The sequence below is a fragment of the Myotis nattereri genome (genome assembly GCF_964212035.1).
Source record: "Myotis nattereri genome assembly, chromosome: Y".
Classification (NCBI taxonomy): Eukaryota; Metazoa; Chordata; class Mammalia; order Chiroptera; family Vespertilionidae; genus Myotis; species Myotis nattereri.
The window spans coordinates 30,040,351-30,324,127 of record NC_138094.1 but is presented as its reverse complement, the minus strand read 5'-3'; the positions used below and the strand labels follow the sequence as shown (position 1 = coordinate 30,324,127).

The following is a 283,777-nucleotide window of genomic DNA, read 5'->3' as shown; positions in this document are numbered from 1 at the left end:
TTAAGTTGCTGAGTTTTTCAACTGTTTCTTCTTGCTTCTTGCATAAGTAGTTGATTTTTTCATCTGTTTCGTCTTGCTTCTTGTATACGTTGTTGAATTTTTCCTCCATTCGGTTTATGCACTCTACGACCCTTATTCTGAATTCTTTTTATTCATGTTGCACGTCTCTGCATCACTTAGCTGCTTTTCAGGCGAGTTCTCCTTTTCTTTCCTTTGGGGGTTTCATTGTCTACCCATGTTTGATCTCACTGACATATCTAGATGTTGAGGCGTTCAGTGGCTGCTCCCTGGGTATCAGTGGCTCCTTAGGCTGTGGTCGCGGTAGCAGCTGCTCCTCATATTGCAGCAGCTCTTGTGGTGGGTGTTGTTCACAGCTTTGGTGGCTTTTCTGGCTGGTGGGGGGATGTTTCAGATACAGCTGCTGTTCTCTGAGGGTGTGGTGATCAGGAGGCTGCTGTTGTTTGGATCTGATGCGTTAATTTATGGGCACATAATACAACACAACAAGGCACAATGTACCTGGCACTGAACACAAATATATTCACGATATTAATAACCCCAAATAAAGGTGACCACCTTAATTAAGATGTTTGCAGGATAAGGAAGAAAGAATAGAAAAAAGAAAAGAAAAAAATAAACGGGAGTGCAAAAATGAAATTGGAAAAAAGGAGGGGGGGAAATGGAAAAAAATAAGGGCAAAAAGAGAGAATGAAGTAGAAGAGGGGAAGAGACTATTTATATGAGGAGAAAACTCCAATAGAACCATCACTAATCCCATCAAATTGCAGCAATAGATCCCTGGCATTGAATGCAAACTACAAATAACCAATAATATCAAGAGAGGCAAGGTAAAACAGAAGCACAGAAATAACCAGGGTGGAGGGGGGGGGTGTACGGAGGGAAAAACCAGCAGAAAAAAAAAATGAAAAGAATAAGCAAAACAACCTCACAACCAGTGCTAAAACACACACACACACACACACACACACACAATATACTCAACAATCAAGCAAACAGCAACAAAACAATAGAAAGTTAAAAGAAGAGAGAGAAAAATTTTGGATAGTGAAGAAAAATAAGGGGCAGGTGTATAAGGATTTAGAGCAGTGGCGTGGAAATAGGATATATAAAATGGGTGAAATTTTGACAAGGGGAAAAAAAAGAAGGAAAAGGGAAAATCTAAAGCATGAATAGGGTAAGAGAAACAGGACAACAAAAGGGGAAAAGTGAGGAAGAGGGTTTTAGCATAGAGGTAAAATGGCGGAAGGGAAAATCGATGCTAAAGGAACGATTAAAATAGAATGGAGAACACTAATCCCAAAATAAAATATAGAGAAAATAAAATGGCACATTAAAAAATGGTAAAATGGTAGCACTAATAATACTGGATAAAAATAAAAATGTAGTAATTAAAAGGTTAAAATCAGGTGATGGAAAAAGAAGAAAAATAATTGGTTTCCTAGTTAAAAGGTGAAAAAAGAGAGAAAAATATTTGCAGTAGTGAAGGTCATTCAGTTCTTCTACTCTTCAGTCTGGCTCGCCTTGGTCTTGCCAGGTACTCAGGAGAGTGTTGAGTTTCCATGCTATACACTGTTCCTCCTTGTTGTAAATGACAGTCCTGATTTTTTTTTTAATTTTTTAAATTAAATATATATTTTTCAGATTATTACATTTGTTCCTCTTTTTTCCCCCATAACTCCCCTCCTCCCAGTCCCACCCCACCCTCCGACCTCACTCCTCACCCACTGTCCTCATCCATAGGTGCATGATTTTTGTCCAGTCTCTTCCCGCAACTCCCACACCCCTTTCCCCCCAAGAATAGTCAGTCCATTCCCTTTCTATGTCCCTGATTCTATTATAATCACCAGTTCATTCTGTTCATCAGATTATTTATTCACTTGATTCTTAGATTCACTTGTTGATAGATGCATATTTGTTGTTCATAATTTTTATCTTTACCTTTTTCTTCTTCTTCCTCTTCTTCAAGGGTACCTTTCAGCATTTCATATAATACTGGTTTGGTGGTGCTGAAATCCTTTAGCTTTTCCTTATCTGTGAAGCTCTTTATCTGACCTTCAATTCTAAATAATAGCTTTGCTGGATAAAGTAATCTTGGTTGTAGGTTCTTGGTATTCATCACTTTGAGTATTTCTTGCCACTCCCTTCTGGCCTGCAACGTTTCTGTTGAGAAATCAGCTGACAGTCGTATGGGTAGGTAACTGAGTTTCTTTCTCTTGCTGCATTAAAGATTCTCCCTTTGTCTTTTGCTCTTGGCATTTTAATTATGATGTATCTTGGTGTGGTCCTCTGGATTCCTTTTGTTTGGGGTTCTCTGTGCTTCCTGGACTTGTAAGTCTATTTCTTTCACCAGGTAGGGGAAGTTTTCTGTCATTATTTCTTCAAATAGGTTTTCAATATCTTGCTCTCTCTCATTTTCTGGCACCCCTTTAATTCTGATGTTGGTATGCTTGAAGCTGTCCCAGAGGCTCCTTACACTATCTTCGTATTTTCGGATTCTTTTTTCATTTTGCTTTTCCACTTGGGTGTTTTTTGCTTCTTCGCATTTCAAATCTTTGATTTGATTCTTGCGCTCCTCTGGTCTGCTGTTGGGTGTCTGTATAATATTCTTTATTTCAGTCAGTGTATGCTTAATTTCTAGTTGGTTCTTTATCACAACATCGAGGGTCTCATTAGATTTCTTGTAGATCTCATTACGTTTATCAGCAGTTTCTAGAAAATTATTGAAAGACCTAAAAAGTGCGGTTTTGAGCTCTATATCCTCCATTTCTGTCATGTTTCTTTGTCTCTGAATTTTTTATGCTTTCTTGGTGCACCCCCTTGTGGTCTTTGTGCGCAGTCTTGTTGTAGTTAAGCCTTGATTTTTGTTGGTAATTCTGGGGGTGATTTGGCCTCCAGACCAAATGGCTATGAGAATCAGCTGTGTCTGTAGTGGGAGAACTTCTGTGCTGGATCTCTAGGATGGTGCTAATCTAGCCTTTGCCTAAGGTTATTCAGCATATGCCTTTGTGCAGGGCTTGGGCAGGGAGGCTCCCTGGGGATCTACAGGGTAGGCAGAGTGAGCAGTTATGGCTGCTCTCAGTCCCATCCCCAGGGGCTCTGCCTCTCAGAGTCCTAGCAACCACTGAAAACCTCGGAGAGAAAGCTGCCTTCGACTTCCGACCGAAGTCAGACAGTCCCGTATGTGTCTGAGTCCCTAGAGACTCGCCAGATCTGGAGCTCAGAGTCTGAAACTCCCTCCCAATTGAAACAGACAAACGAGCCCTCAGGCGCCAGCCCTCTCCTCATACACTCCACACCTTAGTATTTGACTTCAGCACTGCACCTCCTCTGAGTCTCAGTATGCTATTCTCTTTCCTCCTAGTTGTAGAACTTCCACTCAGCCAGCCTTCCTGTGGTTCTGGATGATGTCCATTCCGTCTTTAATTGTAGTTTTGAAGTGGTTGTTTGAGGCAGCAAACTCCGGCGTTAACCTATGCCGCCATCTTGGTTTTTCCCTAAATATTTTAAACAGTCCTGATTTTAAAGCAGGCCATATTTGTGTCCCAGACTGCCTTAATTTGTGTTTAGCTAAGAGTCAGTTTGTGGCTCAGCCTCTGGGTGGCAGTGTTTTTGGGTTGGCCTCTGAGGCTATAAACCTTCTCTAACCAGTAGTAAGGGTTTATTTTCTCTATTGCACTTAAAACTGGTTTGGGGAGGTCAACTGCCCAGAGCTGGTTCTGTAAACATTAACATGCTCTGTGTTATTGCTTGGACTGAAAGTCCCTCTATAGGCCAGACCCTGTTAACTCCAAGGGACTCACCAGGTTATTTTAATCCTTCATCTTGTTCAGGGTGGAATCTGGGTGTGGCTGTGCACCTTGCCTGGGGGTTAGGTGGAGGGGTCCCACCCACTGGAGAGAATGGGTGCCCCAGTCCTGGCCCAGGGGTGTCTCAGCACTCAATTCGCTGGCACCTCTCCCGCCCCCCCCCCCTCTCTCCTCAGCCTCTCCCCAGATTCCACTCATCTGCACCTTCTCCCTCTCTTCAGCACAGGTGAGTGTCTGTATCTGAAATGTCCTATGATCAGGGTTCAGCAAAAACAAACGCAGGCCGCGGAAATGGGGAAGGCTTAATTTCTGTAAGCTCCTCTCTTACCAGCACTGCATGGTCTGGTCAGCTCTTAAGGCTGCCCCCTCTAGGCTCAGTCCTCTGTAATCACTGAACCCAGATCTCAAATCCCCAGGTGCCAGGAATCCCTCAGATCTCCTTTGCCCAGTCAGGGGCTGTGCCTGTCCCAGGAGACATGGCTCTCTGACATGCTGTCTCCCTCTGACCCTCTGGGCTCAGAGGTCTGGCAAACTTTCCTGCCCAGATCCCTGGTTCTTTTACCTTTCCAGGTGAGCTCTGCCCTTCCCAGCTGCAAACTGTCTCACCAGCTGAGTAATTTCACCAATTCAGGGTGGGTGTTATTAATTTCAGCTGCTTACTCCATCTGCCCGTTCTAACTCTTTCTCCCTTTCCATTCCTCTGTGAAATCAATGAAAATAAATATTTCTAATAGTATGTGCATAGCTTAGGGTTTTGATACCCAGAATATCCGTTTAAAAATACAAGAAGGAGCCTTTTGTCATAGTCAGGATTTTTATGCTGTTCCTTCTTCCCCTTTAATCTTCCATTCTAGTCCACTTCCCCATGGGATTGTATATAAAGTGATCTATTTCATGATGTGAAGTTTTGTATTGTTTGTCTTGTTGTATTTCTCTACACCATAAGACATTATCAATACAAACCTACTGTGGTAAAATTAAGCTGAGTAAATTTGGCGTCGAAATGGCTTTATTAGGTATTGCACCAATCCAAGAGCATTCCAGCTGGCAATAAAAAAGGGGCTCACTGAGCCAAACAGACCAGGGTTTGTCCCCCTACCATCCCCAAGTCTAACAGGCTAGACTTTAAAGTCCTTAAACAGTTGAGGTTCCAGCTTCCAAAATTTTCAATTAATTTCCCATACAGTATTCCAGTAAAAATAACTTTAAGAAACCAAACGTTTTGGGGGAGATTTTTAAAATTGAAGTTGGAAGGCTTGTTGATAACTATACACTCAACAGTCCAACAGGTGAGTTTTTAAAAATTTTCCCATTTGGGACGTTTGTTGACATTCACTCATAAAAATACTGAGGCTTCAAGATAACTGGATGTTTGGAGAGCATATATTAAATATCAAAAAGTTGAAGAGGAAGTGCATGAGCAGTTCTATAGAAAAATACATATATCAATCAAAGGGCACTTTTGTTTATTTAATTCAGAGGTATAGTCAGGAAAGCTTGTTAAGTGGAAAATTCTGTTTCAATCTTGTTATTCCCACTTTAGATAGGTGCTGATGTCATTTCAATAAGCAAAAGGATGCTTACATTTAGATTTGTTCAAACATTTATATAATTCCATATAATTTTTCTTCCTACTTATACTATTCCTTTAAAGATTGAGGCCATAAAAAATGCCACAGGAAGGAGGTGAACAATTGTTTTACAGCCTTGTTGGAGGTGCCTCAATCCTTTTTTCCATTTAGGTTTTCAAGAATATGCTATTTGATTACCCACCCCCCCTCCACAACTGGAAACAGGGCAGCATGCCATGAAGAAGTAACACAAGCATCATTTTGTATGCAGTTCACTTCAAAGACTTTATGCGCATGTGGTCAAAGACACCTTGGGAAACTTAGGGCTAAGAATTCACCTCACCATCCAAACACATTGCTTTTATGTATTTGTAGTAAAATCAGACAAGAAATCCCATTTATATTCAATTTAAACATTAAAGTATATTGTTATTAAAATCAACACATATAAAATAACCTTGAAGAATTCAAACTTTGCATTCTATGAAGAAATTTCATAAGGGGATCTAAAATTCTTGCTTCTTCCCCAAAACCACCATTTGCATCTATTCATTCTTAAATAACAGAAGACAATTTCTTTTCAAATAAAATGTCGTCAATAACTTATCATTATTTTTAAGTTCAGTTTCTACTACATCTGTCACAGGGACTTCCCTCCTGGCAACCCTTGAGAATCCCAATAAGTTGAGCTACTGCACTGCATGATTCACTCTCTCTTGCATAGATGGTGAATCCTATGATCCCCACCATCATCACACTCACGGCCCCTTACCCAGGTGTCCCATCAGCTGTTGCAGTAATTGTTATCACCCCCCATCATACCCATCTCATGTGAGGCTGTAATAATCATTCCAGCGACTCCTTCCACCATAAGTCAGAGGGGGCCCTTGGGTTGGTGGTGCACCAACTGTGCATCCTGTAAAGTGACCAAATAAAAATACTTTAACATCTTAATGAATAACTTTATGTCAGTATGACATGACCCTAGTAAAGTCTTAAATAGTTGGCAAACCTATGCTTATATACACTTGTGCTAAACATATATCAGTACAGCTGAGGTAGACAAGGGAGCTTACAATTATTTAAAATACAGCTGAAGAATAATGTTTTGACCGAAATAATTGACTGTGAATACATATGAAGGCTCATTTTTCTGAAAATGGGCTGGAATTCTGACCTTTGTATTATTCTTATGCTTCACGCTGTCAAATGCTCTTTCTGATTAAAAAATTTTAAAACGCCCCCTGGCAGGTGTGCCTAAATTGGTTGAGCACTGGTCTTGGCACTGAAGGATCCCGGATTTGATTCCAGGTTAAGGGCATGAGCCTGGTTTGCAGGGTTCATCCCTTGCCCTGGTTGGGGATTATGCATGGGGAAATCTAAGTATCTGTCTCACATTGATGTAGCTCTCTGTCAGCCAACTGCCTCCGTCCCCGCTCCCAAGATCAGTAGAGATATATCCTCAGGTGAGAAACAACAAAAAAGAAAATGTTGCACTTCATTTTTTTTAATAAGGAAAATAAATGAGTATGATCCTTCACTCCTGAAAGATATGGACTGTTCCAAATTAGCTACTAAGAAAAGAATATAAGACTTCCAAGATAATACAAAACTCATACTGTATATAGTACTCCTGTGGCAAATAATATAAAATTTGAGTTAAACACAAGATGGCCTGTTAATTCCAATCCTGTCACTTACATGCAGTATATCTGGACACTTACCACAGCTCTCATATGAACCTCTGTAAAAATAGGAAACTGCAAATGTACAGAAAGCTTCAAGCGTCATTTCTCCAAGAAGATACACCAACAGCTAACAAGCTCATGGAAAGAGGATCAAAATAATGGGTAGTTAGGGAAACGCCAACCAAAACCTAAGTGAGATACCACTTTATTCCTAAGTAGGTCCCAATGTTTGAAGAGGAAAATACCAGGGCTTGTTGGGAATTTAGAGCCACTGGAATCCTGTGCACAAGGAACAGAAAGGTGACAAGGCGTGGCTGCTGTGGAAAATAATGGAAACTCCTACAACAAACATTTAACACTGAATTGCAGTATGACTCCAAAATTCCACTGTAAATTTTGCACCCACAATAACTGGAGACTTCTATGAAATACTAGTCCAAAATGCTCACATCAGTCCTCTGGTGGAAACAACCCCAATGGTTGAAGTGGTAAACTAGCAGTGTGCACTAGAGCTGCAAGGGAATATTTAACCAGTCATTAAAGTGGCAGTGAACTGATTACTGCCACATGGATGACCCTTGGACACATTTATGGTAACGGAAACAAGTCAGGCACAAAAGGTCCTATCCTGTATCATTCTGATACTACGATCTGTGGAAAACAGGTCCATCAATGCAGACAGAACGCTGGTTGGTTTTTCATAGAAGCTGGACTGAGGAAGAGAATGGTAGCGACTGCTTTACCTTCAGAGCTTTTATATATGATAAAGAGCTTTACCTAAAGAGCTTTTATGGGTGACAAAGATGTTTTGGACCTACTCAGATATGGTGGTGGTATAAGACTTTGAATATACTACATGCTACTTAGTTAGTCAATGGTAAATATTTAGTGTTATGACAGATGAATTTCACCTCAACAACAGACAATGTATAGTATAGCTTAGGTGTCTTATGCCTTATTGCCCATTATCTATAACTAGTAGTCCAATCATCATCTCTTGGAGATATATGATAATTTCTCCTGGAAGGGATTGTCTCTTTGCAAGGAATGCCTACATAACTCTCTCTCCCACGTGACAGCGTTCCTGTAAATGACGAATACTTATGTGAGGATATCACATTGGAGAGCAATGTTTTATGGGAAAACAATAATTCAAAACAAAACTTTATTTCCTCTTTCCACAACAATTTTTAAATTTATTCTTAGACTCTATTTAGGCTCAAGCTTGTGGGTGCTGTGATATGTTACTCTGGAATGTATTATCTTCTGACATCTTATCCCTGCTGTGTATCTTCCTTAATTTCTTAAATGACCATCAGTGGGAAAAACCTGTCCACTTCTGTGCAAAATGCAATCAATTTCCATGATGTCCACATACATATTTATCAATGCCTACCTATAGCTTGACAAGCGTCTATCAACTTTTCTCCTTCTCTACTTTGCTCTCTCATGCTCACAATCTCTTGTCAACATTACTAAAAACTTCTTAACCTTCCCGTTACACTCACTTATCCATGCACATTCCCCTAAGAACTAATTATTATTTCGGTACGTAAGTATTGAATTATTAGCATTTCAGTTAAAACACTTTCAATACTCCTGGGTGCCCACAATATAGAGGCAAGTTATGTCCATTTAATTTCAAAATTGACTGCCTCACTTACCTTAGAACTTTTATACTACACTTTCAACTACATTTTGGGCTGAGGAAAAGCCACATGTGCTAGTTGTGCACTTGCATCTATTCTAATACTGACAAGATATCACCTGTGCATAGTAATATTTTATTGGGACAGTACATGCCAAATTCATTACACATATAATTTTTTAATTTATCACCAATTTAGCATGGCTCTCTCCTAATGCTGACTAGTTTAAATGTATAACTTTAGTTTTGGTTATGATGGCAATATAAATTTTACTGCCTTTAGCTGTACTACGAGCATTTAACAGCTCATGTGAAGAGCCCCAGATCTCCTTCAAAATATTAGAAATATTACATTTCCCGTAAATATTACTATGTTTCAGTGCTAATCCTTATCCCAAATGTCCACAAATGAGCCTTTAATTTAGGTGCTCACTAGCACATCCAAAATTCAAATGGGAAGACTGTTTGTGTATATTGAACTGCAGAGGCATATTGTTCTTAACTACACTGATTCCCTCAATGGTTTCAACTTTCCAACATAATTAGTACTGAGAGTCTCTATGTTAGACTTTAAGACATCTCTGTACTGATATGAATGAGTCACGTTTGCCTTATTTTTTCACAACGATGTGCACTCTATGATTTGGCAACTTGCAATGCCTGACTCTTTCAAGTGTATCTTTCCACCCTCATTTTTATTAAAAACAGACCTTATGAACCCACACATATCACTTTTCAGCCTGTTGACAAAATACTTATATTGTATTTATTAAGATGCGTTAATTTGGTTGCCATATTTCCTCAACAAGCATATGATTGTTGGAATCACAAAATATATCTTTATGGATATACCAGTGGCCCGGTGCATGAAATTCGTTCACATGAGGGTGTATCCCTCAACCTGGCCTGCACTGTCTCTAATCTGGGACCCCTTGGGGGATGTCCGATTGCCAGTTTATGAATTGAGCCTAATCCAGAAGTCACATATCCCTCTTGAAATCCAGCACCATTGCCTCCTAACTGCTCGCCTGCCTGCCTGCCTGCCTGATCTCCCCTAATCACTCTGCCTACAGGTCTGCTCACCCCCAACTGTCCTCCCACCTTCCAACCATGCTGCCCTTCTTGCCTCCAGCTATTGAACAGGGAGAGACTAATGGATACTCTGGGATCCTCCTAAAGGGACAACACACAAATTTCCCTGTGCTCTGGCAAAGGGAGGGTGAAGTGCACTGGAGCTGTGAGGGAAGAAGCCAGGTCTAGGGACACAGGGGATACATCTCAGAAGATAGACACCCAAGACTCATGGGAGGAGTCATTCCCTCATTCAGAGAAGGACATCTTTCCCACACAGACATTTTCCTGTCTGAGAATAGGACAGTTGACACACTCAATTGTAAAAAACTTTGCTTGGAGGCCACTTAAGAGATTAAGAATGACAATTGGTCTCCAGTAGAAGCTACTGCCCCACCATGTTGAAAAAAAATCTATTGCCTGAGGATGACTGCCTACAGGGGCTATTCAAGTAAGAAGCCTACAAGTGTGTAGCCAGAGGTGGTCTCCTGAGGCTCTGAGTCTTTGCCTGACCTAATTAGCCAGAAACAGCCTTTAACAATGTCCCGCACGACAGACTGAGAGGTGTAGAGCAGCGGTTCTCAACCTCTGGGTCGCACCCCCTCTGGTGGTCGAACGACCCTTTCACAGGGGTTGCCTAAGACCAATCTGCACATCAGATATTTACATTACGATTCATACCAGTAGCAACATTACAGTTCTGAAGTAGCATCGAAAATAATTTTGTGGATGGGTCACAACATGAGGAAGTGTATGTAAAGGGCTAGAAGATTAAGAACCACTGATAGAGGATATAATAACTCATCATCACAAACTCAAACATAAAGCCAAAAGTAGGAAATGAAGAAACAACCCCAAAATGAAAGAACTAGAGAATTCTCAGAAGAGAAAAATGAAGTAGAGATAAGAAATTTATCTCAATCAGAGTTCAGAGCAATCATGGTAAAAATGCCCAATAGCATAAAAAAAATATAGTAGCTATGAAAAAAGAAAAGTTCTAGATTAAAAATATGACATAGCACTAGTAAAGAACATATTGGAAGAAATATACAGCATATTAGGGAAGCTAAGGATCAAATCAGTGAATTATTAGTCAGAGAGAAAATATCACTCAATTAGAAAAACCAGAAGAAAAAAAAAAACAATTAATAAACAGGAGGACAGGTTAAAGGAACTGTGAGACTACCGGAAATGTAACAATATTAGAGTAGTTGGTGTGCCCAAAGAGGGGTAAAGGGAGAAAGGCATAGAGAAGGTGTTTGAAGAAACAATGGCAGAACACTTCCCTAACTTCTTAAAGGAAAATGTCACACAAGTGCAGGAACCACAGAGAAACACAAACAAGAAGAACTCAAACAGGCCCATTCCCAGACACATAATAATTAAAGCGTCAAAAATTAAAGAAAAAGAGATAATTGTCAAGGCAGCAAGAGAAGAAATGTGTTTCCTACAATAAAGTTCCAATGAGGGCTGACACCTGGTTTCTCATCAGAAACTCTCTAGGCCAGAAGGGAATGACATGAAGTATTTAAGGTAATGGAAAGCAAGGATCTGAGACCAAGATTACTATATTCAGTAAGGCTGTCATTCAAAACAGATGGTTAAAAAAAGAGCTTCCCAGACAAGGAATGGCTAAAGAATACAACACCACAAGGACAGAATTACAAGAAATCCTGAAGGGACTGCTGTAATGAGAAGAAGAAATGAGAGGGAAACTTAGGCATACAGAATTTAAATGGCAAAAAAACAGTATCTATTAATAATAACTCTTAATGTAAATGGCCTAAATGCTCCAATCAAAAGGCATAGGGTTGCAGAATGGATTCAAAAATATGACTGAACTATATGCTGTCAACAAGAGACCCACCTCAAAACAAAAGACTCACACAGAATGAGATTGAAGGGATGGAAACAATTTTGCATGCAAATGGAAAAGAAAAGAAAAGCTAGACTAGAAATAAACATATCTGACAAAATATACTTTAAAATGAAGGCCATCACACTGGACAACAATCCTGGACAACTCACTAGATCAGACAGACTTAATCGACATCTTCAGAACAGTTCACCCCAAAGATACAGAATATACATTCTACTAAAGTGTACATGGGAGATTTTCAAAGATAGACCACTTGAGACACAACAAATTCTCTTCAAATTCAAGAAGATGGAAGTCATATCAAGCATCTTCTCTGATTACGAAGGCATACTACTGTATAATAAAGAGGTAATATGCAAATTATTCCTCACACCCTGACAAGATGGCTGCCTATTACCTTGCTGGCTGGGGGTTTTCTAGTGAGGGACGACCAAATGTCTGACCAAGCAGGCTGTGGGGCTTAGTGAGGGATAACCAAACAACTGAACAGCAAGTTGTGTGGGGCAACCAGGCCTGTGAGCGTGCTATGACGGGCAACCAGGCAGACAAGGGGGATGGAAGAATGAAACCAGCCTAGTAGGGGAGAAGTTGAAGGTGCCAAGGCCAGCGGGTGATGGGGCAGTAAGAGTTGACCAAACTGGCAGGGGGAGAGTTAGGGATGACCAGTCTGGCAGGTGCTTAGTTGGGGGAGATTAGGCCAGCAGTGAGGGGGTGGCAGTGAAAGGTGACTAGGCTGGTGGAGGGGCAGTTGACAATGACCAGGCTAGCAGTTGGGGGGCAGTTGGAGGTGATTGGCCGACCACAAGGAAGTTAGGGGAGACCAGGCCAGCTGGTGGGGCAGTTAGGAGTGATTAGGCCAGCAAGTAGAGGCACTGAGGTTCGATCAGGCTATAGGTGGGGGTGGCGGGGCAGTTAGGGGTGACCAGGCAGGCAGACAGGCAGGTCAGCAATTAGGAGCCAGCAGTCCCAGACTGGAGAGGATATAGGCTTGTCTGAAGGGACATCACCACCCCTCATGGAAGAATTTTGTGCACCGGGACTCTAATATTAGATATAACCTACAATAAAAATTAACAAAAATTCAAATACTGGCAGGCTAAATGGTATGTTATTAAACAATGTTTGTGTTATCAAAATCATCAAAAAAGAAATTAAAAATATCCTGGAAAGAAATGAAAATGAAAACACAACAATTCAAATTCAATGGTATACACTAAAAGCACTTCTGAGTGGGAAGTTCATAGCATTACAGCCACAAAAAAAACCCACAAAAAACAAGGAATAACATAATAAATGATCTAACTCTACAACTTAATTAGAAAGAGAGCAACAAGAAAAGCACAGACTGAACAAAAGGAAGGAAATAGTAAAAATCAAAGCAGGATTAAATAAAATGGACACGAAAACAAACAAACAAAAAAAATCACTACAAAATATCAATAAAACCAAGAGCTGGTTCTTTGAAAGGATAAATAAGATTGATGAAATTCTTCCAGGCTCACCAGAAAGCACAGAGGACCCAAATCAACAATCAGAAATAAAAGAGGCAAAATAACAACTGACCCCAAAGAAATAAAAAGGGTTGTAAAAATACTATGAACAACTCTATTCCAACAAAATGGTCAACCTAGAATAAGTGGATGTATTCCTCAAAAAGTACAACCTTCTCAAACTCAATCAAGAAGAATAAAAAAATCTGAATAGACCGATAACCAGAAGGTAATTGAAGCAGTCATTGAAAAACTTGCAGCAACCAAAGCCCTGGGCAATACAGCTTCACAGGAGGTTTTACAAAACATTCAAACTAAAACCTATCCTCCTCACACTTTTTTAAAAACTTCAAGAGGAAGGAACAATTCCAAGCAATTTCTAGAAGCCAGCATGACCCTAATCCCAAAGCAGATGTAGATACTGCAAAGAAAGAGAATTATAAGCCAATGTGTCTCTGATGCACATAGATTCTAAAATCCTCAACAAAATCCTAGCAAATCAGAACCAGCATTACATCAGAAAGATCATACACCATGAGCACATGGATTTATTCTGGGCATCAAATGACAGTGCAACATCCCCAAATCAATACACATGATACATCAAATTGAGAGAGAAAAATAAACAAATTGAGAGATAAAAATCACATAATCATATAAATTGATGAAGAAAAAGAATTTGACAAAACCCAACACACTTTTTGGTAAAAACTCTCAGAAAACTGGGAATAGAGGGATCATACCTCAACATAATCAAAGCCTTATATGACAAATGTACAGCAAACACTATACTCAAAAGGCCAAAACAGAAAACAAGTCACCCAAGAACAGGAACAAGATGGGGATGCCCGCTGTCACCACTCCTGTTTGAGTGAGTACTGGAAGTGCTACCATATCAATCGGGCTGCCTGTGGCATGACCAAATTGAGGGATGACCAAAGGACTGGTTTGGGGCAGGGCCGGCCAGACTGCACCAATGCGCAAATTCAAGCACTAGGCCTCTGGTAGAAAACAACTGCCCAGTAAATGGGGATTTTGTCTTATTCATACTCATTATGCAGCATACTGTGTAGGCTACTAAATATCACTTGAAAGAAGACACTTAGGAATAATATCTACACAAACTACATTTTCTACTGCTTAGCTCTAGAGAAACAACATCAACTATTCTTCATAAATCAAATAAGTGGACTTCTGAACTCAAGAAAAATCATGAGATAACTCCAACTCCACAAATCCTAAAAGATAAATGTAAAGTAAAAGGATCTATATGTATTGACCTCCTTCAGTGTACCATAAAACAAGTTCTTCATTTGATAAATGAATTTGGTAATGTAGCAGAATACAAAATTAACACCCAGAAATCTATGGCTCTTTGATACACCAATAAAGAATTCACAGAAAAAGAAACAAACAAACAAAAACAACAATCCTATTTACAATTGCAACAAAAAAATGAAGATACCTAGGAGTAACCTTAACTAAAAAGTAAAAGCTCTTTACTCTGAAAACTACAGGACATTGAAAAAGAGGTAGAGGAAGAAATACACAAATGCAGAATATACCATGTTCATGTATTAGTAGAATAAATCTCATTAAAATGGCCACGCTACCCAAAGCATTCTACAGATTTACTGTAATCCCCATTAAAATATCAATGACATATTTCACAGACCTAGAACAAAGTCTCCAGAAATTCATACAATTCATACAATAAAAAATAAAAAGACCCGCAATAGTCCCAGTAATCTTGAGAAAGAAGAACAATGTTGGCCGTTCACAATTGGGGATGTCAAGTTATATTTCAAATCCACTGTTCTCAAGCTCGCTGGTACTGGCACAAGAACAGACGTGTATAGTAGACCAATGGAATACACCTGAGAACATAGAAATAGAACTGAGCCTTTATGCCCAATTAATATTTGACAAAGGAGGCAAGAGCATACAATGGAATCAAGACAGTCTTTTCATTACAGGATGTTGGAGAAATTGGATAGATACATGCAAAATAATGAAACTAGACCACCACCTCACACCATAGAGGAAAATAAACACAAAATGGATAAAGTCCTTAATTGTAAGAGGGAAAACATAAAAATCTTGGAAGAATCCATTGGCAGAAAAATATGAGATATATTTCAAGAAGCTCTTTACCAATATAACTCCTAGGGTAATGGAAAATATGGAGAAAATAAACAAATGGGACATCAAAATAAAAATCTTCTGCAGAGAAAAAGAAACCATCAGCAACATACACAGAAAACAAACAAACAAACAAACCAAAACAAGAAAGCCCATGGGTTGGGAGAACATATTTGCCAATGTTAAGTTCAATAAGGGCCTAACCTCCAAAATATATAGGGAACTCAGCCATCTAAAAAAAAGGAAGGTAAACAATGCAATCAAAAAATGGACTTAAATAGATACTTTAAAAAAGTGCACATACAGAAGGCCAAGAGACATATGAAAACATGCTAAAAATCCTTAATCTTCCAAGAGGTGCAAATCAAAATGACAAGGAGATACCATCTCACACTGGTAAGAATGGCTATCATCAACAAATCAACAAACCACAAGGACTGAGGAGGATGTAGAGTAAAAGGAACCCTCTTGCACTTCTCGTGGGAATGCAGTCTGGAAAAACCACTGTGGAGAACAGTACGGAGTTTCCTCAAAAAGTTAAAAAGAAACTGCCATTTGATCCAGTACTCCCACTACTATGGGTCTTTCCCAAGAAATTAGAAACACCAAACAGAAAGCATATATGCACCCATGTGTTCATTGCAGCACAATTTACAATAACTAAGATTTGGAAACAAAGTGCCCATCAGCAGATAAATGGATTAAAAATGGTGGGGTACATCTACACAACAGAATACTACACTGCTGTAAAAAGGAACGAACTTTTCCCTTTCCAAAAAGCCTGGAAGAACATGGACAGCATTATGGTAAGTGGAATAATCTAGGCAGAGAAAGAAAAAAATACCGCATTACCTCAATCATTTGTGGAATATAATGAACAACAGAAACTGATCAACAAAAATAAATCCAGAGACACAGAAGTATGGGACTGACTGTCAAAATTCAGAGGGAAGGCAGGAGGCTAGGGGAGGTAAGAAATCAACCAAAGGACTTGTATGCAGGCAAATAAGCATTACCAAGGGACACAGACACTAGGGAGGTGAGGGCATGTGATGAGGGTGGGAGTGGCCAGGGAGGGCACAATGTGGGGAGAAGGAGACATATATAATACTATATGTAATACTTGATAGAATAAAGAATATGAAAAGATGAGTTCCTAGAAATATACCTTTAAATATAGTACTTGGCTAACATACAAAAATTCCTCAGTCTCCCAATAACATCATGATGGTTGATCTTTTAGCTAAATCAATGTAACTTGAGTAAACATAGATCAGGTCATTGTAATTGCTCCACATAAAACTCTTTGGATGTCTGGAAACAAATTTTTGGAAACAAATCTGAAGTCACATATTCCACCAAGATGTCTCGCAATGATGGGCAGGGACACAAACTAAACAGCCACTAGACACAGTTCTAGAAACAGCCACCTAAAATAATCACTTGAGCTTTCTGGGTGCAAAATATTTTACACAGAGTTGTGCACCACTGCTTCCTTCCCAATGTTTGATATTCAGCAAACATCCCTTGATCCCCTTAATTTTATGAATAGAAACACTATGCCTTGCCCATACTACCTCTAAATACAATTACCTCCCATACTTTTCCTCTTGTCTTTTTTGTCCATGATTATACTTTCTTACTTTTATTGCGTATTTGTTATTTTTTCTATCTATCTATCTATCTATCTAAATTTAAAAAGCCAGTGACTGGAATGCCCTAACAACAAGAACAACAGGTCCTATGAGGCCCACTATGGTCAAGGATCCAGCCTGCACTGGGGGAGGCCTAGGCCAGCCAACTCTCCCCTCCTCCACTACCATCCCGGACCCTAATCTCAGTCCACCCCAATAGGGAGAGGCCGGCCTAGGCCACCCCTTCTGCAGACCCTCTGTCTGCCCAGCCTCACCCCAAATTTGTCGCCTGACCCTAATCAGGGGCAGGGCAGGCCAGCCAACTGACTGTGGCCACTCCCCCTGGCTGGCACTGCCCCAAATAGACACCCACCACATAAATTAGTCCACCACCCCTCCCTCCAGCCAGCCCTTTCCCATTGGTCTCCCACTGAGGTCAGGAGCAAGACTGCCTGGCCAACCACCTATGGCCTCTCCACCAGGCCACTAGACCAGATTGCCACTCCCCCCCCCCATCTTATTTGGGAACAGAGAGTGCCCCTCTGAGGGCCGGCCCCATCCATGGTCAACCCCCACCACCCAGATCAACTTGGCACTTCACCACAGCCAGCGACACCACCAATAGTGGGGCGGGGATTGCTGGCCAATCTCCTACAGTCTCCTTCTCCTGACAGGCCTGGCTCTGATCCGATTCATTGGGGCTGGGGCAACTAGACCTCATCTGTGCATGAATCCATGCACCAGGACTTTGGTAGAAAATAAGTGTCCAATAAATGGGGAGTTAGTCTTATTCATAATCATTATGCAGCACAGTGTGTCGGCTATTAAATATCACATGGAAGAAGGCACTTAGGAATAATATCTACACAAACTACATTTTCCTCTGCTTAGAAACTAGGAAAACAACATCAACTATTCTTCATAAATCAAATGAATGGACTTCTGAACTCAAGAAAAATCATGGGACAAATCCAACTCTTGGCTGGCACCAAACCCTAAAAGGTAAAGTAAAGTAAAGGGATCAATATGTACTGACCTCCTTCAATATATCATAAAACAATCTCTCCAAATAAAGGATAGGGACATAATTGATTTATGTACTAAAAGTCATTGAAGATCAACAACTTAATATATGGCACAATGAGTATACACACAAATTAACATAAATACAAGATCAAAAGTGTAGCAAAAGCATACCTGTATGTCAAATCAACAGTGAACGAGTGAGACAAACGAGTGAGACACATGATGCTGGGTTGATGTTGGGTGTTCACTGTGAGGTTCCCTGCGCCAACTAGCGGTGGGACATCTGAAGCTGGCTTGTAACCCAAATTTTAGCTTGCAACTCAAAGCAAACAGTAGGCCAAGAGACGGCTGGGATCTCAAAAAACTAGTTAGATGGGACACTCATAAGTCAAGGCCCCACTGTATCTGGAAATATAACAGAACCAAAGAAAATATGTTCCCAAAAAGAGGCCCTAATGGAGTGACTTTGAGGATAATATTAAGGAATACTTGAGCAACAACCTCAGGCAACTTTGAAGGATATAGGATACACTTACATTGGCTAGACTTTAAGATTAAAGAGAAATAAGACTATTTCCATCACTGGCACATTAAAGACCCAATAAAAGGAACTACTTTAAAATAAATCAGGATATTTACATTTTACAAAAATCAGTCTTGTTGCACACTTTAAAAATAATTAACCAGAGAAAAGTTAGGGGCGGGAAAGTCAATTAGTTATGGCACACCCAATCTCCTAACTCACATCATTTCCTGCCTTCAAGAACGAAATACCTAGCCCACCTGCTGTGACTCTGTGAGGGTTGAACATCCAATTGTGAGCTTGGATTGTCCCCATTCCATTCCTGGTCAGGGGACAAGCCCAAGTCACTGGCTCAATCACCAGTGGGGAATAAGGAGATTACAGCCAATCAATGATTCTCTCTCATCATTCATGTTTCTATTTCTCTCTCCCTCTCCCTTGCTCTCTGAAATCACTACAAATACGTTTAAAAAAATGCATACCAACTTGAGGGTAAAGGAACTACACATACCAACTTTTCAAGACCGTTTTGTGAAAAGTACAGGAAAGTCACATTTTCCAACTTGTCTTTGTGGATGTTTATATGCTATGGAAATGTTTGCATCATTTGCATTAACTTTTTACCAACAGTGACCTTATTTCTGCTGTCATTATCTTTCTAGGGGGTGGGGGTTCAGGCTGTTCTAAATTAGAAAGGTCTCTGAAGGCTTAAAGCCTGATTCCATGTGTATTCATATACAGAAGTAACTAAGTTTAATGTAGTATATTGCTATGCAGAAAGGACATTTCAACATCCTTCCAACCCCAAAGTCCAGTACTTTTGTGACAAAAAGAAAAGTGATGGCTAAATAATCATGGCTCATATTGTATTATGGAACGTTGAAAATAAGAATGAAACCTAGAAATACTGTTACTTGAACCACAGTGCTAGAATTTTATTAAAAGACTTACTTTTCCGTTCATTTCTTTGGCGGCATCTGTCGCATCTTCAGGATTCTCAAAGGTAATAAAAACAAAGCTTCTGGACTTGTTTCTTGCTCCCTCCTTTATCAAACCCTCTGGAATTTAGAATTTAAATGACACATGCCACATAAAATTTATCCTCTTAGAAATTTTTCAATATCTCTAAGGTTTTGAGAAATTCTCACAGAGCCCCTTAATCCTATATAATAAAAGGCTAATATGCAAATTGATAGAACAGTGGAATGACCAGTCGCTATGACACACACAGACCACAAGAGGGCAGACACTCAATGCAGGAGCAGCCCCCTGGTAATCCCTTAGATCCCAAAAGGGAACAACACTCATGGAAAAGCCCAGCTCAAAACCCGCAAGCATAGCAGTGATGGCAAGAGCCTCTCTGGCTTCCATGGCAGTGCTAATGATATCCGACTGATGCCTTAGGCCCCCTTCCATAGCCAGACATTCCCCAAGGGCTCCAGAACTGTCAGAGAGCACAGCCCTGGCTGAGGGACACCCACCTCCTGCCCCCAAGTGCACGAGTTTCAAACATTAGGCCTCTATTTTAATCAAATTGAGACATATTCATATCAAGTGATGCAGAAAAAGCAATTGACAAAATACAACACCCAATCCTATATAATAAAAGAGAAACATTCAAATTAACATGTAACATTCAAATTAATATGTAACATGTTTGCAAGTAGGTAGATTAATTCTTGGGCAAGTGGAATAGAGAAACTGAGACAAGAAAATCAAGCCTGGCCAGTTTGTACAGCTTGTGGAAAGTCCTTAATCCTCCCCAGCCAGGGACACCTGAGCCCAAGTGGTTAATACCTCTCTTCCCACATTACAGACTATATAGCAAAATCACCCTGGAACTTCTAAGGTGGGAGTGAGAGAGGAGGTTATCCAGAAGGGGCAGTTTTGTCTTGCCCACTAAACAAACCAGCTTGCTGCCTTGGGTAAAGGGGGGAAAGGGGACTTTATCTCACTCACTAAGCAAAGAATCAACAGCCTTGGGACTTGCCAAGATAAAAATTGTCAGACATCCTCATCAACTCTGAGACAGCTATGACCAGTAAAAGGAGACCTTGAAATGCAGTCTGTGCTCAAGATACTGGGCAGAGGAACCTTGAATCCTATAGAATGAGAGATTTATAAATTCCCTTGAATCCCACTGGGGAAGCCAGAGTAGTTAAGAGCACACCTGTGCTTTACCAAAGGTGAATTTCCATAGTTATTCCATTGCTTTTTAAAATAAATTTGCTAGCTTTGCTCTTTTACATAGTCCTTGGTGTTACTAAAATGCTGCTGACTATCGCTCTGCTAAATTTCTTCTCATGTACATGCAAAGACCTGAGGGGGGAGGGGTAGGAAGTGCTCTCCCTTCCATTCAAGGGGCTGTCCAATTACATCATCTCTGGCTTTGGGGTGCCCTATAACAAACACATTAACTCATTTCTAGAAGTGCTTTCACAACAGAATAGAGAAAAATATAGTTATAATAATACTTTGAAGAACACAAAGTACTCTTAACTTAAGTGGTCCATGTTACTATTTGCTATATGTTTAGTCTGAGCAGGTAGGCATTCAAAGATATAACTTCTCTTAAAGGACCAAATTTTCCAAACTCTCTTTCAAGTGTTTTTTCATTGCTCTGTATACCCAGGCTTCATACAAACAACTTCCTAGGTCTCTCTACCTCCACCATTGTTCTATAAATGGTAAAAAATACGCACATAGCAAAAAATTAGTTATAAGCCAAAGAACATAATTTTTATTGCACAGCCTTTCAAATATTCAAGTGAAGCAACATACACAAGCTTATTTTTAACAATGTGTATTTTTATTTTGTATCCTTATTATTGTTGAAAATATTACTGATCCCCTGCCCGATTTTGCCCCCAGTGTCCACTGTGCCAGGTGCCAGCCTTACCCTGGCCTTTCAACACCCTGTTACATGTGTCTAAGGGCGACATATGTATGAATAAAGGTCCTTTGGTTAATCTCTTCACAACACAGCTACCCCACTTCTTTTTGAGGTTCATGAGTCTTTTCCACGTTTCCATGCCTCTGGTTCTATTTTATCCATCAGTTGATTTTGTCATTGAATTTCACATATAAGTGCATGCAATAATGAGACATCTGTCCTTCTCTGACTGGTTTAGGTCACCTACATAACGATCCCAGGATTCCTGCAGTCTCAAAGGAAAAGATATCCTTCTTTTTTATACCTACATAGTGTTCCAATCCTGGAAACATAGCACAGCTTTTTTATTCACTCCTCTATTGATGGGTACTAGGGCTGTTTCCCCTTCCTAGTTTTTGTAAAGAATGCTGCCATAAACATAGGGGTGCATATATTCTTTCTGAATGGTATTTGGGGATTTTTAGGGTATCATTCCTAGACCTCTGTTCCTGGATAAAACAGTGCTTCTATTTTTAACACGTGTAAGAATCTCCACCCTGTGTTCTATAGTGGTTACAAAAGTCTGCGTCCCCTCCAAACTTGCTGTTTATTGATTTATTCATGATGACTGTTCTGGCATTGACCAGGTGGTGCATCATTGTCATTTTCATTTCCAAGTCTCAGGTGGTTAGTGATGTTGAGCGTTTTTTCATATGTGCCTTGGCCCTTTTTACATCCTCGTGCAAGAAGTGACTATTCAGGTCCTATGCCCATTTTTGCATGAAATGTTTGTGTTCATTTTATGAATTTGTGTAAGGTCTTTATGTATTTTGGAAAAATGTGCCTTATCAGATTCATTATGGGCAAATACGTTTTCCCATAGAGTAGTTTCTCTTTTCAACTTGATGCTTGTGTCTTTTTCTGTGCAGAAGCTTTCTATTTTGATGCAGTCCATCTCTTTTGTTTTTCATTTCTTTCTCTAGCCCTAGGCAAAGTGTCTGTGAAAACTCTGCTATAAGAGTGAGATTTTGCTGCGTAAGTCTTACCTTAGGATTTTTATGGTATCACAACTCATATTTAAGTACTTTATTCCCCCTTATGGGTTTATACTATAGTATAGGTGTAAGTAAGAGATATAGCTTAATTTTTCTGCATTTACCTGTCCAATTTTAGCAACACCATTTATTGAACACACTGTTTTTATTCCATTATATTCCCATTCACCCTGTGTCAACTATTAATTGAGCTTAATGGCTCTGAGTGATTTCTGAGGTCCCTATTCTGTCCCATTGGTCAATATGTCAGTTTTTGTGCCAGTAGGAGACTCTTTAGTTAGCAATGGCGTTGTAGTACAACTTGATTTCCAGTATTGTGAGCCCTCCAATATTGTTTTTTTTTTTTCTCTCAAGATTTCTCCACCTACTCAGAGTCTTCTTTGGTTGCTTATACATTTTCCAGTACTTGTTTTGGATCTATGATTTATGCCGTTGTTATTTTAATAGAGATTGCCTGAGATCTACAGATTTCTTTGGGTTACACGGACATTTTAATCATGTTAATTCTTCCCACCTATGTACATGGTAAATGCTTGCATCTTGTTTGAATATCTCTCCTATTTGTATTTCTAAAAAGCAACTAAGTTTGTATCTCTCTTTAAAAGAAAAAAAAAAGGCTTTTAAAAGAAACTCCACAAATATGGCCTAGAAAAACTCTGGGGAAAAAAGCAGAAGGAGATTCCCTTCAAATATCTAGAAAACTGTAATTAAAAATAAATATATTAAGCATCAAAAAGTAAACAATTTGCATTTTGCCTCCCTAAACAAAGTTTATTTCAATATACTCAAAGACTGATAGCAGAAATCCAATTAGTGTCATTTAGTGTCCACATCCAAGGACAAAGGAAGTTAGGAAATAAGCCTTATTTTAGACTGATTTAAATTAGCAAACAAAAATAAAAGAATATTCAGGGGAACTTAGTTGTAATAGGCAGAAACCTATTCCTGGAGCAGTCTCTGTTTTTACTGATAGTGCATCTCATGGTAAATCTGCTTATACTGCAATGAATTCAGACCAAGTCATTCAGACCAGTCATACTTCTGTGCAAAGAATTGAATTAGAAACTAACAAGGCTGACTTGCAGGATTTCCAAAAGCCTCTTCATATTATCTCTGATCTGCCTATGCTGCCGGCCTGGTAAACAAAACTTCAGCTACTCAATTAAAATGGCTAGGTGACCAAAGCCTAGCTGTTCTATTTGAACAAGTCCTGGTCCTTGAACAAAGGGAAATGCATATGCCTATGAATTACTTATTTTATTAAAACAGGCCACAGAATCTCATCAGCTTTTATTTATATCAGCCTGCCAAAATAATGTACAGCAGGCAAAACAGATTATCAAGAAAAGTCCCCCTTGCATGTTACATCTGTTACAACGGCCTCTAAATCCCAACTTTAAAAACAAAAGTGGGGGAATAGTGAAGAAATCTCCTGTAAGTAGACTACACCAAGCCTTAATTACTTCAATATTTTTCCCCCTTGCAATGCTGATGGCAAGACACCCATGGGAAGACACTGGTGAAAGAATAAGCCAAAGCAAAATGGTCTGGTTAAATGGAAAGATACCGAGTCTGGCTTATGGAAGGGTCCCTTTATTAACCTTTGGTCGAGGACATGCTTGTGTATTTCCAGAAAACTCCTCCAAGCCTGTGTGGATTCTTGCAACATGAATCTGAGAGAGGAACTGAACAAACTACTCCTAGCACAGATAGCAGTGGCCCTAGCACTATACTGACATGAGAAACATCCAGAGATGCGGGATGGTAAAGACACCCTGCCAAGGTAGCACTCAGCATCTGTGCATCAGTACAGGTTTCCCTGGGCAATGCCAAAAAAGTCAATGTCATTTCTCACTGTTGTCCACCATCCAGAACTTGAACATCACTGCTGCATGTCACAAGGGGACAGTGACTGGGAATGGGACCCATAAAGAACTGACATCCCAGAAAGAAGTCTACAAAGAACTAATTCCTTAAATACCTGACAATGATACTTAAAAGGACATGAAAGACCTCGATCATTTTCATTGAATCTTCCTACAGTTCCTTTTCAGAATAACCACTATTGCCTCTCTTTCTTGTTCTTCTATGTTTACTTCTTGTCTGAAGATGCAGATTGAAAAGTCTTAAAAGGATCTGAGCCCTGCAAATGGCATAGACCTTTCTAAACTAATTAATAAAACAAAGAGGGGGGGAATGCTGGGGTAAAGACGAACAGTAGTGAACATGTCAATGCGAGAAGTCCAATAGAAGGCTAATGGACTTTGATATTCTGCAGGGCTGAAAATCAGCATTATGTAACCCTTCTGTTGGCAAAATTGTCAGTGCTCCTTCCTTTTTGCGACAGCATACTATTCCACTGTGTAGATGTACCATGGTTGTTTAACCCACTCATCTGCTGACCAGCACTTAAGCTGTTATCAAATCTTAGCTATTGGAAATTGTGCTGCAGTGAACATAGAGGTGCATGTATCATTTCTGATTGGTAATTCTAGGTTCCTGGGATATATTCCCAGAAGTGGGATCACTGGGTCAAATGGGAGTTCCGTTTTTAGTTTTTTGAGGAAACTCCATACTCTTCTCCATAGTGGTTGCACCAGTCTGCATTCCACCATCAGTGAAGGAGGGTTCCTCTTTCCCCCAATCTTCACCAGCACTTTCCCTTTGTTGATTTGTTGACAATAGCCATTCTGACAGATGTGAGGTGGTACCTCATTCTTGTTTTGATTTGCATTTCTCTGATGACTAGTGACTCTGAGGCTGTTTTCATGTGTCTCTTGCCTTCTTTAGTCCTCTCTGGAAAAGTACCTATTTAGGTCTGTTGCCCATTTTTGTGATTGGGTTGTTTATCTTCCTTTTGTTAAGTTGTATGAGTTCCCTTTAAATGTTGGAGATGAAACCCTTATCAGAGAGAACATTGGCAAATATGTTCTCCCGTGCAGTGGGCTTTGTTGTTGTCTTGTTGATGGTTTCTTTTGCTATGAAGAAGCTTTTTATTTTGTTGTCATCCCATTTGTTTATTTTATTTTCCATTGTCCCAGGAGCTGGGTCAGTGAAGATATTGCTTCAGCATATATCTGAGACTCTACTGCCAGTGGCTTCCTCTAATATTTTTATAGTTTACAGCTTTATGTGTTAAATCATTTATCCATTTTGAGCTTAATTTTGTGCATGTTGTAAGTTGGTGGCCTAGTTTCATTTTTTTCATGTGTCTGACCAAATTTCCCAGCACCATTTATTGAAGACACTGTCTTATATCCATTGTATGAGTTTGCCTCCTTTGTCAAATATTATTTGAGCTTATTGGTTTGGATTGTTTTCTGGGTTCTCTATTCTATTCCATTGGTCTATATGTCTCTTCTTGTGCGAGTGTCCAGCAGTTTTGAGCACAGTAGCTTTGTAATACAGTTTTATATCTGGTATTGAGATCCCCCCTACTTTGTTCTTTTTTCTCAGGATTGCTGCCGCTATTCGTGGTCTTTTTTTATTCCATATGGATTTTTGGAGAGTTGCTTCTAGGTCTGTGAAATATGCTGTTGGTGTTTTAATGCGGAGTGCATTGAATCTATAAATTGCTTTGGGTAGTATTGCCATTTTAATGATGTTGTTTTTACCAATCCATGAACAAGGTATGTTCTTCCATCTGTTTATGTCTTCCTCTATCTCTTTTTTCAACATCTTCTAATTTTCTGAGCGGAGGTCTTTTACCTCCTTAGCTAAGTTTATCCATAGGTATCTTAATTTTCTTGGTGGGATGATAAATGTGATTCTTTTTTCAATCTCTCTTTCTGTAAGTTCACTATTGTTGTATAAAAATGCCATATATTTCTTGGCATTAATTTTGTAGTCTGCTGCATTACCGAATTCATTTAATAAGTTTACTAAATTTTTGAAGGAGTGTCTGCTGTTTTCTATGTACAGTATCATGTCATCTGCAAGTAGTGACACTTTACTTCTTCTTTTCCAATTTGGGAACCATTTATTTCTTTTTCTTGTGAGATCACTGTGACTAGGACTTCCAGTACTGTGTTGAAAAGGAGTGGTGAAAGTGGGCATCCCTGCCTTGTTCCTGTTCTAGAGGGAAATGGATTTAGTTTTTGCCCATTGAGTATGATGTTGGCTATAGGTTTGTCATATAAAGCTTTTTTTATGTGGGAAGATAATTCTTCTACTCCTACTTTGCTGAGTGTTTTTATCAGAAAAGGCTGTTGTACTTGGTCAAATGGGTTTTCTGCACCAATTGGTATGATTGCGTGGTTTTTCTCCCTCAAATAGTTTATGTGATGTTTCACGTTCATTGATCTGCGGATATTGTACCATCCTTGCATCCACTGAATAAATCCCACTTGGTCATGGTGTATGATCTTTCTAATGTAATGCTGAATCTGGTGTGCTAGAATTTAGTTGAGGATTGCAGCATCAATATTTATCTGGAATACTGGCCTGTAAGTCACTTTCTTTGTGGTGTCTTTTTCTGGTTTTGGGATTATGGTAATGCTGGCTTCATAAAAAGAGCTTGGAAGTATGCCATCCTCTTGAATTATTTGAAATAGTGTGAGAAATGTTGGTTTTACTCGTTCTTTGAATGTTTGGTAAATTCCCCTGAGAAGCCATCTGGTCCAGAGCTTTTGTTTTTTGGAAGCTTTTTGATTACTGTTTCAATTGTATCAGTATTTATTGGTCTTTTCAGGATTTTTGCTTCTTCCTGATTGAGTTTTGAAAACTTGTCTTTTTGTAGGAATTTGTCCATTTTGTGGAGCATATCCAGTATGTTGTAGTAGAGTTGTTCATTGTAATTTTTTTACAATCCTTTGTATATCTGTGGGATCATTTGTTACTTCACTTCTGTCATTTCTGTTTTTGTTTATTTGGGTCCTCTCTCTTAGTTTCTTGCTGAGCCTTACTAGAGGTTCATCAATGTTGTTTATTCTTTCAAAGAACCAGCTCTTGGTTTCATTGACTTATGAATTATATTTTTCATCCCTACGTCATTTCTTTCTGTTCTGATCTTTATTATCTCTTCGTTTTTGTGTACTGCTTTTCTCTCTAGTGGAGTGGCTCTCAGAATCCCAGGACAAAAAGCTTTTATTTACTTGAATACACATTTGCCCTGTAGCAAAGTAAAGAGGCATATCAAAGGTAAAGTTTGGTAAACAATAAAAGTATTGTGATGTTAGGAGGTTGCCTTCAGCCATTTTTCCCACAGCAGGGTAACAAAATGTTGATTTTCAGCCATGCTGAATATCAAAGTCCATTTGCCTTCTGTGGGATACTGTTGGTCTTTTCCCAACATTTCCCCCTTTCTGTTTTCTTAATTAATTTAGAAAGCTGTATGCCATTTGCTGGGCTTATATTCTTTTAAGACTATTCATTTTATATCTTCAGATTAGAAGTAAACAGAGAAGAACAAGAAAGAAAGACAATATTGGTTATTATAAAAAGCAAATGTAAGGAGATTCAATGAAAAGGATTTAGTTCCTTCATGTCCTTTTTAATATTGTTTTCAGGTATTTAAGAAATTAGCACATAGTAGGCTTCTTTTTGGGCTGTAAGTTCATTATAGGTCCCTTTCCAGTCACTGTTCCCTTGTGACATGACAGCAATGATGTTCGAGTTCTGGATGGTGGACAAAAGGTGAGAAATGACAATGCAGGTCTGACCTCTTTTGGCTTTGTCAAGAGCCATGGCACCAGAGCACAGCAGATGACTGTTAGCATGGCAAGGCGTCTTCACCATCACCCATCTCTGGACTGTTTCTCCTCTAACTCCTCAATATGTTGCTTGGGGCCAATGTTATCTGTGGTTGGAGTAGTCTGTTCAGTTCCTCTCTCAGATTCATGTTGCAAGCATCCACACAGGCTTTGAGGAGTTTTCTGGAAATACACAGTCATATCCTCGACCGAAGGTTAATAAAGGGACCCTTCCATTAACCAGACCATTTTGCTTTGACTTATTCTGACACCAGTGTAATTCCATGGGTGCCTTGCCATCAGCATTACAAGGGAAAAATTTAAAGTAATTAAGGCTTGGTGTGGTCTACTTACAGGAGATTTCTTCACTATTCCCCCACTTTTGTTTTTCCAGTTGGGATTTTAGAGGCCGTTGTAGCAGATGTAACATGCAAGGAGGGCATTGATAATCTGTTTTGCCTGCTGTACAATATTTTGAGAGGCTGATGTAAAAGCTTGTGAAATTCTGTGACCTGATTAATAAAATAACTAACTGATAGGCCTATGCCTTTCCTTTTGTTAAAGGACCAGGACTTGTTTAATAGTATAGAAAGGCTTCGGTCACTGAGCCATTTTAATTGAGTAGTTGCAGTTGGGTTTACCAGGCCGGCAGCATAGGCAGATCAGAGATAATATGAAGAGGCTTTTGGAAATCCTGCAAGTCAACCTTGATAGTTTCTAAATCGATTCTTTGCACAGAAGTATGATTGGTCTGAATGACTTGGTCTGAATTCATTGCAGTATAAGCAGATTTACCATGAGATGAACAATCAGTAAAAAGAGTGACTGCTCCAGGAATAGGTTTCTGCTTATTACAACTAAGTTCCCCTGAATATTCTTTTATTTTCATTTGCTAATTTAAATCAGTCTAAAATAAGGCTTATTTCCTAACTTCCTTTGTCATTGAGATGGGACAGTAAATGACACTAATTGGATTTCTGCTATCAGTCTTTGAGTATATTGACATAAGTTTTTTTTTTAGGGAGACAAAATGCAAATTGTTTTCTTTTTGAGGCCTAATACATTTGTTTGTAATTGCAGTTTTATACATATTTTACGGAAATCTCCTTCTGTTTTTTCTTCCAGATTATTTCTAGGCCACAGTTATGGAGTTTATTTTAAAGTCTTTTTCTTTGTTTTAAATAGAGCTACAAAGTTGGTTGCTTTTTAGAAATACCAATGAGAGTAGTATTGTGGCCAATATTCTAATGCATACAGATTAAGTAAAACTAACTATCTTTTCTACTTATGGTGTCTTATTAATGGTGATATTTAATGCTTAATGAGTAATTTTGTGTTTTTTAAATATATTTTTATTGACTTTTTACAGAGAGGAAGGGAGAGGGATAGAGAGTTAGAAACATCGATGAGAGAGAAACATTGATCAGCTGCCTCCTGCACACTGCCCGCAGGTTATGTGCCCACAACCAAGGTACATGCCCTTGACCAGAATGGAACATGGGATCTTTGAGTCCACAGGCTGACGCTCTATCCACTGAGCATAACCGGTTAGGGCAAATAAGTTTTTTTTTCGTTGTAAATAGTAGTAGAAGTGATTTACAAATTTCTCCTTTTTACTTGACTTAAAATTTACTTTTAAACAGCATTCTTTTGTGTGGCACTCATTTGCATAGGTTTAGAAATATTACTCTGGACTGTGTTAGAACCAATTGATAATAGAATATCTGCTTCTCACATAACTTGAAAGGGCGAGTACTATGCCCTCCATCTTGCCCCAGTGTAAGGGCTACACCCCCCATCTTACCCTGGATCCTCCATTTTGGGGCAGCCATGTACTCAGCAGGGCTTCTTCCCAAAAGCCCAAGCCTCTGCTAGCCACACCCAGGAATTCTTTATACTAACCAATGACAATCAATAGAAGTGCGCACCATAGATATGACCACATCCTGTGTAACAAGACACCGACTTGCGCCTGGCCAATCGGCAGGGCCCACAGTCCTTTCCCCTCCCCTTACTCCAACCCCCTATAAAACCCCTCTTCCCACAGGACTACCTCTCTCTGCCACTTGCTGCTGCGTCAGTAAGGAGGGTAGGGAAGTCAAGCCTGGGTCGAATAAAAACTCTTATGCTTTTGCATCGGACACGGTTGGCTCCCTGGTGTGGTCTCATGGGGATCCTGAACCCCATAACATTTGGGGGCTCGTCTGGGATCCCCAAGACCATTGAGGGACCCCCGATCAGGAGAGTCTGATTGATTGAGATAGGTGTCTGTGTCGTTGTGTGCTCTGTTCTGTTCTGTATGAGCTCGTTTCTGAAATATGTAGAGTCCAATACGGTTTAGGTGGACGCACTGGAGGACCTCTGGCGGGAGGAGTCGGAGGACGCTCTGATCCTCGAACTGTAGGGATGGGGAAACCCCTTCAATCTGACATGTGGCGGGTCTCTCCCGCCGTTTGGTGCATGGCCATCATCTACTTTCTGGTTGTGCTTCCACAGAGTTGGAAGACCGTACTATTGGGCCCTTAGTTGTCTGTGTTTTTTATTTTTTTTCCGTCTTATTTTGTGGACTTGCTGGACAGACATTATGGGATGGACTCAGACTGCACCTTTGAGTATTGTGATTGATCATTTCACGGAGATTGGGGAGGCTTTAGAGCTCCCTCAGCAATTGGAAATTGTTAGGAATTGGATGAATCATATAAGCTCTGAATGAATGTCTGGTGAATGTGTGTGAGTGTAGAGGGAGGGGGCCTGCCTTCTCCTCTCCTTTGTGTGGCTCCTTGACTTCTGTCAGGTGGGCATCTGAGTGAGGATCTGGGAAAACAGGTGACCCCCTCCGCAAGTAAACGTGTCTGGGATTTCTGTGCATGTGTAAGGAGAAAATCTGGCTTAAAACTAATGCGTGCATAATCCGAGTTTGGATAGAGTTTTGAGCTGGAGTCTCTTTGCAAATGTGCAGGATGGAGCCCAAGAAAGATTATTTACCCAAAGGAAAAAAAAAATATGCTAGCTAGATTCAAGCAGAAAGATTGGCATTTCCATAATTAAGAACAGTTTTTAAATGCTAACGAAGGGTGTTAAGGCTGGATTCCCACAGCAATATCTAATGAAGGAAGGGTTTTGTCACTTCCCACCTGTAGCAAAATCTTAAAAGAATGTGGTTAATTTACATCTGAAAAGACCAGGTAGACTAGAACATGTTTTGCAAGGCTCAAATGTGTTTTTCCAGAGCTTCTTGAAAGTAAAAAGTAAAGTTTACTCTAATTTGCCTCATGAGAAATCTACAGGGAAGAAATCTGTTGGTTAAGTATGTCTTTCATTTTTAAAGCTTATTCTTAAAGATGTTACTGATTGATAAATGCTGAATATTTGAATTGCCAGCTAAAAGTTTAAGGTTCAGATTAAATTGGGAAAAATTATGTAATTGTGGTAACTAAATGCCATTGCTTATTGGTCTGATTGAGAAGGGAGGATTGAGGCTAGCTCTTTCTGCCACTTGCTTCTGCGTCAGTAAGGAGGGTATGGGAGCCAAGCCCGGTTTGAATAAAGACTCATATGCTTTTGCATCTGACAGGGCAGGCTCCCTGATGTGGTCCCATGGGGATCCTGAATCTGGACATAAAATAACTGAGTTTATATGAGACCTTGATTATATTGTAAAAAGATAATTTATTACGTGAATAAAGTATGCATCTTTATTGATAAAGCAAAGTAAGTAAACTTATACATTTGACCTATGAAGTCCAGATGTTGCACTACCCCTGGGCCTATCTAAAGATCAGGCTGTCAGGGCTCCCATCTTAAAATTCTGCTGCTGAATAATCCAGTGTTGCCTAAGAAGTATTCAGCAACTTTGTCCTGCCCTTCCTTAGAGGTTGAAACTTTTATAACATTTAAAATACGTGTATGTAAATAGAACACAGTTATTTTTATTTGATGAAGCTTCAGGAGATTTCAAGTATATTAGATCAGCCTAATCTGGTTTAAAAATATTTCTTTTAAAATGAGAGAAAATTATTGCATTATTCCAGGGCCCTTGAAATGTTACAGAGCTATCTCTTGGTTAAAGTCTTGAACTTTAACATGGAAAGACTATCAAAATATGTATGTATAATCGAAAGATTATGTTATACATTTATTATACATATAATTATTCTAAAATATATCAATTAAATTTAAACTGTTTTTTATATTAACAATTTGGTTCAGACCATAGTGTTAATCCTGCTTTTTAATTGGGCCAATATATATTATATCCTAGCTTGAAATTTTATGATGTGTAGCACACATAAGGACTATGATATATGTTGAACTACTGAATTTTTCCAGAGGAAATGCAAAAATTATTTTTATTAAAATTGAATTTCTAAACTTTGTGCATTTTATCATTACAACCATATAATTTCTCCCAATTTAATTTGAACTTTTAACTTTTAGAAGCATTAAATTTTAGGTGGCAAGTTAAATACTTAGCATTTCTTAGGATAGTAATACCTTCACATTTAAAAGGATATATTTCAAATAAAATTATTTAAGACCTATCCTATATAATAAAAGGGTGATATGCATATTGACCCTAACTGCAGAACGACTGGGAATGAAAGGTCACTATGACACACACTGACCACCAGCGGGCAGACGCTCAATGCAGGTCCTGCCCTGGTGGACAGTGCACTACCTCAGGGCAAGCTCTGCTCAGCCACAAGACAGGCTGATGGCTGCCAACACAGCGGTGGTGGTGGGAGACTCTCCTGCCTCCTCAGCAGCACTAAGGTTGTCCGACTGCAGCTTAGCCCTGCTCCCTGCTGGCAAGTGGACCTCCTCCAAGGGCTCCCAGACTGCGAGAGGGCACAGGCCAGGCTGAAGAACCCCCCAAGTGCAGAAATTTATGTGCATCGGGCCTCTAGTTTAATTAATAGGTTCAAATCTCTTTTTTAGGTTTTCATATAAGGCAAACTCAGATTAATATTTCAATATATTTTTATTTCAAAATATTTGGGGATTTAAAAATTTTTGTTACTTAATTTAGCAAACTCCAAAGCTTTAAGTTATTTTTGAAAGGGTATGCTTACACATATGAGTTTGCCTAAGAAGTAGGGGGAGGAAGGTAACAGGTCTGCAGCCATTTGAATTTTAAAACCACCACATTTTTCCTTAAAAGATAACATCTAAGATTGCTTTTCCAGGTTCTCTGCTTTTACAGGGAGAAGATCCACTGGCCCTTTCCTCCAACAGAGAGTGCAGTCAGCCCTCTCCTCAGTGACTTCACCCTCACCATCAATATATTTATTTATAATTATTACTGAAAAGCTTCACCACAAAGCCTTCAATTTAGTTACAACTTTTTATTTAAGTTTTTACAATTTTGAGATTTCAAACCCAATTATCACCATCTAAGTCATTTACTTTGGCAAATTTTGCAGTAGAGAAAACTTACTGGCTTTCATTGGCTTTAGTATTTACTTTGGAATATGGTCATTATTATTTAAGAACAGCCTATTATTATGGAGACACTGATCTTGTTTCCTAAATACAGCCTGTCAATTTCCCTTGTGTCATTTTCACCATCTTATAAAGAAAAACAGTCTTGGGTTTATTCTATCGCATCTGTAAAGTGATGGGGCTCAGTCCAAGAGGCTCAGTCCAAAATTGGGTGGGGTGCGACTTCTCTTAAGCTAGACAATAATATTCCTTAAATTGTGAGGAATGACTCATGTATCCAAATTTTAAATGATGGAGTGGGAAATAAAAACATGGCAAAAATAATACTTTTAATAACAATCTCGAGAGTGGGCATACATTTTACAGGATCACCAAAAGACTAGAAAATAATGAGTTGGACATGTTTTAGATATTTATTTATTTATTTATTTATTTATTTATTTATTTATTTAACATTTTTTTAAAATTGTTATATTGCTTAAAATATTACAAAGTTTATCACATATATGTACTCCCCCCCCCCGCCTTTGACAATCCCCTGGCCTCCCCTACCCCCAATGCCTTATGTCCATTGGTTATGCTTATATGCATGCATACAAGTCCTTCAGTTGATCTCTTACCCTTCTCCCTCCTGCCCCCCAACCCTCTCTGGCCTTCCCGCTGCAGTTTGACAATCAGTTTGAGGCAGCTCTGCCTCTGTATCTATTATTGCTCATGAGTTTATAATGGTCTTTATTATCCTTGAATGGTATTTTTCCTTCATTGACTGGCTGATTTCACTTAGCATAATGCTCTCCACTTCCATCCATGCCGTTGTAAATGGTAAGAGTTCCTTCTTTTTTACAGCAGCATAGTATTCCATCATGTAGATGTACCACAGTTTTCTTATCCATTCTTCTACTGATGGACACTTAGGCTGTTTCCAGATCTTAGCTGTGGTGAATTGTGCTGCTATGAACAAATGGGTGCATATATCCTTTCTGATTGGTGTTTCTGCTTTCCTGGGATATATTCCTTGAAGAGGAATCACAGGGTTAAATGGGAGTTCCATTTTTATTTTTGAGGAAACTCCATACTGTCTTCCATAGTGGCTGCACCAGTCTGCATTCCCACCAGCAGTGCACGAGAGTACTTTTTTTCCACATCCTCTCCAGCACTTGTCATTTGTTGATTTCTTGAATATAGCCAGTCTGACAGGTATGAGATGGTACCTCATTGTTATTTTGATTTGCAACTCTCAGATGATTAGTGACTATGAGAATGTTTTCATATGTCTCTTGGCTTTCTGAATGTCCTCTTGTGAAAGGTGTCTATTTAGATCCTTTGCGCATTTTTTGATTGGGTTGTTTATCTTCTTTTTGTTAAGTTGTATGAGTTCCCTATAAATTTTGGAGATTAGGCCTCTATCAGATATGACGTTGGTAAATATGTTTTCCCACTCAGTGGGCTTTCTTATTGTTTTGTTGATGGTTTTTTTGCTGTGCAGAAGCTTTCTATTTTGATGTAGTCCCATTTGTTCATTTTCTCTTTAGTTTCAAGTGCTCTAGGAGCTGTATCAGTGAAGAAATGGCTTCAACATATGTCTGAGATTTTGTTGCCTTTGGATTCCTCTAGAATTTTTATGGTTTCCCGTCGGACATTTAGGTTCTTTACCCATTTTGAGTTTATTCTTGTGTATGGTGTAAGTTGGTGGTCTAGTTTCATTTTCTCACATAAATCTGTCCAATTTTCCCAACACCATTTATTGAAGAGACTACCTTTGCTCCATTGTATGTTCTCGCCTCCTTTGTCAAATATTAATTGAGCATATTCGTTCTGGTCGATTTCTGGGCTCTCTATTCTATTCCATTGATCTATATGTCTGTTCTTCTGCCAGTACCAGGCAGTTTTGAGAACAGAGGCTTCGTAATACAACTTGAGATATGGTATTGAGATCCCATCTACTTAGTGCTTTCCCAGGATCCTTGCAGCAATTCGGGTTCTTTTTTTATTTCAGATGAATTTTTGGAGAGTTCGTTCTAGATCTGTGAAGTATGCCCTTGGTATTTTAATGGGAACTGTGTTGAATTTATATATTGCTTTGTGTAGTATGGGCATTTTAATTCTGTTGATTCTACCAATCCATGAACACGGTATGTTCTTCCATCAGTTTATGTCTTCCTCTATCTCTTTTTTCAACGTCCTGTAGTTTTCTGAGTAGAGGTCTTTTACCTCTTTAGTTAAGTTTATTCCTAGGTAGCTTAATTTTTTTGGTGCGATGGTAAATGGGATTGTTTTTATAATCTCTCTTTCTGAAAGTTCACTATTGATATATAGAAATGCCTCAGATTTCTTGGGGTTAATTTTGTATCCTGCTACATTGCCAAATTCATGTATTAAGTCTAGTAGTTTTTTGATGGAGTCTCTAGGGTTTTGTATGTATAATATCATGTCATCTGCAAATAAGGACAGTTTTACTTCCTCTTTTCCAATTTGGATGCCTTTTATTTCTTCTTGTCTAATTGCAATGGCTAATACTTCCAGAACTATGTTGAACAGGAGTGGTGAGAGTGGGCATCCCTGTCTTGTTCCTTCTCTTAGGGGAAATGGTGTAGATTTTGTCCATTGAGTATGATGTTGGCTGTGGGTTTGTCATATATGGCTTTTATTATGTTGAGGTTTGATCCTTCTACTCCCACCTTGCTGAGAACTTTTATCAAAAATGGGTGTTGGATTTTTTCAAATGCTTTTTCTGCAACACCTGATATGACCATGTGGTTTTTTTCTTTCAATTTGTTTATGTGATGTATCACGTTTAATGACTTGTAGCTATTGTACCATCCTTGGATCCCTGGGATAAATCCTACTTGGTCATGGTGTATGATCTCTCTGATATACTGCTGGATCCGATTTGTTAAGATCTTGTTGAGTATTTTGGCATCTATATTCATGAGGAATATTGGCCTGTAATGATCTTTCATTGTGTTGTCTTTACCTGGTTTTGGTATTAGGGTGATGTTGACTTCATAGAATGAGCTTGGAAGTGTTCCTTCCTCTTCAATTTTTTGTTGTAGTCTGAGGAGGATAGGTTTCAGTTCTTCCTTGAATGTTTGGTAAAACTCCCCTGTGAAGCCATCTGGTCCTGGGCTTTTCTTTGATGGAGGCTGTTTTGATGACTGCTTCAATTTCTTCCATAGTTATTGGCCTATTGAGATTTTTAGATTCTTCCTGAGTGAGATTTGGAATGTTGTATTTTTCTAGGAATTTGTCTATTTCCTCCAGGTTGTCTAGTTTGTTGGAATAGAGCTGTCCATAGTATCTTTTAACAATCATTTGTATTTCTGTGGGGTCTGTTGTTATTTCGCCTCTATCATTTCTGATTTTGTTTATTTGAATCCTCTCTCTTTGCTTCTTGGTGAGCCTGTCAATCTTGAGGTTTGTCAATCTTGTTTATCCTTTCAAAGAAACAGCTCTTATTTTCATTGATTTTCTTTATTGTTTTTTTTTTTTTTTTTTTTTTTTGGTTTCTATGTCATTTAGTTCTGCTTTAATGATTATTACCTCCTTCCTTCTGCTCACGCTGAGCTTTTCTTTTTCTTTCTAATTCTTAGATGATTGTAGAGTGAGATGATTAATACCATTTTTTCTTTTTTTTTTTTTTTTTTTGAGATAGGCCTGTAGAGCTATAAACTTCCCTCTCAGGAATGCTTCGATTGAGTCCCATAGGTCGGGTTGTTGTGTTTTCATTGTCTTTCGTTTCCGGGATGATTTTCATTTCTTCTTTGATTTCATTGGTAACCCAGTCAATATTTAATAACATGCTATACAGCTTCCAAGTGTTTGAGTATTTTGGGTTGTTTTTATTGTAGTTTATTTCTAATATTATGCCATCGTGATCTGAGAAGATGCTTGGTATGATTTCAATCTTCTTGAATTTTGGGAGACTTTGAGAGCCAATATGTGGTATATTTTTGAATCTGTCCCATGAGCCCTTGAGTAGAGTGTATATTCCATGGCTTTGGGGTGAAGTGTTCTGAAGATGTCAATAAAGTCCGTCTGATCTAGTGAGTCATTTAGGATTGCTTTTTCTCTGCTGATTGTTTGTCTAGAGGATTTATCCAGTGATGTCAGTGGTGTATTAAAGTCCCCTACTATGATTGTATTGTTGTTGATCTCTCCTTTCATATCTTCCAGGAGATTTTTTATGTATTTGGGTGCTTCTGCATTGGGTGCATATATGTTTACCTGGGTTATATTTTCTTGTTTTATAGATCCCTTTGGTATTATGAAGTGACCTTCCTTATCTCTTCCTTATCTCTTCCTTATCCCTTCACTTTGTGGTCTATTTTGTCCAATATAATTATTGCTACCCCAGCTTTCTTTTCCTTTCCATTTGCCTGAAAGATATTTTTCCATCCCTTCACTTTCAGTCTGTATGAGTCCCTTCTAACGAGGTGGGTCTCTTGTAGACAGCAAATGTATGGGTCATGTTTTTTTATTCATTCAGCCACTCGATGTCTTTTGGTTGGAGCATTTAGTCCGTTTACATTTAAAGTTATTATTGAAAGCTACTTGTTTGCAGCCATTTCTCTTTTTATGTGGCTGTTTTCTTTCTGAACTTTTTATTTCTTCTTTTTTGTTATACCTATTTAGTAATGGCCTGTCCATCTACTGTTCCTTTTCAAATTAAATTAAATTAAATTAAATTAATTTAAATTAAATTAAATTAAATTACATTAACATTAAATTAAATTAAATTAAATTAAAGGCATGCTTAATAGACTAACAATAAACAACAAAGAAAGATTAATAATAATCAACAGACATGCGCCCATAACAAAGAGACAACTTTTAATAAATCGGAGTGATTTTCATAGATCTTATCCTATTCTGCTCTGCGTGGCATTGGCTGTCCTCTAAAGTTATTTTAGCTAATATCTGCCTGCCCCAAGGTGTCATATTGTAATTTTCAGACAAAGCATTAAAGAGGCCTTTTGTAAAATGAGTGTTAACCCCATTTCTCTAGCTGCTGAGCCTTCCCAAAATTGAGGTGGAGGATCCAGGGCTTAGGTATTACAGACTTTTGATCCCCAAATGAATTAGGCATAATGCAGTGTGAACAAGAGCCCATGTAGTTCAAGATGACAAGGTTACTTTTTTTCCTTGAGCCTGATTTTAGAGAGTACATTTGATATTTTAATTTCTTTATCCTTGAGCATACAAGTAAATGTTTACAATTATTCATTTATTTTTTATTTTTTATTTTTCTTGCTTTATTCTCAAACTTTTCCTCATTATAGCCTGGCAGAAATAAAAGATTTTCCACCCACTTTATGTTTCACAATTTACAAAGCTGGCATGGGCTTTGTGCACAGAGAATTTTCTCCACCTTTCCAGTGCACTTCTCAGCTTTCTGGTGAAATGTCTTCCTTTTTCACTCTGGTGAAATTTCTTCTCCAGATGCCCCACATTGGGCGCCAGAATGCTGCAACCTTTTGCAGTAAGGATTCAGGATATGGGAAAGGAGGTGCACAAAAATGAATACACTAGACAACAAATAGAAATTTAGAAGAAATGGGGGAGCCAGGCAGAGACCTTTCTTTCTAGCGGAGAAGTTCTCTGAAACCCAGCACCCATCAGCTTTTATTGACTTGGATTTAGGTTTCTTATATATGCTCTTTAGCAAAGCAAACAGGCATATCAGCAGTCAAGTTTGCTAAACATTAAAAGGGTTATCAGGTTAGAAGAATACCTTCAGCCATTTTGCCAACAGCAGGGTAATATAATGCTGATTTTCAGCCCTGCTGAATATCAAAGTTTATTATCCCTCTATGGGAGATATAGATACATAAAAATATACATAAACATATACATATACATAAACATATACATAAACATATACATATACATAAACATATACATACATATACATATATGCACATCTGTATGTGTGTATATACATATGTATACATATACATACATATGTACATATATACATATACGTACATATATGCATATATACATACATATATATGCATATATACATATACATATACATACACATATATACATACACACACACACACACACACACACACACACACATATATATATATATATATATATATATATATATATATATATATATATATATATATATATATATATATATATATATATATATATATATATATATATATATATATATATATATAAAGAGGCCTAGTGCACAAAAATTTGTTCACTGGTGGGGCGGTGTCCCTCAGCCCCACTTGTGCTCTCTCACAGTCTAGTACACCTCGGGAGTTAATGACCTGCTGGTTTAGGACTGCTCCCGTTTGGCAGAGGGTAAGCCCAATCCCTAGGTGCAACCCCTGGTCAGGCTTAGAGCAGGGCTTATTTGGGAGTTGGGGAACCGCCCCTTGCAATGCACAGAGCAGGCAGATCGGGAAGTTGCGATGCCAACCCGAGTCAGGCTCAGGGTAGGGCCGATTGGGGGGTTGGGGTGCCACCCCCTGTAACACTCAAGGCCGGGTCAATGGGGAGTTTGGGGAGCTACCTGCTGTCATTCACAGATCAGTGCCCATCAGGGGGGTTGGGGCTCTGTACCCTGTCACACACAGAGCAGGAATGATCAGGGTGTTGGGGAGCTCCCCCCTGTTAGGCATAGAGTAGGGCTGATAGGGGAGTTGAGGCGCCGCCCCTTGTCACACTCAGGGCCAATAAGGAGGATGTGACTCCACCCAATCACAGACAGAGCAGGGCCCATGAGGGGGTTGGTGTGCCACACGATGTCTCACACAGAGTCGCAGGTGAACCGGGGGGTGGGGGGTCGCTGCCCGCTGTCACGCTGCTCCATGGGCCAGGAGGCCTTGCATCTCCGCTGATCCCAGTGTTGGAAGGCCTTGCGGCTCCGTTGACACCCGGGCAGTGAGGCCTCACTGCTCAGTTGGTCCCGGTGCTGGGAGGCCTCATGGCTCCGCTTGACACAGGACCAGTGAGGCTCCGCTGCTCCACAGAACTCGGTGCTGGGAGGCTCTGCTGATCCTGGTGCCAGGAAGCCTCGCGGCTCTGCCTATCACAGGTTCGGGAGGCCTCGCGGCTATCCTGATCCCGGTGCTGGGAGGGATATTACTCTCTTACTATATAGGATAGAGGCCTGGTGCATGGGTGGGGGCCAGCAGCTTTACCTTGAAGGGTGTCCTGGATCAGGGTGGGGTTCGCGCTTGGGTGCCTGGCCAACCTGGACGAAGGGATGATGGCTGTTTGCAGCTGGTCACACCCCCTTCAGGGTGTGGGTCTCTACTGGGGTGCCTGGCCAGTCTGGGTGAGGGGCTGAGGGCCGTTTTCAGGCTGGCGGGTGGCTAAAGCTCCCAACCTCTCCTTTTATTCATTTTTTCTTATTTTATTCTGGGATTTATTTATCTTCTATGGCTGTCACTGGAACTGAGAGCTTGTTTTAGCTCTGAGGCTCGGATCCAGCTCTGAGGCATCGGCTGCTGAAAGGAGGTATCTGGGCTTGTTTGGGTTCTATTATCGAAATTCTGTTGCAACTCCAGCTCTGCCAGCTGGCTGAAAGCATGAGGTTTGTATAGCATCAATAATTGCAACATAGTTGCTTAGAGTGCAAGCTCACAGCCCAGCAGTGGCAGGCGGGGAACCTTGGCATCCTCCTTCACTGGAGCAAGCTAGCCTCCTGTTCGCTTCAGCTGCCTGGCTGCTGGCCGCCATCTTGGTTGGCAGTTAATTTGAATATCGCCCTGATTATCAAGGAGAAGCGTGTCAGAGGTATGGTTAATTACCATGTTTGTCTGTTATTAGAAAGGATGTATATATATATATATATATATATATATATATATATATATATATATCTGTGTATATGTATATGTGTATGTGTATGTGTATGTGTATGTATATGTATATGTATATGTGTATGTATATATATTAACTACTATTGTTCTTTGTCTCCAGCAACTTACTCTGAGGTTCGACAGTCTGATCGATGCTTCTTTGTATCTGGATGTCTTGTTGCTCATCAGTTAATGTTGTTCATTATATTCTACAAATGAGTGAGACAATGTGATATTTATCTTTCTGTTACTGGCTTATTTTGCTTAGCATAATGCTCTCCAAGTCCATCCATGCTATTGCAAATTATAAAGTTCATTCTTTGTTACAGTAGTTGAGTTTTCCATTGTATAGATGTTCCACAGTTTTTTAATCCATGCATCTGCTAATGGGCACTTAGGCTGTTTCCAAATCTTAGCTATTGTAAATTGCGCTGGTATGAACATACAGTTGCATATATCTGTCCTGATTAACGTTACTCATTTCTTGGGATATATATGCCTAGAAGAGAGAGTACTTAATCAAAAGGGAGCACCATTTTCAATTTTTTGAGAAACTCTATACTGTTTTCCACAATGGTTGCAGCAGTCTGCATTCCCACCAGCAGTGCTCAAGGGTTGCTTTGTCTCTGCTTCCTCTCCAGCACTTGTGGTTTTTTATTTTTTATTTTTTTCTGACAGCAATTCTGACAGGTGTGGATTGGTACTTCCCTCGTTTTTATTCACATCTCTTGGACTGTTAGTGCCTTTGAGCATTTTTTCCTATGTCTCTTGGCCTTATGTAGGTACTCTTTCAAAAATTGTTCTATTAAGTTCTTTGCCCATGTTTTGACTGGATTGTTTATCTTCGTATTGTTTTTTTTTTTAATATATTTTATTGATTTTTTACAGAGAGGAAGGGAGAGAGATAGAGAGCCAGAAACATCCATGAGAGAGAAACATCGATCAGCTGCCTCCTGCACATCTCCCACTGGGGATATGCGCGCAACCCAGGTACATGCCCATGTCCGGAATCGAACCCGGGACCTTTCAGTCCACAGGCTGACGCTCTATCCACTGAGCCAAACCGGTTTCGGCTTTCTATGGTTAACTTGTGTGAGTTCCCTGTAAACTTTGGAATTCAACACTTATCAGAGATACCATTGGCAAATATGTTCTCCTATGCAGTGGGCTTTCTTGTTGTTTTGTTCAGGATTTAGTTTGCCGTGTGGAAGATTTTTATTTTAATGTAGTCCATTTGTTTATTTTCCCCTTTGTGTGCATTGCCTTCAGAGCTGTGTCAGTAAAGGTATGCTAAGACATAGGTGTGATATTTTGCTGCCTATGCAATCTTCTAAGATTTTTTTATATAGATTCCCAAGTAATATTTAAGTCCTTTATCCTCTTTGAGTTTATTTTTGTGTAAGGTGTAAGTTGGTGGTCTAGTTTCATTTTCTTGCATGTTTCTGTCTGATTTTCATCATTTATTGAAGATGCTGTCTTGACTCCATTGTAAGCTCTTGCCTCCTTTGTAAATTAATAATAGAGCATAATGACTTGGGTCCACTTCTGGGTTCTCTGTTCTGTTTCAGTGGTGTATATGTCTTTTCTAGTGCCTATAGCAGGCAGTTTTGAGAATTGTGGCTTTATTAAATAGCTTAATATCTGGTATTGTGAGCCTTCCATATTTTTTTCCTGTTCCCTGGATTGCTGAGGTTATTTTTACTCCATAGGAATTCTTGGAGTGTTGGTTCTTTGTCTGTGAAATATTCTGTTGGTATATTAATGGAGATTACATTGAATCTATAAATCGCTTTGGGTAGTATGGACATGTTAATTATGTTAATTCTACCAACCCATCTACACGGTATATTAGTCCATTGGTTGATATCTTTATCTCTGTTTCAATGTTCTGTCGTTTTCCAAGTGCAGTTCTTTTACTTCCTTCATTGAGTTTTTTCCTTAATTCTTTTACTGCAATGGTAAGTGGGAATCTTTTCTTAGTTTCTCTTTTTGTGAGTTCATTCTTGGTGTATCAAAAGACATATTTTTGGGTGTTAATTTTGTATCCTGATACATGACCAGATTCATTTATTATGTGCTTTTCCGGTTGGAGTGACTTTTATTTCTTCAGGAACACTATGGTAGCACTTCCCGTACTATGTTGAACAGGAATGGTGAAAATTGGCATCACTGTCTTATTCCTGTTCTTTTACGGGAAATGGTTTTAGTTTTTCCCCCTTGAGTATGATGTTGGCTGTGAGTTTCTCATATATGGCCTTTATCATGTTGAGGTATGCTCCCTCTATTACCACGTTGCTGAGAGTTTTTATCACAATTGGGTGTTGGGTTTTTTCCAATTCTTTTCCTGCATCTATCAATATGATCACGTGATTTTTAAGTCTAGGTTTGTTTATGAGTTGTATCACGTTTATTGATTTGCGAATATCATACCAGCCTTGCATCCCTGGAATATAAACCACTTGATCATGGCATTTGGTCCTTTTAATATAATGCTGGATGCGATTTGCTAATACTTGGTTCAGGATTTTAGTATCTGTCATCATCAGCTATATCGGCCTGTAATTCTCTTTCTTTGTAGTGTCTGTACTTGTTGGAATTAGGATAATCCTGGCCTCATACAAAGAGTTTGGAAGTATTCTTTCCTCTGATTTTCTGAAATACTTTGAGGAATATAGATTGTAGTTTTCTGACTGTTTGGTAGAACTCCCCTGTGAAGCTGTCCAGACCTGAGCTTTTGTTGGTTGGAAGTGTTTTGATTACTGCTTCTATTTCATCAGTTGTTATGAGCCTATTCAGGTTTCTTAATTCTTTCTGAATCAATTTTGGTAGTTTGCATTTTTTACTGACTTCATCTATTTCATCTACATTGTCCAGCATTTTGGAATATAGTTTTTCATAGTATTTTCTTACAATACTTTAAATATCTGTGGTGCCAGTGCTTACTCCTCCACTCTTGTTTCTGATTTAACTTATTGGAATCATGTGTGTTTGTTTCTTAATGAGTCTTGCTAATGGCTTATCAATTTTGTTTATTCTTTCATGGAACCAGCTTTTGGTTTCATTGAATTTTTTGTCTCTGTTATTTTTTCTGCTGTAATCTTTATTTTTTCCTTCCTTCTACTTACTCTGGGCTCTTCTTGTTGGTATCTTTCTAATTCTTAAGTTGTAGGGATAAATAGTTTATTGCTGATTTTTTGTTATTTTCTGAGATAGGTCTATAGTGCTATGAACTTCCCTCTCAGGACTGCTTTTGCTGTTTCCCAGAGATATTGTGTTGTTATTTGTTCATTTTCCTTTTTTTTCCAAAAAATCTTTGATATTTTCTTGATCTCATTGTAACAAATTCATTGTTTAATGGCATGCCATTTAGCCTCTAAGTGTTTAAATGTTTTTGGGTGGTTTTACTCGTTGATTTCTCATTTCATTCCATTGTGATCCAAGAAGATGCTTGATATGATTTAAATCTTTTTGAACTTGTAGGGACTTGTTATGTGTCCTACCATGTGGTCTACCTTCTGAATGGTCCATGTGCACTTGAGAAGAATGCATATTCTGCTCTGTTGGGGTGAAACGTTGTAAAATGTCAATTAAATCCATCTGATGCAGTGTGTCCTTTAGAGTCTCTGAATCATTATTTTGTCACATGGAAGACCTATCCAGTGAAGTCAGAGGAGTGATAAAAGTCTGCTGCTATGACTGTCCTGTTTTCAGGCTCTCCATTAAAGTCCTCTAAAAGTTTCTTTGTTTGTTTTTTGTTTGTTGGTTTGATTGTTTGATATATATATATCTATATATATATATATATATATATATATATAGATAGATATATATACGATATATATATATCTATATATATCTATATATATCTATATATATCTATATATATCTATATATATCTATATATCTATATATCTATATCTATATCTATATCTATATCTATATATATATATGTATCTATATATCTATATCTATATCTATATCTATCTATCTATATATATATATATATATATATATATATATATATATATGATATATATATATATCTGACTGACACCAGTCTGAACCCTCTTAGCCAATAATTAAGAAATAAAGGAAACCAAAGGAAACCAAGATTCTTCCACCCTAAAGCTGCCTTTTGGGAAATTGATTTTCAGCTGTTTATTTAGAAGCCAAAGAGTCAGAGAGAAACTTTGGGCAACCCCTACCCGCTCTTGCCCAAAAGATTCAGAGAGAAAGACCTTCTTCAGAAGATTGTTGCCTTTCCTGATTGGAGTGAAACATGGTAAACAAGAGGGCTTCAGCAGATGTCTATTAGCTAGATTTCCCTCCTCCCCCGTGACACCATCAATCAGGAGTGTGGGAGCGGTTCCCAGACATTGTTGGTCCCAGGAGGCACGTTTATAAATTCCAGCGGCTGCAGTTCAGCTCACCCAGGACACCTCCTGAACCACAGCTGGACAGGGCAGAGGCTGGGTCCAGGCTTCCTGAGCACAGGACCTGGAGAAGAGGGGAAAAACAGAGGGGGATGACTCAGGTGAACCTGGAGGAGCAGGAGAGGCATCAGTGCAGGTACCCACACGAGTGGTCCTTAGGAAAGGTCACCTGTGTCTTGAGGAGAGAGAGTGGAGTAGAGCCCAGTCATGGGGGAGACCCCTCAGGGCTCTGCCCCCTGATACTCTGACACTTGAAAGGACACTCACCACTGACTCTCTCATACCCAACCAGGTTCACAAGTGAGGAGGGATCTCGATGCAAATTGTTCCTGAGCTCTCAGTATTCTAAGTCTTTTGTTCCAAGCTTGAGACTTAGCAACCAGGGGAGCAACCAGTGGAAATCCTGTCCAGGCATAACTGGACCAGGACTGGTGTGGCAGCCTACATCCCCTCCCAAGAATTTGCTTTGAGGCTGGGCCAAGGCCCTGGAGCTGTGAGTGCACCATCTGTCAGTGACCAGCTGGCCTTCAGCTGAGTGTTCCTCTCCACACACCCAACCTCTCCCCCAGCAGTTACTCACATGGCGAGGGCTGTACCCTCTTCAAGTCCAGTGTCTGGGGAGCCCGAATCTAGGAGAAGGGATGCCAACCAGGGATGAAGGTTCCTACCTTTCCCACTGGGCTCCTCGAGAGCTACACCAAAAGAATTACCAAAAGATGTGGTTCACACAAATTGGGACACACACTGTGGAGAATGCACTCTGGCCACCCTGAATTCTCTCCAAGATCTTTCACATTGGCTAATCCTGCTGTGAACTGGGCATCCAGAGGCCATTGCAGGTGCCTGTAATTAAATCAGGAGCCTATTGTACAGTGGGTGTCATGGAAGCACAAATCAGCCCCAAATTCCTTCTTGATTTATACTCCCTGCTATGGACCCCTGTTTAATCTTCCTCGTCTTAGTGTCTTCACCTGAAAACAACTGACAGCATTAAAGTTCAAAATGTCATGGCATGAGTCTGGCTAAAACCTCAAAAGGCTAAGTATTCCTAAGTCAGTAAGGGCTGTATGTTTTATCCATGTCAAGCATGCTTAGTTTGAGAATGCAGCTTCTTTCCCCCTTAGGCTTACTGTAGGTGATTGTAGACAAAAGTATGTACCCCTTTCACCTCATCGCTATTTCATCCCCTCACAGGACAGGGTAGACTCAGCCTCTCTCAGCTGTGCAGGAGTGTGTGTGCGCACACACACACACACACACACACACACACACACACACACAAACACACAGCAGCTCCTTCAAAAGCATCCAGCTTCCCTCTGTTCCATCACTGAAGGGTTTTAAAGTCACAATGGTGATCATTATAATGCAGTGCTGGTTGACTGACACTTTTCATGTTTCTAAAATAAAAATAGCTCTTCACCACTCTTCCCTGAGAGGCAATTGTGATAGAGAACCCTGTAAAAAATACAGAAAGATATTTTACAATAAGTAGCATTATCATTTTTAGTGGACATGTGGACTGCTATAAGAGGTTCATAAATATGACTTGCTGATTTCCCAGGAGAGTGGGGCCCGGGAACTTTCAGTCTCTCTTCCTTGTGCAGGCTTACCGTCACCTAGGAACATGGTGAACATTGTGAGGCAATGGGTGAAGCAATGGAATAAATCAATGTTACATTCACATTTAATTTTACAAGAATAGGGTTGGATTATGTTATCAGTTGGGTGGCCTGCATTTTGCTTTTCATATAACAGACCTCGTCTTTTTAGTGCATCAACCTCTGCAATGCTGACAAGCAACCAGATCATCATGAACATAAGGGTGGACAAACTTCAAATAGATTCCCTTTGAATTTCACCTTCCAGGATGCATCCATTGCCCTCTGTGTCACTCTATCACCCTCCCCTGTGCCCCAGTGTCTCTTGCATTCTCAAATTGGCCAAGCACTTTACCCTCTCAGAAATTGTGCAGTCTGTCCTCATGCCCTCAACAGGATCCTTCCAAGCCCCTGATGGCCCCTTCTTGTACAACCCTCAGGCAGAAGTCTACCTGCCTCTGTAACTTTCCATACCAGCACATTTGTTTTCATGACAGAATTAGTTACAAAGAGCCATTTGTAGACACTGGTCTTGTTGGGTTTAGCTGTGTGTGTGTGTGTATTTGTGTGTGTGTGTGTGTGTGTGTGTGTGTGTGTGTGTTTTCTGTTTTCATCCTAAACTCTGTGAGGAGATGCTGTGTGTAGCTCTGAGGATGGCATTAGCAGCCACCCCAGGAAAAATAGTTGCAAAATGAATCTAGGAGAGATGGGGGAGGGCTATGCTGAATCTCTAGTTTCCAGTTGAAATAGTGGAATTGTTTCTGTTACTGTTTTTTATCTGCTCTGCTCTAGGTGACAATCCCAGATCCACTGGGGTGAGAGCAGTCGCCTCATTTGTCCCCATTCCTCCATCTATGTAGCTGGAAACCTAAAACTCTGCTAGTTCATAGGCATGGGGAACGTCTGGAGGAATGGCAGGGTAGGGACACACAAGAAGCCAGCCTCACCACCCTGCTGTTACGCTCCGCCCCCACGACCTCCCCACAGCCTATGGTGAAGAGATGCAGGGTCACCTGCATGACAGGGACACAGTGTCCTCTGCCCACTCTCCCTCTCAGATAAGGTCTCACAGTTTGCAGAGTCTGAATATTCCCCAAGTCTGAGTGGGGAAGAGAAAGGCAGCACAATGTGTCTGAGGCTGCCTGTCACTCCTTGAGCCAAGTTAAGCAGAGAGAGGGTTGAACCACACAATGAGTATTTATCCAAGGATGCGGTCAGTATGGGGAGAGCAGTCGCTCACCCTGGAAATTCGGCTCTCAGCCTCTTGGGGAGAAGATAGCTACCTGTAGCTGCCAGCTGCAAGTGTCACATGCAAAGGGGAGGGGAGGGCCTACTATCTGCCCTTCAGGAGCTCAAAGGCTGACCACAAGGTGGCTAATCTTCCAAGACTTTAGGAACAGCTCAGCCCCTTCCTGGGATGAGATTGGAATGGTCAGCCCTCCTGAGGAAGACCCCAGGAGGGAGTCAGGGTGCAGCACAGCTGCCAAATCAAAGCCGGTCCTGTGCCTGGTCTCTTCCCAAAATGCAATTCTTTTCTGAGTAATGGGCCATGGAGGCAGCCTATGTTTTCAGTAGAGCCTGTTTCATCCTCCAGTGTCCCAGGGCCTCGTATTTATAGTTTGTAAGTAATGATTAAACAACTGCGGCTCTATTCTTATTACAAGCCCTTCCTCACTAAGAGAAGCTGATTTCCAAGGACACCCAGGAGATGCCTCAGGCCAGCTTAGATGACAGGGCTGGGCCTCAGCTTTGCTCTTACCCTATCCCTCTCTCCTCACAAGCCTGACTTTTGTCTCCTAAAGAGACTATGGAAAAGCAGGCAGCAAAACCTGCCAGACTGAGCATGCCAGGCCCCCTGTGTGCCCTGGAGGCGCCACCTGAGAGGAGAAACCTGGGTTAAGGTTCAGCTAAGGGGCAGCTCTGCCAGAGCCTGAGCACCAGGCTGTGGCTGGTGCCTCCCCACCTCTCCTCAGCTTTGTTGGCCTGCTCCTCCTCAGGAGCCCCCTGCCCACTCTTCTGCTTTCAGGCCCAGGTGTGACTTTGCCAAAGGGATTTGTTGGTGAGAGGAGAACCCCTTCCTGAGGGGGCAGGAATGCAGGGAGGCTGCCATCACCTGAAGGCTTAGGGGAGTTGAGCAGCGCAAAGGCTGGATTCGGGGCTTGTCAAAGAGCTCTGATGACCCAAACCCCAGGGGTAGACTGAGGAGGGCACGTGTGGAGAGAGACAATGTAATTGCATCTGGCCAGCTCTCCTCTGCCCTGGGGGTTACTAAAATGTCCCCATCCAGACAGTAGGGACAGTGGGCTAGCCCAGGGCAGGGCGCTCTTTTTTAGACAGAGGGCTGCGGTGGGGTGGGAGTGGGTCGCCAAACCTGGCCCAGGGAACGAGGTAGGTAAGTGGCAGCCACAAGCACCTTCTCTGGGCCTGTTAATACAAGCCCCCTCTCCTGCCCCCTGATCTTGGGATGATCCTGATCTCCTGATCTCAGGAGATTTTGACCCCAAAGGAACCAGGGCGCAGTCCCAGGAAGCTTGTCAGGCGCAGCCCCCACCTCTTCCTTCCCGCCAGCCCCTCTGCTGTGCAGGAGTCCACGTGGTGAGGAGCACGGCCTGTGGAAAAGATAAGCACACACTCTGGGTTCTTGCTGTCTCCGGGGGTGAAATTGCTGTCTCCAGGGGTGAACTTGCTCTAGTCACTGGCAACCCGCAGCCCCTCCCCAGTCGGCTTTTTCCATCTGGAAATGAGTTCCCACCTGGTTGGAGTGAAGGCCTGAGGTCCAAACCTGGCTCGCTGGCGTGAGGCCTTCCGCTTGCTGCGCCAGAGTGGGAGCTCGCTGAGGGGACTTACACGCAAGAATTCATGGAACTCTGGCGTTGGCCTTTATTGTGTGACCTCAGCTGGCCGAGTTTGCACGTGACCAACGGGGTCCCCACAGCCCCCGGCGCCAACTCCCTCGGGATCTGGCTCTTCAAGTCTGTGGGCTCTCAGGCCAGCCCAGCCCTGCTCAGGGCGTGGGGGACAGAGAGGGGGCACAAAAGTGGCTGCTGGACGGTGGGAAGTGTCCGGGAGGGAGAGGTCGCTTTCCGCAGAGCACCAGGGCCGTCACTCATGATTGTCCTCTGGTTCAGCTGGTGAGAAAGCGGTGGTCAGGCTCGGAGATAAGAGGTGATTTCTACTGAAAGCGGCAGAGCCCTCTCCTGGTGTCAGTGTGCGGACCCCTGAGTGTGCGTGAGTGTGAGTGTGTGAATTCTCATCTGATGATATGTTCCTGGCTTCCTTTTTTTCGTTCTTATTACTGATGAAGGTATTACATATGTGTTCTTATCCCCCACTGCCCCTATACCCCAACTCCCACCACACAAGCATGCCCTCATGCTCACCACCCCTGGTGTTTGCGTCCATTGGCTAGGTTTATAGGCATGCATACAAGCCCTTTGGTTGATCTCTCCCCCTTAACCCCACCCTCCTCTTCCTTCCCTCTGAGGGTGATGGTCTGATCCAGGTTTCTCTGTCTCTGGATCTGTTTTTGTTCATCTGTTTATATTGTTCATTATAATCCACAGATGAGTGAGGTCATGTGATATTTATCTTTCTCGGACTGACTGACTGACTAGCTTTGCTTAGCATAATGCTGTCCAGCTCCATCCATGCTGTTGCAAATGGTGAGTGTCCCTACCTTTTTTTCGGTAGCATACTATTCCACTGTGTAGATATACCAGGGCTTTTTAACCCACTCATCTGCTGACCAGCACTTAGGCTGTTTCCAAATCTTAGCTAGTGTAAATTGTGCTGCAGTGAACATAGAGGTACATATATATTTTCTGATTGGTAATTCTAGGTTCCTGGGATATATTCCTAGAAGTTGGATCACTGGGTTAAATGGAAGTTTCATTTTTAGTTTTTTGTGGAAACTCCATACTGTTCTCCATAGTGGCTGCACCAGTCTGCATTCCCACCAGCAGTGAAGGAGGGTTCCTTTTTCTCCCCATCCTCACCAGCACTTGCCCTTTGTTGATTTGTTGATGATAGCCATTCTGACAGCTGTGAGGTGGTACCTCATTGTCCTTTTGATTTGCGTCTGTCAGTTGATTAGTGACTCTGAGCATGTTTTCATGTGTCTCTTGGGCTTCCTTTTGTCCTCTCTGCTAAAGTATTTATTTAGGTCCATTGCCCATTTTTGTGATTGGGTTGTTTATCTTCCTTTTGTTAGGTTGTATGAGTTCCCTATAAATGTTGGAGATGAAACCCTTATCAGAGAGAACATTGGCAAATATTTTCTCCCATGCAGTGTGCTTTGTTGTTGTCTTGTTGATGGTTTCTTTTGCTATGAAGAAGCTTTTTATTTTGATGTAGTCCCATTTGTTTATTTTAACTTTATTTTCCATTGCCCCAGAAGCTGTGTCTGTGAAGAGATTGCTTCCGCATAGATATGAGACTCTGCTGCCTATGGATTCCTCTATTATTTTTATGGTTTCCAGCTTTAATTTCAAGTTATTTATCCATTTTGAGCTTATTTTTATGCATGGTGTCAGTTGGTGGCCTAGTTTCATTTTTGCATTTGTCTGACCAAATTTCCCAGCACCATTTATTGAAGAGAATGTCTTATCTCCATTGTATGTTTTTGCCTCCTTTGTCAAATATTGAGCTTGGTTGTTTGAATTGGTTTCTGGGTTCTCTATTCAATTCCATTGGCCTATATGTCTATTCTTGTACCAGTGTCAGGCAGTTTTGAGCACAGTAGCTTTGTAATACAGCTTAATATCTGGTATTGAGATCCCCCCTACTTTGTTCTTCTTACTCAATATTGCTGCCGCTATTCGTGACCTTTTTTTTTTTTATTCCAGATGGATTTTTGGAGAGTTGCTTCTAGGTCTGTGAAATATGCTGTTGGTGTTTTAATGCGGAGTGCAATTAATGTATAGATTGCTTTGGGTAGTATAGCCATTTTAATGATGTTGTTTTTACCAATCCATGAACAAGGTATGTTCTTCCATCTGTTTATGTCTTCCTCTATCTCTTTTTTCAACATCTTCTAGTTTTCTGAGTGGAGGTCTTTTACCTCCTTAGGTAAGTTTATTCCTAGTTTTCTTAATTTTTTTGGTGGGATGATAAATGGGATTCTTTTTTCAATCTCTCTTTCTGTAAGTTCACTATTGGTGTATAAAAATGCCATATATTTCTTGCCGTTAATTTTGTAGTCTGCTACATTGCCAAATTCATTTTTATTAAGTTTACTAAATATTTGAAGGAGTGTTTGTTGTTTTCTATTTACAGTATGATGTCATGTGCAAGTAGTGACAATTTACTTCTTCTTTTCCAATTTGGGAACCATTTATTTCTTTTTCTTGTGTGATCACTGTAACTAGGACTTCCAGTACTGTATGGAACAGGAGTGGTGAAAGTGGGTGTCCCTGTCTTGTTCCTGTTCTAGAGGGAAATGGTTTTAGTTTTTGCCCATTGAGTATGATGTTGGCTGTATGTTTGTCATGTAATGCTTTTTATTATGTAGAAGCATGATTCTTCTATTCCTACTTTGCTGAGTGTTTTTATCAGAACAAGCTGTTGCACTTGGTCAGATGCTTTTTCTGCACCAGTTGATATGATTGTGTGGTTTTTCTCTCTCAATTTGTTCATGTGATGTATCATGTTCATTGATTTGCGGATATTGTACCTTCCTTGCATCCCTGGAATAAATCCCACTTGGTCATGGTGTATGATCTTTCTAATGTAACGTTGTATCCGGTTTGCTAGAATTTAGTTGAGGATTGCAGCATCAATGTTCATCTGGAATATTGGCCTGTAAGTCACTTTCTTTGTGGTGTCTTTTTCTGGTTTTTGGATTATGGTAATGCTGGCTTCATGAAAAGAGCTTGGAAGTATTCCATCCTCTTGAATTATTTGAATTACTGTGAGAAAGATTGGTTTTAGTTCTTCTTTGAATATTTGGAAAAACTCCCTTGTGAAGCCATCTGGTCCAGGGATTTTGTTTTCTGGAAGCTTTTTGATTACTGTTTCAATTTTATCAGTAGTTATAGGCCTGTTCAGGTGTTTTGCTTCTTCCTGATTTAGTATTGGAAACTTGTATTTGTCTAGAAATGTGTCCATTTTGCCAGGTTTTCCATTTGTTGGAGTAGAGTTGTTATAATTTTTACAATCCTTTGTATATCTGCCGGGTCATTTGTTACTTCAACTCTTTCATTTCTGATTTTGTTTATTTGGGTCCCCTTTCTTAGTTTCTTGGTGAGCCTCGCTAGAGGTTCATCAATTTTTTTTTCTTTTTTTCAAAGAACCAGCTCTTGGTTTCATTGATCTTTTGTATTATTTTTTTGGTCTCTATGGCTTTTATTTCTGCTCTGATCTTTATTATCTCTTTCTTTTTTGGTAATATAGGCTTTTATTGTTGCACTCTTTCTAATTATTTAAGTTGAAGATTACTTAATTTATTACCATTTTTTTCCTGTTTTCTAAGGTAGACCTGTAGAGTTGTGACCTTCCCTCGCAGGACTGCTTTCATTGTGTCCCATAGATTTTAAGATTGAGTGTTTTCATTGTCATTTGTTTCCAGGATGCTTTTTATTTCTTCTTTGATCTCTTTGGTAACACAACCATTGTTTAATAGCATGCTATTTAGCCTCCAAGTTTTTGATTTTTTTCATTGTTTTTATTGCACTTGATTTCTAGTTTCATACCATTGTGACCTGAGAAGATGCTTATTATGATTTCTATCCTCCTGAATTTGAAGAGACTTTGCCTGTGTCCTAATATGTGGCCTATCTTTGAAAATATCCCGTGTGCACTGGAGAAGAATGTATATTTGGTAGCTGTGGGATGAAATGTTCTGGGGATGTCAAGTCCATCTGAACTGGAGAGTTATTTAGGATTGCTGTTTGTTTGGAGGTTTTTTGTTTAGAGGATTTATCCAGTGGTGTCAGTGAGGTATTGAAGTACCCTACTTTGATACTATGCTATCTATCTATCCCTTGATACTTTCCAGAAGTTGTTTTATGTATTTGGGCACTCCTGTACTGGGTGCATATATGTTTACCAGAGTTATATCCTCTTGTTGATTTGCTCCTTTTAGTATTGTGTAGTGGCCTTTCTTATCCCTTGCTATGACCTTCATTTGAGTCCTATTTTGTTCAGATATAAGCATTGCCACCCCAGCTTTTTTCTCATTTCCATTTGTTGAAAATTTATTTTTCCCTCTTTCAATATCTGTGTGAATCCTTTGCTCTGAGGTGAGTCTCTTGCAGACTGCAAAATATGGGTTTTGTTTCCTTATCCATTCAGCTGCTTTATGTCTTGATTGGAGCACTGAATCCATTTACCTTTAATGTTATTATTGTAAGTACTTGTTTGTCATATTTATTCTTAATGTTTGTGCTTCTTCTTGCCTTTCTGTTTCTTCTTTTTACTTCCATCCCTCTAGCATTTCTTCCATTGCTGACTTGGTGGTAATAAACACTCATAGCCCCTTTTTGTCTGTAAATTTCCTTATTAATTCTTCAATTTTGAATGATAGCCTTGCTGGGTATGGATTCAGACCCTTGTTTTACATCACTTTGTATATTTCATCCCATTCCCTTCAGGCCTGGTGTGTTTCTGTTGAGAAATCTGTTGATATTCTAATGGGAGATGCCTTGTAGGTAACTTTCTGTCTCTCTCTGGAAACCTTTATGATTCTTACTTTTGCATTGATGTTTAATTATGATGTGGCTTGGTGTTGGTCTTTTTGGGTTCATCTTATTTGTGACTCTGTGTGTTTCTTGGACTTGCATAGTTATTTTCTGGCCTGTATAAGGGAAGTTTTCTGTCGTTATTTCTTCCAACATGTTTTCCCCTCTCCCATATGACTGGAAGAACTGGCTGAGTCTATAGACCAAGACTGAGCACAGACCTGCTGAGAACCTGGATTGCGATTAGTGATTGTCACCTAAATGGACACTCCTGCTGACTGCCCATGACCCTGATCGTGTCTACCGCTGCCACACATAGAGTGGCATGTTTCCATTCTCCAGTGACTTCTCTAGGCACACTCCCATCAGGCTGGCCCAGGTGATGGCCATCGGAGCCTTACACCAGGAACCAGGGCCTTGTTCTTGTGTCACCGTCCCATGACCCACTCAGAGATACGAGTGCAGGCGACTGATTCAGGCCTCAGATACTGAACATGGAGAATGAAGTTAATTGATGGCCCCTACCAAGGTCTCCTGTCTGGAGAGAGAAGTAATGAGACTTTGAAAGTGGAATGCTTCTGTAATTTTTTACATTCTTCCAAACATGAGGAATCACTTTTACTCATCATCCAGACTCAGAACCCAGCGTCAGGTTCACAATGGCCAGCTCCCAGAGAAGTGTAAATGAGGAACATGGTTGTGACCAAAAAAAGGATGGAGAGGTCCCAGGGCAAGCCATGAGGCCAAAGAGCTTCACACTAAAGGAACTCTCCCAGAGACGGGTGCCCACGTAGGCAGCAGGAAGGATGGGACCTTGGAAGCTTAAACAAAATTAGTAAGCAATGTGACAGTTTACCAGGGCATGGAAAAGACTCTCACTCTGTGTGGAAAGTTGTATGAGCAGAAGACCCGCAAGCCATGTTTAAACTACTCTTGAAATAGTTTGCAAAGGCACATGTCTGTTTTTAATTCTCAAACAGTTAAAATCACAGGGTGCTAAGTAGTGATTTTTCTACATTATTTATTTACATGTATAGTATGTTTATAACAGAGTTTTTTAATGTTGTGACATAACTCTGTAATAGCCATTGAAAACTAACTTTTCCTATGGTTATTAGGATTGCTGGGCAGGGTATTAGCTGGAGGTACCATTCTATGTGACGTGCTCTACATTGCAAAGCAAGACTAGTCTGTGATTTACTCATTTTCCAGTTCAGTTTTGTTTGTTTGTCTCCTCAATCGAGTGAGGGTTCATGCCTCAGAGATACTCTGAGGAAGACCATGAAATTCTCATGAGGTGTCCCAGCTGATCACCCAGAATATCAGTGGATGTACCCTTAGGCCCTCAGTGAATTTTTTCGAGTAAATAAAGGATTGAAGAGTGAGGAGAGGTGTCTGGCTTTGGCAGGTGAGGATCAGCTGACCCATGGACATCCCTGAGAAGATGTCCACTCTGTGCCAGTGCCTCCTGCCAGCCTTCACATAGGGCATAGAGGGATTTTCTGTCAAGTATGGAGACAGACCTTCTGTGACCCTGAGGCTTATGGAACCATCTCCAGGGGAACAATCAGCAGTGGAACGGGCTGTACAGCCTATAGCATCTGGTTTTCCTCTCAGCCACAATAGTCTTCCTCTGGCTTAGAGTTGGAGATTTAGGGTCAGTGGATGACAGGGATGCAGTAGCAGGAACCATTCTCTCCTTCTCTGGTCAGAAGCATAATCCTTACCATCTGATAAGGCAGAAGTTCAATCTTCACCAGAAGCATCCCTCTGCAGGCCTGAATGCCATGGTTGGGCCCTCCCTTTCCCTCTAGCCCTCTCCTCTTCTTTGTGTCCAGGATAGGTGTGTGCCATTCTCCGCACCTTGCCCTGCACTCTCTATTGGAATGACCCAGTGCCTTTGGGGTTGGGATCTGGAAATGTCAATGCACCTAATATATGTCAGGCCACCCCTGCACCCCAACCCCTCCCCGCCACCACCGCTGTCTGCATAATCTGGTAGATTATGTCTCTGATATTTAAGGGATGCAGATCTCAGATCCAGCAAGACTGGCCAATGCTCTGCTGCCATTTCCCTTTTGTCCTTAATTCTGGGTTCCTCATGGGATTCTCTGGGCCATTTTCTGCCCTGTCCCTCTAGCCCAGAGTTAGTGCTCTTCATCATGCACCATCCCTGTGCCTCTAGAAGTGCTGCCCTTGCCATTAAACGGCTAGAACCAGGAATGTCTTGGATGTGTGGCATGTTCTCCTTGGTGAGCAAGAAAGAGGGGGAATCCCTTGTTTAGGTGTAGATGTCATTGGCTCTGAAGTGAAACCAGGTCTCTTTGGGCACAGGCAGGGCAGGTAGTGCCAGCAGAGACTTGTGAGTTTGAAAAAGGCACAGAGGACAAAATACGTCAGGGTAGGAAGACGTCTGAGTGCAGAGGGAAAGAAGCCAGGTGGAAGGCTGTCTGCTCGAAAGCTGGGTTAAGAGAGTGGATGATGGGAAAGCCCATGCATGGGGACTGGTCCCCAGGGCCTCTCAAGGCCCACAGATGCAGGGCTTGCTGTGGAACCCAGGAAGTGCATCCTACTGCCTCTCTGGTGCCTCTTTGGATCCAGAAAGGCAGCTGGGATGTTGATTTTCCTTCTGTACACTGGAGCTTGTCACGTTCTCCAAAACAGCTCAGAAGAATTGGGGAGAACTCCTGATTTCTGTTATCAGTGGGGGTCCCCAGGATCAGGTTCCTGATGGGCTGACTGACATTCTAGGGATGCATAAAGAAGGTCCCAGACTTGGAGCACATTCTAAGGGCCCCCTTCCTTAAAAAGAGGTCACAAGGGCAGATGACCAGGGATCTCAGTGGGAATTCTGTGACTGGAGAAGGCGGTTGCGCAGGACGGCCCTACTCATGGGCTCAGAGGCTACTGTGTCCTGTACTTAAGTGAGGGCCATGATGAGAGCAGGTGGAAGGTGACCAGGATGTGGTGAAAACATCCCTCAAATTCATGTGTGGGTGCTGGGAGTCTGCGGGGACTGTCCAATAATGGGCAGGAAGTTCTCCTGCCCCCAGTGCCACAGCACATGCCCTAGGAATGCAGGCTCCGCATGGGGTGGGGGTGGATAGAGAAGTGTTTCTTGCTCATGAAGAAGGCATGTTCGCTCAGGCTTCGTTTCTAGATCATTCTAAGTGGTCCCTTCTGCCTCCTTGTATCTCCTGGACACTGGGATCTCATAGAGGCTGCCTGAGCTTGGGCTCCTCCAATTTTCCAGTTTCTGCCTGGTGCATGTAATGTCTGTGTTAAAGAGAAAATATCAGCCCCCAGGTGGCACCCTCAGGCTAAAAGCCCATGATACCAAGTCTAGACTCAACTGCTGACCTTATTACAGTGTGAAACTCTTCCAGAAACCTAAACAGCCAGTCTGGAATTTTTTGGTCATCACCACTGTGGTAATCTGTCATGTGGTCCCTCTGCCTGGAATATGAGAGTTGTTTGGGCATCACAGTTCAGGGGGTACAGAAGAGCCTACAGAAAAGCTGGGCCTCTCTGTCTCTCTGTTAGTGGGTCAGCTCACACAAGGTGCATCCACAGGGACTGGAACAAGTGGTGTCCAGTGAGCACCACGGAGGTACAACTTGTCTGGGGCCATCACAGGTAACTAGTCCAGGCCCTGGACTCAAACACTCCTCCTCACTGGCCTGTGGCCACTCCATGGTAGGGCTTCCCTGTGCACAAGTCAGGACCCCAATACTGAAAGGGACATCAGCCTGCCAGGGAGCCAGAGCCCTGGCCTCACAAGTCTATGCCTGTCATTCCCCTGGATCAAGCCCCTTCTTGAATTCAAGTTCTTGTGGCCTGTAAACACATTTACATTCTTTTCAGCAAAATACTAAGCTGGCATAAACCTCTGCTTTGTTCTGTGTCCTGTCCTAAGAATATGACAACCTTTTGTAGAGGATGGTCTAATATTAGAAGACTTTCCCCACATGATCCTCCTTCCCATCAATCAAGGAGGTGATAAAGCAACTCTCACCCAGTGACAGGCCCCGGTTCTGAAGAGTGGACAAGCCCAAGCCAGCTCCCGGAGAGCATTTAAGTGGACACAGGTGAAGGTCACACCAGCGAGATGGGGGTATGGAGGGCCACCCTGAGGGGCAATACAACAAAATGAAAGGGCGATGTCCTAGTGTGCTGTTGGATCCCACATTCAATGGACAGTTAGCTGGCCAGCAAGGAACAGGCTCCCTGGTCAATGCCACTGCATTCTGGCCCTAGGCTGTCTCAGTTTGCTCACTGAGTGGCCTGCCAGAGGAGCACCTAAGTAGAAGGCCACACATCCAGGCCCAGGGGCAGGGCTCCATTTGCCTGTATGTCTCCCTAATTGTGAGGAAGTCAGTCCTGCTTTTTCTACTTCTACTGCCTCTCATTCAGTGCCAGCCACTCATGTTCTTGCTGCTCTCTACTGGGTGTCAGCAGCTTGCTAGCTTGTCACATATAGCACCTGGCCCTTCGTTCTCTTTTTATTGCTGTTCCTTTCTTTTTCTTCTACCTTTCACTCTTTTAGCTTGGGCCCATCAGTGTAGGAGCTCATTTTCCCGTTTCTTAAGTACATTTCTTATTGATTTCAGAGAGGAAGGGAGAGGGAGAGATGGGTAAAATATCAATAATGAGACAAAATCATTGGTTGGATTTCACCTACATATCCACCTGGGGATCCAGGTGTAAACTCTGGCCCCTGCTGCAACTGAGAATTGAACTATGTCCTCTTGGTTCATAGGCCTACTGAGCCATACTGGCCTGGCACACTCTGCTTCTTCTAGTGGGAAGAGAAAATGCTGAAGTCGCTGTAACAGCCAGTGAGCTCCCCACCCCCCAAAAAAAGAGGATAAGAGAACAAGGCTCAGAAAATATATATCTCTTACAGCAAACGCTCTTATTCTCTTCCTCTCTCTCTCCTATTCCGTCTCCCTCTCCCTGCCCCTCTGTCTGACATGCACCTTGTCTTCCCATCCCACCTTCACAGGAAATAGTGTCCATAATGGGAATCAGAACCTCTGGAATTTGAGGAAAAGTATACAAATGGGCAGGTTCTGAGGGAGGAAAGACATAGGCAAAACATCCCATGGTCTGGGTGTTAATTCCTCCACACATAGAGATCGTGCCCATTACCTTGTGGGGAGATTCACCTGTGGGGCCAACTTATGTAAAGCTCTTGTCAGCATGTCCTCCTCTGGAATTGCCCACTGTTATTAGCATTGATGGTATTTATTAACCACCAGATGCAAGATAAGGAAGAAAATAAAAGTCAGTGCACCCTGGCCAGTGTGTCTGGGCACTGTCCTGTGCACCAGAAAGTTCACCGATTTGATTTCTAGCCAGGTCACATGTCCAGGTTGCAGGTTCAGTCCCCAGGCATCCAACATTGTTTCTCTCTCACAGGAATGCATGCTTCTGTGTCTGTCTCTCTCCATTCACCTCTCTCTAAAGAATCAATTTTAAAAATCCACCATATTAAGACACAACAAAAGAAAACTCATTGCTGCATGTTGCCTCTAAAACCAAGTGTCCTGCACTTGACACTTTATTTGTTCTTGAGACCACAGTGAGAAATCTAGCAAAATTCTTTATTGGAATATGGATTTTTCCATCAAAATATTCAAAAAAGCATAGTATTAAGGCAATGAGGCTTAGAAAGCTTAGATAGAGACCACATCTGTGAAGATGTGCACAGAAGGGGCCTGGATAGGAGGTGACTGCTGGTGCACAGGCATCTTGTACATGAAGGCCCTATGGGCAGGGTTTCTAGGCCATCAGAAAGCAAGCGGGGAGAGTAAGCCACACATAGTAGGTTCCTTACTACTAGAATGTACCCTAGAGTCCACCAATCTGCACAGCTGTCAGGCAGGCTGGATACAGGGCAGCTGGAGCACATGAATGTCAAAAGGAAGACTCTGAATAAAGAAGAGCCAAAGCCTGGCCTGCTTGGCTCAGTGGATGAGTTTTGACCTGTGAACCAGGAGGTCAGAGTTCAATTCCCAGGCCAGGACATGCCCATGTTGTGGGCTCTTAGCCCAGTAGATGTCTTGTAGGAGGCAGCCAATCAATGATTCTCTCTCACCATTGATGGTTCTAACTCTTTCTCCCTCTCAGTTCCTCTGCGAAATCAATGAAAATATATATCTAGAATTATGTACATAGCTTAGGGTTTTGATACCCTGAGTATCCGTTTAGAAATACAAGAAGGAGTCTTTTGTCATGGTCAGGATTTTTATGCTGTTCCTTCTTCCCCTTTAATCTTCCTTTCTAGTCCACTTCCCCATGGGATTGTATATAAAGTGATCTATTTCATGCTGGGAGTTTTGTATTGTTTGTCTTGTTGTATTTCTCTGTACCATAATACGTTATCAATACAAACCTACATTGGAAAAATTAGGCTGAGTAAATTTGGCATCCAAATGGCTTTATTAAGTATTTCACCAATCCAGGAGCATACCAGCTGGCAATGGAAAATGGGCTCACTGAGCCATACCATCCATGGTTTGTGCCACCCCACAACATGCAATCTGACAGGCTAGATTTTAAAATCCTTAAAAAGTTGAGGTCCCAGCTTCCAAAATTTTCAATTAATTTCACATACACTATTTTAATAAAAATAATGTTAAAAAACCACACATTATTGGGGTAATTTTTAAAATTGAAGTTGGAAGGCTTGTTGATAACTATGCACTCAACAGTCCAAGAGGTGAGTTTCTAAAAACCTTTCCCATTCATGATGTTTGTTTATATTCACTAATAAAAATACTGAGGATTCAAGATAACTCATAGTTTGACTGATCATACCCTTTGTGGTACATTAAATGTAAAATAGTTGCAGAGAAAGTGCATGAATGGTTCTCCAATAAAATACATATCACAATCTTGGGGCACTTTTGTTCACTCCGTTCAGAAGTATAGTCAGGAAAGCTAACTGGTTCCGTTTAAGTGGTAATCTCTGTTTCAATCTTAGTATAACCACTTCAGAAAGTGCTGATGTCATTTAAGTAAGCAAAAGGATGCCTACATTTAGACTTCTTCAAACTTTTATATCATTCGGTATTCAATTTTTCCCTATTTATACTATTCCTTTCAAGGTTGAGGACATACAAAATGTCACAGGAAGGAGGTCAAGAATTGTTTTGCAGCCTTGGTGGAGGTTCCCCAATCCTTTTATCCATTTAGGTTTTCCAAGGAGAATATATAAATTGTTTACCCTCCCTAACTGGAGACAGGGCAGCATGCCATGAAGAAGTACCACACTGCTTCATTTATTTATTTTATCATTATTCAGATTATTACAGTTGTTCCTCTTTTTCCCACATAGCTCCCTTCCACCCAGTTCCCACCTCACCTTCTGCCCTTACCCCCACACTGTCCTCATCCATAGGTGTACGATTTTTGTCCAGTCTCCTCCCATGCTCCACGCCCCCCACATCCCTTTCCCCTGCAAGAATTGTCAGTCCACCCCCTCTCTATGCCCAGTTCTATTATATTCACCAGTTTACTTTGATCAGATTTTTTATTCACTTGATTTTTAGATTCACTTGTTGATAGATATATATTTGTTGTTCATAATTTTTTTCTTTACCTTTCCTTCTCCCTCTTCTTAAAGAATACCTTTCAGCATTTCATATAAAAAAATATGGAACGCTTCACGAATTTGTATGTAATCCTTGCGCAGGGCCATGCTAATCTTCTCTGTATCATTCCAATTTTAGTACATGTGCTGCGGAAGCGAGCACAGTTCTCTTTCTTTTTTGATAACTATATGTTTAATTTGGAAACAGTAAGATCTCAGTATGTATTTAAAAGAATGAATGAATGCACTCTTTCATGAGCCTATAGTCTTCTTATTTTTTTTAAGTTTATAATAGTCTTTATTATCCATGAGTGAGTGAGATCATGTGGTGTTTTTCCTTCATTGACTGGCTTATTTCACTTAGCATAATGTTCTCCAGTTCCATCCATGCCATTGCAAATGGTAAGAGTTCCTTCATTTTTATAGCAGCATAATATCATGTAGATGTACCACAGTTCTCTAATCCATTCATCTACTGATGGACACCTAGACTGTTTCCAGATCTTAGCTATGGTGAATTGTGCTGCTATGACATATGGGTGCATATATCTTTTTTGATTGGTGTTTCTGGTTTCTTGGGATATATTTCTAGAAGTGAGACCATAGCGTCAAATGGGAGTTCCATTTTTAGTTTTTTGAGGAAGCTCCATACTGTTATCCAGGGTGGCTGCACCAGTCTGCGTTCCCACCAACAGTGCACGAGTGTTCCTTTTTCTCCACATCCTCTCCAGCACTTGTCGTTTGCGGATTTGTTGATAATAGCCATTTTGACAGGTGCGAGATGGTACCTCATTGTTGTTTTGATTTCCATCTCTCGGATGATTAGTGACTTTGAGAATGTTTTCATCTGTCTCTTGGCTTTCTGAATGTCCTCTTTTGAAAGGTGTCTATTTAGGCCCTTGGCCCATTTTTTGATCGGATTGTTTATCTTCCTTTTGTTAAGTTGTATGAGTTCCCTATAAAGTTTGGAGATTAGGCCCTTGTCAGATATAACATTGGCAAATATGTTTTCCCATTCAGTGTGCTTTCTTGTTGTTTTGTTGATGGTTTCTTTTGCTGTGCAGAAGCTTTTTATTTTGATGTAGTCCCATTTGTTTATTTTCCCTTTAGTTTCCAATGCCCTAGGAGCTGTATCAGTGAAGAAATTGCTTCAGCATATGTCTGAGATTTTGTTGCCTTTGGATTCTTCTAGTATTTTTATGGTTTCCTGTCTTACATTTAAGTCCTTTATCCATTTTGAGTTTATTTTTGTGTATGGTGTAAGTTGGCAGTCTAGTTTAATTTTCTCTCATGTATCTGTCCAACTTTCCCAACAACCTTTATCTTGACTCCATTGTATGTTCTCGCCTCCTTTGTCAAATATTAATTGAGCATATTAGTTTGGGCCAATTTCTGGGCTCTCTATTCCATTCCATTGATCTATATGTCTGTTCTTGTGGGAATACCAGGCAGGTTTGAGAACAGTGGCTTTGTAATACAGCTTGATATCTGGTATTGAGATCCCACCTACTTTGTTCTTTCTCAGGATTGCTACAGCTATTCAGGGTCTTTTTTTTATTCAAGATGAATTTTGGAGAGTTCGTTCTAGGTCTGTGAAATATGCCATTGGTATTTTAATGGGAAGTGCATTGAATTTATAGATTACTTTGGGTAGTATCGACATTTTAATGATTTTGATTCTACCAATCCAAGAACGTGGTATGTTCTTCCATATGTTTATGTCTTCCTCTATCCCTTTTTTCAATGTCCTGTAGTTTCCTGGGTATACATCTTTTACCTCCTTAGTTAAGTTTATTCCAAGGTAGCTTAATTTTTTTGGTGCGATGGTAAATGGGACTGTTTTTTTTAGTCTCTCTTTCTGTAAGTTCTCTATTGGTGTATAGAAATCCCATCGATTTCTTGACGTTAATTTTGTATCCTGCTACATTGCTGAATTCATTTATTAAGTCTAATAGTTTTTTGATGGAGTCTTTAGGGTTTTGTATGTCTTATATCATGTCATCTGCAAATAAGGAGAGTTTTACTTCTTCTTTTCCAATTTGGGTGCCGTTATTTCTTCTTCTTGTCTAATTTCAATGGCTAATACTTCCAGTACTATATCGAACAGAAGTGGTGAGAGTGCGCATCCCTGTCTTGTTCCTGTTCTTAGGGGGAATGGTGTTAGTTTTGTCCATTGAGTATGATGTTGGCTGTGGGTTTGGCATATATGGCTTTTATTATGTTGAGGTATAATCCTTCTACTCCCACCTTGCTGAGAGTTTTTATCAAAAATGGGGATTGGATTATGTCTAATGTTTTTTTCTGCATCAATTGATATGACTATGTGGTTTTTTTCTTTCAATTTGTTTAAATGGTATATCACATTTCTTGATTTTCAGATATTGTACCATCCTTGCATCCCTGGGAATAATCCAACTTGGTCATGGTGTATGATCTTTCTGATATACTACTAGATCTGGTTTGCTAAGATTTTGTTGAGGATTTTGGCATCTATGTTCATGAGGAATATTGGCCTGAAATTCTCTTTCATTGTGTTGTCTTTACCTGGTTTTGGTATTAGGGTGATGCTGGCTTCATATAATGATCTTGGAAATGTTCCTTCCTCTTGGATTCTTTGCAGTAGTCTGAGCAGGATAGGTTTTAGGTCTTCGTTGAATGTTTGGTAAAACTCCCCTGTGAAGTCGTCCGGTCCTGGCCTTTTGTTTGCTGGAAGCTTTTTGATGACTGCTTCAATTTCTTCCATACTTATTGGCCGTTTGAGATGTTTTGATTCTTCCTGATTGAGTTTTTGAATGTTGTATTTTTCTAGGAATATGTCCATTTCCTCCGGGTTGTCTAGGTTGTTGGAGTTGAGTTGTCCATAGTGTTTTTTAACAATCATCTATATTTCTGTGGGGTCTGTTGTTATTTCGCCTCTATCATTTCTGATTTTGTTTATTTGGTTCCTCTCTCTTTGCTTCTTGGTGAGACTGGCTAGAGGTTCATCAATCTTGTTTATCCTTTCAAAGAACCAGCTCTTGGTTTCATTGATTTTATATATTGTTTTTTGATCTCTATGTCATTAATTTCTGCTCTAATCTTTATTATATCCTTCCTTCTTCTCGCTCTGGGCTTTTCTTGTTGCTCTCTATCTAGTCCTTTGAGTTATTTAGTTAGATGATTTACTACCATTTTTCTTGTTTCTTGAGACAGGCCTGTAGAGCTATAAACTTCCCTCTCAAGATTGCTTTCATTGTGTCCCATAGGTTTTGGATTGTTGTGTTTTCATTGTCATTAGTTTCCAGGATGATTTTCATTTCTTCTTTGATCTCATTGGTAAACCAATCAATATTTCATAACATGCTATTCGGCTTACAAGTGTTTGAGTATTTTGGGTTGTTTTTATTGAAGTTTACTTCTAATATTATGCCATCGTGATCTGAGAAGATGCTTGGTATGATTTCAATCTTCTCAAATTTGGGGAGACTTTTTGTGACCTGATATGTGGTCTATTTTTGAATATGTCCCATGAGCCCTTGAGATGAATGTATTTTCTTTGGCTTTGTGGTGAAGTGTTCTGAAGATGTCAATTCAGTCCATCGGGTCCAGTGAGACATTTAATATTGCTGTTTCTTTGCTGATTGTTTGTCTAGAGGATTTATCCAGTGATGGCAGTAGTGTATTAATGTCCCCTATTATGATTGTATTGTTGTCAATCTCTCCTTTGATATCTTCCAGGAGTTTCTTTTTTTTTGTATTTGTGTGCTCCTGCATTGGGTGCATATATGTTTATCAGGGCTATATCTTCTTGTTGTATTGATCCCTTTAGTATTATGAAGTGGCCTTCCTTATCTCTTGTTATGGCCTCACTTTGAGGTCTATTTTGTCTGATATAAGTATTGCTACCTCAGCTTTTTTTTTTTTTCATTTCCATTTGCCTGAAAGATATATTTTCATCCCTTCACTTTCAGACTGTGAGTCCCTTCTTCTGAGGTGGGTCTCTTGTAGACAGCAAATGTATGTGACATGTTTTCTTTATCCATTCAGCCACTCGATGTCTGTTGGTTGGAGAATTTAGTCCATTTACGTTTAAAGTTATTATTGAAAGATACTTTTTGTAGCCATTTCTTTTTGTGTGTGGCTATTTTCTTTCTGAGCTTTTTATTTCTTCTTTTTACACCAGTTCCTTTAGCATTTCTTGCATTGCTGGCTTGGTGGTGATAAATCCCCTTAGCCATTTTTTTTTGTCTGTGAAGCTTCTTATTTCCCCTTAAATTTAATGATAGCCTTGCTGGATAGAGTATTCTCAGATTCAGTCCTTTACTTTGCATGACTTTGCAAATATCTGTCCATTCTTTTCTTGCCTGATGTGTTTCTCTTGAGAAATCATTTGATAATCTAATGGGAGACCCCTTGAATGTAACTTTCAGTCTCTCTCTTGCAGCCTTTAAGATTTTCCCTTTTCCTGAACATTGGCCATGGTAATTATGATTTGTCTTGATGTGGTTGTTTTCGAGTTCACCTTGTTTGGGACACTCTGTGCTTGAGTGATTTTTTTCTTCCCTACCTCAGGGAAGTTTTCTGATATTATTTCTTCCTATAGGTTTTCTAACCTTTGTTCCCCTGCTGTAGTTCTGGCACCCCTTATATTTATATGTTCTTTCATTGCATGTTGTTCAATAGCTCCCTTAGGCTCTCCTCCTCTTATTTATTTTTTTCTCCAGTTGCTGTTCAGTTTAGGTGTGTTTTGTTTCCCTGTCTTCTAATTTGCTAATTCGGTCCTCCACTTCTCCTAGTCTACTGCTGCAACTTTCAATGGTGTTTTTTATTACAGCTATATCACTCTTCATTTCTTCTTGTTTATTACATAATTTATTGATTTTTTTCATCTGTTTCTTCTTGCTTCTTCCCCCCCCCCTTTTTTTAATTTATTGCTTAAAGTATTACAAAGGGTATTACATATGTGTCCATTTTATCCCCCCGCCCTAGACAGTGCCCTAGCCTCCCCTACACCCAATGTCTTATGTCCACTGGTTATGCTTATATGAATGCATACAAGTCCTTTAGTTGATCTCTTACCCCCCTACCTCCTGCCCCCCAACCCTCCCCGGCCTTCCCGCTGCAGTTTGACAATCTGTTTGAGGCAGGCCTGCCTCTGTATCTATTATTGTTCAAAAGTTTATAATGGTCTCTATCATCCATGAATGAGTGAGATCATGTGGTATTTTTCCTTCATTGACTGGCTTATTTCACTTAGCATAATGCTCTCCAGTTCCATCCATGACGTTGCAAATGGTAAGAGTTCCTTCCTTTTTAGAGCAGCATAGTATTCCATCGTGTAGATGTACCACAGTTTTCTAATCCATTCATCTACTGATGGGCACTTCTTGCTTCTTGCATAAGTTGTTGATTTTTTCCTCCATCCAGTTTATGCACTCTAGGACAATTATCTTCTTTTTCTGTCATGTTTCATGCCTTTGTATCACTTAGCTGCTTTTCTGGTGAGTCCTTTTTTTCTTTCCTTTGGGGGTTTCTTTGTCTACCAATATTTGATTGTACTGCCATATCTAGATGTTGAGTCATTCAGTGGCTGCTCCTTGGGTGGCAGTGGCTCCTTGGGCTGAGATTGCTCCTGGGTTGGTTGTGGTAGTAGTTGCTCCTCAGTTGGTAGCAGCTCCTCTGGTGGGTGCTGTTCACAGTTGCGCTGGCTCCTCTTGGCTTGTTCGGGGAGGCTTCACACACTGCTGTTTTTCCTCAGACAGAGGGTGTGGAGATCAGGATTGCTGCTGTTCCTTGGATGGGGGCAGGCTACACAAGCAGCTGCTACTTCTTCGAATTGTTGCTTTTAATCCCACACTGCTTCATTTTGTATGCAGTTCACTTCAAAGCATTATGCACTTATGGTCAAAGGCACATTGGGAACTTTAGGGGCAAGACTTCAACTCACAATCCAAATACATTGGTTTTATGTGTTTGTAGTAAAATAAAACAAGGTTTCCCATTTTGTGGAAAACTTTATTCTGAAGTTGTTGTTTTTTTAATTTTATTGTTTAAGGTATTACAGATAGTAGTACATATGTCACTCTTTTTATTCTTTTTCCCCAATGACCTCCCCTAGGTCGCCCCAACACCCGCTCTAGTGTCTTGCCACTGTTGGTTGTGCTTATAGTCTGAAAATTTTAACAATATAATATGTTCAGTTTAAACATTTAAGTATACTGTAATTTAAATCAGCACTTATGAAACAACCTTGAGTAATTCAAACTTTGCATCCTATCCACAAATTTCATAAAGGGACCTACTATTCTTGCTTCTTCCCCAAACCCACCATTTGCTTTTACCCATTCTTAACTAAGAGAAGACCTATTTTTTAAAAATTAAATATCACCCATACCTTAGCATTATTTTTAATTTAACTGTCTTTCCCCCTGACTCCCCCAGAAAGAGCCCAATAAGTTGAACAATTGTACTGAATAATTCACGAATTATGTTATCTCTGACAACAGTATGCTCAGGACCTCTTACAGAGGTTTCCCATCCACTGTTGCAATAATTGCCTTGCCCCTCATCAAAACCACCTAGTGTGTGGCTATAATAATCATCACAGCAACTGGTCCACCGTAAGTCAGAAGGGGCCTTTGTGTTGGTGGTGCTCCACCTGAGCCTCCTAAAAAGTCAGTGACCAAACAACGATACTTGAACCTCTTTATGAATAATTTTATGTCAGTATGACATGACCCTAGTAGAGTCTTAAATATTTAGAAAAGCTATCCTTTCTCTGCCTGTGCTGAAAAGGTGTCAGTGACGCTGAGGTATTTATTTATTTCAAATACAGCTGAAGAATAATGTTTTAACTTAAATAATTAATTATGAATGAATATGAAGGCACATTCTCTGGAAATGGGCTGAAATTCAGACCTTTGTATTATTTCTATGCTTCTCTCTGTCAAATGCTCCTTCTGATTAAAAAATGTTAAAATACACCCCCTGGCTGCTGTGCCTAAGTGGATTGAGAATCTGGCTTGGCATGGGAGGATCCCGGATTTGATTCCAGGTCAAGGGCATGTCCCTGGGTTCTACTTAACCATGATGTTTCTCTCTCTCTTTCTCTCTCTCTCTTTCTTTCTCACTCTCTCTTTCTCTCCCTCTCTCTCTCTCTCTCTCTCTCTCTCTCTCTCTCTCTCTCTCTCTCTCTCTCTCTTCCTCTCTCTCATCTTTCTCACTCCCACCTCCCCTTCCATGCTTTCTGTTGAAAAAGGACAACAATAGAAAAAGGTCCTCTACTTGGATTAGCAACAACAAAACACACAGATACATTATGCTGCCTACATATAATAAAACCAACATTGAAAAAATTCTCCAGCCTCCTAAAAGTGACTGGAAATCTCAGTGCACCAATGTCTAAGGGAGAAAGGGATTGAGGGGCTTCAGGGCCATAGCACAGGTTTAGAGATGGTACAGGGCTTGAAAGAGGCTGCTTATCCAGCTTCTAGCCTGAGTGGGTCCTTATGGTACCAAGCCCCAGTTTTAGTTTTCAGAGTGGTGTTGTTTCCCTTATCAAAGGGAGATCTGCTTCTGCAATAACATGGAGGCCCCCAGCTTCCCCCTACACTTCTCCTGTTCCTATGCTCCTTGCTCATCCCTCCCGCAGGCATGATGGTCACCTTTCATATTCACTGTGCCAGGCCCTTCCCTGCCCCAGACTGAGGATCAAAGTATGTAGCAACAGGAACTGACATTGACCAACTAGAAGCACACCCTGCCGAGAGCTTCAGAGCTACAGCCCCACTGGGACTGAGAAAAACCAATGCCCTGGGATGTCTTGGAGGCTTGGGCCCAGTGGCCTCCTCTCACCACCACAGGCAGGTGGCTGTGATTTTTGTTCTCTGAGCCCTCTGCTTGTGCTTAAGCTCGGCAGGTATTGGGAAGTGGAGCAGCCGTGGCAGGAATCACTCCCACCTCTGCCGCAGTGCCAGTAATGTTCAGTAAAGAGGATTAGGCCGAAGCCATCAGTCGGACATCCCCTGAAGGCTCCCAGACTGCAAGAGGGTACAGGACTGGGTGAGGGACTCCTCTGAGTGTACAAAGCTCATGCACTGGGCCTCTAGTATTAGAAATACACTACAATAAAATGTAACAAAATCAAATACTTGGAGGCTAAATAGTCTGTTATTAAATAACTAGAGGCCCAGTGTATGAATTGCTGCATGGAAGCAGTCCAGTCGGCCTCCCCAGATGGGGGCCCATCAGGGTCAGGCTGGCAGGGATTAGTGGCCACTGGCATTTAGCCAGAAGGCCATGGCTCCAATCTGTGTGTTAGGGGAATATAGGGGTGGTGTTGACCAGGAGGAGGAGCCATAGGTGGTTTTGTTTTCAGTCCCGCCCTGAAATGGTTATTGGGGACAGATGGGGGGGTCAGGCTGGCCAAGGCTATGGCCAATCAGGGCCTGGATGAGCCTGGTTGGCTGCTGCAATGCAAGTCTTAGCCACTGTTCATTCTGGTCATTCTTCCACTCCAGCCGCAGGGATTTTTGTGTATAAAGATAGATGACTGTGTTATCAAAGAGATCAAAGAAGAAATCAAAATCATCCTGGAAACAAATGACAATGAAAACATAAAAATCCAAAATGTATGGGACATACTGAAAACAGACTTAGAGGGAACTTCATACCATTACAGGCCTAACTCAACGAACAAGGAAAACAGTTAACAAATTATCTAACTCTACAACTTAAAGAGTTAGAGAGAGAGAGCGACAAGAAAATCCCAAAGTGAGCAGCAGGAAAGAAAATGAAGATCATAGCAGAAATAAGTGTCATAGAGACCAAAAAAGCTACAAAAGATCAATAAGACCATGAACTGGTTCTTTGAAAGGATAAACCAGATTGATGTACCTCTAGGTTGGTGCACCAAGAAGCAAAGAGAGAGGACCGAAATTTAAAAAATCAGAAATGAAAGAGGAAAAATAGCAAAAGACCCCACAGATATAAAAAGGATTGTAAATAAATACTATGAACAATTCTACTCCAACAAACTGATCAACCTTGAAAAAATGGACATATTTCTAGAAAAATACAACCTTCCTAAACTCAATGAGGAAGAATAAAACATCTGACTATGTCAATAACTACTAAGGAAATTCAAGTAGTCAAAAAACAACAAAAACAATAACAACCTTGCAGCAAACAGAAGCCTGGGCCAAATGGCTTCAAAGGGGATTTTTACCGAGTGTTTAAAAAATAAAATAAAACTAAGACCTTCTTCCTCAGACTATTCTATAAAATTCAAAGGAATGAGCATTTCCAAATACTTTCTATGAAGCCAGCATTACTCTAATTCTCAAAACCAGATAAAGATAGTACAAAGAAAGAAAAATGCAGGCCAATATATCTCTGATGAACATAGGTGTTAAAATCCTCAACAAAACTCTTGCAAATTGGATACAGCATTACTTCGTAATGAGCATACACCATGACAAAGTGGATATATTCTGGGGAAGTAGGATGATACAACATCCAGAAATCAATAAACATGATGTATCACATAAACAAATTAAGAGATATTCATAGGGATTGATGCAGAAAAAGCATTTGATAGAATCCAACACCCAATCCTATATAATAAGACAGAAACATGCAAATTAACCATCCCTCTGCTATGCTCAAGCCACAACTACAAGCCACGCCCACAAGCCAATCAGGAGTGAGTTTACAAATTAACCCAACTAAGATGATGGTGGCAATGGAGGTGGAGTAAGCAGGAGGTTTGGGATGCTCTTGGAGATGGAGGAAGCCAAGCTTCCCGCCTCCTCTGGCAAGTGCTTGGCTCCACTCAAGCCTAGAAAGTTTCAAATATAGAAGAAAAATAAATTCTTATACCTGCTTCCAGCCAGCCTCTGCTCAAGGAGGGGCTGGGAGCCTGGGTTGCCAGGGGCAACGCAGGTTTCCAGCCAGCACTGGGCTGTGCTCAAGGCTACAAAGTTTTAATTATAGAAGATAAATAAATCCCAGAAAAACAGAAACAGAGAAAAGAGAGAGGCTGGGAGCGTAGGTTGCCCAGGGACCTACCAGGCCTGAAAATGGCAATCAGCCCGTCACCCAGGCTGGCCAGGCACCCCGGCAGGACTCTCCAACCCTGAAGGGGCTGTGAGCAGCCTGAAAACAGCCCTGAGCCCCTCACCCAGGCTGGCCACACACCCATGTGGTGAGGGTCCCTACTGCGGGGCTTGGCCAGCCTGAAAACAGCCATCAGCACCTTACCCACGGTGGCCAGGCACCTCAGTAGGGACCCCCCCAACCCTGAAGAGGATGTGGCCAGCATGAAAAAAGCCCTCAGCCCCTCACCCAGGTGGGCCAGGCACCCCCACGGGTTGAGGATCCCCACTGGAGGGCTTCGACAGACTGCAAAATGCCATCAGCCCCTTACCCAGGCTGGCCAGGCACCCCAGCGGGACCCCCACCCTGCTCCGGACACACTTCAGGGCAAAACAGCCGGGCCCCGCCCGTGCACCAGGCCTCTGTCCTCCTATATAATAAAAGGGTAATATGAAAATTGACCCTAACAGCAAAACGACTGGGAATTACTGGTCAATATTATGCACACTAACCACCAGTGGACAGACACTTAATGCAGGAGCTGCCCCCTGGTGGTCAGTACCCTCCCACAGGCGAAGCTCTGCTCAGCCACAAGCCAGTCTGATGACTGCCAGCACAGCGGTGGTAGTGGGAGCCTCTCCTGCCTCCTCAGCACCGCTCAGGATATCCGACTGCAGCTTAGGCTTGCACCCTCTGGCAAGTGGATATCCCCAAGGGCTCCCGGGCTGCCAGAGGGAGATCTGACTGCCAGCTTAGGCCTGATCCCTCAGGCATTAGGCCTAAGCCAGCAGGTGGACATACTCCAAGGGTCCCAGACTGCAAGAAGACACAGTCCGGGCTGAGTGATTCCCCCACTGCCCCGCCCCACCGAGTGCACTACTTTTTCTGCACTGGGCCTGTACTTTTGATAAAAACTCTCAGCAAACTAGGAATAGAGGGATCATACCCTCTATATGACAAACCTACAGAAAACATCATACTCAGTGGGCAAAAACATTAACAAGAGGAGATGGAGTACGTGAACGAGCAAGCCAGCAGGGCCCTCTCTCGGCTCAGGTGCAGGACTCGGCAGAGGCTCAAGACCTATTTCGAATGGAAAAGCCTCAATATCCAGTGCATCCCTGGGTTCTGGCTCACAGGTGTATCCTTGAGGGTAGAGGAGCAGGATCACAAGGAGCATGGGACAGTGCAGGAGAACGGTGTAAGCGGGGATGGTTCCCCTAGAAAAGAACATTGAGGACAATCTAGGGGCAGTGCGCCCCGGTCTGGCCCAGGATCCTGGAGACACCCTCTGTCTTGTACAGGCACCATAGAAGCATTACCAGGGTGTCCAGGGGCAGAGCTCCAAGGCAGAGGCACGCATACACCAGGGGCTGATGCCCACAGACAGGGCTATGTTGCACGGGCTGTTCTGGGACTAACTAATGCTGCCTTACAGGCCGTCTCTATGTCCAATTCCTCAGTCAGAAGCAGGAATGGGTGATGTGTAGCCTGTCAAGCCCTCAGCACAAAACAATCTGGTGAGCATCAGGGTCTGTCAGGAAACAGAGTGGTGCTGTGCCCCTTTCTGCCTTTTATGGAGAAGGAGGGGCCTTAGGGAAGGAGAGGCCAGGCCAGGCTGCTCTTTCTGGCTGGTCCATGCCCAGCTACCAGGGTTCAGGCTCCTTGACCAAAAGCAGTTTGTCAACCACCCAGAGTTGTTGGCCATGATCAGCGCCCAAGATGAAAATATGCTCGGCCATGTGATTGATTTGAAGGTAAGTGCACCTGCTCCAAGGAGTAGTGGAGGGCAGGTGGGGAAATGGCCTGTCCCTGAAAACAGCTACAGGCGGCAGCACTGGGCTGCAACTTCAATCCCTGGATCCACTTTTGTACTGCAAGTGAGGGAAGTCAGGCACACCTGGGGTTGCTGCACCATTAGCCTTTACTTCCACAGCAACCCCTACTTCCGCAACCATGTGATTGTGAAGGAGTATCTCATCACGCTCGCAGGTAAGAGGAGACTCCCTGCATGGGCTGCAGCTGGTGGTGGGCAGAGGTGGAAGGTGATGTGCCCAGCTTCACATACCTTTCTTCTGCAGGATACAGGGTGTCCCGTGCCACTCCCGTTCAGTGGTACCAGCATTGTGAATGAGAAGCCTACAACCACAGGCACCAGAACAGCAGCGCCATCTTCTTCTACTGGTTCTCTGACCACAGCGTGGCAGGATCTGGCAGGAATGCTGAGGTGGGATGTCACTGGCCATGCCAGCATACATCTTCCTGTGTCTGCCTGCTGCTTGGGTTTCTATTCAGGTCCCTGTGGTCTCCTGTTTGCCCTACCAGATCATCAGCAAGGACCTGTGGCTCAATCCCCTGAAGAACTATGAAAGGACGATCGCCCCCAGTGAGCGGACAGGACGGGTGAGGAGGGGCCGCCTGGGTCTCCCCCGATGTGCTGCTAGGTTCCTGGGCCGTTACTTTTCTCTCACAGGGACACCTGGATGCTGAGAGGGATACAGCCTGTGACACCAGGGCCACAGGGTGTGTGCCTGAGACAGGAACTACCAGCACAACAAGGGCAGTGCAATCCCAGCTCAGGTGGGGGGGCTTAGTCAGGAGGAGGGAGTGTGCATGTCCACTGTCACTCAGAGTAAATGCAGATTACATGAGCCACTCCTCTGAACTCTCCCTCTAGGCCTCCCACAGCACCTTCAGGCCTTGCCACCAGCCCCTCAACAGGTGCTGGCATGACATGTTCTTCCTATACTTGTGTCTCTGAATCTTCCTCATGCTGAGGCCTAGGCTGCTGTGCTTCCACGCCGCATTGCCCTATTGCTGCTCACCACCATCTCCTATTTCCCCAAGGTCTTTTCTTCCTCCTGGGGCCAGTGGGAGAAGCCTGTGCCTTATCAGTATCTTAGGGTGCAAAGTGTGGGCCACAGAGCTGGAGGAATCCTTGTTTTGCAGCCCTGTCAGAGGTTCTTTAATCGCTTTATCCATTTAGGTATTCCAAGGAGAATACCTCATTTGTTCACTCTCCCTAACTGGAAAACAGGGCTTTATGCCATGACGAAATAACACACTGCTTCATTTTGTATGCAGTTCACTTCAAAGACTTTATGCACTTATGGTCATAGACACCCTGGGGCACAGTCCCATCCGTTCTTTGATTTCCCTTCCACTGATCCCAAACCTCGGCTGTAGTCTTCATCCTTTCAAAGGATAAAAGCAGACCCAGTGGCCTCAGAGCCACCCACAGCACGCTCCTGCCCGCGGGAGGTGCAGCGCCCATCACCACCTGGACCATGGCTGCCAGGGACAGTCAAAGCCTGAGAATCAAAGTGGCAGCATGTTATCGCCTTCACTGGCCTGTCCCCAGAAGCACAAAACCAGTCCTCCCAGCCAGTTCTCTGGGGACCGGCCATCAGGGCGATGTGGTGGCGCAGTCCCCTGGCAGCCAAGTGTCTCAGGCTTCTCTTTGGGCAGGCCTGGGCCAGGGCCTTTGGGGATCTCTGTGTCAATGGATTAAATTCCTAGTGAGATCAAACACAATGTTATCAATGATTGGCTTGGTAAGGTTGCCACTAAACACCTGCCACCATGGCTTCTAAGCCTCAGCCTCAGCAGGCACCTGAACCCCATAGACCTGCAGGGCCAGGTGGAGCACCACCACCGCTATGTGCTGAGCCTGGAACCGGAAGCACAGCCCCCCGTGGTAGCTGTCCCGCAGCAGGGCCCAGGCAGTGACGGAGATGGGGGTCCGTTTCCAGCTGTAAGGATTCAGCCAGTTCTTGAGAGAAATCAGGCAGTGGAGCAGGTACCTGTGTGGGTGCTGAAAGGAGACTTGGAAGCGCAGTACCCGCAGCACAAGGAGCTTGCACTGCACAATGCTTTCCTGGATCACCCAGAGTCCAAAGTTCAGCTCCAAGGGCTCACTGCCCAGGTGGAAGTACCTGTTGGACACGTTGATGATGCCAGGGGTTCGCAGGGGCTGTTCCTCCACTTTGCCAGCCAAGTAAAGGGCAGACATGGCGACCAAGTAGGGGTCATAGGCTTCCATGTTGATCTCACAGAAGAACTTATGGTAAATGGCACAGATGGTGGCGAGGGGAATGGACTGCATCCCTAGCTTGACACCTGCCTCCATGATGAACATTGTCAAGCGGAAGTGCACCCTCGCCTGGGGTTCGGGCCACCCCTTGGCACCAGGCGTGGCATCCTCCTCTCTGCAGCTGTCCAGGCTAAGGTCCTCCATGGGGCCCTGCCCGGAGGCCCCAGACCCACAGGAAGGGCAAGAGTCTCCATTGTGGTGCCTGTGCCAGGGGAGTCCTAGCCCAGTGGGCAGAGGCCCTCCCTCTCCTCTCCCCCTCCCCACTCCGCCCCGCCCCGTGGCCCCACTTACCCAGCCCTGCCTAGGCCTGACTGCCATCCAGGTTCCAACACCAATTATTGAAGAGACTGTATGACTCCATTCTATGCTTTTGCCTCCTTTGTCAAATATTAATTGAGCATAATGGTTAGGGTCGACTTGTATGTTCTCTGTTCTGTCCCATTGGTCTTTATGTCTTTTTTAGTGCCAGTAACAGGCAGTTCTGAGAATGGTGGCTTTGTAATATATCTTGATATCTGGTATTGTGATCTCTCCAACTTTGTTCTTCTTTTTCCAGATTGCTGTAACTCTTTGGGTCTTTTTTTAAATCCATAGGAATTTTTGGAAACTTTCTTCTAGGTCTGTGAGATACGCCATTGATATTTTAATGGGGAATACATTAAAAGTGTACATTGCTTTGGGTACTATGAACATTTTAATGATGTTGATTGTACCAAACCATGAATATGGTATGTTCTTCTATTTACTTTAGTCTTCCTTTATCACTTTTTTTTAAATTTCCTGTAGTTTTCCAAGAACAGGTTTTTACCTCCTTAGTTTAGTCCTAGGTTTCTAAATTTTTTGTTGCACTGGTAAATGGCATTTTTTTTTTAATTTTAGTTTCTCTTTCTGAGTTCATTATCCTTGTATCAAAAAGCCATAGCTGAAACCGGTTTGGCTCAGTGGATAGAGCGTCGGCCTTCGGACTGAAAGGTCCCAGGTTCGATTCCAGTCAAGGCCATGTACCTGGTTGCGGGCATATCGCCAGTAGGATATGTGCAGGAGGCAGCTGATTGGTGTTTCTCTCTCATCGATGTTTCTGACTCTCTATCTCTCTCCTTTCCTCTCTATAAACAATCGATAAAATATATTTAAAAACAAAAAGCCATAGAATTCTGGGTGTTAATTTTGTACCCTGCTACATTGCCAAATTCATTTATTAAATCTCCTAGTTTTTTTGATGGAGTCTTTAGGTATTTCTATGGACAATACCATGCCATCTGCGAATTATGACAGTTTTACTTCTTCTTTTCCACTTAGCATGCCTTGTTTGACTTCTTCTTGTCTGATTGCATTGTCTAGCACTACCAGTACTCTGTTGAACAGAAGTGGTGAGAGTGGGCATCCCTGTCTTGTTCCTCTTCTTAGAGTAATTGTTTTTGCCCATTGAGTATGATGTAGTCTGTAGTTTTGTCACCTAAGGCTTTTATAATGTTGAGGTATGATCCCTCTATGCCCAGGTTGCTTAGAGTTTTTATCAAAATTAGATGTTGGATATTGTCACATGCTTTTACTGCACAAATGGATATGAATCTCTCTCAATTTGTTTATGTGATGCATCACACTTATTGATTTCTGGATGTTGACTCATCCTACTTCCCCAGAATATATCCGCTTTGGCATGGTGTATGCTCATTTCAATGTAATGTTGCATCGCATTTGTTAGAGTTCTGTTGAGGATTGTAACTTCTATGGTCATCGGAGATATATTGGCCTGCATTATTCTTTCTTTGTATTTTCTCTATCTGGTTTTTGTATTAGAGTAATGCTGGCTTCATAGAAAGCATTTGGAAATGGTATACTTCCTTTGAATTTTATGGAATAGTCTGAGGAAGAAGGTTTTAGTTTTTCTTTGAACACTTGGTAAAACTCCCTGTGAATCCATCTAGCCCAGGCTTTTGTTTGCTGCAAGTTATTTTTGTGACTGCTTGAATTTCCTGAGTAGTTATTGGACTAGTCCTATGTTTTATTCTTCCTAATTGAGTTTAGGAAGATTGTATTTTTCTAGGAATATGTCCATTTCTTCAGGGTTGATCAATTTGTTGGAGTAGAGTTGTCCATAGTATTTATTTACAATCCTTTTTATATCTGTGGGGTCTTTTGCTATTTTTCCTCTTTCATTTCTGATTTTGTTTACTGGGGTCCTGTTGGTGAGCCTAGCTAGAGCTTAGTCAATCTGTTTTATCCTTTCAAAGAAATAGCTCATGTCTTTATTAATCTTTTGTGGGGTTTTTGGTCTCTATGCCATTTATTTCTGCTGTGATCTCCATTATTTCCTTCCTGCTGCTCAGTTTGGGCTTTGCATGTTGCTCTCTCTAACTGTTAAAGTTGTGGGGGTTAGATAATTTGTTAACTTTTTTTTTTGTTCTTTGAGTTAGGCCTGTAATGCTATGAAGTTCCCTCTAAGGACTACATTCAGTGTGTCCCATAGATTTTGGACTTTTATTTTTAATTTTCATTTACTTCCAGGATGATTTTAATTTCTTCTTTAATCTCTTCGGTAACCCAGTTATCTATCTTTGTACATAAAAGCCCTGTGACCAGAATGGCAGAATGACCAGAATGGCTGGTGGCTATGACTTGAATTGCGGCAGCCAAGCAGTCTTATCTGGGCCCCAATCGGCCATATCCCTGACAAGCCTTGCTTCCCATCTGCTCCCAATCCCCCAATCGGGACAGGACTGATAAGCAAACCACCCACAGCCTTTCCCCCTGGTCAGCCACACCCCCTATATGCGCTAACGCCGGGATAGGAGGCATGGCCTTCTGGTTAACCGCCAATGGCCACTAACCGCTGCAGGCCTGGCCCCATGTGCCCCCATCTGGGGAGGCCGACCAGACTGCTTCCTTACAGGAATTCATACCCTGGGCCTCCATGTATTTAATAAAAGACTATTTTGCCTCCAAGTATTTGAATTTTGTTATATCTTATTGTAGTTTATTAGCAATATAAGAAGCCCACTGAAAGAACTTTGTACACTTGGCGGAGTCCCTCACCCTCTGGCAGTCTGGGAGACCTCAGGGATGTCTGAATGATGGCTTAGGCTTAATCCCAGTTGCCAAACATGCTTAGCACCTCTGTGGAGGTGGGAGAGATTCCTGCCACTGCTGCTCCCCTTGCCAGTCGTCAGCACAGGATCCAGCTGAATGGCGCTGCCCTTGTGGGAGCTCAGTGAACACCAAGGGCAACTCTTGCATTGAGAGTCTACCCCCTAGGTGTCAGAGCACATCATAGCAATCGGTCTTATCTCTATTTTATGACCTTTACTTTGAGATTTCTTTTATCTTTCTTTTCTAAATTGTTTCATTCCTTAAAGTATTACAAAGGGTATTACGTATGTCTCCTTTTTCTTCCCTCCCGCTTCCCCCCCGACAATAGCCAAGCCTCCCCTAACGCCCAGTGTCTTATGTCCATTGGTTATGCTTATATGCATGCATACAAGTCTTTTGGGTGATCTCTTACTCTACCCGCCGGCCCCCCAAACCTCCCCGGCCTTCCCGCTGTAGTTTGACAGTCTGTTTGAAGCTGCTATGCCTCTGTATCTATTTTTGTTCATAAGTTTATAATGGTCTTTATTATCCATAAATGAGTGAGATCATGTGGTATTTTTCCTTCATTGACTGGCCTATTTCACTTAGCATAATGCTCTCCAGTTCCATCCATGCTGCTGCAAATGGCAAGAATTCCTTCTTTTTTACAACAGCATAGTATTGTATCATGTAAATGTAGCACTGTTTTCTAACCCATTCATCTGCTGATGGGCAGTTTGGCTGTTTCCAGTTCTTAGCGATGGTGAATTGTGCTGCTATGAACATAGGGGTGCTTATATCCTTTCTGGGCTCAGAGGTGTGCCAAACTTTCCTGTCCAGATTCCTGGTTTTTACCTTACCAGAGGAACTCTGCCTTCCTGGCTGCAAACTGTCTCACCACCTGAGTGTACTTTGCCAATTCCGGGTGGGTGTTATTAGTTTCAGCTACTCACTCCATTTTCTCCAGGACAAGCCCTGAGACATGTCTGCCTATTCCATCGCCATCTTGGCTTCTTGAGATTTATTTTTTCAAATATAATTCTTGATCCCCCAGTTTTTTCCCCTCCTTTGCCTGAATAGTATTTCTCTCCTTCCATTTTCAGTCCGTGTGATTCCCTTATTCTGAGGTGGGTCTCTCATAGACAGCATACATATGGGTCTTGTTTTATTATAATTTTGGCCATTATATATCTTTTGAATGGAGTGTTTAGTCCTTTTAGGTTTAAGTGTATTTTGATAGGTACTGATATGTTGCCACTGTTTTCTTTATGCCTGCATTTCTTCTGTCTCTTCTATTCCTTTTTTTACAACAGTCCCTTTAACATTTCTTGCATTGATCATTTAGTAGTGAAACACTCCCTTAGATTTTTTATTTTTTTGTGTAGATACTGAATTACCCTATAGTTTGAATGATTGCCTTGCTGGATAAGTATTCTTGTATTTGGTCCCTTGTTTTGCATCACTTTGTATATTTCCTTTCATTCCCTTCTGGCCTCATGTGTTTCTGTTAAAAATCATTTGATAATCTAACAGGAGAGTCTTTGTAGGTGACTCTCTGACTCTCTCTTGCAGCCTTTAAGGTTCTGTTTGTGTTGTTATTGTTTGCCATTATAATTACAATGTGTCTTGGTATAGGTCTTATTGGGTTCATCTTATTTGGCACTGTCTGTGCTTGTGTGACTTTTTCTTTCCAAGATCAGGAAGTTTTTGTGATTATTTCTTCTAATAGGTTTCCTAATCCTTGTTCCTCATCTTGTCCTTCTGACACCCTTATTATACACATGTTACTTTGTTTCATGTTGTCCCCAATCTCCCTTAGGATATCCTCCTGATTTCTATTTTTTCTCTCCAATTGCTGTTCAGATTGTGTTGTTCAGGGTGTGTTACTCTGCCCTGTCTCCTAAATCACTGGTTCAGTCCTTTGCTACTTCTAGTCTACTATTGAAACCTTCCATCATCTTTTTTATTGCAGCTATTATCAATTTTTTTCATTTTTCCTTGATTCTTATGTAAGTTGTGGATTTCCCATGCATCTGGTGTATGAACTTTATAACCCTTATTCTGAATTCCTTTTCGAACATATTGTATGTCTCCATTTAATTGAGTTCCTCTTCTGGCAATTCCTCCTTTTCTGTCATTTGGGCGTTGTTTGTTTGTCTCCCCATTTTAGCTATCATTGCAGAATCCAGGTGCCTGGATGCGATGGGCCAATGGCCACAGATTGGATCGGCAATTCAATTGTACACTGCAAGACTCACAGTAGGCAGTGGCAGTGGTGGGGTTGAGTTCTGGTGTCTGTGGGTCTGCTGCTGACGTAAAAAGTTCTTTGGCCAGAGTGGACCTCAGGTGATGTCTGAGGCCCATCTGGGTGGAGGTGAGGATGGGTTCCTAGTCATAGCAGCTCTCCACTTCAAGACGGATTGTTTTCTTAGAACCATATTTAACATCAAACAGTGTAGTAACATAAAAATACTAAAGATTGTGCAAGGAGCTGATTAAAAATAGAATGGAGAAACAAATAAGAACTAAGTATACAGAGTTGCATTCATACTGGACATTGTTTTCTGTCATTTTAACTGAAGAGATAGTAAAAGTAAGAAATCTGAGAAGGAATAGAGCAGGAATAAACTACCTAATCATTTTGAATGAATGATTGTTTGTTTTAAAAAACAAATGGTTTATGTAAGCCGGGTGCACTGGAAAAAATGAAATAGATGTGTCAAAACAGACACATTCTAAAAAGTAATCCACATTGCCCAGTCAGTATTGCTCAATGGTTGAGGATAGAATTGTGAACCAAGATGTCTCATCATCTATAACGGGTCAGGACACATGCCCAGGGTGCTGGCTGGTTTGCCAGTATGAGACATTTAAGGAAGCCGCTGATCAAAATATTTCTCTTTCATCTGTGTTTCCATATCTCTCTCCCTCTCTCCAGATAACCAAGAATAAGCCTATCAAAAAACAAGAGTGGAATGTATGTGTTTTCCCCTGGAATGTGAGACATTTTAGTCCTTATTACTAGAGGTCTTTGGAGGACTTTTATTAACCAACATATATGATTCTGTATTGAACACTTCAAAGGAATATTGTTAATAATGAAGTGTTTCATAAACTTACCATCAAAAAGGACTCTATCATTTTTGAAGGAAATGCTTGTTTTGGGAGAAGAATTTGAGGTAGATCTTGATTTTAGTTGCAATAATAAGTAGGTTTCAAACAGTTGTTCATTTGTTCAGGTTAAATGTTATGTAGTGTTGATATTATGTGTACTCATTTTAGTCTGTGGGTGGAAAAACAATTAAATTAAACTACACAAAGAAAGCATCTTTTCAAAGTTGGCGTGGGCAGAGGACACCACTTCCATCAAGAAATAGAGGTGATGTGAGAAGTCTGAGAAGTGGAAGAGGAGGAAGTAAGAGAAGCAAAAGGACCCTCAGGTGGAAAACACTTAGGTAATGTTTCAAAATCTAGGGATGGTAGGAGATCTGACTTAGGTTAACACATAATACAATATGCAAATGAGGTATCATAGACTTGTGTACCTGAAGCCAATGTGATATATTAACTCCTATAAATTCAATAAAGAGTGCAGAAACTGTCAGTAACTCAAATGTTTTTAAAAAATTAAAAATGATATCAGCATGCAACCATTATTTATGTGAAAACAGTAACATTGAATGAAGAGATACACCTCAATTTCATTCATATCATTCAAAGCAAAAGAAGTGATACCATTCATTAGATTGAGAATGTATACTGATGATCAATATGATTTGTAATTGCTAAAGAGGTATAGCACTTCTAATAATGAATGCAATATGTAATGTGTGAAACACTCCTAATGACCTTACAGGGATAGGATTTAAACCTCAAGCTAAGTTCAGTCCATTTTAGCATTACTGTTTGCCTCTAGTCACTTCAACTGTTCTCTGAAGAACTCAATTCTATTGATCTTATGTTAGAATGTTACACTTTGGGAACAAGAAGTCATGCAGGTTTAAATTGAAGATTCATTTTTATTGATCTACTAAGAACTTGTTCTGAATGTACCCTTCTTTCGTCTGAAAAAAGGACATCAATTCACATTGGAAAATTCCCACTGAAATAAAAGTTAGTCTAACTACATGAACTTCAAGGACACACACTTCATTATTTAGAATTGGATTTGAAATACTAGTTTTGAGTATAGGAATGTTCAACCCTGTACTGTGTAAAATAATAATCTCTATTATTAATTTGATAAGATGATCTTGTACTTACGTTTGGTGTAGAAAACTTTCCGTTTGGAAACTACATATGAGAAATGTCTACGGTATTAAATAGATTCACAAAGGGGTCTCTGACTCAGGAAAAGGCTAAAAACCAATGATTCACCAAGTTTATTGGTCTTTCTTTCCTTCTTTCTTTCTTGTATATGAGGAATATGAAACATGAATAAAAATGTTGACGAGCTATTTTCGCGGAGTTGTCTTTTAATTAATTTACCTATTTACTTATTTGACTGACTATGAAAGGAAAGTATATTCATTTCAATATATCTGTAGCAGGAAAAGTTGGTTTCATATTAACCAGTTTTCCTAATTTCAAAGATTTAGTGTCCATTTGTGGTAATTAGGTGTGTGACATTTCTCGCGAAACTTCCTAAAGTGTTATTGCAGAGTTTGTGCAAGATGAAGATGAATGTTCCCTTTTATCCCATCTGGGTGATACTGAGAAGAGTTTGCCAGTTCATATTTGGCCACATATGAGGATGCTCATAGTTCTTCTTTCCCATGACGAATTACAGGATTGGAAGATAAGCCTCTTTTCTATTTGAAAATGAAAACAGTGATTGTTAATTATGTATTATTCAACATGTTTTCTTTAAATACTATTAAAATAGAGTGTAGTATTCTGATCAAAGAATTATTTTATAAATGAACTGTAGGAATTATATGATAACATTCATTAAATAACACTTTTTTGTAATGCATCATTTTGACTTTTTATATTTTAATTTTTAACTATGACGTTGCATATTTTATTTTATTTTATTTTATTTTATATTTTATTGATTTTTTACAGAGAGGAAGGGAGAGAGATAGTTAGAAACATCGATGAGAGATAAACATCGATCAGCTGCCTTCTGCACATCTCCTACTGGGGATGTGCCCGCAACCGAGGTACATGCCCTTGACTGGAATCGAACCTGGGACCCTTCAGTCCACAGGCCGATGCTCTATCCACTGAGCCAAACCGATTTTGGCGACTTTACATATTTTAAAAGCTTTTATTGACATGAAATTAATTTGAAGACTAGTTCAGACTGTTTTCTTGTATCTTTTAAATAACTTCTTTCACTTAGTATATCTGCATTCTCAGCATTCAAATTCCAGTGTGTGTGTATGTGTGTGTGTGAATGTGTGTGTGTGTGTGTGTGTGTGTGTGTGTGTGTGTGTGTTTTGTTTTGTTTTATTGGCACATATATTTATGCTGCTTCAGTTCTTTCTCAGTTATCCCAACTGATTTTCAATAACTCTGAGCACTGTACTGAAGACATGTAAAGACAGAATTTTATCATTTTGGGCTAACCAGCATGCTTATGACCATGATCCTGTTTAGGAAATATTTATACACAATAACCAGACTTGACCATTTAACAAATGTTGACCCTACTCAAGTAGAATGATGTTATTTATAACACAGAGGACGATGGACATACAATTAATCTTCACAGAAGTGGCTGCAGGGTGGATTCCCTTCCACTGAAAAGAACTCCACCTTCAAGAAGTTGGGATCCTCCACCTACAAGACCTGCACATTCTTTTCCAAGGCAAAGCATTACTGGGATGGGAAGTCAAGGTAAATGGTACAGTCTCTCATGGTTTAGAGTAATGAGCTGTTTTAAAAGGAATGCCGCACTTTAATTTCAGGAAGCCATGTGGAAAGGGAGTAGTGGATGGGCATCTGTACTGAACACTATCTTATTGTTTCATTGTTAGGAAATAATTCTTCATCTTCTGATTAGTGAGGGAATCAGTAGATAACACCAGAGTGAGGAATGCATTCCTTTTAATCCATGTTGATACAGTGTCCCTCTTTTTTATATTTACTTTTTTAATATTTTAAGAAAAATTGTTTTAGTGTCATAATGTTACATTCAATAAATGTTAATATTTCCAGAAAACCTATTTTAAATGTAATAATTTTACATGCAATAAGCATTAATATTCCAAGAAAAATAATTTTAAATATAATAATACTGGAGACACAATGTACAGTTCGTGCATGGGTGGTGTCCGGCCTGCACACCCCAATCGCCGGGTTGGCCAGGGGGAGGGGATACAGGTGTTTGGCTGGCTGGTCCCACCCCAATCGAGTGGAGGATCAGATAGGGGAAGATGAAGGCCAGGGGAAGGGGCTGTGGGCAGATTACTGGCTGGCGGGTCCTCAATCATTGCGGGGGTGGAGGGGGGCCGTGGACAGAACAGTGTGGGGCTGCCTGCAGGGTGCAGCCCGGGATGCTAGCCAGACTGTCCCACCCCATGGTGGATCTCCTGGTCAAACTCCTGTTTGAAGGGACAATTTGCATATTAGTCTGTTATAATATAGTGTTACATGCAATAAACATTAATATGTTAAGGAAAAAAAATAAATATAATATTACCAAAACAGTGCAAACCTATTTTATCACAAAAGTTGTAGGAATTATTAAATATATGAAAATAATAGGATTCCTTTTATTATATTCTAAAACATATATTTTTTACTCTGGCTCTATTTTATTCATCTGTTTATTCTTTTATTATTTGAAATATTTGTTATTGATTTCAGTGAGATAGGAAGAGGGAGAGAGATAGCAACATCAATGATGCATGAGAATCATTGATTCTCTGCCACCTGCATGCCTCACACTGGGGTCCAAGCCCACAACCCAGGCATGTGTCTTTGGCCGGAATCGAAACTGGGACTCTTCAGTCTGGAGGCCAATAATCTATCCACAGTGCCTAACCAGCTAGGGCTATTATTTTCTTTATTGATTAAGATATTACATTTGTGTAATTATCCCCCATTTGTCCCTCCTACCTCCTCCTCATGTCATCACCCCCACTGGTGTCAGTGTCCATTAGTTAGGCTTATATGCATGCCTCAAGTCCCTTAGTTGATCTCTCTAACCCCACCTTCCCCTACCTTCCCTGCAGCAACCTTTTGCAGCAAAGATTCAGGAACTGCAAATGTGTATGAACTGAAATGAATACACTAGACAACAATTACATATTTAGAAGGCGTGGGGGAGCCAGGTGAAGGCATTTCTCTCTAGTAACGAGGCTCTCTGAAACCCAGGACCCATCAGTTTTTATTTACTTTAATACACATTTGCCCTTTAGCAAAGCATACAGGCATATCGATGGTAAAGTTTGGTAAACAATAAAAGTATTATCATGGTAGGAGGTTGCTTACAGCCACTTTGCCAACAGCAGGGTAACAAAATGCTGATTTTCAGCCATGCTGAATATCAAAGTCCATTCGCCTGCTGTAGAATTCTCGCATTGATATGTTCACTACTGTTGGTCTTTGCTGGGCCGACATTTCCCCCTTTTTGCTTTCTTAATTAGTTTAGAAAGGTGTCTGCCATTAGCTGGGCTCAGATCCTTTTAAGACTTTTCATTCTGCATCTTAACACTGGAAGCAAACATAGAAGAACAAGAAAGAAAGACAATAGCGGTTACTCTATAAAGGAAATGTAGGGAGATTCGTCGAAAAGGATTGAGTCCTTTCATGTCCTTCTACATATTATTGTCAGGTATTTAAGGAATTCATTCATAGTAGGCTTCTTTTGGGGCCAGTAGTTTTTTATGGATCCCTTTCCCAGTCACTGTTAGCTTGTGACATGACAGCAATGATGTTCGAGTTCTGGATGGTGGACAAATGGTGAGAAATGGCAATGTAGGTCTGAACATTTTGGCTTTGTCATGGGCAACCTGCACCAATGCACTGATGATGAGTGCTAGCATGGCAAGCTTCTTCACCATCCCCCATCTCTGGATGTTTCTCCTCTGACTCCTCAGCATTTTGCTTGGGGCCGCTGCTACCTGTGGTTGCAGTAGTCTGGTCAGTTCCTCTCTCAGATTCATGTTGCAGGAACCACCCAGGCTTGGAGGAGTTTTATGGAAACACACAAGTATATTCTCGACCAAAGGTTAATAAAGGGACCCTTCTATAAACCAGACTCGGTATCTTTCCATTTAACCAGACCATTTTGCTTTGGCTTATTCTTTCACCAGTGTAATTCTATGGGTGTCTTGCCATCAGCATTACAAGGGAAAATTTTAAAGTAATTAAGGCTTGGTGTGGTCTACTTACAGGAGATTTCTTCACTATTCCCCCACTTTTTTTTTCAAGTTGGGATTTAGAGGCCCTTGTAGCAGATATAGCATGCAAGGGGGACATTTCTTGATAATCTGTTTTGCCTGCTGTACAATATTTTGGCAGGCTGATGTAAAAGTTGATGAGATTCTCCTGGACTGTTTAATTAAATAACTAATTGATAGGCCTATGCATTTCCTTTTGTTAAAGGACCAGGACTTGTTCAAATAGTATAGATAGGCATCGGTCACAGACATTTAAATTGAGTAGTTGCAGTTCTGTTTACCAGGCCAGCAGCATAGGCAGATCAGAGATAATATGAAGAGCCTTTTGGAAATCCTGCAAGTCAGACTTGATAGTTTCTAATTCGATTCTTTGCACAGAAGGATGACTGCTCTGAATGAATTGGTCTGAATTCTTTGCATTATAAGCAGCTTTACCATGAGATGAACTATCAGTAAAAACAGTGACTGCTCCAGGAATAGGTTTCTACCTATTACAACTAAATTCCCCCTGAATATTCTTTTATTTTCATTTGCTAATTTAAATCAGTCTAAAATAAGGCTTATTTCCTAACTTTGTCATTGGGTGGGGACAGTAAATGACACTAATAGGGTTTTTGCTATCAGTCTTTGAGTATATTGACATAAGTGTTGTTTACGGAGGCAAAATGTAAATTGTTTAATTTTCTTTATGAGGCCTAATACATTTATTTTTAATTACAGTTTTCTAGATTTTTGAAGGGAATCTGCTCCTGTTTCTTCTCCCAGAGTAATTTCTAGGCCACATTTAGGGAGTTTCTTTTAAAAACATGTTTTTTTTTCTTTGAAATAGAGCTACAAACTTGGTTCCTTTTAAGAAATACCAATAAGAGAGAGGTATGCTGGCCAATTGTGCAATGCATACAGATTAAGTAAAAGTAACTCCCTTTTTTCTATGGTGTCTTATTAATGGTGAGATTTAATGCTCCAATAATAACTTTTTGTTTTCCTTGTAAGTAGTAGCAAAAGAGATTTAAAAATTTCTCCTTTCTATTAAGCTTAAAATTTACTTTTAAACAGCATTCTTTTGGCTAGTGCTCATTTGCATAGGTACAGAAATTTTACTCTGGACTGTGTTAGAACCAATTGCAAATAAAATATCTGCTTCTCGTATAACTGAGTTTATATGAGACCTTGATTATATTGTAAAAAGCTAATTTATTACGTGAATAAAGTATGCATCTTTATTGAGAAAGCAAAGTAAGTAAACTTATACATTTGACCTATGAAGTCCAGATGTTGCACTACCCCCAGGTCTATCTAAAGATCAGGCTGTCAGGGCTCCCATCTTAAAATTCTGCTTCTAAATAGTCCGATGTTGCTTAAGAAGTATTCAGCAACTTTGTCCTGCCCTCCCTTAGAGGTTGATACTTTTTTAACGTTTAAAATATGTGTATGTAAAAAGAAAATAGTTATTAATTTTTATTTGGTGAAGCTTCAAGTGATTTCAAGTATATTAGATTGGCGTAATTTGCTTTGAAAATATTTCTTTTCCTAAAATATTTCTCTTAAGAAGAGTAAACCCTTGAATTATTCCAGGGCACTTGAAAAGTTTCAAAGCTATCTCTTGGTTAAAGTCTTGAAATTTAACATGGAAAGACTATCACAAATATGTGTAACCCAAATATTACATTATACATTTGTTGTAATTATTCTTAAATAGATCAATAAAATTTAAACTGGTTTTTATATTAAAATTTGGTTCAGACCATAGAATTAATCCTCTTTTTTAATCAGTCCAATAAAATACTATATCCTACGTTGAAATTTTACCACACATAGTACACATAAGGACTATAATATATTTTGTACTACTAAGTTTTTCCAGAGAAATCACTAGAATTATTTTTCTTGATAATGAATTTTTAAACTTTATGCATTGTATCATTACAAGCATATAGTTTCTCCCAATTTAATTTGAACTTTTAATTCTTGGAAGCCTTAAATTTTAGGTGGTAAGTTAAATACTTAGCATGTCTTAATTTCGTAATACCTTCACATTTTTATGGATATATTTCCAATAAAATTAACAAAGACTTATTTAATTAATAGATTCAAATCTGTCCTTTATTTTTTCATTCGAGTCAAACTCAAATTAATATTTCAGTATTTTGTTATTTCAAAACATTTAGAGTTTTAATAAGTTTTATTACTTAATGTAAGCAACTCCAATATTTCACGTTACCAAAGACTTTGGAAAAGCCATCAGCCCCTTACCCAGGCTGGCCAGGCACCCCAGCAGGACTCCCACCCTGATCCGGACACATTTCAGGTCAAAACAGCTGGCCCCCACCCGTGCACCAGGCCTCTGTCCTCCTATATAATAAGAGGGTAATATGAAAATTGACCCTAACAGCAAAATGACTGGGAATTACTGGTCAATATGATGCACACTAACCACCAGTGGACAGACACTTAATGCAGGAGCTACCCCCTGGTGGTCAGTACCCTCCCACAGGCGGAGCTCTGCTCAGCCACAAGCCAGATTAATGACTGCCAGCACAGCGGTGGTGTGAGCGAGTCTCCCCCCTCCCCCCGCCGCTGCCCCACGGAGTGCACAAAGTTTTCTGCACTGGGCCTGTACTTTTGAAAAAACTCTCAGCTAACTGGGAATAGAGGGATCATACCCACTATATGACAAACCTACAGACAACATCATACTCAATGGGCAAAAAAATATTAAGAAGAGGAACAAGACGGGGATGCCCACTCACCATTTCTGTTTGACAGAGTACTAGTAGTGCTAGACAATGCAATCAGACAAGAAGAAGTCAAACAAGGCATGCCCACTGGAAAAGAAGAAGTAAAACTGTCATTATTTGCAGATGGCATGGTACTGTCCATAAAAATACCTAAAGGAGCCATCAAAAAATTAGGAGATTTAATAAATGAATTTGGCAATGCAGCAGGATAGAAAATTAACACCCAGAATTCTATGGCTTTTTGATACACCAATAATGAACTTACAGAAAGAAAAACTAAAACAACAACAACAACAAAAAAAATCCCATTTACTTTTGCAACAAAAAGTTAACATACCTAGGAATAAACTTAACTAAGGAGGTAAAAGACCTGTTCTTGGAAAACTACAGGAAATTTAAAAGAGATAGATGAAGACAAAAGCAAATAGAAGAACACACCACATTCATGGATTGGTAGAATCAACATCATTAAACGTTCATACTACCCAGAGCAATCTACAGTTTTAATGTATTCCCCATTAAAATACCAATGGCATATCTCACAGACCTAGAACAAAGTCTCCAAAAATTCCTATGAAACTAAAAAAAGACCCCAAATAGTCACAGCAATCTTGACAAAGAAGAACAAAGTTAGATGGATCACAATACCAGATATCAAGCTATATTACAAAGCCACCATTCTCAAAAATGCCTGTTACTGGCACTAAAAGAGACATATAGACCAATGGAACAGAACAGAGAACCCAGAAGTCAATCCATGCAGTTTTGCTCAATTAATATTTGACAAAGGAGGCAAAACCATACAATGGAGTCATACTGTCTCTTTAATAATTGATGTTGGACAAATACCGTAGATACATGCAAAAAAAAAAAATGAATCTAGACCATCAACTTACAACATACACAAAAATAAACTGAAAGTGGATAAAAGACTTAAAGGTAAGTGGGCAACCATGAAAATCTTAGAAGAATCCATAGGCAGCAAAACATCAGGCATCTGTCTCAGCAATATCTTTACTGATACAGCTCCTAGGGCAATGGAAACTGAGAAGAAAAGAAATAAATGGGACGACGTTAAATTAAAATGCTTCTGCAGAGAAGAAGCAGCCAAAAAATACAACAACAAAACAAGGAAGTCCACTGCCTGGAGGAAGATATTTGCCAATGTTATATCCGACAAGGACCTATTCTCCAAAATTCATACTGAACTCATTCATTTAAACAAAAGGAAAATTAATATTCCAATCAAAAAATGGGCATAGGACTTAGACACTTTTCGAAAGTGGACATACAGAAAGCCAAGAGACATATGAAAACATGCTCCAAATCACTAATCATTCAAGAGATGCAAATCAAAAGGACAATGAGATACCATCTCACACTGGTCAGAATGGCTATCATCAACAATTCAACAAACAACAAGTGCTGCTGAGGATGGGGTGTAAAAGGAATCCTCTTGCATCACTGGTGGGAATGCAGACTGGTGTAGCAACTATGCAGAATACTATGGAGTTTCCTCAAAAAATTGAAAAAAACGGCGCTCCCATTTGAACAGTAATCCCACTACTAGGAACATATCTCAAGAAATGGCAAACACCAATCAGAAAGGGCATATGCACCCACATATTCAGAAGAAAAGCCAGTGAGAATGAAAGAAATGAGATGCAGATAGCAAAGCAATGACCTGCAGGCCCAGAGAATGAGCCCTTTTCTTGGCTTTTTTCTCCTAAGCCTTGGATCTGCAAGAATGGAGGCTACAGTCCCCTATAGCCATAGACCTTCCCCTCTGGGGACATGCTCCAGCTTGGACCTCAGAGACCTTCCAGGTTGGGATGCCCTCTCTTGCCCAGATCCTATGAACCTGTTTATTATTACATTTATATTTCTCATCCCAAGATATGTTTACTGCTGAGAGAGAGAGAGAGAGAAGAGGGGGCGGAGGAGGGGGAGGGGGAGGAGAAGAGGAGAGAGAGGGGGGAGAGAGAGGGGGGAGAGAGAGATAGGAGAGATCCCTTTCTTCCCTTAATTACCCTGACCAGGAATCTAACACAAAACCGAGGTGAATTCCCTGACCTGCCAGACTAGCCACCTCTGGTGTTTGGGACCAGGCTCCAGCTCATGGAGACACCAGCCAGGACTGTGACTGTCCATTCTACCAGGGGCAAATGTGTACCAGTCTGTAAGTGACACAGAAAGCAAATTTGCCATGTGCAAACTCTTGCACTTGCATCAATGCAAAGAGCAGGTGGTGACAGCCAGGAAAAGGCCAGAGGATTATATATACTTCAGAAGGGGGGCAAGGAGGAGTTTGTATGGAGGTTGGTGGCCTGCAGTGGTGCTGGCGAAGGGAGGGGCGGAGCAGAATGGGGTCAAGTGCAGTCTCGCTCACTGATTGAAGTTCATGTGCAAAGAGCATCTTGTGCATGGCCAGCGCACCCAGCATAGCTAGTGCATCCTCCTTTCCACGAGGTGGCCCCAAACCCCCTGTGTTGGAGACATACCCTGTGAAACCAAGACTATGCCTGAAGGATCCAGATAAGGGACCTGGGGACATGCAGTGAGCTCCAAGCACTGCCACCTGCTTGTTGGCAGCTGCCCAGTTCAGGACCAGTGACATCTGGGGGTGGGAGGGAGGGGGAAGGTCCTGCTGGGTCAGCAGACTGCGGATCTCCCCAGCACTTTGTGTCAGAAGTGTACCAGCAAGGGCCCTTCGGGTGAACACAGTAGCTTGTGTGTGCTGGTACAGGGTAGGGCTTGAGAGGGACCACACAGACCAGGGCAGGAAGGGTGGCGAGGAAACCTCCACGTTAAGCGTGACGCTGTGCAGAAACCGAGGCCCTAGGAGGCGAGGGCCCAGGTGCTGCTGGGGCGGAGCAGCTACTGGACATGGACCTTCTCTCCCAGGTGGTGGAAGCTGAGGCTGGGGACAAAATGAGTGCAGCAGAGGAGGCAGAGTCCCAGGTAGAAGCAGAGGGGAAGCCTGAGGAGCAGCGAGCAGAGCCAGGGCCCAGTGGGACAAGCACCCGGCCCACACTGGAGGTGCTGGCGGCCCTTCAGGTCCAGCTGAGCACTGAGAGCGCCCGAGCCAGCAGGGCCAACCTTCAGGTGAAGCGCAAGACCTCTCGGCGTAGAAAGCCCATTCTTGAGTGCAGAAGAGCCATCACCCAGTGCATCCCCAACTTCTGGGCCCAAGTTGTATCCTTGCCTGAGCCCTTCCGGCTTCACTGCTGACAAAGACCACAGGGAGAGAGTGGAGGAGGAGCCAGGAGAAGGTGAAGGGATAGAGGACAGAGGAAAGGGCCTCCCCCTGCTCCCCCCAGTGGCACAGCACTGGGCAAAGCGATGGCCAGCTTCTAGGTGTCCGGTCACGAAGTATGGGCACGACGTACCACACCACAATCAGATAGTGGAAGGACACCTTTTCTGGGCAGTGGAAAGATCCTTGGAGGTAGTGTTTTGGTTTCTTCCTTTTTGACCAAAAAGCTCAGTGTAAACACTCAGCTCATTTTAGCCAGGTTTAAGGCGAATGCTTCCAGGGTCCTCTCTCAACACATCAGATGCCCATAGGAATTCCAGGCAGGCTTCCTCCCTCCTTCCACAGACACACACACAGGTATACACAAAGGACCACAGGTATACACACACACACACACACACTTTTATTGCAACTCGTGTGCAATAAAAGGCTTATTTCCAACCCAGAATGCAGCCTTTGTGACCCACAGAGACCTCTAGAATATGTGTGCTGCCACTGTTTCTGGAGACCATACATTTCGTGTAGGCGATCCCAAGGGACAAGGTCAGAGTACATGCAAACACCCTAAGCCAGTGGTTCTCAACCTTCCTAATGCCATGACCCTTTAATACAGTTCCTCATGTTGTGGTGACCCCCAACCATAAAATTATTTTGGTTGCTACTTCATCACTGTAATGTTGCTACTGTTATGAATCATAATGTAAATATCTGATAGACAGGATGTATTTTCATTGTTTGTGACCCACAGGTTGAGAACTGCTGCCCTAAGCACTGTGTCTTCTGCACAGGCAAACAGAGGACAAAGAGGTCTCAGAACATGTCTGGAAATGAACCCTCCGATTGTTAGGGCAGGTTCATGCTCAGGTGAACATGAACCCACAGGTACCATTGTTGTGAGCATGTGTGAAGAAAGGTAGGCAGTGAGGAGGTTGGAACAGGGGCAATGTCTGCCATCCACGGCCAACTCTCGTATGCCCCCAGGATGGCTCCGTGGCTTTTAGCTGCCCATTTCATTTCACAGCCTCTGAGAGCTCCTTGACCAAAAGCAGATCCGGAACCACCGCAGATATCAGCCTTCATCAGTGACGAAGATGAAGACCTGATGAACTACTTGATCAATGTGGAGGTCAGACTGGGAGGCAGAGTGGAGCCTGGGATGACAGCTTTGGCACCCAGTGGGACGTGTCTGAGCAGAAAGAAAGGGAGGGGAGGTGGGTGATTCCTGCAGGCAGGCTCACTCCAGAAGCTGGCAGACAAGACACTTTACTAGTTGCATCTCTTGGCAGGTGAAGGAAGTGAGCCTTCCCAAATACCGCTGCAAGTTGATGTTTTACTTCCGGAGCAACCCCTACTTCCTGAATGACCTGATTGTTAAGCAATATGATGTCAGCCTTGCAGGTGAGTGACAGTTCCCAGGATGGGCCTTTGGAAGAGCAGGAAAATGGTGGGTGGGTGTGGACATTGAACCGATGGGAATCCAGCCTTCCAACTTCCTTCCTGCAAGGTACAGGGCCTCTATTCCACTCCAATCCTCTGGTTCTGGGATTATGAACATGGAGCCCCCAGCCGCCGGCAAGATACAAGCAGCATCAGCTTCTTCAACTGGTTGTCTGAACATACCCTGCCCGGGTCAGGCAAGATTGCTGAGGTGATTGATACTGCTCTGGCCACTGTCAGAAAATGTGATGGTGGAATCCCCACGTGCATGAAAAGCAGACTAGCAGACTGGTCTGGACCCGCTCTGCCCTGTGTTCCTTCCCAGATCATCAGCGAGGACCTGTGGCCCAATCCTCTGCAGTACTACCCTGAGGATGCAGGACCCTGAGGAAAGAGCTGCAGAGGGGACCTGTTGGAGAGGAGGAGCCCCCCTGCTGGGCATTAAAAGGTGAGAAGTTGCCCCTGTGAATCTCCTTTGAAAAGTAAATGTGGAAAACCAGGCCTGGGTAAATTGGAGGTACGCTAGTGCACCAGGAATGTGTGTGAGAGCAGCAAAGAGAAACTGGGAGTCCTGGTGCCCACAGAATGTAAGCAGATGGGGGTGCTGTAAGCACCATGGCTTTCAGAGTGACTGGCCTAGGGCCCTGGGCAACAAACATGGTTCTTCATCATGTTTCTGCAATCCTGTTGTCGGTGCTTTCGCCACCCACTTAGGCCTCTTGCCACTCCAGCGGAGTCCTACCTTCCCATGCCTAACCCGTTTTCAGTGCCTCTAATGCATGTTTCTTTCAGTTTTTATACCCACCGCTCAGTTCCCCTGAGCTGAGTCCACAATGTTGGCAATAGCATGAGGATCTAGATGAGACTATTGAAGTCCTGGGGTAGGAAAGTTAAACAGGCCAGGAAAAGGCACGGTGTACTGACTGTGGACATGTGCTTCAGAGGGGCCCCACACACCTTCAGGCGCATGCCAGTGTCTGTGAGTGTGGCTGTGTGTGTATAGAAGGGGACACTCCAGATTCAGAGGAGAGGGAGCAGAACAGCAAATATGGCCCCGAAGGACAGAAATGATGCGGTGTGTGGGCACACACCAAGGTTGGCTGAGGGATTCTGTCCATTCCCTTTACACAGGAGGAAAAGAGGAGAAAAGGATCGCCTGCGGAAGAGTCAGAGAGCATATGCCACCTAACATGAGTGTCACTGAAAGAACCATAAAGAAGCTTGCAAGGTGTTGCTGACTCTGCGTTGTTGGTAGCAGGGAAATGTAAAAGTATTGGGCAAAGACCTCACAAGGGGCTGTGGGAGCAGCATCTCCAGCATTTCAGCCTGCCTGGAAAGAGGCAGGGCTACAGAAGAGGAGACAGCAGGCCTCTTCTTTCAGCGTGTTGTCTGGGAGGAGGAAGGAAGAATGGCTGACTTCTGCTGACAAGTATTATAATTTGGCCAGGGTACAGGGACCTTGTACACTACAGGAGTGCAGGGGGCAGACTTTAGATCCTGACCCTTAGGTTCTCAACTCCCTTGGCTTGGGCGGTCACTCACATAGACATGCCATGGTCAGACAGAAGATAGCTGGCCTTTTCAAGATGGAGGCACTGCTCAACAGAAGCCATGGGCCTGTCCTGTGAATGTGAAAGATTACAGGTAGAGTCACCCTCCTTGTGTGGGGCAGGCTTGCACGGAAGTGAGCAGGGGTGTGGGCCAGAGGAGAGGAATTACATGCCAGGGAGGGTGCTAAGGCCTGGGGTGTATGGAGGCAGGTGCGCACTGCAGCACCCTGCATGGGTTGCACTTGGGAAAGGGAAAAGGTCAAAACTATGTCAGTAGACCAAAGCCTTCCTTGTACACAGGCAACTGCATAAGCGAATCAGAACATTCTAGAGGGAGGAAACCTCAACACAACAAAGTTTATTTTCCTGTCAAGCAAGAATGAAACGTGAAACCCATTCCCCAAGGAGGCAATCACATGAACAAAACTTGCCTTTTGTTGAAGTGGGGGACTGGCGTGCCTTTCTCCATTCCAGGTTTCACACTCAGCTTTTGGGGAGGATTTTGGGTGTGAGAGTGGGTGGGCTTCCTCAGGAACCTTGGGCTGCAGGGGCCAGGTTCATACACCAGGGCTGTGACTGAGGGGCGGAGTTGAGCAGGGTGACGCCCACTGGCCTGCCCTTGATTGGAGGAGACTTTTCAGGAGCCAATCCAGAGACTGCAGGCTGGGCCTGGCCAGTTGCCTTCTGTACCACATGCTCACATGACCAGCGCCTGTGCATGAGCCCAGTGTGCACCCACTCAGCACACCAGTCCCTGGATGCATGCACCAGTGAGCGAATGGCTTGACTGGACTCAGCAGGCTCTGCACCACCTACTCTTTCACAGCACCAGTCTCAGAGCCAGGGGGCTTCCAGAGTCAGGATGTGTTGGGAGACTGAGGGGCTCCTGGGGGCAGCACGCTTCCTCTCAGTTCCACGAGGGGGCCTTCAGCTGCAGGGCACCTGAGGATTCACAGTGCACCCCAGGGCCTTTTCACCAGGAAGGACAGGGCAAGCAGGATGGCACAGGAGGATTTTAGCTTCACCTCGGTGCAGCGAAGTGGTGATACCCAGGACACAAGGGCACAAGAGGTTTGGAGGAAAACTACAGGGCTGGAGAGGGAGGATTTCATGCAGGTGAGGGAGGCTGTGATCCTGGCGCTGAGGTTGGATGCAGGCAAGGAGTTTGGCTAGATCTTGAGTCGGAGCAGGGGAGGACAGGGTGGCTGCGGAGCACTGTGTGCAGGGAGAGGAGAGTGAGGTGCAGCACGGAATCCAGAGTGAGGAGCAAGGGGAAGACAAGAAGGGCCTGGGAGAGGAGTTGCAGGCACAGGCTCAGTTTGTCCTGTGGTCAGAGGGCCTTCTGCAGGTGGTCCCATGGCAGGCCATGTGGGCAGGGTAGAAGGTTTTCCGATATCTGCAGGTGAGGAGGCAGGAGGAGGTGGTGAGTGAAGAGCTGAGGCTGGAGGCACAGTCTCCAGGCGACCCGCAAGGGAGTGACCACCAGGAGGAGGGGTGGATGGAGGAGCAATTAATTGCAGGGGAGCAGTTTGTCCTGCAGGGGGAGGGGAAGTGCACCATGAAGGCACTGGAACAGGTGGGAGAGGTGGAGCCTCAGTCCAAGGCCAAAGCAAAGCCAGAAGAAGAGGAGCCAGTGCAGCAGGAGCAGGCCCATTCAGGGCCCAGGGCCAGTTCATCTGGTCCCCACTGGAGGTGCTCAATACCCTCCAATTGGAGATGGAGCCCATGAATGAGCAAGACAGCAGGGCCTTCACTCGGCTCAGGTGCAGGACTCGGCAGATGCTCAAGCCTTATTTCGAACGGAGAAGCCTCAATATTAGTGCATCCCTGGGTTCTGGCTCACAGCTTTATCCTTGACGTCGAGGAGCAGGATCACAAGGAGCATGGGACAGTGCAGGAGAACGTTGTAAGCGGGGATGGTTCCCATAGAAAAGAACATTGAGGACAAGCTAGGGGCAGTGCGCCCTGGTCTGGCCCAGGATCCTGGAGACACCCTCTGTCGTATACAGGCACCAGAGATATGGTACCAGGGGGTTCAGGGGCAGAGCTCCAACGCAGAGGCACACATACACCAGGGGCTGATGCCCACAGACAAGGCTGTGTTGCACAGGCTCTTCTGGGACTAACTAATGCTGCCCTACAGGCCATCTGTATGTCCAGTTCCTCAGTCAGAAGCAGGAATGGGTGATGTGTAGCCTGTCAAGCCCTCAGCACATCACAGTCTGGTGGGCATCAGGGTCTGTCAGGAAACAGTGATGCTGTGCCCCTTTCTGCGTTTTATGGAGAAGGAGTGGCCTTAGGGAAGGAGAGGCCAGGCCAGGCTGCTCTTTCTAGCTAGCCCATGCCCAGCTCCCAGGGTGCAGGTTACTTGACCCAAGCAGTTTGTCAACCACCCAGAGTTGTCGGCAATGATCAGGGTCCAAGATGAAAACATCCTTGGCCACATGATCAATTTGAAGGTCAGTCCACCTGCTCCACAGAGTTGTGGAGAGCAGGTGGCGAAGTGGCCTGTCTCTGAAAACAGCGACAGGCGGAAGCACTGGACTGCAATTTCACTCCTTGGATCCACTATCCTTCCGCAGGTGAGGGAAGTCAGGCATCCCTGGGGTTGCTGCACCATTAGGCTGTACTTCCACAGCAACCCCTACTTCCACAACCATGTCATTGTGAAGGAGTATCTCATCACCCTCACAGGTAAGAGGAGGCTCCCTGCATGGGCTGCAGCTGGTGGTGGGCCTGGATGGAAGGCGATGTGCCCAGCTTCACATACCCTTCCTCTGCAGGATACAGGGTGTCCCATGCCAATCACATTCAGTGGTACCAGCATTGTGAATGAGAAGCCTACAACCACAGGCACCAGGACAGCAGCGCCAGCTTCTTCTACTGGTTCTCTGACCACAGCGTGGAAGGATCTGGCAGGATTGCTGAGGTGGGATGTCGCTGGCCATGCCAGCATACATCTTCCTGTGTCTGCCTGCTGCTTGGGTTTCTATTCAGGTCCCTGTGGTCTCCTGTTTTCCCTACCAGATCATCAGCAAGGACCTGTGGCTCAATCCCCTGAAGAACTATGAAAGGACGATGGCCCCCACTGAGCGGACAGGACGGGTGAGGAGGGGCTGCCTGGGCTATCCCCTGGTGTTCTGCCAGGTTCCTGGGCCATTACTTTTCTTTCACAGGGACACCTGAATGCTGGGAGGGATACAGCCTATGACACCGGGGCCTCAGGGTGTGTGCCTGAGACAGGAACTACCAGCACAACAAGGGCAGTGCAATTCCCGCTCAGGCAGTGGGGGCGGGGGGGGGGGGGGAGGGGACTTAGTGAGGAGGGAGTGTGCATGTCCACTGTCACTCAGAGTAAATGCAGATTACATGAGCCACTCCTCTGAGCTCTCCCTCTAGGCCGCCCACAGCACCTTCAGGCCTCGCCACCTGACCCTCAACAGGTTCTGGCATGACATATTCTTCCTATACTCTCCTCTGTGTATCTTCCTCATGCTGAGGCCTAGGCTGCTGTGCTGCCACGCCACATTGCTCTATTGCTGCTCACCACCATCTCCTATTTCTCCAAGGTCTCCTCCTCCTCCTGGGGCCAGTGGGAGAGGCCTGCTCCTTATCAGTATCTTAGGGTGCAGAGTGTGGGCCACAGAGCTGGAGGAATCCTCGTTTTGCAGCCCTGTCAGAGGTTCTTTAATCCCTTTATCCATTTAGGTTTTCCAAGGAGAATACCTCATTTGTTTACCCTCCCTAACTGGAAAACAGGGCAGCATGCCATGACGAAATAACACACTGCTTCATTTTGTATGCAGTTCACTTCAAAGACTTTGACTTTATGCACTTATGGTAATAGACACCCTGGGAAATTCAGGGCCATGAATATAACTCACCATCAAAACACAGTGCTTTTATGTGTTTGTAGTAAAATCAGACAAGAAATCCCATGTTGCAGAACACTTTCTTCAGAAAATTTTTTGTAATGTTAGTGTTTAAGGTTTTACAAATAGTAATATATATGTCTCTTTCTTTTTTTCTACTGACCTCCCCGCGGCCTCCCCTATCCCTAGTCACTTGTTCTCGTCACCCACTCCTAGTGCCTTGCCTCTGTTGGTCTGTTGGTTGTGCTTATATTCTGAATATTTTAACAATACAATATGTAAAATTTAAACATTTATGTATATTGTAATTTAATTCAGCACTTATGAAACAACCTGGAATAATTCAAACCTTGCCTCCAATCCTGAAACTTCATGATGGTACCTACAATTCTTGATGCTTCCCCCAAACTTACAATTTGCTTTTAGTCATTCTTAAATAACAGAAGCCAAATTTTTAAAATAAAATGTTGTCTGTACCTTATCATTTTTAATTTCAGTGTCTAATTCTTCTGTCACAGGGGCTTCCCCTCTGACTCCCCGAGTGCCCAATCAGGTGAGCTACTGTCCTGCATGATTCACTCTCTCTTGCGTACATGGTGTATCCTGTGATCGCCGCCAGCACCACACTCAGGACCTCTTACAGGGATGTCCCATTGGCTGTTGCAGTAATTGCCATGCCCCCATCATACCCACTCCTGTGTGGCTGTAATAATCATCACAGGAACTGGGCCACCAAAAGTCAGAAGGGGCCTTCTTGGTGGTGGTGCCCAGTTTTTTGTTGGAATGTTGATCTTCCTTTTGTTTAATGGATGAGTTCAGTATGAATTTTGTAGAATAGGTCCTTATAGGATTTAACATTGGCAAATATCTTCTCCCAGGCAGTGGACTTCCTTGTTTTGTTGTTGTTGTTGTTGTTGTTGTTGTTGTTGTTGTTGTATTTGTTGGCCGCTTCTTCTCTGCAGAAGTGTTTTAATTTGACGTCGTCCCATTTGTTTCTTTTCTCCTCAGTTTCCATTGCCCTAGGAGCTGTATCAGTAAAGGTATTGCTGAGATAGATGCCTGATATTTTGCTTCTTCTAAGATTTTCATGGTTACCCACTTTCGTTTAAGTCCCTTATTCATTCCCAGTTTATACGTGTGTATGGTGTAAGTTGGTGGTCTAGACTAATTTTTTTGCATGTACCTGTGCTATTTGTCCAACACCAATAATTATTATGTTTTTATTTTGGCTTTGTAATATCTTTAATGAAACAAAATAAAATTTCCTCTATGTTAATTGAGTCATACTTTCTCTAAATCTCGCCTTTAAAAGAATCCCCTGGGGCACAGTCCCATCCGTTCTTTGATTTTCCTTCCACTGATCCCAAACCTCTGCTGTAGTCTGCATCCTTTCAAAGGACAAAAGCAGACCCAGATGCCTCAGAGCCACCCACAGCACGCTCCTGCCCGCGGGAGGTGCAGCGCCCATCAACATCTGGATCTTGGCCGCCAGGGACAGTCAAAGCCTGAGAATCAAACTGGCAGCATGTCATCGCCTGCACTGGCCTGTCTCCAGCAGCACAAAACCAGTCCTCCCAGCCAGTGCTCTGGGGACCGGCCATCAGGGGGAAGTGGGGGCGCTCTCCCCTGGCAGCCAAGAGTCCCAGGCTTCTCTTTGGACAGGCCTGGGCCAGGGCCTTTGGGGATCTCTGTGTCCATGGATTAAATCCGAGTGAGATCAAACACAATGTTATCAATGATTGGCTTGGTAAGGTCGCCCCCAAACACCTGCCACCATGGCTTCTCGGCCATGGCCTCAGCGGGCACCTGGACCCCATAGACCTGCAGGGCCAGGTGGAGCACCAGCACCGCTATGTGCTGAGCCTGGAACCGGAAGCACAGCCCCCCGCGGTAGCTGTCGCGCAGCAGGGCCCAGGCAGTGACGGAGATGGGGGTCCGTTGCCAGCTGTAAGGATTCAGCCAGTTCTTGAGAGAAATCAGGTAGTGGAGCAGGTACCTGTGTGGGTGCTGAAAGGAGACTTGGAAGCGCAGTACCCGCAGCACAAGGAGCTCACACTGCACAATGCTGTCCCGGATCACCCAGAATAGGGCATCCATCTCCAAGGGTTCTCTGCCTGGGTGGAAGTACCTGTTGGACACGTTGATGATGTCACAGGTTCGCAGGGGCTGTTCTTCCACTTTGCCAGCCAAGTAAAGGGCAGACATGGCGACCAAGTAGGGGTCATAGGCGTCCAGCTTGATCTCTCAGAAGAACTTATGGTAAATGGCACAGGCGGTGGCAAGGGGAATGGACTGCATCCCTAGCTTGACACCTGCCTCCATGATGAACCTTGTCACGCGGAAGTGCACCCTCGTCTGGGGTTCGGACCACCCCTTGGCGCCTGGCGCCGCATCTTCCTCTCTGCAACTGTCCAGGCTAAGGTCCTCCATGGGGCCCTGCCCGGAGGCCCGAGACCCCGCGGGAAGGGCAAGAGTCTCCATTGCAGTGCCTGTGCCAGTGGAGTCCTAGCCCAGTGGGCAGCCGCCCTGCCCTGCCCCTCCCCGCCCAGCCCCACCGCCCAACCTACCCACACCCCTCCTTTCCTAGGCCTGACTGCCATCCAGGTTCTAACACCAATTATTGAAGAGACTGTATGACTCCATTCTATGCTTTTGCCTCCTTTGTCAAATATTAATTGAGCATAATGGTTAGGGTCGACTTGTATGTTCTCTGTTCTGTCCCATTGGTCTTTCTGCCTTTTTTAGTGCCAGTAACAGGCACTTCTGAGAATAGCGGCTTTGTAATATAGCTTGATATCTGGTATTGTGATCTCTCCAACTTTGTTCTTCTTTTTCCAGATTGCTGTAACTCTTTGGGTCTTTTTTTAAATCCATAGGAATTTTTGGAAACTTTCTTCTAGGTCTGTGAGATACGCCATTGATATTTTAATGGGGAATACATTAAAAGTGTACATTGCTTTGGGTACTATGAACATTTTATTGATGTTGATTGTACCAAACCATGAATATGGTATGTTCTTCTATTTGCTTCAGTCTTTCTCTATCACTTTTTTCAATTTCCTGTAGTTTTCCATGACTGGTGTATACCTTCTTACTTACGGTTATTCCTAGGTTTCTTAATTTTTTGTTGCACTGATAAATGGCTTTTTTTTTTTTTTTTTTTTTTTTTTTTTTTTTTTTTTTTAGTTTCTCTTTCTGAGTTCATTATCCGTGTATCAAAAAGCCATAGAATTCTGGGTGTTAATTTTGTACCCTGCTACATTGCCAAATTCATTTATTAAATCTCCTAGTTTTTTTGGTGGAGTCTTTAGGTATTTCTATGGAAAATACCATGCCATTTGCGAATTATGACAGTTTTACTTCTTCTTTTCCAATGGGCATGCCTTGTTTGACTTCTTCTTGTCTGACTGCATTGCCTAGCACTACCAGTACTCTGTTGAACAGAAGTGGTGAGAGTGGGCATCCCTTTCTTGTTCCTCTTCTTAGAGTAATTGTTTTTGCCCATTGAGTATGATGTAGTCTGTAGTTTTGTCACCTAAGGGTTTATAATGTTGAGGTATGATCCCTCTATGCCCAGTTTGCTTAGAGTTTTTATCAAAATTGGATGTTGGATTTTCTCAAATGCTTTTCCTGCACCAATGGATATGAATCTCTCTCAATTTGTTTATGTGATGCATCACATTTATTGATTTCTGGATGTTGACTCATCCTACTTCCCCAGAATATATCCGCTTTGGCATGGTGTATGCTCATTCCAATGTAATGTTGCATCGGATATGTTAGAGTTCTGTTGAGGATTGTAACTTCTATGGTCATCAGAGATATATTGGCCTGCATTTTTCTTTCTTTGTATTTTCTCTATCTGGTTTTTGTATTAGAGTAATGCTGGCTTCATAGGAAGTGTTGGGAAATGGTATACTTCCTTTGAATGTTATGGAATAGTCTGAGGAAGAAGGTTTTAGTTTTTCTTTGAACACTTGGTAAAACTCCCTGTGAAGCCATCTAGCCCAGGCTTTTGTTTGCTGCAAGTTATTTTTGTGGTACTGCTTGAATTTCCTGAGTAGTAATTGGCCTAGTCCTATGTTTTATTCTTCCTAATTGAGTTTAGGAAGATTGTATTTTTCTAGGAATATGTCCATTTCTTCAGGGTTGATCAGTTTGTTGGAATAGAGTTGTCCATAGTATTTATTTACAATCCTTTTTGTATCTGTGGGGTCTTTTGCTATTTTGCCTCTTTCATTTCTGACTTTGTTTACTGGGGTCCTGTTGGTGAGCCTAGCTAGAGGGTAATCAATCTGTTTTATCCTTTCAAAGAAATAGCTCATGTCTTTATTAATCTTTTGTGCGGTTTTTGGTCTCTATGTCATTTATTTCTGCTGTGATCTTCATTATTTCCTTCCTGCTGCTCAGTTTGGGCTTTGCTTGTTGCTCTCTCTAACTTTTTAAGTTGTGGGGGTTAGATAATTTGTTAACTGTTTTTCTTGTTCTTTGAGTTAGGCCTGCAATGCTATGAAGTTCCCTCTAAGGACTACTTTCAGTGTGTCCCATAGGTTTTGGATGTTTATTTATTTATTTTTTTCTTTTAACATTTTTATTGACTTCAAAGAATGCGGCAAAGGGAGAGAGGTAGGAACATCAGTGATGAGAGAGAATCATCGATGGGTTGCCTCCTGCACACCCCACACTGGGGATCGAACCCCTCAACCTGGGCCTGTGCCCTGACCAGGAATTGAACTCTGACCTCCTGGTTCCTAAGTCCATGCCCAACCACTGAGCCACGCCTTGGGGCTCTTGTTACTCAAGTGCCTGAGCTATGTGTGAATCTGTGTGCTGTGCCCAGGGCCAGCCTGACCGCTGGCTTTTCCTCGGCCTCACTCTTTACACACTCACACCCACGTCCTCTACCCCACGCCACCCTGCCAGGCCTCCGCTAGGCTCCCCTCTAACCTGGAATATCCTAAGACATTTGCTGAGCGCCCTGTACGGGCCAGTCACTGCTCCGAGCATCAGGAATATAAAGAGGAACTAGCTGAGCCCTTGCCTCCCCGCGCCCCCCCCACCCCCCCAATATCTGCTCATCGGGCCTCATCCACGCTTCAAGCCTCTCAGATACCACTTTGTTTGGTCCCCCCAGACCACCAGCATCGGTCATGCCCCGCATCTCGGGCCCCTGCCCAGACCTCTGAATCAGAAGCCCTGCACATCAGCAAGATCCCAGGTGTTCTGTGTGCACATCCAAGACTGAGCCGCAGGGGCTGGGTTATGCTGCAGTAACAAACAGCCCCACCCATTCTCAGTGGTCCACGTTGGCTGACAGCAGAAGTGACGACAGGAATCCTTGTTGCCTCTTTGACCTCAGTGAGTCTTTTGTGGTCTGTTTGCTTTTTACACAGGGATGGTGTCCTCTTTGCAAAAAGATGTGATAGCCAAGGATGAGGAAGTTCAACAACTGAGGCAGGAGGTGAACCAACTGAAAAGTGAGAACAAAGAGAAGGATCTCCAGCTGGAAGCCATCAGCTCCAGAGTGAGTGTAGCTCTTAGGCAAAGAGGGGGCTGGTCTTCTCGCTCCCCTGGGCTCCCTCTCCTCCAGCCGCCTCTGACACCTTGGTGAGATGAGGCCGGTGAGATGAGGGAGGAGGGAGGATGGCTGTGGTGAGTCACCTGGGAGGACTGGAAGCTGAGGGCCAAGTTCCTCGCAGCTTTTCAAAAAACACATTTGTGTCCCCAGCCCACATGGCTCAGTGGTTGAGCACCGACCTATGACCCAGACGGTACTGGTTCGATTCCTGGTCAGGGCACGTGCCCAGGTTGCTGGCTCAAACCCCGGCGGGGGGGGGGGGGGGCGACTCTCATCATTGATGTTTCTACCTTTCTCTCCCTCTTCCCTCCTCTCTGAAATCAATAAAAATACATATGCCGAAACCGGTTTGGCTCAGTGGATAGAGCGTCGGCTTGCGGACTGAAAGGTCCCAGGTTCGATTCCGGTCAAGGGCATGTACCTGGGTTGCGGGCACATCCCCCAGTGGGAGATGTGCAGGAGGCAGCTGATCGATGTTCCTCTCTCATCGATGTTTCTAACTCTCTATCTCTCTCCCTTCCTCTCTGTGAAAAATCAATAAAATATATTTTAAAAAAATACATATATATAAGAATGCATGTTTGTGACTCCGAATAAACGAGGTATTTTCGAATCTAGCATACGTTTTCTAACGCCTATTACATGTTAGTTTGTTGAATCCCAACAACCAACACCTGGAGTGTCCAACAGCAGGAGACGGCTTTATTGTACTGTGTACACCCAGGACATACTACATAGCTCTTAAGACCAATGATGAAGGCTTTTGTCTATGAAGTGGGAAAACAGTAAGCATTTAAGATTCTTAAACGTGAGCGGTATGACTTCAGTGTGAGATATGAATACGTGGCGTGCCCTGCCGCTGCGAGGCTTAACATTAAGGCAGAGCAGGCTCTCTCCCCGGGCCAGGGGGGGCGCACTCATGGGCTTCCTCGCGGCCCCATGACCACGGTTTCCACAGCCGCCTTCACAGCAGAACGTCTGAGGGTCCGGATGCTGACATGTGACCCTCACTCCTGCCCTTGGACTTCAGTGTGGGTGAGAACGCCTCTGGGTAGGATGAGCCCGTAGGCACGGTAAGCGCTTTGTGGATGTAACTGACTGTTTACTAACTTTGCCTTCAAATCCTCATCCCATAGGGTAAGATTTTGTGGTGTTTGTATGACTTGTCTGTTTCGATGAGTCAAGGTAAAACCTCATAGCTTTCATCGCGGCAGGCAACTCTGATTCAAAGCGGCTGCCTGGTCAGCCGGTGATGTCTGCGCGAGTGCTGTCTGTATGGGTGCCGGGCGGAACAGACCGTGACGTCTGGGAGACAAGGCAGACGGGACCTCTGCTGCTTAGCGTGAGGCCCAGTTTGGAGCTGGTGAACGGCAGAGCCTGATCAGGCTTTGGGGGCAGACAGGCCAGGGTGCAGCCCCAGAGCTTCTTTTGTAACTTAGCTGGCCTCCATTTCTCCATCTGTGAAATGGGGACAACAAGCTCTTTTTCTGAGGAGTGGGAGTCTGGTTTTAGCTGTCCTCTGCCTCTGCCCCCAGTCGGCCGCCCCGCCAAGCTCCTGCCTGTTTCTTCCCAGCACATTGACATCCTAGGCACCTTGTGTCGTGTGGGTGCTCACACCTGTGTGTGCTGGGGAGGGGTGCTTGTACACTGTTGCTAAGTAAGAGAAAGATGGAAAAACAGCGCCTGTCAGGCTAGTCTACTTCCTGACCCCCGTTTCCCTTTCCTCCTTGACCTTGGGATGAGGGCTCTTTCTGCTCCAGCCCGAGCTGGCCACCAGCACATAGGCTCCTCATCAGGGGGTTGCTCCCATGAACATTGGGGTGCATGTTGTTGTTTAAATTATGTCTGTTGTTGGAGTCCGGCCCCAGCAGGACCAGGGGTTCCCAAAGGTGTGGACGGAGTCGGCAAAGAATGACACGAAGGCAGCGTTCAGTCGATCATCATAGCCAGGATCTCTAGCCAGGATCTCCAGCCAAGTTCTGTCCTGGATGTTTATTTTTAATTGTAATTTATTTCATGGATGATTTTAATTTCTTCTTTAATCTATCTGGTAATCCAGTCATGTATCTTTGTACATAAAAGCTCTGTGACCAAATGGCAGAATGACCAGAATGGCTGGTGGCTATGACTTGCATTGCAGCAGCCAACCAGCCTTATCTGGGCCCCAATCGGCCATATCCCTGACCAGCCTTGCCTCCGATTTACCCCCACTCTCCCATTTGGGGCGGGACTGATAAGTAAACCACCCACAGCCTTTCCCCCTGGTCAGCCAAAGCCCCCTATATGCGCTAACGCCCGGATTGGAGGTATGGCCTTCTGGTTAACCACCAATGGCCACTAACCGCTGCAGGCCTGGCCCCATGTGCCCCCATCTGGGGAGGCCGACCAGACTGCTTCCTTACAGGAATTCATACCCTGGGCCTCCATTTATTTAATAAAAGACTATTTAGCCTCCAAGTATTTGAATTTTGTTATATCTTATTGTAGTTTATTAGCACTATAAGAGGCCCAGTGAACGATCTTTGTACACTTGGTGGAGTCCCTCACCCTCTGGCAGTCTGGGAGACCTCAGGGGATGTCCGAATGATGGCTTAGGCTTAATCCCAGTTGCCAAACATGATTAGCGCCTCTGTGGAGGTGGGAGAGATTCCTGCCACTGCTGCTCCACTTGCCAGTCGGCAGCACAGGATCCAGCTGAATGGTGCTGCCCTGTGCAAGCTCACTGATCACCAAGGGCAGCTCTTGCATTGAGAGTCTACTCCCTGGGAGTCAGAGCACATCATAGCAATCGGTCTTTTATCTTTTTTATGACCTTTAATTTGAGATTTCTTTTTTCTCTCTTTTCTAAATTGTTTTATTGCTTAAAGTATTACAAAGGGTATTACATATGTCTCCTTTTTCTTCCCTGCCCTGACAATCCCCTGGGCTCCCCTACCCCCCAGTGTCTTATGTCCATTGGTTATGCTTATATGCATGCATACAAGTCTTTCGGGTGATCTCTTACTCTACCCGCCGGCCCCCCAACCCTCCCTGGCCTTCCCACTGTAGTTTGGCAGTCTGTTTGAAGCTGCTCTGCCTCTGTATCTATTTTTGTTCATAAGTTTATAATGGTCTTTATTATCCATAAATGAGTGAGACCATGTGGTATTTTTCCTTCATTGACTGGCTTATTTCACTTAGCATAATGCTCTCCAGTTCCATCCATGCTGCTTCAAATGGCAAGAATTCCTACTTTTTTACAACAGTATAGTATTCCATCGTGTAAATGTACCACTGTTTCCTAACCCATTCATCTGCTGATGGGCAGTTTGGCTGTTTCCAGATCTTAGCGATGGTGAATTGTGCTGCTATGAACATAGGGGTGCTTATATCCTTTCTGGGCTCAGAGGTGTGCCAAACTTTCCTGTCCAGATTCCTGGTTTTTACCTTACCAGAGGAACTCTGCCTTCCTGGCTGCAAACTGTCTCACCACCTGAGTGTACTTTGCCAATTCCGGGTGGGTGTTATTAGTTTCAGCTACTCACTCCATTTGCTCCAGGACAAGCCCTGGGACGCGACTGCCTATTCCATCGCCATCTTGGCTTCTTGAGATTTATTTTTTCAAATATAATTATTGTACCCTAGTTTTTTCCCCTCCTTTGCCTGAAAAGTATTTCTCTCCTTCCACTTTCAGTCCATGTGAGTCCCTTATTCTGAGGTGGGTCTCTCATAGACAGCATACATATGGGTATTGTTTTATTATAATTTTGGCCATTATATATCTTTTGGATGGAGTGTTTAGTCCATTAAGGTTTAAGGTTATTTTGATAGGTACTGATATGTTGCCACTGTTTTCTTTATGCCTGCGTTTCTTCTGTCTCTTCTATTCCTTCTTTTTACAACAGTCCCTTTAACATTTCTTGCATTGATGGTTTAGTAGTAAAAAACTCACTTAGATTTTTTATTTTACTGTGTAGACACTGAATTCCCCTATAGTTTGAATGATTGCCTTGCTGCATAAGTATTCTTGTATTTGGTCCCTTGTTTTGCATCACTTTGTATATTTCCTTTCATTCCCTTCTGGCCTGATATGTTTCTGTTAAAATTCATTTGATGATCTAACAGGAGAGCCTTTGTAGGTGTCTCTCTCTCTCTCTCTCTCTCTCTCTCTCTCTCTCTCTCTCTCTCTTTCTCTCGCAGCCTTTAAGGTTCTGTTTCTGTCGTTATTGTTTGCCATTATAATTGCAATGTGTCTTGGTATAGGTCTTATTGGGTTCATCTTGTTTGGCACTGTCTGTGCTTGTGTGACTTTTTCTTTCCAAGATCAGGAAGTTTTTGTGATTATTTCTTCTAATAGGTTTCCTAATCCTTGTTCCTCATCTTGTCCTTCTGACACCCTTATTATACACATGTTTCTTTGTTTCATGTTGTCCCCAATCTCCCTTAGGATATCCTCCTGATTTTTTTTTTTTTTTTGCTTAAAGTATTGCAAAGAGTATTACATATGTGTCCATTTTATCCCCCCGCCCTAGACAGTCCCCCAGCCTCCCCTATCCCCCAGTGTCTTATGTCCATTGGTTATGCTTATATGCATGCATACAAGTCCTTTAGTTGATCTCTTACCCCCCTACCTCCTGCCCCCCAACCCTCCCCGGCCTTCCCGCTGCAGTTTGACAATCTGTTTGAGGCAGCTCTGCCTCAGTATCTATTATTGTTCAAAAGTTTATAATGTTCTCTATTATCCATGAATGAGTGAGATCATGTGGTATGTTTCCTTCATTGACTGGCTTATTTCACTTAGCATAATGCTCTCCAGTTCCATCCATGACGTTGCAAATGGTAAGAGTTCCTTCCTTTTTAGAGCAGCATAGTATTCCATCGTGTAGATGTACCACAGTTTTCTAATCCATTCATCTACTGATGGACACTTAGGCTGTTTCCAGATCTTAGCTATGGTGAATTGTGCTGCTATGAACATAGGGGTGCATATATCTTTTCTGATTGGTGTTTCTGGTTTCTTGGGATATATTCCTAGAAGTGGGATCACAGGGTCAAATGGGAGTTCCATTTTCAGTTTTTTAAGGAAACTCCATACTGTCTTCCATAGTGGCTGCACCAGTCTGCATTCCCACCAGCAGTGCACAAGTGTTCCTTTTTCTCCACATCTTCTCCAGCACTTGTCGTTTGTTGATTTGTTGATGATAGCCAGTCTAACAGGTGTGAGATGGTACCTCATTGTTGTTTTGATTTGCATCTCTCAGATGATTAGTGACTTTGAGCATGTTTTCATATGTCTCTTGGCTTTCTGAATGTCCTCTTTTGAAAGGTGTGTATTTAGGTCCTTTGCCCATTTTTTGATTGGATTGTTTATCTTCCTTTTGTTAAGTTGTATGAGTTCCCTATAGATTTTGGAGATTAGGCCCTTATCAGATATGACATTGGCAAATACGTTTTCCCACACAGTGGGTTTTCTTGTTATTTTGTTGATGGTTTCTTTTGCTGTGCAGAAGCTTTTTATTTTGATGTAGTTCCATTTGTTCATTTTCTCTTTAGTTTCAAGTGCCCTAGGAGCTGTATCAGTGAAGAAATTGCTTCGGCATATGTCTGAGATTTTGTTGCCTTTGGATTCTTCTAGAATTTTTATGGTTTCCTGTCTTACATTTAAGTCCTTTATCCATTTTGAGTTTATTTTTGTGTATGGTGTAAGTTGGTGGTCTAGTTTCATTTTCTTGCATATATCTGTCCAATTTTCCCAACACCATTTATTGAAGAGACTATCTTGGCTCCATTGTATGTTCTTGCCTCCTTTGTCAAATATTAATTGAGCATATTTGTTCGGGCCGATTTCTGGCCTCTCTATTCTATTCCATTGATCTATATGCCTATTCTTGTGCCAGTACCAGGCAGTTTTGCGAACAGTGGCTTTGTAATACAACTTGATATCTGGTATTGAGATCCCACCTACTTTGTTCTTTTTCAGGATTGCTGCAGCTATTCGGGGTCTTTTTTTATTCCAGATGAATTTTTGGAGAGTTCGTTCTAGATCTCTGAAGTATGCCGTTGGTATTTTAATGGGAAGTGCGTTGAATTTATAGATTGCTTTGGGTAGTACGGACATTTTAATGATGTTGATTCTACCAATCCATGAACACGGTATGTTCTTCCATCTATTTATTTCTTCCTCTATATCTTTTTTCAACGTCCTGTACTTTTCTGAGTAGAGGTCTTTTACCTCTTTAGTTAAGATTATTCCTAGGTAGCTTAGTTTTTTTGGTGCGATGGTAAACGGGATTGTTTTTATAATCTCTCTTTCTGAAAGTTCACTATTGGTGTATAGAAATGCCTCAGATTTCTTGGGGTTAATTTTGTATCCTGCTACATTGCCAAATTCATGTATTAAGTCTAGTAGCTTTTTGATGGAGTCTCTAGGGTTTTGTATGTATAATATCATGTCATCTGCAAATAAGGACAGTTTTACTTCCTCTTTTCCAATTTGGATGCCTTTTATTTCTTCTTCTTGCCGAATTGCAATGGCTAACACTTCCAGTACTATGTTGAACAGGAGTGGTGGGAGGGGGCATCCCTGTCTTGTTCCTGTTCTTAGGGGAAATGGTGTAAGTTTTTGTCCATTGAGTATGACGTTGGCTGTGGGCCTGTCATATATGGCTTTTATTATGTTGAGGTATGATCCTTCTACTCCCACCTTGCTGAGAGTTTTTATCAAAAATGGGTGTTGAATTTTGTCAAATGCTTTTTCTGCATCAATTGATATGACCATGTGTTTTTCTTCTTTCAATTTGTTTATGTGATGTATCACGTTTATTGACTTGCGGATATTGTACCAGCCTTGCATCCCTGGGATAAATCCTACTTGGTCATGGTGTATGATCTTTCTGATGTACTGCTGAATCCAATTTGCTAAGATTTTGTTGAGGATTTTGGCATCTATGTTCATGAGGGATATTGGCCTGTAATTCTCTTTCATTGTGTTGTCTTTACCTGGTTTTGGTATTAGGGTGATGCTGGCTTCATAGAATGAGCTTGGAAGTGTTCCTTCCTCTTGAATTTTTTGTAGTAGTCTGAGGAGGATAGGTTTTAGTTCTTCCTTGAATGTTTGGTAAAACTCCCCTGTGAAGCCGTCTGGTCCTGGGCTTTTGTTTGCTGGAAGCTTTTTGATGACTGCTTTAATTTCTTCCATAGTTATTGGCCTGTTGAGATTTTTAGATTCTTCCTGATTGAGTTTTGGAATGTTGTATTTTTCAAGGAATTTGTCCATTTCCTCCAGGTTGTCTAGTTTGCTGGAGTAGAGCTGTCCATAGTATTTTTTAACAATCATTTGTATTTCTGTGGGGTCTGTTGTTATTTCGCCTCCATCGTTTCTGATTTTGTTTATTTGGGTCCTCTCTCTTTGCTTCTTGGTGAGTCTGGCTAGAGGTTTGTCAATCTTGTTTATCCTTTCGAAGAACCAGCTCTTGGTTTCATTGATTTTCTGTATTATTTTTTTGGTCTCTATGTTATTTATTTCTGCTCTGATCTTTATTATCTCCTTCCTTCTGCTCACTCTGGGGTTTTCTTGTTGCTCTCTTTCTAATTCTTTGAGTTGTAGGTTTAGCTGATTTACTACCATTTTTTCTTGTTTTTTGAGATAGGCCTGTAGAGCTATAAACTTCCCTCTCAGGACTGCTTTCATTGTGTCCCATAGGTTTTGGATTGTTGTGTTTTCATTGTCATTCGTTTCCAGGATATTTTGAATTTCTTCTTTGATTTCATTGGTAACCCAATCAATATTTAATAGCATGCTATTCAGCTTCCAGGTGTTTGAGTATTTTGGGTTGTTTTTATTGCAGTTTATTTCTAATATTATGCCATCGTGGTCTGCAAAGACGCTTTTTATGATTTCAATCTTCTTGAATTTGGGGATACTTTGCTTGTGACGCAATATATGGTCTATTTTTGAATATGTGTCAGGAGCACTTGAGTAGAATGTATATTCCGTGGCACTGGGTGAAGTGTTCTGAAGATGTCTATTAAGTCCATCTGATCTAGTGAGTCATTTAGTATTGCTGTATCTTTGCTGATTGTTTGTCTAGAGGACTTTTCCAGTGATGACAGTGGTGTATTAAAGTCCCCTACTATGATTGTATTGTTGTCGATCTCTCCTTTGATATCTTCCAGAAGATTTTTTATGTATTTGGGTGCTCCTGCATTGGGTGCATATATGTTTATCAGGGTTATATCTTCTTGTTGTATTGATCCTTTTAGTATTATGAAGTGGCCTTCTGTATCTCTTGTTATGGCCTTCACTTTGAGGTCTATTTTGTCCGATATAAGTATTGCTACCCCAGCTTTCTTTTCTTTTCCATTAGCCTGAAAGATATTTTTCCATCCCTTCACTTTCAGTCTGTGTGAGTCCTTTCTAATGAGGTGGATCTCTTGTAGACAGCAAATGTATGGGTCATGTTTTTTTTATCCATTCAGCCACTCGATATCTTTTGGTTGGAGCATTTAGCCCGTTTACATTTAAAGTTAATATTGAAAGGTACTTGTTTGTAGCCATTTCTTTTTTGTGTGTGGCTGTTTTCTTTCTGGGATTTTTATTTCTTCTTTTTACACCAGTCCCTTTAGCATTTCTTGCATTGCTGGCTTGGTGGTGATAAACTCCCTTAGCCTTTTTTTGTCTGTGAAGCTTCTTATTTCCCCTTCAATTTTGAATGATAGCCTTGCTGGATAGAGTATTCTTGGATTCAGTCCTTTGCTTTGCATCACTTTGTAAATTTCCGTCCATTCTCTTCTGGCCTGATGTGTTTCTGTTGAGAAATCATTTGATAATCTAATGGGAGAACCCTTGTATGTAACTTTCCATCTCTCTCTTGCAGCCTGTAAGATTCTCTCTTTGTCCTGAACATTTGCCATGGTAATTATGATATGTCTTGGTGTGGGTCTTTTCGGGTTCACCTTGCTTGGGACTCTCTGGGCTTGTGTGACTTTTTTCTTCCCCACCTCAGGGAAGTTTTCTGATATTATTTCTTCAAATAGGTTTTCTAATCCTTGTTCCTCTTTCTGTTGTTCTGGCACCCCTATTATTCGTATGTTGTTTCATTTCATGTTGTCCCAAAGCTCCCTTAGGCTCTCCTCCTGTCTTTTAATTTTTTTCTCCAACTGAAGTACAGTTTGGGTGTGTTTTGCTTCCCTGTCTTCTAATTCACTAATTCGGTCTTCCGCTTCTCCTAGTCTACTGTTGATACTTTCAATGGTGTTCTTTATTGCAGCTATATCACACTTCATTTCTTCTTGGGTCTTACTTAAGTTGTTGATTTTTTCATTTGTTTCTTCTTGCTTCTTGGATAAGTTGTCGATTTTTTCCTCCATCCGGTGTATGCACTCTAGGACCCTTATTCTGAATTCTTTTTCTGTCATGTTGTATGCCTCTGTATCACTTAGCTGCTTTTCTGGTGAGTCCTCCTTTTCTTTCCTTTGGGGATTTCTTTGTCTACCCATTTTTGATCTCACTGACATATATAGATATTGAGTCGTTCAGTGGCTGCTCCCTAGGTGGCAGTGGCTCCTCGGGCTGTGGTTGCTCCTTGGGTGGTTGTGGTAGTAGCTGCTCCTCTGTTGTTAGTGGGTCTTCTGATGGGTGCTGTTCACAGCTGTTGTGGCTCTTCTGGCTGGTGGAGGGAGGCTTCACCCACAGCAGCTATTCCTCAGACAGAGCGTGTGGAGATCAGGAGGCCGCTGTTGCTTGGAACTTTCTGTGGGGAGAAGCAGAGTTCCTCTGAGTTCACGTAGTCGCGCTGCTTGAGAGTCGTTTTTGCCAGGTTAGTAGCTGGTCTCTGGATGCCGGTGACAGTCACCCAAGATGGCACGGTCTCCGCGGCTGTGCCGGCGCACCTGGAGAGGTTTCAGCCTCAGCCTCTAACCGTTCCCTTTATCTAGGATTTCTCTGTCTTTCCTGGCTGCAGACTGTCTCAGCTGAATCTCCTCTGCTTATTTGGGCGGTATGCTACCCGTTTCAGCTGCCCGCCCTTATCTGCTCCAGGACAAGGCACCGACACGTCTGTCTAAACCTCCGCCATTTTCTTCCTCCTATCCTCCTGATTTCTATTTTTTCTCTCCAATTGCTGTTCAGATTGTGTTGTTCAGGGTGTGTTACTCTGCCCTGTCTCCTAAATTACTGATTCAATCCTTTTCTAATCTACTATTGAAACCTTCCATCATATTCTTTATTGTAGCTATTATCAATTTTTTTTTTCATTTTTCCTTGATTTTTATGTAAGTTGTGGATTTCCCATGCATCTGGTGTGTGAACTTTATGACCCTTATTCTGAATTCCTTTTTTACCATATTGTATGTCTCCATTTAATTGAGTTCCTCTTCTGGCAATTCCTCCTTTTCTGTCATTTGGGGGTTGTTTTTTGTCTCCCCATTTTAGCTATCATGTCAGAACCCAGGTGCCAGGGTGCGATGGGCCAATGGCCACAGAGTGGATCGGCAATTCAATTGTACAATCGAAGACTCACAGGAGGCAGTGGCAGTGGTGGCGGGCTGGAGTCCTGGTGTCCATGGTTCTGCTGCTGCCGTAAAAAGGTCTTTGGCCAGAGTGGACCTCAGGTGATGTCTGAGGCTCATCTGGGTGGAGGTCAGGCTGATTTCCTAGTCATGGCAGCTCTCCCCTTCAAGATGGTTTGTTTTCTTAGAACCATATTTAACATCAAACAGTGCAGTAACATAAAAATACTAAAGATTGTGCAAGGAGCCGATTAAAAATAGAATGGAGAAACAAATCAGAACTAAGTATACAGAGTTGCATTCATACTGGACATTGTTTTCTGTCATTTTAACTGAAGAGATAGTATAAGTAAGAAATCTGAGAAGTGGTAGAGCAGGAATAAAGTACCTAATCATTTTGAATGAATGATTGTTTGTTTTAAAAAACAAATGGTTTATGTAAGCCGGGTGCACTGGAAAAAAATGAAATAGATGTGCCAAAACATAAATGAAGTAACAGACACATTCTAAAAAGTAATCCACATTGCCCAGTCAGTATTACTCATGGTTGAGGATAGAATTGTGAACCAAGATGTCTCATCATTTTTACCGGGTCAGGACACATGCCCAGGGTGCTGGCTGGTTTGCCAGTATGAGACATTTAAGGAAGCCGCTGATCAAAATATTTCTCTTTCATCTGTGTTTCCATCTCTCTATCTCTCTCCAGATAACCAAGAATAAGCCTATCAAAAAACAAGAGTGGAATATATGTGTTTTCCCCTGGAATGTGAGACATTTTAGTCCTTATTACTAGAGGTCTTTGGAGGACTTTTATTAACCAACATATATGGTTCTGTATTGAATACTTCAATGGAATATTGTTAATAATGAAGTGTTTCATAAACTTACCATCAAAAAGGAACCTATCATTTTTGAAGGAAATGCTTGTTTTGGGAGAAGAATTTGAGGTAGATCTTGATTTTAGTTGCAATAATAAGTAGGTTTCAAACAGTTGTTCATTTGTTCAGGTTAAATGTTATGTAGTGTTGATATTATGTGTACTCATTTTAGTCTGTGGGTGGAAAAACAATTAAAGTAGACTACACCAAGAAACCATCTTTTCAAAGTGGGGGTGGGCAGAGGGCACCACTTCCATCAAGAAATAGAGGTGATGTGAGAAGTCTGAGAAGTGGAAGGGGAGGAAGTAAGAGAAGCAAAAGGACCCTCAGGTGGAAAACACTTAATTAATGTTTCAAAATCTAGGGATGGTAGGAGATCTGACTTAGGTTAACACATAATACAATATGCAAATGAGGTATCATAGACTTGTGTACCTGAAGCCAATGTGATATATTAACTCCTATAAATTCAATAAAGAGTGCAGAAACTGTCAGTAACTCAAATGTTTTTAAAAAATTAAAAATGATATCAGCATGCAACCATTATTTATGTGAAAACAGTAACATTGAATGAAGAGATACACCTCAATTTCATTCATATCATTCAAAGCAAAAGAAGTGATACCATTCATTAGATTGAGAATGTATACTGATGATCAATATGATTTGTAATTGCTAAAGAGGTATAGCACTTCTAATAATGAATGCAATATGTAATGTGTGAAACACTCCTAATGACCTTACAGGGATAGGATTTAAACCTCAAGCTAAATTCAGTCTATTTTAGCATTACTGTTTGCCTCTAGTCACTTCAACTGTTCTCTGAAGAACTCTATTCTATTGATCTTATGTTAGAATGTTACACTTTGGGAACAAGAAGTCATGTAGGTTTAAAATGAAGATTCATACTTACCGAACTACTATGAATTTGTTCTGAAAGTACACTTGTTTTGTCTGAAAAAAAGGACATCAGTTCACCTTGTAAAATACCCACTGAAATAAAAGTTAGTCTAACTATATAAACGTCAAGGACACAAACTTCATTATTTAGAATTGGATTTGGAATACTAGTTTTGAGTATAGGAATGTGCATCCCTGTACTGTGTAAAATAATTATCTCTATTATTCATTTGATAAGATGATCTTGTACTTACATTTGATGGAGAAAACTTTCCATTTGGAAACTACATAAGAGAAATGTCTACGATATTAAATAGATTCACAAAGGGGTCTCTGACTCAGGAAAAGGCTAAAAACCAATGATTCACCAAGTTTATTGGTCTTTCTTTCTTTCTTTCTTTCTTTCTTTCTTGTATATGAGGAATATGAAACATGAATAAAAATGATGAGCTATTTTCAGGGAGTTGTCTTTTAATTAATTTATCTCTTTACTTATTTGACTACTATGAAAGGAAAGTCTATTCATTTCAATACATCTGTAGCAGGAAAAGTTGGTTTCATATTAACCAGTTTTCCCAATTTCAAAGATTTAGTGTCCATTTGTGGTAATTAGGTGTGTGACATTTCACGCAAAATTTCCTAAAGTGTTATTGCAGAGTTTGTGCAAGATGAAGATGAATGTTCCCGTTTTTCCCATCTGGGTGATACTGAGAAGAGTTTGCCAGTTCATATTTGGCCACATATGAGGATGCTCATAGTTCTTCCTTCCCATGACGAATTACAGGATTGGAAGATAAGCCTCTTTTCTATTTGAAAATGAAAAGAGTGATTGTTAATTATGTATTATTCAACATGTTTTCTTTAAATACTATTAAAATAGAGTGTAGTATGCTGATCAAAGAATTATTTTATAAATGAACTGTAGGAATTATATGATAACATTCGTTAAGTAACACTTTTTTGTAATGCATCATGTTTTGACTTTTTATATTTTAACTAGTGGCCTGGTGCACAAAATTCCTGCACGTGGGAGGGTTTGTTGCTCAGCCTGGCCTGCACCCTCTCCACTTTGGGACCCCTCGAATAATGTCCTGCCAGTTTACAGGGATTGGGCCTAAACCAGTAATTGGACATCCCTCTCGTAATCCGGTACTGCTCTGCCCACACTGCAGCCACCCCTACTGCCTCAGCCACTGCCTGCCCAAGATCCATGGCTGTGGGGAGAGGGCCCGCGCCCACGCCCCGCAGAGAATGAGCTGGGTGGGAGTGCTGGGTGGAGGTCCCTGGACCCCGCCAAGTGGGCCCAGCTGCAGAGGAGCCTGGATAAGAAGCTCGGTGAGCTAAGCAGCCAAAGGAGGAGCAAAAGGAGGGAGAAGGAGATATGAGCCAGCCCTCACACCCTCTGTCCTTGTCTTAGCAAATGCAAGTGGGAGCAAGCGACTGTCCATGGTGCTTTCTGTGCCTTATAGCTGCTCCAGTGATGTGACCAGGGCTGCATGAGCAAGCCAGGGGCCTCTGGGAGGGGGTGGGTCCTCGGGCCAAGCGTGCCATGCCTTGCGCTGCGGTGGGGGCGGGCTGCGGTGTCTGTTCTCTGGACCTTCTGGGGAGAGCCGCCCCAGGTCTCAGTTTTGGTGGCACCAGGGCCACCTGGGGCTCTCCGAGGTCCCTCACAAACTCTCTTAAGAGAGACTCTTTAAGAGAGGTTCCAGGAGTCCAGGTTGCAGCCTGGCCTGCGCCCCGCCCTCCTGCCCTGGGATGGCCATGGCGATCAAGGGGGCAGGCTCTCCCACCCTTCAGTTGCCATGGTGGGGGTCCTGGGTTGATGCCTGGCCTGCACCCCGCCCTCCCGCCCTTCAATTGCCATGGTGGGGGTTCGTGGTTGCTGCCTGGCCTGCAACACGGCCCTCCTGCCCTCTGATCGCCATGGCGGGGGTCCAGGGTTGCTGCCTGGCCTGCGCTCAGGCCCTCCCGCCCTTCGATAGCCATGGAGGGGGTCTGGGGGTGCTGCCTGGCCTGCTCTCCGGCCCTTCTGCCCTCCAATTGCCATGGCGATCAGGGCCACAGGCCAGCCAGCAACCCCAGCTTTCCCATGGCATCACCCACTAGGGGGTGGGGAAAGGCAGCTGTTGCCCACCCCCCAACTCTTGCCTGCCACCTGGGTTGCCGATCACCATTCTTCAGTCCTTCCCCTTTTGCCTCTCATCATTGCCAGTATGCAAATTAACTGCCATCTTTGTTGCCGGTTACCGCCATCTTGGCTGTCAGCTAATTTGCATATCTCGCTGATTAGCCAATGGGAAGGGTAGCGGCTGTAAGCCAATTACCATGTTTCTGTTTTATTAGATAGGATTATTATAGACCCGGGTCTGGCTCCCAGCCTCTACCAATGGCAAGACGGGAGTGCCCCCCCCATGGGAAAAAAGGGGTTTTAATAGGGGGGTGGAGTGAGGGGAGGAGAGATGACTGTGGGCCCTGTGATTGGCCAGGCGCAAGTCGGGTCTTGTTACACAGGATGTGGTTAGTTTAAAGAAGTCCTGGGTGTGGCTAGCAGAGTAGCAGAGGCTTGGGCTTCCGGGAAGAAGCCTTGCAGAGCACATGGCCAAGGTAAGATGGTGGGCGTAGCCCTTACCCTGGGGCAAGATGGAAGGCATAGCCCTCGCCCTTTCAGTATGGGAACTGGTCAGGGTACCCTGGATCCCCAGTGATGATATTCCAGACTGCTCAAATCAGCTGGGGATCAAAAGAGCCTGTTTCTGGCCAGCCCACACCAAAAGTGGGCCATTCTGATTCACGTAGTGTCCTAAGTTTTCCCGCTGAGAGCTTAACACCATAGTCAGCCCCTTCCACAAACCCTTCCTTAAAATGCTTCAGCATGCAACCCAATGGGCCCTTTTGAGAACTGGATCCGCTCCCTATAACTACCACACAAGAGGGAGAGGCAGGACTGGGAGAGTGAGACTGAGGAGGAGTTTGCCGCAGTTCCTGTTTTCGCCACCTCCGTGGCCACCACTGCCCGCTGCTGCTGTGGAGTGAGCAGCGAGGAGAGAAAAAAAAAAAAAAAAAAAAAAAAAGGTTAAAGTGGTTTCTGCCTGCCTGGGCCCTGAGAAGATGTCCTGTGTTTACCTGTGAAATAGAATGTTTAGTCAGGGAGTGACAAAATACAGATTAGGAAGAAAGAATAGAGAGTCACCTTGTATGGAGTGAAGTCCCTTAGAGACCCTTGATAACCTAGATCAGTAATCCATTCATCTAATCCTTCAATAGAATAAGAGGCTGGATGAAACCACTCAATGTCCTCCAAGAGGATTTCAGTGAAACAACAAAATTGACAGACTAAACACATTAGACTTACAAACACATTGGACTCACAAACAAGACTGAAAACAAAAACAAAACCAAGAGTAGCCTCTGACATCTCAGGGCACTCCAAGGACCGAGAAGATATGGCTGAATCCAGCCCTTCTTGCAATCCACCAGCGACTGGTCCCAAGAGCCAAAGCTCACCTCTAGAGGATTTCTCAGATGACTCCGAGGAATTTTTTTAGGGATGGGCCAACGTCCCCTGCCCATTCACTGGATCTGAAGAGGAGTTCTCTGGGGCCCTGGAACTTCTCTGGGTGCACACCCCCTAGAGGCCCCTTAGTCTCCATGACCAGCCCAGGGGAGACTGGCCTCCCTTGGCATCTGAAACAGCACTCCTAGGAGCTAAATCTTGCGGGGGAGCCTCCAAATGTTGTAATGTCCCCCTCGAATCACACGAGGACACCTCAAGAAGTCGAATTAAAGAGTCACATTTATTGAAAATCCGGGACTATGAGAGGGCCATGCATTCCAAATCTCGCAGTCCCTTACCCAGCCCCAACACCAAATTTATATAGGCAAAAATCACAAAGGTACTGATTACATCTCAGGGTTTGGAATGAGGAACCTGGTTTGCAAAAAAGCTGTTTACAGAAGCAGAATTGAGCATGTTAGTTAAATTATAGTTTTCGGTCTCTGGATCACTGAATCAATGGAAACACATTATCTGGAGCCATTGGGTCTTGGGATCACTGAGTTGACAGGAACACATTATCTGGAACCATGGGTCTTGGGACCACTGAGTTGACAGGAATGCATTATCTGTAGCCACTGAGGCAATTTAGAGTAATTGTGTAGCCCTGGTCCTGGGACCACTGAGTCAACCAGAACACGTTATCTGTGTCCACTGAGGTAATTTAGGATAATTGTGCTGTCCTGGTTCCCAGGTACAGAAGAATGCTCTTTCTAAAACCAGTGAGATCACAATCAATGGGATATTCAAACCACCAACAGCAAAGGATTCAGTCGATTGGGATAGCACACATAAGTTCAGAAAATCAAAGTAACTTTTCTATTGTTAAAAAAACAAAAACAAATAAGTACAAAAGCCAAACAGCAGGGTTAGAGTTAAACAACAGTTTCTACCTGAGATGATTGCTACCATACTTCAGTACCAGCACACAAGGTCAGGGAATCAGTGATTTTAAAGGACTCTTGGACTTTCTCTGGGCAGAGATTTTTCTGGGCAGGTCTAGAGGGTACAGATAATGGTGTAAGTAAGTGGAGAGTGGTCTTAGGCAGCGCTCAGCAAAAGGGAATGTCAGTTGTGAAGTGGTCTAAAGGTCAGTGACTGGGGAGTCCCCAGGGAAGGGAGTCCATTCAGTTGTTCAATCAGACCTCTAACAACATCCCTCTGCAGCAGAAGGAAGTAGGAGGATGGTTGAGTCTTAGGGCAGAGGCAGGGAACATACAGAAAGAGTATGGGATATCTAGTAGTGCCAAAAAGTGAGGAAGTACTGACCTGACCTGGAAGGAAGGAAAGAAAGGAAGGAAGTGGGGAAGCAGAGAAAATAGCGGGAAGTATGTGGGCTTGGTGTCAAAGACACAGGTTGAATCATCATTCTTTCTCAACATGATAGTATCAGGCCTAAGCTTGCTAATAACTCACATCCCTGGATGGTGGGATGTCCATAGCAACCTTCTTTGCAGACTTATTTAAATGTTAATGGGTATAATATTAATGCATCTGCACACTGCTAAAGATCAAGTATGTCTACAGGCATACGGTAGACACCATAAAGTAGTGAGTCTTATTTGGTTATGTGAGGAAGAGTCAGAAGTAATGGCTGTGAGCTTAGAAGAGGTTGACAGTAGGTTGAAAAGAGAAAGTCCACCCTGAGGATTAAGTTCAGGACCCGGGAAGGGTGGGGTCCCTCTCCTCTGTGGGAAAGGGCTGTTAGGGATTGGGGAGGGGTGAGGGGATGGGGCGAGGCCCTGGGATCTCAACTGCTTGGGGAGGAGGGGCAGTGAGGGGCAGGGGGGACTTTCAATACAGATCATTGTGAGGGGACAGATGGGCCACCTGGGTCAGTCTGCCACCATCTTTGTCTACTTCCCTCAATGCCTGGCCCACAGTGAAACTCCCGGAAGCACTTGGCTAGTTGTTGGGTGGATTCCATTCCTAAAGAGTGTGTAATAACCCCGAGAAAACACATAGCTGTGAATCGCTTTTGAATGTTTTAAACTTCATGGTGCCATCGGACTTGACTAGAGTTGTGGAGTTGCACCGTGTATCTCATTCGTTATGTGATTATCTAGCCTTGTTAACAGAGAAAGCATGCAAAATTCATACAGTCAGCTTTTCTCTATTTCCCTCTTCTAAATTATAAAAAAGGATGCCACCCAAGCTTTGGGGTTGAAGGTAGGATCTGTGGGAACGGCCCCTGGGGTCAGGAGTTGCCAGTGTAGTAACTGAAGTGAAAGGGCATCTGAGTCACAGAGGTGCGAAACAAGGAGCCTGCATGGACTTGCCCCTCAGGAGGCAGCAAGCGCAGGCAGGCTGCCCTGGGGAGCAGATAGGCCGCCATGGGGAGCTTGGCTTCCAGACTCCAGGCTGCACTCTGCTAGGCTGGTGACTACAGCTGCCCCTGAAGGCGACACAGAGCCTGGTGCAGCAGAAGGAAGCCTGGGTAAGAGTCCTGTGTCCTTAGGCGTCCCCTGCCCACCGGCCTGGTTTCCTGCCCCCTGTTTTACGCAAGACATGAGTTCCCAGTGCCTCTTTTGTTCTCTGGCTGTAGGAAAGGCTTGTGCGGGAGATCTGCACACATTATCCTTGCTTATTGTTCCGCCTGAAGACATAAAACCCCGCACATCTGGTGCAGATTCTGGGGCGTGCATGTGACTGGGGCCTTGCTAATGCGGGCTCTGCGGACCCGCCTTGCCTGGGGACAGTCACCAGGAGCGGGTTCAGGGCGCCAGCAAGGCGTGCGGACCGGTCTTGCTTGCTTTTTGCCTTTTCCTTTTCCATAGCCCTGAGAAATAAGCTTTTGACGACGGAGGCATTGAATGTGGATACTGAACGGAAATGGTGAGTCAGCTGCATCCAAATGAAAAAAAAAAGAAAGAAAGAAAAAGCGATGAAATCAGATGTGCATGTTTAGTCATGAGAAAATGCTCTGTGGGTAAACTCACACGCAGCCTGCTCAGTGCGTGAAAGATGTGCGTGGGGAAAAGGAACTCTGGGAGCTGAGCCTTCTCCAGTCCCCGGGTTTTGCCGTCCTTGGTGTGCTTGGTGACACTTTAGAGGCGTGCATTTCTTTGCAGGCTTTACTGACGTGTGGTGTGTGTGTGTGTTGCTGTTGTAACCCGATAAAAGACACATCTTTACCAATTTTGGCCATGTGTCTTAAAGATGGAAATGTCTTGGCGCTGCTCCCAGATGCTTTTGTGTGTGTGCGGGGAGGGTGCTGTGTCTCGGGAAATTGCGGCGGAGACCTGTGTGCACACATGCGGGCACTCTGCGGCTGCATGCGCAGGCCTGCACTGTAGAGGGCTGTGGGATGCAAGCGCACTTGCCTTGCAGAGGAAGTGGGGAGAGAGAAGGAGTTTGCAGGCGGGTCCAGAAACCCACCGTGCAGCATTTGTAACTAAGCAGCCTGCTGCCTCACACACTGCCAGCTGACAGGATGAATGGGTGAGAAGTAAGATTTTCAGTTTATGTAAAATAACGAAACATATGGTACAGATTTCCTGGTTGACACATTTCTTTTCTTTGCAAAGCAGGATCTTTGAGGGCATATTCTACTTTCTTTATGATTATGTTGCAGAAAAGTAGGAAAAGGGACAGCTCTATGCTTTTGTCAAGCATAGTGGAAAAGCTTTTCACTATCTCTTTTAAAATATGTTTTATTGTTGATAGTATTACAGATATCTCCCATTTATAGCCTTTCTTTTTTATGTGTGGGTTTTGTTTTGTTTTGTTTTGTTTTGTTTTGCTTTTAATCCTCTTAAAAAATCAATTTTTCCATTGATTTTTAGAGAGAGTGGAAGAGAGAGGGAAAGACAGAGAGAGACACCAATGTGAGAGAAATGCATTGATTGATTGCCTCCTGCATGTATCCAACCAGGGCCAGGGCCAGGAAGGAGCCTGCAATTGAGGTATGTGTCTTTGACAGGAATCAAACTTGGGATCCTTTGGTCTGCAGGTTGATGCTGTATCCACTGAGCCAAACCGGCTAGGACTACACTTTCTCTCTACCTGTCCCTATCTCTCTCTCTCCTACTTTCTCTCTCTTTCTCTCTCTCTCTCCTACTTTCTCCTACTTTCTCTCTCTCTCTCTCTTTATCTCACTCTCTCTCACACAAACACACACACATAGTAAGGAAAAATATCTTTGGAGTTATTCTCCTTTATAGGTATACTACTGGCCTGGTGCACAGATTCATGCACATTGGAAGGAAATTAATTAGAAGGTGGCTGGTGGGGTGGGGTGGGGTGGGACTGGGCAAGACAGGCCAGACACACCCTGGAGCCAACCTCCCATGGTCCCTCTCCACCAGGCACACCTGAGGGGTGCTGCGGCCCAAGTTGTCTGTGGAGTGAGTGGGGTCCCTCGGCCTGGCCTGTGGGAATCAGGCTTGAGAAAAGTAAATGTGAAAATGTGGGTTGTGGAGAGGCCAGAGGAGGGGTGTGGCAGCTGAACCTGGGATGTGACTTATCCAATTCTGAAAGCCACTGAGGGCTGAGAGTCGTGGGCTCTTTGGAATCTTAGAGGCACAGAGAAAAATAAATGTGGGCCAAAAGACCTGTGTATCCTTACCAAGAAGCTGCTACAGAGGGCATTCTCTTTAGCTCAGGCATCCTCTTCCATTTCACTTTCCAAGTCTCATTACTTCTCTCTCCAGACAAGAGACCTTGGCCGGGGCCATCAACTGACCACCTTCTCCATGTGCAGTAACTGAGGCCTGAATCAGTCGCCTGCACTCGTATCTCTGAGTGAGTCATGGGACGGTGACACAAGAACAAGGCCTTGGTTCCTGATGTAAGGCTCCCATGGCCATCACCTGGGCCAGCCTGATGGGAGTGTACCTAGAGAAGTCACCGGAGAATTGGGAACATGCCACTCTATGTGTGGCAGCCATGGACATGATCAGGGTCATCGGCAGACAGCAGGAGTGCCCATTTAGGTGACAATCACCCGCCACAATCCAGGTGCTCCGCAGGTCTGTGCTCAGCCATGGTGTAGGGACCCAATCAGGTCTTCAGGAGGTTGGGGGAGGTGATGGTTTGATATTCCCAGGGAGAACTAGGAATGATCTGCAAGTATGTAAATTTACTGAGGGGGTGTCACCCACAAGATCTGGGTAGCAGTTGTGCATGGAGGCCCCTCCCACATCTGACGTAGAGGGAAAGAAAGGGGTGGGGAACCAGCTCAGCACTGGGGCCACAGTAGGCATAGCTCCAGGGTGTCTCCCTCTTGGCCTGAGCTCGGCTATGCCCCGCTGCATCATCCTCTGCACAGGTGGATAATACTAAGGAGGGCACCTTCTGGAAGCCCAGGGCTGACAATTCTCTCTGCCTCAAATTACCCTGCAGTCATGGCCTTGACCTCTCCTCTCAGGGTCTTGGGACCAGTATGTCCTGAAATAGCCACTCTCAGTGTGGCTGAGACACTTGTAACATGAGGGGTTACCACCAGGTGACCTTAGTACCAGCAGCATCTGTGTGAGGCCTGATACTCCCAATGCAGGAGGGCGAGGTCTCTCCATCCCCAATCTCTAGCTCCCAGGCCTCCCTGACCTCCTTGGGCTGTAGCCAGGGGACAGGTTGTGCACTAGTTACTTTGTTTCAAGCACCATCCCTTACCCTCAGTGGTGCAAGCTCAGGGGAAGAGGCCAAAACTTACCTGACACCAAACACCAGTTAAGTCAGTCCGTGGGCTCTCATGCCAGTCCTGCTCTGAGCAGAGTTTCTGAACACGGGGTCCCTAACCTACTACAGCTTCCTGTCTCGCGCTCGCTCTCTTTTACCCCATGAAAACACAGGAGAACAAATGAGTTTTGGGGGACATGACCTGATAATACAACGGCTGCTCCTGTTTCTGCTCCCCCAGGAGGAGCCTGAGGATGCAGATCCCACCTCTTTCCCTAATGATGAGAATGGAAGAGGTGCAGGGCTTCTCTAGACACTCAAGGAGGCTCCCGTAACCAGCACACCTGAAGATGTCTTCCTTCCATGCTGGCTCAGCTCAGAATGGCCTCACGCCCGCCAGTACTTGGTTGCCCTGGTGGTCCATGGTCTCAGTCACCTGTGTCAACCCAGGTCAGAGTAAGAACCAAATGGTCCCCAAATAAGGAAACACCATGTTAACGCATGTACGTAGGAAGCCATGGGCTCCTGGGAAAATCTTCTAGAACACCGTGGAGGAATCTGAAAACTGGAGATGTGCCCTGGCTGGTTGGGCATCGTCCTACTAGTGGAAGGGCACAGGGTCGGGGCACGTACAGGAGTCAACAGTATTTCTCTCCTGTCTCTCCCCCACTCCTTTCTCTCTGTCAAATGGATAAAAAGAAAAGAAACCCAGATTACTTGAGAAGATGGCGGCTGGCAGGATGGAGGGGAGAAAGGTGATGTGAGTGACAGGGGAAACGAGAGTGTGTGGATGTGTGTGTCTTTGTGTGTGTGTGTGTGTGTGTGTGAGAGAGAGAGAGAGAGAGAGAGAGAGAGAGAGAGAGAGAGAGAGAGAGAGTCAGGGACAGTAAAATCCAGCAGGAGTATCAGAGCCTGTCAGAACCAGCTCTCCTTGACAGGGAGCACCTACCACCTCCGTGGACATTCCACACCATCTAGACAGGGGGAGCAGCCTCCTATAGGAACTCATAAACACCACTGCCCACCCAGGCCTTAAACACTGCCGGCAACCCGGCAGCCATGCCAGCCCAAACCCTGCTGCCCCACCCAAAGACCAGCAGACCCTAGGACCTCCACCTCCAAAGGTACTGGGCTCCCAGCAGTGAGACATCGCCCCACCCCAGCAGCAGATCTCTGGACACCACATTTGCGCTTTGCCTGAGCGCAGGCCTCCTGAGCCCACCCTCCACAGGCCGCTCCTGGGTGCTGCTGAGAGCCCCTGCTGGGCACACTCTTAGCCAAACAAGGGCGCACTGCTCCAGCAGTAGAAATTCTAAATTCCCTCTCCCTGGATACCTGCCCACAGACACCTCAGTCGTGCGGCTTCAGAGCCAGGGACTTTCAGATTGCGTCAGTGCGCCACGCTGACAAATGTACCTCAGTTGCCCCTGCTAGCCGCCACTGGACGTGCATATCCAACCACGGACGCTGCAGTAAAAACTGAGTTTTCCCACCCAACAGCTGCAGAACTCTGGACACCACAGTTGCACCTTTCCAGTGTCCAGGCCTCTTGAGCCCAACCACCAACAGACATTTCCTGGGTGACTCTGTGAGCCCCTGCTAGGCACGCACAATTTCAACCAAGACCACAAGACAGCAAAAATTGGGATATACCCCTCCCTGGAGCTGCCTTCTGGACACCGAAGTTGCGTCTTTTCAGCACACAGGCCTAATGAGACTGCTGCACCTAAGGGCAGCTCCTGATGCCAATTTGAGCCCCAGCTGGGCGTGCTTATATCCAAACAAGGCTGGACAGCCCCAGCAGTAGAAATGTGGACTTCCCCCTCCCGACTACCAAACAACATACACCATGGTCACATGGTTTCAGCACACAGGCCCGCTGAGGCCACCGCACAAGCAGGTAACTCTCAGGGCCTCTGTGACTTGCCACTGGGCACACTAGTATCCAACCAAGGGCTGAACGGCTGAGAAGAAGATAGTCGGACTTCCTCCTTTTCATTTGCAGACCACTGTTCACTGCATTGTACCGATCCAGAACGCAAGTCCCCTGAGCCTGCTGCTAGGCACAACATTCTGGCATCCAGTCCCCACAGTAGCGCTGCTCCAGCACAAGGGCCCCTGAGCCCACTGCCCCAGTAGACGATACTTGGGCACCTTTGTCAGATGCATTGGGCATCCAATTCCAATTATGGATGCTAATCCCCCAAAGCAGAAAATGGGACTTCTCCCTACAGGGGCCAGAGGCACAGCACAATCACTCTGATCCAGTGTGTGGGCCCCACAAGCACACACCCCTCACAGACAGCTCCTGGGCCCTTCTGTGTGCTATCACTGGGTATGTGCCTTTCCAACCGAGGGTGCATGGCTCCCTCAGTAGGATCCACGGCACAGCCCCTGCCCCCCCACACCCCGGGTTACCTACCTCTGGACAGTCTGCTCCTGGTTCCTAAACTCCTTTGTGATTCAGAGGGAAATCACATTGGCCAGAGTCCCACTGCCTCAACCACAAACTATGAGATACCAGCCTCCACACACTCATGGGCACTGGGACCTCATAGTGAGTTTCAGAGTAATGCTAATCCAGCGACCATCACACCACACCAGCTAAAGTCACAGTTCCTGAGCCGCAGGCCCCATGACTCCTTAATCCCAGGCAATGGTCTTTGGGAACAAACAGTGAGCACATACCAGTGAGACCTCAGAAAACCTTTTCCACAAGAGCCGGAACAATAATCACATCCAAAACACCTTGCAAAACAATGCTGCGGGTCAGTCACATTGCTAACCCATGATAACACTTCATCCACAAATAAGACACTAACAGTCAAGACCCAACTACCTCAAGAGAACCCAAATAGCTCAAGTAGGGAGCTCCACTAGATTACCTATCCTAGAAGACCTGAGAGATCACACCAATAGAAACACCCCCAAAAGAACCTGCGTAGCAAAGCAGTTGAATCTAGCACACAGATACAATACAAATATTACAACAAAACAAAGGGAGACAAAAAAGCAATCCCCAAAGGAATAAATAAAGTGTAATCAACAGAAAAGGAGTCAAATGAAATGGAGGCAACTAACGTGTCAGATGAAGAAAGTTTAAAATGCAAGAGGAGTACCTATGGGAGCTTTGCGACAACACCCAACAAAACAACATCCGCATCATAGGCAAATTAGAAGGAGACAAAGTGAAGCAAGGAATAGAAAACATGTTGGAAGAGATAATGACAGTAAACTTACCTGAAATTGGCCAGAAAATAACTATGCAAGGGCAAGAACCACATAGAGTCCCAAACAAGATGAACCCAAAAAGACCAACACCAAGCCCCATCATAATTAAACATCAATGCCAAAGTAAGAATCATAAAGGGTGTCAGAGAGAGACAGAGAAAGTTACCTACAAGGGATCTCTCATTAGAATATCAACTGATTTCTCAACAGGAACACACCAGGCCAGAAGGGGATGGAATAAAATATACAAAGTGATGTGAAACAAGGGACTGAATCCATACCCAGCAATTCTACCATTCAAAATTGAAGATGGAATCTGGAGATTCACAGACAAAAAAGGGCTAAGAGAGTTTATTAACACCAAGCCAGCAATGCAAGAAATGCTAAAAGGACTGCTGTAAAAAGAAGAAACAGAAAGGCAAGATGAAAAAAAAAAAATATAAGAATAAAAATGATGACAAACAAGTACATATCAATAACAACATTAAATGTAAATGGAATAAATGCTCCAATGAAAATACATAAGGTAGGTGGATGGATAAGAAAACATGACCCATATATTTGCAGTCTGTAAGGGAATCACCTCAGAGCTAAGGATTCACACAGACTGATAGTGAAGGGATGGACAATAAAAGTGTTTCAGGTAAATGGAAATGAGAAAAAAGCTTGGATGGCAATACTTATATCTGACAAAATAGAACTCAAAGTGAAGGCCATAAAAAGAGATAAGGAAGGCCACAGCATAATACTAAAGGGGGCAATTCAACAAGAAGATATAACTCTGGTAAACATATATGCACCCAATAAAGAAGCACCCAAGTACATAAAATACATACTTCTGGAAGGTATTAAAGGACAGATAGCAATATAGTCATAGTCAGGGACTTTAATCCCCCATTGACACCACTGGATAAATCCTCTAAACAAAAAACCTCCAAAGAAACAGCAATCCTAAATGACTCTCCAGTTCAGATGGACTTGACATCTTCAGAACATTTCATCCCAAACTACTGGATATACATTCTTCTCCAGTGCACATGGGACATGTTCAAACACAGACTACAGATTAGGACACGGGCAACATCTCTTCAAATTCAAGAGCATAGAAATCATAATAAGCATCTTCTCAGGTCACAATGGCAAAAAACTAGAAATCCACTGCAATAAAAACAATGAAAAAATCAAACACTTGAAGGCTAAATAGCATGCTAATAAACAATGGTTGGGTTACCAAAGAGATCAAAGAAGAAATGAAAAGCATCCTGGAAACAAATGACAATGAAAACTCACAATCCAAAATCTATGGGACACAGTGAAAGCAGTCCTGAGAGGGAAGTTCGTAGCTCTACAGGCCTACCTCCAAAAACAATAAAAAAATGGTAATGAAGTATCTAACCTTGCAACTTAATCAATTAGAAAGAGAGCAACAAGAAATGCCCAAAGTCCTCAGAAAGAAGTAGATAATAAAGATCAGAGCAGAAATGAACAACAAAGAGACCAAAAAAATACAAAACATCAATGAATCCAAGAGCTGGTTCTTTGAAAGGATACACAACAATCATGAACTGCTAGCCAGGCTCACCAAAAACAAAGAAAGATGACCCAAATAAACAAAATCATAAATGAAAGAGGTAAAGTAACAAATGACCCCACAGATATACAAAGGATTGTAAAAAATTGCAACAAACAACTCTATTCCAACGAACTGTACAACCTGTGTAGCTGAACACTTGTAAACGAGGATCTGAAGTCCTTCCAAGAAGAAGTGAATGTTCTATCAGGAGCACAGCGACAATTGCAAGCGAGTCACACTGGGTCAACATTGCACACAACCTTGAGTTCCAAGAACATTTACGTCCCTGAGAAAGACTCAGATTAAATAGTTGTAGGTGTAGAACAGCAAGGGAGGGCACAGCTGCAAGTTGTCTTCAATATGCTATTGTAATAATATAGAACCAAACAAGATTTATTTATTTTATTTTATTTTTTATTGATGTTTTACAGAGAGGAAGGGAGAGAGATAGATTGATGAGAGAGAAACAGCGATTAGCTGCCTCCTGCACATTCCCTGTTGGGGATGTGCCCGCAACCAAGGCACATGCCCTTGACCGGAATCGAACGTGGGACCCTTGGGTCAGCAGGCTGAAGCTCTATCCACTGAGCCAAACCGGTCAGGGCACAAAACAAGATTTAATTGATTAACTGCTGACACATGACCTTGTACCAAACCCCAATAAAAATGATGGTGAGAGTGCAAGGTTTGCTGCATGCCTGAGCAAGCTGTAGCCCTCTGTCCGGCATCAATCATCCTGAGTGCTCGTCTTACCTCTGCGTTTTCGGTTCATTAAACATCCCTCAACACTTGGCGCCCAAATAGGGACCTTAAGGTAAGTACTGGAAACACACAGGACTGAAAGGCAAAAAGTCTGCAATGATGTATGCAAAACTTTTGGCAAGCCAGGCAGCATATTGGGGAATTCCCCAACAGCAGAGAGTCAATATATGACTCTGCTGTGTTCAGTGCTTTAAAGCACTGGGGTTAGTGTGTCTCAAGACACTTTTAGGAAATTTGCTAGATAAATAAAAAGGCATTGTTATTGGTTTGAGCCAACAGGCAGAAATCAGTTAAATCTAAAGGTTTGGAAACAGATTGTTCATGGGCTACGGCACGCTCATCAGAATGGAGATCCTATAGGACAGGAAGTTTGGTCCTTGTGTACTTTGATTACCATGGCTCTTAAATCTTTGCAGTCAAAAGCAGATTATAAGGCTACTCCAGTTAAAGTTACTATCTCTCGTTCTCACTCTGCTTGTGAAACTGATAAAGACATGCCTAATAGACCATTACCTTCTTTGCCTCATGAAAATAATACGGACCAAAAAAGGAAAGATTTTGAATGGAAGTTGAAGGGATATGAAAATATAGAAGAGACTGATAAAGAGGGCATCCAGGATTTGTCAGAAAGTGAAACTAGTAGCACTGATTCTAGTGGTAGCGAACGGATGAGACTAAAAAAGAAAAGCAAAACAAGGAATGACAAACAAGAGTTCTTAAAAGATTTGCTGATTCATATGAAGGCTTTAATATGTGGTATCCCACCGCCTCATGTTAAACCCACTAATAAGTTACAGGAATTAATCAAAAATGCTTTTCCAGTTCAACAGCCACTGGTAGAGGAGCCCAGAGTAACTCCCTCGGCTCCTCTTCCAGACCCACCACATTATTCCAAAGGGGCACATAGGCAATTCCAGCTGCCCTTGCCTACTGAAATAAACAAAATATTATTTGATTCAGAACCTGGAGATGAGATTATTCCTCCCAAATGGAGAAGAGATGATGATCTCCTTGCATTTCTGATACAGCGGCAGCAAATGCCACAGGATCTGCAATAATATCCCCAATATCCAGATGGTTATGCTAATGTGGCTCATAGTCCTCAGTCCTCATGAGTTTAAACTGCTCAAAAGTTTAAAAGAGGCAATTAATTCTTATGGCATGCATTCCCCGTTTGTGATGGGATTACTTACTAGTTATGCCTCGGAATTTTTGCTAATTCCCCTGGATTGGGAAGCTTTGACCAAAACTGTACTGGATCCAGGAATGTATTTACAATTTAAAACATGGTGGAGAGAGGAAGCTGACGTTATGGCTAGAGAAAATGCAGCAAAACAGCCTCCAGGACCAACATTGCAGGAATTAACTGGGTCTGGACAGGATGGGCGATTGCGAGCACAGGCACCTTTTTCAGATTTGCATATCACTCAGATAAAATTATGTTGTTTAAGAGCAAGGCAAAGAGTGGATGCACCTGGAAAGGCATCTCCCGCTTTTACTAAAATTACTCAACAAGCATGGGAACCTTACACTGACTTTCTGTCTAGATTAACAATAGCAATTAAAAAGGCTCTCTCTCACGAAGAGTCATGAAGATTATTTCTTCACTATTTCTTTACAACCTCAAGACTATGAGAAATTTGCATTTACTGCCCTGGCTTTAAATCAGGCTCAACCCACTCAAGGGTATCAATAGAAAGTCTTACCACAAGAAATGTTCAACAGTCCCACTATATGTCAGGCATATGTGCATCAACCTTTAGAAATAGTCAAAAAAAGATTTCCTAATAGTCTAATTTATCATTATATAGATGATATTTTAATAGCTTCTAAAATTCAATCACAATTACAGGAGATTTACCAATATCTCCTTGAAAAATTCCAAGACTATAGAAGTAGCCCCAGAAAAGAAACAATGGCAGGAGCCATGGAAATATCTTGGGCAAAAATTAACAGATGTCCCCATTATTCCACGGAAGATTCAAATTAGAAGAAACAGTTTAGAAACTCTAAACGATTTTCAAAAGTTATTAGTAGACATTAATTGGTTGAGACCCAGTCTTGATATACCTACATATCAATTGACTAATTTATTTCAAATCCTAAAGGAGAAATCTGAATTAAATAGCCCACATGTTTTAATATAACATGAAAAATAATTAACTTGGATAGAACAGCATATAAAACAAACACAATTAAATAGAATTCTCTCCATAGACAATTTTTTTTTAAATTTTCTTTTTTCCTTTTTTCCCTTTTCTTTTTTTTTTTAATATATTTCATTGAGTTTTTACAGAGAGGAAGGGAGAGAGATAGTTAGAAACATCGATGAGAGAGAAACATAGATCAGCTGTCTCCTGCACATCCCCCACTGGGGATGTGCCCGCGAACCAGGTACATGCCCTTGACCGGAATCGAACGTGGGACCTTTAAATCTGCAGGCCAACGCTCCATCCACCTAGCCAAACCGGTTTCAGCCCTCCATAGACAATTTTAAATTATTAGTTTTCCACACTGAACATTCTCGTTCAGGGTTACTTGTTCAAGATAGTAATGTTATTGAATAGATTTTCTTGCCTCATAAATCACAGAAAAAAATACAGACTTATATTCAAACAATTTGCCAAATTATTTACAAGGGAAGATTAAGATTAAGACTATTATGTGGTTTAGATCCAGAAGAAATTATAGTACCTTTTACTGTCAAAAAAATTCAAAAATTGTTTCAAATATGTGATAATTAGCAAACTGTTTGTGCTCATTTTTTAGAGAAAATACATAATCATTATCCTACAAATAAAAGGTTACAATTTCTTAAGAAAACTCAATGAATATGGCCTCATCATATTATAGCTAATGAACCAATTCAAGGCCCTACTGTTTATACCAATGCTAACAAACTAGGAATAGCTGGTTTTCATTTTGAACAGCTAACAAAGGTAATTCAGTCTCCATACACTTCAGTGCAATGCGCAGAACTATTTGCCATTGTTTTATTACTACAACATCTTCCTCAAGCTGCAAATATTGTCACTGATTCTCAATATGCAGTAATTACTTACTTACTAAAAGCTTTTGCAGTAATGGAAATACCTCAAAATATTGAGACTGATAATGGTTCTGCATATCTATCTAGAAAATGTCAAACATTTTTTCAATTTCATCATATCACTCACATCACTGGCATCCCTTGTAACAATACAGGACCAGCTATTATTGAAAGACAAAATCACACCTTAAAGGAAATGCTTAAAAAACAAAAATGGGGAGAATCCCCTAAATGAAGACTATTAACTGCTCTATTTACTTTAATTTTTTTTAAATCAAGATGAGACAGACAGTACTGCTGCTCAACGACATTGGGTATAGGAGGTTTCACAAGAATTCCCATCTACCTGTGTTTTATCATAATAGTCCTCTCAGTCGTGGGATCCTGCATGGGTCCTACGATGGAGGCGAGGTTATGCTTATATTTCCATAGGTGAAGAAAGGTTCTGTCTTCCTGAGAGGCGTCTTCAGCGTAGACATGGGAACCAAAGGAAAGTTCTACTTAAGTGACCTGACCAAGGATTTCTCAGAGATGACGTTGACGGGGCCTCCTACCCACAAAGCTCTAAGGTCAATGAAACATTCATCAGTACCAACCTGGGGTCAGGTGAAGAAGCTTACCCAAGAGGGAGAACAACTGGTTTGGCATCATGGAAAAGAAGTGACGCCATCGACTTTGTTTTTTGCTATGCTAGCACTAATAACCACTCAGGTAAATGCTGAGAATCATACATACTGGGCTTACATTCCTAATCTGCCACTGAATAGAGGTGTTTCTTGGTTGGATTAAAAAGTTCAAATTTATGTTAATGAGTCAAATTGGTTATCTGGACCTTATGATGACCAAGGTCCATTAAAATTCGAAGAGGAAGGTAGAGTCATAGAAAATTATAACACTGGAACGCAGGGAGTGCCAATATGTTTAGGTCAAGGAGACCATTGTTTAACAATACAGGCACAAGCCCTGCTGAACATTTTGAAAACATTACTACTGAAACAAAAAACAGGCGTTTGATTCTTCTGAGTGCCCATGGGTTTAAAAATGTTAGTTGGGATAACAACAGTACACCTCCATTACTTCACTCATGTCATGTTCCTACGTTTCCGCACTTATCCATTTGGGGATTGGGTCCATTGGGAATCCTGTTGAGGAGAGACAGTTTGGATTTTATCTAATACTTCCTATGGAAGCGTCATTGATTGGAGCCCTTTAGGTTCTGCCCGTTCCAAAGCCAATGGAGCTGATCTACGATGGCTTAGAGGAGAGAACAAGTCCATATCAACACAAGCAAATGTGAGCATCATATGGCATGATGGAGGATTTGCTCCCCCAACACCTCATCAAAAAGGACATCCTGTTGAATCTGACTTATGGAAACTGGGGTCTGCCTTACACTCTTTGAAAGCATAGATTTGCATAAAATAAGCAAATCTATAAAAATAACTCTAGGAATTACACCTTACAATGTAATGCTAACAAAACTGCCTTTGTACAAGCCTGTGTTCGATTACCATTTTTATTAATGATAGACCAAATTGTAAGTCTGCAAAGACAAATGCATATGAAATATAACTAGAATTATTCATCAATTTGCATTACTCCTGTACCTCAGAATGAAAGTCTGTTTCCATGGGAAACGGTTAAAAAAACATTTGTTCAATCATAAAAATCTAACAAAAGAAATTCTAAATTTAGAATCTCATATACAAAAAAATATTTCAAAAGAAATTGTATAAATTAACTTCGCAAATTGTGTTAAAAATATGGTTAAGGAATTGCAACAATTAAATCCTATACGCCATTTACAAGCTACTTTAGGAGCTTCCGTTGGAATACTATTATTAATACTCTATCTCTGTATCATTTTATATTTAGTCTTCCAAGGACCCGGAAAACCAAGCAACTAATTAAGAGAAAAACAGCTGTTTTTTCACTGATGCTCCATCAAATGAAGCAAGAAAAAAAGGGGGATTTGTAGCTGGATATTTGTAAATGAGGATCTGAAGTGCTGCCAAGAAGAAGTGAATGTTCTATCAGGAGCACAGCGTGACTTGCAAGCGAGTCTCGCTGGGTCAACACTACACACAATCTTGAGAACCAGGAACATTTGCCTCCATGAGAAAGGCTAGGATTAAATAGTCATGGGTGTAGAACAGAAAGGGAGGGCACAACTGCAAGTTGTCCTCAATAAGCTACTGTAATAATATAGAACAAAACAAGATTTAATTGATTAACTGCTGATGCACTGACCTTGTACAAAACCCCAATAAAAGCAATGGTGAGAGGGCATAGTTTGATGCATGCCTAAGAGAGCTGTAGCCCTCTGTCCGCATCAATTATCCTGTGTGCTCATCTTACCTCTGCGTCTTTGGTTCATTAAACACTCCTCATCAATCTGGACAAAATAGACATATTCCTAGAAAAATATAAGCTTCCAATACAAAATCAGGAAAAAGCAAACAACGTGAACAAGCCAAAAACTAGTGATAAAATTGAAACAGTAATCAAAAAGCTTCCAGAAAACAAAAGCCCTGGACCAGATGGCTTCACAGGGGAGTTTTACCAAACATTCAAAGAAGAAGTAAAACCAATTCTTCTCACACTCTTTCGAAAAATTCAGGAGGAAGCTCTTTTTATGAAGCCAGCATTACCCAAATCCGAAAACCAGAGAATGACACCACAAAGAAAGAGATTTACAAGCCAATATTCCAGTTGAACAGTGATGCTGCAATCCTCAACTAAATTCTAGCAAACTGGATCCAGCATTACATGAGAAAGATCATACACCATGAACAAGTGGGATTTATCCCAGGAATGCAAGGCTGGTACAATATCCGCAAATCAATAAGCATGATACATCACATAAACAAACTGAGAGACAAAAACCACATAATCATATCATTTGGTGCAGAAAAGGCATTTGACCAAGTGCAACAGCCTTTTCTGATAAAAACACTCAGCAAAGTGGAAATAGAAGGATCATCCCTCCCCATATAAAAGCCTTATATAAAAAGCCTACAGCCAACATCATACTCAATAGACAAAAACTAAAGCCATTTCCCTCAAGAACAGGAACAGGACAGGGATGCTCGCTTTCACCACTTCTGTTCAAAATGGTACTGGAACTGCTAGCCACAGTGATCACAGAAGAAAAAGAAACAAATGGCTCCCAAATTGGAAAATAACAAGTAAATTGTCATGATTTGCAGATGACATGATACTGTACATAGAAAACCCCAAAGACTCCTTCAAAAAATTAGTAAACTTAAAAAATGAATTCGGCAATGTAGCAGAGTAAAAAATTAACTCCAAGAAATGTATGGCATTTTAGACAACAATAGTGAACTTACAGAAAGAGAGTTTGAAAAAAAATCCCATTTATCATCCCACCAAAAAAAATTAAGACACCTAGAAATAAACTTAGCTAGGAAGGTAAAAGACCTCTACTCAGAAAACTGCAAGACTTTGAAAAAGAGATAGAGGAAGACAAAACAGATGAAAGAACATTCCATGTTAATGGCTTGGTAGAATCAAAATCATGAAAATGGCTATACTACCCAAAACAAACTATCGATTCAATACACTCCGCATTAAAATACCAACATCATATTTCACAGACCTAGAATGAACTCTCCAAAAATCCATCTATAAGAAAAAAAGACCCTGAGCCCGAACAGGTTTCGCTCAGTGGATAGAGCGTCGGCCCCTAGAGTGAAAGGAGCCAGGTTCAATTCTGATCAAGGGCATGTACCTTGGTTGGGGGCACATCCCCAGTAGAGGGTGTGCAGGAGGCAGCTGATCCATGTTTCTGTCTCATCAATGTTTCTAACTCTCTATCGCTCTCCTTTACTCTCTATAAAAAATCAATAAAATATATTTAAAAAACTAATAAACCTCAAATAGCTGCATCGATCCTGAGAAAGAAGGACAAAGTAGGAGGGATCTCAGTACCAGATATCAAGCTGTTTTACAAAGCCACTGTTCTCAAAACTGCCTGACAGTGGCACAAGAATAGACATATAGGGCAATGGAATAGAATAGAGAACCCAGAAATCAATCCAAACCACTAAGCTCAATTAATATTGACAAAGGAGGCAAAAACATACAATGGAGCCAAAAAGTCTCTTCAATAAATGGTGCTGGGAAATTTGGTCAGATACATGCAGAAAATGAAACTAGGCCACCAACTTGCACCATACAGAAAAAATAAACTCAAAATGCATAAAGGACTTAAACATAATGCGGGAAACTTAAAATACTAGAGGAAGCCACAGGCAGCAGAGTCTCAGATATATGCTGAAGCAATATCTTCACTGACCCAGCTCTTGGGACAATGGAAAATAAATTTAAAATTAACAAATGGGATGAAATCGAAATAAAAAGCTTCTTCATAGCAAAATAAACCATCAACAAGACAACAACTAAGCCCACTGCATGGGAGAACGTATTTGCCAATGTTCTCTCTGATAAGGTTTTCATCTACAACATTTATCGGGAAATCATACAGCTTAACAAAAGGAAGATAAACAACCCAATCACAAAAATGGGCAACGGACCTAAAAAGATACTTTTCCAGAGAGGACTAAAGGAACGCCAAGAGACACATGCTCAGAGTCACTAATCATCTGAGAGATGCAAATCAGAAGGACAATGAGGTACCACCTCACAGCTGTCAGAATGGCTATCATCAACAAATCAACAAAGGGCTAGTGCTGGTGAGGATGGGGAGAAAAAGGAACCCTCCTTCACTGCTGCTGGGAATGCAGACTGGTGCAGCCACTATGGAGAAGAGTATGGAGTTTCCTCAAAAAACTGAAAACGAACACCCCATTTGACCCAGTGATCCCACTTCTAGGAATATATCCCAGGAACCTAGAATTACCAATCTGAAAGGATGCATGCACCTCTATGTTCACTGCAGCACAATTTACAATAGCTAAGATTTGGAAACAGCCTAAGTGCTGGTCAGCAGATGAGTGGGTTAAAAAGCCCTGGTATATCTACACAGTGGAATAGTATGCTACCGAAAAAAAGGTAGGGACACTCACCATTTGCAACAGCATGGATGGAGCTGGACAGCATTATGCTAAGCAAAGCTAGTCAGTCAGTGAGTCCGAGAAAGAGAAATATCACATGACCTCACTCATCTGTGGATTATAATGAACAACATAAACCAATGAACAAAAACAGATCCAGAGACAGAGAAGCATGGATCAGACCATCACCCTCAGAGGCAAGGTAGGGGAGGGTGGGGCTAAGGGGGAGAGATCAACCAAAGGACTTGTATGCATGCCTATAAGCCTAGCCAATGGACGCAGACACCAGGGGGTGAGCGTGAGGGCATGCTTGCGGGGTGGGGGTGGGGGTGTGGGGGTAGTGGGGGATAAGAACACACATGTAATACCTTAATCAGTAGTAGGAATGAAAAGGAACCCAGGAACATATCATCAGGTGAGAATTCACACACTCACACTCACGCACACTCAGGCACCCGCACACTCACACCAGGAGAGGGCTCTGCAGCTCTCAGTGGGAATCACCTCTTATCTCCCAGCCTGACCACCACTTTCTCACTAGCTGAACCAGAGGAACAATGATGAGTGACGGCCCTGGTGCTCTGCGGAAAGCTACCTCTCCCTGCCGGACACTTCCCACTGTCCAGCAGCCACTTTTCTGCGCCCTCTCTGTCCCCCACGCCCTGAGCAGGGCTGGGCTGGCCTGAGAGCCCACAGACTTGAGGAGCCAGATCCCGGGGGAGTTGGCGGCTGGGGCTGTGGGGGCCCCCTTGGTCAACTGCAAACTCGGCCAGCTGAGGTCACAAAATAAAGGCCGACGCCCGAGTTCCATGAATTATTATGTGTAAGTCCCCTCAGCGAGCTCCCACTCCTGCGCAGCAGGCGGCAGGCCTCACCCCAGCGAGCCAGGTTTGGACCTCAGGCCTTCATTCCAACCAGGTGGGAACTCATTTTCAGATGGAAAAAGCAGACTGGGGAGGGGCTGCGGGTTGCCAGTGACTAGAGCAAGTTCAACCCCAGAGACAGCAAGAACCCAGAGTGTGTGCTTATCTTTTCCACAGGCCATGCTCCTCACCACATGGTCTCCTGCTCAGCAGGTAGGCTGCCAGAAGGAAGCTGTGAGGGGGGGCACAGGGTAAGGTTCCTGGGGCCGCGCCCTGGTTCCTTTGGGGGCGAAATCTCATGAGATCAGTGGCGGGGAAGGGAGCATGTTTTAACAGGCCCAGAGAAGGTGGGGACAGGGGCGCCTGTGCCACACCCACCAGGCTGCAAGGGGTGGCAGAGGGTGGGGGACTGTCAGGGGGACCCTGTGCTTCCAGGCATGAGGGTGGGGGCGGCCGTGGATGTGGAGGGAGAAACAGGAGGCCGCGACCCCCACCTAACCTCCCAATCGCCACCCCTGGTCTGTGTTTCTGGGGACCCCTTTCCCTCTGTGGGTGTGGCTGCCACTTACCTACCTTGTTCCCTGGGCCAGGCTTGGCGCCCCACTCCCACCCCACCACAGCCCTCTGTCTAGAAAAGAGCGCCCTGCCCTGGGCTAGCCCACTGTCCCTACTGTCTGGATGGGGACATTTTAGTAACCCCCGGGGCAGAGGAGAGCTGGCCAGATGCAATTACATTGTCTCTCTCCACAGGTGCCCTCCTCAGTCTACCCCTGGGGTTTGGGTCACCAGAGCTCTTTGACAAGCTCCAAATCCAGCCTTTGCTCTGCTCACCTCCCCTAAGCCTTCAGGTGATGGCAGCCTCCCTGCCTTCTTCCCCCCTCAGGAAGGGGTTCTCCTCTCACCAACAAATCCCTTTGGCAAAGTCACACCTGGGCCTGAAAGCAGAAGGAGTGGGCAGGAGGCTCCTGAGGAGGAGCAGGCCAACAAAGCTGAGGAGAGGTGGGGAGGCACCAGCCACAGCCTGGTGCCCAGGCTCTGGGAGAGCTGCCCCTTAGCTGAACCTTAACACAGGGTTCTCCTCTCAGGTGGCGCCTCCAGGGCACACAGGGGGCCTGGCATGCTCATTCTGACAGGGTTTGCTGCCTGCTTTTCCATAGTCTCTTTAGGAGACAAAAGTCAGGCTTGTGAGGAGAGAGGGAGAGGGGACGAGCAAAGCTGAGGCCCAGCCCTGTCATCCAAGCTGGCCTGAGGCATCTCCTGGGCGTCCTTGGAAATCAGCTTCTCATAGTGGGGAAGGGCTTGTAATAAGAATAGAGCCGCAGTTGTTTAAACATTACTTACAAACTATAAATACGAGGCCCTGGGACACTGGAGGATGAAACAGGCTCTACTGAAAACATAGGCTGCCTCCATGGCCCATTACTCAGAAAAGAATTGCATTTTGCGAAGAGACCAGGCACAGGACAGGCTTTGATTTGGCAGCTGTGCCCACATCCTGAACCCCCCCTAGGGTCTTTCTCAGGAAGGCTGACCATTCCAATCTCATCCCAGGAAGGGGCTGAGCTGTTCCTAAAGTCCTAGAAGATTAGCCACCTTGTGGTCAGCCTTTGAGCTCCTGAAGGGCAGACAGCAGGCCCTCCCCTCCCCTTTGCATGTGACACTTGCAGCTGGCAGCCACAGATAGCTATCTTCTCTACCAAGAGGCTGAGAGCTGAATTTCCAGGGTGAGCAACTGCTCTCCCCATACTGACCGCATCCTTGGATAAACACTCCGTGTATGGTTCAACCCTGTCTCTGCTTAACTTGGCTCTAGTAGTGACAGGCAGTTTCAGACACATTGTGCTGCCTTGCTTTTCCTCACTCAGACTTGGGGAATATTCAGACTCTGCAAACTTTGAGACCTTATCTGAGAGGGAGAGTGGGCAGAGGACACTGTGTCCCTATCATGCAGGTGACCCTGCATCTCTTCACCATAAGCTATGGGGAGGTCGTGGGGGCGGAGCGTAACAGCAGGGTGGTAAGGCTGGCTTCCTGTGTGTCCCTACCCTGCCATTCCTCCAGTCGTTCCCCATGCCTATGAACTAGCAGAGGTTAAGGTTTCCAGCTACATAGATGGAGGAATGAGGACAAATGAGGCGACTGCTCGCAGCCCCAGTGGATCTGGGATTGTCACCTAGAGCAGAGCAGATAAAAAACAGAAACAGAAACAACTCCACTATTTCACCTGGGAACTAGAGATTCAGCCTAGCACTCGCACCTCTCTCCTAATGCATTTGGCAACTATTAGTCCTGGGGTGGCTGCTAATATCATGCTCTGAGAAACACACAGTCTCTCCTCACAGAGTTTAGGATGAAAATAAAACACACACACACAGACACACACACACACACACACACACACACACAGCAAAACCCAACAAGACCATTGTCTACAAATGGCTGTTTGTAACTAATTCTGCCATGAAAACAAAGGTGCTGGTATGGAAAGTTACAGAGGCAGGAGACTCCTGCCTGAGGGTTGTACAAGGAGGGGCCATCAGGGGCTTGGAAGGATCCTGTTCAGGGCTTGAGGACAGACTGCACAATTTCTGAGAGAGTAAAGTGCTTGGCCAATTTGAGAATGCAAGAGACACTGGGGCACAGGGGAGGGTGATAGAGTGACACAGAGGGCCATGGATGCATCGTGGAAGGCGAAATTCAAAGGGAGTCTATTTGAAGTTTGTCCACCCTTATGTTCATGATGATCCGGTTGCTTGTCAGCATTGCAGAGCTTGATGCACTAAAAAGAAGAGGTCTGTTATATGAAAAGCAAAATGCAGGCCACCTGACTGATTACATAATGCAACCCTATTCTTGTAAAATTAAATGTGAATGTAACATTCATTTATTTCATTGCCTCACCCATTGCCTCACAATGTTCACCATGTTCCTAGGTGACAGTAAGCCTGCATAAGGAAGAGAGACTGAAAGTTCCCGGGCCCCACTCTCCTGGGAAATCAGCAATTCCTATTTATGAACCTCGTAAAGCAGTCCACATGGCCACTAAAAGTGATAATGCTAGTTATCGTAAAATATCTTCCTGTAGTTTTTACAAGTTTCTCTATCACAATTGCCTCTCCTGGACTAGTGGTGAAGAGCTATTTTCATTTTAGAAAGATTAAAAGTGTCAGTCAACCAGCACTGCATTATAATGATCACCATTGTGACTTAAAAACCCTTCAGTGATGGAAGAGAGGAAAGCCGGATGCTTTTGAAGGAGCTGCTGTCTGTGTGTGTGTGTGTGTGTGTGTGTGTGTGTGCGCACACACACTCCTGCACAGCTGAGAAAGGCTGAGTCTAGCCTGTCCTGTGAGGGGATGAAATAGAGATGAGGTGAAAGGGGTACATACTTTTGTCTACAATCACCTACAGTAAGCCTAAGGGGGAAAGAAGCTGCATTCTCAAACTAAGCATGCTTGATGTGGATGTGGATAAAACATACAGCCCTTTTTGACTAAGGAATATTTAGCCTTTTGATTTTGTAGCCAGACTCCTGCCAGGACATTTTGAACTTTAATGCTGTCAGTTGTTTTCAGGTGAAGATACTAAGATGAGGAAGATTAAACATGGGTCCAAAGCAGGGAGGGAAAATCAAGAAGGAATTTGTGGCTGATTTGTGCTTCCATGACACCCACTGTACAACAGGCTCCTGATGTCCTTAGAGGCACCTGCAATGGCCTCTCGACTTCCAGTTCTCTGCAGGAATAGATGTTGTGAAAGTTTTTGGAGAGAATTCAGGGTGACCAGAGTGCATTCGCCACAGTGTGTGGCCCGATTTGTGTGAACCACACCTTTTGAAAATTCTTTTGGCGTAGCTCTCGAGGAGCCCAGTGGGAAAGGTAGGAACCTTCATCCCTGGGCGGCATCCCTTCTCCCAGATTCGGGCCTCCCAGAGACTGGACTTGAAGAGGATAGAACCCTCCCCATGTGAGTAACTGTTGGGGGAGAGGTTGGGTGTGTGGAGAGGAACACTCAGCTGAAGGCCAGCTGCTCACTGAGATACAGGGCTCTCATAGCTCCAGGGCCTTGGCCCAGCCTCAAAGCAACTTCTTGGGATGGCGATGTAGGCTGCCCTACCGGTCCTGGTCCAATCCTACTTGTACAGGTTGTCCACTGTTTGCTCCCCTGGTTGCTAAACCTCAAGCTTGGAACAAAATACTTAGAATCCTCAGACTGCAGGAACAATTTGCATGGATATCCCTCCTCACCTGCGAACCTGGTTGGGGAGGGGATGAAAGAGTCAGTGGTCAGTGTCCTTTCAAGTGTCAGAGTGTCAGAGGGCAGAGGCCTAAGGGGCTTCCCCATGGCTGGGCTCTACTCCCCTCTCTCTACTCAGGACACACGTGAACTTTCCCAAGGACAGTTCTTGGGTACCAGCACTGACGCCTCTCCCTCCCCTCCAGGTTCACCTGAATCATCCCCCTCTGCATTTCCCCCTCTTCTCCAGGCCCTGGGCCCAGCCAGGCTGGACCCAGCCTCTGCCCTGTCCAGCTGTGGGCTCATGAGGTGTGCTGGGCAAGCTGAACTGCCACCAATTCCAGAACTGGACACAGCAGCCACTGGAATTTATAACCCTGCCTCCTGGGACCAACAATGTCTGTGAACCGCTCCCACACTCCTGATTGATGGTATCACAGGGGAGGAGGGGTACCTTGCTAATAGACATCTGCTGAAGCCCTCTTGTTTACCATGTTTCACTCCAATCAGGCAAAGGCAACAACCTTCTGAAGAGGGTCTCTCTCTCTGAATCTTTTGGGCAGGAGCAGGTAGGGGTTGCCCAAAGGTTCTCTCTGATTCTTGGCTTCTAAATAAACAGCTGAAAATCAATATCCCAAAAGGCAGCTTAGGGTGGAAGAATCTTGGTTGCCTTTATTTCTTAACTATTGGCTAAGAGGGTTCAGACTGGTGTCAGTCAGATATATATATATATATATATATATATATATATATATACACACAATCAAATGAGCAAACAAAAAATAAACAATAAAACTTCTAGAGATCTTTTATGGAGAGCCTGAAAACAGGACAGTCATAGTAGTAGACTTTTATCACTCCTCTGACTTCACTGGAGAGGTCTTCCATGTGACAAAATAATGATAGAGACTCTAAAGAACACACTGCATCGGATGGATTTAATAGACATTTTGGAACGTTTCACCCCAACAGAGCAGAATATACATTCTTCTCAAGTGCACATGGATAATTCCCAAAGATAGACCTCATGATAGGACACATAACAAGTCCCTACACGTTCAAGGAGATTTAAATCCTATCAAGCATCTTCTTGGATCACAGTGGAATGAAATGAGAAATCAACTAGAGTAAAAACACCCAAAAACATTAAAGCACTTAGAGGCTAAATAGCATGTTATTAAACAATGAATTTGTTACAATGAGATCAAGAAAATATCAAAGACTTTTTGGAAAAAAAGGAAAATGAACAAATAACAACACAGAATCTCTGGGAAATAGCAAAAGCAGTCCTGAGAGGGAAGTTCATAGCACTATAGACATATCTCAGAAAATAACAAAAATCAGCAATAAACTATTTATCCCTATAACTTAAGAATTAGAAAGAGACCAACAACCAGAGCCCAGAGTAAGTAGAAGGATGGAAAAAATAAAGATTACAGCAGAAAAAATAACATAGACAAAAAATTCAATGAAACCAAAAGCTCGTTCCATGAACGGATAAACAAAATTGATAAACCATTTGCCAGACTCATTAAGAAACAAACAGACATGATTCCAATAAGTAAAATCAGAAACCATAGTGGAGGAGTAAGCACTGGCACCACAGAAATTCAAAGGATTGTAAGAAAATACTATAAACAGCTACTTGCCAAAATGCTGGACAATGTGGATGAAATAGATGAAGTCAGTAAAAAATGACATCTACCAAAAGTGATTCAGAAAGAATTAAGAAACCTGAATAGGCTCATAACAACTGCTGAAATAGAAGCAGTAATCAAAGAACTTCCAATCAACAAAAGCTCAGGTCCAGACAGCTTCACAGGGGAGTTCTACCAACCATTCAGAAAACTACAATCTATACTCCTAAAATTATTTCAGAAAATCAAAGAGGAAAGAATACTTCCAAATTCTTTATATGAGGGCAGCATTATTCTAATTCCAAAACAAGGTAAAGACACTACAAAGAAAGAGAATTACATGCCGATATAGCTGATGATGACAGATACTAAAATCCTCAACCAAGTATTAGCAAATCGCATCCAGAATTATATTAAAAGGACCAAATGCCATGATCAAGTGGGATATATTCCAGGGATGCAAGGCTGGTATGATATTCGCAAATCAATAAACATGATACAACTCATAAACAAACTGAGAGATAAAGATCACATGATCATATCGATAGACGCAGAAAAAGAATTGGAAAAAACCCAACACCCAATTGTGATAAAAACTCTCAGCAACGTGGTAATAGAGGTAGCATACCTCAACATGATAAAGGCCACATATGAGAAACCCACAGCCATCATCATACTGAATGGGCAAAAACTAAAACCATTTCCTGTAAAAGAACAGGAACAAGACAGTGATGCCAATTTTGACCATTCCTGTTTGACATAGGACAGGAAGTGCTACCATAGTGTTCATGAAGAAATAAAAATCATCCCAACCGGAAAAGCACCGGATAAATGAATTTGGTCATGTATCAGGATACAAAATTAACACCCAAAAATATATGTCTTTTTATACACCAAGAATGAACTCACAAAAAGGGAAACTAAGAAAAGAATCCCACTTACCATTGCAGTAAAAGAATTAAGGAAAAATCTCAATGAAGGAAGTAAAAGAACAGCACTTGGAAAACAAAGGAACATTGAAAAGGAGATAAAGATATCAACCAATGGACTAATAAACTGTGTTGATCCGTTGGGAGAACTAACATCATTAACATGTCCATACTACCCAAAGCTATTTAGAGATTCAATGTAATCTCCATTAATATACCAACAGAATAATTCACAAAGAACAAACTCTCCAAGAATTCCTATGGAGTATAAATAGCCTCAGCAATCCAGGGAACAAAAAAAAATATGGAAGGCTAACAATACCAGATATTAAGCTACATTATAAAGCCACCATTCTCAAAACTGCCTGCTACAGGCACTAGTAAAGACATATACACCACTGAAACAGAACAGAGAACCAAGAAGTGGACCGAAGTCATTATGCTCTATTATTAATTTACAAAGGAGGCAAGAGCATACAATGGATTCAAGACAGAGTCTTCAATAAATGATGAAAATCAGACAGAAACATGCAAGAAAATGAAACTAGACCACCAACTTACACCATACACAAAAATAAACTCAAAGTGGATAAAGGACTTGAACGTTAGTTGGGAATCAATAAAAAAAAAAAAAAAAAAAAAACTTAGCAGACTGCATAGGCAGCAAAATATCAGACATATGTCTTAGCATATCTTTACTGAAACAGTTCCGATGGCAATGCACACAAAGGGGAAAATAATCAAATGGACTACATCAAAATAAAAATCTTCTGCACAGCAATCTAAATCCTGAACAAAACAACAAGAAAGCCCACTGCATAGGAGAACATATTTGCCAATGGTACCTCAGATAAGTGTGGAATTTCAAAGTTTACAGGGAACTCACACAAATTAACAATAGGAAGATAAACAATCCAATGAAAACATGGGCAAAGGACTTAAATGGACACTTTTTGAAAGGGGACCTACATAAGGCCAAGAGACATAGGAAAAAATGCTCAAAGGCACTAACAGTCCAAGAGATGCAAATCAAAACGAGAGAAGTACCAATCTACACCTGTCAGAATAGCTGTCAGAAAAAAATAAAAAATAAAAAACTACAAGTGCTGAAGAGGATGCAGAGAAAAAGCAAACTTTGTGCACTGCTGGTGGGAATGCCGACTGCTGCAACCATTGTGGAAAACAGTATAGATTTTTCTCAAAAAATTGAAAATGGAGCTCCCATTTGATTAAGTACCCTCTCTTCTAGGTATATATATATATCCCAAGAAATGAGTAACATTAATCAGGACAGATATATGCAACTGTATGTTCATACCAGCCCAATTTACAATTGCTAAGATTTGGAAACAGCCTCAGTGCCCATTAGCAGATGAACGGATTAAAAAACTGTGGAACACCTATGCAATGGAAAACTCTACTGCTGTAACAAAGATTGTACTCTTATAATTTGCAACAGCACAGATGGACTTGGAGAACATTATGCTAAGCAAAATAAGCCAGTCACAGAAAGATAAATATCACATTTTCTCACTCACTTGTGGAATATAATGAAAATTAACTGATGAGCAACAAGACATCCAGACACAAAGAATCATCGATCAGACTGTCAAACCTCAGAGTAAGGCAAAGACCAACAGTAGTTAATATATATATATATATATATATATATATATATATATATATATATATATATATATATCTCCTTTCCAATAACAGACAAACATGGTAATTAACGGTACCTCTGGCATGCTTCCCATTGGCTCATCAGGGCAATATTCAAATTAACTGTCAACCAAGATGGTGGCCGGTAGCCAGGCAGCTGAAGGGAACAGGAGGCTAGCTTGCTCCAGTGAAGGAAGAAGCCAAGTTTCCCCACCTGTCACTGCTGGGCTGTGAGCTTGCACTCTAAGCAGCTATGTTGCAATTATAGACACTAAACAAACCCCATGCTTTCAGCCAGCCGGCAGAGCTGGAGTTGCAACAGAGTTTCTATAATAGAACCCAAACAAATCCAGATAACTGCTTTCAGCAGCCGAGGCCTCAGCGCTGTAGCCAAGCCTCAGAACTGAAGTTGGCTCTCAGTTCCAGTGACAGCCATAGAAGGTAAACAAATCCCAAAATAAAAAAAAGAAAAAAAGGAGAGGTTGGGAGCTTCAGTCACCCGCCAGCCTGAAAACGGCCCTCAGCCCCTCATCCAGACTGGGCAGGAACCCCAGTGGGGAACCTGACCCTGAAGGGGGTGTGACCAGCTGCAAACAGCTATCATCCCCTCATCCAGGCCCGCCAGGCACCCAAGCGGGAACCCCACCCTGATCCAGGACACCATTCAGGGCAATCCAGCCGGCCCCCACCTGTGCCCCAGGCCTCTATCCTGCATAGTAAGAGGGTAATATGCCTCCCAACACCGGGAAGAGCAGAGCCGTGGGGCCTCCTGAACCCGGGATCAGTGGAGCCAGGAGGCCTCCTGGCACCGGAATCAGTGGAGCCTGCCAGCACCGGGATCAGTGGAGCAGTGAGGCCTAACTGCCCCTTGTCAAGGGGAGCCGTGAGGCCTCCCAGCAATGGGATCAGAGGAGCAGCGAGGTCTCACTGCTCCTGTGTCAAGCGGAGCTGCGACGCCTCCCAGCACTCTGATCAGCGGAGCCGCGAGGCCTCCTGGCCCCTGGAGCAGCATGACAGGGGGCAGTGCCCAAACCCCCTGATCACCCTGTGGCTCTGTGTGTGACAGGGTGAGGCACCCCAACCCCGCCATGGGCCCTGCTCTGTGTGTGACAGGGTGGAGCCACAACCACCTCCTCGGCCCTGCCCTAAGTGTGACAGGGGTAGGCACCCCAACCCCCTGATCTGCCCTGCTCTGTGTGTGACAGGGGGCAGTACCCCAACTCCTCTATAGGCCCTACTCTGTGCGTGACAGGGGGGAGCTCCCAAACACCCTGATTGGCCCTGCTCTGTGTGTGACAGGGTACAGAACCCCAACCCCCTTGATGGGCCCTGCCCTGTTCATGACAGCAGGTGGTGCTGCAACCTCCCCATCGTTCCTGCCTTGAGTGTAACAGGGGGTGGCACCCCAACCCCCCAATCGGCCTTACCCTGAGCATGGCTGGGGGTGGCATCCCAACCTCCCGATCCGCCCTGCTCTGTGCATGACAGTGGGCGGCGCCCCAACTTCCAATCGGCCCTGCTCTAAGCCCGACCAGGGGTTGCACCTAGAGATTGGGCCTGCCCTCTGCCACACCGGAGCAGGCCTAAGCCAGAAGGTCATTATCTCCCGAGGGGTCCCAGATTGTGAGAGGGCACAAGTGGGGCTGAGGGACACCCCCCCACCAGTGAACAAATTTTTGTGCACTGAGCCTCTAGTATATATATATATATATATATATATATATATATATATATATATATACACACACACACATATACCTACATACATATATCTCTGTGTATATACATATGCATATGCATACGTATACGTATACGTATATGTATATATATCTCCCATAGAGGGCTAATGAACTTTGATATTCAGCAGGGCTGAACATCAGCATTATATTACCCTGCTGTTGGCAAAATGGCTGAAGGTAATCTCCTAACCTGATAACCCTTTTAATGTTTAGCAAACTTGACTGCTGATATGCCTGTTTGCTTTGCTTAAGGGCATATATGAGAAACCTAAAGCCAAGTCAATAAAAGCTGATGGGTGCTGGGTTTCAGAGAGCTTCTCCACTAGAAAGAAAGGTCTCTGCCTGGCTCCCCCATTTCTTCTAAATTTATATTTGTTGTATAGTGTATTCATTTGTGTGCAGCTCCTTTACCTGATCCTGAATCCTTGCTGCAAAAGGTTACAACATTCTGGCACCCAATGTGGGGCATCTGGAGAAGAAATTGCACTAGAGTGAAAAATGAAGACATTTCACCAGAAAGCTGGGAAGTGCACTGAAAAGGTGGGGAAAATTCTCTGTGCACAAAGCCCATGCCAGCTTTGGAAATTGTGACATAAAGTGGGTGGAAAATCTTTCATTTCTGCCAGGCTACAATGAGGAAAGTTTGAGTATATGGCAAAAAAAAAAAATTGTAAACATATAGCTTGTACGCTCAAGGTTAAGGAAATTAAAATATCAAAAGGTACTCTCTTAAATCAGGCTCAAGGAAAAAAAAGTAACATGGTCATCTTGAACTATGTGGGCTCTTGTCTGCACTGCATTATGCCTAATTCGTATTGGGGATCAAAAGTCTGTAATACCTAAGCCCTGGGTCCTCCACCTCTAGTGTGGAAAGGCTCAGCAGCTAGAGAAAACGGGGCTAACAGTCATTTTACAAAAGGACCCTTTAATGCTTTGTCTGAAAATTACCATATGACACCTTGGGACAGGAAGATTTTAGCTAAAATAACTTTAGAGGACAGCCAGTGCCATGAAGAGCAGAATAGGATAAGATTTATGAAAACTACTCTGATTTATTAAGCCTTGTCTCTATGTTACGGGCACTTGTCTGTTGATTATTATCAATCTGTCTTGGTTGTTTATTGTTAGTCTATTAAGCATGCCTTCAATTTAATTTAATAAGAAAAGAAAGAGTAGATGGACAGGCCATTATTAATATCTAAAACACCTCCCAACCCATTAATTACTAGTCTTTTGGTGATCCTGTAAAATGTATGCCCACTCTCGAGAGTGTTATTAAAAGTCTCATTTTATTTCCCAGATCGTTATTTGAAATTTGGATAGATGAGACATTCCTCACAATTTAAGGGATATCTCTAGGATTTCTGTACCAGTGAAGAGAAAAACGCTAGCTTAAGAGAAGTCGCACCCCACCCGATTTTGTGTGGCCTCTTGGACTGACCCCCATCTCTTCACAGATGCTATAGTACAAACCCAAGACTGTTTTTCTTATTAAGATGGTGAAATGACACAAGGAAAATAGACAGGCTGCTTTTAGGCAATAAGATTAGTGTTTCCATAATAAGGGGCAGTTCTGAAATAATAATGGACCATATTCCAAGGTTAACATTAAAGCCAATGAAAGCCAGTAAGTTTTCTCTGCTGCAAAATTTGCCAAAGTAAAGCACCTTAGATGGTGATAACTGGCTTTGGAATCTCAAAATTGTTAAAAGTTAAATAGATAGATATACCTAAAATGAAGGCTTTGTGGCAACGCTTTCCAGTAATAATTATAAATAAATATATTGATGGTGACGGTGCAGTCACTGAGGAGAGGCTGACTGCACTCTCTGTTGGAGGAAAGGGCCAGTGGATATTCTCCCTGTAAAAGCAGAGAACCTGGCAGAGCAACCTTATATCTTATCTCTGAAGGAAAAATGTGGTGGTTTTAAAATTCAAATGCCTACAGGCCTTCTTCCCTTCTCCCCCTACTTCTTTAGCAACCTCATATGTCTAAACATACATTTGTAAAGTTTTGGTAACTTAAAAATCTGTGTTATTTACATTAAGGAATAAAACTTATTAAATCTCTGTTTTGAAAGAACAAAATACTGAAATATTAATTTGAGTTTGACTCGAATGAAAAAATAAAGGACAGATTTGAATCTATTAATTAAATAAGTCTTTGTTAATTTTATTGGAAACATATCCTTAAAAATGTGAAGGTATTACTAATCTAAGAAATGCTAAGTATTTAACTTACCACCTAAAATTTAAGGCTTCCAAGAGATAAAAGTTCAAATTAAATTGGGAGAAATTAAATGCTTGTAATGATACAATGCATAAACTTTAGAAATTCATTATCAAGAAAAATAATTCTTGTGATTTATCTGGAAAAATTTAGTAGCACAACATATATTGTAGTAATTATGTGTACTATGTGTGGTAAAATTTCATCCTAGGGTATAAAATGTAATTGGATTGATTAAAAAAGAGGAATAATTCTCTGGTCTGAACCAAATTTTTAATATAAAAACGAGTTTAAATTTAATTGATCTATTTTAGAATAATTACAACAAATGTATAATGTAATATTTGGGTTACACATATTTGTGATAGTCTTTCCATGTTAAATTTCAAGACTTTAACCAAGAGATAGCTTTGAAACTTTTCAAGTGCCCTGGAATAATTCAAGGGTTTACTCTTCTTAAGAGAAATATTTTAGGAAAAGAAATATTTTCAAACCAAATTATGCCGATCTAATATACTTGAAATCACTTGAAGCTTCATCAAATAAAAATTAATAATTGTGTTCTCTTAAAATACACGTATTTTAAATGTTATAAAAGTGTCACCCTCTAAGGGAGGGCAGGACAAAGTTGCTGAATACTTCTTTAGCAACATCGGATTATTCAGCAGCAGAATTTTAAGATGGGTGCCCTGACAGCCTGATCTTTAGATAGGCCAGTGGGTAGTGCAACATCTGGACTTCATAGGTCAAACGTATAAGTTTACTTACTTTGCTTCCTCAATAAAGATGCATGCTTTAGTCACTTAATAAATTAGCTTTTTACAATATAATCAAGGTCTTATATAAACTCAGTTATATGAGAAGCAGATATTTTATTAGCAATTGGTTCTAACACAGTCCAGAGTAAAATTTCTGTACCTATGCAAATGAGCAATAGCCAAAAGAATGCTGTTCAAAAGTAAATTTTAAGCTTAATAAAAAGGAGAAATTTAAAAATCTCTTCTGCGACTATTTACAAGGGAAACCAAAAGTTAGTATTCAAACATTAAATCGCACCATTAATAAGAAAACATAAAAAAAAGAGTTACTTTTACTTAGTCTGTATGCATTGCAGTATTGGCCAGCATACCTCTCTCTGATAGGTATTTCTGAAAAGGAACCAAGTTTGTAGCTCTATTTAACAGAAAGAAAAAAAGCTTTTAAAAGAAACTCCCTAATTGTGGCCTAGAAATTACTCTGGAAGAAAAAACAGAAGGAGATTCCCTTCAAATATCTAGAAAACTGTAATTAAAAATAAATGTATTAGGCCTCAAAAAGAAAAGTAAACAATTTGCATTTTGCCTCCTTAAAGAAAGCTTATTTCAATATACTCAAAGACTGCTAGCAGAAACCCTATTAGTGTCATTTACTGTCCCCACCCAATGACACAGGAAGTTAGGAAATAAGCCTTATTTTAGACTGATTTAAATTAGCAAATGAAAATAAAAGAATATTCAGGGGAACTTAGTTGTAATAGGCCAAAATATATTCCTGGAGCAGTCACTGTTTTTACTGATAGTCCATCTCATGGTAAAGCTGCTTATAATGCAGTGAATCAGACCAAGTCATTCAGACCAGTCATACTTCTGTGCAAAGAATGGAATTAGAAACGATCAAGGCTGACTTGCAGGATTTCCAAAAGCCTCTTCATATTATCTCTGATCTGCCTATGCTGCCAGCCTGGTAAACAGAACTGCAACTACTCAATTTAAATGGCTGTGACCGACGCCTATCTATACTATTTGAACAAGTCCTGGTCCTTTAACAAAAGGAAATGAATACGCATATCAATTAGTTATTTTAAGGAAACAGGTCAGGGGAATCTCATCAACTTTTACATTAGTCTGCCAAAATATTGTGCAGCAGACAAAACAGATTATCAAGAAATGTCCCCCTTGCATGTTATATCTGCTACAAGGGCCTCTAAATCCCAACTTGAAAAACGAAATTGGGGGAATAGTGAAATCTCCTATAAGTAGACTACACAAAGCCTTAATTACTTTAAATTTTTCCCTTGTAATGCTGATGGCAAGACATCCATGGAAAGACACTAGTGAAAGAGTAAGCTAAAGGAAAATGTTCTGCTTAAATGGAAAGATACCGAGTCTGGTTTATAGAAGGGTCCCTTTATTAACCTTTGGTTGAGGATATACTTGAGTATTTCCAGAAAAATCCTCCAATTCCTGCAACATGAATCTGAGAGAGGAACTGACCAGACTACTGCAACCACAGATAGCAGTCGCCCCAAGCAAAATGCTGAGGAGTCAGAGGAGAAACATCCAGAGATGGGGGATGGTGAAGACGGCTTGCCATGCTAGCACTCATCAGCTGTGCATTGGTACAGGTTGCCCATGACAAAGCCAAGAAAGGTCAGACCTGCATTGTCATTTCTCACCATTTGTCCACCATCCAGAACTCGAACATCATTGCTGTCATGTCACAAGCTAACTGTGACTGGGAAAGGGATCCATAAAAATCTAATGGCCCCAAACGAAACCTACTATGAACGAATCCTTAAATACCTGACAATAATATTTAGAAGGACATGAAAGAACTCAATCCTTGTCGTCGAACCTCCCTATATTTCCTTTTTAGAATAACCACTAGTGTTTTTCTTTCTTGTTCTTCTATGTTTGCTTCCAGTATGAAGATGCAGAATGAAGTCCTAAAAGATCTGAGCCCAGCTAATGGCATACACCTTTCTAAATTAATTAAGAAAGCAAAAAAGGGGGAAATGTTGGAGCAAAGACCAATAGTAGTGAACATATCAATGCGAGAAGTCCCACAGAAGGAGAATGGACTTTGATATTCAGCATGGCTGAAAATCAGCATTTTGTTACCCTGCTGTTCACAGAATGGCTGAAAGCAACCTCCTACCATGATAATACTTTTATTGTTTACCAAACTTTACCATCGATATGCCTGTGTGTTTTGCTAAAGGGCAAATGTGTATTCAAGTAAATAAAAGCTTATGGGTCCTGGGTTTCAGAGTGCCTCTTTACTAGAGAGAAATATCTTCACCTGGCTCCCCATGCCTTCTAAATTTGTAATTGTTGTCTAGTGTATTCATTTGAGTTCATCCACTTTTCCTGATTCTGAATCTTTTCTGCAAAAGGTTGCTGCAGGGAAGATAGGGGAAGATGGGGTTAGGGGGAGAGATCAACCAAAGGACTTATAGGCATGCATATAAGCCTAATGGACACAGACACCAGTGGGGGTGATGAGATGAGTAGGAGGTAGGGGGGACAAATGGGGGATAATGACACATATGTAATACCTTAATCAATAAAGAAAAAAATAGCCCTAGCTGGTTAGGCACTGTGGATAGATTATTGGTCTCCAGACTGAAGGGTCCCAAGTTTGATTCCGGCCAAAGACACATGCCTGGGTTGTGGGCTTGGTCCCCAGTGTGAGGCTTGCAGATGGCAGAGGATCAATGGTTCTCACTCATCATTGATGTTGCTATCTCTCTCTCCCTCTCCCTTTCTCACTGAAATCAATAACAAATATTTCAAAAAATAAAAAAGGAACAGATGAATGAAATAGAGACAGAGTAAAAAAAAAAAAAATACGTTTTAGAATACCATAGAAGGAATCCTATTATTTTCAGATATTTAATAATTCCTACAACTTTTGTGATAAAATAGGTTTGCACTGTTTTGGTAATATAATATTTAAATTATTTTTCTTAACATATTAATTTTATTGCATGTAACACTGTATTATAAAAGGCTAATATACAAATTGTCCCTTTAAACAGGAGTTTGACCAGGAGATCAACCATGGGGTGGGACTGTGTAGCTGTTGTCCCCAGCTGCACCCTCCAACCAGCCCCACACTGTTCTGTCTGCCCCCCCCCACCCCCTGCAATGATCGAGGACCCACCAGCTAGTAAGCTTCCCACAGCCCTTTCCACTTGCCTTCATCTTCCCCCATCTGATCCCGCACTCAATTGGGGTGGGGCCAGCCAGCCAAACACTTGCATCCCCTCCCCCTGACCAACCCGGCAATTGGGGTGTGCAGGCCAGACACCACGCATGCACGAATTTGTACACTGGGTCTCCAGTATTATTATATTTAAAATAGTTTTTCTTGGGATATTAATGCTTATTGCATGTAAAATTATTACATTTAAAATAGTTTTTCTGGAAATATTAACATTTATTGAATGTAACATGACACTAAAACCATTTGTCTTAAAATATTAAAAAAGTAAATATAAAAAAGAGGGACACTGTATCAACATGGATTAAAAGGAATGCATTCCTCACTCTGGTGTTATCTACTTCTTACCTCACTAATCAGAAGATGAAGAATTATTTCCTAACAATGAAACAATAAGATAGTGTTCAGTACAGATGCCCATCCACCACTCACTTTCCACGTGGCTTCCTGAAATTAAAGTACAGCATTCCTTTTAAAACAGCTCATTACTCTAATCCATGAAAGGCTGTACCATTTACCTTGACTTCCCATCCCAGTAGTGCTTTGCTTTGGAACAGAATGGGCAGGTCTTGTAGGTGGAGGATCCCAACTTCTTGAAGATGGAGTTCTTTGCAGTGGAAGGGAATCCACCCCGGAGCCACTGCTGTGAAGATTAATTGTATGTCTGCCATCCTCTGTGTTATAAATAACATCATTCTACTTGAGTAGGGTCAACATTTGTTAAATGGTCAAGTCTGGTTATTGTGTATAAATCTTTACTAAACAGGATGATGGTCATAAGCATGCTGGTTAGCCCAAAATGATAAAATTCTATCTTTACATGTCTTCAGCACAGTGCTCAGAGTTATTGAAAATCAGTTTGGATAACTGAGAAAGAACTGAAGCAGCATTATATATATGTGCCAATAAAAGAAAACAAAACACACATACACACACACACCGGAATTTGAATGCAGAGAATCCAGATACACTAAGTGAAAGAAGTTATTTAAAAGATACAAGAAAACAGTCTCAACTAGTCTTCAAATTAATTTCATCTCAATAAAAGCTTTTAAAACGTGTAACGTCATAGTTAAAAATTAAAATATAAAAAGTCAAAACATGATGCATTACAAAAAAGTGTTATTTAACGAATGTTATCATATAATTCCTACAGTTCATTTATAAAATAATTCTTTGATCAGAATACTACACTCTATTTTAATAGTATTTAAAGAAAACATGTTGAATAATACATAATTAACAATCACTATTTTCATTTTCAAATTGAAAAGAAGCTTATCTTCCAATTCTGTAATTTGTCATGGGAAAGAAGAACTATGAGCATCCTCATATGTGGCCAAATATGAACTGGCAAACTCTTCTCACCCACATGGGAAAAATGGGAACATTCACCTTCATCTTGCACAAACTCTGCAATAACACTTTAGAAAATTTCCCGTGAAATGTCACACACCTAATTATCACAAATGGACACTAAGTCTTTGAAATTGGGAAAACTGGTTAATATGAAACCAACTTTTCCTGCTACAGATATATTGAAATGAATATATTTTCCTTTCATAGTCAGTCAAATAAGTAAATAGTTAAATTAAAAGACAACTCCCTGAAAATAGCTCATCAACATTTTTATTCATGTTTCACATACCTCATATAAAAGAAAGAAAGAAAGAAAGAAACACCAATAAACTTGCTGAATCATTGGTTTGTAGCCTTTTTCTGGGTCAGAGACCCCTTGGTGAATCTATTTAATACCATAGACATTTCTCTTATGTAATTTCCAAATGGAAATTTTTCTACATCAAACGTAGGTACAAGATCGTCTTATCAAATTAATAATAGAGATTATTATTTTACACAGTACAGGGTTGCACATTCCTATACTCAAAACTAGTATTTCAAATCCAATTCTAAATAATGAAGTGTGTGTCCTTGAAGTTTATGTAGTTAGACTAACTTTTATTTCAGTGGGAATTTTCCAAGGTGAACTGATGTCCTTTATTCAGACGAAAGAAGGGTACTTTCAGAACAAATTCTTAGTAGTTCAATAAGTATGAATCTTCACTTTAAACCTACATGCTTCCTGTTCCCAAAGTGTAACATTCTAACATGAGATCAATAGAACTGAGTTCTTCAGAGAACAGTTGAAGTGACTAGAGGCAAACAGTAATGCTAAAATAGACTGAATTTAGCTTGAGGTTTAAATCCTATCCGTGTAAGGTCATTAGGAGTGTTTCACACATTATATATTGCATTCATTATTATAAGTGCTATACCTCTTTAGCAATTACAAATCATATTGATCATCAGTATACATTCTCAATCTAATGAATGGTATCATTTCTTTTGCTTTGAATGATATGAATGAAATTGAGGTGTATCTCTTCATTCAATGTTACTGTTTTCACATAAATAATGGTTTCATGCTCATACCTATTTTTAATTTTTTAAAAACATTTGAGTTACCGACAGTTTATGCACTCTTTATTGAATTTATAGGAGTTAATATATCACATAGGCTTCAGGTACACAAGTCTATGATACCTCATTTGCATATTGCATTATGTTTTTACCTAAGTCAGATCTCCTACCATCCCTAGATTTTGAAACATTACCTGTTTTCCACCTGAGGGTCCTTTTGCTTCTCTTACTTCCTCCTCTTCCACTTCCAGACTTCTCACATCACCTCTATTTCTTGATGGAACTGGTGCCCTCTGCCCACCCCCACTTTGAAAAGATCGTTTCTTGGTGTAGTCTACTTTAGTTGTTTTTCCACCCACAGAATAAAATGAGTACACATAATATCAACACTACAGAACATTTAACCTGAACAAATGAGCAACTGTTTGAAACTAATTATTATTGCAACCAAAATCAAGACCTACCTCAAATTCTTCTCCCAGACCAAGAATTTCTTTCAAAAATGATAGAGTCTTTCTCATGGTAAGTTTATGAAACACTTCATTATTAACAATATTCCATTGTAGTATTCAACACAGAACCATATATGTTGGTTATTAAAAGTCCTCCAAAGACCTCTAGTAATAAGAACTAAAATGTCTCACATTCCAGGGGAAAACACATACATTTCATTCTTGTTTTTTAATAGGCTTATTCTTGGTTATCTGGAGAGAGGGATAGAGAGATGGAAACATAGATGAAAGAGAAATATTTTGATCAGCGGCTTCCTTAAATGTCTCATACTGGCAAACCAGCCTGCAACCTGGGCATGGGTCCTGACCATGTATAGATGATGAGACATGTTGGTTCACGATTCTATCCTCTACCATTGAGTAATACTGACTGTGCACTGTGGATTACTTTTTAGGATGTATCTGTTACTTCATTTATGTTTTGACACATCTATTTCATTTTTTCCAGTGCACCCGGCTTAAATAACCTATATTTTAAAACAAACAATCATTCATTAAAAATGATTAGGTACTTTATTGCTCCTCTACCACTTCTCAGATTTCTTACTTTTACTATTTCTTCAGTTAAAATGACAGAAAACAATGTCGAGTATGAATGCAACTCTGTATACATAGTTCTGATTTGTTTCTCCATTCTATTTTTAATCGGCTCCTTGCACAATCTTTAGTATTTTTTGGTTAGTACACTGTTTGATGTTAAATATGGTTCTAAGAAAACAAGCCATCTTGAAGGGGAGAGTTGCTATGACTAGGAACTCAGCCTCACCTCCACCCAGATGGGCCTCACATATCACCTGAGAGCCACACTGGCCAAAGACCTTTTTAAGGCAGCAGCAGATCCACGGGCACCGGGACTCCAACCCCCCACCACTGCCACTGCCTCCTGTGAGTCTTAGAGTGTACAATTGAATTGCCGATGCACTCTGTGGCCATTGGCCCATCGCACTCAAGCACCTGGATTCTGCAATGATAGCTAAAATGGGGAGACAAACAAACAACCCCCAAAGGACAGAAAAGGAGGAATTGCCAGAAGAGGAACTCAATTAAATGGAGACATACAATATGTTCGAAAAGGAATTCAGAATAAGGGTCATAAAGTTCATACACCAGATGCATGGGAAATCCACAACTTACATAAGAATCAAGGAAAAATGAAAAAAAATTGATAATAGCTGCAATAAAAAAATATGATGGAAGGTTTCAATAGTAGACTAGAAGTAGCAAAGGATTGAACCAGTGATTTAGGAGACACGGCAGAGTAACACACCTGGAACAACACAATCTGAACAGCAATTGGAGAGAAAAAATAGAAAGCAGGTGGATATCCTAACGGAGATTGGTGACAACATGAAACAAAGTAACATGTGTATAATAAGGGTGTCAGAAGGACAAGATGAGGAACAAGGATTAGGGAACCTATTAGAAGAAATAATCACAAAAACTTTCTGATCTTGGGAAGAAAAAGTCACACAAGCACAGACAGTCCCAAACAAGATGAACCCAATAAGACCTATACCAAGACACATTGTAATTATAATGGCAAACAGTAACAACACAAACAGAATCTTAAAGGCTGTAAGAGAGAGACAGAGAGTCACCTACAAAGGCTCTCCTGTTAGGTTATCAAATGATTTTTAACAGAAACACATCAGACCAGAGGGAATGAAAGGAAATACACAAAGTGATGCAAAACAAGGGACAAAATCCAAGAATACTTATCCAGCAAGGCAATCATTCAAAACTATAGGGGAATTCAGTGTCCTCACAGAAAAAAAAAAAAATCTAAGGGAGTGTTTCACTACTAAACCATCAATGCAAGAAATGCTAAAGGGACTGTTGTAAAAAGAAGGAATAGAAGAGACAGAAGAAACACAGGCATAAAGAAAAAAGTTGCAAAATATCAGTACCTATCAAAATAACCTTAAACCTAAACAGACTAAACACTCCATTCAAAAGATATATAATGGCCAAAATTATAATAAAAAAAGACCCATATGTATGCTGTCTATGAGAGACCCACCTCAGAATAAGGGCCTCACATGGACTGAAAGTGGAAGGAGAGAAAATACTTTTCAGGCAAGGAGGGGAAAAATCTAGGGGAGCCATAATTATATTTGAAAAAATAAATCTCAAGAAGCCAAGATGGCGATGGAATAGGCAGACGCATCCCAGGGCTTGTCCGGGAGCAATTGGAGTGAGCAGCTGAAACTAATAACACCCACCCGGAAGTGGCAATGTACACTCAGGTGGTCAGACAGTTTGCAGCCAGGAAGGGCAGAGTTCCTCTGGTAAGGTAAAAACCATGGATCGGGGCAGGAAACTTTGCCACACCTCTGAGCCCAGAAAGGATATAAGCACCCCTATGTTCATAGCATCACAATTCACCATAGCTAAGATCTGGAAACAGCCTAAGTGCCCATCAGCAGATGAATGGATTAGAAAACGGTGGTACATCTACACGATGGAATGCTATGCTGTTGTAAAAAAGATGGAATTCTTGCCATTTGCAGCAGCATGGATGGAACTGGAGGGCATTATGCTAAGTGAAATAAGCCAGTCAATGAAGGAAAAATATCACATGGTCTCACTCATTTATGGATAATAAAGACCATTATAAACTTATGAATAAAAATAGATAGAGGCATAGCAGCTTTGAACAGACTGTCAAACTACAGCAGGAAGGCCGGGGAGGGTTTGGGGGCAGTCGGGGAGGGTAAGAGATCACCCGAAAGACGTGTATGCATGCATATAAGCATAACCAATTGACATAAGACACTGGGGGGTAGGGGAGGCCAGGGGATTGTCAGGGCGGGGAAGAAAAAGGAGACATATGTAATACCCTTTGTAATACTTTAAGGAATAAAGCAATTTAGAAAAGAAAGAAAAAAGAAATCTCAAAGTAAAGGTCATAAAAAAGAGATAAGACCAATTGCTATGATGTGCTCTGACAACCAGGGGGTAAACTCTCAATGCAAGAGCTGCCCTTGATGGTCAGTGAACTCCCACAAGGGCAGCACCACTCAGCTGGATCCTCTGCTGACAACTGGCAAGTGGAGCAGCAGTGGCAGGAATCTTTCCCACCTCCACAGAGGTGCTAAGAATGTTTGGCAACTGGGATTAAGCCTAAGCCATCATTCTGACATCCCCTGAGGTCTCCCAGACTTCCAGAGGGTGAGGGACTCTGCCAAGTGTACAAAGTTCGTTCACTGGGCCTCTAATATTACTAATAAGCTACAATAAGATATAACAGAATTCAAATACTTGGAGGCTAAATAGTCTTTTATTAAATAAATGGAGGCCCAGGATATGAATTCCTGCAAGGAAGCAGTCTGGTCGGCATCCCGAGATGGGGGCACATGGGGCCAGGCCTGCAGCGGTTAGTGGCCATTGGTGGTTAACCAGAAGGCCATGCCTCCAATCTGGGCGTAGGCGCATATAGGGGGTGTGGCTGACCAGGGGAAAGGCTGTGAGTGGTTTGCTTATCAGTCATGCCCTGAATGGGTCATTGGGGGCAGATGGGAGGCAAGGCTGGTCAGGGATATGGCCGATTAGGGCCCAGATAAGGTTGGTTGGCTGCTGCAATGCAAGTCTTAGCCACCCCCCATTCTGGTCATTCTGCCATTCCGGTCACTGGGCTTTTATGTACAAAGATAGATTATTGGACTACCAAAGAGATTAAAGAAGAAATTAAAATCATCCTGGAAATAAATGACAATTAAAAATAAAAATCCAAAACCTATTGGACACACTGAAAATAGTCCTTAGAGGGAACTTCATAGCATTACAGGCCTAACTCAAAGAACAAGAAAAACAGTTAACAAATTATCTAACCCGCACAACTTAAAAAGTTAGAGAGAGCAACAAGCAAAGCCCAAACTGAGCAGCAGGAAGAAAATAATGAAGATAACAGCAGAAATAAATGGCATAGAGTCCAAAAACCGCACAAAAGATTAATAAAGACATGAGCTATTTCTTTGAAAGAATAAGCCACATTGATTAACCTCTAGCTAGGCTCACCAACAGGACCCCAGTAAACAAAATAATACATTCTGAATATTTTAACAATACAATATGTAAAAGTTAAACATTTAAGTATATTGTAATTTAAATCAGCACTTATGAAACAACTTTGAATAATTCAAACCTTGCCTCCAATCCTGAAACTTCATAATGGTACCTACAATTCTTGATGCTTCCCCCAAACCTACCATTTGCTTTTAGTCATTCTTAAATAACAGAAGCCAAATCCTTTACAATAAAATGTTGTCTGTACCTTATCATTTTTAATTTCAGTGTCTAATTCTTCTGTCATAGGGGCTTCCTCCCTGATCATTGCCAATAATTCTGGGTGGTGGACAAACAGCTTTGGATCAAGCAACCTGCACCCTGGGAGCTGGGCATAAACCAGATAGAAAGAGCAGCCTGGCCTGTCCTCTCCTTCCCTTAAGGCCACTCCTTCCACTTTAACAGCAGAAAGGGGCACAGCACCACTCTGTTTCCTGACAGACCCTGATGCCCACCAGACTGTGTTGTGCTGAGGGCTTGACAGGCTACACATCACACATTCCTGCTTCTGACTGAGGAACTGGACATAGAGATGGCCTGTAAGGCAGTATTAGTTAGTCCCAGAACAGCCCGTGCAACATAGCCCTGTTTGTGGGCATCAGCCCCTGGTGTATGCGTGCCTCTGCCTTGGAGCTCTGCCCCTGGACACCCTGGTAATGCTTCTATGGTTCCTGTACAAGACAGAGGGTGTCTCCAGGATCCTGGGCCAGACCGGGGCGCACTGCCCCTAGCTTGTCCTCAATGTTCTTTTCTAGGGGAACCATCCCCGCTTACACGGTTCTCCTGCACTGTCCCATGCTCCTTGTGATCCTGCTCCTCTACCCTCAAGGATACAGCTGTGAGCCAGAACCCAGGGATGCGCCGGATATTGAGGCTTCTCTGTTTGAAATAGGGCTTGAGCCTCTGCCGAGTCCTGCACCTGAGCCAAGAGAAGGCCCTGCTGGCTTGCTCATTCACGGGCTCCATCTCCAATTGGACGGCCAGGAGCACCTCCAGAGGGGACCAGGTGACTTGGCCCCGGGCCCTGACTGGGCCTGCTCCTGATGCACTGGCTCCTCTTCTTCTGGCTTTGCTTTGGCCTTGGACTGAGGCTCCACCTCTCCCACCTGTTCCACTGCCTTCATGGTGCACTTCCCCTCCCCCTGCAGGACAAACTGCTGCCCTGCAATAAATTGCTCCTCCATCCGCCCCTCCTCCTGGTGGTCACTCCCTTGCAGGTCACCTGGAGCCTGTGCCTCCAGCCTCAGCTCTTTACTCACCACCTCCTCCTGCCTCCCCACCTGCAGATGTGGGAAAACCTCCTCCCCTGCCCACATTGCCTGCCATGGCACCACCTGCAGAAGGCCCTCTGACCACGGGACAAACTGAGCCTGTGCCTGCAACTCCTTCCCCAGGCCCTTCTTGTCTTCCCTTTGCTCCTCACTCTGGGTTCCCTGCTGCACCTCACTCTCCTCTCTCTGCACACAGTGCTCTGCAGCCACCCAATCCTCCCCTGCCCCCCACTCAAGATCTAGCCAAACTTCTTGCCTGCATCCAACCTCAGCTCCAGGATCACAGCCTCCCTCACCTGCATGAAATCCTCCCTCTCCAGCCCTATAGCTTTCCTCCAAACCTCCTGTGTCCTTGTGTCCTGGGTATCACCACTTTCCTGCACCGAGGTGAAGCTAAAAGCCTTCTGGGCCATCCTGCTTACCCTGTCCTTCCTGGTGCAAAGGCCCTGGGGTGCACTGTGAGTCCTCAGGCGCCCTGCAGCTGTAGGCCCCCAAGTGGAACTGAGAGGAAGCGCGCTGCCCCCAGGAGCCCCTCAGTCTCCCAACACAGCCTGACTCTGGATGCCCCCTGGCTCTGAGACTGGTGCTATGAAGGAGCAGGTGGTGCAGAGCCTGCTGATTCCAGGTAAAGCGCTCGCTCACTGGTGCATGCATCCAGGCCCTGGTGTGCTGAGTGGGTGCACACTGGGCCCATGCACAGGCGCTGGTCATGTGAGCATGTGGTACAGAAGGCACCTGGCCAGGCCCAGCCTGCAGTCTCTGGATGGGCTCCTGAAAAGTCCCCTCCAATCAAGGGCAGGGCAGTGGGCGTCACCCTGCGCAACTCCACCCCCCAGTCTCAGCACTGGTGTATGAACCTGGCCCCTGCAGCCCAAGGTTCCTGAGGAAGCCCACCCACTTTCACACACGAAAATCCTCCCCCAAAAAAGCTGAGTGTGAAAGCTGGAATGGAGAAAGGCATGCCAGTCCCCCACTTTAACAAAAGGCAAGTTTTGTTCATGTGATTGCCTCCTTTGGGAATGGGTTTCCCGTTTCATTCTTGCTTGACAGGAAAATAAACTTTGTTGTGTTGAGGTTCCCCCCTCTAGAATGTTCTGATTGGCTTATGCGGTTGTCTGTGTACAGGGAAGGCTTTGGTCTACTGGCAGAGTTTTGACCTTTTCCCTTTCCCAAGTGCAACCCATGCAGGGTGCTGCAGTGCGCACCTGCCTCCATACACCCCAGGCCTTAGCACCCTCCCTGGCGTGTAACTCCTCTCCTCTGCCCCACACCCCTGCTCACTTCATTGCAATCCTGCCCCACACAGGGAGGGTGGCTCTACCTGTAAACTTTCACGTTCACAGGACAGGCCAATGGCTTCTGTTGAGCAGTGCCTCCATCTTGAAAAGGCCAGCTGTCTTCCGTCTGACCATGGCATGTCTATGTGAGTGACCACCCAAGCCAAGGGAGTTGAGAACCTAAGGGTCAGGATCTAAAGTCTGCCCCCTGCACTCCTGTAGTGTACAAGGTCCCTGTCCCCTGGCCAAATTATAATACTTGTCATCAGAAGTCAGCCATTCTTCCTTCCTCCTCCCAGACAACACCCTGAAAGAAGAGGCCGGCTGTCTCCTCTTCTGTAGCCCTGCCTCTTTCCAGGCAGGCTGAAATGCTGGAGATGCTGCTCCCACAGCCCCTTGTGAGGTCTTTGCCCAATACTTTTACATTTCCCTGCTACCAACAACGCAGAGTCAGCAACACCTTGCAAGCTTCTTTATGGTTCTTTCAGTGACACTCATGTTAGGTGGCATATGCTCTCTGACTCTTCCGCAGGCGATCCTTTTCTCCTCTTTTCCTCCTGTGTAAAGGGAATGGACAGAATCCCTCAGCCAACCTTGGTGTGTGCCCACACACTGCATCGTTTCTGTCCTTCGGGGCCATATTTGATGTTCTGCTCCCTCTCCTCTGAATCTGGAGTGTCCCCTTCTAAACACACAACCCACACTCACAGACACTGGCATGCGCCTGAAGGTGTGTGGGGCCCCTCTGAAGCACATGTCCAAAGTCAGTACACCGTGCCTTTTCCGGGCCTGTTTAACTTTCCTACCCCAGGACTTCAAAAGTCTCGTCCAGATCCTCCTGCCATTGCCAGCATTGTGGGCTCAGCTCAGCGGAACTGAGCGGTGGGTATAAAAACTGAAAGAAATGTGAATTAGAGGCACTGAAAACTGGTAAGGCATGGGAGGGTAGGACTCCGCTGGAGTGGCAAGAGGCCTAAGTGAGTGACAAAAGCACCGACAACAGGATTGCAGAAACATGATGAAGAACCATGTTTGTTGCCCAGGGCCCGAGGCCAGTCATCCTGAAAGCCATGGTGCTTACAGCACCCCCATCTGCTTACATTCTGTGGGCACCAGGACTCCCAGTTTCCCTTTGCTGCTCTCACACACATTCCTGGCGCACTGGGGTACCTCCAATTTACCCAGGCCTGGTTTTCCATATTCACTTTTCTAAGGAGATTCACAGGGGCAACTACTCACCTTTTAATGCCCAGCAGGGGGGCTCCTCCTCTCCAACAGGTCCCCTCGGCAGCTCCCTCCTCTGGGTCCTGCGTCTGCGGGGTAGTACTGCAGAGGATTGGGCCAGAGGTCCTCGCTGATGATCTGGGAAGGAACACAGGGCAGAGGGGGACCAGACCAGTCTGCTAGTCTGCTTTTCATGCACGTGGGGCTTCCACCATCACATTTTCTGACAGTGGCCAGAGCAGTATCAATCACCTCAGCAATCTTGCCTGACCCGGGCAGGGTATGTTCAGACAACCAGTTGAAGAAGCTGACGCTCCTTGTATCTTGCCAGCGGCTGGGGGCTCCATGTTCATAATCCCAGAACCAGAGGATTGGAGTGGAACTAGAGGCCCTGTACCCTGCCAGAAGGCTGGATTCCCATCGGTCCAATGTCCACACCCACCCACCATTTTCCTGCTCTTCCAAAGGCCCATCCTGGGAACTGTCACTCACCTGCAAGGCTGACAACATATTGCTTAATGATCAGGTCATTCAGGAAGTAGGGGTTGCTCCAGAAGAAAAACATCAACTTGCAGCGGTATTTGGGAAGGCTCACTTCCTTCACCTGCCAAGAGATGCAAATAGTAAAGTGTCTTGTCTGCCAGCTTCTGGAGTGAGCCTGCCTGCAGGAATCACCCACCTCCCCTCCCTTTCTTTCTGCTCGGACACGTCCCACTGGGTGCCAAAGCCCTCATCCCAGGCTCCACTCTGCCTCCCAGTCTGACCTCCACATTGATCAAGTAGTTCAGCAGGTCTTCATCTTCCTCAGTGATGATGGCTGATATCTGCGGGTGGTTCCGGATCTGCTTTTGGTCAAGGAGCTCTCAGAGGCTGTGAAACGAAATGGGCAGCTAAAAGCCACGGAGCCATCCTGGGGGCATACGAGAGTTGGCCGTGGATGGCAGACATTGCCCCTGTTCCAACCTCCTCACCGCCTACCTTTCTTCACACATGCTCACAACAATGGTACCTGTGGGTTCATGTTCACCTGAGCATGAACCTGCCCTAACAATCGGAGGGTTCATTTCCAGACATGTTCTGAGACCTCCCTGTCCTCTGTGTGCCTGTGCAGATGACGCAGTGCTTAGGGCAGCGGTTCTCAACCTGTGGGTCGCGAACAATGAAAATACATCCTGTCTATCAGATATTTACATTATGATTCATAACAGTAGCAACATTACAGTGATGAAGTAGCAACGAAAATAAATTTATGGTTGGGGGCCACCACAACATGAGGAACTGCATTAAAGGGTCGTGGCATTAGGAAGGTTGAGAACCACTGGCTTAGGGTGTCTGCATGGACTCTGGCCTTGTCCCTTGGGATCGCCTACACGAAATGTATGGTCTCCAGAAACAGTGGCAGCACACAACTTCTAGAGGTCCATGTGGGTCACAAAGGCTTCATTCCGGGTTGGAAATAAGCCTTTTATTGCACACGAGTTGCAATAAACGGGTGTGTGTGTTTGTGTGTGTGTATACCTCTGGTCCTTTGTGTATACCTGTGTGTGTGTCTGTGGAAGAGGGAGGAAGCCTGCCTGGAATTCCTGTGGGCATCTGATGTGTTGAGAGTGGACACTGGAAGCATTCGCCTTAAACCTGGCTAAAACGAGCTGAGTGTTTACACTGAGCTTTTTGGTCAAAAAGGAAGAAACACAAAACACTACCTCCAAAGATCTTTCCACTGCCCAGAAAAGGTGCCCTTCCACTATCTGATTGTGGTGTGGTACGTTGTGCCCATACTTCCTGACCTGACACCTAGAAGCCGGCCATCGCTTTGCCCAGTGCTGTGCCACTGGGGAGGGGAGGCCCTTTCCTCTGTCCTCCTCCCTTTCACCTTCTCCTGGCTCCTCCTCCACTTACTTCCTGTGGTCTTTGTCAGCAGTGAAGCTGGAAGGGCTCAGGCAAGGATACAGCTTGGGCCCAGAAGTTGGGGATGCACTGGATGATGGCCCTTCTGCACTCAAGAATGGGCTTTCTACGCCAAGAGGTCTTGCGCTTCACCTGAACGTAGGCCCTGCTGGCTCGGGCGCTCTCAGTGCTCAGCTGGACCTGAAGGGCCGCCAGCACCTCCAGTGTGGGCCAGGTGCTTGTCCCACTGGGCCCTGGCTCTGCTCACTGCTCCTCAGGCTTCGCCTCTGCTTCTACCTGGGACACCGCCTCCTCTGCTGCACTCATTTTGTCCCCAGCCTCAGCTTCCACCACCTGGGAGAGAAGGTCCACGTCCAGTAGCTGCCCCGCCCCAGCAGCACCTGGGCCCTCGCCTCCTAGGGCCTTGGTTTCTGCACAGCCTCACGCTTAACATGGAGGTTACCTCGCCACCCATCCTGCCCTGGCCTGCGTGGTCCCTCCCACGCCCCACCCTGCACCTGTACACACAAGCTCCTGTGTTCACCCGAAGGGCCCTTGTGGGTACACTTCTGACACAAAGTGCTGGCGAGATCCGCAGTGTACTGACCCAGCAGGACCCGCCCCCCTCCCCCGAACCCCCCACCTCCAGATGGCACTGGTCCTGCACTGTGCAGCTGCCAACAAGCAGGTGGCAGTGTTTGGAGCTCACTGCATGTGCCCAGGTCCCTTATCTGGATCCTTCAGGCATAGTCTTGGTTTCACAGGGTAATTCTCCTACACAGGGGGTTTGGGGCCATCTCATGGAAAGGAGGATGCACTAGCTATGCTGGGTGCGCTGGCCATGCACAAGATGCTCTTTGCACATGAACTTCAATCAGTGAGGGAGACTGCACTTGACCCCATTCTGCTCCGCCCCTCCCTTCTCCAGCACCACTGCTGGCCACCAATCTCCATGCAAACTCCTCCTTGCCCCCCCTTCTGAAGTATATATAATCCTCTGGCCTTTTCCTGGCTGTCACCACCTGCTTTTCGCATTGATGCAAGCGCCAGAGTTTGCACATGGAGAATTTGCTTTCTGTGTCACTTACAGAATGGTACACATTTGCCCCTGGTAGAATGGACAGTCACAGTCCTGGCTGGTGTCTCCATGAGCTGGAGCCTGATCCCAAACACCAGAGGTTGCTAGTCTGGCAGGTAAGGGAATTCACCTCGGTTTTGTGTTGGATTCCTGGTCAGGGTGATTAAGGGAAGAAAGGGATCTCTTCTTCTTCTTCTTCTTCCTCTTCTTCTTCTTCTTCTTCTTCTTCTTCTTCTTCTTCTTCTTCTTCTTCTTCTTCTCTCTCTCTCTCTCTCTCTCTCTCTCTCTCTCTCTCTCTCTCTCTCTCTCAGCAGTAAACATATCCTGGGGTGAGAAATAAAAATGTAATAATAAACAGGTTCATAGGACCTGGGCAAGAGAGTGTGGGAAACTGTTTATTGCCTTCACTATCTGATAAGCATAGACAGAGAACTCCCGGAAACCCCTGAAGGCTGGGTGCCTTTGAAGCCCTCCCAAAGGTGGGAGCTAGGCACCACCTCTGTTTGTCCAGACAGTGGTAGCTGAAACTACTCCCCCATTTATTATTATGTAAATCCTTGCTGATGGGCTAGTCTGCCTGTTACTAGGGGGTCACCTGCCTAAGGGCTATGCTATGGGTGCATCCCAGATCAATAAAAGCTTGGTGAGGCCTGAGCAAAGAAGAAGTCCTTTGGGACTTGCCGCCTGGTCCCCCAATTTTGCAAAATTATCTCGTGTCTTTTTCTCTCATTTGCGGTGCGGCTCCTCTTTCAGATACCGAACCCTACTCCACGCAGGGCGTGGAAGGAAACACTCAACAAGAGAGGGCACCCCAACCTGGAAGGTCTCTGAGGTCCAAGCTGGAGCCAAGGGCAAGGCCTATGGCTATAGGGGACTGTAGCCTCTATTCTTGCAGATCCAAGGCTTAGGAGAACAAAGCCAAGAAAAGGGCTCATTCTCTGGGCCTGCAGGTGATTGCTTTGCTATCTGCATCTCATTTCTTTCATTCTCACTGTCTTTTCTTCTGAATATGTGGGTGCATATGCCCTTTCTGAGTGGTGTTTGTCATTTCTTGAGATATGTTCCTAGTAGTGGGATTCCTGATCAAATGGGAGCTCCGTTTTTTCAATTTTTTGAGGAAACTCCATAGTATTCTGCATAGTTGCTACACCAGTCTGCATTCCCACCAGTAATGCAAGAGGATTCCTTTTACACCCCATCCTCGCCAGCACTTGTTGTTTGTTGAATTGTTGATGATAGCCATTCTAAACAGTGTGAGATGGTATCTCATTGTCCTTTTGATTTGCATCTCTTGAATGATTAGTGATTTGGAGCATGTTTTCATATGTCTCTTGGCTTTCTGTATGTCCACTTTCGAAAAGTGTCTAAGTCCTATGCCCATTTTTTGATTGGAATATTAATCTTCCCTTTTGTTTAAATGAATGAGTTCAGTATGAATTTTGGAGAATAGGTCCTTATCGGATATAACATTGGCAAATATCTTCTCCCAGGCAGTGGACTTCCTTGTTTTGTTGTTGTTGTTGTTGTTGTTGTTGTATTTTTTGACTGCTTCTTCTCTGCAGAAGCATTTTAATTTAACGTCGTCCCATTTATTTCTTTGCTCCGCAGTTTCCATTGCCCTAGGAGCTGTATCAGTAAAGATATTGCTGAGACAGATGCCTGCTATTTTGCTGCCTATGGATTCTTCTAAGATTTTCATGATTACCCACTTACCTTTAAGTCCTTTATCCACTTTCAGTTTATTTTTGTGTATGGTGTAAGTTGGTGGTCTAGATTCATTTTTTGTTTGCATGTATCTATGCTATTTGTCCAACATTAATTACTGAAGAGACAGTATGACTCCATTGTATGATTTTGCCTCCTTTGTCAAATATTAATTGAGCATAACTGCTTGGATTGAGTTCTGGGTTCTCTGTTCTGTTCCATTGGTCTATATGTCTGTTTTAGTGCCAGTAACAGGCAGTTTTCAGAATGGTGGCTTTGTAATATAGCTTGATATCTGGTATTGTGATCCATCCAACTTTGTTCTTCTTTGTCAAGATTGCTGTGACTATTTGGGGTCATTTTTAATTTCATAGGAATTTTTGGAGACTGTGTTCTAGGTCTGTGAGATATGCCATTGGTATTTTAATGGGGAATACATTAAAACTATAGATTGCTCTGGGTAGTATGAACGTTTAATGATGTTGATTCTACCAATCCATGAATGTGGTGTGTTCTTCTATATGCTTTTGTCTTCATCTATCTCTTTTAAATTTCCTGTAGTTTTCTAAGAACAGGTCTTTTACCTCCTTAGTTAAGTTTATTCCTAGGTATGTTAACTTTTTGTTGCAAATGCAAATGGGATTTTTTGTTGTTGTTGTTGTTGTTTTAGTTTTTCTTTCTGTAAGTTCATTATTGGTATATCAAAAAGCCATAGAATTCTGGGTGCTAATTTTGTATCCTGCTGCATTGCCAAATTCATTTATTAAATCTCCTAATTTTTTGATGGATCCTTTAGGTATTTCTATGGACAGTACCATGCCATCTGTGAATAATGACAGTTTTACTTCTTCTTTTCCAGTGGGCATGCCTTGTTTGACTTCTTCTTGTCTGATTGCATTGGCTAGCACTACTAGTACTCTGTCAAACAGAAATGGTGAGAGTGGGCATCCCCGTCTTGTTCCTCTTCTTAATATTTTTTGCCCATTGAGTATGATGTTGTCTGTAGGTTTGTCATATAGTGGGTATGATCCCTCTATTCCCACTTTGCTGAGAGTTTTTAATCAAAAGTACAGTCCCAGTGTAGAAAAATTTGTGCACTCGGTGGGGCGGGGGGGGGGGGGTAGTCACTCAGCCTGGCCTGTGCCTTCTTGCAGTCTGGGACCCTTGGACGATGTCCACCTGCTGGCTTAGGCCTAATGCCTGAGGGATCAGGCCTAAGCTGGCAGTCAGATCTCCCTCTGGCAGCCCGGGAGCCCTTGGGGATATCCACTTGCCAGAGGGTGCAGGCAAAAGCTGCAGTGGGATATCCTTAGCGGTGCTGAGGAGGCGGGAGAGGCTCCCACCACCACTGCTGTGCTGGCAGTCATCAGCCTGGCTTGTGGCTGAGCAGAGCTCCACCTGTGGGAGGGTACTGACCACCAGGGGGCAGCTCCTGCATTAAGTTTCTATCCACTGGTGGTTAGTGTGCGTCATATTGACCAGAAATTCCCAGTCGTTTTGCTGTTAGGGTCAATTTTCATATTACCCTTTTATTATATAGGAGGACAGAGGCCTGGTGCACGGGTGGGGGCCGGTCGTTTTGCCCTGAAGTGTGTCCGGATCAGGGTGGGGGTCCCGCTGGGGTGCCTGGCCAGCCTGGGTAAAGGGCTGATGGCATTTTGCAGTCTGTCGAAGCCCTCCAGTGGGGATCCTCAACCCGTGGGGGTGCCTGGCCCACCTGGGTGAGGGGCTGAGGGCTTTTTTCATGCTGGCCACATCCTCTCCAGGGTTGGGGGGGTCCCTACTGAGGTGCCTGGCCACCATGGGTGAGGTGCTGATGGCTATTTGCAGGCTGACCAAGCCCCGCAGTAGGGACCCTCACCACATGGTTGTGTGGCCAGCCTGGGTGAGGGGCTCAGGGCCGTTTTCAGGCTGCTCACAGCCCCTTCAGGGTGGGAGAGTCCCGCTGGGGTGCCTGGCCAGCCTGGGTGAGGGGCTGATGGCCATTTTCAGGCCTGCCAGGTCCCTGGGCAACCTACGCTCCCAGCCTTTCTCTTTTCGCTTTTTCTGTTTTTCTGGCATTTATTTATCTTCTATAATTAAAACTTTGTAGCCTTGAGCACAGCCCAGGTCTGGCTGGAAACCTGCGTTGCCTCTGGCAACCCAGGCTCCCAGCCCTGCCTTGAGCAGAGGCTGGCTGGAAGCAGGTATCAGAATTTATTTATCTTCTATTATTGAAACTTTCTAGTCTTGAGTGGAGCCAAGCGCTTGCCAGAGCAGGCGGGAAGCTTGGCTTCCTCCATTGCCGGGAGCAACCCAAGCCTCCTGCTTACTCTAGCTCCGTGGCCACCATCATCTTAGTTGGGTTAATTTGTAAACTCACTCCTGATTGGCTTGTGGGCGTGGCGTGTAGGTGTGGCTTGAGCATAGCAGAGGGATGGTTAATTTGCATGTTTCTGTCTTATTATATAGGATTGGGTGTTGAATTCTATCAAATGCTTTTTCTGCATCAACTCCTATGAATATTTCTCAATTTATTTATGTGATACATCATGTTTATTGATTTCTGGATGTTGTATCATCCCTACTTCCCCAGAATATATCCACTTTGTCATGGTGTATGCTCATTCTGAAGTAATGTTGTATCCAATTTGCTAGAGTTTTGTTGAGAATTTTAACACCTATGTTCATTAGAGATATATTGACCTGCATTTTTCTTTCTTTGTATTGTCTTTATCTGGTTTTGAGAATTAGAGTAATGCTGGCTTCATAGAAAGTATTTGGAAATGCTCATTCCTTTGAATTTTATAGAATAGTCTGAGGAAGAAGGTCTTAGTTTTATTTTATTGTTGAAACACTTGGTAAAAATCCCCTGTGAAGCCATCTGGCCCAGGCTTCTGTTTGCTGCAAGGTTGTTATTGGTTTTGTTGTTGTTGTTGTTTTTTGACTACTTCAATATCCTTAGTAGTTATTGGCATAGTCAGATGTTTTATTCTTCCTGATTGAGTTTAGGAAAGTTGTATTTTTCTAGAAATATGTCTACTTTTTCAAGGTTGATCAGTTTATTGGAGTAGAATTGTTCATAGTATTTATTTACAATCCTTTTTATATCTGTGGGGTCTTTTTCTATTTTTCCTCTTTCATTTCTGATTTTTTAAATTTCGGTCCTCTCTCTTTGCTTCTTGGTGCACCGACCTAGAGGTACATCAATCTGGTTTATCCTTTCAAAGAACCAGTTCATGGTCTTATTGATCTTTTGTAGCTTTTTTGGTCTCTATGACACTTATTTCTGCTATGATCTTCATTTTCTTTCCTGCTGCTCACTTTGGGATTTTCTTGTTGCTCTCTCTCTCCAACTCTTTAAGTTGTAGAGTTAGATAATTTATTAACTGTTTTTCTTGTTCTTTGAGTTAGGCCTGTAATGCTATGAAGTTCCCTCTAAGTCTGTTTTCAGTATGTCCCATACATTTTGGATTTTTATGTTTTCATTGTCATTTGTTTCCAGGATGATTTTGATTTCTTCTTTGATCTCTTTGGTAACCCAGTCATCTATCTTTATACACAAAATCCCTGTGACTGGAGTGGAAGAATGACCAGAATGAACAGTGGCTAAGACTTGCATTGCAGCAGCCAACCAGGCTTATCTAGGCCCTGATTGGCCATAGCCTTGGCCAGCCTGACCTCCCATCTGTCCCCAATAACCATTTCAGGGCGGGACTGAAAAGAAAACCACCCATGGCTCCTCCACCTGGTTAACACCACCCCTATATTCCCCTAACACACAGATTGGAGGCATGGCCTTCTGGCTAAATGCCAGTGGCCACAAATCCCTGCCAGCCTGGCCCTGATGGGCCCCCATCTGGGGAGGCCGACCGGACTGCTTCCATGCAGCAATTCATACACTGGGCCTCTAGTTATTTAATAACAGACTATTTAGCCTCCAAGTATTTGATGTTGTTACATTTTATTGTAGTTTATTTCTAATACTAGAGGCCAAGTGCATGAACTTTGTACACTAGGAGTCCCTCACCCAGTCCTGTACCCTCTTGCAGTCCAGGAGCCTTCAGGGGATGTCCGACTGACGGCTTCGGCCTAATCCTGCTTGCCAAACATTACTAGCACTGCGGCGGAGGTGGGAGTGATTCCTGCCACTGCTGCTCCACTTCCCAATACCTGCCGAGCTTAAGCACAAGCAGAGGGCCCAGAGAACAAACATCACAGCCACTTGCCTGTGGTGGTGAGAGAAGGCCACTGGGCCCAAGCCTCCAAGACATCCCAGGGCATGGTGTTTTCTCAGTCCCAGTGGGGCTGTAGCTCTGAAGCTCTCGGCAGGGTGTGCTTCTAGTTGGTCAATGTCAGTTCCTGTTGCTACATACTTTGATCCTCAGTCTGGGGCAGGGAAGGGCCTGGCACAGTGAATATGAAAGATGACCATCATGCCTGCGGGAGGGATGAGCAAGGAGCATAGGAACAGGAGAAGAGTAGGGGAAGCTGGGGGCCTCCATGTTATTGCAGAAGCAGATCTCCCTTTTATAAGAGAAACAACACCACTCTGAAAACTAAAACTGGGGCTTGGTACCATAAGGACCCACTCAGGCTAGAAGCTGGGTAAGCAGCCTCTTTCAAGCCTTCTACCATCTCTAAACCTGTGCTATGGCCCTGAAGCCTCTCAATCCCTTTTTCCCTTAGACATTGGTGCACTGGGATTTTCAGTCACTTTTAGGTGGATGGAGAATTTTTTCAATGTGGGTTTTATTATATGTAGGCAGCATAATGTATCTGTGTGTTTTGTTGTTGCTAATCCAAGTAGAGGACCTTTTTCTAGTGTTGTCCTTTTTCAACAGAAAGCATGGAAGGGGAGGTGGGAGTGAGAAAGATGAGAGAGAGGAAGAGAGAGAGAGAGAGAGAGAGAGAGAGAGAGAGAGAGAGAGAGAGAGAGAAACATCATGGTTAACTAGAACCCAGGGACATGTCCTTGACCTGGAATCAAATCCGGGATCCTGCCATGCCAAGCCAGATTCTCAACCCACTTAGACACAGCAGCCAGGGGGCATATTTTAACATTTTTTCATCAGAAGGAGCATCTGACAGCGAGAAGCATAGAAATAATACGAAGGTCTGAATTTCAGCCCATTTCCAGAGAATGTGCCTTCATATTCATTCATAATTAATTATTTAAGTTAAAACATTATTCTTCAGCTGTATTTTAAATAAATAAATATCTCAGCATCACTGACACCTTTTCAGCACAGGCAGATAAAGGATAGCTTTTCTAAATATTTAAGACTTTACTAGGGTCATGTCATACTGACATAAAATTATTCATAAAGAGGCTCAAGTATCATTGTTTGGTCACTGACTTTTTAGGAGGCTCATGTGGAGCACCACCAACACAAATGCCCCCTCTGACTTACAGTGAACCAGTTGCTGTGATGATTATTATAGCCGCACACTAGGTGGTTATGATGAGGGGCAAGGCAATTATTACAACAGCAGATGGGACACCTCTGTAAGAGGTCCCGAGCATACTGTTGTCAGAGATAACAGAATTCGTGAATTATTCAGTACAATTTCTCAACTTATTGGGCTCTTTCTGGGGGAGTCAGGGGGAAAGACAGTTAAATTAAAAATAATGCTAAGGTACGGGTGATATTTAATTTTTAAAAAATAGGTCTTCTGTTAGTTAAGAATGGGTAAAAGCAAATGGTGGGTTTGGGGAAGAAGCAAGAATAGTAGGTCCCTTTATGAAATTTGTGGATAGGATGCAAAGTTTGAATTACTCAAGGTTGTTTCATAAGTGCTGATTTAAATTACAGTATACTTAAATGTTTAAACTGAACATATTGTATTGTTAAAATTTTCAGAATATAAGCACAACCAACAGAGGCAATACACTAGGGCGAGGGTTGGGGAGACCTAGGGGAGGTCATTGGGGACAAAGAATAAAAAGAGTGACATATGTACTACTATCTGTAATACCTTAAACAATAAAATTAAAAAAACAACAACTTCAGAATAAAGTTTTCCACAAAAAGGGAATCCTTGTCTTATTTTACTACAAACACATAAAACCAATGTATTTGGATTGTGAGTTGAAGTCTTCCCCTAAAGTTCCCAATGTGCCTTTGACCATAAGTGCATAATTCTTTGAAGTGAACTGCATACAAAATGAAGCAGTGTGGGATTAAAAGTAACAATTCGAAGAAGTAGCAGCTGCTTGTGTAGCCCGCCCCCATCCAAGGAACAGCAGCAATCCTGATCTCCACACCCTCTGTCTGAGGAACAGCAGCTGTGTGTGAAGTCTCCCCGAACAAGCCCAGAGGAGCCAGCGCAACTGTGAACAGCACCCACCAGAGGAGCTGCTACCAACTGAGGAGCAACTGCTACCACAACTGCCCAAGGAGCAACCGCAGCCCAAGGAGCCACTGCCACCCAAGGAGCAGCCACTGAAAGACTCAACATCTAGATATGGTGGTATGATAAACATTGGTAGACAAAGAAAACCCCAAAGAAAAGAAAAGGAGGACTCACCAGAAAAGCAGCTAAGTGATACAAAGGCATGAAACATGACAGAAAAAGAAGTCAGAATAATTGTCCTAGAGTGCATAAATCAGATGGAGGAAAAAATCAACAACTTATGCAAGAAGCAAGAAGAAACAGATGACAAAAATCAGTAAATTATGTAATAAACATGAAGAAATGAAGAGTGATATAGCTGCAAGAAAAAACAGCATTGAAAGTTTCAACAGTAGACTAGGAGAAGTGGAGGACCGAATTAGCAAATTAGAAGACAGGGAAACAAAACACACCCAAACTGAACAGCAATTGGAGAAAAAAATAAAAGAGAGGAGGAGAGCCTAAGGGAACTATTGGACAACATGAAATGAAAGAACATATGAATAATAGGGGTGCCAGAACTACAGCAGAGGAACAAGGGTTAGGAAACCTATTGAAAGAAATAATATCAGAAAACTTCCGAGAGGTGGGGAAGAAAAAAATCACTCAAACACAGAGTGTCCCAAACAAGGTGAACCCAAAAAGAACCACATCAAGACAAATCATAATTACCATGGCAAATGTTCAGGACAAAGAGAAAATCTTAAAGGCTGCAAGAGAGAGAGATGGAAAGTTACATTCAAGGGATCTCCCATTAGATCATCAAATGATTTCTCAAGAGAAACACATCAGGCAAGAAAAGAATGGACAGATATTTGCAAGGTCATGCAAAGTAAAGGACTGAATCCAAGAATACTCTATCCAGCAAGGCTATCATTCAAATTTAAGGGGAAATAAGAAGCTTCACAGACAAAAAAAAATGCTAAGGGAGTTTATCACCACCAAGCCAGCAATGCAAGAAATGCTAAAGGAACTGGTGTAAAAAGAAGAAATAAAAAGCTCAGAAAGAAAATAGCCACACACAAAAAAGAAATGGCTACAACAAGTATCTTTCAATAATAACTTTAAACGTAAATGGACTAAATTCTCCAACCAAAAGACATCGATTGGCTGAATGGATAAACAAAACATGACACATACATTTGCTGTCTACAAGAGGCCCACCTCAGAAGAAGGGACTCACAGTCTGAAAGTGAAGGGATGAAAATATATCTTTCAGGCAAATGGAAATGAAAAAAAAAGCTGAGGTAGCAATACTTATATCAGACAAAATAGACCTCAAACTGAGGCCATAACAAGAGATAAGGAAGGCCACTTCATAATACTAAAGGGATCAATACAACAAAAATATATAACCCTGATAAACATATATGTACCCAATGCAGGAGCACACAAATACATAAAAAAAAAAAATCCTGGAAGATATCAAAGGAGAGATCGACAACAATACAATCATAGTAGGGGACTTTAATACACCACTGGCATCACTGGATAAATTCTCTATACAAACAATCAGCAAAGACACAGCAATATTACATGACTCACTGAACCCGATGGACTGAATTGACATCTTCAGAACACTTCACCACAAAGCCAAGGAAAATATATTCATCTCAAGGGCTCATGGGACATATTCAAAAATAGACCACATATCGGGTCACAAACAAAGTCTCCCCAAATTTGAAAAGATTGAGATCATACCAAGCATCTTCTCAGATCACGATGGCATAATATTAGAAATAAACTACAATAAAAACAACCCAAAATACTCAAACACTTGTAAGCTGAATAGCATGCTATTAAATATTGATTGGTTTACCAATGAGATCAAAGAAGAAATGAAAATCATCCTGGAAACTAATGACAATGAAAACACAACAGTCCAAAACCTATGGGACACAATGAAAGCAATCTTGAGAGGGAAGTTTATAGCTCTACAGGCCTATGTCAAGAAACAAGAAAAAATGGTAGTAAACCATCTAACCCTACAACTCAAAGAACTAGAAAGACAGCACAAGAAAAGCCCAGAACGAGCAGAAGGAAGGAGATAATAAAGATTAGAGCAGAAATTAATGATATAGAGATCAAAAAACAATATATAAAATCAATGAAACCAAGAGCTGGTTTTTTGAAAGGATAAACAAGATTGATGAACCTCTAGCCAGGCTCACCAAGAAGCAAAGACAGAGGACCCAAATAAACAAAATCAGAAATGATAGAGGCAAAATAACAACACTCCCCACAGAAATATAAATGATTGTTAAAAAATACTATGGACAGCTCTACTCCAACAAACTAGACAACCCGGATGAAATGGACATATTCCTAGAAAAATACAACATTCCAAAACTCAATCAGGAGGAATCAAAACATCTCAAGAGGCCAATAACTATGGAAGAAATTGAAGCAGTCATCAAAAAGCTTCCAGCAAACAAAAGCCCAGGACCAGACGACTTCACAGGGGAGTTTTACCAAACATTCAAGGAAGACCTAAAACCTATCCTGCTCAGACTACTACAAAAAATCCAAGAGGAAGGAACACTTACAAGATCATTCTATGAAGCCAGCATCACCCTAATACCAAAACCAGGTAAAGACAACACAATGAAAGAGAATTTCAGGCCAATATTCCTCATGAACATAGATGCCAAAATCCTCAACAAAATCTTAGCAAACCAGATCCAGCAGTATATGAGAAAGATCATACACCATGACCAAGTTGGATTATTCCCAGGGATGCAAGGATGGTACAATATCTGAAAATTAGTAAATGTGATATATCATATAAACAAATTGAAAGAAAAAAACCACATAGTCTTATCAATTGATGCAGAAAAAAAACATTAGACATAATCCAATACCCATTTTTGATAAAAACTCTCAGCGAGGTGGATTAGAAGGATCATACCTTAACATAATAAAAGCCATATATGAAAAACCCACAGCCAGCATCATACTCAATGGAGAAAAACTAACACCATTCGCCCTAAGAACAGGAACAAGACAGGGATGCCCACTCTCACCACTTCTGTTTGATATAGTACTGGAAGTATTAACCATTGAAATTAGACAAGAACAAGAAATATAAGGCACCCAAATTGGAAAAGAAGAAGTAAAACTCTCCTTATTTGCAGATGACATGGTATTAGACATACAAAACCCTAAAGACTCCATCAAAAAACTATTAGACTTAATAAATGAATTCGGCAATGTAGCAGGATACAAAATTAACATCAAGAAATCAATGGGATTTCTATACACCAATAGTGAACTTACAGAAAGAGAGACTAAAAAAACACTCCCATTTACCATCACACCAAAAAAATTAAGCTACCTTGGAATAAACTTAACTAAGGACGTAAAACATGTCTACTCAGGAAACTACAGGACGTTGAAAAAAGAGATAGAGGAAGCCATAAACAGATGGAAGAACATACCATGTTCTTGGATTGATAGAATCAAGATCATTAAAATGTCCATACTACCCAAAGCAATCTATAAATTCAATGCACTTCCCATTAAAATACCAACGGCATATTTCACAGACCTCTCCAAAAATTCATCTTGAATAAAAAAGGACCCTGAATAGCTGTAGCGACCCTGAGAAAGAACAAAGTAGGTGGAATCTCAATACCAGATATCAAGATGTATTACAAAGCCACTGTTCTCAAACCTGCCTGGTATTCCCACAAGAACAGACATATAGATCAATGGAATGGAATAGAGAGCCGAGAAATTGGCCCAAACCAATATGCTCAATTAATATTTGACAAAGGAGGCAAGAACATACAATGGAGTCAAGATAAATGGTTTTTGGAAAATTGGACAGATACATGCAAGAAAATTAAACAAGACCACCAATTTACACCATACACAAAAATAAACTCAAAATGGATAAAGGACTTAAATGTAAGACAGGAAACCCTAAAAATACTAGAAAAATCCAAAGGCAACAAAATCTCAGACATATGCGGAAGCAATTTCTTCACTGATACAGCTCCTAGGGCATTGGAAACTAAAGGGAAAATAAACAATTGGGACTAGATCAAAATAAAAAGCTTCTGCACAGCAAAAGAAACCATCAACAAAACAACAAGAAAGCACACTGCATGGGAAAACATATTTGCCAATGTTATATCTGACAAGGGACTAATCTCCAAAATTTATAGAGAACTCATACAACTTAACAAAAGGAAGATAAACGATCCGATCAAAAAATGGGCCAAGGGCCTACACACCTTTCAAAAGAGGACATTCAGAAAACCAAGAGACATATGAAAACATGCTCAAAGTCACTAATCATCCAAGAGATGCAAATCAAAACAACAATGAGGTACCATCTCACACCTGTCAAAATGGCTATCATGAACAAATCCACAAACGACAAGTGCTGGAGAGGAGGTGGAGAAAAAGGAACACTCATGCACTGCTGGTGGGAATGCAGACTGGTGCAGCCACTATGGAAGACAGTATGGAGCTTCCTCAAAAAATTAAAAATGGAACTCCCATTTGACGCTATGGTCTCACTCTAGGAATATATCCCAAGAAACCAGAAACACCAATCAGAAAGGATATATGCACCCATATGTTCATAGCAGCACAATTCACCATAGCTAAGATCTGGATACAGCCTAGGTGTCCATCACTAGATGAATGGATTAGAGAACTGTGGTACATCTCCATGATGGAATACTATGCTGCTGTAAAAAAGAAGGAACTCTTACCATTTTCAGTGGCATGGATGGAACTGGAGAGCACTATGCTAAGTGAAATAAGCCAGTTAATGAAGGAAAAACACCACATGATCTCACTCACTCATGGATAATAAAGACTATTATAAACTTAAAAAAAAAAGAAGAAGAAGACTATAGGATTATGAAAGAGTGCATTCATTCATTCTTTTAAATACATACTGAGATCTTACTGTTTCCAAATAATACATATAGTTACCAAAAAAGAAAGAGAACTGTGCTTGCTTCGGCAGCACATGTACTAAAACTGGAATGATACTGAGCAGATTAGCCTGGCCCCGCGCAAGGATGACATGCAAATTCATGAAGCGTTACATATTTTTTATATGAAATGCTGAAAGGTATTCTTTAAGAAGGGGAAGAAGGAAAGGTAAAGATAAAAATTATGAACAACAAATACATATCTATCAACAAGTGAATCTAAAAATCAAGTGAGTAAAAAATCTGATCAGAGTAAACTGGTGAATATAATAGAATTGGGCATAGAGAGGGGGTGGACTGACAATTCTTGAGGGGGAAAGGGATGTGGGGGGTGTGGGGAGTGTGGGAGGAGACTGGACAAAAATCGTACACCTATGGATGAGGACAGTGTGGGGGTAAGGGCAGAAGGTGAGGTGGGAACTGGGTGGAAGGGAGCTATGTGGGAAAAAGAGGAACTGTAATAATCTGAAAAACAATGATAAAAAAATAAATGAAGCAGTGTGTTACTTCTTCATGGCATGCTGCCCTGTTTCCAGTTAGGGAGGGTAAACAATTTGCATATTCTCCTTGGAAAACCTAAATGGAAAAAAGGATTGGGGAACTCCACCAATGCTGCAAAACAATTCTTGACCTCCTTCCTGTGACATTTTGTATGTCCTCAACCTTGAAAGGAATAATATAAATAGGGAAAAATTGCATACGGAATGATATAAAAGTTTGATGAAGTCTAAATGTAGGCATCCTTTTGCTTACTTAAATGACATCAGCACTTTCTGAAGTGGTTATACTAAGATTGAAACAGAGATTACCACTTAAACGGAACCAGTTAGCTTTCCTGACTATACTTCTAAACGGAGTGAACAAAAGTGCCCCTAGATTGTGATATGTATTTTATTGGAGAACTATTAATGCACTTTCTCTGCAACTATTTGATATTTAATGTACCACAAAGGGTATGATCAGTCAAACTATGAGTTATCTCGAATCCTCAGTATTTTTATTAGTGAATATAAACAAACATCATGAATGGGAAAGGTTTTTAGAAACTCACCTCTTGGACTGTTGAGTGTATAGTTATCAACAAGCCTTCCAACTTCAATTTTAAAAATTACCCCAATAATGTGTGGTTTTTAACATTCTTTTTATTAAAATAGTGTATGTGAAATTAATTGAAAATTTAGGAAGCTGGGACCTCAACTTTTTAAGGATTTTAAAATGTAGCCTGTCAGATTGCGCGTTGTGGGGTGGCACAAACCATGGATGGTATGGCTCAGTGAGCCCATTTTCCAATGCCAGCTGGTATGCTCCTGGATTGGTGAAATACTTAATAAAGCCATTTGGATGCCAAATTTACTCAGCCTAATTTTTCCAATGTAGGTTTGTACTGATAACGTATTATGGTACAGAGAAATACAACAAGACAAACAATACAAAATGTCCCAGCATGAAATAGATCACTTTATATACAATCCCATGGGGAAGTGGAATACAAAGGAAGATTAAAGGGGAAGAAGGAACAGCATAAAAATCCTGACCATGACAAAAGACTCCTTCTTGTATTTCTAAATGGATATTCAGGGTATCAAAACCCTAAGCTATGTACATACTTTTAGATATATATTTTTATTGATTTCACAGGGGAAGGGAGAGGGAGAAAGAGTTAGAACCATCAATGGTGAGAGAGAATCATTGATTGCCTGCCTTCTACAAGACATCTACTGGGCTAAGAGCCCACAACATGGGCATGTCCCGGCCTGGGAATTGAACCCTGACCTCCTGGTTCACAGGTCGAAACTCATCCACTGAGACAAGCAGGCCAGGCTTTGGCTCTTCTTTATTCAGAATCTTCCTTTTGACATTCGTGTGCTCCAGCTGCCCTGTATCCAGCCTGCCTGACAGCTGTGCAGATTGGTGGACTCTAGGGTACATTCTAGTAGTAAGGAACCTACTATGTGTGCCTTACTCTCCCCGCTTGCTTTCTGATGGCCTAGAGACCCTGCCCATAGTGCCTTCATGTACAAGATGCCTGTGCACCAGCAGTCACCTCCTATCCAGGCCCCTTCTGTGCACATCTTCACAGATGTGGTCTCTATCTAAGCTTTCTAAGCCTCATTGCCTTAATATTATGCTTTTATGAATATTTTGATGGAAAAATCCAGATTCCAATAAAGAATTTTTCTAGATTTATCATTGTGGTCTCCAGAACAAATAAAGCGTCAAGTGCAGGACACTTAGTTTTAGAGGCAACATGCAGCAATGAGTTTTCTTTTGTTGTGTCTTAATATGGTGGGTTTTTAAAATTAATTCTTTAGAGAGAGGTGAATGGAGAGAGACAGACACAGAAGCATGCATTCATGTTAGAGAGAAACAATGTTGGATGCCTGGGGACTGAACCTGCAATCTGGACATGTGCCCTGGCCAGAAATCAAATCGGTGAACTTTCTGGTGCACAAGACAATGCCCAGACACACTGGCCAGGGTGCACTGACTTTTATTTTCTTCCTTATCTTGCATCTGGTGGTTAATAAATACCATCAATGCTAATAACAGTGGGCAATTCCAGAGGAGGACATGATGACAAGAGCTTTACATAAGTTGGCCCCACAGGTGAATCTCCCCACAAGGTAATGGGCACGATCTCTATGTGTGGAGGAATTAACACCCAGACCATGGGATGTTTTGCCTATGCCCTTCCTCCCTCAGAACCTGCCCATTTGTGTACTTTTCCTCAAATTCCAGAGGTTCTGATTCCCATTATGGACACTATTTCCTGTGAAGGTGGGGATGGCAAGACAAGGTGCATGTCAGAGGGACAGGGAGCGGGAGACAGAATAGGAGAGAGAGAGGAAGAGAAAGAGAGTGTTTGCTGTAAGAGATACACATTTTCTGACCAATGTTCTCTAATCCTCTTTTTGGGGGGAGTGGGGAGCTCACCGACTGTTACAGAGACTTCAGCATTTTCTCTTCCCACTAGAAGAAGCAGAGTGTGCCTGGCCAGTGTGGCTCAGTAGGCCTATGAACCAAGAGGACATAGTTCAATTCTCAGTTGGCGCAGGGGCCAGAGTTTACATCTGGATCCCCAGGTGGATGTGCAGGAGAAAGCCAACCAATGATTTTGTCTCATTATTGATGTTTTATCCATCTCTCCCTCTCCCTTCCTCTCTGAAATCAATAAGAAATGTACTTAAGAAATGGGAAAATGAGCTCCTACACTGATGGGCCCAAGGTAAAAGAGTGGAAGGTAGAAGAAAAAGAAAGGAACAGCAATAAAAAGAGAACGAAGGGCCAGGTGCTGTATGTGACAAGCTAGGAAGCTGCTGACACCCAGCAGAGAGCAGCAAGCACATGAGTGGCTGGCACTGAATGAGAGGCAGTAGAAGGAGAAAAACCAGGACTGACTTCCTCACATTTAGGGAGACATACAGGCAAATGGAGCCCTGCCCCTGGGCCTGGATGTGTGGCCTTCTCCCTAGGTGGTCCTCTGGCAGGCGACTCAGTGAGCAAACTGAGACAGCCTAGGGCCAGAATGAGGTGGCAGGTGGGCAGGGAGCCTGTTCCATGCTGAGCAGCTAACTGTCCATTGACTGTGGGATCCAACAGCACACTAGGACATCTCCCTTTCACTTGGTTGTATTGCCCCTCAGGGTGGCCCTCCATACCCCCATCTCCCCGGTGTGACCTTCACCTGTGTCCACTTAAATGCTCTCTGGGAGCTGGCTTGGGGTTGTCCACTCTTCAGACCAGGGGCCTGTCACTGGCTGAGAGTTGCTTTACCACCTCCTTGATTGATGGGAAGGAGGATCATGAGGGGAAAGTCTTCGAACATTAGACCATCCTCCACAAAAGGATGTTCTATTCTTAGGACGGGACACAGAACAAAGCAGAGGTTTATGCCAGCTTAGTATTTTGCTGAAAAGAATGTAAATGTGTTTATAGGCCACAGGAACTTGAATTCGAGAAGGGGCTTGATCCAGTGGAATGACAGGCATAGACTTGTGAGGCCAGGGCTCTGGCTCCCTGGCAGGCTGATGTCCCTTTGAATACTGGGGGCCTGACTTGTGCACAGGGAAGCCCTACCATGGAGCGGCCACAGGCCAGTGGGGAGGAGTGTTTGAGTCCAGGGCCTGGACTAGTTACCCGTGACGGCCCCAGACAAGTTGTACCTCCGTGGTGCTCACTGGAAACCACTTGTTCCAGTCCCTGCGGATGCACCTTGTGTGCGTTGACCCACTAACAGAGAGACAGAGAGGCACAGCATTTCTGTAGGCCCTTCTGTCCCCCCTGCACTGTGATGCCCAAACAACTCTCATATTCCAGGCAGAGGGTCCACGTGACAGACTACAGCAGTGGTGTTGACCAGAAAATTCCAGACTGGCTGATGAGGTTTGTGGAAGAGGTTCAAACTGTAATGAGGTCAGCAGTTGAGTCTAGACTTGGTATCATGGGCTGAAAGCCTGAGTGGTGCCACCTGGGGGCTGAGATTTTCTCTTTAACACAAACATTACACGCACCAGGCAGAAATTGGAAAATTGTAGGAGCCCAAACTCAGGCAGCCACTATGAGATCCCAGTGTCCAGGAGATACAAGGAGGCAGGAGGGACCACTTAGAATGACCTAGAAACGAAGCCTGAGCGAACATGCCTTCTTCATGAGCAACAAACACTCCTCTATCCACCCCCCAAATGCAGATCCTGCATTCCCTGGACATGTGCTGTGGCACTGGGGGCAGGAGAACTTCATGCCCAGTATTGGACTGGCCCCGCCGACTCCCAGCACCCACACATGAATTTGGGGGATGTTTTCACCACATCCTGGTCACCTGCCACCTGCTCTCATCATGGCCCTCACTTATGTACAGGACACAGTAGCCTCTCAGCCCATGAGTAGGGCCATCCTGTGCAACCTCCTTCTCCAGTCACAAAATTCCTAGTGCGATCCCAGGTCATCTGCCCTTGTGACCTTTTTTTTGAAGGAAGGGAGTCCTTAGAATGTGCTCCAAGTCTGGGACCCTCTTTATGCATCCCTGGAATGTCAGTCAGCCAATCAGGAACCTGATTCTGGGGACACCTACTGACAACAGAAATCAGGAGTTCTCCCCAATTCTTCTGAGCTGTTTTGGAGAACATGACAAGCTACAGTGTACAGAAGGAAAATCAACATCCCAGCTGCCTTTCTGGATCCAAAGAGGCACCAGAGAGGAAGGCGGATGCCCTTCCTGGGTTCCACAGCAAGCCCTGCCTCTGTGGGCCTTCAGAGGCCCTGGGGACCAGTCCCCATGCATGGGCTTTCCCATCGTCCGCTCTCTTAACCCAGCCTTCGAGCAGACAGCCTTCCACCTGGCTTCTTTCCCTCTGCAGTCAGACGTCTTCCTACCCTCACGTATTTTGTCCTCTGTGCCTTTTTCAAACCCACAAGTCTCTGCTGGCACTACCTGCCCTGCCTGTGCCCAACAAGACCTGGTTTCACTTCAGAGCTAATGACATCTACACCTAAACAAGGGATTGCCCCTCTTTCTTGCTCCCCAAGGAGAACATGCCTCACGTCCAAGACATGCCTGGGTCTAGCCGTTTAATGCCAACAGCAGCGCTTCTAGAGGCACAGGGGAGGTGCATGACGAAGAGCACTCACTCTGGGCTAGAGCGACAGGGCAGAAAATGGCCCAGAGAATCCCATGAGGAACCCAGAATGGGGGACAAAAGGGAAATGGCAGCAGAGCATTGGCCAGTCTTGCTGAATCTGAGATCTGCATCCCTTAAATATCAGAGACATAATCTACCAGATTATGCAGACCGCGGTGGTGGCGGGAGGGGTTGGGGTGCAGGGGTGGCCTGGTGTAGATGAGGTGCCAGTGACATTCCCAGATCCCAACCCCAAAGGCACTGGGTCATTCCAATAGAGAGTGCATGGCAAGGTGGGGAGAATGGCACACACCGATCCTGGACACAAAGAAGAGGAGAGGGCTAGAGGGAAAGGGAGGGCCCAACCATGGCATTCAGGCCTGCAGAGGGATGCTTCTGGTGAAGATTGCACTTCTACCTCATCAGATGGTAAGAATTATGCTTCTGACCAGAGAAGGAGAGAATGGTTCCTGCTACTGCATCCCTGTCATCCACTGACCCTAAATCTCCAACTCTAAGCCAGAGGAAGACTATTGTGGCTGAGAGGAAAACCAGATGCTATAGGCTGTACAGCCCGTTCCACTGCTGATTGTTCCCCTGGGGACGGTTCCATAAGCCTCAGGGTCACAGAAGGTCTGTCTCCATACTTGACAGAAAATCCCTCTATGCCCTATGTGAAGGCTGGCAGGACACACTGGCACAGAGTGGACATCTTCTCAGGGATGTCCATCGGTCAGCTGATCCTCATCTGCCAAAGCCAGACACCTCTCCTCACTCTTCAATCCTTGATTTACTCCAAAAAATTTACTGAGTGCCTAAGGGTACATCCACTATTATTCTGGGTGATCAGCTGGGACACCTCATGAGAATTTCATGGTCTTCCTCGGAGTATCTCTGAGGCATGAAACCTCACTCGATTGAGGAGACAAACAAACAAAACAACTGAACTGGAAAATGAGTAAATCATAGACAAGTCTTGCTTTGCACTGTAGAGCAACCCACACAGAATGGTACCTCCAGCTAATACCCTGCCCAGCAATCCTAATAACCATAGGAAAAGTTGTTATTTTTCAATGGCTATTACAGAGTTATGTCACAACATTAAAAAAAAACTCTGTTATAAACATAACATACATGTAAATAAATAAAGTAGTAAAATCACTACTTAGCACCCTGTGATTTTAACTGTTTGAGAATTAAAAACTGACATGCGCCTTTGCAAACTATTTCCTGAGTAGTTTAAACATGGCTTGCGGGTCTTCTGCTCATACAACTTTCCACACAGAGTGAGAGTCTTTTCCATGCCCTGGCCAACTGTCACATTGCTTTCTACATTTGGATAAGCTTCCAAGGTCCCATCCTTCCTGCTGCCTACGTGGGCACGTGTCTCTGGGAGAGTTCCTTTAGTGTGAAGCTCTTTGGCCTCATGGCTTGCCCTGGGACCTCTCCATCCTTTTTTTGGTCACAACCATGTTTCTCATTTACACTTCTCTGGGAGCTGGCCATTGAACCTGAAGCTGGGTTCTGAGTCATGATGATGAGTAAAAGTAATTCCTCATGTTTGGAAGAATGTAAAAAATTACAGAAGCATTCCACTTTCCAAGTCTCATTACTTCTCTCTCCAGACAAGAGACCTTGGAAGGGGCCATCAATTGACTTCCTTCTCCATGTTCAGTATCTGAGGCCTGAATCAGTCGCCTGCACTCCTATCTCTGAGTGGGTCATGGGACGGTGACACAAGAACAAGGCCCTGGTTCCTGGTGTAAGGCTCCCATGTCCATCACCTGGGCCAGCCTGATGGGAGTGTGCCTAGAGAAGTCACCGGAGAATGGGAACATGCCACTCTATGTGTGGCAGCGGTGGACACGATCAGGGTCATGGGCAGACAGCGGGAGTGTCCATTTAGGTGACAATCACTAACCGCAATCCAAGTTCTCAGCAGGTCTGTGCTCAGTCTTGGTCTATAGACCCAGCCAGTTCTTCCAGTCAGATGGGGGAGGGGAAAACATGTTGGAAGAAATAACGACAGAAAACTTCCCTTTTACAGGCCAGAAAATAACTATGCAAGTTCAAGAACCACACACAGTCACAAATAAGATGAACCCAAAAAGACCAACACCAAGCCACATCATAATTAAACATCAATGCAAAAGTAAGAATCATAAAGGTTGACAGACAGAGACAGAAAGTTACCTACAAGGCATCTCCCATTAGAATATCAACAGATTTCTCAACAGAAACACACCAGGCCTGAAGGGAATGGAATGAAATATACAAAGTGATGTAAAACAAGGGGCTGAATCCACACCCAGCAAGGCTATAATTCAAAATTGAAGAACTAATAAGGAAATTTACAGACAAAAAAGGGCTATGAGTGTTTATTACCACCAAGTCAGCAATGCAAGAAATGCTAGAGGGATGGAAGTAAAAAGAAGAAACAGAAAGGCAAGAAGAAGCACACACATTAAGAATAAATATGACAAACAAGTACTTACAATAATAACATTAAAGGTAAATGGATTCAGTGCTCCAATCAAGACATAAGGCAGCTGAATGCATAAGGAAACAAAACCCATATTTTGCAGTCTGCAAGAGACTCACCTCTGAGCAAAGGATTCACACAGATAGTGAAAGAGGGAAAAATAAATTTTCAACAAATGGAAATGAGAAAAAAGCTGGGGTGGCAATGCTTATATCGGAACAAAATAGAACTCTAATGAAGGTCATAGCAAGGGATAAGGAAGGCCACTACACAATACTAAAAGGAGCAAATCAACAAGAGGATATAACTCTGGTAAACATATATGCACCCAGTACAGGAGTGCCCAAATACAAAAAACAACTTCTGGAAGGTATCAAGGGATAGATAGATAGCAATAGTATCAAAGTAGGGTACTTCAATACCTCACTGACACCACTGGACAAATCCTCTACACAAAAAACCTCCAAACAAACAGCAATCCTAAATGACTCTCCAGTTCAGATGGACTTGACATCTCCAGAACATTTCATCCCAAAGCTACCAAATATACATTCTTCTCCAGTGCACACGGGACATTTTCAAAGATAGGCCACATATTAGGACACAGGCAAAGTCTCTTCAAATTCAGGAGGATAGAAAATGTAATAAGCATCTTCTCAGGTCACAATGGCATAAAACTAGAAATCAAGTGCAATAAAAACAATGAAAAAAATCAAACACTTGGAGGCTAAATAGCATGCTACTAAACTATGGTTGGGTTACCAAAGAGATCAAAGAAGAAATGAAAAGCATCCTGGAAACAAATGACAATGAAAACACACAATCCTAAAATCTATGGGACACAATGAAAGCAGTCCTGCGAGGGAAGGTCACAACTCTACAGGCCTAGCTTAGAAAACAGGAAAAAAAATGGTAATAAATTAAGTAATCTTCAACTTAAATAATTAGAAAAAGTGCAACAATAAAAGACCATATTACCAAAAAAGAAAGAGATAATAAAGATCAGAGCAGAAATAAAAGCCATAGAGACCAAAAAAATAATACAAAAGATCATGAAAGCAAGAGCTGGTTCTTTGAAAAAAAGAAAAAAAAAATTGATGAACCTCTAGGGAGGCTCACCAAGAAACTAAGAAAGGGGACCCAAATAAACAAAATCAGAAATGGAAGAGTTGAAGTAACAAATAACCCGGCAGATATACAAAGGATTGTAAAAACTATAAGAACTCTACTCCAACAATTGGAAAACCTGGACAAAATGGACACATTTCTAGACAAATACAAGCTTCCAATACTCAATCAGAAAGAAGCAAAAAACTGAACAGGCCGATAACTACTGATAAAATTGAAACAGTAATCAAAAAGCTTCCAAAAAACAAAATCCCTGGACCAGATGGCTTCACAAGGGAGTTTTTCCAAACATTCAAAGAAGAACTAAAACCAATCTTTCTCACACTATTTCAAATAATTCAAGAGGACGGCATACTTCCAAGCTCTTTTCATAAAGCCAGCATTACCATAATCCCCAAGCCAGAAAAAGAGACCACAAAGAAAGGGACTTACAGGCCAATATTCCAGATGAACATTGATGCTGCAATCCTCAACTAAATTCTACAAACCGGATACAACATTACATTAGAAAGATCATACACCATGACCAAGTGGATTTATTCCAGGGATTCAAGGATGGTACAATATCCACAAATCAATGCACATGAAACATCACATAAACAAATTGAGAGAGAAAAACCACACAGTCATATCATCCGGTGCAGAAAAAGCATTTGACCAAGTGCAACAGCCTTTTCTGATAAAAACACTCAGCAAAGTAGGAATAGAAGAATCATCCACATAATAAAAGCCTTATATGACAAACCTACAGCCAACATCATACTCAATGGGCAAAAACTAAAACCATTTCCCTCTAGAACAGGAACAAGAGAGGGAAACCCACTTTCACCACTCCTGTTCAACACAGTACTGGAAGTCCTGGTCACAGTGATCACACAAGAAAAGGAAAGAAATGGTTCCCAAATTGGAAAAGAAGAAGTAAATTGCCATTATTTGAAGATGACATGATACTGTACATAGAAAACCACAAACACTCCTTCAAAAATTTAGTAAACTTAATAAATGAATTCGGCAATGTAGCAGACTACAAAATTAACACCAAGAAATATATGGCATTTTTATACACCAATAATGAACTTACAGAAAAGGAGATTAAAAAAAGAATCCCATTCATCATCCCACCAAAAAAATTAAGATAACTGGGAATAAACTTACCTAAGGAGGTAAAAGACCTCCACTGAGAAAACTAGAAGATGTTGAAAAAAAGAGATAGAGGAAGACATAAACAGATGGAAGAACATACCTTGTTCATGGATTGGTAGAAACAACATCATTAAAATGGCTATACTACCCAAAGCAATCTATACATTCAATGCACTCCGCATTAAAATACCAACAGCATATTTCACAGACCTAGAATGAACTCTCCAAAAATCCATCTGGAATAACAAAAAAGATCACGAATAGTGGCAGCAATCTTGAGTAAGAAGAACAAAGTAGGAGGGATCTCAATACCAGATATCAAGCTGTATTACAAAGCTACTGTGTTCAAAACTGCCTGACACTGGCACAAGAATAGACATATAGGCCAATGGAATTGAATAGAGAACCCAGAAACCAATTCAAACAACCAAGCTCAATTAATATTTGACAAAGGAAGCAAAAACATACAATGGGGATAAGACAGTCTCTTCAATATATGGTGCCGGGAAATTTGGTCAGACAAATGCAAAAATTAAACTAGGCCACCAACTGACACCATGCATAAAAATAAGCTCAAAATGGATAAATAACTTGAACATAGAGCTGGAAACCATAAAAATAGTAGAGGAATCCATAGGCAGCAGAGTCTCAGATACATGCGGAAGCAATATCTTCACAGACACAGCTCCTGGGGCAATGGAAAATAAAGTTAAAATGAACAAATGGGAAGACATCAAAATAAAAAGCTTCTTCATAGCAAAAGAAACCATCAACAAGGCAACAACAAAGCCCACTGCATGGGAGAACATATTTGCCAATGTTCTCTCTGATAAGGGTTTCATCTACAACATTTATAGGGAACACATACTACTTAACAAAAGGAAGATAAACAACCCAATCACAAAAATGGGCAACGGACCTAAATAGATACTTTTCCAGAGAGGACAAAAGGAAGGCCAAGGGACACATGAAAACATGGTCAGAGTCACTAATCATCTGAGAGATACAAATCAAAAGGACAATGAGATACCACCTAACAGCTGTCAGAATGGCTATCATCAACAAAGGGCGAGTGCTGGTGAGGATGGGGAGAAAAAGGAACCCTCCTTCACTGCTGGTGTGAATGCAGACTGGTGCAGCCACTATGGAGAAGAGTATGGAGTTTCCTCAAAAAACTAAAAACGGAACTCCCATTTGACGCACTGATCCCACTTCTAGGAATATATCCCAGGAACCTAGAATTACCAATCTGAAAGGATGCATGCTCCTCTATGTTCACTGCAGCACAATTTACAATAGCTAAGATTTGGAAACAGCTTAAGTGCTGGTCAGCAGATGAGTGGGTTAAAAAGCCCTGGTATATCTACATAGTGGAATAGTATGCTACATCAGAGCAAAAGCTGGCCCAGTATAAAACAAAAAGGAGCGGTTGGGAGCTTCAGTCACCCGCCAGCCTGAACACAACCCTCAGCCCCTCACCCAGACTGGCCAGGAACCCCAGTGGGGACCCCCACCCTGAAGGGTGTGTGACCAGCTGCAAACAGCCATCATCCCTTCACCCAGGCTGGCCAGGCACCCCAGTGGGGATCCCCATCCTGATCCAGGACAGCCTTCAGGGCAAACCAGCCGGCCCCCACCCGGGCACCAGGCCTCTATCCTATATAGCAAAAGGGTAATATGCCTCCCAGCACTGGGATCAGTGTGACAGGGCAGAGCGCCCAAACCCCCTGATCGCCCCGCAGCTCTTTGTGTGACAGGAGGCGTGGCCACAACCTCCCTATCTGCCCTGCTCTGTTCATGACAGTGGAAGGCGCCCCAACCCCCTGATCAACCCTGCTCTGTGCCTGATAGGGGGGAGCTCCCCAACCCCCTGATTGGCCCTGCTCTGTGTGTGACAGGGGGGAGCTCCCCAACCCCCTGATGGGCCCTGCTCTGTGCATGACAGCGTATGGAGCCCCATATGGAGCCCCTCTGTGTGGGATGCAGCACTCCAACCCCCCTTCTCTGTGTGTGATGGGGTAGAGCCATAACTTCCCCATTGACTCTGCCATGAGTGTGACAGGATGTGGTACCCCAACCCCCTAATCCGCCCTGCTCTGTGTGTGACAGAGGTCGGTGCCCCAACTCCCCTATCTGCCCTACTCTGTGAGTGACAGGGGGGAGCTCCTCAAACCCCTCATGGGCCTTTTCTGTGCATTACAGGGGGAAGCTTTCCAAACCCCTGATGGGCCCTGCTCTGTGCGTGACAGAGGGGAGCTCCCCAACCCCCTGATGGGCCCTGCTCTGTGCGTGACAGGGTATGGAGCCCCAACCCCCCTGATGGGCCCTGCTCTGTGTGTGACATGGGGTGGCTCCACAACCTCCCCATCGACGCTGCCTTGAGTGTGACAGGGGGCGGTGCCCCAATCCCCCAATCGGACATACCCTGAGCATGACTGAGGGTGGTATCGCAACCTCACAATCCACCCTGCTCTGTGCATGACAGGGTGCGGTGCCCCAACTCCCCAATCAGCCTTGCTCTGAGCCCGACCAGGGGCTGCACCTAGGGATTGGGCCAGCCCTCTGCCACCCGGGGGCAGGCCTAAGCCTGCAGGTCATTATCTCCCAAGGGGTCCCAGACTGTGAGAGGGCACAAGCCAGGCTGAGGGACCACCCCCCACCCCCCAGTGCACAAATTTTTGTGCACTGGGCCTCTAGTTCAAGTATAAGGGGCTTTCAAAGTTGCGGAGGGAGGTATGAGAGGAAATCAGGGGGAGATGTGACTTCAGTAGAGTCACAAGATGCAATATTCCTGGCTTTTAATGATAAAGGAAGCGGTCACCAGTCACAGAATATGGGTGGTCTCCAGAAGCTGGAAAGAAAGTCTCCCCAAGAGCCTCCAGAAGAGAATGCAGCCTCCTGATACCTGGATTGCAGCCTGGTGAGCCTCACATCAGACTTCTGTGCTAATAACTGTAACACATTTGCATTGTTTCAGGCCACTAAATTTGTGATAATTTTTTACAGCAGCAGTAGATAACTAACACACATGTCAAAGCTTAAAAAAAGCCTTGCAGGCATGAGGAAAAAATATTTAAAGAAGTGTCAGCAAAAAGGTAAAAGAAAGTGAGGATAGAGGGAGTTCATTTACTATGGCACATGGATTGTAAAACTTTGTCAGAAAGGTTGGTCTGAGCACAATGCTGCATCAACGTGGAGCTACTTACAGCAATATGGAGAAAGAGTATGGAAAAGAACAGCGTTGTGTTTTTTTCCAGCCTGATTCCCTAACACTGAGACCAGGATATAATAAGTGCTCAATGTTTGCAGAATGCAGCTGCAAGGAGGGGACTGTAATTTAGACAGTATAAGATGACCCTGAGATTAGGGCAGAGGTAATGCTGGCATGAAAGGCAGGGTGGGATTGACTAGCTCAGTTGAGGACCTTTGAGGGCATGGAGGAAAGGGGTGGTCTCAGGCCTGAGAGCTGAAGTCTGTGTTTGAACAATTATCACCACCTTTTTGAGAACCGGCTGAAGTTGTTAAGGTCCTTACATAAAGCAATCCTCATTACAAGGGACAGGGCCTGTTGCCTAAAGGTAGGGGAGCCCTGACTGGCTCCTGTGGGGAAGATAGCATCTGTCTCGAGTAGCTAGGGTGACTTTGTTAGGGGCAGAAATAGAACATTCAAGACTAGCTATCCTATATAATAAAAGGTTAATATGCAAATCAACGAAAAGGTGGAACAACAAGTTGCTATGACATGCACTGACCCCAGGGAGCAAATGCTCAATGCAGGAGCTGCTCTCTGGGGGTCAGTGCACTCCCACAGAGGGAGCACTGCTTGGCCAGAAGCCGGGCTCATGGCTGGCAAGTGCAGTGGCAGTGGCGGGAGCCTCTCCTGACTCCATGGCAGTGCTAAGGATGTCTGACTGATGGTTTAGGTCCACTCCCCAAGAGCTCCCGGACTGTGAGCGGGTGCAGGCCAGGCTGAGGGACCCCTCACCCCTGAGTGCCCAAATTTCGTGCACCAGACCTCTAGTTAATTATAAAAAACATTAATCATGTTCTGCTCACTGTGATTGTTTTGTCCTGATTGAAGAAGGCACATTCTAACCTGGCTGGGAGTTGCAAGCAGGACCTAGGACCTCACTTGGAAATACGGCCCATCCTCCACATCCAGTGATGCCTTCCCCAGGATATAAGTGACACATTTTCCCATGGAACTCTGAATTAGTACCTTTCCCTCTAACTTTCTTCAAATTAAGAGAATCTATGGAGTTCCCTATACTGCACAGTTTTAATGAAAGAAAATAAGACTTTCTAAGAGCATCAAATACATTTTTTTTATTTATAAACATATATACTCCTCTCTCTCTCTCTCTCTCTCTCTCTCTCTCTCTCTCTTCCTCTTTAAAATATATTCTTACTGATTCAGAGAGGAAGGGAGAGGGAGGGAGATAAAAACATCAATGATGAGAGAGAATCGTTGGTCGGCTGCCTCCTACACACCCCGTATAAGGGATCAGGCCAAAACCTAGACATGTGGCCTGACCTGGAAACAAACTGTGACTTCCTGGTTCATAGGTTGATGTTAACCCACTGAGTCACACTGGCCGGGCTCAATTCTTATTTATAAATTCATTCCAAGGACATATACAGCTTGAAAAGCTTTGAAAGCAGTTTTAAAAAAAACAACAACTAGCTTTTAAGTAGCAAGAAAACAGTTATAGAAGAAAGTTTAAATTAAAAGAAAAAATAATTGTTTTACTTTATTCAAGAGTGGGAACATCCTCCATGAAAATGTGTACCTTGACTGAGGATGGCTGGGTGGCCTTATCACACCTTAGGAAATCAAATGCTTTTTACAATGACAAGAAAGAGAGTTTCATCTAATTTCTCTCCCAGGGTAGATGTCTGTCAACAGAAGGTGGACATGAATAAAAGGAGGGGCTTGCACAATCAATCAGGAAATCAGCAATCTATGAGTAATCCAGAACCCAGTATTTATCTCCTCTGCCACACACCCTCCTTCCCAGCCAGTGAGCAAGACAATTACTCTCAAGTCAAGCTAAGTGAACCCCCACTCACAGTGGCCCAATGCTGACATACAAAGCATACAAATAATTCTCACTCTGGCATAAAAGTGACAACTTTCTTGGAAGAAAAGCAGATACTGTAAATTTCTCAAAGTCTTCCTGAAACATTTTCTAAAGTAATTTTTACTTCTTTAGAAAAAAATGCATACCTGGCAAACCATCTGTAATAAAAGGCCCATTCTATAAAACCTTACCTGATCCTACTCATATCTGCAATCATAATCATATCTACAGACAAATATATCTATACTAAGAAAAGAGCAATATGCTAATTAGACTGGGAGACCTTCCAGGAGACCTTCCAGATGTTCTTCTGGACAAAGCCATGGTGATGGGGCCAAGGTAGAGGCGGTTAGAGGCCAAGAGGGGAGGGCAGTTGTGAGTGATCAGGCTGGTGGGGGGCGGGGCTGTTGGGGGTAAGCAGATCAGCAGGGGGGCCATGTGGGGGCAAGCAGGCCGTCAGAGGGGGTCAGTTGGAGGTGATCAGGATAGCGGGGGTGGGGGGCAGTTTGGAGTGAGCAGGCCAGCAGGGGACAGTTGGGGATGAGCAGGCCAGTGGGAAGGGAAGGAGGGACAAGCAGGCCAGCAGGGGGGGAAGTTTGTGGTGATCAGGCTCATGGGGGTCATGTGGGTGCAAGCAGGCCAGCAGCGGGGGGCGAGGGGAGGTCAGTTGGGGTCGAGCAGGCCGGCAGGCAGAGTGATTAGAGGCAACGAGGCAGGCAGGCAGGCAGGTGAGCGGTTAGGAGCCAGCAGTCCCAGATTGTGAGAAGGATGTGTGACTGCTGTAAACTGGCAGTAGGACATCCTTCGAGGGGTCCCAAATTGGAGAGGGTGCAGGCCAGGCTGAGGAACACACTGTCCCCCGTGCATGAATTTCATGCACCGGGCCACTAGTAAAAATATAAACAAACAGATAAAAACAAAGATAACATGCTAAAGACCACAAATTTATTATATGGCAAAAGTCAAGATTCAAAAATATCTCCCCTACTAGCAGAATTAGGTGGGAAATTAACAAAGTAGAATTTAATAGGATGCAAAATAAAGTCTCGTACTAGGGCTTTAAAAAAAAAAACCTGCACAACAGGATAACCTAGTTTAAGACCAGTGCATCTACAAAAACACATTTTCGTTTATTGCAAGCTCAACAAGAGGCAGCAGTCTGAAACAGTGGTCCCAAAAAGCTAATGCAATTCTAAGTTGCATTAAGAGAAGACAATGTCCTCTTCACAAATAATATCATCCTGGGGACCATACTCAGTTCTGGGAATCACATTTTAAAAGAATCAATAACTGAACTGTGTGTTGGGAGAAGGGTGGGATCTAGCCTAGGGAATATTCTGCACAAAAGCTAGTGAAGGAACTGGGGATGTTTAAACTGTTTTATTTTGTTTTTCATCTCATCTGTAAAGAGGATATGCTGCATAATGGAAAAGGGAGTGGACTAGGAATGGCAAATGGGTTTCCTTTCCTGAGCCAGTTCTAATCAACTGGTAGTGACTCCCAGGACCTGGTGCTGAGAAAGATTCTGAGAGTAGAAAGGAGGGAGTGAGGGCAGAGAGAGAGACACCAACTGGTTGCCTCCCACATTATCCCAATCTGGGGATTAGGGGAGTAGAGGAGCAAACTGCAACCAAAGCAGGTACCTCTGACTGGGAATTGAACCCAGGACCCTTGGGTATGCTGCAATTCTCTAACCACTGAACAACACCCGCAAGGCTTCAGTGCATCTTAGTTCTTATACCATTCTCTGGCTATGGTTTTATTACCGTGTTAACATAAGAAACATTCAAACCTGTAAAGAATTTTGTGTCTATTTGAGCAAACTGTCGACAAGTGCCTGGAAGCAGTACCTCAATGGATTGGGAAAGTGCTCTGGAGAGTGGTGGGTTTTCGTCTATTTTTATACATTACAACCAAAGGAGGAGACATAGGTAGGTTACAAGAAATTCATTGGTGATAGATTAGAGAGGCGGGAGAAACCAAAGGGGTCTTGGGGGTGAGGGAGAGAACCTGTGGGACTGGATAAAAAATAAAATGATAGACACATACTTAGAAGGGTGTAGGATAGCCAACAGTCAACAATTAACATGAGAACAATGAAGGAATTAGTGGTAACTGTCTGGGAGCCCACGCACATTAGGTTGTGCCACAAGGGGCCCAGAAAAAGGGAAGTTACAAGTTACCCAGATATTTCAAGGGTATCCTAGCTAATAAAAGACAAAAGGGTAATGAACAGTACCTCCGCTATGCTTCCCATTGGCTAATCAGGGCGAGATGCAAATTAACTGCCAACAAAGATGGCGGTTAATTTGCATACATAGGCACAATGATGGGAGGCGAAAGGGGAAGGACAGAGGAAGCTGCCTGACGCTGACAGTGATCGGAAACCCAGGCAGCAGGCAAGAGCCGGGTGGCAGGGCAAAGGTGGAGAACCTGGGCCGCCTTTGCCCTGCATGAACTATGCAGCTGGGAGAGGGGTTTGCGGCCGCTGGGAGCAGGGCGGGAACTTCCCAGGGTTTGCATCAGGCAGCCGGGAGAGGGGCGAGAACTATGCAGCCAGGAGAGGGGCACCAGGTGGCTGGGAGCAGGGCGGGAACTTCCCTGGGTTTGCAGCAGGCAGCTGGGAGCGGGGCGGGAACTTCTGCCGCATTGTCATGGCAATGCGGCAGAAGTTCCCGCCTCGTAGCTGCTTGCTCATTCACTTACTCGCTCATTCATTCACTCATTCACTCACCCATTATTCACTCACTCACTCACTCACTCAGCAAACCCTCTCAGGTCCCTGGCACCAGGCCAGGCACTGAAGTTGAAGCAGGATAAGACAGAGCAATGTCCTCAAGATGTTAGTAATTCAGTAGGGCGAAGCAGGCACATGAACAAGGCAGTTGTACGCACAGATGCAGTGTACTGGTTTCAGTGAGAGCAGTAACTAATGCCGACTTTGTTCTCTTGATACAATGGGGCCTCGGGAGCCAGGCCGCCCCAAGCCTGTAGGCCTGTGCCTAGGCCAGGAGTGGCTGGGGTCCAGGAACATGACAGAAGGCGCAGGTCGGGCTGAGGGGTCTGACCCCACCCCTCACCCTCACCCCCGAGTGCACAAATTTTTGTGCACCGGGCTACTAGTCTATCTATATAAAAGACTAATATGCTAAGTGTCCTGCCGTCAGGGTAATACGTTATGTCGCAATGCCCAGCTTCCTCTCCCTAGCGACTAGCCTCCTAGAAGTTTCTTCAGCCCAGGAACACAAGTTGCTTTATAGCCAGGTAGAAACATTCACAGTTAACCAAATGTCTGTGAAGTATTTTCCTGTGCCTCATCTCATTTGATCCTCACACAAGTCGTGGAGTAGGTAGATCGGAGACTTGGTTGAATCCTATTTTCTTTTCATTAAACAGAAAATGAAGATTTAGAAAGTTTAGAAACTCGACCCAACTGAAAAGAATTGAGAAATGGTGGGCCCCCACCCCCCCCTCCACCCCCCTTCCCCAGCTCAAAAAGAAATAAAGAAAAGAAATGGTGGACCTTAAAAATGACTTCAGGTTTTTTCACTGCACAAAATATAGTCAAACACTGCTGCAAATTAAATATTTTACCCTTTGTTCTCCCTGCGTGATCTACAATAATAATGTGCTTCTTTGTGTTGATATTTACTGCTGTGTTGCTGACAATTACCTGAAAAGAAGTTGGAGTGCTTCACTGGGCTGGAAAAAGTTTAGCTAAATCAGAAAGCAGCTCTAATTAACAAGTTTGTTTTATATCTATAAAAGGCTAAGTTGACTCGCACATGGGTGATACATATAAAGCTCTCATTGGCAGCAATCACATGCATTTCAATCTGTCATTGTCGATCATGAATTTGGTTGACACTTCTATTATTGAGAAAGGGTGAACAGGGATATTAAAATATTTCTTCTAATTAATTTCCTTTCAATGTGCACAAATTCATGCACCAGGCCTCTAGTGTTATTATAGATGCAAAAAGACAGATAGGCTCAGTGAAGATACTGTCCTAGAATGTAACTACCCACTATTACTGCTTTTGGTTAAAGTTTAATTTCCGATCGTCCTTTGTGGTTACTTCAGGTCTTTGAGTTTGCAAGACCATCATACAGGCCTTCCCTGAGCTTGTCAGGTTACCATGTGGCCCCTTTCACCCACAGCATCTTGGTAAGCCAGCTTACCTTTATCTTCCTCGGTATGCACAAGAGTGGGTACTTGCCATGGCCTGTGTTGCTCGGTGGTTAGAGCATCAACCTGAGCAGCAGAGTCACCTATTGGATTCCTGGCCAAGGGCACATACCTGGGTTGCAAGCCCAAGCCCACAGTGGAGTGGAATGGGGGTGCTGCAGGAGGCAACCTATAGATGTCTCTTTTACATTGGTGTTTTTCTGACTCCCCCCCCCCTGCCACCCCCCCTTCCTTCCAGTCTCTAAAATCAATGGAAAATATGTCCTTACTCCTTGGGAGAGGTACAAAGAAAACCAAAAACCAAAAAACGATAAAAAGGTAGATACTTAAAGTTTAGCTCACTGATTTTCAACCAGTGACTTTTGCCTCTCCAAGAACATCAGGCAATGTCTGAGACATTCAGTAAGGTCAGAACTGGTAAGAGGCGCTGCATTTAGTGGGCAGAGAGGCCAGGGATGCTGCTAATCACCCGGCGGTGCACAAGACGGAGCTCCCTACAAAGGGTTTTCGGGTCCCAAAAGGCAACAGTGCCGCGGTTACTGCGTGACTTAATGAAAGGCAAAATAAGCAAAGCCCGAGCTGGCGGAGCTCGCTGGGTGCAATGCCTGGGCTGTGATGGGACCAGCTGGCCAGGGGATAGCCAGGTTGGGTCCAGCGCCCTAGGCCCAACAGGAGGAAGACACAGGGTTAACACCCAGATCCCGCAGGCCCCGGATGTGGTGCAGAGCACATGGCTTCTCCTCCAATCCCAGCTCTAGCCCAGAGGTCCTCGCGGGACTCGGAGGCCAAGCTCTCGCGAGAAGTGGGCGGAGCTTCCGGCGGTTGTTGGCATTGACTTGGCTGTAAAGCTCTGGGTTCCGGGATTCCTGGATTCCCGGATTCCCGTGCTGGGCTGGCTGGGTCTCGGGGAGAGGGCGGGATCGGCTGTGAGGCCCCCACCCGCCGCGAGGTGCCTCCACTTCCAGGGCCGCGGGTTTCACAGCCTCGCTCCGTATCTCTACTCTCCAGCCGCTGGTGAGAGTCGCGCCCGGTACACAACCCGCTCACTGTGGCAAGCCGAGGGGAGGAAATGTGTTTATCCGCCATTTCCTAGTTCGAGTGGGCGGGAGAGCCTTGAGGTATACCCGTTCCTCTTGATTCCCGGCCCGCGGTTGGGCTCTGAGGACAGGTGAGGAAAAAGTACCGGGAGCACACGTGAGGAGATGTAGCATCTTGTTTGTTTCCGTTAAAGCACCAACCCGGTGCGCGGGTGAGGAGGCGAACCTTCTTGCTTGTTGTCCTGCAAGCGCCGTCCCCGCTGGGCTTTCGTGCTTTCCCGCTTTCCCGCAGGTCAGCCACTGTTCCGTCTTCAGAAATTCCCGTGCCCTCTGCCTGCCTGGTAACCGTTGGCATCTTCTCTTCCAGCTCACCGTGCCCCCCAAATATGACGTGTTGAGTCAAGACGAACTACGCACAAAGCTGTCCCAGACCTTCAAGCGCCGAGGTATCCTGGACTCCCTCAAGGTGTCGGCTTGAGGCATATCTGTTCTGTAACTTTTACAAGTGGAAGCGGTGACAGGGAGTCCGCATTTAAACCCACTGGGTCTTGGTTTTAAAAATAATATGATATGCAGGTGGTATTGGGGAGTGACGCTTTTATGTTTTGTAGAACTCGTTATCCTGGAAAGCATTCTCAAACGGTTGAGAGTTTGCCCGGTCTTCATATTCAAATAGATTTATTGACTGACATTCAGGTAGGAGCGAGTAGCTGTATAAAATGAAAACATTTTAGCAACAAGGCAAGTTTTGTGAAACTGGTTTGTAGGTTCTTGAATTAATACGTGGTTTTGTAATAGTCATGTTTGGATGAAGGATATTGAGACAATATAATAAGCATTGTGTGCTGCTTACAGTACAATAGTCTGGAGAATGACAGCTTTTTTCTTTAAAATATAATGAAAGCTCTGAAGGTTTCACTTGGGCAGCACATACGTATAGTATGAATTAACAGCAAGGAGTAGGGTTACCTCAAATGTGTTTTCATTACTATATACAGTTAGACGTGTATTTTACACTTATCAGGGGAAATACTGAGTTTTTCCTTCTCCCCCCATTGTTTTCGTAACTTAAAAAACAAAACAGAACACTTTATACCTATCTGAAAAACCCATAAAAACATAGAGGAAGAGAGTCTTTTCTGATTCAGCTATTATTGGCACAGTGGTGTGTGTGTGTATTCTTAGTTCACTGTTGTATAGTGAGCATTTTCCTGTGACCCGAAAAGTTCCTTGAAACCCTCCATTTAAGTGTCCCATGATTGGATGTATGGGTAATTTATGTAGCAGTCCCTGGTGAATGTTTAATCTTGGCAGAGAATAATTTACTAATACACTTTACATGTAAAGTAACATCAGGAATAGAATTGGTTTAAATGTGTTTTCATTACTACATATATTTCAGAAGTATATCTGAAATATAAATGCTGAATAGGTTATAACCAGGTCTGTGCATCCTTCAGTTGCATTTCTCATTTTTGCCTAGGTTACGTGGCATTCTTACATTCTTGTATGACTTTATCTATATAGAAAAGGCTAATATGCAAAGTGTTTCCTTGGAGGTTAGCCCAGGAGACCGGGAATTCGATTGCTCGCTATGATGTGCGCTGACCATCGGGGGGTCGCACAGAAAATTGCAGGCAGCGAGCTGGTGTTGGCGGGGTACTGAGGGAGCAAGGAAAGGGGGAAGCAGGAACAGGGGAGGGGGGAACCGCGTGGTGGTGGTGCATGAGGGAGCAGGAAAGCAGGGAACCTGATCAGCCGTGATTGCCAGCCAGGCCTAGGGACCCTACCTATGCACTAATTTCTTGCATCAGGCCTTTAGTCCTGGAAAATAAAAGGCCATAAGCATTTTTTAAAAAATACATTTTATTGATTTTTTAAAGAGAGGAAGGAAGAAGGGTAGAGAGTCAGAAACATCGATAAGAGAGAAACATCGACCAGCTGCCTTCCGCACACCCCCTACCCAGGTACATGCCCTTGACCAGAATCGAACCTGGGACCTTTCAGTTCTCAGGCTGATGCTCTATCCACTGAGCCAAACCGGTTAGGGCCGTGGTCGCCAAACTGTGGCTCGCGAGCCACATGCTGCTCTTTGGCCCCTTGAGTGTGGCTCTTCCTAAGCCTTAGGAGTATCCTAATCTACACTAATAAAAGAGAACAATGGTAATTGGCATACGGCGATACCGTTTTTATTGGCTAATCAGGGCCATATGCAAATTAACTGCCAAGAAAGATTGGCCGTTAACTGCCAACAAGATGGCGGCTAACTTGCATATGTAGGCACAATGCAGGGAGGCGAAAGGGAAAGCAGGAAGAAGCCCCCTGCCACTGACAGTGGTCGGAAACCCAGGGGGAAGCTAAGAACTGGGGGGCAGGCCAAAGGCGGCCCTGGGGCCGCCTTTGGCCTGCCCCCCAGCCATGATCGGAGAATCAGGCGCCTTTGCCGCCCTGGCCAGTGATAGCAGGAAGTAGGGGTGGAGCCAGCAATGGGAGCTGGGCACGGTCAAAGCTGGTAGTCCCGGGAACTAGGGGTCCCTTGCCTGGGCCTAATGCGAAGCCCACGATCACGGCGCCCCCCGCTGCCACTGCAGGTCCCCGCTGCCCGGGACGGACGCCTAGGCCAGAGGCGTTAGGCCTGGGCAGGGGCGGAGCCTGCAACCGTGGGGAGCTGGGGTTCCCCTTCCCAGGCCTGACACCTCTGCCGGAGGCCTCAGGCTTGGTCAAGGGGCCGATCCGGTGATTTGTGATCAGAGGGTGATGAGGGTCAACTCCTCTGGCTGAGGCGTCAGGCCTGGGCGGGGGTTGGAGCAAGCGATCAGAGGGAGGTGGGGGTCCCCTGTCCAGGCATGATTCCTGGGCCAGAGGCCTCAGGCCTGGGCGGGGGCCAGAGCCAGTTATTGGGGGGCAATAGGGGTCCCCTGTCCAAGCCTGACACCTCTGGCAGAGGCGTCAGGCCTGGGCAAGGGACCGATCAGGCGATCGGAGGGTGATGGGGGTCAACGCCTGAGGGCTCCCAGTATGTGAGAGGGAGCTGGCTGGGCTGAGGGACACTCTCCCCCCACACACACACCCAGATCACGAATTTCGTGCACCGGGCCCCTAGTTACGTTACTAACAATGTACCTACCTATATAGTTTAAGTTTAAAAAGTTTGGCTCTCAAAAGAAACTTCAATCGTTGTACTGTTGATATTTGGCTCTGTTGACTAATGAGTTTGCTGACCACTGGGTTAGGGCAAAGCATTTTTTTAAGGCTCTTTGGCAGAGCATGTGTATTCTTCTCAGTATAAATGTCTTTTGTACTATAGGATTTTTGATGTGTAAGTACTGTTCTGAACTTGTAGTTATATACTCTTGTTCTTTTCAGGTGTAGGGTAGAAGATAGAGGTATAGCAACTCTATTTGTTTCCTGCTTTTATAGTATTGATATGAATACGTTGCGTGGATATAGGCAACATAGTCTTGAGCTCTGCTCAATTAATATGTTTCCAGATTATATGCAAAGTAGATTAGGACAATATTCAGTAGTTCAGTTAATTTAGAGGTTTTCTTAAAACTCAAAGGAAAACTAACACATTATAACCTTGAAGAAAATTACCCACTTTGAACCTAAGTTTTCATATTTATAAAATGTGGGAAAAATACTGTATTTCACAGTGCCTTGAGATGTAAATAATATATATGGAAGTGCATTTTTAAAAATATATTTTTATTGATTTCAGAGAGGAAGGGAGAGGGAGAGAGAGATAGAAAAATGAATGATGAGAGAGAATCATTGATCAGCTGCCTCCTGCACACCCTCAACTGGAGGTGGTGTCCTGCAACCTGGACATGTGCCCTTGACCAGAATCGAAACCAGCACCCAATATTTCTTCCAATATTATTTTCATATTCTTCATCAATCCACAGAGAGTTGAGGAAGCAACAGAATTTTCTCTTATACATGCTATCTGAATCAAAGACTGCTGAAATGGACTCATAGGGAAGATAGTTAGAGTCTTCATGTGTTCTGACTAAGCAGCAATTCACTTGGAAGCAGGTGAAAACAGCTTCTCTGGCCAGAATCCATGGGCTGCTTATCTCATAGAGTAAGACAAAGTGTGCAGCAGAGTAGTACTAACTTTTGGCCATGGATCTAAAACAACTCCCCCATCAGACCTGCCTTGAGTGTGACGGGGGGCGGTGCCCCAAACCCCCAATCGGCCCTACCCTGAGCATGACTGAGGGTGGCATCACAACCTCCCAATCCACCCTGCTTTGTGCATGACAGGGGGCGGCGCCCCAACTCCCAAATCAGCCCTGCTCTGAGCCGGACCAGGGACTGCACCTAGGGATTGGGCCTGCCCTCTGCCACCCGGGAGCAGGCCTAAATAAAACGATTCTAATAAAACGATTCTAATTTGTGTGGCAAATCTGTGTATTCCTAGTGCAGCAAACCTGAAAGTTTGTTCCCATTTGTTTTTTTTTGTTTTGTTTTTTTCTTTTTTGTCATTGAGCTAGACACAACTGAGAAAGCAGGTCATTCACGAATTGATGCACCCTGTATTGAGTGGAAGTCCTCCACCATTTCAGTGGAAGGGAGTTCCCTCTTCTTTTTAAAACATATTTTATTGATTTCAGAGAGGAAGGAAGAGGGAGAGAGAGAGAGAAATATCAATGATGAGAGAGAATCATTGATTGTCTGCTTCCCGCATGCCCCCCTACTGTGGATTGAGCCCACAACTTGGGCATGTGCCCTTGACTGGAATCGAACCCGGACCCGTCAGTCCCCAGGCCAACGCTCTATTCACTGAGCCAAGCCAGCCAGGGCAGGAGCACCCTCTTAATAGGCAGGTATACCTGTGTCCCACATGAGAAACCAGAGTCTGCAGAAGTGGGTAATTTGCTTAAGGTCACAGGATTTCAAGATGGCAACACAGGGCAGTAAATCTAGATCTCTAAAATGTGCTCTTTAGATAAGAGAAATAAAGAATACATTAATTTTTTTGAAACCTGTTTTAATCCTCAAGTATTAAAACATATGTTTACCACTTCTTAATTATTTTAACTGTATTCCTACACCATTGCCTTTGAACATATTAGTTACATTTTATCTTAAAGGCAGATATAGCAAACTTTCCATATATTTTTTAAATTGACTTAATATTTTAGAGCAGCTTCATAGCAAAATTGAACAGAACGGAGAGTTTCTGTATGTCTCCTCCTCCTTCATGCACAGCCTTCCCCATGATCAACATTTATACAGTCAATGAGCCTACATGGTGGCATCATTGTCACCTAAAATCCATAATTAACATTAGGGTGCACTCTTTATGTTGTCCCTATGTTTTAATTCTCTTTCTATTAGCTGTAGTTGTCCAAAAGTTTCTTATTCAGAAGTTTTAAGAAATCTTGAACAGTGTTAGTATTTGAAAAACTTGAAACTTAAATATGCTGTATTTAAGTTTGCCTGAGCATTAGTCAATTACATAGTTACTAGAGGCCGGATGCACAAAAATTTGTGCACTGGCGGGGGTGGGGGGTGTCCCTCAGCCCCACTTGTGTCCTCTCACAGTCTGGGACCCCTCGGGAGATTACGACCTGCTGGCTTAGGCCCACTCCCGGGTGGCAGAGGGCAGGCCCAATCCCTAGATGCCTGCACCGCAGCTCCTGGTCGGGCTCAGAGCAGGGCAGACAGGGGAGTTGGGGTGCCGCCCCCTGTCATGCACAGAGCAGGGCAGATCAGAAGGTTGCAATGCCACCTCCAGTCACGCTCAGGGTAGGGCCGATTGGGGGGTTGGGGCACTGCCCCCTGTCACGCTCAGAGCAGGGCCCATCAGGGGGGTTGGGGCTCCATACCCTGTCACACACAGAGCAGGGCCCATCAGGGGGTTAGGTAGCTCCCCCCTGTCATGCACAGAGCAGGGCCGATTGGGGGGTTGGGGAGCTCCCCCCATCATACACAGAGCAGGGCCGATCAGGGGGTTGTGATGCCACCCTCAGTAACGCTCAGGGTAGGGCCGATTGGGGGGTTGGGGTGCTGCCCCCTGTCACACTCAGGGCAGGGCTGATGGGGAGGTTGCGGCTCCACCCCATCACACACAGAGCAGGGCCCATGTGGGGGTTGGGGCGCCACACCCTGTCACACACAGTGCAGGGCCCATCAGGGGGTTGGGGCGCTGCCACTGTCACACTCAGGGCAGGGCCAATGGGGAGGTTATGGCTCTACCCTGTCACACACAGATTAGGGCCCTGCTCTGTGCGTGACAGGGGGCAGCGCCCAAACCCCCTGATTGTCCCGGCTCTGTGCGTGACGGGGTGGCGCCGCAACTTCCCCATCAGACCTGCCTTGAGTGTGACGTGGGGTGGTGCCCCAACCCCCCAATCGGCCCTGCTCTGAGCCGGACCAGGGACTGCACCTAGGGATTGGGCCTGCCCTCTGCCACCCGGGAGCAGGCCTAAGCCAGCAGGTTGTTATTTCCCGAGGGGTCCCAGACTGCGAGGGGGCACAGGCCGGGCTGAGGCATCCCCTCTTCCCCCCCACCCCCCCCGAGTGCACAAATTTTTGTGCACCGGGCCTCTACTACTAATATAAGGGTAATACGCTAATCAGACTGGATGTCTTCCAGACATCCTTCTGGACAAAGCCATGTTGGTGAGGGCTGAGGCAGAGGCAATTAGGGGCAATCAGGCCAGCAGGGGAGAGCAGTTGGGGCAATCAGGCAGGCAGGTGAGCGGATAGGAGCCAGCGGTTCCAGATTGGGAGATGGATATTGGACTGCCGGTTTAGACCCATTCCTGGCAGTTGGACATTCCCCGAGGGGTCCTGATTTGGAGAGGGTGCAGGCCAGGCTGAGGGATCCTCCCTCACCACTCCCTTACCCCACTCTTTCCCCCTACCCCGTGCATGAATTTTGTGCACCGGGCCTCTAGTATTATATATTTAAATGAATTAATCATGAAGAGCATAGTTAATTAAGCACCTGTTGATTGAGATTTTGTTGTTTTATTGTTTGGGTTTTGCCATTAGAAGCGGTGTGCAGTGTACACTCTTTGTTTCCCTGTGGAAGTGTAGCTGTGTGAATTCCTAGAGGTGAAAAGACTAGGTTAAAGAACACATGTCTTTTTGAATACACAAACACTAACAAATTTTCCTCCTGAGTGATTGAACCTGCCGACTTCCCCGCTTTCTTGCCAGCACTTCACGTATGATCAGAGTTTTAATCTTAGCAGTCTTATTGGGAAAATAGGACCCCTTTGTTTTAGTATTAACTTGCATTTTCTTAGGATTTTGTTTATCGACATTAAATTGTCTTACTGATTTATTAGATCTCTTTAATATTATGAAAGTTAGTGTGCTTTCTCCTCATTATAGCAAATATTTTCTTCCAGTGTGTCATTTGTCTTTTGACTTTATTTCATGCCATATATAAGTTCTTAATTTTTATGTTATTAAATATTTCTCTTTATCACTTCTAGATTTTTGTATCATGCTTGGGAAGGACTTCCTTCAGAAATTATTCTTAAGAGATATATAACGTACAACAGGATAATGTTATAAGTCCAAAATTTATAAAGTGACTGAGTAATGGTTGAATGAAAGTTGTGAGACAAAACTATGTACATTGTGTTTTTTAGGTTTTCTCGTGGAGTTTTTAAAAGAAATGGCAGAATATCATCAGGCTAAAGAGACTTGTGACATGGACCCTCAGACAAGTGCAATTTTGCCTAGCAAAGACTCTCTTGGTAATTTCAGGCTTTTTTCCTGATTCCAGGTTTCTATTTTCTTTTTGAATGAAGAAAAAGATCTGCTTTCCTATGTTGTGTGTGTTCCTAACCTGTGTGCAGGTGGAGTGCTCATTTCCCATTGTGTCAGCACAGTCCTACCTTCAGTGCTGCCCCTCCCTCTGTGATCACCAGGTGGATGCAAAGGCCCATGTTCTTGTTTGTTGGGTCAACCCCTCAACTGGGAGGCTCTTCCCTGTGACTCATCTAACTTTATCGTATAGCCATTAACGTGAGAAGATCCTAGACTATTTGCATTGCGGAAAACTAGAGAAGTCAGTGGCCCGTCACTTCATGTTATAGTTGAGGAAACCAAGGTCACCAGATGAAGGAAAAGTGATACTGGAGTCCAAGTTTTCTGGTCCATGATCCAGATCCTTTTCCATGGGACAGCCTTTCTACATACAGTACCATCCTGCCTTTAGGTGTATGCTCAGAAGGGAAACAGGTGGCTAAAATGCTGTGATTAATCCTGGCTCCTCCTTACTCATTAAAAGCAATAACTTGTTAGACAATAAATTCAAATATCTTAATCTGATTCTGCCAGTCTTTTTTTCCTGTGCATACTTTTTAGTGGGCACTGGTGTTTACATGATTGAGATTGCACTCTCGTGTGGGTTTTGCACTCTGTTAATGTTTGATTCTAATCCACATTTGGTTTGAGGGCTTCGGGTCTGCTGCAGAGAGCACTGGAATGAGAGAAATAGCAGACCTGGCTTTTGTCCCAGTTATGCCGTTGTGTAGTTGCTAAGCCCTCTGGGAGTCACCTACACTGTGTGGGCACCTGTGTCCTCTGTAAAATGGAAGACTTAAAACTAAGAATCTCTGATTCATTTTAAGATCAGTGTTTTGAACATGTGACTCAGCTTTCACCAAAGACCATAAAAGAACTCTTTGGCACTTGGAGACTGGAAAAAGATGCCATTGTTTTCTGACCTACCTTTTGCTTTCTTTTCCCCTGACTTTTATGATGGAAATTTTCCAGCATTCAAAAAAGTTGAAAGTTTTACAGTTCACCAGTAAGTTTGTATTATGTTTGCTTGATCACTTTCTGTTCATCCAGTAATCTATCTCAATTTTTTGAATTGTTTCAGAGTAAATTGCAGATGCCCCCTGTCCGTATCCCTGTACTCTTTGCTTTTGAACAGACTTCTTGCTCACCTACCCTGAGTCCTCTGCCCTGTTTGTGTTTTTTTAATAGCTGAGAAGCTTCAACATATTGATGATCAGTTTTCAGGTGCTTACCCTCAGCATCCAACATTAGGAACTTTAGAAATAAAGTTAAATGAATATAAGAGAGAACTAGAACAGCAGCTTCAGGCAGAAATGCATGAAAGGGTAAGTTTATCTTGTTGCTGTTAACAAAAGTGATATTTTTGCTTATCTTTTCATTCTTAATCTTAGGTATATAGGAAAATATCTAGAATCTTTAATAAACTAGAGGCCCAGTGCATGTGTAGGTTCCCTAGTAGCTACCTGCTGGTGGGGCCTCCCTTTCCCTGGCCACCTGCTGCCAGGTGGGGCTGGTCTCAGGGGACGGGCTGCAGGTGGTTGGCCAGCCCCGCCCCTGCTTGAACTCCCGGTGAAGGGGACAATTTGAATATATGGCTTTTATTATATAGTTAATATGATATGTACTCTTGTGCATGTTATTATTTTTCTTTCCACTTGCTGTTGTTTCTTTTTGCCTTTTGAATGAGTTTTACAGGAACAGTTAATGAGACCAAAGATGAATTAAACTATAAATATAGGGTGTCCCAAAAATATATAAACACACCTTGAATAATTATAAAGGCAGTGTATATTAAACAACATTTTCACAATTGAGCTATCGGCTGTTAGAGTGTGTATACATTTTGGGGGGGATACCCTGTATAATTAATGAATATTGAACTTAAACATGGAGAATTTGTTACTAATTGTTTAGTATTATTATTTACAATGATTTGTAGTTAATTTGCAGTTGAAGCATTTTAAAAATACTGAAGTAGTACAAATTAAAATGGAAGAGAAAGGAAAGTCTGAGGAGTTAGTGGTTTGGGAATGATGTTGGAGAGCTTGTCAAGCAAGATCGGAAGCCTTCTTGGGAAAAGATGTTCCTTGAGAGAATTCAAAAGCACCAGAAGGCAATATTTTAAAATCATTTACTGGATGGCTCCTTCCTGCAGCTGCTTGTAGATTTGCTAAAAGTCCAGGGGTGAGATGAGACATTTGCTGGAACACTTGAGGACCTAGAGCAGTGATGGTGAATGTTTTGAGCTTGGCGTGTCAAAAATTTTGAAAAACCCTAACTTAACTCTGGTGCCATGTCACATATAGAAATATTCATATATTTTTTTGATATTTGCAACCATAATAAAAAAAGATTTATATTTTTGATATTTATTTTATATATTTAAATGCCATTTAACAAAGAAAAATCAACCAAAAATATGTATAAAATGAACAAAAACAGAAAAACAATGTACATTTAAGAAAAAATAATAATAAAAACAATGATAATCATTACCATTTGCAACGTCATGGATGGAACTGGAGAGCATTATGCTAAGTGAAATAAGCCAGTCAATGAAGGAAAAATACCACATGATCTCACTCATTCATGGATAATAGAGACCATTATAAACTTTTGAACAATAATAGATACAGAGGCAGGCCTGCCTCAAACAGATTGTCAAACTGCAGCGGGAAGGCCGGGGAGGGTTGGGGGGCAGGAGGTAGGGGGGTAAGAGATCAACTAAAGGACTTGTATGCATGCATATAAGCATAACCAGTGGACATAAGACATTGGGGGATAGGGGAGGCTAGGGGACTGTCTAGGGCGGGGGAATAAAATGGAGACATATGTAATACCCTTTGGAATACTTTAAGCAATAAATTAAAATAAATAAATAAATAAATAAATAAATAAAAAATAAAAAATTAAAAAACAAACAATGATAATCAAATGGTACGAAAACTAGAAATTAGTGACTTTTTTGGTGCTGAAGTTTGTCTGCTAATTCTTCGATTGCAGGTTCATACTTGGTGCACTTCAAAGCCAAGCAAGCGCCACTAACATCATGTTAGCCGGTTCCTTTTGTTCATTTTAATATTATTTAATGCTGAGAACAAAGTCTCACAAAAATATGTTGATGAAAAAATTGTTAGCAAAGCCATCGCTAGATTTTTTATATTGCTAAAAGTGTCAGGAACTCTGTTCCAAGCACTCAAAATTTCTTCTTCATAGTTGCACTCTTCATGTTTCAAACGATTTCGTTCCAGATTTTCAAGTTTCGACCTTAAGTCGACAAACACGAGTCCAAATGCTACCTTGAAAATCTGCAAGTTGCATCTCTAAATCATCAATTTGCATCCATTGGAAATTATTCAATTCCAAAGTACTGTAAACTACATCCAGATACTTAATTATTTTAATGGTCTGTTCTAGGCTTCTAAATTGGTTGAATCTTTCGCTGAACTGTTCAAAGAACGTGTTTACTATATTCTGGTACATAAGTATAGACTCCATTACACTTGTAGTAGCCTTCTCGAAATACTTTTTCATCTGAGGAAAATACGAGTTTTAGTTTCAATATCTCGCTTGAAAATTTTAAGTTTACTTTCAAAAGATTTGATGTATCCAAACATAACGTCAATATTTTTGCCAAAACCTTGTAATTTTAAGTTCAGTTCATTCATATGAACAGAGAGATCTGTAAAAAACATCAAATTGCTGACCCACTTATGATCATTGATCTGAGGAAAGTTTGCCAGATCCTTATTCTCAATAAATACCATAATTTCTTGAAAGCACTCCACAAATCGCTCAAGTAGTTTTCCTCGACTTAGCCATCTCACACGATTGAACATCAGTAGTCCACTGTAGGTTGAATCAACTTCCTGTAAAAGTACAGAAAATTCTCGCTTGTGAAGGGGTCGAGAAGCTATAAAATTCACAATTTTTGTTACAGCTGACATTAAATCATTCAATTCAGAGAATCCCGATTTGGCACACAACACCTCCTGATGGATAATGCAATGAAAAGGTGCAAGTGGATGTCTAATAGCTTCCATAAACAATTTCAGGAATCCCACTTTTTTCCCACCATCTTTGGTGCCCCGTCTGTCGTGACTGACACAATTTTAGAGATATCAATGTTTAGGACACTGAATGTTTTTATAACAACTTTACATATTTGGTTTCCTGATGTACTCATTGGCACTTATTCTAACTTCATCAACTCTTCTCTCATAGTGAGACCATCAGAATATCTAGCAATAATGGCCAACCGAGCATATGATGTGACATCAGTAGTTTCATCAAGAGAAATCAAAAAATATTTACATCTATTTAAGTCTTTTTTTTATTGACTTTGTACGTTTTTGTCAAGATTTGTTATTCTACCTTTTTTTTAAATTAAATCTTTATTGTTCAGATTATTACAGTTGTTCCTCTATTTTCCCCCCATAGCTCCCTGCCACCCAGTTCCCACCCCACCCTCTGCCCTTACCCCCACCCCCTACTGTCCTCACCCATAGGTGTATGATTTTTTTTTCTATGTCCCTGATTCTATTATGATCACCAGATTATTTATTCACTTGATTCTTAGATTCACTTGTTGATAGATGCATGTTTGTTGTTCATAATTTGTATCTTTACCTTTTTCTTCTTCTTCCTCTTCTTAAAGGATACCTTTCAGCATTTCATATAATCCTGGTTTGGTGGTGATGAACTCCTTTAGCTTTTCCTTATCTGTGAAGCTCTTTATCTGACCTTCAGTTCTGAATGATAGCTTTGCTGGATAAAGTAATCTTGGTTGTAGGTTCTTGGTATTCATCACTTTGAGTATTTCTTGCCACTCCCTTCTGGCCTGCAAAGTTTCTGTTGAGAAATGAGCTGACAGTCGTATGGGTATTCCCTTGTAGGTAACTGAGTTTCTTTCTCTTGCTGCTTTTAAGATTCTCTCTTTGTCTTTTGCTCTTGGCATTTTAATTATGATGTGTCTTGGTGTGGTCCCCTTTGGATTCCTTTTGTTTGGGGTTCTCTGCGCTTCCTGGACCTGTAAGTCTATTTCTTTCACCAGGTGGGGGAAGTTTTCTGTCATTATTTCTTCAAATAGGTTTTCAATATCTTGGTCTCTCTCATCTTCTGGCACCCCTATAATTCTGATGTTGGTACGCTTGAAGCTGTCCCAGAGGCTCCTTACACTATCTTCGTATTTTCGGATTCTTTTTTCTTTTTGCTTTTCCAGTTGGGTGTTCTTTGCTTCTTCGCATTTCGAATCTTTGACTTGATTCTTGCGCTCCTCTGGTCTGCTGTTGGGTGTCTGTATAGTATTCTTTATTTCAGTCAGTGTATGCTTAATTTCTAGTTGGTTCTTTATCACAACATCGAGGGTCTCATTAGATTTCTTGAGGATCTCACTACATTTATCGGCGGTCTCACCAGTCTTTTCGAGGGCCTTACTAAGTTTATCAGCAGCTTCTAGACAGTTCTTGAGAGACCTTAAAAGTGTGGTTTTGAGCTCTATATCTTCCATTTCTGACATTTGCGTCCTATTTCTTTGTCTCCGCATTTTTTTATCTTTTCTTGGTGCACCCCCTAGTGGTCTTTGTGCGCAGTCTTGTTGTAGTTAAGCCTTGATTGTTGTCGGCAATACCGGGGGTGATTTGGCCTCCAGGCTAACTGGCTATGAGAGCTATTCTGCCTTTGATAGTATTTCTACTGAGTGGTAACTTAGAAATTCTTTTAATAACATCATCTTTTTTTTTTTCATATCGTGAAATAGAGCTGGTGCACCTCTTAGAAATGTTTCCTTACTAAATTCTCTGTCACTGAGGGTTTTTTCCATGCTGAGCTATGGAGAGAGCAATATAGTAACTTGCTGATATTAAATTTGTAGAGCATCTTACAAATTTAATGATGGAATTTGATTGACTTTTATAGAGGTGTAGCTGCCTAGAAATGCATTCCTTCCTCTCATCAATACTTTTTTTCAAGAACTGACAATGATTAGTTTCAAAATGTCTCTTTACATTCCACGTTCTGCTTACTACTGTTTCATTAAACACTATGCACAATGAATTGTTGTTTCTGTTGACAATCCCGTACATCCCGGTGCATATGTCTTTTTAAGGGTCGGCTACTGCTACTTCCACTTCCCTTATCATTCAATCTTGCTTTTTTATTTTTTTGATTCTCCATCACAAGGCTGCAAAAATAAACATAAATGACGGCATTTTTTATAAAAGGTTGATAGTTTTCTTACCTATTAACTTTTTGCAGTGTTGTTGCACTGACTCCTGTTGCAAAACAATTCAAAAACAGTACGTATAACCAACAAATATATGGTGCTGTAATCAATTATCTGACACGCAGAATGTCTCGTTGAGCACTGTTGCACTGTATATCTTTTTGTTTTTTTTTTATTAGGTAAGGTATTACAAATGTGTCCTCTTCCCCCCCATTATCCCCAGCCTCCCCAACCTCCCCGCACACTCATGCTCCCATCCCCCTGTTGTCCATGTCCATTGGTTTGGCTTATATACATGTATACAAGTCCTTCGGTTGATCTCTTCACCTTACCCCCGCCCTCCCCTACTTTCCTTCTGGGGATTGATAGCCTGATTGCTGTTTCTCAGTCTTTGGATCTGTCCCTTTTCATCAGTCTATGTTGTTCTCTATAATCCACAAATGAGTGAGATCATGTGGTATTTATCTTTCTCTGACTGACTTATTTCACTTAGCATAATGCTCTCCAGTTCCACCCATGCTGTTGCAAAAGGCAAGAGTTCCTTCTTTTTTACCGCAGCATAGTATTCCATTGTGTATATGTACCACAGTTTTCTAATCCACTCATCTGCTGATGGGCTCTTAGGCTGTTTCCAAATCTTAGCTATGGTGAATTGTGCTGCTATGAACATAGGGGTGCATATATCCTTTCTGATTGGTGTTTCTGGTTTCTTGGGATATATTCCTACTAGTGGGATCACTGGGTCAAATGGGAGTTCCATTTTTAGTTTTTTGAGGTGGCTACATACTGTTCTCCACAGTGGCTGCACCAGTCTGTATTCCCACCAGCAGTGCAGAAGGGTTCCTTTTTCTCCACATCCTCTCCAACACTTGTTGTTTGTTGATTTTTTGATGATAGCCATTCTGACAGTTGTGAGATGATAACGCGTTGTCGTTTTGATTTGTATCTCTCCTATAATTAGTGACTTTGAGCATGTTTTCATATGTCTTTCGGCCTTCTGTATGTCCTCTTTCGAAAAGTGTTTATCTAGGTCCGTTGCCCATTTTTTTATTGGATTGTTTATCTTCCTTTTGTTAAGTTACATGAGACCCCTGTAAATGTTGGAAATTAAACCCCTGTCGGTGGTATCATTGGCAAATATGTTCTCCCATACAGTGGGTCTTCTTGTTGTTTTGTTGATGGTTTCCGTTGGTGTGCAAAAGCTTTTTATTTTGATGTAGTCCAATTTGTTTATTTCCTCTTTAGTCTCCATTGCCCTTGGAGCATTATCAGAGAGGAAATTCCTTGGGCATATGTTTGCAATTTCGCTGCCTGTGGATTCCTCTAGTATTTTTATGGTTTCCCATCTTACATTGAAGTTTTTATCCATTTTGAGTTTAATTATGTGTATGGTGTGAGTTGGTGGTCTAGTTTCATCTTTTTGCATGTATCTGTCTAATTTTCCCAACAGCATTTATTGAAGAGACTGTCTTGACTCCATTGTATGCTCTTGCCTCCTTTGTCGAATATTAATTGGGCATAGTGGTTTGTGTCGATTTCTGGGGTCTCTATACTATTCCATTGACCTATATGTCTGTTCTTGTGCCAGTACCAAGCTGTTTTAAGAACAGTGGCTTTGTAATACAGTTTGATATCTGGTATTGAGATCCCACCTACTTTGTTCTTCTTTATTGGGATTGCTGCAGCTATTCGGGATCTTTTTTTTATTCCAGATGAATTTTTGGAACGTTCGTTCTAGATTTGTGAAATATGCCATTGGTAATTTAATGGGGATTGCATTGAATCTATAGATTCCTTTGGGTAGTATGGACATTTTGATGATGTTGATTCTACCAATCCATGAACACGGTGTGTTCTTCCATCTGTTTCTGTCTTCCTCTACCTCTGTTTTCAGTGTCCTGTAGTTTTTTGCATATAAGTCTTTTACCTCCTTAGTTAAGTTTATTCCTAGGTATTTTAATTTTTTTGGTTCAATGGTAAATGGGATTGCTTTTGTAGTTTCACTCTCGGTAAGTTCACTTTTGGTGTAAAGAAATGCCATGGATTTCTTAGCATTAATTTTGTATCCTGCTACATTGCTGAATTCATTTATTAAGTCTAATAATTTTTTGATGGAGTCTTTTGGGTTCTGTATGTACAGTATCATGTCATCTGCAAATAAGGACAGTTTTACTTCTTTTTTTCCAATCTGGATGCCTCTTATTTCTTCTTGTCTGATCGCAATGGCTAGTACTTCCAGTACTGTATTGAACTGGAGTGGTGAGAGGGGGCATCCCTGTCTTGTTCCTGATTTTAAGGGGAATGATTTTAGTTTTTGCCCATTGATTATGATGTTGGCTATTGGTTTGTCATATATGGCTTTTATTATGTTGAGGTATGATCCCTCAATTCCTATCTTGCTGAGAGTTTTTATCAAGAAAGAGTGTTGGATTTAGTCAAATGCTTTTTCCGCATCAATTGATATGATTATACGGTTTTTTTCTTTCAATTTGTTTACGTGATGTATCACATTTATTGATTTGCGGATATTGTACCATCCTTTCATCCCTGGGATAAATCCTACTTAGTCATGGTGTATGATCTTTTTGATGTACTGCTGGATCCGACTTGCTAGGATTTTGTTGAGGATCTATGTTCTTGAGGGATATTGGCCTATAATTCTCTTTCATTGTGTTGTCTTTATCTGGTTTTGGTGTTAGGGTGATGCTGGCTTCATAGAATGAGCTGGGAAGTGTTCCTTCCTCTTGGATCTTTTGACATAGTCTGAGGAGGATAGGTTTAGTTCTTCCTTCAATGTTTGGTAAAACTCCCCTGTGAAGCCGTCTGGCCCCGGGCTTTTGTTTGCTGGAAGCTTTTTGATTCCTGCTTCGATTTCCTCCATAGTTATTGGCCCATTGAAATTTTTAGATTCTTCCTGATTAAGTTTTGGAATGTTGTATGTTTCTAGGAATATGTCCATTTCCTCCAGGTTGTCTAGTGTGTTGGAGTAGAGTTCATAGTATTTTCTAACAATCCTTTGTATTTCTATGGGGTCTGTTGTTATTTCTCCTATTTCATTCCTGATTTTGTTTACTTGGGTCCTCTCTCTTTGTTTCTTGGTGAGCCTGGCTAGAGGTGTATCAATCTTGTTTATCCTTTCAAAGAACCAGATCTTGTTTTTGTTGATCTTTTGTATTGTTTTTTTTGGTCTCTGTGTTGTTTATCTCCGCTCTGATCTTTGTTATTTCCTTCCTTCTGCTTAGAGTGGGCTTTTTTTGTTGCTCTCTTTCTAACTCTTTGCGTTGTAGAGTTAGGTCATTTATTCTCATTGTTTCTTGTTTCTTGCAGTAGGCTTGTAGAGCTGTGAACTTCCCTATCAAGAGTTCTTTCACTGTGTCCCATAGGTTTTGGATTGTTGTGTTTTCATTTTTGTTTGTTGCCATGATGTTTTTTATTTCTTCTTTGATCTCTCTGGTAACCCAGTCGTTGCTTAATAGCATGCTATTTAGTCTCCATGTGTTTGATTTTCTTGGATTGTTTTTGTTGTAGTTGATTTCCAGTTTTATGCGTTTGTGGTCTGAGAAGATGCTGGATATGATTTCAATTTTCTTGAATTTGAAGAGACTTTATCTGTGACCCAGTACATGCTCTATCTTTGAAGATGACAAATGTGCAGTTGAGGAGAATGTATAGTCTGTGGCTTTGGGGTGAAATGTTCTGAAGATGTCAATTAATTCCATCTGATCTAGTGAGTCATTTAGGATTGATGTTTCTTTGCTGAGTTTTTGTTTAGAGGATTTGTCCAATGGTGATAATGGGGTGTTAAGGTCCCCTACTATGATTGTATTGCTGTCAATCTCTCCCTTGATCTCCTCCAGAAGTTTTCTTACATATTTGGGTGTTCCTATATTGGGTGCATATATATTTACCAGAGTTATTTCTTCTTGTTGGACTCCTCCGTTTAGTATTATGAAGTGGCCTTCTTTATCTCTTTTTATGTCCTTCACTTTGAGATCTAATTTGTTAGATATAAGTATTGCTACCCCGGTTTTTTTTTCACTTCCATTGGCCTAAAAAACCTTTTTCCATTACTTCACCATCAGTCTGTGTGCGTCTTTTTTTCTGAGTTGGGTTTCCTGTAGACAGCGGATATATGGGTCATGTTTTCTTATCCACTCATTTACCCTATGCGTTTTTACTGGGGCATTTAATCCATTTACATTTAAAGTTATTATTGATAGAAACTTGTTAGTCACCATTTTTGATCTTTACCGTTGCGTTCCTTCTTTGTTTCCTATTTTTTCTTTTTACAGCAGACCCTTTAGCATTTCTTGCATTGCTGGTTCGGTTGTAATAAACTCCCGTAGACCGTTTTTGTCTGTGAAGCTCCTGATTTGACCCTCAATTTTGATTGATAGCCTCGCTGGGTACAGTATTCTTGGATTCAGACCCTTCCTTTGCGTGACTTTGTATATTTCATTCCATTCCTTTCTTGCCTGATGTGTTTCTGTTGAGAAATCGGTCTCTAGTCTGATGGAGGATCCTTTGTAGGTAACTTTCTGTCTCTCTCTGGCTGCTTTTAATATTCTTGCTTTGTCGTTGGTGTTTGCCAATTTAATTATTATGTGCCTTGGTGTCGGTCTTTTTGGGTTCATTATGTTTGGGACTCTGTGAGCTTCTTGGATTTGTGTGAGTTTTTTCTTCCCTATCTCAGGGAAATTTTCCGTTATTATTTTTTCAAACAGGTTTTCTATTCCTTGCTCAGTTTCCTCTCCTTCTGGGACCCCTGTTATTTGGATGTTGTTTCGTTTAGTGTTGTCCCAGAGTTCTCTTAGGCTGTCCTCATGCTTTTTAATTTTTTTTTCTAGAAGCTGCTCTGTTTGGGTATTTTTTCCTACCTTGTCTTCTAGCTCGCTTATGTGGTCCTCTGCTTCTCCTAGTCTACTGTTGATCCTTTCTATTGAGTTCTTTATAGCAGTGATGTCATTTTTCATTTCTTCTTGGTTTTTCTTCATTTCCTCTTGGTTCCTACACATATTGTTGAATTTGTCTTCCATTCTTTTCATCCACCTTATGGCCATTTCTCTGATTTCTTTCTTTGACAGGGTGCTTGCCTCCATTGCCCCCATTTCGTTTACTTCCTTTTCTGATGATGCCTGTTTTTCTTTCATATGTGGGTTGGTTCTTTTTTCACCATGATCTCTCTTCTCCAGGTGTTTGGTTATGTAGTTCTCTTTCTGATGCGTTGATTTAAAGGCACAAAAATACAACACAACAAGGCACAACATACAAGGCACCGAAAACAAATGTATTTACGATATTAATAACCCCAAATAAAGGTGACCACTGAGCGAAGAGAATTAGGGGATAAAGAAGAAAAAAGAGAAAAAGATTAAAGAGAAAAATTAAAAAACAAAAAGGAATGCCAAAATGAGATTGGGAAAAGGGAGAGAAGAAAGAAGAAAAAAAAAAGTGAGAGAATGAATTAGAGGTGGGGAAGAGGCTATTTGGGGAGAAAACTCTAATAGAACCACAAATAATCCCAATGAATTCCAGTAGCAGATCCCTGGAGATTAATGCAAACTACAATCAACCACTAATATCAGGCGAGGCAAGGGAAAACAGAAGCACAAAAATAACCAGAGAAAGAAAAAGCAAAACAGGAAAATAAAAATGAAAAACAAAACAATCTCCCAAACAAGCATAAAAAAAAAATATACTCAAAATCAAGCAAACACTAGCAAAACGACAGACAGAGAAAAAAAATTGGGTAGTGAAGAACGAGAAGAGAGAGGTGTGTATGGATTTAGAGCAAGGGATTGGAAATTAGGTATATAAGTAGGGTGAAATTTAGACAGTGGGTAAAAAGAATGAATAGGGAAAATCTAAAGCAGGAATAGGGTAAGAGAAACAGGACAACAGAAGGGGAAAAGTGAGGAAGAGTTATGGCTTAAGGGTAAAGGTGAGATAGAGAGAACTGATGTTAAAGGAACGATGAAAATAGAGTGTAGAACACTAATTCCAAAATAAAATAACGAAAAAAAAAATAAAATGACACTTGAAAAAGTGGTAAAATGATAGCAATAATACTGGCTAAAAAAATGTAGTAATTACAAAGGTAAAATCAGGTGATGAAAAAAAATAATAATAGGTTCTTTATGAAATGGTGAAAAAAGAATTAAAAAGAAAAAAAGATAAAAATGTGCAGTAGTGAAGGTGCTTCAGATCTTCTACTCTTCTTTTTGGCACGCCTTAGTCCTGCCAGGCATTTAGGAGATTGTTGAATTTCCCTGCGATACACTGTCCCTCCGTGCTGTAAACCACAGTCCTGATTTTAAGGCAGGTTGTATTTGTTTACCAGACTGCCTTTATTTGCATTTACAGAAGAGACAGTTCGTGGCTCTGCCTCTGGGTGGCAGTGTGTCTGGATTGACCTCCGAGGCTATAAGTCCTCTCTATCCAGTAGTTAGGGTTTATTTTCTCTATGTTACTTGAAACTGGTTTGGGAAAGTCCACTGCCCAGAGCTGGTTCTTTAATCATTACTCCCCGCTCTGTTTCCCAGGCTCCCCAAAAAGATCTTTCCCCTACAGGCTATGTGAATGACCCCACCTGGGGAATCCCATTCACTGGGTTTAATAATCAAACACACGGATCTAAGGGGAACTGTAACAACAAGAGCCTGAGAAGTTGTGCGAATTTGCAAGCCTCCACCTTCCAGGTCTGCGCACAGTCTCCACGCACCCACTCGCCCCTGGCACCAAGCACCCGGCAGACTGGCAGAATCCGAGGCTGCTTTTTTGCATCCAGTCCAGCTATGTGCTTATTTTTATCGTTCCCTTCTGCCAGCAGCCCTGTGGGGCCCCTTCCCCACTTGAGGGTCACGCTGGTCCCAAGGGCCACGGACTCTGTGGGGCGCAGATTTCACCCCGCGCGGTTCTCTCTCCAACCTGAATTGCAAACCGCACCTTTAGGGGAAGTCTAACCTTTCTGTGAGAAGAAGCAGTGCTCGTCTGAGTTCACGCAGTCACGCTGCTTGAGATCCCTTGTTTCCAGGTTAGTAGCTGATCTCTGGTTGTCTGTAACAGCCACTCAAGATGGCACAGTCTCCGCTGCTGAGCCGGCACACAGGGAGACGTTTCAGCCGCAGTCTCCAACCGTCCTTTTTTTTCTGGGAGTTCTCTGTCTTTCCCAGCTGCAGACTGTCTCTCAGCTGAATATCCTCTGCCTATTCGGGCTGTATGTTACCCGTTTCAGCTGCTCACCCTTATCTGCTCCAGGACAAGGCACAGGACACGTCCGTTTATACCTCCGCCATTTTTCTCCCCTTATATCTTTTTCTTCTAACCTTCCCACTCCTGTCTCCTAATGAACATGGCGATCAAGTGCGTCCGTTTGCCGAATGCACCCGAACGCACAGGAAGCTTACCCGAGGCACATGTTGACAATAATGAGGCCGTTTCCAGAATTGGGCATTTTGTCACTCGAGTAAAAATAAAGTGTCTTGAGTAAAGATTAATCTCTTTATAGTGCAATTCTTAACCTTTTCATATTAATGCCAATATTGGAACAGTGTATCTTGGATGTTTTCACAATGTATCTTTGCTACGCAACACTGATGTACATGCTTACATCTGGTTTTAGAATTGTGTAATTGATCATGAGTAACATGAGTAATAATATTACTCGAGTGATGCCCAGCTCTGGCCATTGCGAGAGACAAATATATGAATACGCAATTTTTTGTCTCTTTCGATGCGTGTCACCCAAAATGGTACGCGTGTCATAGGTTCGCCATCACTGGCCTAGAGGACTAGTAGGGACTGCGGTCAAGAATACACCTGGAAGAATCAGCTTTGAAAAGGATACTAAGACTTCTTTTTTCGAGATTACTGGAAGGAAGAGTGGAAGTGAATGTCCGAGTCAGGGGCGTGAGACAACCTCACTAAAATTGCAGCAGATGTGAGAATTAAGTGATAAGGAGAGGACCAGAGGTATGGAATGGCCACTGGGTGGCGGGGGGTTGCAGAAGGAGCAGAGCAGCTCTCTGAAGCTGACAGGATTCTCGAGCTGTTTTGAGGGTACTGCTGAAGTGGGCAACCTGGAATTGAAGTAGACCAGACCAAGTGCATGTAGGTCAAGAATTTCAAACACTAACACGAACCAAGTTTATGTGGGCTGCAAAACAAAAGCTTCAATTTTCATAGAAAGGTTTATTTCGATAAAGACATGCTGGATACAAAGGGCTAAAATAAATGAGTAATCGTTAACAAAAAATAATAGAACGTTTTAATAAAAATTAGTATTTTGCATTGAACATTAACTTCCCAGACACTGAATAACTGGACAGATTAATAAGCACAATGCAAATAAACCTACTTTTCTCATTCTCCAAAAGCAAAGTATTTCCTGTTGCACATACCAAACAAGTCAGTACAAGACTAATGATGTGGTCATCGGGTGCTAAAATATTGTCTGCTAGTATTAATGGAGAGAAATGGCACGCCTGCGTGTAAGGCGCACAAGGGAAATGAATGCAACACAATTATAATCAGTCATTAGCAAATGTAGTTAGTAATTAATAATTATGTAAATCAGGTTATTGTAAAAATCAGGTTACGAAATTTTTATTAATACGCTACATACTGTTATATTCGCTGAGCCACAAACATATTCATTGTGGGCCATGTGCGGCCTGTGGGCCATGAGTTTGACATGCTTGTTGTAGGTGATTGTTCTGTTGCAGCTCTTGGGAGGATTTGGAAGGTCATTGAGGGCAGAAAAATGGTCGTAGTTGAGGAGTGTAGCTTTATAGAGCTGAATTTATTTCATTTGAGAAAGGCAGCCTGTTTAGTTGAAGACATTGGGGTTCAGCATGATGGTGAGCGGAACCAGAGCAGAGTGTGGATGACTAATAATCCAGGAGAGAAGGGAGAGCTACGTGGCAGTCTCAGACATCAAGGAGTAAGTCTGGGGATACAGACAGATGGAAGAATAAGGGTGGACCAACAGGACAGAGTTGCAGGTTGGGGTTCTAGGTGAAGTTGGAAACCAAATGCAATGTGCTTCCATCTGAGCAAAGGCAAAGGTCCCTGCAGTAGAAGGGTCTGGGGCTTATAAGTGTCATCCATGTGGCCATTTGATCTTGTCACCCAGAAAATGACTGGACAGGACATGAAGAGGTTGAGGAATGGTGGGGAGTGCATGCCAGCAAAAGAGATTGGATTGTTTCTTTTGGAAAAACAGTTCCTTTCCCAAGGGTTGTCAGACCTAACTAGGTTGGGGTCATGGTTTCCTCAGCCAGGACTACTGATACCAGGAGATGGTTGAAGTTAAAAGGCTTCCTTCCAGTGTCAACCTTTCTTGGAGCTTCTCAGTAAAACCCAGTTATTAATGGTGACCACACCCCCTCTCCAATTTTTTCTGGCATTTCTGGGAATTGGGTTAATTTTAGCTATAAAAATAAATGGAAGCACTGGTCTTTGAGATGATGGGTTGTGTTCAGACTAACACTTTGAACCTTAAAATGAGTGAGTGACTAGATCAGATCAACCAGTTGACAGCCTGTCTCCATTCAGTCAGATTCTCTGAAGGCACTGGAGAAGCTTGGCATCCTCATAAAAGGCACCATACTTTTACTCTGCCACCCAACTGTTCACCCCCTTCTCTCCCTGATAAAACTGTCCTGTCCTTCAAACTTTAGCTTCAATGATGCTTCCTGGTGACGCCTTCCCTGAATCCCATTGATAGACTCATTTAGGCGTCATTCCTGCCGTGGAGACTGGACTCTGGTTGTGAAATTATCACATTGTAGTATTATTTCTCTCTCCCTCAGTAAATTGTGAATTTTTTAAAAGATGGGGACTGTAGCTGTTCATCTTTTCATATCCAGCTCACTGTGCTTTTTGACATGATATTCAGTAAATCCTTGCTCAGTGAACACGCAAATGTAAGTGTGATCTATTTTTCACAGTTTCATTCCAGCTTGTTCATTCTGAGTCAGAACCGCCCATGAATTGAAACTTTCAGACGACTATTGAACCATGGGGATTCTACTTTGTTAAGTTCCCCCATTTTGTTTTTTGTTTTTTTTTTTCTGGAGAACTTACAAAAATGTTAAGGAAGTGTCAGGATATTCTGCACAAGGGATATTAGGGTAATATAGCGTAACAGTCATTGGGCTAGGGAAGCCATGGGCAAACTACGGCCCGCGGGCCGGATCCGGCCCGTTTGAAATGAATAAAACTAAAAGAAAAAAAGACCGTACCCTTTTATGTAATGATGTTTACTTTGAATTTATATTAGTTCACACACACACTCCATCCATGCTTTTGTTCCGGCCCTCCGGACCAGTTTAAGAACCCATTGTGGCCCTCGCGTCCAAAAGTTTGCCCACCCCTGGACTAGGAGGTAAATTCTTGTGTAACTAGAATAGGCAAAATGCATACCTTGAGATGGAATGTTTTAAAAGTGAAATTGTTCCTCTAATTGTCTGTACTTTGTTCTCTGGAATGTAGGAAGCAGTCCATTAGTTCAAATCAGTCTTATTTTCCTCAGCTTGCTTGCTACAATTAATGCTTTCCTCTACAGATGGAAACAAAAGAAAGTTATGCTCAAATACAGCTTCTACTGAAAGATATCGATTTCCTAAAAGGCAGAGAAGCAGAACTGAAGCAAAGAATTGAAGCTTTTGATTTGTAAGTAATGTTTTCATTTTGACTATTCAGAGTCTGTGAGTTTAAAACAAATACTACTAATTATTCTAATGCTAATTGCCAAGTAGAGTTCTTGGATGTAAAGGTGCATTCGGCTAGTTTTAAAAGGCATAAGTTGAGAGAAACAAAGACTAGGATTTTGCTTTTGAAATATTAGTTATTGGGATGAAAAGCAGTGAGACACCATCATCAGGCTACAGTAAAACCAGACCAGTACTTTGAAGAAGCTAACAACTGTTAACAAATTATGTTCAGTCACACACTTATGTTTAGTCATTGAGATCTAACGGTTCCATGTGCATGTAGTAACTCAATGCAGTGGCTCTGACTTGATTTGTACTGGGTGATGGATGTGTGTGTACTAAGTGCTCACCACTATTTCATTCTTCACATTGTACCTGCCATTAATGGCAAGCTCACCAGTCTAGTTTATGAAACAGGTTTCATTTCCATTAGGTTCTACTGTTAGTTGACTCTTACTTCCTTAGTGGATTTGCCCTGGTCTTCATTAATGTGGTTAGATCATTTATATAGGCTTTAATTCATTTTATTTTTCATCTCTGCTACATTACTCTGTTCTAAGCAGTACTGAAGTGGTAAATTGATCATGACAGAAAAGGAAAGTGACAAATAAGCCATCGATTTTCAACTGGTGTGCTGCAAGAATATATAAAACATGACATACCTGACTGTAGTCAAGGGCGTTAACCTCTTTTTCCTTAGATTTTCAAATAAAAAAAAAAGACAACAGTCAACACAAAATAGCGGTTCATTGTGAACGATTCAAAAATATACCTGTTGTGTTTTTTTTAAATGGGCAAATATATTTTTGGCATGCTGCAGAATTTTAGTAGTTTATGTGTGTCAGAGATAAATAAGGTTGAAAATCGCTGATATCTTACGTAATAAAAGCCTAATATGCAAATTATTCCCTCTACTGGAGTTCCACTGTGAGTTTGACCACTGGATCAGTCGATCAGTCACTATGACGTGCACTGACCACCAGGGGGCAGACGCTCGGACCAGTAGGTTAGCTTGCTGTGGGCACTGGTGGGCTGGACTGGAAAGTGAGATGTGAGGTGAGAGCTGTCAGGAAGTTCCTGGGGTTTGTCTTGAGCCCTGGGCAGAGGCAGGTGGGGGCGGGAGCCAGCAGGGACCGGGTGGCTGGGGAGGCTTCTATGCTGAGAGCCTGGACTATGCAGCCCTCCGCAGCCTGTGGCCTTCTCAGTGCTCAATTTATAATCTTCAGAGCTGCTTATATTTATTTAAGTTTCACTAACTACTCCAGGAGAGTGGGTAACACCATTATAGGGGGCAGGCCAGGCATAGCTGCCCAAAGCCAAGGTGCAGCCTCAGGCTCCTGGAACGCAGCTGAGAGGGGGGTGGGGCTGAGTCAAAGAAACTGAGTCCAAAACTTGAGGCGGAGGCAGCAAGAGGTGGAGGATGATAGCTGTGCAGGGGCCTAGAAAAGCTGTTGTGTGGGGACAGCCAAGGAACCCAGTGCCTCTCCCACGGGACAAGGTCTACATCCCTCCCTCCTCCTCCCGGTGACCTGTCACCCCAGCTCTTCTCCAAAGGTTGGACTTGGCCCACAGAGCTCTCCACCACTGCACACCCTGTACTGCCTTGTCTGCCCCACCCCACTCTGCACAGCCCGCTCCATTCCCACACAGCCTTTGGAGAGCTCTGCCCCCAGAGGAGAAAGTGGGAGGCTGCAGACAGGAGGTCACATGAGGAGGGGGCAGAGCAGGGCCCACCAAGTTAGATGGAGGGGAAGGAGGGAGAAACCCCACAGGACTGGGGGCAAAGACAGTCGGGGAAGGAGGGCCATGTGGAAGCTTTGCCCTTGGTTGAAGTAGAAATCCTGACCCCATTTTACAGACCGCAGCAGAGTGTGTGTGTGGGGAGGGTCAAAGCAAAAGAGGGCTTGAGGGGACTGGATGGAGAGCAGCAACGTTTGATTAATGGCCTACTTACTATTTTTATTGATTTCAGAGAGGAAGGCAGAGTGAGAGAGAGAGAGAGAGAAACATCAATGATGAGAGAGAATCCATCGCCTCCTGCATGTGCTCCATACTGGGGATTAAGCCCGCAATCCAGGAATGTGTCTTTGACCGGAATCAAACCTAGGACCCTTTAGTTCGCAGGCTGCGGCTGTACCTACTCTACCAAACCATCTGGGGCGACCCATGGCCTATTTAAAAACCACTGCAGTAGGCTGAGCAGGGGTCTTACCATGATGGTGTTACCTGATAATGAGGGTGTCTGTCTTTATGTTGGAGTAATTGGAACTGCAACGAAGTAAAGACACAGCAATGGAGCCTACAAAGGGTTTCCACGCACACAATGCAATTTACTTCATGTGGCAGCTGAATTTGGTGAGCAGAGCCTTAGAAGAACATGCGGTCTCCAAGACCAGGGGCAGGGGAAAGTTCATGCTGAACATTCTGTGCTGTGAGTTACAACCTATATATATAAAGGCATGATATGCTAAGTGTCTGACCGAGTGGTCAACTGACTGGTCGCTACGACTTGCACTGACCACCCGGGGGCAGATGTTCCAACCAGTAAGTTGCTTGCTGCTGGGGTGGGGCCCATCAGGACCAGGCAAGACAGGACCAGACTTGCCCTGGAGCCCTCCTGTGATCCCACCCCAGCCCCAATTGGGACTGGGTGAGAAGATCAGGACTGTGTGAGACCACCGTGATCAGCCAGGTGGAGGGACCCCTGCCATTCATGAATTTGTGCACCAGGCATCTAGTAAGCTAATAAGTATAGTTTACTGCTCCTTTGCTTTACATGTTAGTCAGCAGAGGGTGCTAACACATAGAGCTTTTATCCTTTGCTTGGAATGGTCAGCATTCCCTAGCACTTACCTGGCTCGATCCAAGGGAAGACCATTCCATTCTTCAGTATTTGGAAGTTCTGATTGACCTATCTATCTTTTTCTATTGTTCAGCACTCTTCAGTATTCAATCACTAGATTATTAAATATCAGAAACAAATCTTTTGTCTTTCATACCTATGGGCTGATCAGTTAAACCTCACAGAAATAATCTTACTGAAGAAATAAGTACTAAAGCAAAAGTACACTAACTTAAGTTTGGTATGTAGCTTTTCTCTGAATTTATTATGGCCATTTATTACCTGCAATCATTTTTTAAGTGTTCATCATCTTCTATGAAAAGCACTTTGGTCTTGAAACTTGCACACTCCCTGCAGCCTGGTGCACCATGCTGCTCCATCTGCTACTTCAGATCCCACATAACTTGGTCAGTTCATAAAATAGATGGAGAACTCCAGCTCTTTCCAGTTACTTCCCAGCAGTGACAGTCACATAACAGTTTTAGCTTGTGGAGCTAAAATTATGTTATTTTTTTCTCCTAAAGTCTTTACTTCAGCAATTACAGTTTTATTTTTTTGCTTTTTATATTTTTGCTAATATCAGAGGCTACAGAAGAAAATCATAAAAGTGTGGCTGATGCACTTAGGAGACAGGATCCTGAATATAAAGAGCATGGAGGAGACCTGTGACCAAAAGCTCAAGAATGAAATTCTAAAGAAATTGTTTGGTGTTCTTAAACAAGTAATAGATTTGGAATAAGTTGATGGAAACACAGCAATACTAGTGAAGTAGATAAGACTTAACATTTTATGGTGATAGTGTTTAAAAAAATACGTTTTTTATTGACAGTCAAGCCTTTCCCATGAATATTTAAGATAACAGTATAGGGAATAGCATCCTCTGCTCTTTCTTACTCATAGCTTTTCTAACATGTATTGAGGGTCTGTGATTTGCTTTCATTTTATGGCACATTGTGAGTTGCTCAGCTCACATTGTAGATAAACTATAAAAGTGGTTGATCTAAGGCAGTTATTCTCAACCTTCTGACCTTTTAAATACGGTTTCTCATGTTGTGACCCAACCATAAAATTATGTTCGTTGCTACTGCATAACTGTAATGTTGCTACTGTTATGAATCGTAATGTAAATAGCTGTTATGCAGGATGGTCTTAGGCGACCCCTGTGAAAGGGTCGTTCAACCACCAAAGGGGTCGCGACCCACAGGTTGATCAACTTTTTAAAAATTCACTTTTTTAAAAAAAAAAAATAATTTTAGGGAGGAAAGGAGAGAGACAGGTAAAAATCAGCATGAGAGAGAAATATTGATCTGTTGCCTCCTGTATGTGCCCTGATCAGGAATTGATCCCATGACCTTCCAATGCACTGGACAGTGCTTCAACCATCTGAATCAGGCTGACCAGGGCTGGAATTATAATCCCTTTTAGTTCTCTTTTCCTCTCCCGCCTCATACTTGCCACTACGATGGAGGTATCTATCAATTTATAAATTATTCTGCCTAGTGGTTTTAGTGCTTATCAGGTAACATGTGCCCTGTATTCCTTCAAGATTCTGCAAAGCCAGAATCAAAAGAAATAAATGGAAATTAACAATGGAGCAAAAAAATTATACAGGAAAAGGAAAATATGATAACTATGGTTACTATGACTTCCCTATAATCTGAGTTTTAATGTGTTGCAGTGATTAACTACTCAGTGCAGACATCAAGCCCATATGGTAACTTTTCTCTACAGTGCTCAGTGTAGTGTCTAGCACACAGGTGTTCATATAATATTCATTGAGTAAATGAATTTGTGGTGAAGAGATGACTCAACTAACTTTTGGTATGTCTTAATAAGTGGTCTCTTTTTACTGCCTTGCCCGTAATTTGTCATGAGATTACATTACATAGTACTTACATTACATAGTACTGAGCTTATTCTTTAAAAGAATTCTAATTAAAATATAGTACCTTTCCATGTATAGATTTTGAAATGATGACATACATATAGTATGTCAGCTTCTCGAGTATAATAGCAAATGCTGACATGTCTGTAGTTGTTAAACCCTTAGGACTAAATGAATGAGTAAATGTGTATGTTAATTTTCCCACTGCTTCGCAGATCATGTACTGTTTGATGTTGTCTGGTTTGGGTATCCTCTATGACTTGAGCAAGGGTGGGAATTCACAGGATACTCACCATCTATCTCAACTGAAACGTCTGCTAGTGGCAGTTGGTGGAGATAAGTAAAACTTGAAAGTGTGCTTTTGGTATTGCTAACCCAGATATGAGGGTGGTCGAAGTTGGCCCCGAACCCTATGCCCAGCCCTTGAGGGCAAAAGTTCTTTGGGGTGGGGATGGGGTGCAAGGCAAGGCAGGTGGATGTGACTGACTTCTTGTTCTTGGGATTTAGAGTCAGTTGTACCAGTGTAAATTGAACTTAATTTACTTTTGTGTGCCAATCCAGACCACCATGGAATAATTGTTCTCAATAACCTCACAATAACGAGTTTTGGGGACCAAATTAAAGGATTGTAGCAGGTTTTATATTCAGAATTTGGATCTCTGGGCTTTGGTACTGATAGTCCTTGAAGTTATGCATGGCCATGTTCATGCCCTTAGGTGCCTGGGTGCCACAGAAACCCATACATTGATAGGAATCTGTTCAGGAAAGTGACAAGAAAATCATTTTGGTCATTCTAATTCTCAGGTATCAACTTGAGCTAAAGGATGACTACATTGATAGATCTAACAGACTGGGTGAAGAGGACAGGAAGAATAAAGGTGATTCTTGTGGAGAAGAAAGCTGCATTTGTAAATTTCTGGTATAGGTTATTAGCTTCCTAAATTGGGCCTGTTCTAAATTTATATGTGTGTGTGTAGCTTACATTTTACTTTTACTACAAAATTAATCATTATTTTGTTCTTTTAATTTTACGTATCAAAAATGACCTTAACCTGAGAGAGGTAGGGTATTCAGGAGGTTTTTCTTCCCCCATCTACTTTCCTCCCTCCCCTTTGACCACCACTTGCTTGTTATCAATATTTATGGGCCTGTCTGTTTTGTTTTGTTTATTTTTATTTCTTAAGATTCCACATGTAAGTTAAATCATAAGGTATTTGTTTTTCTCTGTAACTTATTTCATCATAATATCCTTTAGATTCATCCATGTTGTCACAGGTGGCAAGATATTATTCATTTCAGTGGCTGAGTAATATATCACATCTTCTGTATCCACACATTCATTTATTGATGGTAGTCTAGGTTGCTTCCAAATCTTGTCTGTTACTAGTAATGCTGCAGTGAACATGTGGGTGCACATGTATGTCTTTTCAAATTGGCATGTTGTTGTTTTTTACATATACTGAGAAGTAGAATTATTAGAACATATGGCCGCTCTTATTATTATTTTTTTTGGGGGGGTGGGGGTGGGGAGAGTGACTTCACACTGTTTTTCCATAGTGGCTGCACCAATCTGCATTCCCACCAACAGTGTATGAGGGTTCTCTTTTTTCCACATCTTGGCCAGCACTTGTTATTTATCCATTTATTGATGATAGCTGTTCTAACAGGTGGGAGGTGATATCTCATTGTGGTTTTAAGCATGAGAGACTTCATTTTTTACTTATGGAAAATTTTAACTTCTCCATTCCCTGTGACCTCTTTCCTTATTTCTTTTACTTGTAACATATGTTTATGCCTCATGATATTTTTACCTGACATATAACTTCCTAAACTGTTTTATAACTAACCCAGGAGTAGGAAAGTTGAATAATTTTTCAATCTCTTGATATTTTATGTCTCAGTATATTTGTAGAAACTTGTCTATGAAAAGAAGTGAACTTAAGTAGAAATTTCAAAGGAACCAGAGCTGGGTACTTGATAAGGACCCATAAGGTCACCCAGTGTGTGGCTGCTCCTCTGTGACTATCTTGTGAAAACTAGACTAATACTTCTTAGGAATTAGTACCATCATGTAGTCAGCTAATTTTTTTTTAATGATATATCTGCATAGACTCATATTGAATGAAGTGGAAATGATGAAATAGACATTAAAATCATAAGACAAATCTTTGTATTTAAGGAAATTCAGATCTTTGTGTATGAGGGCTCTGAGCAGCTGGTGCAACTGGTTGGTATGTGTAGTGGAAGAAAGTTCACAATATATGTGACCATTAAGACTTCCCATCACCTGTTGGGTAATAGGACTTATTTCTTACTTTCCCTACTGATTTTTGACTATGACACCTGCTATTTTAGATGATGAAATAATCGTCATTAGGTCTGACATTGTACATAAATTCTTAAATGAGTTTTTATTCACTAGAAAAACATCTTTAATTGGTTGGCTTTCTCTTTCAGTAAAACCTATTCTTGTGCAAGAGCAGTCCATGGCTACCAATTCAAAACAGGAAGAAGAATGCAATCATTCTGCAACTCGTGTGAAAGAACTTGAGGTAATTGCTAAGCCTATTGTTTTTTGAAGTCGATAAAACTTCAAGGCAGTAGATGAAATTTTAGTTTCAGCCATACATTATTTAGCTTGATGTGTTTAGACTGTTTATTTTATGACTAAGAAGGCCCAACTTAAGTTAATTTAGTAGTTCTTCCTTTTAGTCCTTCCTGCTTGTTGCCTGGAACAAGTTCCTTAATCATTGGGGTGGTTGAGGTTCCGTGGTGAGCTGACCTATGTGCCTAGCCCATAGCAGGTGGCCAGTGCTTTTAGTTTCTGCCTTAGCCTCTCCTTCCTTCCCATCAGCAGAAGGTGAACATTCCTGTCATTACATTGGGATCTTACAGGATAAAACAGAATGAGATGTGTTTTTCACATGCCATTTATTTTCTTGCTGTTCATCACGTGTGCTCTCTGAAGGACAGAGCTGGAACTTGATGTACCTGGATATATCCTGCACATAAAATGTATTTTTGCAGCTGTAATGATCTATTTATTTGAGAACATTGTAGACTTTTGTATGTAAACATGAAATGTATAAAAAAAGGAAAGCACCACAGCATGTTTGTGATAGCTCAGCTTTTCATTTTTATAAACATTGCTGCAGTCTGTGATTGCTATTGGGACCTTAGTTGTATCTGGAAAATGGGCAACAAACTTAATCTGAAGCACTTGCTTTGTAGGCCAGGGTTCTTCTGCATAAGTATAAGGTTGGATGAACTTCCCCCGCCCCTTCTAGGGCAAAGATGAGCTTCCATGTTGGAATCAGGTTCTTCTTACTGCAGAGAATGAGTCCTCTGTCCAGTGACCTTACTTACTATGACACCCAGTTTATAGCAGCCTGCCAGTTTTTGCATAAGAAGTACTGCAGTAACTGTTCAAATGCAAGTTTTTTTTTTCAATTCCAGCTTGAACTCGAATCTCTCAAGGCCCAGTTCTTGGCAATAACCAAGCAAAACCACCTGCTGAATGAAGAGATGAAAGAGATGAGTGGCTATTTGCTTCTAAAAGAAGAGAAATTAGAGCTTCAGGCTCAAAATAAATTACTTAAACAACAACTGGAAGAGAGCAGAAATGAAAACTTGCATCTTTTTAACCGTATGTCTTTTTCCTGATTTGCATGTCTTTGTAATTCATATTAGCTTAATATTATGACACTATGCTTTGTATCTGTAAGGAAGGCTTCAATCAGGAAAATTTTTATAAAATTAAGATTCTCAATTTGAAGTTACTTCCTTTTTTGCTTGCTATTACTATAGTATATTATTAGTGTCACTAAGAAGTATCTTTAAACTACAAATCTGCCTTCTGGGTTGTACAAATCTCCCCTCACTTTCTGCTGCTCAGATTTGGCCATTGAGAAGGAGGAATGAGAGTGAGGTTGAGGTTATTATTCCCTCTCCACCATTGCATCCTCACCCCCACTGTATATATTGGCTGTGGGCTGGCCCTGTGCCTCTCAGCAAGGCAAGATCCAGTGCTTACAGGATGACCTCTCACCATTGCTCTGTGCCTGTGCCAGATCTTTCTCTCCCAATTCTGGGAATTCTTCCCTCCCTGATGGTTTAGGCCAAGTGTGGAGACTGTCCTGCCCACAGGCTATAGAAGACCCATAAAATCTTTTGATCTGGCCCTGCCAAGGCATTAGGGGTGAGTTAATTAAATGTTTGACCAAATATAGGAGGCTAATTAAGTTGATAATTTTGTATGACCTGCAAATGATGTTATAAATATCCATGTCAAAACCGGTTTGGCTCAGTGGATGGAGCGTCGGCCTGCAGACTGAAGGGTCCCAGGTTCGATTCCGGTCAAGGGCATGTGCCTGGGTTGCGGGCACATCCCCAATGGGGGATGTGCAGGAGGCAGCTGATCGATGTTTCTCTCTCATCGATGTTTCTGGCTCTCTATCTCTCTCCCTTCCCCTCTGTAAAAAACCAATAAAATATATTTAAAAATAAATAACTAACTACAAATAAATATCCCAATGGCCCTTGGCAGAAGAAAGTTTCCCCACTCCTACTTTGGGCCCACGGAGTTAACAGCATGGCCCCATTACTAGCCCAGAGAACTATACCACCCTTAGTGGCTAACCTACATGAATCACCCTTTAGTGGTTCTTCAGTGACTGAAATGGTGGAACTCCATCTGATGTCTGCTTGAACCCTGAGTGTTGCTGACTGGTGCACAGATCAGATTAGACCTAGGGGTACTTAACAGGTTTTGATGGAGAACTCCTTTTATGCCTCCTGTGTGTGATAGAGGAAAGAGGTGGGCTTTCAGGTTAGTTAAAGGATTTGAAAGAATTTCTTTCATTTGCATTAGAAAAGAGTAGTGAACTTTGCCTCTGCATGCATTAAACTCTTCTGAAATTTGTGCTCTTAGTCCATTCCATAGAATTAATATGGTATTAACTACATGTGTACAAAGAAAAGAAAGAACAATTTAAAATATCTTTAGCTGCTTTTGCTAAGTGAGATGGGAAAACTTACTGTTGATAATCACCAGGCTTTTTTACCTTCTTCGTTATAGCTCAACCACCTCCTGAACTGGTAAATTTGCAGAAACAGTTGAAGGAAGCAGGAGCTGCTTTCGTGTTAGGGCATAAGAAGTTTGAAACTCACAAGGAGGCTCTGCAGAGACAGCTGCAAAGTGAAGTGAGTACTGATCTTTATTTGGTCGGGTGTTAGTCTGATCCACTGTGTACACATGTAAGCTTGGTGTGTGTCACACCAGTGTAAATCAGATTGGTTTTAACATCAAAAATTATCCCCCCACTATTCTAAGGTAACCTTCTCACCTGAGAAATTCTTGGGTGATGATATAACTATATTTATAACAGTAATAAAATCCCAAGGAAAGCGCACTCATAAACAGAAATTGTCCCAGTCTCGGTTGTGCCCTCTAGTAATGTCTCTTGATTCTTGCCCTGTGACTTAGAATTGTTGACACTCTGGTGTCTGCCTCATACCTTATAGAACTGTTCTTAGAGATGAGTGCAAATGGAGGTGGCAAACTTGTTTGTGTGCTCTATTGTTTTCTAGGGACCTGTGGACCACAGGCATGAAGCTGCTCAGAATGGGCAAAATGGAAAAGAGAATAAGCCCTATAAAAGACTTGTTCCTTTTGAAGTGAACTGGGATTTCTTTTACATTGATTTCTTCCCTTCTTTAAATCTTTTCAGACTGAGCATTCTGCAAAGCTGAAGGCCCGGATATTAAATTATGATGCTTCTGTAAGGAGGTTAACTATGCAGGTGGCTGATTTAAAATTGCAACTGAAGCAGATTGAGACAGGTTAGAGAGATTTTTAACTTACAAATGTGTATGTGTAAAACTTCCAGTATATATGGAAATGTAATGATCACTACTGAAGTTTCAGTAATTCTCATAGTAGGGGAAAAGCCATAGAAATATGTCATCTTAGAAGTAAAAACTCTGTCCATTTCAGGAATACCAACCAGTCAGTCATCAGCTAACGTGACTTGCTTTTATAGGTTCCTTTGGCTTGGAAGAGCCTTGTACCCCAAATAAGAAAGGTGTAATGGCACAGAGGTTCCCAAATTCATGGACCTTGGTTTTTCTTTTATATTTGTTACCTTGATAATAAGATCAATCTGACCCTTCAGGGTTTTTACGTGTTCCTTGAGAGATGAGTAAAATATGTGAGAAGCAGGGTGACTTATGTCACACTAGAGGCCTGGTGCATGAATTTGTACATGGGTGGGGTCCCTCAGTGTGGCCTGTGGGGATTGTGCTGAAACTGGCAGTCCAGCGCCACCTGCTGCTACTGCCTACCACTCTCGCTCATCCTGATCCTGCTGCACCTGCCACAGGCTCACGCCCAGTCAGTCCTGATCAGGAGAAGCTCGTCTGCTGCAGTGGCACTTGCCTGCATCTGGCGCCTGTCCCAAAGGGTATGGGATGGAGGGGTCGGTGGGGGGAGAACGCAATCTGCCCTTTGGGCAGGTGGTGGGATGCCCTTGCCTGCCCAGGATCCAGATCTGTCCCTGACGTTCGCAGGGATTGTCAAGATTTCTTCCTTGCAGAGTGTCTAGGGAGGGGAAGCAGCTGCGGTGCCTGAGGCCAACTTTCAGGAGGCTAGTGGCCCTGTGCTAGTGGTACTGGTCTGTTGGTGCCTGGCCTGTTCTCTAGAGATTGGACCTGCAGGACTACTGAGGGAGTGAGTGGCTACTGCTGCTGGCTGGTGGGCCTCCAGGAACAGGTCAGTCAGCAGAGCAGCACTCCCCCTGTGGGAGCGCACTCACCACCAGGGGGCAGCTCCTGCGTTGAGTGTCTGCCCCCTGGTATCAGTACATGTCAGAGTGACTGGTGGACCTGTCATTCAGTTGCTTTAGATAGAGGTTAGTATATATCACATTGATTATATACAGTGTTTATGTTTTTGCACCTCAATTTTGAAGTTACTGATTAACCTTGGTTGGACACATTTAACTTCTTTGTGATAACCATTATAATAACCTGGTTATTAACAGGGAAGGAGTAAAAGGAAGATTAGGTAATAGAGACATGCCATTTATACAGCTTTGCCAGGGAATTGCAGTTAATAGTCTCCAAGTTTATTACCTAAAGATCACTGTGGGAAGGCACTAGACAATGGACCCATGCCCAGTGAGGTCTGCATGACGTGGGATGTTGCTTATCTGTTAGTCAGTCACACCAGGGAATAAGTCAGTAGCCAGAAATAGGCATGCCACCGCAAGTACAGGAATATTTAATTTTTAAGCTCCTGAACAAAGAAGCCCCTCTCTCTCGCTGCTCACCTCAGATTCCCAGCTTATGGTGTTCTTACCTCCCTCTACTCACCCTGTGACCCACAGCCATGTAGACTTCACACAGTGTACTGATGTACTAAATGTAGCCTGACACTAAATCATGCCCTGCTCCACCATGGAATGGACACTCTGGATACTGGCCCTACTCTTTGATTCTGCTGGAGCCCCGTCTGCACTCTTTTCAGGACTAGGCTAAGGGACATTGAACCCTGCAGACCAGAAAATATAATTACACACCAATAAAATACATTCATTCTCCCATGGGAGTCTTAGAAAAGTCTTTTTCTAAAGATACTGCAAGAGCCACCCACTACCACTAAAGTCGGAAAAATTTGACCCAGTGATTTCTCCAGCTACAGTTGGACCTCAGTTTCCTCATTTGCAATGGGGATATGAATATCTACTTTGCCATGGTGAAGAAGGCAAAATGAGATGGCTCTCAGTTGAGTGCCTGCAACACATCAGATACTCAGAAGGATTACTGCTATCATGTTACTGCATGTTTGCCCTGAGGATGCATACTGCCTGCCTCTTCTTCATAACAGGTGTACTGAAGCTGAGATACAAAGCTCAAAAAGAAAGTTTCTGTGTGTTAGCAGTTGAACTGGTTTCCACATTTCCTGGCCTGGAGCCTTCCTCAGTTCCTATTTGTACTCACTCCTCCTCAGTTCCTTTTCCCATCTTCCACACTAGTTTCATTTTTATCTCTTGACTCCTTCCCTGTTCCTTATTTTCTCTCAAGCCTATTTGCTAAACTGCCCACAGCTGAAATCACAGTGATCTCGAAAGATGAATAGTTTGAGGATGGAACCTTTTCAAACGCATGCATTGCCCTGGAGGCATTGCTGGAGAGTAGCGGCCACAAGACTGGCTATGCATGTTCAGGTTTTGCTTAGGGAGTCCCAGCATCTGTACACCTCCCTACCTGTATGACCTAGCCTTAGCTCCCCAGGTGTAATGTGGGAGGAGCAGAGTTGTTAGTCTTGTTGTGGCTGCAGGTCCTCATACCCTTATCTGAAAACTAGAGGCCTGATGCATGAAATTTGTGCACTCACCTTCGGTGGCTCGCCTCAGACCTCGCAGCTGTGGCTTTGTCTGGAAGGTTGTCCAGAAGGATGTCTGGAAGGTCATTCGGCTGTCCGGTCTAATTAGCACATTATGCTTTTATTATCGACTAGAGGCCTGGTGCACAAAATTCCTGCAGTCAGGCGGAAGGGGCCCCCCAGCCTGGCCTGTGCCCTCTCAGTTCTGGAGCCCCACGATAGATCGCCCCAAAGATGTAGGCTCCTGGATGAATTGCCCCAAAGAGGTAGGCTGGAGTAGGGTCCCTGCCTGCAGGCATGTAAAGCCTCGGGACCCCCAGTGCTAGAAGCTAAGACCAGCAGGTCATAATAAATGCGAGAAGTTCACCAGAAGGCTGATGGGCTTCGATATTCAGCAGGGCTGAAAATCTGCAAATTATTACCTGCTGCTAGAGGAAAGGCCAAAAGCAGTTCCTCTAACCTGATAATTTTTTCCTGTTTATCAAACCTGACCTTTGATATGTGTGTTTATTTTGCTAAAGGGCAAAATGTGTAAATAAAAAGCCATGGGTCCAGAAATTCGGCAAGCCACTCCACTAGAGAGCTGGTTTCCGCCTGGCTTTCCCCCATGCCTTCCAAATTTATACTTCTTGTCCAGTGTATCCATTTATGTGTCAGCCCCTTCTCCAAATTCCTGAACCCTTGATGCAAAAAGACTGCGGCACCCCAGGCCACGCCATGTGGAGCTAGCTGCCAGGCCCCACCTCCGTGCACACAGCATCAAGTCTGCGCCCACCTGTGCACGCAGCCTCCTGATGATGGATGTGATGGGCATGAGGGCATTGCGGCGTGAGGGCTTAACAACCACATAAACTTATATTAGCATAGATAGATTGGGCCCTATAGTGGTTTTGCCACAGCCCTGGGAGTTCTGGGGCAGCATCCTTTAGTGAACCATGTTTGCAGTCAAATATGTGACTATCCATGCTGGGTAGAATAAATAAAGGTAATGAATGGATTTGCATCAGTTCAGGTAAAGTTTATCAACAGTGAATTCAGGTCTGCTTAGGCTTTGTTACCAAATTTATGAATATGATTGTGGATCGTGGGTTGTGAAATAATATCATGCATTAAGAAGGAAGGCCTAGCTCTGGCTAATTTTGTTCAGTGGTTAGAGCGATGGCTTGCAGACCAAAAGATGGTGGGTTCCATTCCTGTCAACCACATATACCTCAGTTGTGGGTTTTCTCACCATCTTTGGTTGGGGGTGCATGTGGGAGGCCAAGTTGAGGTGTCTCTCACATCAGTGTTTCTCTTCTCTCTCCCTATTCCTCTACTCTTCCCTTTCACTCTTCAATGGAAAATACATCTTTAAATGAGGACTAAAAAAAAGGCCTAAAAACAAGGTCTGTGAAGTTATAACTGGTACATAAAGCTCTCAAAAAAAATGCTAATAAATAAGAATTGGCTTCAGAAATTGTTTAGTGTGCATATTTGTTCTTATTAATACCTCTCTCTTCATTTAAAAAAAAATATCAAGCATATTTGAATTTTTTTTCCTGCTCATTGGTCACATTATTTTCATTTAGCCCCCAGCCAAAGCCATCTCTGTTTCATCATTCTGCCAGCAGATTTATGGTGTCTCCTACTGGTGAAACAAGCAGGGATTTCTTGAAAAAAATCATCTCAAACAGGAAAAGCTGATGGGAGAGACAGTTACACCAAGGATCATAAATCATCCAAATACAAGCACAGTTGTTTGCTCCCACATTTCTGATCTTTAGTTTGTAATCACACCAAGGCAAGAATGAAAGAGCTAGAGCAAGAGATTGATTGCTTAGAAAAAGCTTTCTTCGGTATTCTGTTGCTAGAAGCCCACTAGCATCTAAGAGTCTGCCTCCACTCATTTAGGTAAGCTTCTGCAGAAAGGGTTTCAGGACTTTCATGGTCCTTTTATCTGAGTACGAGTGAGTGAGCTGTAGAGAGCAAGAAGGAGGAGAAGTCTATGCTTGCTGTACCTGGGAAATCTTTAGCCTGAGTAGCTTCATCCTCACTGCACCTATGGTTGCCTGCTTACCAGAGACTTCTCCCCTGTGACATAACATTGTGGGAGGCAACGGCTTAGAGCAAGTTCAGCATTTTGCTTGACATGCAGACGTGTTCAGAGAATGGTAATCAATGGCTTTTCCCTTACTGCTGATTAGTTTTATTATTAATGCTGAATCCTTAATAATGTGGGTCAGTTATACATCATAGTCAACTATTTGCAAGGATAATAGAATTTCTTTTCAAATTAAACTCCTTAGGAAACATGTTGCTGTTTTCACTGTGTAATTTGTAATATTCTTGTCCTGATACCTTTTGCCCTTTAGGTCTGGACCAATCCCAGTCCTTTGCTTTTCCCAGTCCTTGTCCTGAAAGAATGCTCCCGCCTTCAGCAACTGAATCTAGGCACAGCCTTTCCATCCATTCACTCTCAAGCCTTCTGGAGCAGAAAGCCAAGTAAGTTCCACATTCTGATTGGCCCAGCCAAGTCTGGTTAGCTGAATGGCCCTGACTTTGCGTTGTTTTAAAGTGACGCTCAAGACCATGTGGAGTGTAGAATCAGATTGTAAGATGATGTGTAATCTTCAAGAATCATCTGAATTATTTGGGGAAAATTCCTTTTAGCAAATAATTAATTTTTCCTTGTTTGCTAAACCTGATGTGTACACAGTGCACTATGGTAGCAGTAAGCATTTTCATAGTTCTATGAATAGACTTGGTTTATAGAAATAAAAAAGCAACATACAAAATCTACAGAAGCAAATTCAGTTTATTTTTAAACTTGAAGTAGTTTCACACATTTTAATTTTAAAGTCCTTCAAAAAAAATAAGTCAGTTAAAAAATATTTGGGCATTTAGTCCAAACAAAAGTCTAATTTGTCTATTGAGATAAATACTGAATTGGTAGTGGGTTGTAGGGTCTGATTGCTGAAGTAGAATGGCGTATGTAGAAGTTGGGTGGCGGGTCACCCAGGCTGGGATTGAGGCGCATAGGAGACTCCTGTCTGTGCTTGATCCATATGGACGGCACTCTGACTCCTTAGTTCTGGGCTCCAGGCTGGACATCTGTCTGCATATTTTGATTCACTCCCAGTGTACAGAGTTGAAAACTGCCACATGTGTCCACCATGGTCCTAATGCGTGTAATGTGCATTTATTTATATTGCTTTCTCATGATAAAGCCAAGAGGAGAAACAGCACACCCATGTGGGAGTTAGGGCACTTGGATGCACATGGGGCTTGTAGTTTTGCATCTTCAGCTGACTCATACTGATGCTGTGCAGAATTTGTTCTTTTCAAAAACGTTTTGTGGTTCTTGAAAATATAAAAGCATTGAGAGTGCCACATTATTTCTTGTCAGCAATATAATACCTGCCTCACAGTGTAAGGTGGTTCTGCAGAGTGCCCAAGCTAATGTCTTGATTACTTGGAATGATGCCAGTTGCATGGAGCGTGCCCAGTGCAGGACAGCTTTCATTTTCACAGAGCACAGTTCATTCTCTAGAGCAGCAGTTCTCAACCTGTGGGTCGAGACCCCTTGGGGGTCAAATGACCCTTTCACAGGGGTCGCCTAAGACCATCGGCAAACATATATATAATTACATATTGTTTTTGTGATTAATCACTATGCTTTAATTATGTTCAATTTGTAACAATGAAAATACATCCTGCATATCAGATATTTACATGACGATTCTCAACAGTAGCAAAATTACAGTTATGAAGTAGCAACGAAAATAATTTTATGGTTGGGGGTCACCACAACATGAGGAACTGTATTAAAGGGTCGCGGCATTAGGAAGGTTGAGAACCACCGCTCTAGAGCCTTTTCCAGAGTCACAAAGGCTTTTCATAGCCCTGTGCTCTTGGTTTTACCTTATTACAACTTCACACTCATGAATTTTATTCTTTCAACCCAGTCTTTATCAAAGACAAACTGAAGTTCAAGACAGACATAAATTTTCAAATGTGGATGAACTATCTTTTGAGGATAATGAGGAATTTGGATCATCTTTTGAACGTAAGTTTAAATGTAAGTACCAGTTTTTAACAGTTGAAAATGTAGAAAGCTAAATCTTGGTGAAATATATCCATTGTTAAATCAAAGGCCTTAAAAATTACAACATTTGTATTTTGTGATAAAAACATGGATACAGATGTATTACCTTTTTTATATCACAGATTTTGATGGGTCTATTTGAGTGTTACTTTTTTTTAATTTTCAAGATAACCAATAATTTCAAAGTTGGAGCTAAGCTCACAAGTGAACCCTTAACTTAATTTACCAAGTTTGGGATTGCCTCAGATTAAAATACCTGATTCTTAATTTTTTTTCTTTTTATGGAATATGAAGATGCTAAGTTATTTAAGTTATACAGATTCTGATGACTGCATCAGATGTAGAAACCTCATTCTTAGTGAATGAATGGAGGTGGAAGTATATTAGCTTCCTTATCTGAAAACTGGAGGCCTGGCTCTGGCTCTGCCTTAGATTGTTCTCTGGGAGCATACTGCTTAAGTATAAAATTAGGATATAGAAGTCAGTCAGCTCTAAGGTTCTCTCTAGCCTAGGAAATCTTTATATTTGTATATAATCTGTAGTTTTGCATTGTGAGCTTCATTGTCAAATCTGAAAGTACTCTACTTTGAACAGTTAAATGAAAGAGCTTAGTAAAATTTGTAAATTCTTTGCAACTAACTTTTTAACAATTTTGTTAAGGCTTTACTATCTAAATGGAGTTCATATAATTATCAGCAAGTCAGGTGAATTCTGTCACTTTCCTGTTGGGTTATAAATCTAGTTTTGGAAACAAATCTAATTCTTTTAAGTGTAATAACACTTTGAGAAGCAAATAGATTGTCAAGTGGTATGCTGAAAGTCTTAGGATTAATTCTGTAGGAAAAGATCTGGCTTGGTTGCTTTGGCTGAGACTTGAGCGCAGCCAAAGTTACCCCCATACTGCCCTGCCTTCTTTTGCTGTTGTTAAGGACTCCTGGGACACTCATTTGTACCTATTATAGATGCAGCAGACATGCTGATACAGTTTGAAGTGAATGGCCTCCATCCTGCTGGTGACATGCCTCTCTTGGGAACTGCCTTGGGTGCTCCTCCTGCCAGACCTATCTCCTCTCATTACCCAAGTAAGTTTTCCTTGGTTGTAACTACAGATAGTATGATAGCTACTAAATGCCAGCCTGTTCCTAGTGAGTTATTTCATTTATTGAGGGAGGACCTTTATAAGCATAAATTATTCAAAGTCTTAGAGTTGAGTATTGCCATTGTTAATACATTTCTGAAATAAATTTGAACATGTAAAGAGGAGAAAATTAAAGGAGTTGCTTCTCATTAATCTTCCCCAACAGTGGCTTTTTTTAAAAAAAATCTTTATTGTTGAAACTATTACAGAAGTCCCCTTCTTTCCCCCATTGACCTCTTCCAGCCTGCTCCTGGCACACGCCCGCCCCCCCCCCACCCCCACCCCACACACACAGGCCCTCACCATCCCATTATTTGTGTTCACTCATTATGCATATATGCATACAAGTTCAATGATTGAGCTCTTCCTACCCACCTCCCCTCCCCTGACTTCCCTCTGAGGTTTCACAGTCTGTTCCATGCTTTTATGTCTCTGGGTCTATTTTTGTTCATCAGTTTATTTTGTTCATTAGATTCTACACATGAGGGAGATCATGTGATACTTATCTTTCTTTGACTGGCTTACTTCACTTAGCATAATGTTCTCCAGGTCCATCCATGCTGTTGCAAATGGTAAGAGTTCTTTCTTTTTTACTGCCACACAGTATTCCATTGTGTAAGTGTACTATAGTTTTTTTTATCTACTCATCTGCTGATGAGCACTTAAGGCTCATTCCAAATCTCAGCTACTGTAAATTGTGCTGCTATGAACATAGGGGTGCATTTATTCTTTCTAATGAGTGCATTGGGTTTCTTAGAATATATTTCTAGAAGTGGGATCACTGGGTCAAATGGGAGTTCCATTTTGAATTTTTTGAGGAAACTATACTGTTTTCCACAGTAGCTACACCAGTCTGCATTCCCACCAGCAGTGTACTTTTCTCCACATCCTCGCCAACAGCTGTCATTTGATTTCTTGATGATAGCCACTCTGACAGGTGTGAGCTGGTACCTTATTGTTGTTTTGATTTGCATTTCCCAGATGATTAGTTACTTTGAGGATTTTTTCATATGTCTCTTGGCTTTCTGTATGTCCTCTTTGGAGAAGTGTCTATTTATGTCCTTTGCCCATTTTTTAATTGGACTGTTTACCTTGTTTTTGTTAAATTGTATGAGTTCTCTATATATTTTGGAAACTGACTCCTTATTGGATGTATCATTGGCAAATATGTTCTCCCATGCAGTAGACTCTCTTGTTATTTTCTTTTTAAAAAAATACTTTTATTGATTTTTTACAGAGAGGAAGGGAGAGGGATAGAGAGTTAGAAACATCGATGAGAGAGAAACACCAATCAGCTGCCTCCTGCACACCCCCCACTGGGGATGTGCCTGTAACCAAGGTACATGCCCTTGACCAGAATCGAACCTAGGACCCTTCAGTCCACATGTCAACGCTCTATCCACTGAGCCAAACCAGTCAGGGCTCTTGTTTTCTTGATGGTTTCTTTTGCTGTGCAGCTGCTTTTTATTTTGATGTAGCCCCATTTGTCTATTTCCTTCTTAGTTTCCTTTGCCCTAGGCATTGTATCCATAAACATGTTGCTGTGTAAGATGGCTGAGATTTTGGTGCCCGTGATTTCTTCTAGGATTTTTATGGTTTCCCAACTTAAATTTAAGTCTTTTTTCCATTTTGTGTATCCATACACATATTATTTTGTGTATGGTGTAAGTTGGTCTTATTTCATGTTTTTGCATATATCTGTCTAATTATCCCAACACCATTTCTTGAAGAGACTGCCTCTGCTCCATTGTATGCTCTTGCCTCCTTTGTCAAATACTAGTTTCGTATAGTGGTGTGGGTCAATTTCTGGGTTCTTAGTTCTGTTCCATTGCTCTGTATGCGATACTTGTACCAGTACCAGGCTATTTTGATTACAGTGGCTTTCTAGTATAACTTGATATCTAGTATTGTTATTCCTCCAACTTTTCTCTTTCTCAAGCTTGCTGCAGCTTTTGAGGTCTTTATTGGTATAATTTTTAGAGTATTTTTCTAAGTCTGTGAAATATGCCATTGGTATTTTAATAGGTGTGCATTGAACCTAAAGATTGCTTTGGGTAGTATGGACATTTTGATGGTATTTATTTCTGCCAATCTATGAACATGGTATATTCTTCCTCTAGTTTATATCTTCTTCTACCTCTTTTTTCAATGTGCTATGGTTTTCTGAGTATAGGTATTTTACCACTTTGGTTAAGTTTATTCATAAGTCTCAATTTTTTGTTGTTGTTGCAGTGCTAATTGGGATTGTTCTTTTATTTCTCTTTCTGAGCGTTCAATATTGGTATATAAAAATGCCATAGTTTACTGGGTGTTAATTTTATATCCTGTTATGTTGCATCCCTGTCTTCCTATTCTTAGGGAAAATAGTTTTAGTTTTTAGCCATTGAGTATGATATTGGCTGTAGGTTTGTAATATATGGCTTTTTAATATGTTGAGATATGATCTATTTCTACTTTACTGAAAGTTTTTATCAAAAAAGGGTGTTGGATTTTGTCATGCTTTTTCTGCATTGATTGAAATGATCATGTGATTTTTGAGTGTTGCAGTCTGTTAATGTGATATATCACATTTATTGATTTGTGGATATTGTACCAGCCTTGCATTCCTAGAATAAATGCCATTTGGTCATGATGTATGGTCTTTTTAATGTATTGCTGGATCTCATTTGCTAAAATTATGTTGAAGATTTTAGGGTCTGTATTCATCGGGGATAATTCTCTTTCTTTGTAGTGGCTTTATCTGGATTTGGGATTAGGGTAATGCTGTCCTCATAGAAAGTGTTCCTTTCCCTTGGATATTTGGAATAGTTGAGGAGATTAGGTATTAGTTTTTCTTTGAATGTTTGATAAAACTTCCCTATGAAGCCATCTGGACCAGGACTTCTGTTTGCTGGAAGTTATCTAATTACTGCTTCAATTCCATCAGTACTTACTGGCTTATTCAGGTTTTCTGATTTTTCCTGATTGAGTTTTGGAAGATTGTATTTTTCTTATTTGTCCATAGTCTGACAAAGCAGTTACCTTTTTGCTTAAGACAGTTCTTCAGAAACTATTCCATTTTGGGAAATCATAGTATAAAATTGAAATGGCGGTTAATACCCATATACATCTTCAATGTGATTGTAGTATGTTAATAATTCTTTGTTTCCTTCATGTCTTTAAAAAAAAAATAAGGACAGAAGAACCTTTATATTTCAGTTTTCAGAAGAGCTGATGACATTGGAGGAAAACTCGTCATCAAACTTGTCTGGCCCACTTTCTCTTTCTTCTTACTGTCTCTAATTTACACACTTCCCTCCCCTGTGTGGAATCAGGGAGGAAAGCTCTAGGGGGAGATTAGAGCTTTGTCTCATACTCCAGCCAGATCTTTTTCTCCTTGAACTAAAGAGTTTAAGCCTCAAGCTTGAAAGGAGATTTCTTAAGTAAAACCACCTCTTGTTTTTCCAGTGTTTGGATGGGACTATCATGTTCAACGCCTCTTGTAAGTAGTTTCTTGGTTCAAGTCAGCATACTCAGGGAGATGAGGAATTGCCAAAGGAAACAAGACTTTGAAAGGATTGTTCTCACTGATTCCAGGGTACACCATCCTGTAAAGCACTCATTCAGCGAGACTTCATTGAGAACCTTCACTTCATATATGAAAACTCTATCACCCAATATCACCTCATTGATTTAATTGTGAAAAAAGAAAAACAAACACCTCCTGTGTGCTGGGTGCTGGGCATACTGCAGTGGGACAACCCAAGCCCTTTCTTCATGGAGCTTCTAGTGGGAAAGTCAGCAGTCAGCTAGCCATCACCAAGACCTCTGATGGGATAGATACTGAGTAGGGGCAGTGGCCACCCAAGAGTGGCTGTGATAGGTTGTTTCGCAGAGACCTGGGTGAGTAGGAAATAAAAATAATACAATAAAGGAAACCAACTGAGTTCATAGGTGTTCTATCTCAGAGATAGAATGAAAATTATAACAATGGCTTTTAAAATTATTCTTAAGTAATGTTTACATTGATCATTGAAAAATTCTCTTATAATCATCATTTCCCCTCTTCGTTTGGATACAAAGGGAAGTGAAAAAATCCAAAACTTGATATCTTTGAGATGTCCAGTGGAAATACTAATTAGGTAGCTACAAAGTACAGTCATGCACCATTTAATAGCAGGTATATATTCTAAGAAATGTGTCCTTCGGGAATTCATTGTTGTGTGAACATCAGAGTGCACTTTTGTAAATCTAGGTGGTACAGCCTCCTGTACATCCAGGTAGCCTATTGCCCCTCCGGTGCAAGCACATACAGCATGTTACTGTACAAAACAAGATTAAATCAAGCACAGGAGAAAATGACGCCATCGAGAGATGTAATAAACATGAGGTATATGAAGTTGCTGCCCATATAACATGGGATGCTGTTTCACAGCACACTTTTCTTTATCATTAGAAAAAAAAAAAACACTATAAAACAGTGATTAAAAGGGTAGTGTAGTAAATACATAAACCAGTGACATGGTCCTTTATTATATTTATTAAGTATTAGGTACTAGACGTAGTTGTATGTGCTGTACTTTTATATGACTGGCAGCACAGTGGGTTGGTTTACATTAGCATCTCCATAGACACGGGAGTAATGCATTGTATTACATTACCATGTGGTGATAGCCACACCACTTAGACAGTAGTGATTTTTCAGCTCCATTATAATCTTACCAGAGGCCTGGTGCATGATTTTGGGGGGTCCCTTGGCCTGGCTGGTGAACAGGGCCATCTTGTCCACTCCTGATCGGGGCCTACTGGCAGGGGTGGGGTCGCGGGAGCAACCATGGGAAGTTGTCTGGTCATGGGAGCTTGGCTGTGGGAGCACACTGACCACCAGGGAGCAGATTCTGCCTTGAGCATCTGCCCTCTGGTGGTCAGTGCACATCATAGCTACCGGCCAGTCTTAACCGTTGCTTGGACTTTTATATAGAGAGAAGATGGGACCACTGTCATATATGTGGTCTGTTGAACGAAATGTTGTTATGCAATGCACAGCAAAGATATAGTCCTTTTTTCTTCTTTATTGTTTAAAGTCAGCAACCAAACAGCATTTCTATTTTGAGATTGCTATTCCATGTGATAAAGTGATGGCATTTAGGTCTGCAAGCAAGAAGAAGATTGCATTTCTGCCTGTGAAAATGATCAACTGCCTCCTCTGGTATTTGAATTTCATGACCAGGAGTATGAGTCCGAAATGACTGTGTTGTTTCTGTCCTGTTAGCAAAAACCTTCAAAATCCTTTGGTGAACCTATGAATTTGTCTCTTAGCATTGCTGGGGGGAAAGTGTAGCCTACAAAAGTTTAGGCTCTTCCAGAGCCAGAGGAGAAAGGCAAGCATAGCCATCTGTGGGATTGACATTGAGTTAAACCTGTGACAGGTGAGGACTTTTGCTTTGAGCTACAGGGAATAGACAAATAAAGCCTGGAACAATAGATGTAGAACAAACAGATTCATGTGGTTGTGAGAAGGCAGGTACAAAATACTGTGTAAATGTGGTGGTGGAGAGGTGTCACTTTAGGAATACTGTTTTTCTTAGTGGCTGTATCTTGTATTCCTTAGCCAGAAGTGTGCTAAGGTTCCTTCTTATCCACAACCTCACCAGCACTTATTGTATGACTTATTAATGGTTGCTATTCTGGCTGGTTTGCAGTGGCACCTCATTGTCATTTTAATTTGCATCTCTCTAATAATTAGTGACATTGAGCCTATCTTCATGTCTCTTGCCATTTGTATGTTGTCTTTGGAGAAGTATCTATTTAGATTTTCTGTCCACATTTAATGGGGTTGTTTTTCTTTTGGTGGATTATCGGAGTACTTTATGTGTTTTGGAAATTAACCCCTTACCATATGTATTATTGGCAAATATGTGCTCCAATACAGTGGATTCCCTTTTCATTTTGATGCTGATTTTTTTTTGCTTTGCAGAAGTTTTTTTAGTTCAATGTAGTCTCATTTGTTCCTGTTTCTCAAGAATGTTGAGGCTAGGGGACCCTACCCCCCTCCCTATGTGGGAGTCTGTTCTGTGGTACTCTTTCCCCCTCCCTACTTTGGAGTCTGTACTTGTTCTTTAACAAATCTCCGCCTTTGCTATACCGAAGAAAAAAAAAAACACAAAAACAAAAACGAATGTTGTGGCTATTTTGGGGTCTTTTTCAGTGTTCTGTATCTCATTTGAATGTTCAGAACATTCAAATTTATATGCAAATATAAATTTTTTGCATATTTCTAGATCTGTGAAATATGCACTTGGCATTTTAATAGTGATTGCATTGAATCTAAGGATTGCTTTGGATAGTAGGCACATTTTAATGATATTAATTCTACCAGTCCATGAACATGGTATATTCTTCTGTTCGTTTATCTCTTTTTTCAGGGTCCTGGGCACTTGCTCAGTGGTGGGGTTGTGTGGGAGAGGTGGGAGGAAGTGAGTATTAGGTTAGGGAGAGATTGAAAGCAAAGCACAGAGCAAGGGAGGCACAAATATACCCAGGTAGCATGAGTCTGCTGCTGGAGGTGCAGTGTTCCCAGTGCAGAAGTAGTGTACTATTTCAGGTCAGTCCGGAAAGAAGGTGTGGACACCACCAGAGCAGAGACAGCAACAGAAATCCAGGTCTTCTTTTCAGGAAATGAAGGGTGCTGCTGATGGTGGTTGCTTGAAGGCAGAGAGACTGATGTCAGGGTGAGCACATTGATTAGGTTATTTCAGCTCAGCTGTCCAGGTAAAAGGTGAGAGGTAGTCTTATTGCAGTATCTGGGGGAGTTAGAGCCTGTAAGCCCTGGTGGATGAGTGAATGTAGTGTAGAAAGGCATGATAAAAAGGGACAGGAATGATAACTTCAGGTCTGAAGCTGATGCTGTGGGATTTCCAAGTGTTGATGGTAGGGAACTGGCCAGAAATGCGGATGAGACTCGGGGAGAGATCTGTGCTAGAGAAAAAGATGTGAGAATGATCAGGGCAGAGGTAATAGCTAAAACTCCAGGAAGGGATCGGCCCAGGGCAAGTGGGAAATGTTGGTAAGATGACTAGGGGGGTTCAGGGGCGGGGTGCTGGTTTTGTACTAATTTTGTACTGTTCTGGGCGGGAGAGGCTCGATTGCTTTTGTGGGAATTAGGGGAAGAGTTATACAACTGCTGTATAAATACAGACTAATGTTTAAGTTAGAATCCTAAATAGAGAGTTACAACTGAGGATAGAGGCAGAAATGCAAGGCTTGCGAAGGGCAGAGTACAGAAGAAGGGGTGAGGAAGATAAGGAAATGTGTTGTGGCAGGAGGACAGTTGAAGTTGTTCATGGCAAGGGTGACTTGTTTTCATCTAAGTAAAGTAAAAGGCAGATGCTGTGCCAGGTGTGGGGCTGGAGGCTGCGAGACCATGAAGATGGATCAGCAGGCCAACACAATCAACTGAGAGTTGAGCTGTCTCCCTGGGCCTCTGCTCTTTATTTTCTGTCTCTTTAGGTGCAGATGAGAAAGAAGTTAGAGAAGAGAGTGAAGAAGAAAGAATATGGAACCTGCTGAAAGAACAGAAGCTGAGAGAAGAAAGAAGGCAGAATGAACAGAAAGCTTTGGAAAGAGAACGGAGAAAACTAGAAAAACTGGATCGAGAAAAGGTATAATAAGCATAGCTCAGTTCTCCATGCTAGTAGGTAACTTTTAAAAAGCTTGCTGCAGGCATCCCAATCCTCTCCTGTGCTTAAGCCCACTGAAAAGGGCTGTACATGGGCATAATAGGAGTCTCATAGGAAAAGGGAGCTTTGCAAGTCTGTGAGCATGCATTCTCATGTTCCTGAAAACACACTCGGAAAGGAGATGGACTCTGCTTTGCTGTAGAACTTCCCTGTGTAAGGGGTTTCAAGGTCAGCTGGCTAGGACCAGAAGAAACTGGGGGAGGTGGCTGCCAATCTGGTGGCTTCCTCAGGCTGCCCTGCCCTCCTCCCTCCTCATTGTCTTTGACTTTCTATGTCCTGATTCTGGTCCCAGGCAGATGGATTACCCTGCTACTTCTCATGCCTGCTGGACCTTACGTAGATTAATCTTCTGTATCATGTTCCTTGAATTCCTGGCTCATTTGATCTGGAACACAGACACTTTAGGCACAGTAATTCCTATTCTTCATTACATGATATATTTGTGCCACTTTGATAGTAGCAACGAATGAAACAGTTTTCTGTCATGCACATGTCACATAAAGAAACAGAGTTATAGTACTATGTGTTTTTCAAATGTATATGTGTATCTCCTATTTTGCTGGTCATCTATTTACAGCAGATTATTGAAGAGTCTTTCAAGACGGAAATGGAGAAAGAATTAGAAGTGAGTGCTCAGGAAATGAAAGACAAATCTGTTTGTGGTGAATATGCTTTAAAGAAATACATGCATATCACCCAAAAGGACCAAGACCTGAAGAAGGTGGATAAGGTACTGATGCTATGGACCAGTGGTCTGTATGTGAGGATGTGAGGGCTTCTGTGGTTTGTTAGAAAACCTTGGGACAGGAGTTGGAGACAAAAGGTAACAGCAGAGGAAATCCAAAATTCAAATGGAGCCTCAAGTCGTATGTATATTACACTTCTGACAAAATGTTATCTCCTTTGCTTGGGCCAAAGAGTGAACAGATCTTGATTGGTAAGGTTTGTAAAATTGGAGCTATCTCATTATTTTCAGAACAAGAATGAAAGTGCTATCAATGAAAAACAAATGGATTGGTACTATCTGAGACATGAATTCTATATAATAAAATCCTAATATGCAAATGGTTGAACCGCAGAATGACCAGTCATTATGATGGGCACTGACCACCAGGGACAGATGCTCAATACAGAAGCTGCATCCTGGTGATCAGTGCGCTCCCATAGGGCTCATGGCTGGCGAGCGCAGCGGTGGTGGTGGGAGCCTCTCCCACCTCTGTAGCATCGCGAAGCGATCAGTGGGACATCCCCCGAGGGCTCCCAGAATGTGAGAGGGTTCTGGCCGGGCTGAGGGACCCCCTGAGTGCACGAATTTCATGCACTGGGCCTCTAATATATTACATAAGTCTAGAATACTATGGCTATTGAGAATGCGCACAGGACAGTTAGAGTGCTTGCTAAATTTCACATCTAAAAGTCAACGTTTTGGACTCAAATTATATTTAGGCAGTCCTCGGGTTACGTTGAACTCGATGTATGTTGTTTTGTGGTTACATCACTATCTCCCATTTACAGTGTTAATAAAAAAAAGTTCCGTCATTTCGACATATGTACATATGTGCTTTGTTTTTTATTATCTGCCACAAGTAAAGGTCAGGAATTGTTATCTTGCTTTAATTTTTTTTTTTTTTACTCTTTCACTTCATTACTGCTGTGTATGTGCTCCATGTGAGTGATGTAGGTGATTCTATAGGTGGGTTCCGACTTAACGGGGAAAATCGCATTATGTCGCGATATAACCCGAGGACCTACTGTATATTTCAAAAAGTTTTCAGCCCAACCAGCATGGCTCAGTGATTGAGTGTTGACCTATGAGTCAGAAGGTCACAGTTTGATTCCTGGTCTGGACACATAACCCAGGTTGCTGGCTCGATCCCCAGTGAGGGACGTACAGGAGGCAGCCAATCAATGATTCTCATTGTTGATGTTTCTATCTCTCCCTCTCCATTCCTCTCTGATATTTTATTTTATTTTATTTTATTTTATTTTAGTATTTTTTATTGTTTTATTGCTTAAAGTATTATAAAGAGTATTACATATGTCTCCTTTTTTTCCCGCCCTTGACAATCCCCTGGCCTCGCTTACCCCCAGTGTCTTATGTCCATTGGTTATGCTTATATGCATGCATACAAATCCTTCAGTTGATCTCTTGTCACCCCTCTCCAGCCACCCAGCCCTCCCCGGCTTTCCCGCTGTAGTTTGACAGTTTGTTTGAGGCAGCTCTGCCTCTGTATCTATTTTTTATCATAAGTTTATAATGGTCTTTATTATCCATAAATGAGTGAGATCATGTGGTATTTTTCCTTCATTGACCGGCTTATTTCACTTAGCATAATGCTCTCCAGTTCCATCCATTCTGTTGCAAATGGTAAGAGTTCCTTCTTTTTTACAGCAGCATAGTATTAAATCGTGTAGATGTACCACAGTTTTTTAACCCATTCATCTACTGATGGGCACTTAGGCTGTTTCCAGATCTTACCTATGGTGAATTGTGCTGCTATGAACATAGGAGTGCATATATCCTTTCTGATTGGTGTTTCTGGTTTCTTGGGATATATTCCTAGAAGTGGGATCACAGGGTCAAATGGGAGTTCCATTTGTAGTTTTTTGAGAAACTCCATACTGTCTTCCATAGTGGCTGCCCCAGTCTGCATTCTCACCAGCAGTGCACGAGTGTTCCTTTTTCTCCACATCCACTCCAGCACTTGTGTTTTGTGGATTTGTTGATGATAGCCATTCTGACAGGTGTGAGATGGTACCTCATTGTTGTTTTGATTGGCATCACTCGGATGATTTCAGTGACTTTGAGCATGTTTTCATATGTCTCTTGGCTTTCTGAATGTCCTCTTTTGAAAGGTGTCTATTTAGGTCCTTTGCCAATTTTTTGATTGGATTATCTCCCTTTTATTAAGTTGTATGAGTTCCCTAGTTGGAGATTAAAAACTTATCGGTGATAACATTGGCAAATATGTTCTCCCATGCAGTGGGTTTTCTTGTTGTTTTGTTGATAGTTTCTTTGCTGTGCAGAAGCTTTTTATTTTGATGTAGTCCCATTTGTTTATTTTCTGTTTAGTTTCCAATGCCATAGGAACTGTATCGGTGAAGAAATTGCTTTGGCATATGTCTGAGATTTTGTTGCCTTTGGATTCTTCTAATATTCTAATGGTTTCTGGTCGTATATTTAAGTCCTTTATCCATGTTGAGTTTATTTTTGTGTGTGGTGTAAGTTGGCGGTCTAGTTTCATTTTCTTGCATGTATCTGCCCAATTGTCCCAACACCATTTATTGAAGGGACTATCTGGACTCCATTGTATGTTCTTGCCTCCTTTGTCAAATATTAATTGAGAATATTGGTTCGGGCCCGTTTCTGGGCTGTCTGTCCTATTCCATTGATCTATATGTCTGTTCTTGTGCCAGTACCAGGCAGTTTTGAGAACAGTGGCTTTGTAATACAACTTGATACCTGGTATTGAGATCCCACCTACATTGTTCTTTCTCAGGATCGCTGCAGCTATTTGGGGTCTTTTTTTATTCCAGATGAATTTTTTGAGAGTTCGTTTTAGGTCTGTGAAATATGCCATTGGTATTTTAATGGAAAGTGCCTTGAATTTATACATTTCTTTGGGTATTATGGACATTTTAATGATGTTGATTCTACCAATCCAAGAACATGAATATTTTCTGAATAGAGGTCTTTTACCTCTTTAGTTAAGTTTATTTCTAGGTAGCTTAGTATTTTTTGGTGCGATGGTAAATGGGATTGCTTTTTAAGTCTCTCTTTCGATAAGTTCACTATTGGTGCATAGAAATGCCATAGACTTCTTGGCAGTAATTTTGTATCCTGCTACATTGCCAGATTCATTTATTAAGTCTAATAGTTTTTTGATGGAGTATTTAGGTTTTTTTATGTATAATATCATATCATCTGCAAATAAAGACAGTTTTACTTCTTCTTTTCCAATTTGGATGCCTTTTATTTCTTCTTCTTCTTGTCTAATTGCAGTGGCTAATACTTCCAGTACACTGTCAAACAGGAGTGGTGAGAGTGGGCATCCCGGTCTTGTTCCTGTTCTTAGGGGAAATGGTTTTAGTTTTTGCCCATTGAGTATGCTGTTGGCTGTGGGTTTGTCATATATGGCTTCTATTATGTTGAGGTATGATCCTTCTATTCCTACCTTGCTGAGAGGTTTTATCAAAAATGGGTGTTGAATTTTGTCAAATGCTTTTTCTGTATCAGTTGATATGACTGTGTGTTTTTTTTCTTTCAATTTGTTTATGTGGTATATCATGTTTATTGATTTGCGGATATTGTACCATCCTTGCATCCCTGGGATAAATCCTACTTGTTCATGGTGTATGATCTCTCTTGTGTACTGCTGGATCTGATTTGCCAAGATTTTGTTGAGGATTTTGGCATCTATGTTCATGAGGGATATTGGCCTGTAATTCTCTTTCATTGTGTTGTCTTTACCTGGTTTTGGAATTAGGGTGATGCTGGCTTCATAAAATGAGCTTGGAAGTGTTCCTTCCTCTTTAATTTTTTGTAGTAGTCTGAGGAGGATAGGTTTTAGTTCTTCCTTGAATGTTTGGTAAAACTCCCCTGTGAAGCCGTGTGGTCCTGGGCTTTTGTTAGCTGGAAGCTTTTTGATGACTCTTCAATTTCTTCCATAGTTATTGGCCTGTTGAGATTTTTAGATTCTTCCTGATTGAGTTTTGGAATGTTGTATGTTTCTAGGAATATGTCTTTTTCCTCCAGGTTGTCTAGTTTGTTGGAGTGGAGTTGTCCATAGTATTTTTTAACAATCATTTGTATTTCTCTGGGGTCTGTTGTTATTTCGCCATTATCATTTCTGATTTTGTTTATTTGGGTCCTCTCTCTTTATTTCTTGGTGAGCCTGACTAGAGGTTCAACAATCTTGTTTATCCTTTCAAAGAACAAGCTCTTGGTTTCATTGATTTTCTGTATTGTTTTTTTTTTGTCTCTATGTCATGTATTTCTGCTCTAATCTTTATTATCTCCTTCCTTTTGCTCCTTCTGGGCTTTCCTTGTTGCTCTCTTTCTTATTCTTTGAGAGGTAGTTTTAGATGATTTACTACCATTTTTTCTTGTTTGTTGAGATAGACCTGTAGAGCTATAAAGTTCCCTCTCAGGACTGCTTTCATTGTGTGCCATAGGTTTTGGATTGTTGTGTTTTCATTGTCAGTAGTTTCCAGGATGTTTTTAATTTCTTCTTTGATCTCATTGGTAACCCAATCAATATTTAATAACATGCTATTCAGCTCCTAAGTGTTTTTATTTCTAAGTGTTTGAAAATGTTGAGTTGTTTTTATTCTAGTTTATTTCTAGTATTATGCCCTTGTGGTCTGAGGAAATGCTTGGTATGATTTCAATCTTCTTGAATTTGGGGAGACTTTGTTTGTGACCCAGTATGTGGTCTGTTTTTGAATATGTCCGATGAGCACTTGAGAAGAACGTATATTCCGTGGCTTTGGGGTGAAATGTTCTGAAGATGTCAATTAAGTCCATCTGATCTAGTGAGTCATTTAGGATTGCTGTTTCTTTACCATTTTATTTATTTATTTATTTATTTTTGTCTAGAGGATTTATCCAGTGATGTCAGTGGTGTATTAAAGTCCCCTACTATGATTGTATTGTTGTCAGTCTCTCCCTTGATATCTTCCAGGAGGTTTTTTTTTATGTATTTGGGTGCTTCTGTATTGAGTGCATATATGTTTATCAGGGTTAAATCCTCTGTATATTCAATCCTTTAGTATTATGAAGTGGCCTCCCTTATCTCTTATTATGGCCTTCACTTTGAGGTCTATTTTGTCAGATATAAGTATTGCTACCCCAGCTATATTTTCATTTCCAGTTGCCTGAAAGATATTTTTCCATCCCTTCACTTTCAGTCTGTGTGAGTCCCTGATTCTGAGGTCAGTCTCTTGTGGACAGCAAATGTATGGGTCATGTTTTTTTTTTGTTTGTTTGTTTTGTTGTTTTTTTTATCCATTCAGCCACTCGATGTCTTTTGGTTGGAGCATTTAGTCCATTTACCTTTGAAGTTATTATTGAAAGGTACTTGTTTGTAGCCATTTCTATTTTTTCTGTGTGTTTTCTTTCTGAGCTTTTTATTTCTTCTTTTTACACTGATCCCTTTAGCATTTCTTGCATTGCTGGCTTGGTATTGATAAACTCCCTTAGCCTTATTTTGTCTGTGAAGCTTCTTATTTCTCCTTCAATTTTGAATGATAGTCTTGCTGGATAGTGTATTCTTGGATTCATTGCTTTGCTTTGCATCACTGTGTAAATTTCCGTCCATTCTTTTCTGGCCTGATGTGTTTAGTTGAGAAATCATATGATAATCTAATGGGAGATCCCTTGTATGTAATTTTCCGTCTCTCTCTTGCAGCCTTTAAGATTCTCTCTTTGTCCTGAACATTTGCCATGGTAATTATGATGTGTGTTGATGTGGGTCTTTTAAGGTCACCTTGTTTGGGACTCTCTGTGCTTGTATGACTCTTTTTTCTTCCCCACCTCAGGGAAGTTTTCTGATATTAGTTCTTCAAATAGGTTTTCTAAGTCTTGTTCCTCTTTCTGTTGTTCTGGCACCCCTATTATTCGCATGTTGTTTCGTTTCATGTTGTTCCATAGCTCCCTTAGGCTCTCCTCCTGTCTTTTAATTTTTTTTCGCCAATTGCAATTCAGTTTGGGAGTTTTGCTTCCCTGTCTTCTAATTCGCTAATTTGGTCCTCTGCTTCTCCTAGTCTACTGTTGAAACTTTCAATGGTGTTTTTTATTGCAGCTATATCACTCTTCATTTCTTCTTGGTTCTTACATAATTTATTGATTTTTTTTATCTGTTTCTTCTTGCTTCTTGCATAAGTTGTTGAGTTTTTCCTTCATCCGGTTTATGCACTCTAAGACCCTTAATCTGAATTCTTTTTCTGTCATGCATGCCTCGGTTTCACTTAGCTGCTTTTCTGGTGAGTCCTCCTTCTCTTTCTTTCGGGGGTTTCTTTGTGTACCCATGTTTGATCTCACCGACATATCTAGATGTTGAGTCATTCAGCGACTGCTCCTTGGGTGGCAGTGGCTCCTCGGGCTGTGGTTGCTCCTCTGGCGGTTATTGTAGCAGCTGCTCCTCAGTTGGCAGCAGCTCCTCTGGTGGGTGCTGTTCACAGTTGTGGTGGCTCCTCTGGCTGGTGGCGGGAGGCTTCACACACAGAATCTGTTCCTGAGACAGAGGATGTGCTGATCACGAAGCTGCTGTTCCTTGGTTGGGGCTGGCTACGCACGCAGCTGCTACTCCTTGACCTGGGGCGGACTGCTCACGTGGCTGCTGAACCTTGATTGGGGGCTGGCTGCATGCTGCTGTTGTTCCTCTGTGGTGGGCTGCTTGTGGGGCTACTGCTCCTAGTATCGGCTGCTGCTCATCAGACAGGTGCAGGCTGTTGTGGCTCTGCTCCTCCGGTGCATGCTGTGTAGAGCTGCCACTCACCAGATGTGGCCGGTCTGCTCATGTGGTTGCTGTTTCTTGGACCGGGTTCGGCTGCCGCTGCTCCTCGAATGGGGCCAGGCCACTTGCAGAACTGCTGCTCCTCGGATGGGCACACAGCTGCTGTTCCTTGGATTGGGCAGGCTGCTTGTGCGGCTGCTGCTGCTTGGACAAGGGCAAGATGCTTGTTCAGCTGCTGCTCCTCGGACAGGTCAGACTGCTCATGTGGTTGCTGCTCTTCGGCTGGGGAAGCGGGCTGCTCACACAGCTGCTGCTCCTTGGATAGGGGCAGGCCACATGAGGCTGCCTCTCTTTGGCTCGACGCAGGCTGCTCACGGGGCTAATGCTCCCTGGACAAGAGTGCACCGCTCACATGTCTTTTGCTCACGTGGTTGAAAAAATAATGTGTACAGAAGTAGGAAATAAAGGAACAAACAACAAAAAAAGGAGAACAAAGAAAGAAGAAAGAATAAAAGCAACAAACAAAAAAAAGGGGGGGGGAACAAAAAAGAAAAACAAAAGCTAACAAAATAATAAATAAAATTGAAAAATTGAAATGTCATTCCTTTGGCTGGGTTAAGATCCCAGTTTTCTGGAATGTCTGTGATCTTCTGATATTTTCAAAATCATTTTTTTAAGAGTTTCAGAGAAATCAAAATCTACACTAATAAAAGAGAAAAATGGTAATTGGCGTACGGCACTACCCTTTTCATTGGGTAATCAGGGCTATATGCAAATTAACTGCCAACTGAGATGGCAGTTAACTGCCAACAAGATGGCGGCTAATTTGCATATGTAGGCACATGCAGGGAGGCGAAAGGGAAAGCAGGAAGAAGCTCCCTGCCACTGACAGTGATGGGAAACCCAGGGGGTAGCTAAGAGGTGGGGGGCAGTTCAAAGGCGGCCCTGGGGCCACCTTTGCCCTGCCCCCCAGCCATGATCTGAAAATCAGGCGCCTTTGCCACCCTGGCCAGTGATAGCAGGAAGTAGGGGTGGAGCCAGCTATGGGAGCTGGGCACGGTCGAAACTGGCAGTCCCGAGAGCTAGGGGTCCCTTGCCTGTGCCTAAAGCGGAGCCCATGATCGCGGGGCCGCTGCAGCTGCGGGTCCCTGCTACCCGAGCCGGATGCCTCAGCCAGAGGCGTCCTGCAGGGGCAGGGGCGGAGCCCGCGCGATGGCGGCGCCCCCCGCTGCCACTGCGGGTCCCCGCTGCCCGGGCCGGATGGCTAGGCCAGGGGCGTTAGGCCTGGGCAGGGGCGGAGCCTGCAACCACTGGGAGCTGGGGGTCTCCTGCCCAGGCCTAATGCTTCGGCCAGAGGTGTTAGGCCTGGGCAGGGGCAGAGCGGGGGATCACGGCGCTGCTGCCGCTGCGGGTCCCCGCTGCCCAGGCTGGACGCCTCGGCCAGAGGCATCAGGCCTGGGTGGGGGGCGGAGCCGGGGATTGGGGGGATATGATGGTCCCCTTGCCCAGGCCTGAAGCCTGGGTCAGAGGTGTCAGGCTTGGGCGAGGGGTGGAGCAAGCGATCAGAGGGAGATGGGGGTCCCCTGCCCAGGCATGATTCCTGGGCCAGAGGCCTCAGGCCTGGGCGGGGGTCAGAGCCAGTGATCGTGGGGAGATGGGGGTCCCTTGTCCAAGCCTGACACCTCTGGCGGAGGCGTCAGGCCTGGGCAAGGGGCTGATCAGGCGATCGGAGGGTGATGGGAGTCTACACCTCTGGCCGAGGCATCAGGCCTGGGCAAGGGGCAGAGCCAGCAATCGGAGGGGTCTGGGGGTCCCCTGCCCAGGCCTGACGCCTGGGCCAGAGGCATCAGGCCTGGGCTGGGGGCAGAACCAGTGATGGGGGGAAATGTGGGTCCCCTGCCCAGGCCTGACGCCTCTGTCAGAGGCGTCAGGCCTGGGCAAGGGGCCGATCCTGCGATTGGAGGGTGATGGGGGTCAACGCCTGAGGGCTCCCAGTATGTGAGAGGGGGCAGGCTGGGCTGAGGGACACTACCCCCACACACACACCCGGTGCACGAATTTCATGCACCGGGCCCCTAGTTGTTTAATAAAATTAATACATTAATACACCTCTAATTTCAAAATTATTCTTTCTCCTCTTTTCAGAGCTCAATAAAGAGTGTCAGAGAAGACTCACAAGTGGACAAGCTGCTCCCTAGTGATAAAGATTAAAGGTATGCTTTCCCCAACATTGTGTTCTTATGCAAATCATTCATCACATTGCTGACTTTGTTAGCCCAAGAGCATTGTTCATATGTTGAGGTCTGCCTCTAAGAAACTATTGAATTAATCAAAATTACTGACTGCCAAAAGAATCTTTTACATTTTGAAGTTATGATATGGCTACTGATTAGGAAAGGAATGAGAACATTAGAAAGGTCCCCTAATGAACTGACAAGAATTTAACAAATTTTTAAAATTTTTGTCTTTCTCTAATTTAGTTTCACAGGGCTGTCTCATGAAGAACCAGATGACTTCTGGTAACCACCTGTGTTGCCCAGCTTTTTTCTCATGTAACACAATGTAATAAATACAATTCTCAATAAAAAATGTTTGTTTAATACAGGGTGGTTTCTTTTTCATCATTTAATTTGGTACTCTAGTGTATAAAATTAAAAATAATCAGAATTCCTCATACTTAGACCTTTCATTACACTAGAATGAGCTGTTACGTGTTTTTTTCCTCATCTTTGTGTTAGATATTTCTTTGAAAATCATGTTATTGGTCAAATTTCCGGACTGCATTTTGGTCGTTTCTTCTGTGTTCCTTGCTCTCCAGAGTTGGGCTATTGCCTGTCAAACCAGAGGCCATCTTCCCCAGCACCATCCTTCTGATTTGTCCCTCAAAATAAAGACAAAGGTTTTTCATTCTAGGTGCCAGAAACAGCATAGTACACTGGGCTTTATTTCTGACATCTTTGTCTTGAGAATGAACCCAAACCCTGAGAAGAAAAGGTAACAGTTACTGAGCACTTACTGTGTGTCAGGTATTCTTTAAACTTGTACCTGTATTAACTCACTTAATGCTCATATCAGCCATATGAAGTGTGACTGCCTGCATTTTATAGATTAGGGAACGTGGGACACAGAGGTTAGAGACTTGACCAAGGTCTTGTGACCATCCAGTTGTGCAGCCAGGACCCAGGTGTCTAGACCAGCATCGCTGCCTCTAGCCTGGGCTGTGCTGGAGCTGCTTCTATGGAATACATCCCAGGACTGGGAATGGCTCAGCCCCTAGAAGCTCTTCCAGAATGGCCTTTAGAAAATGCACTTCACCCAAATCCAGCCTAACACAGGAAGGATTTATCTGGTCAGTCCTTCCATGAAAATCCTGGAGTGGATCATCTTCCTTTACAAATACAAGCTAAGCTGAATTGTTTTTGCCATTAATACTTGTCTAGCCCTTGAGTTCTACAACAAAATGATAAGGCTTTTTAGTGTTATTCTTTAGGCTTTAAGAAATTTATCTTTGAAGTATTTTTAATCCTTGACAATATGTTTTTCATTTCTTAGTTTTTTTAATTTTAGAGACGGGGACAGAGAGAGACATCAGTTTGGTTGCCTCCCCTACGTGCCTGACCAGGGATCAAATCTGCAACCTGGGTATGTGCCCTGACAAGAAATCAAACCTGTGACCTTTTGGTGCACTCCAACCAAGTGAGCCACACCAGCCAGGGCTATTGAAGAATATTTTGGAAAGTAATTGAAAGAATTTAAGCACTATTTTTTTTTGTCACAATTAGCATAAGCAAAACATTTACTCATGTTGCCACCAAGAATTTGACATCTCTTGCAACAGCTCTTAGATAACATTATTTTTCTTCCAGCTTTATTGAGATAAAATTGACAGAAGATTGTGAGTTTAAGGTAAGGTATATAATGTGTTCATTTGGCACACTACTGCAGAATGTTTGCCACCATGGAATTCAATGACACCTGCATCATGTCATATAATTATCAAATATTTGTGGTGAGAACATTTAAGACCTACTCTCATCAATATTCAATTATACAACATAGCATTATAACTATAGTTACTATAACACATAATAGATTTCCCAATCTTACTCATTCCCTAACAGGGAGTATATGCTTTTTGGCCAACATCTCTTTTTGCCCACTACTCAGCCTCTGGTAAACCCTTACTTTAGTCTCTGTTTATATGAGTTCTTTTTAAGATTCCACATATAGAGATTTAGCATTTGTCTCTGTAATTTATTCACTTAGCATACGAATCATCCATGTTGTTGCATATGCGAGGATTTCCATGTCTTCTCATGGCTGTGTTTCTAGGAATTTATCCAGGATGTTCAATTGTTGGCCTGTAATTGTTCATAGTAGTCTCTTACACACACCCACACATATTTTTCTCCATTCATCCCTTATAGACACTAGGCACTTAGGTTGTTTCTATATCTTGGCTATTGTGATTAATGCTGCATTATATCTGCTAACATTGGAGTGCAGAGTCTTCAGTATTCTGTTCTCATTTTCTTTTGATAATACCCAGAGGTGGAATTGCTGATCATATGGTAGTTCTATTTTAAATATTTTGAGGGACCTCCATATTGTTTTTCATAGTGGTTGGACCAATTTACATTCTTACCAAGAGTGCACAAGGGTTCCCCTTTTCTCCATATTATCACCAACATTTGTCTTCTTTATGATAGCCAACCTAAATGTGTGAGGTTATAGCTCATTGTGGTTTTGATTTTGCATTTCCCTGATGAGTGATTTTGAACACATTTTCATGTACCTGTTAGCGATTTGTATGTTTTCATTGGAAAAACGTCTTCAATTCTGCCTATTTTTTGGATTAATTGTTTTTTGTTTGTTTTGGCTTAGGTGCATTTTATTGGTTTTCTGTCAGAATCCTTCTACAAAAGGGCAAAGTTAAAATCCAAGTCCCTAATAAGGCAGTGAGAACCCTCCCCTTTACCCAGAGCCCTCCACCCTTCTCATGTTCATGGAGGTGGAGAGGGGGCTAATTCCATCCCACTTAGTGGGCTCCGTTAACGTCATAGGTAACATACAAGTTTTACATTTGTCACAGACGTGTTAGAAACCCCAAAAGGGGAAAGACCTTCCCCCTAACTCACCCTGCCCCTCAACCCCACCCCTCACACGTTGGTCCTGGCTGCAGGAGCCTGTCGTTAAGAACTGGTGCCATCCAGCAGGAGTTCTAACCCCAAGAAGGCCGCGGCCAGGTTATAATCCAGGAACATCCGTCCTCCAGCAGCACTGCGGAGCCCAGCACCATCTCACTCCCGGAGGCCGGCTATGTGCAATCTGGGCCAGGGAGAAGCCGAGGATGGGCAGGGAGAAGCCAAGGATGGGGCCGTGTCCGGGAGCTGGTGCAGGTAAATGCAGTCAGACTTGAAGGGGCAGCGGTCATTCCCCCGCGCAAAGTACCAGCATCGGATCTGGCTGGTCCGAGCCTTGAAGTTCCTGATGATTTGCACCTTCTCTGCCCCCCTCACTCACCCAGAATTTGTGGGGGATGATGTAGCTGGAATAGACACGGCACTGGGGACAGGCCTTGATGACATTCAGCGGGAAGTGCTGGCGGCTCATCCGCCAGGTGCTCAGGCAGCCCAGGCAGTGGGCTTGTGTGCAGTTGGGCAGGATGCCGAAGATCCGCTTGCCCTCCGGCTTGTCCCACACCTTGTCCATGCAGATGCCACACACGACATCGCGGCTGTCTTGCTCCCTCGCAAGGTCCGTGCTCTGAAGTGGGGCCCAGAGCCCCTGGGCAGGGTCTGACTTAGGCCGAGACTTCTGGGAGTAGCCGTGATCTCCATCAGGTGATGTCAGCCACCAAGCTCCTCATTCCGGCTGGCCAGCCCCTCGAGGCCAGGCTCCGTGTCCCAGATGGCCTCAGCCTCGGCCTCAGCCCCTCCCCAACCCACAGCCACTGTGGGCAAGTAGGTGGGCTCGGAGCCCCTGCGGGTCAGCCCCAGCGGGAGTCCTGGCTGGGTGACAAGCGGCTAGGAATGGCGGCGGCCCCCACTGCAAGTGGCCCGGGGGCTGCGGGTGCTGATAGCTGCACCAGTCTCCATGGAAGCAGAATCCTCGCTGAAGTACCTGCAGTCCTGGGACGCCTTCCTGTCTTGAGCAAAATGGCAGCTGGATCCCGAGTGATGGGCCCGTCAGGTAAAGGTCCTGAATGGCCACTGGGAGTGGGGTCTGTCCTCCTCACCATGGCTGCCGCCACCGCCACCGCCATCCAGCCCTGCAGGGTCCATGCCAGCTGTAGCTCCTAGTGCCTGGATTGTTTTTAATGTGTTTTGCTGTTGAGTTGTATGAAAGGGACAGAATATATACTTTGGATATTAACCTCTTATCATATAATAGTAGATGAATTGTGAATACTTCCTCCCATCCTATCTAGTTTGCCTTTTTATTTTGTTGATGATTTTCTTTGCTGTGCAGAAGCTTACTTTGATGTAGTCCCACTTATCTGTTTTGGCTTTGTTAGCTTTGCTTTTGGTCTTAACCCCCCCCCCCCAAAAAAAAATAATAATAATTGCCAAATCTGTTAAGGAGCTTGCTTATGTTTTGTTCTAGGAATTTTACTGTTTCAGGTCTTACATTCAAGTCTGTATTCCATTTTGAGTTGATTTCTGTATAGGGTGTAAGATAGCGGTCCAATTTTTATTCTTTTGCATGTGCCTACCCAACTTTCCCGATAAAATTTGTTGAAGAGACTTCTTTCCTTATTGTACATTGTTGGCTGCTTTGTCATAACTTAATTGACCATATAAGCGTGGATTTATTTCTAGGATCTCCATTTTGTTTCATTGATCTATGTATATTTTTATGCCAATACCATACTATTGATTACTATATCTTTGTAACATATTTTGAAATCAGAAGTGTGATGCTTCCAATTATGTTCTTAACATCATTTTAGCTATTCAGATTTTTGTTGTTTTGTGATTTTATACAAATTTTAGGATTTTTTTTCTATTGCTATGAAAAAAAATGACTTTGTAATTTTGATAAGTGTTACATTGACTTTTTAGATCTCTTTGGGTAATATGAACATCTTACCAGCATTCTTCCAGTTGAGCATGGAATATTTTCCATGTATTTGTGTCTATAGTTTCTTTTATCAGTGTCTTACAGTTTTCAATGTATAGATGTTTTATCTTTGTTAAATATACTCCTAAGTATTTTCTTATTTTTACTAGAGGCCCAGTGCACGAAATTCTTGCACTGAGGGTCGGGGGTCCCACAGCCCAGCCTGCCCCTTCTTATAGTCCGGGAGCCCTAGTGGATGTCCTACTGACAGGGAGTGGGCCTAAAGCCACAGTCTGGCAGCAGAGGCTCGGAGCAGGCCCTCTGTGTGTGTGTGTGTGTGTGTGTGTGTGTGTGTGTGTGTGTGTACGCTGGGGGCCTGCCCCCAGCCACACTGCTGAGGATTGGAGCAGGCACCCCTCTGTGTTGATCTCTCAGGCTCCTGGCCGCGGCTGCGTGTTGTTTCCTCCCTTGAGCGTGGCCAGGGTAGGGGGGAAGCTTGGCTTCCTCCATCACCGGGGGCAACTCAAGCCTCCTGCTCCATGGCTGCTGGCATCTTTGTTGGGTTAATTTGCATACTCTCCTTGATTGGCTGGTAGGTGTAGCTTAGTGACACCAATTTGCATGTTTCTCTTTTATTGGTGTAGATACTGTTGTAAATGATAGTTTTCTTAATTTTTCTTTCTGATTTTTCATTGTTAGTGCATTGAATTTTATATATTGGTTTTTCATTGTTTATAGATTTTTCTTATTGGTTCCAACAGTAGTAGGGTACTTAGGGATTTCTATATATGATACCATGTCATTTGCAAATAGAGACACTTTTACTTCTTTCTGATTTGGATAGGTGGGTTATTTATTTCCTAATTGTTTTGGCTGGGTCTTTCATCCTGTGTTGCATAAAAGTTACAAGAGTACACATCCTTCTGATTTTAGAGGAAAAGCTTCCGGCTTTTCACTGTTGAGTATGATGTTAGTTGTGGATTTGTCATATATAGCCATTGTTGTGTCTCAACAAACTGGTATTGGCACAAAAACAGGCATAGATCAGTGGAATAGAATAGAGAGCCCAGAATTCAATCCACGCCTTTATAGCCAATAAATATTTGACAAAGGGGGCAAGAGCATAGAAGGGAGTAAAGACAGTCTCTTCAGTAAATATTGGGAAAACTGGACAGATACATGCAAAAAAAAAAAAAATGAAACTAGACCACCATCTTAAGCCAATCACAAGAATAAACTCAAAATGGATTAAAGACAAATATAAGTTGTAAAATAATAAAAATCTTAAAAGATTACAAGTAGTAAAATTTCAGACATCTCTTGAAGCAATATATTTTCTTATTTGTCTCCAAGGAAAGAGAAACAAAGGAAAAAGAGACAAATGAGACTACCTAAGAGCAAAAAGCTTCTGTACAGCAAAAATGTGGCAGAAATCATGGGAGAACAATCAGTTAACACTCTGAGGGAGGAAAGTTTAACCTTTATTTCACAGATCTGCTAGTCCAAGTAATTCCAGATTCAAAGCCGGAACTGAACTAGTGGGGAGGCTCTGACCTATATATCTCCTCCTGTGATGGGCCCCAGAGTCCCAGCAGCTCTGACTGTCAGTCTTGGCTCCGCCCAAGTGGGCTGTGGCAGGGACCTGGGATTAGGCTCTGCTGCTCCACCCAAGTTCAATACTCATTCTGCAATCAGAGGCATCAGATACTGAAAGCATGTTCTAGTAGAGTCAATATTAAAAGGCAGAAGAAAAGTTATACAGATATAATGCACTTGGAAAAATGGCCAAAGTTATTAAAAGGCAAATATAAAACAAGAGGGTGCTTTTACCATAGAGTAATTTCATAAACTAATGCAGAAATTAAGAAACATTGTGGTTATTTTCAAGTAACTGTAGAGCAAATATCTTTCCTATGAAAGGTCTTTTACACAATAAAAATCAAATACACGAAAGACCTAAAAAATGTAAACAATGTTTATTTTGGGTAAATAATAACTACATAATTAACATAAAATAATTAAGTGAATTTCAAAATCAAACTTAAAAATTACAAGCAAAGCATGCAGTCTGTGTTAACTAATTTCTAGTAGTAAAAATACATTTTTCATTTTATAACTATTTCATTCCAAAAAAGTAAAAATTCTGATTGGGAATTTTTACAGTTGATGTGGCAACACTTTTTCACATTTATTTCCCTCATCTTTCCTACAAAATCTACATTTCAAGTTCCTTATATTTCAACATATTTAACACTTTCAGATCCAGGAACAGTTTTTCTTCCCATAAAAATCTTACATGTAATTTGAGAACTGGCTTTGATAAATCAGCTACTACTCAAAAAGAATTTACAGTTACCAATTTTGTGGGCTCTGCAAGGAAAGACTGTGTTGGGGGAAAAACAGGCCCGCCCATAAAAGTCCTTTATCACAGAAAATAAATGGGTGGTCTTTATTTTACTTCAAATCTTTATCTGATTTATTCAAGGGGCATTTATTTGGTAGTGATCCATGTAATCAAAGAGCTAAGTAATATTGAGGCAAACAACTTATCTGACAGTTCAGGAAAAGGTTATAAGGATGCTCAAAGAACTTAGAACTACAAGGTACTTAATGAAAACTACAACCACATGAAAGAGAATATAGAAACCATAAGAAATAACCAGTCAGAAATAAAGGATACAATATCTGAACCTGGCCAGTGGCTAAATTAGTTGGAATATTGTCTCATAAACTAAAAGTGGGTTCAATCTCCAGTCGGTACATTTGAAGGAAATCAATTATTTTTCTTTCACACTGACATTTCTCTCTCCTGAAAATACATTTAAAAATACCTCACTTTTAACTGCTCATTAAAAAAAAAAGAATACTAGTATGATATTTGAAATGAGGAATACACTGAAAGGAATAAATGGTAGGTTAAATGAAGCATAGGTTTGATTCACCAATTTGGAAGATGGGGTATAAAAAAACACAATCAGATGAACAGAAAAAATGATAATTAGCCCTGGCTGGTTATCTCATTGGTTAGAGCATCAACCTGCACACCATGTTCCTGGTTGAGGACATGGGCCTCGGTTGAGGGTTTGTCCCTGCCCCTGTTTAGAATGCATGCAGGAGCAATCAGTTGATATGTCTGACATTGATCTCTCTCTTTTCCATGCTCTGAAAAGCAATGGGAAGAATACTATTAGGTGAGGATTAACACAGAGAAGAAGGGAGGGAGGGAGGGAGGGAGGGAGGGAGGGAGGGAGGAGAGAGAGAGAGAGAGAGAGAGAGAGAGAGAGAGAGAAGGAGGAAGAGGATAATTCAAGGGAACTTAGGGACAATATAGAATGTACCAACATCTGCATCACAGGGGAACCAGAAAGAGAAGGGATTGAGTAAGGGAATGAGAACCTATTTTCAGAAATAATGAACAAAAACTATACTAGCCTGGTGAAGAAAAACAGCACAGTCATGAAGCACAGTCCCAAACAAGAGGAACTAAAGAAGCCCACACCAAGACATATAGTAATTAAAACTGCAAAGGTTAAGGACAAATAGAATATCTTAAAAGCTCCAAGATAAAGATAGTTACCTAAAAGGAGGGTCTCGTAGGACTATCAGCTGAAACACCAGGTCAGATGGGATTGGCATGAAATAGTCAAAGAGATGAAGATAAAGGACCTACAAACAAGGCTACATTATCAAGAAATGCAATTATTTAAAACTAGTGGCCTGGTGCACGAAATTCGTGCAATGAGTAGGGGGTGTTCCTCATCCCAGGCTGCACCCTCTCCAATCTGGGACCGCTCGAAGGGATTGGGCCTAAAATGGCAGTCGGACATCCTTCTCACAATCCAGGACTGCTGACCCCTAACTGCTCACCTGCCTGCCTGCCTGATTGCCCCCAACTGCCCCCTCTGCCAGCCTAGTTACCCCCAACTACCCTCTGTGCCAGTGTGCTTGCCCCCAACTTCCTGCCCTGCCAGCCTGCTCACTCTCAACTTCCCCCTCTGCGGGCCTGCTTGTCCCCAACTTCCCTCCCCACTAGCATGCTTGCCCCCAACTGTGCCCCTGCTGGTCTGCTCACTCCAAACTGCATTCCCCCTCCCCCCGCACTGTCCTGATCACCTCCAACTGACCCCCACTGATGGCCTGCTTGCCACAACTGGTCCCCCTGCTGGTCTGTTACTCCCAATAGCCCTGCCCCCCACCAGCCTGATCACCCACAAATGCCCTCCCCTCTTGGCCTCTAACCACCTCTACCTCAGCCTTGCCACCATGGCTTTGTCCGGGAGAATGTCCAGAGGTCTCCTGGAAGGTCTCCCAGTCTAATTAGCATAGTACCCTTTTATTAGTATAGACTAGAGGCCCGGTGACAAAAATTTGTGACCTTGTGGGGGGAGGTCCCTCAGCCTGGCCTGTGCCCTCTTGTAGTCTGGAACCCCTTGGGGGATGTCCACCTGCTGGCTTAGGCCCAATCCCCAGAGGATCAGGCCTAAGCTGGCAGTCAGACATCCCGCTGGCAACCCGGGAGCCCTAAGCGGATGTCCATTTGCCAGTGGGGAGCAGGCCTAAACTGCAGTTGGACATCCTTAGCGCTGTTGAAGAGGTGGGAGAGGCTCCCACCACCACCGCTGTACTGGCAGCCATCAGCCTGGCTTGTGGCTGAACAGAGCTCCCCCTGTGGGAGTGCACTGACCACCAGGGGACAGCTCCTGCATTGAGCATCTGCCTCCTGGTGGTCAGTGTGTGTCATAGTGACCAGTCATTCCCAGTCATTCTGCTGTTAGGGTCAATTTGCATATTACCCCTTTATTATATAGGATAGAGGCCTGGTGCATGGGTAGGGGTTGTCTGGTTTGCTCTAAAGGGTGTCCTAGGTCAGGGTGGGGGTCCCTATGGGATGCCTGCCAGCCTGGGTCAGGGGCTGAGAGCCGTTTTTAGGCTAGCCACACCCCCTTCAGGGTGGGGGTCCCCACTGGGATGCCTGGGCAGCCTGGGTGAGGGGCTGATGGCTGTTTGCAGGCTAGTCAAGCCCCCCAGTGGGGACCTTCACCCCATGGGGGTTTGGCCAGCCTGGGTGAGGGACTGATGGCTGTTTCCAGGCTGGCCACGGCCATGGCTGGAAGCAGGTATCTGGGATTTATTTATCTTCTAGAATGGAAACTTTGTAGGCTTGAGCAGAGCTCAGGGCCGGCAGGGCAGGCTGGAAGCTTGGCTTCCTCCATTGCCGGGGCCAACCCAAGTCACCTGCTTGCCCCAGCTCCGTGGCCGCTGCCATCTGAGTCGGGTTAATTTGCATATTTGCTCCTGATTGGCTGATGGGCGTGGCTTGTGGGTGTAGCAGAGGTACAGTCAATTTGCATGTTTCTCTTTTATTAGATTAGCTAGAGCCCTGGTGCATGGGTGGGGGCCTTCTGGTTTGCCCTGAAGGGTGCCCTGGATCAGGGTAGGGGTTTTCTTCGTGCATGGGGCAGCCTAGGTAAGTGGCCTGTGGTGGTTTGCAGGCCGGTCATGCCCTCATGGAGTGAGGATCCCTGCTGGGGGAGTGTGGCCAGCCTGGGTGAGGGGCTGAAGGCTTTTTTAAAGCTGGCCACATCCCCTTCAGGGTGGGCGTCCTCACTGGGGTGCCTGGCCAGCCTGGGTGAGGGCCTGATGGCTGTTTGCAGGATGGCCATGGCCCCAGTGACCCAAGCTCCTAGCCCCTTCTTGCCGGCTGGAAGCAGGTATCTGGGATTTATTTATCTTCTATAATTGAAACTTTGTAGCCTTGAGGGAGGCCAGGGACTGTCAGGGCAGGCCAGAAGTTTGGCTTCCTCCATCACCAGGGGTAACCCAAGCCTCCTGCTCATTCCAGCTCCATGGCTGCCACCATCTTGGTTGGGTTAATTTGCATACTTGCTCTTGATTGGCTGCTAGGCGTGGCTTGTGGGTGGAATGGAGTGATGGTTAATTTGCATGTTTCTCTTTTATTAGATAGGATTAAAGGAAAAAGAGCTTCCCAGGCAAGGAAAATCAAAAGGAGTTTGTTACCACTAAGTATTACAAGAAATGTTAAAGGGGCTGCATTAAGAAGGAGGGGAGAAAGGGAAGAGGAAGAGGTAAAGAAGAAAAACAAAGGAACATAGTTAAAAGACTAAAATGGCAATATATATGAAACATAGTATTTACTTTAAATGTAAATAGCTTAAAAGTTTCAAACATAAGACATAAGACAGCTGAATAGATAAGAAGAGGAAAAGTATACATATGTTGTCTACAAAAGATACATACACTAAAAGCAAAAAAAAAAAAATTAAGATATTTCACACAAATAGAAAAAATTGCTGGGTGGCAAAACTTATATCTGATAAAATATATTTTAAAGCAAAAGTTATAGTTAATACAACTAAAACACTATAAAATGATAACAATAACAATCCAACAAGAGGATATAATCCTTGTAAATATTTATGTACCAAACATAGGAGCACTAAAATACGTAAATCAAATCTTGATGGACATAAGGCAGGAGGTTACCAGCAATACAGTCACAGTAGGGGATTTAAACACCTCATAGATATCAATGGATAGATATTCCAATCAGAAAATCAGTAAGGATATGGTGGCTTTAAATGACACACCAGATCAGATGGATTTAATTGATATCTTCAGAAAATTTCACCCAAAGCAGTACAATATACATTATTTTCAAGTGCACTTGAAATATTTTATAGGTCAGACACATGTTAGGACACAAAATAAGCCTCAATAAATTTAAGAAGATTGAAGCATATCAAGCATCTTCTCTGACCGTAATGCTATGAAACTTGACATTAATCACAACATGAAAACTAAAAAACACAAAAAGATAGATGCTATAGGCCTACCTCAAGAAACAAGAAAAAACACTAATAAACTCTTTAACCCGCAATACATAATTAGAAAGAGAACAGCAAGAAAACCCAGTGCCCTGACCGGTTTGGCTCAGTGGATAGAGTGTCGGCCTGCAGACTGAAGGGTTCCAGGTTTGAATCCTGTCAAGGGCATGTACTTTGGTTGCAGGCACATCCCCAGTTTGAGGTGTGCAGGAGGCAGCTGACTGATGTTTCTCTCTCAACAATGTTTCTAACTCTCTATCCCTCTCTCTTCCTCTCTGTAAAATATCAATAAAATATATTTGAAAAAGAAAAGCCCAGTGGAAGTAGAAGGAAGGAAATAATAAAGACCAGAATGGAACTGAATTATGTAGAGAATAAAAAAAAAAAAAAAAAAAACAGTACAAAAGATTAATGAATATAAGAGCTGGGTGGTTGGTGTTTTTTTTTTTTACAAGATAAACAAAGTTGATGAAAATCCTTAGTCAAACTCATCAAGAATCAAAGAGAGAGGATCCAAATAAATAAAATCAGAAATGAAAGTGGTGGTATAATAACAGACACCACAGATATACAATGAATGGTAAACAAATACTACGAACAATTATATGCCAACAAAATGGACAAATCCCTAGAAACATACAGTCTTATAAAATTCAATCAAGAAGAGCCAGAAAAGCTGAGTAGGCCAATAACTATTGATGAAATAGAAGCAGTAATAATAATAAAAACACTTCCAGCAAACAAAAGTCCTAGGCCAGATGGATTTACAGAAGAATTTTCCCAAATGTGCAAAGAACAAACACATATCCTCCTCAAACTATTCAAAAAAATTCAAGAAGAAGGAACACTTCTAAGCTCTTTTTACAAAGCCAGCATTATATCAATTCCAAAACCAGAAACTACAAAAAAAGAGAATTATAGGACAATAACCCTAATGAACACGGATGCTAATATCCTCAGCAAGAGGAGAATCAAGATGGCAGGTTAGGTAAATGCCTGTACTTGCTGCCTCCCACAACCAAATCAAAATTACAGCTAAAATACAGAACAACCATCCTCCAGACCATGAGAAAACTGGCTGAGTGGAAATACTACAACTAGAGAGGTAAAGAAGAAAGTGCATTGAGACTGATAGGAGGTTCAGAGGCATGGAACGGGCTGGTCTGGCACCTAGGTGTGCCACTTTGTTAATCAGGAGGGAGATTGCCTCTGCAGAGGCCACCTGAAGGAGCAAGAGGTCCCAGCCCCATATCAGACACCCAGCTCAGGGTTCCAGAGCTGGGGAAAGAGGTCCCTACAGGAAGTAAGAAATATGGGCTGCAAAAACCAGTGTGGATTGGGGCTGAGTAACATACAGGTTGCTGGAGACCTAGCTGCTCCTCTTAAAAGGCTGACACCACAAACTGCATTTATAAGCTCTGAGCTCCTCTGCTGGATGAGGCTGTCGTGGTCCCAGACATATACGGAGAGAAATGGGACTGTTTAGCAGCAGGGCAGGAACTCAGAGGTGGCTTTCTTCCAGATGGAGGAGCTCTCAGTGGTCATTGTTCCCAAGCTGAGACCTCCCTGGTGCAGAGCTGACTGGCAGCCATTTCTCTTTGCTCCACCAAGGTGAATACCTAAGACCCCACCCCACCCAATTTATAACACCACCCAAGCTCTGTGCAGCAGCTTTTGCATATGAATGGCCTGTTCTTTCTCAGGCTAAAACCTGTCAAACAAGCTGCAGCTGGGTCAGGGAGTCCCAAACTTATAAATAAAAGGCATCAAAACTGGCATCAGAACCATCCTGCCTTGCTTCACAGCTGGGCCTCCTCTGGACACTTCCAAACCTGATTCAAAGAGGAGGAATCTGCATATGTCTCTGTAGCTCCTGCTGGATGGCTCCAGGCAGAGGCTGTCTTTGCACCGCCCTGGAGACCCAAGAACCAGTGTACCCAGTAGTCAGTGTGAGACCATACCAGATTACAACGTTTCACATCCATAAGAGATACACTCAAGGGGCAGACTCAGTGAGCACCAAAGTCCCACTAAAGCAAGTCCTGCTCCATAAGGGTGTCTCCTGCACACCAGCTCTCCCACTCTAGTCACAGCTGGTCCCTACAGCCAATTGGCCTGGAGGTCAATTCCTCTAAATAACACCAACAGCAATTAAGGCTTAACTGCAACAAAACTGTGCGCACAGCCTACAAAGGATGTCCATATCAGGTGATTGGGTAGGCTGAGCCACTGGGCCCTATAGGACACCTACTACACAAGGCCACTCTACTAACTCAAGGAGACTTAGCAGCAACCTAATACATAGAAACAAACACAGGAAAGCAGCCAAAATGCGGAGACAAGGAAACATGTCACACATGAAAGAAATGGAAGAAAACAAACTACTAGATATAGAGTTCAAAACCACAGTTATAAGATGACTCAAGAATCTTCTAGAAACCTCTGAGGAACTTTGCCAGAAGCCGGTCCATCCTTGCTGCTTGACACAGTCGCTGCAGGATAGAAACATCTGCACAGCATATGTTTCAAGGGACCTGGCGTACATAGCATACTGTTCTTAATATGTTTGCTCCCCTTAGCGCTGTGTGTTTTAACCAAGGTCACCTCTCCAAGACAGGTTGTTTCCCCAGGTAGGGATTTTTCCCTGAAGTTAGGGAGGGGATGAAACTCCTCAACTAAGTGCCGGGCGGGTAGTTAATCACTTTAACTACAAACAATCATGCTTAAGCTACATAATCTTTACTCCCTGGAATGGAGATAAGAAACACCCTAACCTTTGTAATAGAAATTGACAGGATTAAAATCAACTGGTATAAATACGGATGTAACAAGACAATAAACAGCAGAACCTCTCTGGAGATCCAGACCAGAAGTTGGCTGGAGATCCTGGCTGGAGATCCTGGCTGGAGATCATGGCTAGGCTGCTGATCAACTGAACACCGTCGCTGTGTCCTTCCCTCTTCGCCGACTCCGTCTATGCCTTTGGGAACCCCTGGACCTGCTGGGGATGGACCTCGGCATCTGGCGCCCGAACAGGAACCCTTAGGTAATTCCCCCTATACTTGGGACGGATAGGACTGCACCTTAGGGTGCTGCAGACCCCCCACCCCCCAGAGGATAAGTAGGGTAAGTGGGTAGTTAGTACAGAACTTAGATTGACAGGATGGGTCATACTGAGTCTAAAGAAAAAAGACTCTGTATTAATCTTTTAATGCATATGCTTGCTAGCAGAGGAGTTAAGGTTACTCCCAGTCAGACAGAAAGTTTTATAGAAGACGTATGTCAATGGCTTCCTGAGGATGGAACTGTTAATTTAGAAACTTGGACTAAAGCAGGAAAGCAATTAAAGAACTATTACAGCTACCATGGATCTGAGAAAGTCCTGCCAAATGTCTTTTCCCTCTGGAATTCAATCTGTGACACCTTGGCACCAGAGGCAAAAACGGTTGAACTTTCTCAAATTTTAAATAGTCCCTCGGCTCCACCCAGAGAGGACACATCATCATTGTCTTCAGCTCAATCTAAAAGCAATTTAGCTATGCCTACTGATCGGGAGGAGAATAAATATCATAAACATGACCATTGGTCCTTTCCAGTCAGTAGAGAGGAGAGAGGCCCTCCCATTCAAAACAGGCTCCCCAAATTAGAAAGGAAGACTGTGGCTCCTAGGAGCTCCATGTCTAAATTTCAAAGGGCGATAAGAGAAGCTGAAGCTAATGGGGATCTTGAATTCTCACTCTGCTTCCCAGTTGCATATGAGAATGAGTCTGGTGGGGACGGAAACCCCACCTGGGAGCCTATACCTTACATAGTACTTAAAGAATTAAAATTGGCCTGCTCTGAATATGGACCTCTAGCTCCTTACACACAAACCTTGGTAGAAACCCTAGCCAGTAAATGGATGACTCCTTATGATTGGTCACAGGTTTGTAAAGCCTGTCTCTCAGGAGGCGATTACTTATTATGGAAAACTGAACATGAAGATCTTTCTAAGAAAGCTGTAGCCACTAGCAAAAAGAAAAAGAATAACCCTAGACATGATATTAGGAGAAGGTGATTTTAACATGGCTCAGGAGCGAATGAATATGCCCACAGGGGCACTTACCAAAGTAACCAGTTGTGCAGGAAATGCCTGGAAATCCCTACCTTATACAGCAGGAAAAACAACCACCCTTACAGAGGTTAAACAGAAGGTCGAGGAACCATATCAGGATTTCCTTTCTCACCTCATACAGGCAGTCAAGAGAGTAATCAATAACAAAGAGGCAGCCGATATCCTAATCAAACAACTGGCTTTTGAAAATGCTAATAATACCTGTCAGGCTTTATTAAGGCCGATTCGCAGAACAGGAACTATAAATGATTTTATAAAACAGTGTGCTGATGTAAGTCCAGCATTTATACAGGGTGTAGCTATAGCTGCAGCTCTCAAAGGGGAGACATACCCTCAATATGTACAGGGTATAGGACAAGCCAGCAATACTACAGGTAATAAAAGAAATATGAACTGCTACTCTTGTGGCTTATCTGGGCACTTTAGCAGAGAATGCCCAAATAAAAATAATAATACTCAGGCCAGATGGCAAGCTCCTCGACAGCCTGGAAATACATTTGGGAATAATATTAACCCTCCAAAAACCGTTTGTCCCCGATGTCAGAAAGGATTCCATTGGGCAAAGGAATGTAGATCAAAATACCATAAAAATGGTTGGCCAGCCGAAACCGGTTTGGCTCAGTGGATAGAGCGTCGGCCTGCGGACTGAAAGGTCCCAGGTTCGATTCCGGTCGAGGGCATGTACCTGGGTTGCGAGCACATCCCCAGTGGGAGATGTGCAGGAGGCAGCTGATCGATGTTTCTCTCTCATCGATGTTTCTAACTCTCTATCTCTCTCCCTTCCTCTCTGTAAAAAAATCAATAAAATATATTTAAAAAAAAAATGGTCGGCCTTTAAACTCTACAAATAGCTCCCAAGGAGGTTATATCCCATCACCTCAATTGGGAAACTTGAGAAGGGGCCAGCCCCAGGCCCCTGCAATAAAAGGGGCATCAACCTTCAACCCCTCTGCAAATTTCGATCAGTCAGTGACCTCTTCAGGGCAACCCCAGGCAGTGCA

General features: G+C 42.8%; 1 pseudogene across 1 annotated transcript; it reads left to right on the top strand.

Moving 5' to 3' along the window:
* Positions 1-106,535: 106,535 nt before the first annotated feature.
* Positions 106,536-266,966, top strand: LOC308512410 (centriole and centriolar satellite protein OFD1-like; annotated as a pseudogene). The gene is made up of 15 exons: positions 106,536-106,617; positions 214,151-214,258; positions 215,499-215,635; positions 216,261-216,423; positions 231,101-231,199; positions 234,697-234,792; positions 236,780-236,853; positions 238,433-238,527; positions 239,432-239,614; positions 246,715-246,839; positions 248,303-248,415; positions 249,411-249,524; positions 257,069-257,220; positions 257,876-258,028; positions 266,901-266,966. The product of its transcript is annotated as a centriole and centriolar satellite protein OFD1-like (transcript).
* The last annotated feature ends 16,811 nt before the right edge of the window (positions 266,967-283,777 follow it).